At 40.6% G+C, this 241,685-nt stretch overlaps 3 protein-coding genes and 1 non-coding gene across 7 annotated transcripts in view; all 4 read left to right on the forward strand.

Annotated features, from left to right (window-relative positions):
• The first annotated feature begins 2,597 nt into the window (after window positions 1-2,597).
• On the forward strand, window positions 2,598-58,546 carry FSD1L (fibronectin type III and SPRY domain containing 1 like). 3 transcript variants are annotated; one of them, XM_056117352.1, is made up of 14 exons: window positions 2,598-2,716; window positions 14,139-14,234; window positions 17,838-17,969; window positions 21,940-22,041; window positions 27,052-27,074; window positions 32,166-32,287; window positions 34,856-35,065; window positions 36,794-36,892; window positions 42,480-42,609; window positions 43,499-43,531; window positions 46,813-46,913; window positions 47,400-47,651; window positions 52,744-52,832; window positions 55,607-58,546. In XM_056117352.1, exons 1-14 carry the CDS (start codon window positions 2,702-2,704, stop codon window positions 55,727-55,729), a joined length of 1,527 nt encoding a protein of 508 aa, XP_055973327.1. In that variant the 5' UTR covers window positions 2,598-2,701; the 3' UTR covers window positions 55,730-58,546. The 3 variants fall into 3 exon arrangements, with proteins under 3 accessions (XP_055973327.1, XP_055973328.1, XP_055973329.1); XM_056117353.1 differs by lacking the exon at window positions 43,499-43,531; XM_056117354.1 differs by lacking the exon at window positions 43,499-43,531 and having other exon boundaries at window positions 46,816-46,913.
• Window positions 58,547-64,788: 6,242 nt separating this feature from the next.
• On the forward strand, window positions 64,789-165,722 carry FKTN (fukutin). Of its 2 annotated transcripts, XM_056117334.1 has the most exons (11): window positions 64,789-64,814; window positions 71,493-71,695; window positions 79,033-79,092; window positions 83,060-83,263; window positions 84,494-84,771; window positions 88,193-88,325; window positions 92,544-92,673; window positions 97,435-97,568; window positions 100,632-100,759; window positions 126,814-126,911; window positions 165,634-165,722. In XM_056117334.1, the coding sequence occupies exons 2-11, from the start codon at window positions 71,591-71,593 to the stop codon at window positions 165,645-165,647; spliced, it is 1,284 nt and encodes a 427-aa protein (XP_055973309.1). In that variant the 5' UTR covers window positions 64,789-64,814; window positions 71,493-71,590; the 3' UTR covers window positions 165,648-165,722. The 2 variants fall into 2 exon arrangements, with proteins under 2 accessions (XP_055973309.1, XP_055973308.1); XM_056117333.1 differs by lacking the exon at window positions 165,634-165,722 and having other exon boundaries at window positions 126,814-127,550.
• Window positions 79,531-79,694, forward strand: LOC130026759 (U1 spliceosomal RNA). Its single transcript, XR_008792939.1, has one exon. It is a non-coding gene; the product is annotated as a U1 spliceosomal RNA (small nuclear RNA).
• A 49,737-nt stretch (window positions 165,723-215,459) lies between the features above and the next one.
• The window catches only part of TMEM38B (transmembrane protein 38B), a 43,621-nt gene continuing 17,395 nt past the window's right edge, over window positions 215,460-241,685 (forward strand). Inside the window, exons 1-4 of the mRNA XM_056117222.1 lie at window positions 215,460-215,663; window positions 225,907-226,063; window positions 237,098-237,282; window positions 238,002-238,089. Of these exons, the coding sequence (XP_055973197.1) occupies window positions 215,552-215,663; window positions 225,907-226,063; window positions 237,098-237,282; window positions 238,002-238,089 (542 nt within the window). The 5' untranslated portion in view covers window positions 215,460-215,551. The remainder of the gene's footprint in view (window positions 215,664-225,906; window positions 226,064-237,097; window positions 237,283-238,001; window positions 238,090-241,685) is intronic.

A 241,685-nucleotide genomic window follows, 5' to 3' on the forward strand; every position in this document is an offset into this window, starting at 1 on the left:
GGTGGGAGTGCCTATTTGGGCTGGGGAAGTCACAGCCAGGGGAGCTGAGCCACTCCTGGGTGGGAATAAGAGCAAGCAGCAGACTCTGGTTAGATGGCAGAGGCGCCCAAAGAGACAGGGATATGGTGAAGGTCGAATGGGGCAGAGCTCTTGTCAAAAACCACAGGCTCCTGGCTGGGCCACAGGGAGAGAAGTATGGGGGTGAGGAGGCAAGGAGCCAGGAGTGAGCTCCTGGGAACGTGGCCCTGTGATGGAGCCCAGCGATCACATTTCAGCGTCAGCTCACTGTCTGCAAAAGCCCTTCCCACTCTCCTGCCACGGTTATGTCCACAGGCCTCCCTGTCTAGGAGTCGCCTTTGGCAAGTGGTGAGGTGCAGTTCTTGCTGCCCCAGGGTTGGGGGCAGTGCTTTGTGGTTATTTCCTCTTAGAGGTGGGACCCACAGGGGCAGGGCCGGGAAACGGGTACTTTGACCTCTGGTCATCAAAGCAGGGCACCTCAGGGACGCTGACTCAGCAGTAGTGTGTGTTATGGCCTTTGCAGAGTGCTCCTGGTCACAGTGCTCTTATGGCCGGGTGTCTGGCAGCTTCCACTACTCCTTTTGGAACTAGGGCAACTTGGATTGGAGTCTCCCTTCCTTTGATCTCAAGAGATGAGGACATCTCTGGGTAGGACAGCAAACTATTATTCCTTTCAGTTTTCCCAAACAAGATTATACGCGTAGGTCTTCTTGGATCCTGGTCTTCAAGCATTACCTTCAATTTCATGTTCTGGGATCAGAGAGAGTGTATAGGGGGCTAAAGGGGTGCCATCCATGCAACTGGCCCAGGTTCAATCCCGAGCACTCTGAATAGTCTCCAGATTCCTGCCAGGAGTGATCCCTGAGTACAGAGTGAGAAGCCCTGAGCACTGCTGGATGATGCCCAAAAAACCAAACATAAAAGACGTGTTAAGTGCTGCGGCTCAATCAGACGCAGCACACATTAATTTCAACAAATTGGGAGGCTGGAGAGCAGCACTGTTTGGGGAATGAGCCATTGCTCCTCGGTCAGACGAACATCTATTGAGCAAGGACAAAGGTGGTTACATGCTAAGGGGAAGGGGCTATGTGCAGGAATAGAAAAACAGCAAAACTGAAAACAGCTCCTAAGACTAATGTGTAAGCCAATATCTGCGTCAATTTACACAGGAGACTCAGGGGGTATGCGGGCTGCGGGCGATATTGTGAGACCCTCCAAACAATGAGATCCGTGCTCGCACGTAGTCTCAGTCTCAGTTCCCTGGGAACACTGTTGTGTGCTGCCAAGCAGTCCGTGACCGCGTTTGATCAGGCCAAGCCTCCAACAATTAAGTGCGCACTAAGTGGCAGGCCCTAGGCTAGGAATGGGAAAACGAGATCTTAGCCCTCAAGGAGAGCAGGATATAGTTAGGGGAGTCAGGGAGCACGTGCATAAAGATAATGAAAACATTGCAGAAGAAATGGTTATTTTTTTTCTCCAACCCACAGCTACAGCTTTCCCCAAGGATCGTCATATGGCTGTTCTTTGGGTCTAGAATGTTCTTCCCAGTTCTTGAATGGTTCATTCTCTGGCTTCAAGCGTATCACTCCTGAGAGGCCTCTTTGGCCTTCCTGTGGAAAATGGACGTCCCCCATCCTCCCCCCACCCCACCATTTCCTGGGTCCATTTTCCTCCTGTTATTTTATTTTTCATTAGAGCATCTAGCCCTATCTCGGGCTATTTCATGGCCAGGCCCCTCAGAGCCCGGCCTTGTCCCTGATGAGCTTTAGCTTATGGAACCGGCACTTAGATACTAATAATCTTTGTTCATCCATCGTTGACAGTCCAGTCGACCTCCTCTGAGCATCTCCAGAGTCAGGGGAATGGAAGTTGAGGCCAAATCGCTCTGCAAGCCAACCTTCTCAAAGCTCAAGTCTGCACAGCTCCGAGCTCCACAGCCACTCATAACCATCTTTCCTGGGCATGAAGTATGCCCTGGGTTCTTCCTCAAACCCTCGTGGTGTACACACATCATTGAAACCAGCTCAGGGTCTGGCTTTGACCGGCCCCAAGGTGCAGCAATTGCCTATGAGAAGGTTCCCGCGGGTTCCAGTGTACCCACTTTCTTCCTGGCACTGTGCCCGTCCAGGACCTCCCAATCCCCTTCCTGTCCTCCACCGGCTGGGCCTACATCTAGGCGGTGTGTTCGAGGGAGGGACTTGAAATGAGGCGCCGGGGAGAACTGGGGGGCTTGCTCTAGCTCCGGGGGTCCACCCGAGAGCTGAGTGCCCACTGCAGATCCTGCAGCGACCCTGCACGCTGGAGGAAGCAGGATGGGGGGTGGGGGTGGGGGTGGGGCTGGAGGGGGATGCACCCTCCCGGGGCCGCGGGTCCAGCAGCCCCCCCCCCCCGCCCTGCTCCCTCCGGGTACCCGACTCCCCCCCCCATCCCCGAGTCGGATGGAGCCGGGCGGCTGTGCGCAGGCGCGGCCGCTCCCCGCGGGTCCCCTCCTCTCCCGGGCCGCCCTTTCACCCTGGCAACGGCGACGGCGGCGGCGCGGGCTGGGCGCGGACTGGGCGGGGCGCGCGGGCGGTGCCGGTGCGGTGCGGGCCGGGCTGCGGCGGCGGCGGCTAGCGGGGCTCGGGCGCTCGGAGCTCGGCGGCATCGCGGCGTGGGGTGCGGCCCGCGGACTCAGCCTCGGGCCATGGACTCCCAGAAAGTGAGCTGCGGGCGCCGGGGGCGAGGGTGGGGGGCGTGCGGCGCGCCCGGGCCAGGATGGGGGTGGGCGTGGCGCCTCGGCTGGACCCGGCGGTGGGCTCGCGGGGAGCCCCCCGGGGCTGGATCGGGCTGCAGCGGCGGAGCGCGAGGCCCCCTCGGCCCTGGCCCCGCGGCTGCGGGGACCGCGCCCGGTGGGTGACCCAGGCTGGCCTCTGCCCGACACTTGGACCCAGGCCCTGGCCCCAGCGGGAGGAGGAGGGAGCCGGGCCCGGGTTTTGACCATCTCTTCTAGGCAGCAGCGCTCTAGGCCCCCCCGCCCCCGCTTTTGATTCAGCAGCCCCCCTCCCAGTGCTGGCGAGGGATTACCAGTGAATGGGGATCCCGAGGCACCGGGGGTCTCCCCGCTGCAGCCCCAGCCGGTGCTCTGAAAGTGGACCCAGCCTTGTGCACAATGCACGCTCCTCTAGGTCGGGAACCAGCTGACCTTAGTGGCTCCCACCCAGCCAGATGTCTTTCCCCCCCCCCCTTCCCGCTCTCCCTGCACCGCAGCCCACCTCCTGCACCGTTCCGTCGTTTCTAAGCTAAGCTGGTCTGAATGTTCGGAGTGGGTTGAATAGAAAAAAAAAAAGCCAGAGTGAGGCAGGACAGCGATCCCACCCGCTGACCACGGTGGGGCCCGGGAGGGGGTAGCTCGTCCGTTACTTTAGCGCGTTTTCCTGGCATGCTTTGCTTTGTAGGAACGGAGCAAGTTCAGGAAGGCTTTAGAGAGCTGGCCGGTTGGTTGGGTGGGGGCCAGAAAAAACCCCGACAAAATTAGAGCACATCGCCACTGCTTTGAATATGATTAGAAGCGAGTTCTTCACGTGCAGTTATGATCCCTGTACAGAAATCAGCCACCCTGTTTCTTTGTTAGATTATAGTTTAATTGCACTGTAGGTCCATCCCGGGAAGGAAAAACAAGTGTCATTAATAATGTAGTAGGGAGAAACAAGGGCATGTGCACCGAGCAATTCTTTTCTATAATTAGATAGAAAGCCCTGGAAGGACTTACTGGAACAATGTGATCTTTAATTTTGTCTGAATTCACCTCCGGGAGGAAGCACAGGGGGCCCGAGAGAGTAGTGTAAAGGCTGGTTACGCTTTGATCATTAGGATATTTAACAAAGTGCATGTGATTGCATCATAGGTATGCTATATCTTGAAACCCAGTTGAGTGTATTCAAGTTTTACTTTCATAACTACTAGTAGAACGTGTTTAAAAATGATCGTGTGTGTTTTGGACTTGCATGTGATGTTCAGAACAAACTTTGTGATAATGTTTTGCTGCTTACTTAACATGCGAGATGGGAGTCACGTGAAAGCTGAATGGAAATTTATTCAGGGCAAAAGGAAAAGTAAAGCTTTGAGGTCTACAGGACTTGGGTTCTCTGGTGCTATTTACTGGCTTTGGGGTATGGGACTGTCACTTATCTGGTTAACATGTTTCCTCATCTTGTTTGTTTGTTTGTTTGTTTGTTTTGGGTCACACCTGGCAATGCACAGGGCTTATTCCTGGCTCATGCACTCAGGAATTACTCCTGGTGGTGCTCGGGGGACCATATAGGGTGCTGGGAATCGGACCAGGTTGGCTGCATGCAAGGCAAACACCCCACCCACTGTGCTATTGCTCTAGCTCATGTTTCCTCATCTTTGTAGTATTTTATGGGATCATTGTGAAAATTGGGTAAAATAATTCATCTGTAAGTGTTTTAAAAGTTTTCAGGAATAAAGTGCTGTAAAATATAACTTAAGGGGTTGGGAATCGCTCAAGGTACTAGAGTGCATGCTTTGTGTGCAGACAGTCAGGGTTCAAGCCCCAACACTACAAATGGTCCCCTGAGTATCACCAGGTGTAGCCAAGAAAATATATATATATATATTTATATATGTATATATGTGTGTGTTTTTGTGTAACACATATATATGTATTTTAATGTGAATGAAGTTATTTTTGTCAGGGCATGCATTATCTCTTCAAAGGGGATTCAGGAGTTGGAGCTTGTGACTTAGACTTATGCAAAGTCATACTATTACCCTTAAAGTAAAAGACTTAAACTTACTATTTCATTCCAGTATTTGAGTATCTATAGGTACCATGTCCAGCTTCCCCAGACCTAGCAAATAATCAATTTCCTCCACCCCCATTTAGTGTATCAAATCTGTGATAACTTTATACATTAATTTATTAATATTCATGCTCAGTGTTTTTGATGGTACTAAATATTTCTAACAAAAAAATCTTTGTTAAATTGCTAAAATCTAGTTTCTGGTGTTAATGTCTTTAACCTATTTAGTGTTCCAAGTTTGAGCATCCTTTTCTCACTAATTACTGCAGAGACAGTGATAGATGTCAACCAATACATTAAACTGGATGTTACTCTTTGAAAGATTGAATAGCAGTCTACTGTCATAATTTTTTATTTTCTGTTAAAGAATTTAACAATAAAAATAGTAACAGGGATGTACTTTAGTGAGTGCAAGGAAAAGTGTTTAAGGGTGAAAATGACTTACATGTTAGTAAGGTAATGGGATTTAGGCTTTACATTATTAAGAGGATGGCTTTGGGACCTGTGACCTGTTTATGAGCTGTGTGAACTTGGGTAGTTTGCCACGTGTCTCTGTTTCCTCATCTGTAAAGTAGAGATAGCATTTGAACTTAGCTCAAAGTGTTATTGTGAGGATCTTGATAATTAAAAAAAAATCATTAGGCCTAGGAGGGATGGTACAGAGGATAAAGCACTAGTCTTGTATGCAGGGCTGTCCTGGGTTCCATCTCCAGTACCCCTGAACCAGCACAGAACCAGGAGTAAGCCCTGAGCATAGCTAGTGGTGCCCCCCTCCAAACAAAAAAATATTTTTAGTCTAATCACTGTGAATTACAGAGCCACAAAGATATTCACGATTGAGTTCTAGGCATACCGCTTTCCAACACCAGTCCCTTCACCAGTGCCCACAGTTTCCCTCTCCACCCAAACCTTGCCTCTGGGGCAGGCACTTTTCCCTTCCCCCATTGTCCTAGGGTTTCCTTCCCTAACTTATCCCCCCTTCACCCCATCTCAGTGGAAAGCTTCCTATTGAAGACCAGTGTTCCTGCTCTTCATTTCTGTTGCCTTTGGGCATTTGCTAGTCCCCTAGGAAATTTCTTTAAGTTCCACATGTGAGAGAGATCATTCTGAGTCTGTCCCTCTCCCTCTCACTGACGTCACTCAACATGATACTCTACAGGTCCATCCTCTTAGCAGCAAATTGCATGACTTCATCTTTCCTTCTGGCCGAACAGATTCCGTTTAATTCCATTGAATTTTTAAAAAATTTTTTAAAAATCACTTAATGCTTAGCACACTTGATCCTGTTTTGCTGTTTTATATGACTGTTATCAGTTTCATAATAACTTGGGGATAATTTGTATATCTACTTAAAAATGATTTACCGTTGGTTTACCATGCTATAGAATCTCAGTTGTCTAGTTTATGCTTCTTTTTATATCTGCTCAACACAGCCACCCCCAGAATTCCAATGTCCTCTTGTCCCCAATGATCCCTAACCCACTTCTCCCTCTTTTCCTTCCTTTTGGTAAATAACATAATTTCACCGAGTCTTGGAGTGTCTAATTATTCTTATACTCTGATTTCAGTACAACCATTTTTAAACCTTTGTCTTTGGTTTCAAGAGTAAATTTCTGTCTTTATGCCTGTAATGAAGTATTTCAAATGGTGTTGCCAAAGAATTTTTAAATCCTAATTGAAAACTGCTTGTAAGATCTGACTCAGCAATTTGACAATTGTGATTGAATTAGTAACTGGACAGTCTTAAAGAAGCTTGACGGTGGCCAGCCAGCAAATGGACTAGCTTGACCAGCTGCTTTTTTGTCTGTGAAAATAGCTTGGACTTCAGTGTTTGTGTTAGCAACAGATGCTCTGTTTGAGTTGCGGAAGAAAACATAATTGCCTTGGGTCTGTAAGGCATACTGTTGGATACAGAAGACCAGTGTTACCTCCCAGAAATAAACAAGGATTTTGTTTATATGGAGTTTCTGGGACACTTTTGTGAACAGGATGTGTTATGGATAGGTGGCTTGCTTTGACACTCAAACCTTTTGATTATACCTTTAAGTGGTTTTGAGATAAAATCCCAAAGGTTTCCTTATCCGATAAAATGTGTATGTTCAAAGAGAACATTGAAGCAAATCAGTCATTTGCACCTTTCGGGAATCTTGTCACGTGGAATTTGATAGTTTACCTTTTGGTATGGGGGATCACTTGCTTTCATGGTGGTTGCTGTTTCTAGGAAAGATTATGCTTTTGGATGAGGATAATAGAGATGAGGAAAGGACAAGGGGTCCCAGAGGAAGGATGTCACCAGGAGCTTACATTGTCTATTGTTACTTTTTCCTTGAGTATTCTTTTTACTTTGAAAGGGATAGTGGTAGATGAGGTTTGACTTACAAGACTAGACAAACCTATATTGTGAGGATTGAACTGTGTAGGAAAAGGCTTTTTTTTTTTTTAACGTTTTACGGTGCCAATGGTCAATTCCAAGGCCTTACACATTCAAGGCTTGTGCCCTTGAATGTGTAAGTTCAGTCAGTTCCCAGGCCCAGTAGGAGGAGTTCTAAAATATGACAAGTGTGGCCAATAGCATAATCTCTATTGAGTTGCCCTGTTCCTATTTCCTTATTCCTTATTTCCTCCTCTTTCATGGCATTTGCTGTCCATTGCATATATTGTACCCTGGTAGTTCGAAGACCTCCACCATATTATTATCATTCACAGGCCAGTTCAAAGTACATGGGGTCTTTTGTTTTGGTTTGGGGGTTACAGCGTGCTTGGAGCCTACTCTGGATTCAGTGCTTGAGGGACCATCTGTGCCAGGGACTGACCTCTGTGCTCCAGCTCGCCAGCTGGCTTGTTCATTCTTAGAACATTTCTCTTTCGTGGGACTTGAGAGATAGTACAGCAGGTAGGGCGTTTGCCTTGCACGTGACTGAACCAAGTTTGATCCCCAGCAGTTCAGGGACCTTTCAAAGACCCACGTGGTTCCCCAGCCCCACCAGGCGTGAGCCAGGAGTAACTCCTGAGTATTCATTGCTGCGTGCGGCTCAAAAAACAAGCCAAACCAACCAAACAGAAAGTGATTCTGTGTTGTATTTTAGCCAAGGCTCGGAAGTTCCTCCCCAGTTAGTGATTGGAGTAGAACCTTTTTATTTATTTAATTATTTATTTTATTGAATCGCCATGAAGTAGAGCATTAGAAAATTGTTCATGATTGAGTTTCAGTCATCCAGTGTTCCAATACCCATCTCTCCATGGAGTCGTTCTTGGGATGTGGCCTTCCATCAGTCACGTTGACAGTACCATTCAGCTGCCTTTCGCCATACTGTTTCCTTTGGCTGGCTGCTGTGTGATAGACCCTCCATGCGACAGCAGAACTCCCAGTCAACTCAGAGTACAGGCTTGGGGGCCAGGATGCAGTCTAGCAGTTAAGGCTTGCCTAACATGCACTTGACCCGACCTGGTTCAGTTCCTGTTACCACATGTTCCCTCCGCACCGCTGGGTGCAGCCCTGGGGGATCTCAGCTCCGGTTTGTTCCTGGTACCCGCAGCACTGCAAGGCTCAAGCTCAAGTGTCACGGGCCCTTGCACTGTTCTGAAGGACTGATGGGCCAAGCTGAACATTACGTACATGAACTATGGAGCATTCTGTCTTCAAGGAACGAGATGATGTTCACAGGAATTACATTGTCAGTCTTTATAGACATTTTTTTTCCTAGCCAATTTCTTGGGGATTATGGTATTTTTACAGTCCTAGCTAATTTATAGAGAATATCATTCCCCCAAAGCTTTAACACCTTAGATGGTAGTTTCTTTCCAAAATTGTTATTATTAATCCTCCTTAGTCAATACAAATTGAGAAGGATCACTTTTTATTTTCTAGTAATAGCAGGATTGTGAATGAATTAAAGAGTCATGTTAAAAATAAGACTAACTCTGTTCCGAGGATATTATATCTTGAAGGGTTTAGGACATTATACAAAAGACTACGTTACCCTGATGATTCTTTGAGTTGGAATATTTTCTTAGCTCTCCTCAGGTAAGGCCTTGTCTTTGTCAGATGCTACCCTTAGCATGGATGTTTGTACTCAATGATCCCCAGAAATTTTTTTCTAACTCCAAACAGGGAATCATGTAAGTTTTCCTCACTTGATTAAGGGTATTCGAGGGATCCCAAAGGAATGTTGCTTATGCATTACATTTTCTCTTGAGATGTAATATTGTATTACTTCCTTTCTGTTTTTGTATCTGCTATTTATATAAATAAAATTGAGAAATTAGTGAAATCCTATAAAGGAACTTGGTTATAACATTGTAACTTACCTCCAGGTAATTTTAGAATCTAGTATGTTATAAGCACATACAGAAATTTTCTTATTTCAAGAACGTAAGTTTAAAAAACTTTAAAATAGTTCATTCTTAACTGAACATTAATCAAATAAATATGGAATGTCTGCATTATTCACAGTCTTAGAAATATATCGACTGTTTGGACGATACAGCTTCATAGCCATTAAGACTGGTTTTCTGGTTTAGTACTTTGAGTTGAGATGTGTTGTGAGTGTAAAACACTTTGAAGGTTCACTACCAGCAAGGAAAGAGGGAAGGAAGAGAATGAAGAAAGGAAAAATTTAACAATTGTTACCTATTGAAATGAAAATATTTTGGGTACATTGAACTAAATAAAATGCTAAAATTAATTTTACCTATTGTTTTAATTTTTTTATTTGAAACACCCTGATTTACATTACGGCTAATGGTAGGGTTTCATATGTACAATGTTCCAACGCCACACCCTCCACCAGAATGTCCGCTTCCCTCATCATTGTCTCAGGTTCCCACTCCTGCACTCAGTAAACCCAGCTCTGTAAACCAGTTCTCAGATTCCAGAGTCTTTAACCATTTTTTCTCCCATTCTGTTTCTCTTTAATGGCTTGTTCCTTTCATAGAGTAAGATCTACAGAAGACACTGCAACTCCTTTTCTGATAGAATATTGCCATTTCTACCTCGAAGTTCGCTAGCTGTGCTTGGCAGTGATGAAGACAATTGTGTGCTTCACAGTGGACACAAAATTGAAGCTTTTGTAGGACAGAATTCTGTCCTATAAAAATGCCATCCGTCTTGTATGTCACTCAGCAGTCTTAATAGGGCTGGGTTGTGATTTAGCAGTAGAGCACAGGCATTATTGGGAGCCTTGGGGTTTCATTCTCTAGCATGAAAATGTCTCAGCAAACTCAAATTTTTAGGCTGTATAATTCTGTGGTAGGGTTTACCCTTGGATAGGCACATTGATTAGATTTAAAAGCAGTATTCTACTAAAGTGGTTAAGTGCATGAGCCTTGGAAACAGTAATTTTTACCTTGCAGTGCCATTTTGATTGTGTGTTTGAATCTCCATTGTCTCATTCGTACAAATGAATGTAACCCTGCCAGTAAGAGGGATAAAAGGGAAGACATATTACAGTCCATTAACCAAAAAGAGCCCAATCTTAACTGAAGTTTTCTCCACACACTGTGCATTGTGCAGAACCTTTTCAACTACTGCATTGTGTTACTTTAAAATACATGCAGAATCTATCTCGAAGGAGTTATTGGAACACTCGAAGGCAGTGCTTTTTAAAGCCTTTTTATACTTGGGACAGTAATGGTCCCTGGATTAGTCGCTGAAAACCTTGGCTCTGTGTCCTCTGCCTGCTTTTTTTTCACATCTTTGCTTTTTATTGGAGGAGGGGTGGGTCACACCAGGCAATGCTCAGGGGTTACTCCTGGTTCTACACTCAGGAATTATTCCTGGGATGTATGAATTATTCCTCAGGATCTATGGGATGCTGGGGATTGAACCTGGGTCTACAGCATGCAAGGCAAATGCCCTCCCCATTGTGCTGTTGCTCCGGTCCTCCAAGTCTCTGGACTACCACACTCACCCTCCAGCTGGGCCCATCCCTCCCCAAGCCAGCACTCCACCCTGCCCTTTGGCCTGTAGTCTGTTACTTCATCCACTTGTTTGTTTGGCCTCCCAGGCACTGCTCAGGTTGTGGTGTCCCACTGCAAATGCAAGGGCCGGAGTATTCAATGCTGTCATTGGAGCCCTCCTGGGCTGCATCTCATGATGCTGGAGGAGGCGACCTTTTGCCGGGAATCAGGCCTGGGTTGTGCATGCTCACCTTGAACCCTAACCACGATACTAACTCCCTGCTTCTAGCCTTTGAATTCAGATCTTGGCGCGCTCATTTCTGGGAGGAATACTGACAGGTTATATTAACCAACTCTTGGTATCATTATCTTTTTTTTCCAACACAACTATTTACTATAAGCGATAGCACAGTGGTAGGGTGTTTGCCTTGCACGTGGCCAACACGGCTGACCCGAGTTCGATTCCTCCAACCCTCTCGGCCAGCCCGGCAAGCTACCGAGAGTATCTCACCCGCACGGCAAAGCCTGGCAAGCTACTCATTATGTATTCGATATGCCAAACACAGTAACAAGTCTCACAATGTTACTGGACCCGCTAGAGCAAATCGATGAACACCGGGAGGACAGTGACAGTTTTAGTAAAATACCCCTAGTGGTGGGGAGGAGAGGAAATGGTACAGAGAGGAAAGTGAATACAGCAGAGCTATAAGCAATCAAGGATGGTCTGATACTTACTTCCAGGGATTGTTGAAAGAATTAAATGGGAACTCTTATAATTATTTTTAATTTTTCTAATGCTATAGTACTTATATAAAATTTATAAAAAGTTACCCATTAATTTTCAACCAGAGCCACTGAAATATGGCTTTCTATTGATATTCTATTTTGACTGAACATTCTTCCTTCAAATTGTTTGGGGAAGTTATTAAAATATTTGCATTTATAGATGCTTACCAGAAACAAGAATTGTGCCTATCAGAAAATTATGAAATATGAAGTGAAAAGTATTTTTATTTGAGAGATGAGGATATTATTTATGGTAATTACTTGCCTTGCATGTATGAGGTCCTGGGTTCAATATTTGCTACCACCAAGAAGAAAAACAAAAAAACAAAAACAAAACAAAACCCCAGGGGCTGGAGTGATAGCACAGCAGGGTAGGGCGTTTGCCTTGCATGCGGCCGACCCAGGTTCTATTCCCAGCATCCCATATGGTCCCCTGAGCACCGCCAGGGATATTTCCTGAGTTCAGAGCCAGGAGTGACCCCTGTGCATCACTGGGTGTGACCCAAAAAGCAAATAAATAAGTAAAACAAAACAAAAAAACCCAAATCACCCCAATCCCCAAGGATTTGTATTTTTCCTTTTTTTGGTGTGTGTGTGGAGCCATGTTTGGGGGTCACATCATGAGTGTTAAAGGCTTTTCCTGGCTCTGTGCACAGGATTGACCTCTAGTGCCCTAGTGTTGCTCAGGGGACTATCTGCAGTGCGGGAATTGCACTGGGGGCTGCTTCATGCAAGGTGAGCACCTCACCCTCTGTGCTGTCTCTCTGGCCCCTGCATTTCATTTTGACTGAGGAAACAAGTAATTTGTTTGGCTTTTACTATTACAGCCCATGAAGAGTTGTTGAATAACTTGCACCTGTACTGTCCAGTATGACCAAACTTGGCAACATGTGCCTATGCATGGATATATTTAGAAAAAATTCTTAATAAATTTAATTTCTTATTTGCTCTGCTACATTTCAGCAGGTCATTAGCTTCATGAAGCTGATGATTACTATATTGGCAACACATATGTAGGACCTTTTCATCATAGCAGAAAATTTATTGGACAGCACTGCTGAACTAGGGAGTATGGAAAAATTAAATAACCGAGTATTTTGTGATTTTGGGGGGAGGGGTTATTACTCAAAGTGCTTGGGGTTTATTCCTGATTTTCTGTGTTCAGGGTCACTCCTGGTGGTACTTGGAACTATGTGCTATGCTGGGGATCAAATTGGCATAAGCCTTATGCAAAGCAAGCATCTTAATTCCTATTCTGCCTGACCCTTTTAACCAAGTGTTTTTTGTTAATTGTTGTGGTGTCTTTTAGTGTGGTACGGAGGGGCTGTGGTGGTGTGGGGCCATGCAATACCAGTAATCAAATGCAGGGCCTCAAGCATGTAATGCATTTTATTCCATCACTTGAGTCACATACCCAGTCCTATAATTGTGTTTTTAGTAGGAAGTATTATCAAGGATTGAGGATATTTAATACTAAGATTATTTATTTTGGTCCTATAGCATATGAAAACAGTGTAAATGTAATTTAACAGTGAATAATACTCTTATTTCTAAATTAAAAAATTTTTATAACTCAAAAATTATGTTATATCTTAGTGTTTCTGTGTTTTTATTCCTCACACCCTGATATATTGGGCTGGAGCGATAGCACAGTGGGCAGGGTGTTGGCCTTGCACACGCCGACCCAGGTTCGATTTCTCTGCCCTTCTCGGAGAGCCCGGCAAGCTACCGAGAGTATCCCGCCCGCATGACAAAGCCTGGCAAGCTACCCGTGATGTATTCAATATGCCAAAAACAGTAACAAGTCTCACAATGGAGACGTTACTGGGCCTGCTCGAGAAAATTGATGAACAATGGGAGGACAGTGACAGTGACAGTGACCCTGATATATCAGAAATTTCCATTTGTCTTTATAATTTTTCTTTTTTTCTCTTTTTTTTTGCTTTTTGGGTCACACCCAGTGATGCACAGGGGTTACTCCTATTTCATGTACTCAGGAATTATTCTTGGCAGTACTCGGGGGACCATATGGGATGCTGGGAATCGAACCTGGGTCAGTTGTGTGCAAGACAACCGCTCTACCCGCTGTGCTATCTCTCCAGCCCATTGTCTTTATAATTTTTAAGGAGGTATTTCTGTCTCTTTGGCATGGCCTTGTGGCCTTAATACTGTTGAGATTCAGAGTACAGCAGGATGGGCACTTGCTTTGCACACAGCTGACCTGAGTTCAATATTTGGCACCCCATGTGGTCCACTGAGTACATCAGGAGTGATCCATAAGCACTGAGTCAGGAGTAAGTCCTGAACACTAAGAGGTGTGGCCCGACGGCCCCCCATTTACTATTGAGCTAAATTAATATCAGTCACCTTTAATATAATGAAAGGAATGATGCTGATTAAGCTGTATACTGGGAATAAAAGGTATTAACACAGTACAAAATCATGTCCATTTTTTGTAATTACAGGCTTTGGGAATTTTAACAGTGAGAATATTTGCACTTTATTTACATTGCTTTATGTTATTATTTAATGTACTCATTTAAAAGTGTATAGAGACTTATTGTTAATAATACTTTTATTTCTCTTTAATAAGGTATCATTATCATTATGTTACTTTTTTTTTTTTAATCCTAGGAAGCTCTGCAAAGGATAATTTCAACTCTGGCAAATAAAAATGATGAAATTCAGAACTTTATTGATACACTAAATCAAACACTACACGGGGTACAGGTATGAATCTTTCATTAAAAAGTTTGTGTAAACATGTCAATGAATGATTATCAGGTTCTATCAGAAGTAAGTATAGACTCGAGACTCAAGGGACGATAAACTATTGGAGTTGTGAAAGCAAGGTTTTAAAATGTCAGATAAGCAAATTCCCCATGGCCTCCATAAAAATATAAAGGGGAAAAGAAAATTCAGAAAAAAATAATTGCTTTGAACTCTTGTTGTGCTCACTATTCAACCATATCTGTTTGCAATTTTCCTTTTTGATTCCATAAGAGCAAATGATATCTTTTCTAAATTATTGGGAACAAAGCATTCTTCTTTGGTAAAAGGTGGAAGGAAAGGTAGTAGGAAGTCTCTTTGTAGAAATAGATTAAAGTAACACATAAAGGTTCGTTATGTTGCTGAGAGGGCTGGTGCTCAGTCTTTGCCTGTAGGAGAGCTAGTTGTTTTTTTGTTTTGTTTTGTTTTTTTGGCTCACACCTGGTGATGCTCAGGGGTTACTCCTGTCTCTGTAATCAGGAATTACTCCTGGCAGTTTTGGGGGTGTCTCTGTACTCAGGAATTACTCCTGGCAGTTTTGGGGGGACCAGTATGGGATGCTGGGGATCAAATCTGGGCTGGCCATGTGCAAGGCAAACACCTTACCTGCTGTACTATCACTCCGGCCCCAGTTTTGATGGTCTCTGGAGAACTGCTGGGAGTGACTCCCAAGTGTTCTGCGAGTAGACCCCGAGCACCACCAGATATCATCCAAAAGACCAAAAGTAAATACAGTAACTCCTTAAGGTTAAAGGAATGGATAGAGAGAAGGACAAGAACTACTTAAGGAAATGGTCCCAAGTTTGGGCAGACCCCTTCATAGGTTAATTACATGCTGATTTTGGAAGGAATGGTCAAGTAATCCAGTGACATTTTCCCATTAGTGTGCCTTCATGAGTACGAGAGTCATTTCTTCTGAAACAAGCACAGGAAATTTGTAGGGCACTTGGAGACAGTGCTCAGGAGTCACTCCTAGCTCTATGCTTGGGGTCGCTTGTTTGGGGGACCAGTCTGTGTTGGTGCTCAAACCCAGGGATTCCACATGCGGAGCAGCTCACCTCTTTGATCTGTTTCTCAGGCCTCAGCTTATTTTCATCTGGGTACTTGCCTGGTCCTTGGCGGTTGACTTTTACCTTTTTCTCCTTTATGTCTGAATTTTTAAAAAATTGCTGTTGATTTATGATCTTTCCTACTCTAACGGTTTGTTGTAAAATTTGATGGACCCACTTCATTATTATCACTTTTCACTTAAGCGGAGCTAGTGTTTCCAAAATGCTTGATCTGTTGACAAGAGATTCATCAAATGGTTATAAGGAGAAACAGAGATAGTTCAAGTGGCTGGAGCACATGCCGTGCGTGCAGGGGGCCTGTATTCGCTCCCTGGCATCGCACCATCCTCTCGAACTATTAAGAGTCCCCACCCCACCTTGATCTGGGCAAACTCCCTGTGCACGGCTTGGTGTCACCCCCAAACAAACTAACAAACACACACACAAACAGTGTTACTCCATTTCTCTCGTTAGCAAAGTAGTAGAACTCTAGCTTCGAATCCAAGAAAAGAGAATTAAGCTGCAACCTAGATTGAGGGAATGAGAGGTCTAGGTAATGATGAAAGGCTGGAAAGAGTATAATGGTTAAGGTCTTGTGTGTGTCTCACCCTCTTTCAGTTTTCGATTCCATCCTCAGTGGTGCATACGGTCCGCTGAGCATCACAAAGCATGATTCCTGAGCACCCAAGCAAACCCTTCTCCTCCACCCCCTAACAGCCAAGAAAAAGAGTATGTCTGTTGTATTGCAAACCATGGTGCATAAAAGGAAAAGGAGACAGAGATCAAGGAGGAAAGTGCCTCCCATAGAGAGAGGCTGGTGTTAGGGGATGGGGGTTTGGGGAATGGTGGTGGGGAGACGGGCGACATTGGTGGTGGGAAATGTACACTGGTGGAGGGATGGGTGCTGGGTCATTGTATGACTGAGACCCAATTATGAACAGCTTTGTAATGGTCTGTCTCATGAATATCCAATTTAAAAAATTTAAAAAAAAGTAATGTAGAGTTTATGCCCAGTTCAATCAGCTTAATCAATGGCTGAATAAATAGCAGTACTCCTACATTAAATAAAAAAAGTAAGAAGAAGAAGAATATGTCTGTTACTGAAGGGGGAAAGTACAGCATGGTTTCTTTTTTACAGATGAATAATCCGAGGTCCAGGCTTGAAATGGCTTGTCCTAAGTCATACTGTTCTGAGTGGTTCATCCCATATTTAATTTAAGTCTTATGCCTACCAGTCCCCAAACATATTATATTCCTTATTCCACAGCACGTTCTTTCCAGCATAAAGTAACGAGTAAAATGTTCAATGCCACTTTAGGAGTCAGACTCCAATGAGATGATGGCTAGTTGTAAACATTATAACAAAGGTTTTTGACTGTGATTAAAGTAGATTGTATAGATGAATTCTCCCTTGTAATGCCAATCTCCTTCTCTTAATTGAATGAGTTATCTGAGGTGAATATGCCTTCAGATATAATTTCTTGGGCTTGTGAAGTAACAAAGGGATTAAGGCACTTCTTTGCAATCATCAGACCCCAGTTTGAATTCCTGGTACCACATATGGTCCCCTGAGCCTCTCCAAAAGTGATCCCTGAACACAGGCAGGATTTAGCCCTGAACACCACTGACTGTGACCTCCCCCCCCCCCCCCCACACACACAAAGATAAAATTTTTTCTTTCTCAGAGTTGTTGGAAATGTGAATTTGATTAATGAATTTGCAGTTCAGTTTATTGAAATAGTGTCTTGCTTAGTGTGGCATTAGGAAGTCCACAGAATAGAAATGCTTTATTGCTTCTGTTGCTAGTAGCTTGGCTATGTGGCAACGAACAAGTCACTTCTGATGTTTTAGTAAAATTTAGGAGTTAAAGTACGAATTCTAGTCACTACCTTATTTCTGTTGACCCTTTCAGCAATAAAAGTAAACATTTGACAAATACCTTAGGATTCAGTGAAGAATTGCTTAAGTAATTTGAAGTTTACTCACACACACACCCATACACACACACCCCACATATCTATAATGTAAACACAGTGCTTTAGAGAAACAAAAAGATTTTAAAATTTTAATACAAGTCTAGCCTCATACTCATATGACCAAGTTGTCGCAGAGAGGTATAGAATCAAAGTCTTTATTTCTTCAGATGCCTCACCAGTGATTCCAATGCACAACAGAGGTTGAGAAACACTGGTTTGGGGTCTGCCTTCGAGTCTGAAAAAAAGTCACGTCGAAGTAGGCAGTCCTTAAACAACCTTTCACATTGTCCTGTGCAACAAGTGTCAGAGTGAAGTATGAGCTGGTCTATAAAAAGGCTGCTCCACTCAGCACAGCTGATGTCAGACTGTCAGCATTGGCAGCCAGTGTTTTCAATTTGCCTGCCAAATATTAGAATTTTGTTTTTATTTTAGATTGAGACGGTTTATAATATGAATGTATATTTTGGAAAGTATATGTTTTGTGCTTTATCTGTTTGACAGCTGAGTAAAGTAATTGTGTTATTTTGTTTACTAAACAGGAAAATTCAGCTAACATACTTTCAGAATTAGATGAAGAATTTGATAGTTTATACTCTGTATTGGATGAAGTGAAAGAAGGCATGATTAACAGTATCAAGCAGGAACAATCTCGTAAATCACACGAGTTACAGGTGAGATGCAATCCATTTAAATAATGGATTTAAATTCATGTTTATGATGCTCAGTTCACAGTGCTCAATTTATTAAATTCGTAACGCTCAATGTATTGAAAACAAAAATCAGCAAATGTTTGTGTAAAGCTAAACTTTACACATATACTGTGATGAAAACTTCTTTGGTAACTATTACCCTTCCTTAATCATTTTTTAAATGTATATGTGACTAGTTAACTCTCTTGACATTATTGTATAGCAGATTGCTACAACTTCTTCCATCTTGCAAAACAAGCTCTGGTTCTAGCAAACAAATCCCTGTTTGTGTCTCTTCCCATTGCATGGTTTTTGCTCACTTTAGAGCAGGTGCCATAATGTTCTGTTGCATGGGAATGCCAGATTTTATCTATCTACTCATCTGTCTCTGGACTTTCAAGTTATTTTCACCTTTTTGCTTGAGTTCACCTTTCTGCTGTTGTGAATGACGCTGCAATGAACATGGTGGGCCACTGTTTTGAAATGCAGTTTTCAGTTCTTTTGGATCTATATCCACAAGTGGGAGGGTAATTTTATGTTCAGTGTTTGAAGGAACTTTTATTTTTATTTATTTATATATATATATTTTGTTCTAATTTTAGTATGTGCTACCAAAGCGAGCACATTTTTAAAAAAATTTTTATTAGTGAAACACCATGAGGTACAGTTGTAGACTTACAAATTTTTGTCCTTGGGTTTCAGTTATACACGGATTGAGTACCGATCCCTCCACCAGCGCCCATTCTTCACCACCAATGATCCCAGTATCCCTCCCACCCCCCCCATCCCCCCCATCCTACCCTGCCTCTGTGATAGGTCATTCCCTTTTGTTCTCTCTCTCTCTCTCTTATTCGGTGCTGTGGTTTGCAAAATAATGAAGGAACTTTTATAGTGCTTGCCATAGCTGCCGCAACATTCATTGTCCGGCTAGCAGAATACAATGTTTAAAATTTCTCGGGGGTATGGTGCCACCAGCAGGTCAATCTGTCCTGTGAGGTGAATGCATCAGCAGCCTGATGGCGCTGTCAGACTTTCAGATACCCCCAAATTGCTGCTGTGCCTTTGGCCAGACCCCAAAAACTTGGGGCAAAATTTACCAAGAAAGTAAACGGCCAAAAGTTAGGTATGTGGGAGACACACCCACAAACCACCTCCGGCTCAGCTATGTAATTGGAGGCATGGCCTCTCTGGTTCCTGATCAAACTGCTTAACGGCCATGATCCCAGAGACTCAGAAACGAATCTCGGAACCCAACGGCTTTTGGCAGAAATGCGTCCTTTTCCTCAAGTAGGTTACTGGCGCTGGGCCACTCCAGGTGGGAATTGGTTTCGTGCCTTGACCTGTTCCCCCTGGTGGCCTGGTGGCCACCATCATCCAGAGGCCACTGGACAGTCAGGTTTGGGCCCACAGTGACGAGACACCCGGGGCTTCACGGATGGGGGTGGAGTCAGCCCTTTCCTCCCACCCCAACAAGACCCTGAGTCACCACCCGCTAATGGCCTCTCTGGCTCCTGATCAAGCTGCTTAATGGCCATGATCCCAGAGACTCAGGAACAAATCTCGGAAGCCAGCAGGTTTTGGCAGAAATCCCTCCAGATTTAAGTGTTAAAATTTCGGAATTTCAAAATCGCATGGCCACTACTTCAGCCATGCGACATTATATGTTATTCATAACCAGCAGTAGAAAACAAATTGTCTACTGTTGCCTTTTCAGCAGATCTGAGTGTTGCGGTAAAATCCCAAATAATAATGGTGGGTCTGGTGTCAAAATACTGAATGTAATCAAAGTAAAGAGAGAATAATGTGGAAATCATCTGCCCCACAGGTAGGGGGAGGGTGTGGGACGGGGGCATGGGGGGGGGTGGAAATGGGCACTGGTGAATATACGGGTGTTTCATTATATGACCGAGACTTAAACCCAAAAGCTTTGTAACTGCTCTCACGGTGATTCAATGAATAAAATTATTTAAAAAAAAAAGTAGTAAGGTGAAGTTAATGTCCAATTCAATCAGCTAATCAGTGGCTGAATAAATAGCAGTACTACTACATTAAAAAAAAAAAAGGAATGTTTAAAATTTCTCCTTATCTTGACTCAGCTTGGGAGACCATATGGGATGCTGGGAATCGAACCCGGGTCGGCCTTCGCGTTGAAGGCAAACGCCCTACCCGCTGTACTATCCTGCCCATACGGCAAAGCCTGGCAAGCTACCCGTGATGTATTCAATATGCCAAACACAGTAACAGCAGGTCTCACAATGGAGACATTACTGGACCTGCTTGAGCGAAATTGATGAACAGTGGGAGGACAGTGACAGTGACAGTGACAGTGACTTGACTCAGCATTCATTGATTCTTTATGTTACATTACACTATTATTTTATAACTGACGCATAACATCATGCTAGTTTCAGAGCATGATGATTCAGTATTACATACAGAAAAATGATCATCATAATAATATCACCACCAAAAGCACCATAGGTGCTTTTTTTTTTTCCTTTGGGTAAGGAGGTTGGGCCACACCTGGTGGTGCTCAGGGCATTCTGCTGACTCTTTGCTCAGGGCAAACTCCAGGTGGTGCTTGGGGCCACCAAACCAGGGTCATATCAAACCAAGGCCAGCCATGTGTAAGGCAGATTCCTTACTCGCTTTCTTGTCTCCAGTCCTAATAATTATTATTATTTTGAGGGGGCTCACACCCAGCAGTGCTCAGGACTTACACTTGAATCTCAGTACTTAGGAACCTCCTGGCCTGCCATGTAGAGTGATGGGGAATAGAATCCAGTTTGGCCACCTTGCAAGACCTGCTGACCCCGATTTTTTTTTTCTTTTGGGGTCATACCTGGCAATGCTCAGGGGTTACTCCTGGCTCTGCACTCAGGAATTACTCCTGGTGGTGCTTGGGGGACCATATGGGATGCTGGGGATAGAACCTGGGTCTGCCTTGTGCAAAGCAAACACTCTACCTGCTGTATTATCACTTAGGCCCCCAAGAATTATTTTTTTTAAAATAGTTTTGTAGCTGGGTAAACATGGTAATGCTAGCGTGAACATTTATGCATTGGTGGACAAAGTTACTGTACTTTCACTGCTACTAGGTGCCCGAGACCCTCCATGACTCCGACAGACACGGCTCTTGTGTGATTCGGGCATGGTGACAGCTAGGATGTTAGCAACATTTCTCTTCCTGCGTCGTTACAGTAGAGCTTCATTTTTCCTTCTTCATTGTATATTCTTTTATTCTTCATAATTTATTAAAGAAAAATATTTGTTCCTTTTCCCCTTCCCTTTGTTGTCACGACCTGGGGTTACATGACCCCAGACTCCTTGTGATGCTCCACAGAAGTGGCACACTTGGTGGCCGTTCTTGCATGAAAGGTTACACCAGGAGCTGAACACACCACTAATTAACAATTCCATCGCGACAACAACTATAGCCGTTGTTTCTCTCCGTGCTCTTTGAAATCTAGACACTTATATTTGTGATTCCCATTTTATGTGATATTGAAATTAATAAATGAGCATTTATAGTAGTAGGTATAGCTTGAGTAATGTGTTGACTATCCTTGTAACTTGATTCATAATCAGCCTAGTTTTAACTGTTTAGTCTTCATTATCAAAGGTATTATCTGCAAATGGAATATTTTGATTGAGGCTATTGAGAGATTTCTGATGGTCTTGGTTGATGGGGATGTTTTGGCCTCACTTATCTATAACTTCTTTTTTTTTGGAATGAAGAGTATATCTATATGTGCAGTCATTTTAAGCAAGGTTTTAAAAAGTATTAGGTACAGTATATGAAAATGTAATTTGTTACATGCGTGACTAGCATTTACTTTGCTTCCATCGCTTTCCAAATTTTAACAATTTCATTGTCTCTATTATTGAAGTCAACTATAATAATATATCTAAGATTCTAATGGTGATAGGATATTTTATTAATTTTTTTTAGAATCAACTTGGTCAATGCAGTAATGCTCTGGAGAACTCTGAAGAACTACTAGAATTTGCAACACGGTCATTAGGTATCAAGGAGCCTGAAGAATTTTCAAAGGTACAAGAATACCAATCAAAAAAATCTAAAGTAATTCAGTTAAAAAGAAAAGTTTTTCTGTGGAAAAAATGTGTATTTTGAATTGGTGTTTTCCCTTTTGATTTTGGACTTTTTATAGACATTTCTATCACTAAAAGAGACTTGGAATTTCTTGACAATTAAAATGCCGGCTGCTCATTTAGTTCAAAGCAGACATATAGTATGGTCTTTCAAGGCCACAAACGAATTAATCAGTTTTACTGTTCAGTTTAGATTTTCTTTGTTACATTCATATTGATTATCCATAAGGCATTTATGTATGTTCCTTATGTACTGTCCGTATGGTACTGAATCATATCTTTGTTACAACTATTTCTAAACTAAGGAAATAAAATTTAAAATGCTATTAATCTTCCAACAAATCAAATTTTGTAGTACTTTCTATGAGCTGACTGGGAAAACATCATTTAATGCATAAGAGCACTTTAACAAAGTGAACTTTGTTGATAAATTTTTATTAAGTATCCTATTTATCTTAGAAAATTTACTATTAAAATATGAAATTTGGATTTTTAAAGGTATGTTTTGTATAAAAATATGAAGAAAAAAGCAAGAAGATGGCTAGTGCTTTAGCTTTTATCCAGGTGTTTCAGGGATTAATTCATTAATAATATTATCCGTATATAGATAGCAAAATATATACTGTGTGTAATATTCTGATTTTTGAGTTTGATGCTGTTTGTTTGATACTTGTTACAGCAGCATATTGAGATGCACCTGTGTTAGAATGGTGGCTTCATAATCCATTTGTGTCCACCTGGTATTTCCATCTTATCATTTGTTTGTGAATTTAATGGTAAAAAAACTTCTTTGAGAAAGTAACGTATGCTAATTTAAATCTCTGCAATTAGAAACTGAAGCCCAAGCGTTGATTCCTGGAGCTAGAGAACTAGATGAAAGTCTGGAGTGCACACCCGCTAGCACTCGGGATCCAAGTTCTACCCCAGTACCCTAGCGCTTCCCTTGCCCTGTTGGGAGGCTGCTTCCTACCCTAAAGAAAGCAAGAAATGGATTCTTATTAAGAATGAGCTACAGCAAGTTCGCTGTTAGCTGTGAACAGATTAATTGTTGATATTCACCTCCAAATTCAACCCTTCCTCCAGGGTTGTAGAAAAGTTCATCTGCCTGTGCACTAGGTAGAAGTTTTATGAAGGAATTAGAAGGAAAATGTATCACACTTTAAAGTACTTTAAAAGTGTGTTCACCAGAGACAGGGGGGATGGGGGGGTGGGGGCGGGAGGGATATTATCCATGGTGGTGGAAAATGGGCACTGGTGGAGGGATGGGTATCTGATCATTGTATAATTGAAACCAAAGCACAAAAAATTGTAAATCTACAACTTTAAAAAAAATAAAATAAAATAAAGGGGGAAAAAAAAAGAAAAATAAATAAATAAATTATAAAAAAAATTAAAAAATAAATAAAATATGATTTAAAGTTCAGGAAAAAAAAAAGTGTGTTCACCTCTTCAGAGGGCATTTATATGCTGAATTCAAGTATATGGAACATAGCCAGAACTCTGCAGAAAGCAAATGTTGAATGATTACCCTAGAATTCATAGGCAGGGGATGGTGGGTATATCATTTATTCATGATTCTTTCTCAGGATCTCTTGACTCTTAATCTGTAGTACTGCTACATTTTCCGTTCTTTTTCTCTATCAACAGATGTTCATCTAGTGGAATAGGGACAGCTGTGAATGACAGGCATAGTCTTGGTAACAAGAATTAACAGCTGATGGTCTCATAGTGAAGAAGACAGGAAAATTGTCAAATGTGACTATTAGTACATGAGGTCTTTGAATAATACCCTTTCATTAAAATGTCAATGAGAAAATAGAAATGACTAGCCTGGACCACTGGGTGAAGTTTGCTGTTTTCCCCACATCTGTGTGGATTTCCTTGGGATTTCTTGCACCCCAAAGATGTGCACCTTAGGTTCATTGGTGTGCTAACCTGTCTGAGTCTGGATTGTTCTGAGTGTACACTGAGAAATGAAAGGGTCCCTATCCAGCTTTGGTTTCCTACTTTCTTCCCTGAGCTACTGGGATAGACACCAGCTGCCCTTGACCTTAAACAAGAGTCAGCCCATTAAAAAAAAATTAATGAATGAATTAAAATTATTTCTTTTTTTGTTTGTTTGTTTTTTGGGTCACACCCACAATGCTCAGGGGTTCCTCCTGGCTCTTCACTCAGGAATTACTCCTGGTGGTGCTTGAGGAACCATTTGGAATGCTGGAGAATGGACCTGGGTTGGCCTTGTGCAAGGCAAATGCCCTCCCTGTTCTTCTATCGCTCTGGTCCCAAATTATTTCTTTCCCAAATTATTTCCCAAATTATTCCATTTCTTTACCTTAGAAATGGCATGAGCACTTTTTTTTTCTTTTTGGGTCACACCCAGTGATGCGCAGGGGTTACTTCTGACTCAGGAATTCAGGAATTACTCCTGGTGGTGCTCAGGGGACCATATGGGATACTGGGAATTAAACCCAGGTTGGCTGAGTGCAAGGCCAACACCGTACCCCGCTGTGCTATGGCTCCACCCCCCTAGTGCTATTTTTTGTGGCCAGGAACTTAACCCCTTATATTACTTAACCTACAGTAAAATTATTTTCATTTCACTGAAAGTTGCAGTTCCAGGAATTGATTGTTAAGTAATGACTCACTCTTCAAAAGAGGATAATTGATAAAAGTTTGTTTCTCCAGATTGCTCTGTTCTCAAAGCCCTTCTTTCCTCTTCACCTTAAAGTTTACCATTCTGTCTCCTTTGTTCTTTCCAGATTTGTACCTGCTTATTGTAAATTGTAAGGGTTTTGATAAAATAAATCACATGGTAGCTTAATTGTTTTCTAAATGTTCCACTTTGCTTTTTATAGTTTTGTCTGCCAACATTTTACAGTACGCTAAACAGCTTAAACCATTTTGAGATATGTGAATTTGTCATTGTTTCATATCCGAAAATTTGAGTTTATTTTTCAAGAAATAAAGGACTCACTGAGGGCCAGGGGAAAAAAGTCAAAAATCTATAATGCACGTTTTGCATTCGGGACCCCTGGATTTAGCCCCTGGTACCTTGTGACCATGTGGTTCTCCATGCCCTAATGAGAGTGACCACTGAGTGAGCACCCAGGTGGGAATGATTCCTGGGTATTAGTTGGTGTAGCCTCTCTGCAAAATAATAATAATAATAATAATTAAATGAGAACTTCTTCCAACTATTTTCTTAGTCTATATAGTATTCAGATGATTGTTTCCAAGTCAAAATTTTGATTCACTTTCCTAAGTAACTGCATGAATTATACTTGCTTCAAATATCTCAAAAAACCATTCTGGTACATTAAATTTTAACTCAGAAGTTCTAAAGTGATAGTACACTATGTAGGGCACACTTGTCTTGCATGACACTGACACCCAGGTTCAATCGGCATCTTATATAGTCCCCTGAACACCACCAGAAGTAATTCCTGAGTGCAGAGCCAGGAGTAACCCATGAACACTGCTGGGTGTGGCCCCCAAACAAACAAAGTTCTAAAGTATGTTTATTCTGGCAAAGGTGCACACACACGAAATGACACCTTTCATACATAAGTAATATTAGAAATAAAATTAAATCATTGTTGTCATTTATTTTTTATTTTTTAAAAAAATTTTGTGAAGCAAAATAGTTTTTCATTTTAGGAAATTTAGAAAGATAAGTGGGAAGATAACACTGGCTTGAAATGACCAGTGTTTTTATTTATTTTTTGAGAATCATACTGTCAGTTTATTTTTTCCCACTCTCTATTGAGGTGTACTGTATCATTATGCTACTTTTATAAAACAGCATAGAAGTGACCAGTACTGATGCTGGAGAGATAGCAGCGGAGGTCAGGCACGTGCCTTGAACATGACTGACCCTGGTTTAATCCCTTGCACCATATGTGGTCTCCTGAGTACCAAAAAGCAGTAAGAAAACAAAGCAAAACAACCAACAAGAGTCAAGTCCAAAGTAAGAGTAATATCAGAACTGAAGGAGAAAGGCAACTGAAGTATTGTCACATACTTCTAGTTACTGTTCAGCTAACTTTGATAAATATTAATATATGCTAAATTTTATGTTAACATGGTGGTAGAGTGTCTGCAAAATAGGTACATTGTATGTATTGTATGCTTGCTAGGGAAAAATATTTTGTTAGATATATTGTTTGTAAATGCAAAGGGAATGATAGGTTTTATGTGCAGTATCCTTCATTTTTATGACTGTACAGCAACAAGTGATAGCTATACCTCCTTCTTAAATTCCTCCAGTACCCATCCCTCTAAAAATATTATGTAGAGTAGGTTTAAAAAGGTAGTTTCTGTAAAGCCACTTGAGAGAAAGACTCCATTGTCAGAAGTATTTCTCTAGTTTCTCCTTGTCTGTATTTTTGCTATTGTGACTTCATTCTTTGGGTAAAGGATTGTTGAATTGCAGCTGAGTTTGAAATGTTAGGAGGCAAGTCCTCAGAATTCAAAGAACTTGCCCAAGGAAGGCATATAGAGAAAACTTACAACAATCAGTGTGGAACAGTGAAAAAGATCTCTGAAGAAAAAATTGGAGCGCATATTTGAAATGTATACGAAAAACTATCAGAATGCATAGAAATGTGTGCACAATAAAGGAGATATATTGTTTTAGTTGGAGAGTGTCAGACTGAAAGTGCAGGTGTATTTTGATTATCTTAAGGTAAGAACAAATGTAGTCATTTGCAATTAGTTTGAAGTATTAAATATTCTTTTAAGGTGATTGATTTGAAGTCTGAATTTTTCTACTATAGTTCTAACATCACGTGCAATCTGGTGCAAATTGTACATTTCCTGTAATATATTTTGGTGAATATGAACTAATCGATTCCATGGTTTATGTCCTAACTTATCTTGCATGTCACTGCCATTGAAACTTGCATGAAAAGCACTAACTGCCTTCTTTCTCTTCTCCCTGATTTGCTCCAAGGCTGCCAGACAGATCAAGGATAGGTATGGTATAAAACCTACATTTTTATTTAAGTATCAATATCAAAGTCAGAAATGAAATTCAAGACCAATTTCTTGCTAGCATTTATTTGGTTTAAATAAAAATGCCTAATGCCTAAATATAAAAAAAGAAAAAATCTTCCATTATATATTTTCTGGAGTAAACATTAATCAACAAGATTTTTTAAAAAAAAACAGTTTCAGACAATTATGGACTTCTAAAAGAATTTCATTTCTGGTATAACATAGTTAGCATTAGTACAGTCTCTAGTTATGCTAATGGTGGGGAACCATTTATAATCAAAGATATTTTAATTAATTAAAAATTTATTTATTTTGTTCTTAAATATGAGAAGTATACCTTGTTTTTTGAGACATCACGGCATTTCAACAGTCCGCGGGAGTTAAAGCTCTCCTACTTTATTGCTGTTTAACACCTTCATTTTCTCATTTCATTCTGTTCCTGGTTTCATCTCTATTTCTAATGCCATTACTACTTAGTTTATGAGAAGAGAAAATTGAAAATGTTAAAAAAAAGTATTTGATTTGGAAAATATTTCTTATTGGTGCAATTAAGATTAAGAAATGGAGCTTAGGTCTTGTAATAGGCACAACAGAAGGCTAAAATAGCTGCTGATATTTGGATTGAGTTAATAGTAAAGGGTTGACTTTGATCTCCCTGGCGTTAGCGTTGCAGATAGTGAAATCATCGATGAAGGTTTCTTTCTTTGAGCACTGTGAGACTCTCTTGAAAGAAACAGGTCTTCAGATCATAATTCTGAATCCTAGGTTAAATCATTTTTCAGTAATTCACAATGTTGCTCATGAAACAGGCCATTTATCTGTTGTTAAATGAGGGGCAGACTTGGATTCTGTGTTTCTCTCGTGGCCTTTTATTTCACTAGAGAGAAGATTCATATGATAGTCATAGCATTCTTATCTCAAACATTAATTTTTATATTTTTGGTATATTTCTTTAGTTTAGGACTTTATCTTCAATAGACTAGCCCCCATGTCAGGGTCTGGTTGAAGATAAAAATCATTTATGTTAATCTTGAATGTGAAAAGGAGATTATGAGAGTTCAAGGTGAAAATGTTAGCTATACTGGGTAGGTACCCTAGCTAAATTATTCTTTTAAGTCATCGACTTTGCTGAATATCTACTCTGGTCCTTGATTTTCTGCAGTAGAAGGTGCTTCCTAATGAGCCTTTGGGCTGCCCTAAGACTTTGGGAGAGAACTTGCACATTTTTTTTTAACTCAATCTTCTCACTGGAGTCATTAGAGTTCTGTGCTTCCCAGAATCCTGTTCTTATCCCTGACTTTTTTCTCTTTGCTCAGATTTATTTTTCAGAATTTAATTTTTGATCAGTTTTCCTGGCAATATATTCTTCACTGAAACTTGACTTTTTTACTGCTGCTTCTAAGCAAGCTCTTGAATTGACATCAGTTTTACATGGGTAATTTGTAATTAGTGGATGTCCCCTTCCTGCCAGTCCTACACTTAAAAAAATTTTTTTTGGGCCAATTTGGTGATGCTCAGTGATTCTTCCTGGCTCTGCACTCAGAAATTAATCTTACAGGGTCCTTGTGGGGACCATATGGGATGCTGGGCCTTGAAACATTGGCAACCCATGCACGCAAGACAAGCACATGACCTGCTGTACTATCATTCTGACCCCAGTTGTATACTTTGAAATTTTTAAATATAAATTTTAAATATTTACTTTCTAACTAGAGAGCATATCTTGGCTTTTTAAGTCTTGATTTCAGCTCTGTAATATTTAGATCTCTCTGGTGCAGTTTTGAGTGCTTTTCTAGGAAGCAAACTGACACCATCCGTGTCATTTATGATACAAAGTAATTTAAGCATAGAGTCCTAATTAAAGTAATTTTGATTAAGGAAAGAAAGCATTATCTGAGTGTGGAAGTGATAGTTCGAGGAAGAATGTGTTATATACCTGAGTACATATAAAATACATAAAAATAAGTTATTTGGGAGAATTAATATCCCTTGGTTTAATAGATGTTATGCAGGATAGAAATGAGAAGCCAGGGACTGGCATGATAGTACAGTGGAAGGGCACTGCCTGCGTACTGCTGATGAGGGTTCAGTCCCTGGCATCCCAGATAGTCCCCCACGCCCACCAGGAGTGATCCTTGAGCGCAGAACCAGGAGTAAACCCTGAACTGTGCTGAGTATGGAGTATGGCCCATCCCCACCTCTCACCCTTATCCCCAAAGGAGAAGCCAATGTACAGCAGATCTGTAGAACTTTATAATTTATAGGCACACACTTTTGGAAGCTTTAGTATTACCGGAAGATAATAGGTTGAGTTATATTGTGACACCTACACATATAGATGCCTAAAACTAGCCCCCTGAAATTCCACAAAATAAATCTTACATTCTTTTGTTCTTTTAATTGTTGGGCCACACATAACAGTCAGGGCTTTCTCCTGGCGCTGTATTCAGGGATCACTTCCCAGGAGACCATATGGGGTGGCGAGAAGTGAATCTGGGTCAGGTCAGCCGCATTCAAGGCCCTACCAGCAGTATTACTGCTCTGACCCCAATCATACATTTCTTAAACAAAATTTTTACGACCTCATGTTCAGTTACATAGTTTCGGGAGCTAAGGTCTACATTTATTAAGCTAAAAAAACAGAAGACTCAGTATAGCATTGTTGTGCATCTAGCTTTAATTTATGGAAACTAAAATTTTTATTGACTGAAAAGAAAACTTTTTATATTTTCATAAATCTTTAGTGCATTTTTTAAAAATAGGGGGCCATACCCCCAGTGCTCAGGGGTTACTCCTAGCTCTGTACTCATGGATCTCAAGTTCCTGGCAAGCTTGGGGGACCATATGGGAAGCCATGTCCCGCCTACTGTAATATTGCTTCAGCCACCTTTAATGTACTTTTATAGGCAAATTACTTCTGCTAGAAATAATTTTGTTATTAAGCTAAGTTTTATAGATTTTAGATTTACTTTATTTATTTAGATTTTTTTTTTTACTGTATTTTAGATTTACTTTTACCTTATTTTTCACTGTTTCTTAGTAAGGTAAGGTAAAAGGTAAAGGCCCTCCCGTTGATCGTCGATTTGCTCGAGCGGGCGCAGTAACGTCTCCATTGGAGACTTTGTTTTTACTGTGTCTGGCATATCGAATACTCTCGGTAGCTTGCCGGGCTCTCCGAGAGGGGCGGAGGAATCGAACTCGGGTTGGCCATGCTGGCCGCTTGTAAGGCGAACGCCCTACTGCTGTGCTATCGCTCCAGCCCCATTTAAATAGAAATAGAGGTAATCAAGTGGGCATTTGTTGAGTATTTGTCTGAATGTCACTTAAAAATTTTCAAATTAAAAGATACCTAGGGCTTTGAAGAATAATATCTAGCCTTCGTTCCTAACTCTTGATATAATTTAAAATTTTATCACTGAGAGCCATCAGTTTAAAGTAATGTGTGTGAAGTACTAAGTATGGCTATTGGCATTCAGTAATATGAACTTTATTTCCCATAAATTATATTTTAACAATGTCATTTTTGGACTCATTGTTGTTAAATTATTACCTGTCTATTATTGAAATGAAATAAAGTAAATGAATATATAAATAATTTATTATTTTTATACCCAAGTGCTTGTCTGGAGCGATAGCACAGTGGGTAGGGCGTTTGCCTTACAAGTGGCCAACATGGCCGACCCGAGTTCGATTCCTCTGCCCCTCTCGGAGAGCCCGGCAAGCTACCGAGAGTATTTGATATGCCAGACACAGTAACAACAAAGTCTCCAATGGAGACGTTACTGGGCCCGCTCGAGCAAATCGACGATCAACGGGAGGGCCTTTACCTTTACCTTTTACCTTACCCAAGTGATTGAATTCAAGATTTTTCTGTAATAATAATTGAAAATTTTGATATTTTTATTACTATTGATCTCCAGGGTATATTTGACAGAACTGAATGACTAGTATGAAGTATGACTCTTGTTCTCTTGTTTTTCCATCACTATTTACAGCCTCTTCCAAACTTATACGAGGAAGACAACATTTATAAATAGTACTTTTAAATCACTATCTGGCCAAAGATAATAAGAGGAGAGCCTTTGTAATACTTGTGAAAATCGATGGTAATATAAAAAATTGAAATTGAAGATAAAATGACAAGCTAATAAAATATAAAAGTTTCTCTTAATCTCCTTTTTAAAGTGGCAGTTTTTCCATACTTTGAGTGACCGATATTTGGTATAGTATGTCTTTTAAGATATATCTACCACATTCATCTGACACGTGTTTTCTGATCTCCGTGGCACATTGTTTCAAAGAACACTTTCTCCTCTTTGTGTAACATGTTCATACATTAGAGTGACACCTACTGGCTTGATACTCAAAGTGGTGATTACGGTTTTCTTACCCATGACCTACCTTCAGCAGTTACTGTAATTGACTCTGTTTGTTCAGTGTACCTTTTCTTTAGGTGATGACTTAGTTGAGACTATATGGAAAATTAAATAGGATATATGTTCAGGTCATTACTTGGCATTTGGAAAGGAATGAGACTGGGATTAGGAAGTCAGCGAGATTGAGTATACAGAGATTCAGATGACTGTTGAGTGCACTGAAGATGATTTATAATGAATACTTGTTTTCTGTTATATTTGCATTTGTATGCAATTTAATAAATTTGTGTAGAGGCGAGTTGAAGTTATCTTAAGTAGGACCACAGACATAGCCAAATGTACTGGAGTGTGTATTTTGTATGCAGGAGGTCTGGGTTTGATCCCTGCATGATCCCCTGAGCACTTAGAGTGACCAGAGCAGAGCCAGACGTAGCCACTGAGCACCACCACTGAGTTTGTGCCCAATGCCTTCCCCTAGCAAAAAAAAAAGGTGACCTTAAGTGTCTTCAGAAAACATTTTACAGTTTACTTGACTAATTTTCAAGAGACTTCAAGAACAAATTTTTATTTGGTTTTGTTGTCTTTGTTACAGGGTTGAAATAAGTAGTGAAATATTTCTGTTTTCCATTTAATAAAATGGTGTGACTGCTTCCCATTCTTTTATTTTGAACAAGTATTTTTGTGTTTGTTTTAGAGTAACAATGGCTTCAGCTTTTCGCCTTTGTTTGAAACCAAAGGTTAGTGACAACATGAGTCATTTAATGGTGGATTTTTCTCAGGAAAGGCAGATGCTACAAGCACTGAAGTTTTTGCCAGGTAAGAAGATGTATTACATATTTTAAGTTATACATAAACTCCTTTTTTTGGTAATGTACTTTGGGATGTAAATGCTAATGAGAAATGGTGATTCTTTTTTTTTTTTAACAAAGGCATAATGAAATTTACTGGTCTTTCATTTTAGAGAATTATTTTATTGGTAGTTAAACTTCGATTCAGAGAATCCCATGAAGGGGGCAGAGATGGTTTAGAGGGCAGGAATGCATGCTTTCATTGAGGAGACTTGAGTTTGATTCATAACACTATATGGTCCCCGAGCAGAGCCAGGAGTAGCCTGCTGCATGTACACCAAAAAAAAAAAAAAAGTCTCAAAGTACTGGAGTGTACGTACATACCAGGTGCTTGGAGACCCTTTGATTTCAGTATCACCTGGTCCCCTGAGCATTGCCATAGTGGCCGCAGTTGCCCCCAACACTGCTAGACCCAAGAAGCACCAGACCAAGAAACAACAGGAATGTCCCCAGCATGATCTCCCTTTTTTAAATTTAATTTTTTCAAAATCACTCCTGGTAGTGTTCTGGGGGACCGTATATGGTCTGGGAATCAAACCAGCACCAGCTACGTCCAAGACAAGCCCTTTAACCATTGTGCTATAGCTAAGGCCTATTATAATTTAAATTTTAAAATACTGCTGGGGAGGCCACAGACATAGCACTGGGATTAAGGGGCTTTACTGGCGTGTGGCTGACCCCTCCCAGTTCAGTCCCTGACACTTCAGACAGTCCCCCATGTCCCGCTAGGACTGACATCTTGTGCACAGGCCCAGGAGTAAGTAAGCCCTGAGCATTACTTGGTTTGGCCTCAAAAGCAAAGCAGAGCAAAACAAAGGACTGCTTAAGACAAAGAAAAAGAGCTGTCTTCTCATGTGCACATTTTTGGGTATTCAGTGATAGCAGATTGTGCCTATTAAGCAGTCTGAACAAATGAAGTATAATGAAAAGCATGATGTTCTTTCATAGATGAATTTCATACAGCAGGAAAAATTAGGGGCCCAGAGAGGTGACTCGAAGGTTGATAGGGCACCTTCCTTGTATGCACGAGGCTTGTGTTCTATCCCCAACATAGCTCTGCCTGGGATCGCTCCACAGCCTGGAAACTGGCCTCACATGCTGGGGGAAAAGGCAGCTGGGATAGAGAAGGGACCACTAACTGAATGATGCTTGGAGGGCTCGCTTGGGATGAGAAGATGCATGCTGAAAGTAGACTATGGACCAAACATGATGGCCACTTACTACCTGTATTATAAATCATAACACCCCAAAGGAGAGGGGGGGGAGGGAATAGGGGGTGAGGGGAATGTGGGGTGGGGGGGGTGGGGGGAGGGATACTGGGAACGTGGGAACATTGGTGGTGAGAATGGCAAATGGGTACTCGATCATTGTATGATGTAATCATACAAATACTTAACAAATAAATGCCCACTTGAATACCTCTAAACCTACTTAAATATATACTAAGAAACAGTGAAAAATAATGTAAAAGTATTTTAGGTAAATCTCAAATCTACAAAACTTAGCTTAATAAAAAAATTATTTCTAGCAGAAATAATTTGCCTTTAAAAGTGCATTAAAGGTGGCTGAAGCAATATTACAATAGGCAGGATGTGGCTTCCCATATGGTCCCCCAAGCTGGCCAGGAGGGTGACTATGAAAGGTAATCACCAAAGTTTGTAAGTCTGTAACTATCTCAAGGTGTTTCATTTAAAACAAAAACAGAACATAGCTCTGCCTGTCTACTGTGATCCTGGCACAGCCGCTGTGATCCTTAGCTCTGTGTGTGATCCCTGGAGCTCTGCAACCATGCGTGTGAGTTCTGCAGCTAACAAGTCCCACCCTGGTGTGAGCATCATAATGGAGAACGCAAACCCCGGTGTCAAATTTCACATGTTTCCGACACTTATCTGTCCCTGGAGGCCCACATTCTCCAGCTAACCTTTGTTATGTAAATAGGACATCTGTTAACGTTGAAGAGCTTTGGAAAAGTCTCTATAGAAAAGAAATTGATTATTGTTTATGCAAGCTAATTGTCGCTTCTTTACTCTAATGAATCATATTACTGTTTTGGAGAAACATTTTAAAACTCAAGTATCTGGGGTGGCTGTTTTTGTTCAATAATAAGAAATTACAAGATTTTAAAATTGAAAGTATAATCTTGAATTTTAACCTTTGGTTCAGATCCACTCTGTTCTAATCAATAATTTAATTTTTATATTATCAAATAGTGACATATTTTATAAAATGTCTGCTGTGAAATAACAGATTAAAAGTATGTGTTAGGAAAAAACAAATCATTCTTGATTCTTTATTCCTAGCCAAGTCTGAAGGACTTTTTGACAGACGGCATCTTAATAAGCATAAGTCGATGAAGAACTTTGAAACAATTTTTTAAATTGAACTTTGACAAAAATTACTTTGCATTTATGGGAAATTCCTTTACTCAACCTGATTAAGTATTTAAAAGCAATGTGGGAAAAGCATTACTTTGACTGACAAACGTTAATTTGCTTAGTACTTTTAAGAAATGAGAAACTTTATTTTCCTTCTTCAGTTCCCAAAGCTCCAGAAATAGAACCCACAGAGTGTCTGGTGGCTGACAATGCTGTAACAGTAGTTTGGAAAATGCCAGAAGAAGACAATAAGATCGACCATTACACACTGGAACATAGGAAGACAAATTTTGATGGACTTCCACGCGTAAAAGATGAGCGATGCTGGGAGCAAATTGATAATATTAAGGGTACCGAATATACACTTGCAGGTAAATGAACTGCATTTTTAAAATTTCATACTCAGAAAATAAGTATGACATAAAAATATTTTAATTGCTTTAAAAATTACTGAAATGTTTTTAGCAAGATTTTTATCTATTTCAAAAAGTATGTTTGTTTCTCTTAAAACATGAAAAAAAACCAAAAACTTTAATGCTGTGGATATTACCTATAAGGCACTGTATGTAAAAACCTTAGTTTTCAGGCACTTAAAAAAAAGATACCTGTTTAATTTTTTCAGTGTACATATTATCCTACATTTCATTGAGGGCTGGAGCGATAGCACAGTGGTAGGGCGTTCGCCTTACACGCGGCCAACATGGCCGACCCGAGTTCGATTCCTCCGCCCCTCTCGGAGAGCCCGGCAAGCTACCGAGAGTATTCGATATGCCAAACACAGTAACAACAAAGTCTCCAATGGAGACGTTACTGGGCCCGCTCGAGCAAATCGACGATCAACGGGAGGGCCTTTACCTTTACCTTCATTGATATTACCTTTACCATCTTATGATGCCTATCTATGTGTTGCATAATGTTTAAAGTAGAACTGTCACTAGTCATTAGAATTTGTGTATTGACTATTAGTCATTATACATACATTTCACCTTGGATATTTTGAAGTGACCAGGTGTTCGCCTGAGTGGTTCAGTGATTATTGTGCATGGGCAGAAATACTATAGCCGCTCTGGCCCTAGCGATAGCACAGCGGTAGGGCGTTTGCCTTGCACGCAGCCAGCATGGCCAATTCGAGTTCAATTCCTCCGCCCCTCTCGGAGAGCCCGGCAAGCTACCGAGAGTATCTCGCCCGCACGGCAGAGCCTGGCAAGCTCCCCGTGACGTATTCGATATGCCAGACACAGTAACAACAAAGTCTCCAATGGAGACGTTACTGGGCCCGCTCGAGCAAATTGATGATCAACGGGAGGGCCTTTACTTTACTTTACTTATTTCTTGGTGGCCGGAGAGGTAGTATAGCAGGTAAGGTGCTTGTCTTACATGCATTCTACCTAGGTTCAATCCCAGATACTCTATAATTTCCGCTGAGCTCCACCAAGGAATGATTCCTGAGCACACTGCTGGGAGTAAGCCTTGAGCACTAAGAGATGAAGCCCCCAAACCAAAAAATAAATTAGTTCGTTTTCACATAAAGGACAATGTTTTATAAATACAAAAATATTTTGGGGTGTTGGGGCTGGAGAGAGAGTACAGTGGGTAGGATTCTTACTTGCACATGGCCAACCCAGATTGGCATCCCATATGATTCCCCAAGCACTGCCAAGAGTAATTCCTGAGTGCAGAACCAGAAGTAACTCTCACTGGGTGTAACCCCAAAACCAAAAAAAAAAAAAAAAAAACAAAAATTAGAGTGTCTACTTTCTGGAAGTTGAATATTTTATTGGTGGGACTTTTTTGGAAGTTGATGTTATTTTAAATTTCAGCATCCATCCTTAAATAAAATATTCATTTTAATGAGGCTTTAAAATACCTAGACAAAAAGACGATTGATGACCCATGTCGTTTATTTATTTTGAAGAAAATAATCATGAGTCATTTCATTTCAGGCAGTATCACCTTTTTAACATAGCTTTTTTTTTTCCTTACTAAAGAGCTGTTTCTAAGGAGGGAAAAGATCCTGTTTGAAGGTTTAAACCTATACTTTTATGTATTCTTTTAGTTACTAGTTAACAATGATCAGAAATAACTTTTGTTTGTTTCAGGTTTAAAATTTGATTCAAAGTATATGAATTTCAGAGTTCGTGCTTGTAACAAGGCTGTGGCAGGAGAGTATTCTGATCCCGTGACTCTAGAGACCAAAGGTAAAAGATCATCTGCTTGTACAACACAAGTGGAAACCTAACAACCTTACATTATCCGAGCCTTTGTGATAGGGAGTGTTTCAAATATGGCTGCCTTCTCTCCCTACTTTCATATAAGAGCATGTCTGCTTTCACACATATGAAGTATTGCATATCTGGTTACATTCTTTCTCCTTTCTGAGGGAATTTGTGCATGCATACACATGCAGAATTCCCCAAAGTAGGGATTATAAATTGGGGAAGCGAAGACTGGTGCTGTATTGTCCCCTGAGCACCATTGGTCCAAAACCTCTGTAGAGTAACATCTTAAGATAAAAGATTTTCAGATTTTCATCAATTTGAAGGCTATAATGCTGAAATTTTCCCAGTTGTGACATGATATTTGACCTAGTTTAGTTCTAGAATCAGATTGTACATTGTTGTAGAGATTCAGGCCTTCGGATATCTTATTTGGCCTTTAGTTCTTCAGGCTTTTCAAAACAAGTTTGGTATGATTTGGAAAGGAATAGAAAAAAATACATCAGAATAAAAGGGTGAGGATCCTTAGGTTACTGATAAAAGAAACTTTAGAAGTGTATGTTTGTACCAAAGGTAAAGGTAAAGGCCCTCCCGTTGTTCATCGATTTGCTCGAGCGGGCCCAGTAACGTCTCCATTGGAAATTTTGTTGTTACTGTGTTTGGCATATTGAATACATCACAGGTGGCTTGCCAGGCTCTGCCACAAGGACCAAAAAAATTGCCATCTTGAAGCAGTTTGTTGTGATTGGCAAATGTTTTTTTTTTTTCATTTATTCATTTTTTTATGTAGGAGTACTGCTATTCATTTATTCATTTTTTTAATGTAGGAGTACTGCTATTTATTCAGCCACTGATTAGCTGATTGAATTGGGCATGAACTCCACCTTACTTTTTTTTTCTTCATAATTTTATTTTTTTTCTTCTTATATTTATGTATTGAATCATTGTGGGAAAAATTACAAAGCTTTCAGGTTTAAGTCTTGGTCATACAATGATAAAACACCTTTCCCTTCACCGGTACTCATTTTTCACCACCAAGAACCCCAATATACCCCCCTCCCACCCCTCCTAATTCCTGTGAGGCAGATGATTTCTACTTAACTCTTCTCTACATTGATTACATTCATTCTTTTGACAAAAGATGCACCATTATTGTTCAGAATTCCCCCCCCCCCCCCCGCCAACAATCAGAATTGCTGAAAAGGCCTTGTGAAATACTTTGTTTTCTATAGTTGGTTATGAGAATCATATAATGATTTTGGATTTCTGCAAAGAACCAGATAATTATGAGATTGGTTTCTGTGCGTCTGGTGTTATGGCTGTGCCAGAGAGCCACTCGTGGGGGGCAACTCATGACCTTGGTAGGGCGTGAAGGACAAGCCGGTACCACCACCCTTCCCATGAGACTGCAGTTACCCCGTCACCGCTGGCTCATACCTGGCTTTCCAATAAGCTCTGGGGCAGCGGCCACCTTGCTGCTGGGGGGTGGGAGGGGGAAGGCGGAAGGGAGCAACACCCTATCCCTTCCAGGGAGACATGGCACCATAGTTTAACGCATGGTCCATTCACTTTTCTGCTGCAAGCTGCCGGGCTCTGGACTAAGTCCTTTTGCCTCTGGAGCCATGGCTGTACCTGAGAGCCGCTCAAGAGGGGCAACTCATGACCTCAGTAGGGCATGAAGGACGAGCAGGTACCACCCCACTTCCCATGAGACTGCAGTTGCCCCGTCACCACTGGCCATAGCTGGATTTCCAATAAGCTCTGAGGAGGCAGCCACCTTGTATGTGGTCCGGATGCATTTCTGCCGAAAGCCGCTGGTTTTTGAGATTTGTTTCTGAGTCTCTGGGATCATGGCCGTTAAGCAGCTTGCTCAGGAGCCAGAGAGGTCATTCGTGGGCAGCAACTCGGGGTCTCGTTGGGATGGGGAGGAAAGGACCGGTTCCACCCCCATCTGGTGAGGCCCCGTATGTCTCATCACTGCAGGCCCAAACCTGACTGTCCATTGGCCTCTGGAGGATGGCAGTCACCGGGCTGCCAGGGCGAACAGGGCAAGGCACAAAACGTATTCCCACCTGGAGTGGCCCAGCGCCAGTAACTTACTGTAGCAACAGGACGCATTTCTGCCAAAAGCCTTTGGGTTCCGAGATTTGTTTCTGAGTCTCAGGGATCATGGCCATTAAGCAGTTCGATCAGGAACCAGAGAAGCGATGCCTCCAATTATATAGCTGGGCCAGAGGTGGTTTGTGGGTGTGTCTCCCGCATACCTAACTTTTGGCCATTTACTTTCTTGGTAAACTTTGCCCCAAGTTTTTGGGGTCTGGCCAAAGGCACAGCAGTAATTTAGGGGTATCTGAAAGTCTGACGGTGCCATCAGGCTACTGATGCACTCACTTCATAGGTACAGATTGACCTGCTGGTGGCACCATATCCCCCTTGGCAAATGTTTTTGAGAAGTATAGGTAACTTAGCCAAGAAATGGTATTAAGTTGAATTACTTTCAACAAACTGAGGCATTATTGTGTTTTCTTCAGAGGTTTTTGCCATTTCAAAGTACAGTGACATTTATAGACAATCTTTTACATTCTTTTGTACTATTTTCAGTCCTTTGCAGATTTTGCAAATTTCATTATTATTAATTCCCTCTGGAACATCATAAAATTTCATTTTTTAGTTTATTCTCATTTACCTCTGTGGTTAAAATTGTACATTCTATACATATTCCATACATTCAGAAAGTTGAATAATTGGATTATAGTTTCTTTAAGAGCTGATGACTTCCAGTAGGAGTACCTGGATCTTACTAGTCCAATCCTTGGCCTTTGTAGAAAGGGGTTTGTAGAGAAAGACTAAGTTGATTCAAGTCCTTTTGAACTTCTCTTATGGTGGGGGTAATCCTCTTGTGAGGATAGATTGTGCCTCCACTCTGAGGCCTCCACTAAACAATTATTTAGACCTTTGGAGGGGGACCCAGGAAAAAGTTTGTCTCTTAAGTTCACATAGATCACAGAATTTTGTTAAAAGGTTATTTCAGCTACACAGTCACCAGGAAAAATGAAGTCACAAGATTTGCTTATACATGGATGGACATGGAGAATATCATGCTGAGTGAAATGAGACATAAGGAGAGTGGCAAACATAGAATGACTGCACTCATTTTGGGGATATAAAAAGTATAGTATGAGACTAATACCCAAGGACAGTAGAAACAAGGGCCAGGAGACTGGGCTATGGCTGGAAGCTTGCCACAAGTAGCTGGGAGAGGGCAGTTAGGTTAGAGAAGAGACCACTATGACAATGATAGTTAAAATGATCACTGTGGTCAATAATTGAGTGCTGAAAGGAGATAAAAGGATATACATGACCCTGCCTTCCCCAGATGGAATCCCAGTGACCATGAGCTTCTATAAGCATGGGTCTGGCATGCGGGTACCAGGACTTTTTTCCAAACTGTAACGGGGCCGCACCAGCTCCCAGGAGACCTCTGATTCCGGGAGTCACGCCCACAACCCACCCCCAGTGCCATCTTACAGCACACAGAAGCAAAGGTTAAAACCGGCTGGAGGGCCCCACAGCTCCCGGAGAATGCTCTGGGCCCTGTCCAGAGCCGATACCACCGGGAGGTCCCAGATCGGGTAGGTGATGTCTCCCCGCCTTCCCCAAATGGAATCCTGGTGACCATGAGCTTCTACAAGCATGGCTCTGGCATGCGAGTACCAGGACTTTTTTCTGAACTGCACGGCCGTGACATTTTCTGATATGCAAAGTGATCAATGGAAAGCAAATGATCTAGCATTTGTCCCTGAAAATCAGGTTTGAATAGTGATAGGAAAATCTGAGTAAAAGGTAATGCCCAACCGAAACACATCTGGACTTTGTATTTAACTATGGTGCTATGCCGCCCTGGGAGGGGAAGGGTGTCTGTCCCTTGCCTGTCCTCCTTTGCGGCGGCAGCAGCATGGTGGCCTGCATCTATTAGAGCCTAATGAACAGCCAGATATGAGACTGCATTGACAAGGCACGTGGGGTTTCATGGGATGGGGGTGAAATCGGCCCTGCTCCCCATCATGACAATGCTCCGGGTTGCCACCCTCAAACGCCTCTCCCGGCTTCTGATCAATATGATCCCAGAGGCACACATACCAACTCGGAACCCAGGGGCTTCTGGCAGTAATCCCTCTAGGTTTATTACTACATTTCAGTAATCCAAATTTGCGTGGCTGCTATTGTGGCCACACGACATCATATGCTCTTCATAATCAGCAATAGAAAACAAGTTTTCTAATTATGTCTTTGTGGTGGTCTGAATGTTGGGGGAAACTCCAAACAACAATGTTGGGTCTTTTGTTGTAATATTGAGGGAAACTCCAAACAACAATGTTGGGTCTTTTGTTGTAATATTGAATGTGATCAATGGAGAGAGAGAGAGAGAGAGAGAGAGAGAGAGAAGTGAAATCTGCCACACAGGCAGGGGGTGGGTGGGAGGGGGCGTATACTGGAGTTTTTGGTGGTGGAAAATATGCACTGGTGAAGGGACGGGTGTTTGATCATTGTATGACCGACCAAGACTTGAACTGTAGGGCTTAGTGACTGTTCTCACGGTGATTCAATAAAAAAAAAGGATATACATGATAAACTTTCAGAACCTGTATTGCAAACCATAATTTTCAAAGGGAGGGAGAAAAGGTGAAGGAGAAGGAGAAGGGAAGAGAGAGAGGAGAAAGAGAGAGAGAGAGAGAGAGAGGGAGAGAGAGAGAACGAGAGAGCATGAGCATGCTATTGTAGAGGCAGATGGGGTGGGGGTAGGAAACTGGGGACATTGGTGTGGTGGGAAGTGTACACTGGTGATGTTGGAACATTGAATCACTGAAACCCAGTCATGAATAACTTTGTACTGTGTATCTCATGAGGTGATTCAATTAAATAAAACGGTTATTCCATACCAGTTGGAGTAACTACTAATAATAGCTAACTCTCTGAGGAAAAAGTACAGATTTTAAAATATAGTTATTAAACAAACACTTCTTTGTTTCACTGCTGGTGACTTTTTTTAAAAAGCCAGTTAATGGAAATAAGTACATGACCAAAGAACTGAATGGAATATGGCAGCAGAGATGGAAATTAAATATTAATTATTGTTAGAGCATCAGACAAAATATTGTGGTAGATTAATTTTTATATCACATTACTTTGTCCTTATTTGTAACTCTACCAACTCAGTTTCCTACTGAGTCTTACCATCAACTGATATTCTAATAGCAGGAAATTAAGATCATTATTAGTGTGTACTGATAGTCCAGTTGGAGGAATAGCAAAAACTCTGGTGGCCAGTGCAAGTATGGATTTGGTTGGTGTGTAGGAGACACAGAGGACTCTAATTGAAAATAACGTAGAAATTAACAAATTATGACCAAACACCACTGAGGGCTTTAAACGTTAGGATTAGGAACATGAACTGTGTTTTCTCTATGCGCTGTCTAATAAGTTGAATAGAAGGATAATATAGCAACTGCTTCAGGGTGTAAAGAAGATATGCTGTATGTTTTTAAAATTGGAATGTTGTTTTGGACAGCACTTAACTTTGTTTTGGACAACTCATCATCCCATTTAAACCTGCGAGTTGAAGATTCCTGTGTTGAATGGGACCCCACTGGCGGAAAAGGCCAAGAAAATAAAGTTAAAGGAAAAGAAAACAGAGGCAGGTAAGCTGGCTCATTAAATCAGGACAAATGTTTGACTATATTGATTCTTATTTGACATGAACAAATAATGAAATTTTTATTCTGGATACCATTGATTTCTCATCTCTTACTAATTCCAAAGTGAAAGATAAAAATGTTTTGTTCCTAAATATGTCATTAACAGTATTTTTTTTCTTTTTGCATTCTCTTGTTTATACATTTTTTAGTATTTGGTTTCTTTAAAATGACCTCTATAGCAGCTTGGATTCCTTAGAGAGAAGTTCCTAGTAAAGTTCCTGAATTTTATACTTACAGATTCCCTGTCTTATGTGAAGGTTTCTGCTGAATGACAACTTTCATTGGTTGTCGAATACAGGACCTCACACCTGCAAGACAGGTGCTCTATGTGAACACTGAATTATTTATGTGCCTGGCCCTGAATGGCAACTTGAAGTGTAGGACCCCTGTGTTGGGCCTGTAATCACCAACTGCAAACTGAAGAGGAAGACTTGATCACTTTTTGTTGTCAGACTTATTGAGATAGTTTCAAAAGTGTGGGGGCCTCTTTCTTATTTGTTTGTCATTTTGGGTCACACCTGGGGTGCTCAAGGCCTACCCCTGGCTCTGTGCTCAGGAATCACTCCTGGTGGTGCTCTGGGGACCACATTTGGTGTTGGGGATTAAAACCAGATAGACTTTGTAGAAGGCAAGCATCCGACCCACTGTATTACCTCTCCGGCCCAAACTCTTTCTTTTTAAGTAGAGGAAATTTTTGTTCAAACTTAATTGAGGTAATATCACTGACTTAGAAGAGAGAATCAAATAAAACTTTAGGCTGTTGATCTTCTTTATTAACTCTTTAATTTCAGTTGTATCACAGTCTTAACAGTTACCTATTTTTATCTGACAGTGTCCATGTTACTTCACTGAAGAAACACTCAAGGTGACAATCTGTGTCTGTCTAGTTCTAGGACTTAGTATTCTAGCTTGGCTGAATAACTTTTTTTTTTTTAACCAATAAGCAGATACCGTTGCAGCAGCTTTTGTAAGCTAAACTATTGTTCTTTGTAGACTGTCTGTATTGGTAACTTCTGTTACAAATTTATGGTGTTATAGTGTGCTGCATAGTATTTGGTTTTGACTATATGGAATAACAATAAGCTCGCTTCAAAATCTTTCTTGAAATCGTTTTTCCTTCTTTTTTTTCTGCATTTACTCATACCTGGCATCTTTATTTTATATATAACATTAGAGCATTGGCTTTTATTTGTATTTGACACAAAAGAGAGTAAGAATTCTGTGCTTTATAGTAGACAGTTTCAAAAGGATCAAGAATAAAAGTGTCATGTGCTGAAATGAGTGAATTCGATTCAGATATGATATTTTACCAGAAACTAGAATGTTACTTTTTTTCAGAATTATTATCCTCTCTTCATTTGCTTATCATTGGCAAGTGTGGTTTTGTAGCTAGTGTATTAGAAATTATATGCTGCCAGATTTAAGTATGAAATTTCATTTAGTCATTTGAAGAATTTGAGATTTTTGTACCTAGCCTTTCAGATTAAAATTGGCCCTTGAACAACACAGGTTTGAGTTGTGAGGGTCCACATTTGCTTCCATATTTGTAGATCCAACCATTGAAAGTCAGTTGTTTAAACCTGCAGATGTAGATTCTACATCTTAATGTGTATTCTACGGTGAGTTGACTTTAAGTAATAGACTGATTTTCAGCTGCCCGAGGAACCCCCACATTGTTCACAGGTCTACGATATTTTGATTTTTTTCCTTATCTCCTTTCAAATGCCATTTTTATGTAGATTACTTGTAGAATTGGCCAAAGCAATAGCATAGCGGGTAGGGTGTTTGCCTTGCATGTGTTCCTCCGCCCTTCTCTGGGAGCCTGGCAAGCTACCAAGGCATAGCAAAGCCTGGCAATCTACTTGTGACATATTCAATATGCCAAAAACAGTAACAACAAGTCTCACAATGGAGACGTTACTGGTGCCCGCTCGAGCAAATTGATGAGCAACGGGAGGACAGTGCTACAGTGCTACTTGTAGAATGTGATAGTCATTTATTAGTCTCATAAATATTCGTTCACTGCATGTCATCTGTATACTGCGGAGTATATAGGGATAAATATTGTCCCTGCCTTCAAAACATTTGTCTTAATGTGTATTCTAAGTGTGAACAAAGAAGTTTGGAGGAGGAAAAATGTGTTGAGCTACCAGGCATTTAAGTGGTCAGGTTAATGAGTCAAACTGAAAGTCACAGTCCAACATTCATTCACTTACTGCGGTGGTTTAAAAGACGGGTCCCCAAGGGTGTCCACTCCCACATGGTTCCATTTTTCCTATCAGAATGACACTGATTGAGGATCAGGTGCAGATTGTAACTGGAGAGCTATTTAGAAGAACTTGCTCTGCCCAGGATCCCTACTAAAGACTCCCACTTTTATAGACCTGAAGCCTAAAAGATGGCATAGAAGTGGGAAAGTTAGGAGTCAAAGGGTTGCTGAGATAAAGAGAAGCCAATTATTACCAGCCCAACCCTGTCACCTTCAAGGAGACCTTTCTAAGGGCCTCTGGGTCTCGGCTAAGCCTCTTTCCCTCTCTGCCCTATATAGCCTCAGAGGCCCCATCTCTAAATATCAGTATCTAACAATGAACACAGTTATGCATGAGAACATGGGGGGTGGGGGTGACCTGAATTGCAGCTCCCTCCCAACATTGAACTTCTTGTATACCAAGTATGGTATGGAGAAGGGAGCTCACCAGGGTTAAGCCTTTGATAATGCCCAGGTTGGGCCTCTGGTCACATACAGGGACTTAAGCATGAAGTTGAACTCCTGAAGTGTAAGTCTTGTAGAATCTGGGTGAGCTTCCTTAAGGGAATACCTAGGAAGTAGAAGTATTTGTAGCATTTGGTCTTTCACTGTAAGAGGGAATGCAAAGAAGAAGGGGCTGAAGCAGACTGTGAACTCAGGGCCACTTTTAGCACGTGCATTTAGCTAGATCGTGCCAGGAAGTGAAAGAGCTGAAAAGGTAGGTAGCCTGGGACCAAATCAAGAACAACCTGAAATGAAGATGTTGATAGACCTTGGGGAGGTCCTTGAAGATTTTTAAAGTAAGAGAATCACGGTTAGGTTTATCTGGTAAATAGTAGTAGTATGAATTGGGTTACAAAGACAGCATTTGGGAAGCTGCTAAAATATTCCACAGAGAGGTTGCAGAGGAGCAGTGGGGATAATCTTATTCCACCTGAGTTAGTAATAGCTACTGTAAAAACATAGGCCTGGAAGTCAAGAATGCTGCAGTGGAAGAGTTCTGGTTTTTCTCATTTTTTTCTCTGAAATTTAAACTACCAGTTTCAATAGTTTTGTCTGTTTTTCTTTCCCCCATGCTTTCCCTTTATTTCTTTGCCACTGGTAAGTTGTAATTCTGGTGTTTTGTTTTATTTTGTTTTGTTTTAGTACAATGATACACAATGATTAAAAAGCTATTTTTAAAAACTTGCTTGGTATTTGATTATTTCGAGCTTGTAAGAGTTACTGAAAGGTTCAATACTTAGTCAGTTTACCATATCATAGAGAAGGTCAGGTTGGGCCTTGCTCATTTGATGTTGTCCAGGACCTGAATCTGGGTAATTGCCCTTTATTTTTTTAAGAAGAAAAGATCCAGAACAAAACTACCTACTGCTTATTAAGAAGGTTATTTCATTTAGATTATATTAAGCCTAATTTTACTCTTGTTTCATTTCATTTTAACTGAGAAATGTTAGTAATAATCCATTAACCATTTTTATTTCTCCCCCGTGCCCCCAAATTTGTCTCAGTTTGGCATTGTATCTTTTTTGTTTTTGTTTTCTGTGATGCCAAGGGTCCAACCCCGAACTCATGCATGCAGGGCTTGTGCTTTACCACTGAACCATATCTCTGGCCCATGGCCTTGTTTCTTATTTTAACTGTGTGTTCTAAGCCTTGCTCAGTGTCTGTGTGATATCGCTATTTTAAGCCTTCTTTGTGTTGATTATTTCTTGTTTTGTTGCTGATTTCTTACATTTGTCTGTTTTCAACTGATACCTGCTTAATAATAATTTACTTACAATAAGTGATACTATTTTGTCATATAAGAAATCTTTTTAAAAGTTTATTCCATGATTTTTAATTTTATTTTATGAAACGTTTTTATTGTCCATAATTTTTTTTTGTTCCTGTTTATATAGAAGTGGTACGCCATCCCCCAAAAGGACATCCATAGGTTCTAGGCCACCAGCAGTAAGAGGCAGCAGAGATCGTTTCACTGGGGAATCCTACACAGTGCTGGGTAAGATAAACATCATAGTTCTTCATTGTATCGGGGGAAAAGTCATCATAGTCACACTGGTGAGCATGGCATTCATTTAGAACTGGAGTGGCTTCACTGTCCCATGGATTGGATGAATCTTTACAGAGTTTCGGCCTCTGGGCACCTAAGTATTTGGTGGGTTTTCAAATTGTCTTATTGTTAAATGTGTAAACTCTTGAGATTATATATATATATATATATATATATATATATATATAGAGAGAGAGAGAGAGAGAGAGAGAGAGAGACTCGTTTAATTTCAGAGGGCTTAATAAGAGAAAATTTCTGAAAAAAGTTATAAAATTTCTGGAAAAAAGTTATAATACATAAGTGAAGTTATATAGCAGGTTCTCTACATGACAGTTTCTCTCATGAATCAGAATTTTTGGTGCTATTTCGTGGAATGAGACCTACAATGTGTGACCTACAAGGAAGAGTCAAATACACCTTTCTGATCTTTTGTAGGAGACACTGCTATTGAAAGTGGACAACATTACTGGGAGGTCAAGGCCCAGAAAGATTGTAAATCCTACAGCGTGGGAGTAGCATATAAGACTTTGGGCAAGTTTGACCAATTGGGAAAGACAAATACCAGTTGGTGTATCCATGTCAACAACTGGCTACAAAATACATTTGCAGCAAAGCATAATAATAAAGTCAAAGCCTTGGATGTTACTGTTCCAGAGAGAATAGGTGTCTTTTGTGATTTTGATGGGGGTAAGTTACTCTCTCATAAGTCATTTTACTATTGCTAATTTTTTCTTCAGTACTTATCACTGGTAATTTACACAGAATTTCCATTGTTACTGTAATGATTTTTTTTTGGGCATGTTATAATTTGATCACAAACAATTTCAGCTGCAGAACTGGTACGGTGTGTGATATTTGCTGGGAGCCCTGTAAAGAAGATTTTACTAATTTCCATCTTAAGCACTAACATTTCTTAGTCTGTGTTAATTCCTTCCTTACCTTGGGTGTTGATGTTGTTGGATTTTGAGCCAGTCCTGGCAGTATTTAGGGCTTACTACTCCTGACTCTGACCTGACCTGGGGAAATAGGGAAGTACCCAGATTGGCTGTGTGCAATGCAAGTGCCCTCTCTAGTCCCCCAACCGTGTGTGTGTGTGTGTGTGTGTGTGTGTGTGTGTGTGTGTTTAATAAAGTGATGAAGTCAGGTTTTAAGAATTGAAATATACCTCAGACATTATCTTGTCCATCTGCCACACAGTATAAAATCTTTATGACATTATATTTGCAAGTAGTTGTCATTGCTATGCTCAAAAAACTGTTCACGTTGAAGTTTACTGTCCTAGTTTGTTTCTTTTTTGGATAGCACGTAGTTAAAAGACTTTCCTTAAATTGATGTACTATTGGGGCTGGAGAGATAATACAGTGGGTAGGGCATTAGTCTTGCACATGGGCAACCCTGGTAGGGTTCCTGGCATCCCACGTGGTAGATCCCCTGAGCTCACCAGGAGGAACCCCTGAACATTGCTGGGTGTGGTCCCAAAACAAAAACAAAAAAATAAATTGACTCACTATCTCACTAATTTTTTAGTGTTGCTCTTACATTTTGTCATCTGGAGGCCAGACAAATAGCATAGTGAGTAGGGTGCTGACCTTGCATGCAGCTCACCTGGGTTCCATCTGGGCGTATGGTCCACTGAGCTGACCATGTGTGATTCCTGAGCCCAGAGTCAGGATTAACCCATGAGCATTGTCAATGTGGCCCAAAATACAAAAACAAGGAAGAGTCTGTCATCTAAAGGAACTCAGAATTATGTTTAGAAGTCTACATTTATGTGATAATATAAATTTAACCAAAGGTCAAAAACTAACATTGCCTGCGGCTGGAGAGATAGCACAGCAGGTAGGGCATTGACCTTGCACAAGGCCTACTCAGGTTCAAATCCCAGCATCCCATATGGTCCCCTGAGCACTGCCAAGAGTAACTCGTGAGTGCAGAGCCAGGAGTAACCCCTGTGCATCGCCGGGTGTGACCCAAGAAGCAAAAAAAAAAAACCCAAAACTAACATTTCCTCTGGGGCTGGAGTGATTGTCTTGCATGCAAGGTTTGATCCCCATGCCACATATAGACCCCAGAGCCCACCAAGATCCCTAAGTGCAGAGTCAGAAGGAAGCCCTGAGCATAACCTGGTGTTACCCAAAACCAAAAACCAAAAAACAAAAGTAATATTGCTTCTTCTGCCTCATGTGTTCTCTGTATTTTATGTTCCTCTGAAAAAATTGCCAAACTTTCATAATTAGTTGTGGCAGTATACTAGGATGTATGTGTGTGTGTATGTGCGTATCTTAGTACATAGCTAGGACATAGATAATGAGAGTATACTCTCATAATTAGTTGTAGCTGTATACTAGGACATGTCTACATATATACTATATAGTATACAGCTAGGATATAGATAAATATGAGAATATACTCTCATAACCAGTTGTGACTGTACTAGGATGTGTGTGTGTGTGTGTGTGTGTGTGTGTGTGTGTGTGTGTAGTGTATTTATTTTATTTGTTTTGGGGCCACATCTGGTAGTGCTCAGGGCTTACTCTTGACTCTCTGTCAGGGATCACTCCTAGTGGGCTTAGGGGACCATATAGGATGCCAAGGATCAAACTTGGTTTGGCTGCATGCAAGGTTAGTACCCTCCCTGCTGTGCTATTGCTCCAGCCCTGCTAGTGTATTTTTTAAAGTTGGTACTTAATGTAGAACACACAGCTTCTAAAACAGTGATTTTGTATATAGGAATGCGATTTAACTACCTTATTTCTAGAAATATCTAGAAATGTGATTTAACAACCTTATTGATGTATCTCAGACTTTAGCCACCTAGATCTTTTTCTAGTTTTCTGTCAAATTGTTTTTCCTTATGTTTAGCTACTTTGTCTTTGTTATAAGTAAAATAAAGAATATTATATCCCCTCAAGTTTCATTTTAATAGAACAGGCTAACCTTTTTTTTTCCTGTTAAACTCACTGAAAAGTTAACTTTAGATTTGTCTTTTGTAAAATTTCTTAATGCTTTTTGAGTGAGTTATTTGGTGAGTACCTTTTTTCACTGTCGTCTAAATATTGTAAAAATATCAAAGATGACATACTTTTGAACTGAGGGCCTAAACTAATTCCCTACATGTTGTTCTTTGCTAAATGGTAAAACTCAATTTTAGCATTTTTAATAACATTTAGTCCAATAATTCTATGAGGTATCTACATAGCTACTAAACAAAAAGGAAGAAGTAATTTTGGACCAATTTATTTGGTTTTGGGATCACACCCAGCAGTGCTCAGTTCTCTCTCCTGTTAACCGCTGTACACTCAGGAATCATTCCTGCTGGGGTGCAGGGGATGGCATGGGATGCCAGGTCAGCTGCATGCAAGCAAGTAACCTACCAGCTGTGCTATCACTCTAGCCCCAGCACCAGTTTATTTTTTAGTAATGGTTGGTTTTTTTTTTTTTTTACTTCATACCAGTCAATCGAATACTCTCGGTAGCTTGCCGGCCAAACACAGTAACAACAAAGTCTCCAATGGAGACATTACTGGGCCCACTCGAGCAAATCGATAATCAACGGGAGGGCCTTTACCTTTACCAGATAATGATTTTCCTTGGGATAAATGGTATTTTTTGTTTGTTTGGGGACCACATCTGACAATGTTCAGGGGTTACTTCTGACTCTGCACTCAGAAGTTACTCCGGGCAGTGCTGGGGGTACCATATGTGATGAGGAGGATTGAGCCCAGGTCAGTTGTCTGCAAGGCAAGCACTCTATTACTGTACTATTGCTCCAGGTCCCAGGATAAACGACAAATAGTTGTTAATATTTTTCATTTTTTAACTACGAAGATAACATTTGCTTATCTTCTTCACTCTCCTTTGGTTCCTCAAAGATAGTGAAAAGTTGGTCAGAAGATATTTCCACCTTTGGGGAAGGCTCTTCACTTGCAGATAGCCAACTTGGGTTCAACCCCTGCTAACTGCACATGGTCCCCAGGGCATGACCAGGAGTAAGTCCTGAGCACAGAGTCAAGAATAAGCCCTAACTACCAGCCAGGTGTGGCCTGAAAAAACAACTACTAAATGCCTAGTAATAATCTAGTTTTTAAAACGTTACTTAGTTTGTTAAAATATTACTTATTTAATAGTAAATTGTTAAATGAGAAAGATTGCAAGCATAGCTAACCTAAGGCTTTTCAAGAGCATTTAGTATTTTCAGTGCCTGGTTAGGGTTTTATATAGTAAGCCTAAGTATTTAAGTAAGTAGTAATAAGGGATTTCTTGGGCAATAGGTAGTCAATATGAATGTTTGGTAGTATGGAAATAGAATTTATAGAATTTCACAAATAAACATGGATCGGAGGGAAAGGCAGAGAAGAAATGAAGATGACTCAGGTTTCAGTCAGAGTTATCAAGAGGATGGCAGCATGATCTAGAAGTTAGGGAGCATTGTCCTGGCTAAAAATCAGATGCCAGCAGAATGATCACATCATGTGTCTGGCAAATATTTGAAAGTTAAAAGTAGAACTCAAGCTAAATATTTAAGACAATGCTACAGAATAACTACTATACGTTGCACAGTATAGTTAAAACTTTGTTCTTTTTTTGTTACCATATGTAGGTTCCTTAATAGTTTGAGGTAACATGTATTTAAAACACCCAGTATTTTAATAAGGAGGTATAAATGTCGGTTTCTTTTCTTCTCTGTTTGGTGATAGGTGACTTTTAAGGAAGAATTAGAGAAAGAAGAGCCTGGACAAGCATGTACAATTAGAATAGGAGAAAAAGAGAAGGTACCGTCAAGGTTAGGATATAAACCAAGAAAAAAAGTCATGGGAGCAGAGTTTCAAGAAATAGCTGTGATTGGAAGAGCAGGTTGAACAGTAGTCAGAGACACTTATTTCAGTTGCATATCATATTGGAAGACAGATGGAGAGGGTTTTAAAAAAGAAAAAAAAAACGGAATCAGTGACAACTTAAGGACAGTTTCAGAGATAGCAATGAGCGTGGCTTAAGTAGTTTGATGGAGTAAATCTTAAATGGTGATAAGATTTGCCTAGGGAAGTCTGGTTGTAGTAAAATCGAAGAAGTAGGCTTGGTTTTTATTCAGCTACAGGAGCCTTTTTTTAGTAATGATACGATTGTTTATAAATGGAAAAGTAAGACAGAGATCTTGAAAACGAGGGACAAGGGGCTGGAGAGATAGCACATCGGGTAGGGCGTTTGCCTTGCACGCGGCTGACCCGGGTTTGATTCCCAGCATCCCATATGGTCCCCTGAGCACCTCCAGGAATAACTCCTGAGTGCAGAGCCAGGAGTAAACCCCTGTGCATTGCCAGGTGTGACCCAAAAAAGAAAAAAAAAAGAAAATGAGGAACAGAAAATTAGGTTTGGGCTTTTTCATACTACTGATTTTCATTGGGGGCAAGGAGTGTGTATGGTTCTTATGGGTACCTGGGGCCACTCCCAGGTGTCCTTGGCCCTTGGTCTGTGCTGCTGGGACCCAGCTCTGCTGGGGCCTGCCTTGGCCACACTGGCACCCTGGCTGTGCTGGTGGCACTGTGCTGAACTAGGAATTGACCTCAGGCCTCCAACCCACCAGGCATGTGCTCTCTCGCCTTTTCAACTATCTCCTGGGCTCTCACTACTGACTTTTCAAGGGAGAATTACTGTTAACTATAGTTTGAAACAAAAATTAATGCCAAAATAGCATTTAATTATTATTTCTGTGCTTTTATGCTAGATTTAATCAGATATTAATTTTTTTCTGTATAATAAGACTTTTCCTTCTTCATTCTAGGTCAACTTTCCTTCTATGATGCAAACTCAAAGCAGTTGTTATATTCCTTTAAGACAAAATTTACTCAGCCAGTGCTACCTGGTTTCATGGTTAGTATTTAAGTTATATTTTATTTGGTTTAGCAACATTAAGAAGAGCCTATGTTATATATTTGCACCAGCTGATGTCTTGCTTTTTGATTCTCTTCCCCCAGTTTGCCTTTCCTAAATCTGTTACTCTGAAATTTTTTTTGCATATTTTATTGAAGTAAATGGTAATAAAAATACACAAACCATAATATGTAGTTTTGATGAATTTTCACAGAACTGAACTCAGTTTCTTTTCTCCATTGATTTATTCTGGCACCTATCTGCTAGGTATTTTAAGTAACTATTTTTGTTAATTGTTGAAATACATCCCCAAAATAGTATAGTAGTTGTATAGCCAAAGAGTTGCTTTCCCCCTTATTCTATTTTAGAAGTTATTATTAATGAACCTGCTAGCTTAAAAAATTATAATGTTAATTTTGTAGTTATAAATTTCACGGGCCAGTAAACTCTTTAGTAAAAAAAAAGGTAAAGGCCCTCCCGTTGATCATCGATTTGCTCGAGCGGGCCCAGTAACGTCTCCATTGGAGACTTTGTTGTTACTGTGTCTGGCATATCAAATATGTCACGGGGAGCTTGCCAGGCTCTGCCGTGCAGGCGAGATACTCTCGGTAGCTTGCCGGGCTCTCCGAGAGGGGCGGAGGAATTGAACTCGGATTGGCCATGTTGGCTGCGTGCAAGGCAAACGCCCTACCGCTGTGCTATCGCTCCAGCCCTAACTCTTTTGTACAATATCCTAATTTATTAGCAAATATCGAATACTTCAGGTTAAAATCAAGGAATATATAAAATCATGAAGCCAGGGCGAGTCTCCAAACTTAGAGAACTTCTGGAGTCTCCCTGGCTTTAAGATTTTCTGCTGTATGTGGCAGTTGAGATTGTTTAAATAACCTGTTCTTGTATATTTTCATTCTCTTAATTTCCAGATCAGTTATTCTTCATTTGATTGAATATTAATTTTCCTCTTCACAATTTTGGGGGGCTAAGTTGTCCTCTCATCAGGGCTCAGGGGACCTGGAGGCTACTCAGGATGGTACTCAGTGAACCGGCCTGGATAATCTATGCCATAGGGTCCTTGCTATAGGTCAGGCCTGGCCATTCGATGCTGCTCTGACCCACTAAGGTGGGGTCTATTAGGGACACCTTTACAGTATTTGGAGCCTGCCAAGGCTACGTCCAGCAGTGCTTGGGGACCAAGTAGTGTCAGGGAATAACTCAAGCCTGATACATGCAAGGTGTGTTTACCTGACTCCTGAGCTATTCCTCTAGCCCCAGCAAAACAGTGTTTTTTTTTAATAAACTCACTTGTTCCCAATAAATGGACGCTATCAGGTCTATTTGGATATTACTATTTGTGTTTTTTGTGTAAGTTCACCTTAATGTTCTTGGTAACATATTTAGGCAGAAACTAATAGATTTTTCTCTGTTTGCAGAGTGTTAAAAATTTGTGGGAATAGTGGTTTGGGCCCTGCTAGGCATTGCTCGGGGGCTGCTCCTGGCGCTGCTTAGGTATTGTGCCTGGGGATCATATGCTTGCCCATGGGCTGCATACATGGCATGCATTTTAATTTTTGTACTCCCCAGTTCGAGGGCTTTTAAATACTCAGTCTCAAACCACACCTTATTATAAAAATTGAAAGCAATAATTAGGATAACAGAGTTGGCTCTTTGATCTCTTCCTTTGGTCCTGAAGTTTAGCATAAGTAACGAATGCCAGCACTTTTGCTTATGCAGTGTTTCCCAAATAGGGCAATACTGCCCCCCCACCTCCACCCCTAGGTAGAGTGGGGAGGGGTGGTAGAAATCATGGGTACAAAAGGACAGAGAGAGAGAGAGAGAGAGAGAGAGAAGAGAAGAGGAGGGGAGGGGAGGGGAGGGGAGGGGAGGAGAGAGAGGGGAGGGGAGGGGAGGAGAGAGAGGGGAGGGGAGGGGAGGAGAGAGGGGAGAGGAGAGGAGAGGAGAGGAGAGGAGAGGAGAGGAGAGGAGAGGAGAGGAGAGGAGAGGAGAGGAGAGGAGAGGAGAGGGAGAAAGAAGAGAGAGAGAGAGAGAAGAGAAGAGGAGGGGAGGGGAGGGGAGGGGAGGGGAGGGGAGAGAGAATGGGGATAGTGGGTAGGAGGGAAACTGGTGAACTGGTGACATTGGTGGTGGGAAATGTACACTGGGTGGTACAAGGGATGGGTGTGGGAACACTTGTGACCAAAACCCGATCATGAGCAACTGTGTATCTGATGGTAGTTTAATTAAAAAATAAATGCCATGGGTGCAATTGGAGGGTGATTTCTGTTTGCTTAAAGGAGATAGATTTCCAGTGGGACACAGTCATCTTTCTTCTGAAAGGGGTGGTTTGCTAAATAAATTTGGCAGCATCTGGCCTAGAATAATCCAACTTTATAAGTTCCTGCCACCAGCCCTTAGTTTCTTCTGCAGTGTGACTATCCAGTGACCTGTTTTTGTCTTCTTTGTGGAACCAAACGTGGCAGTGCTCAGGGTCTACTCTGGTCTCTTTGCTTGGGGTTTCCTGCTTCTGGTCGTGCAAATCATACACTCAGCCCAGTAAGTTCTGTCTTTGGCCTGCTCCGTAAGTTCATAGACTCTGTACTTCTAAAACACACTGGATTTAGCTTTTCTATCACCCCTCAATTCGAACATGGCAGTTATCAGTTTGGAACTTGTTGATACTCATATGCATGGCGCTTTGCCTTTGAAACAGAAATGTAAAAATCCCTTAAGTTCTGTTTTGATTAACATTCTTATATTTTCTACTTTTCTTTTCTTAGGTTTGGTGTGGTGGACTGTCTTTGAGTACCGGAATGCAGGTTCCAAGTGCTGTGAGAACACTTCAGAAAACTGAAAATGGAATGACCGGTTCAACTGGCAGTCTAACCAATGTTACTCAGTAATGCTACTCAGAATTGTGTCCCCCAACATCTCACCATTTTGATTGGGTGGCCCTTTCTGGGTCGTGACTAATCACAGAACTTAAAAGTGTTGGAAATCAGGTTGACTACATTCTGCTTTACAACTTGGAATCTGTTGGCATCATGAATCTTGTATGAAGCCTTTATAGGAACCTAACGTGCAATACCATAGAAGCAAGCGTAGACAAAGCAGGAAACTCATGTATTGAAAGAGTAAAATGAAAAAAAAAAGCAGTGTTTAAATAGGTATAAAGAAACTCAGTTTTGTGTTTTCTAGGTTACTTTGTCTCTTCCAATATGTTTAACTACACATGGGTAGCCCTAGGGCCTGGGGTTGAAAAGCATTTAAATCTTGCCTTTTTGTTATACTTTTTAAGAAACCTAATTACTTCCTGTTGTTTTGTTCTTTCACTGAAGCTTTAAAAACACACTGTCCTCTAAGGCTTTGAAAAATTAAAATACTTGGTTATAGTAAGATTTTCTTAACCATGTTTATTTTCCCTGTCCCCTTAGTTTTAAGTTGTTACTGGAGAGATTAGAAATAATTTCTCTTTTTCAGCTATTGTGATAGTTCTCTTTTGGTTGAAAGTCAAAACAGAGAATGGATAGGAAGTTTCTAGATATATTAGCTTAAAATTACCTCAGTTGTTTTTTTATGTCTTCTACACTGATAGTGACAAAGGAATATTCTTTGTTTCCCTGTATTAGATTTATTTTGTCTTTTTTGGGATGATAAGATTTTCCAAAGCTTTATATTTTCTTATTTTGTTGTCTGGTTTAATAGTTATGTAGTTTAATGAAATCACCTTTAATAGTTATCTTTGGTCAAATTCCCACTTTGAATTTGGAAATAATAATAATATACTGATTTTTATCATATCTAGTAGGGATGAAATTTTATTAAAATTAGGAGCTAGAGAGGACCGGAGAGGTAGTTTCAGGGCTTAAGGCACTTGCTTTACATGTAGGACACTCTGGTTCAATTTCTGGCCCCACATGTGGCCTCCTTAGCACTGCCAACAGAGACCCCCCCTTCCCCTCAAAAAAAATGTCAGAAGGTAGAAAAACTTATATTGTTCCACTTTTGTCTTAAGAGGTATATGTTATAAGTGGAGTTGTCTAAAATTTCTTTAATGAAGTAATTCATGTCTGCTTTTTAATAATAGATGAAATGACTGAAACAATTGAAAAATTGTTTTGAAAAATTGCATATCTGACTTTTTAAATGTTTTCAATGAGTTTTCAAACATTCGGAGGTTATTTTTCTCTTAATTTTCTTGCCAAATTTAATTTGATTTTTTTACAGGGAGTCATTTTTCTGACTATGAACATTCATTTTCAAACTTAGGGGAAATATGCTAAATGGTGGGTAAAACCCATGTTTTTTGAGCAGAACAAAACTGGGTTTTTTTTTTTTTTCTCAGTTGATTACAACCTGTAACCATTCCTTGGATCCAAACTAAAAGTTGTAATTACAGTATTTAAGAATTTATTGAGCATTATAAAGAGATCCTTATTTGTATTTTAATTGGTTTTTGAAACTTGTTATGTCAACTTTCTTTTATTCTCATTTTAAGTACCTTTAGCTATAACACCTTCTCCCAAGAAGAGGCTATTGCTGCTTACATTTGAGTTGTCTCTGTAGAAGAGTGATAACTTTTTTTTCAAGTTTACTGTTAGAAATTTTAGTCATAGATAAATCCAAATGAGGAAAACTATTTGAATTGGAATATCATTTTTTGGAGGACATTCATATCTGCATCATTATCTAATGATATACTGGTAATTTTTTAGACATAATTCAGTGTAGGAAATGACATATATCGAGATACCATTTTGATTCTCTAAACAACATTTTTGCATTTCTGTTTCTTCTAAGGATTTTAAGAAATATTTGGATCCTTTGTTATTCTTATAAAGATTATTCTAGGACTTAAGGAAATAGGATATTATAATTCCCTTTCACAGAGTCTAACCTTAAAAGCAGTAGTTTAGTGCTCAGGCTGCTTTATGTGAAATAACACTAGTACATTTTAGCAGAAACAACACAGAAAAAGCCAGAAATTGTACTATAAAGTTTTTTACTAATGTCTTATATAATTGTGTCTTCTCACTAATTCAGTGCCTTCTTCCTCCAAGCATACTTTTTCCTCTAATTCCCCATGCAGTGTTAACTGATATTTAAGCCAGAGACCATTATGTTGTACAAATAAGGGCCTTCTATTGTAGGGAAATGGGGAAAAAGAAGTATTAATCAGGGGCTGGAGGAAGACATAAAACTTTATCATATGCTCATGTTTTCATTTGAAATACTTCATAAAATTTTTTCTAATATTCATTTAGAAAATTCACTCAAAATACTATGACTGCTTTAAAATAAGTCTGAGGTCTTCCTCTTGCTGCTTTTTAAAGGTCTCAAAACTGAAATTTCTGGAGTTTGTGTTTTTTAAGTTTATGTTAAGATGGAGAAATTTTGATGCCCTCATGTTCAAACGATAAAATAAGCAATTGTAGTGCCTAATTTAAGTAGTCTCAAATTACATAAGTTGGCCAAAAACATTGATGTTTTAATTTAAAATATTGAGTGCTTTTGATCAATTACGTACATCACAGAAAGATAACATAACCCTCAAACGTTCTGTTTTTATTTGTTTTGGGTCACACCCGGCAATGCTCAGGGGTTACTCCTGGGTCTTTACTCAGGAATCATTCCTAGCAGTGCTCAGGGGACCATATGGGATTCCAGGGTTTGAACCCAGGTTGGCCATGTGCAAGGCAAACGCCCTGCCCGCCGTACTGTCACTCTGCCCCCCCCCCCACGCACATTTTTAATTGACTTATTTACTCTTTACTTATACAGGTCTAACATGTTGATTTCTGTAAAAGAATTCATGAAACATTGATTGTGGTAGATATATCGTACTTAGAAAACATTTGTTTCAAAACAGTATTCACCTAGTATTGCATTTTTCTTTAAGCAGTTAAATTCCTTACCAGTTTTAGTAAACGATATGAAGAAATGAAGGATTAAAAAAAAAGAAGAGGAAGAAATGAAGGATTGCCTTAAGCACTTTAGAAGTTTTATTACAACTCATTTTGACTCTTTGGACTGACCTTGTCTCCTGTATCTTTAACTTACAGTAAATATGTTTATGCCAAGGAGTTCATAACTGAATGCATGTTGAAATATAAAGAATATATGTGATTCATTGAGTGTTACAGATGTAAATAAGTGGACTGGAAAGTATTAAAAATTGTAAAAAGTAACAAATTGGAAGTATTGGGGGCATGTCTCTCTGAACTGATTTTAATTTTGATGGCCTCTGTATCACTTTAAGAAACCGTAAAATGCTGCTGTCCAGCTAGAGTTGGCCTACTTTGTTCAGTAGTCATTTTGCCCCATGCTATCATCTAAAGAAACATACTGGCTTGATTTTATTTCCTCATTTATGAAATTAAGCATAAATAGTGTCATGTATTTTTGGAACTTTTGTGATCCTCGGTAGCATAAGTAGTTAGTAATTTGTAATGAAATTTTTAATTAGGCTGATATTCTATTCCATGACTTACAAAGAATCGCTCATTTTTCTCTGTATATTTTTTTCATAAATTAGGAGTTCATTATATGTTGTCTTTTGTTTCTTTCAGAAACACAAAAATTTTTCAGAAAATACATGAAACATGATTATTCACAAGTATTAATTTTGGAAGAGGACATTGTAGACATTTATTATAAAATGATCCTATTAAACTATCTTTATTTTCAAGTCATCATAATTCCCTTTTTTAAAATCCCATGCTTGTTATAATCAGTGTTCATTAGCTACAAATTATAAAACTCACAATATGTAACTGATGTGGCAGTCATACTTTGTATTAAGATTTCCAAAATCAGTAGTTTATCATATGTGTATAGTTTTGCTGCTTGGTATGACAAAGTTTGGACCTTAAAAACAATGTTTTGCTAATAAAACAGAAATTTTAAAGGTAAACTTTTTATAGTTTGTAAAATATTCAAATTAACAATATAATTTGGCTTACTTTTATATAGTCACATAAAATGGGATTGGGAAAGTATCTTGATTTTATTTTTACACTGGATATATTCTTTTAGAGAAATGTATGATCAGCATTAAATTTGTTTTAACATCCAAGTCATCATAAAGTTACATTATTTTTAACCAAAAATGTATTTCATAATGCTGGTACCAGAACACCATAAGAAATCACATATGTTTCATTTATTATCACAAAGATTACCTCATTTTAGTACAGTTTGTTTTATGTATATTTTACAATATTCACATATGCAAATATTTGTGGTTATGATATGTGACCTGTAATGTTCGATTAAATGCTTTGAGCTTTTTGAGTAATCTGGAGTTTAAATGAATTCTATGCATTTTTTAAAGATACTGTTGGGCACACTATATAAAGGTTAATGGTGGCTTAAAAATAAATTGACAGCAATTTCTGTACTTTTTCAGATAATCCAGTTTTTAATTAAAATCGTATTTTATTTTTGAGTCAATGTAAGATACTCACTTTGAAGTCAGTTATTTCAAATGTTTGTTTAACTTGATATATTTTTACAGTTTTACTTGTTTAATAGAAGTTGATCCTTATCAATGAATGTGTAGAGGATTTCAAAATATGTAGAGTAGAAGCAGAGGTAGGTGAATGTGTTTGCTTCGGTTTGGAGCCAAGTTTGGACTACTTTAAAATTAAGTCATATTATGGGTCAGAGAAATAGCTTGGCGGGCTAGGCAGCTAGTGTACATCATGTTTGCATGCAGGAAGCTTGGGCTTGATCCCTGGCACTGCATGGTCACCCAGCACTGAACTGGGAGTAGCCTCTGAGCATCATTCAATGTTGCCTAAAAACTATATAAAAAAAAAAAAAGAAAGAAAAGAAAAAGATCCAATAGGTAAAAGGTATTTTTATGGGCATTACAATTTTTTTGAAAACCTAAGGACATGAAAATACATAATATTTTAAAAGAAAACCATTTCCAGTATATCTAAAGGTACCAAAGCATGGAGTCCATCTTTTAAAGGAGACTCTTACTATAAATATGTAATGGCTAAAATTTAAAGTAATGTATATTAAGCAAGGCTTTAAAATATCTCTAAATGATACATATTTGGGGTTCATTTCACTTAAGGTATTTAAAATAAGTCACCTTAGCTGTAACATACTGGATCTGTAGCCCCTATATTTCTCACTTTTCATTTTGCACCTCAGTTGCCTTACACAAAATGATTATAAAATATTAAGTCTGCCTCACAGGGCTCTTGTGAAGTATAAAACAAACTGGAATAAGTAAAATTGCTTCAACAGTAACATATTATGTAATTGTATGGTAATATTTTCAATTAAAAATGGATTTTAAATGTTTAGATACTTCTAGATTCCCTTTTATTTAGTTAAAGCATGTGCGTGCTTAAAGTTAGTTTCACCAGGACTTGAGAAGTGATTCTTGAAAAACAACAATCCTGGAAGAAAATGCCCTCTAAAATTTTTTTTGTTTGTGCTGTCTTTTTAGTATTTTTTTCTCCTGAAGCCTTTAACTCTGTAGCAAGACTTCCTAGAACTTAAAAATTTCTCCTGCAGCTTTAGTGTATCAAAACAGAGTACTGGCATAAATAGATGAACCAAGCTGTTTCCATTCAGATTCTGGTGCTTTGAATTTATGAATGCTCATACTACACACAAAGACTGAATTTGACCTAAGTTCTTTCTAGATGTAAGAAATTTTTTTTCTGTAAGAAAATTTTTGTCATTGAATAAAGAACAAAATATATATGTGCCCACTTAACATTTGACAAGTTTGTTGCATTGTCATTAAAAAAAAACGCATTTCAAAACTTTGTTAACCTGGATATCATTTATATTTCTTCATACTTGTTTTGTTTCATATTGGAAATACTAAATGGCTTATTGGTTGTTTTAATCGACCAGAATATTTGATCTGGTTTTGGACATCGGACACAGGTTTGAGATGCAGCACTGATAATTTTAATTCCTCAGGTTTAACTTATGTTATACTAGAAGGCATTAATTAACTACTTACAATATATCCTGTACTGGGGCCAGAGTGATAGTACAATAGGTAAAGTATTTGCCTTGCCTGCAGCCTACCTGGATTTGATCCCTATTAACGTGGTCCCCTGAGTATCCCATATGTAATCCCTGAGTGCAGAGCCAGGATTAAGCCCTGAGCACTTCTGTAGCTCAAAAACAAACAAAAACCCCAGTATATTCAGTGCTGTTAACTGGTGTTTTGATAAGCCTCATTTTCCCTGGAAACAAGACCAGGCTTCTCAAGTGGCTTTTTAAAATTTTAGAATATTCAGAATAACTTGATGTTAAAATGACTGTATGTTCTGTATATATGTGTATATATATATATATATATATATATATATATATATCACTGTATCACTGTCCTCCTATTGTTCATCGATTTACTTGAGCGGGCCCAGTAACGTCTCCATTGGAGACTTTGTTGTTACTGTGTTTGGTATATCAAATACATCACGGGTAGCTTGCCAGGCTCTGCCATGCGGGCAAGATACTCTCAGTAGCTTGCCGGGCTCTCCAAGAGGGGCGGAGGAATTGAATTTGGGTCGGCCATGTTGGCTGCGTGCAAGGCAAACGCCCTACTGCTGTGCTATCGCTCCACCCCATGTTCTGTATAAAATGACCAAACTACCACTGTAGCACTGTCCTCCCATTGTTCATCGATTTGCTTGAGTGGGCACCAGTAACGTCTCCATTGTGAAACTTGTTACTGTTTTTGGCATATTGAATACCCCATGGGGAGCTTGCCAGGCTCTGCTGTGCAGGCGAACCAAACTAAATTCTTTAAAATACACCAGTAATAAGGGTCAGAGATGACACAACAAGTAGGGTGTTTGCCTTGCACGTGGTTGACCCAAGTTCTATCCCCGGCCTCCCATCTGGTCCCCCAAGCATAGTCAGGAATGATTCCTGAGTGCAGAGCCAGAGAAAGCCCCAAGCATCTCTGGGTATGCCCTAAAACAAAACAAAAAGCACCTGTAACATCTCATTAAGAATTTTGACTCTTTTCTGCTGGTCTTTCCCGTCAGTGCTGGAATTTACCAATTCTCGTGAAATTTTCAATTCATATGAAATTTATCAATTCTCCTGAATGGGATGGGAAGACTAAAAATAGCCATAGTCTCCTCATCTCCAAAATTTTATAGCTGTGCTCTTTGACAGAACTCATACAATGATGGAATGTTTTAGTTTCTGATTTTGAGATCTGTGACATCTTGGTAGATCGTAACTAAGAAAATAGGAATCTTCAGTCTTTCTACAATATATATTAGAATTTGAGACCAGTTTACATAAATATTTATTAAATGAGATGAACTCTTAAGTAAAATTATTTTCACCTAGATAAGTATGAAGGCCGAGGAATGGAGATTGGATAGTTCTGAGTCATGGAAGGAGTGTGAAAAATACACTGAGAGACCTGTACCCTCCATACAGTGGACAGAGTGAAGGGTGTGACCCAAGGGAACAATTTAGTAATGTCAAGATTTCAAATACTCATGTTTCAAAATTTAATTCTATTTCTAGATTCCTCTTACATATATAAGCCATCATTCATTGCAGTTTTCAGGACAAACAAGTATATGCAACATAATTGTTCACTGAAGACTAGGCAGCCAGAATTTCAAAGGCTGCCCTTAAAAACTTGCCACCCCATTGGTAGGTAATTGTCTAGATAGATTCTGCATGTCTGTGTCATTCCCCTTCTGCCATAAATGGTATAAATACATAGGCCGTTATGGAAATGGATTTCCTCAAATAGAACCCTTTTCTTGGTATTCCAGTCCTGTGCTTGACCAGATCCCTGTGGAGTAAGAGCTCAGGGGATTGTGTGCACTCTGTTTTTCTGTACCAGTGTTTCCTTTATAATCCCAAACCCTAAATACATTTACATTGACACAAGTAGTGTTTATGCCCCAGGATGAATGTTTTTATGGTACCCGCCACAACTGCTTGAAAACATGTTACCAATGAATGATATCTATGGTGTGAAATGCCAAGCAAGCCCAACTGTATGATGCCATGAGCGTGAACCTGTGCCTAGACAAGTAATGCCTGGTATTATTTTTTAAAATAAACCTACACGTGTACATAGTTCTATGAATACAGAACTAGTTCTAAATAACAGGATTTCTACAAAGTTCACACGTGGGGCTGGAGAGATAGCACAGCGTAGGGCATTTGCCTTGCAAGCAGCCAACCTGGGTTCGATTCCCAGCATCCCATATGGTCCCCTGAGCACCGCCAGGAGTAACTCCTCAGTGCAGAGCCAGGAGTAAGCCCTGTGCAACGCCAGGTGTGACCCAAAAAGCAAAAAAAAAAAAAAAAAAACCACATACAACAACAACAACAAAAGTTCACACGTATGCAAACTTTGTGGACGAAAAAATTGGTAAAAGAACCTACCTGGCAAAAAATCTGGGCAATGTGAAGGAAAAGGGCTTCACGTGATGTATTTTCCAATAACAATTTAGAAAACATTTTTCTGAAAATTCTATGTCATGGGCCGGTAATAGTAATTTTTGTAGACATCTTAAGTTCAGAGCTTTGCACTTTCCAAAACAATAATAAAATCCGTTCATATGTGATCCTCAAGAATACACTGTTAGAAAAGTAAACGGGGTGGGAGAGGGGTACGGAGGGGGCTGGAGCAATAGCACAGCGGGTAGGGCGGCTGCCTTGCACGCGGCCGACCCGGGTTCGATTCCCAGCATCCCGTATGGTCCCCTGAGCACCGCCAGGGGTCATTCCTGAATGCAGAGCCCAGCCCTGTGCACGATGTGGCGAGACCCCCAAAGCTGGGTCAGGACCAGGGACCGGGAGCCGCGAGGAGGCGCGGCAGCCGCAGGCGGGGACACCCTCTGCGCCCCCGGCCCGCGAGCCCGCGCCCGCCGCCGCTCCGCGCTTGACGACCGCGTTTGCAGCGTTTGCCGCGAGTGCCGTAAAGCGGAGCCGCCGCCGCCGCCGCCGCCGCCGTGGCGCGAGGTGAGTTTCCCGGGCCGCCTCTTCCGGGCGTCGGGCGGCCCCTCGGGCGCGGTGTCGCCGGGGCGTGGGGTGCGCCGCGAGGGTCTCCCCAGCCCCCCGGGCGCCTGCCGCCCGCCCGCGCGGAGGCCGACACGGGCCTGGGGCCGAGCGGCTCGGAACAGGCGCTTCCTCGTGGGCCACGTCCACCCGGCCTGGCGCAGCCAGTCGCACAGCTCCGCGCGTGTGTGAGCCGTGTGTGTGTGTGTGTGTGTGTGTGTGTGTGTGTGTGTGAGTGAGAGAGAGAGAGAGAGAGAGAGAGAGAGAGCGCGAGCGAGCGAGCCGGGTGTGTGCGTATGTATATGGTGTGTATGTATTGGAGTGTGTGTGTGTGAGAGACAGAGCCGTGTGTGTGTGTGTGTGTGTGTGTGTGTGTGTGTAGGAACTGGGTGTGTGTGTTTGTGTGTGAGAGAGAGAGTGGTCTGTGTGTGTGAGCCAGATGTGTGTGTGAGGGAGCTGGGGTGTGTGTGTGAGAGAGAGAGAGAGAGAGAAAGAGCTGGGTGTGTGTGTGTGTGTATGTGTATGTGTATGTGTGTGTATATATTGGAGCGTGTGAGAGAGACAGAGAGAGCCAGGTGTGTGTGTGTGTGTGTGTGTGTGTATAGGAGCCACGTGAGAGAGTAATGTGTGTGTGTATGAGAGAGAGAGCTGGGTGTGTGGGTGTGTGTGTGTATAGAAGACAGGTGTATGTTGAGGTGTGTGTGTGTATAAGCCGGGTGTGTGTGTACCCGTGTGTGTGTTGAGAGGTGTGTGTGTGGGGGTGTATACAGGATCCAGTGTGTGTGTGTGTGTGTGTGTGTGTGTGTAGGAGCGTGTGTGTGGTGAGGGGGTTGTGTGTGTATGTATGTAGATAGGAGCCGTTTGTGTGGGGTGGGGGGCCGAGGGGGTGTGTCAGGTGAGGGGACCTGGCAGGTAAGAGCAGCAAGGAAGGAACTGGCAGGGTGGGTGCAGCCTCGCTTTTTAGAGCAGTGGTCACCAGAGGGGTTGCGGAGACGAAATTGTGAGGGTCGCAGAATTTGAGGGACGCAGCCAGAGCTGAGGCCGTACCCAGTGCAGGAGAGGCTGGCGTCCAGCACCCTCCTCTCTCTCTCCCCTGCCTGCGCACCATCGCAGGAGGTTTGTGGGACCGCCCATTTCTGTGCCACTTGGGGAGCCCTGTAGAGGTCTGGGTGCCTGACTGCACCTGCACCGTGTAGGTCGCACTACTGCCGTTGTTTCCTGCTGCGTGAGCCATCTCAGTTTTCTTGAAGGTGAAAAGAAATCTAGATGGCCAGGGCACATTCTGTTGGTCCAGATAGTGGGTTTGCAAAGCACAGCCGCAGCCTGGGATGGAACATCCAAAGAGAATGTGGAAAGTTGGTCAGGCCGGACTGAGCTGTACAACAAGGACAGGCAGTTCAGAATCACCTGGACGAGTCTGTTGAGAGCCAGGGTGAAGACAAATCTGGCAGGAATAGATAGTCCTAGTTGAGCGTCAACCTGTGCAGGCGGTTTTTATAAGGCTGGAATATCCAAGCAGAATGGCTCTGGGTTGTACAGCCCCACAAAGAGGAAGGAACGTCTTATAAGTTTTCTCCGGAAAAGAAGACAAAAAGAAAAAAAATCCAGGAATTGATTTCTTGGCTTTAAGCTTCAAGGAACGTGGCCTCAAAATCAACTGCTATTGACAAATTCTATCAGTGCCGTCCGAAGATGTGCCTGAGTAAGGTGATGCTCAGTGTACCTCCGCATTTGAGATCTGATATTTCAAAAGGTTAAGTGAATTAGTAGTGAGCAGATCAAGAGACTTCATCCCCTTATAGTCTAATCTTCCAGGCTGTTTCCCTTCAATCCCAACCCTCACTGTTTCAAAGCAAACTAGTAGTGAAAGAAAAGGAACATAAGCAGTATTTGGGTACACTTGATTAGCATCCTTTGATAACCTTTTGGGTCACACCAACTGAAAATTATTTTGGTAGGTGTAGAGGAAAAATTACCATCCTCAGTTCTCAGGCTGATTAAAAATTATCGTACAGATCACTAAAAAGAATAAATTTAATTAGATGTATAAGGAGAAAATACATTCCTAAAGGTTCTAGAGTAAATGGAATAGCCTGAGAGTTTTTATTCTTGATCTAATGAATGGGCTAGGGAATGGAGTATCAATGGGAGGAGATAGTTTAACATGACAGGACAAATTATGACAAGCGAGATTCTCTAGATACTGCCTTGTCATGAATTTCTTGATTAAAAATGTTGGAAACATTGGTTCTTTTATAAGATAGCTTTTAAAAATAAAATCTTTCAAAAGTAGTTTTGTTGACGTTGCATTACTGAAACCCAATCATGAACTACTTTGTAACTGTGTATCTCAGGGTGATTCAATTTAAAAAAAGGTGGGGATGGAGAGTAGTCTGCTTGACCTGGTTATAAACAATAACTGGACATTGTTTTATTTATTTTTAATTTTTATTTTTAGACTTTTTGGGTCATACCTGGAATTGTTCAAGGGTTACTCCTCGCTCTACACTCAGGAATCACTCCTGGCAGTGCTTGGGGGACCATACGGGATGCTAGGGATTGAACCTGGGTCGTCTGCGTGCAAGACAAATGCCCTACCCACTGCACTATCACTCCATCCCCTGGACATTGTTTTAATTTAGCCATTTTAAAACTGACTGATAATAATTCAGAATCAATAGGGGACTAGGGAGATAGCACATAGTCTGGAGCATATACTTTATATCACAAGGCCTAGGTTTGATCCCCAGCACTTTCTGGTCCCTTGAGTACTGCAAGGAGTGTGCACTGAGCATAGAGCTGAAAATGGTTCCTGAGTCTTGCAGGTGTTCCCCACACCTCCCAATAAAAAGAGTAAAGACCTTTATGTTTAGTTGCCTCTCCTTTGTTTCATACTCCATATAATGTTGTTTCATTTTGGCAGATTTTAGTTGACAAAAAGAAATACCATTAATGTTGTTGTATGATCATGGTCTTCATAGTTTTAGCAAATAGAAAATGATTTATGCTTTAGTTATCTTTGTACATTTTTCTGTAGACCTACTGGGTTGTTTACATCATTGTGGACATTATTTCTCAAGTAATTTGTTTACCCATTTTTAAAGTGTTTTCTTCATATAAATGTCACCTCTCGAAATTGATGTGGCTTGTTTATTTATTTTGGGGGGTGCATCCCAGAAAGTACTCAGAATCTGGGATCCACTTGTTGACTGACGGTTCAATGTGAGGACCCAAGGATATGATGCTGCTAGTGCTCTGCGATGCCAGAGTTTACCCTGGGCACCCTGGTGGTGGTTGGGGCCTCCATGACTATGGTTTGTACATATGGTTCCAGGTATTGAACCTGGCAATACCTATACCATGTAATGCCTGAACTGAACCAGACTCGGTTGCATGCAAGACATGCACCTTAACCTCTATACTATCTCTCCAGCCCCTGGCTTTAAAAACTTCAAGACAGAGTTACCCAAACATATTTGACCTACTGCCCCCCTTTCAAAACACAGCTACTTAGTGCCCCTTCCCCCACTTTATCCCAGGAATCTATCTTTAGTTAGTTATAAAAAAATTTACAATGTACCTAAGCCTACTACCACCTTCCTTATTCCAACACCCTTCTCAAGGCAGGGGGCAGTGCAGCTCACTAGACAAATGACTTATTTTAAGATGGCAGACAAAGATGTTTTTGACCTCTTAAAGAAATACTCTGAAATTACTCTGAAACAAGTAGAATAAGAGGAAGATGCATAATTATATTTTTATAAGTTTTGATGTCCTGTAACCACAAATGGAACTATTTAAGAAAATGATTTTATATAAGCCAGAAGAGATTGAAAGAAGGTAGAGGTGACCGGGAAAAGAGAGACAACAGTTTTGTTTACACTAAGATCATATTGCATAGGAAGTAGGGGTGGGAGGTTCTTTCTTAGATTTTGTATAGTATGACTAGCAAGAATGAGCAAATGAGAAAGAACACTTTGATGTTCAGCAAATTCAACAGCACACTTGTTGAGACCAAGTAGAGTAACTCTTTCTTTCCTGTCACTGACATCTGGATAAAAAGTAATGATTAAACAGGTTTCTCTTGCCTTTTCTTAATTAATATTCTTCCTCTCTCAAATACATATGCACATAATACTCTCATACATTACTTTTTTGTATGTCAGAGAGTCTAGTCCAGAACACAGCCTTGTTTCTTCCTTCTGCAGTCCTCGTGCAAATAACTAATCTAGGTAGTATTTACACATTCAGAGATTAAGTGATAGTAAAAAGAAAATGAACACGATATCTGTGCAGCAATGCTATAAGAAGAAAGAAGAAAAGGAAAAGGAAGAACTAATGATAAAGAACCCCTGAGAAAACTATATTGGTCGAAAAAAAATGGAATGAAACAATTACTTCTTAAAAATAAGACTCAGTAACTATGAAATAAAGCTCCCAGAAGATAGCAACATAGAACTTCCTGACCCTGGCACCAAGCTGTCTTCACTGGGGCAACTCGGGGGGGGGGGGGGGTGTTGAATTCTCCTCCCTATCCCAGCAGAACCTCAGCAGCCAAAAACCTCTAGAACCCAACAGTGCAGCCATGCTCAAGGCCACTCTCCACAGGCTGAGACAAGCCTCACCTGAGGGGGAACTTGCAGAAAAACCCAGGTGTGTGAATTGTGACTAAGATCTCCAAGCTCTCAAAACAGGACTGAGTCTCCTCCCACAGCTCCCAGTTTTCCAGTAGCTTGGCAGTCACACCCACAAACTGCCTCTGGTGCCATATAATCTCACCAATGACCAAGATCCAGAGACTATGAAATAAAGCTTCCGGGAGAGAGTGACACACAATGTCCTGGAGCGCACAGCTGTGAATGCTGCCCTGCAACCTCTTATACTGTAGCCCACTGATGTACCAAAAGTAGCACACATATGTTTGGGCTTAACATACTTGCTTATAATCTCATACCAGGGCTTAAGTGGCTCCAGGATGAAATACAACAATCTTCACACACTTTCCTCTGATGGTTGTGGAAAGGTGCATGGTGGTGGGATTGGTGTTTGAATATTATCTGTAATGAACTACTGTGAAGAACTTTATAAAAATAAAATTAAAAAAAGAAAAGAAAAAGGCTCAGGAGGCTCAAGACATGGTAAAATGAATAGGAGAACAATATATGGTAAATTATAATCTGACAGGCTCAAGAAATTAAACCCAGAGAAATAAAACACCATATTAGAAGCAAAAGGAGAATTAAATTGTTTAAAACCCAGGAAAGGATATGATGATAGTTCTTCGAAGTTAAGCAAAGTGACACTGGAATAAAAAGAGATGAAACAAAAGCTTAACTCTAGTTCTGGAAATAGAGAACTCAACATTAGAACAGAAAAATATTCCAACATGTAACATTTCCACAGAAAAAGAAATCGATTCTGCATACTAAAAACATAATGAGGAAAATGTGTATATAGTTACTGACATCATTATATAATCCTAATTTTAAAAATATCGAAGGTAAGGACTTCCTATAGGGGAGTGGAACAGGATCAGATATTGCCAAAAAATATTTGTAGCGACATAGGTTTATAAATCTTCAAGGGAAGGAAAATGTGAATTTAACCTATTAATTGCTTTTTGGGTCACACCCGGCGATGAATAGGGTTTACTCCTGGATTTGCACTCAGGAATTACTCCTGACGGTGCTCAGAGGACCATATGGGATGCTGGGACTTGAACCCGGGTCAGCCGCATGCAAGGCAAACACCCTATCCACTGTACTATCGCTCTGGCCCCATATTAATTGATGACTATTTTTTAAAACCATACAAAGTAAATAGTACACGTAAATTCTTTTGGTAAACTGACAAAATTATCCAGTAGGTACATATGCTAGAGCAAGAGAGTTGAAAGGTAGTGCTGGAGAAATAACAAAATTAGCTTTGAGATTTGCAGTTGCAGCATAGAATTATAACATGGTAGAAATAGCTAATAAACTGAAAGACAAAAGGCAGGAAGTAGTATAAATTTGCTGATTTTCTCTAATTTTATGACTCGAACAAAGACAAAGCTTCGACATCAAATAGATGTATTAGTATATTTAAAGGAATAAAGATATATTTTAGGAACTACCTATAATATGTTTAACCAAAACTAAACAGCAGAAAGTAAGAAGAAATAGAATTATTTTAAACGCAGTGTCCTAAAGAAATATAAATGGAGCCAATTCTTTTATTTTTATGAATAAAAACTTTTGTCATAACATTTTTTATACTTGCTAAAAACTAAAAAATACACCATCTATTTATGAGAACTGAACACATCCTAGGTCACACCAAAAAAATATAAAAACAAAACAAGGAACTCTGACACATATAATGTCTGTTGACAAAGCTTTTTTTTTTTTCTTGATGGTGAGTTTTAGTATTGTCATCAAAATTTTAGAAATGCCAGTTCAAAGACCCTATACCAGATCTGCTGAATTCAACTCTGGGGAAGAGACTATCCAGTCTGTGATGATTTTGTATAAATTTCCCATTTATATTTTCAGGTTTTAGTGATAAGAGTTTTGTTCTTTCATCTTAGAACTTTAGGCGTCTTTTTATTCTATGCTGAATACTATATATGAAAAATTTTAACAATTTATTTTGTTTCTTTAGAAATAATATTGGTTCACAGAAAAGATTATCTTCTTATCCAAAAAGATGAAACCAATTGGGTTACTGTCAAATGACAACCGAGTGAGCACCATAGACCAATGAGTAGGATCAATAAGAACGTGATTTTGGCCGTTTTAACTTTGACCAGTTCAGCATTTCTGCTGTTTCAGTTGTACTACTACAAGAACTATTTATCAACAAAGGTAATATTTTTCTCCTTTCTCTTCATTTAACTTTATTTTATCTGAATATTTAATATTTTACCTGAATATTATTTAACATGTATGTTTTAAATAACACAAAAGACCAGTTTTTCAAATTCTTACAAGATATTTCTTACGCAGATTCTTATTTTTGTGGGACATTGAGAACAATTAATTGCATTATACTGGGAGTAATGCAAGTAAGGGGTAGCCACTGAGCACATCTGGTGTGACCACAAAACAAACAGCAACAACAAAATGCAGTTAAATATTATAAAAATTACACAGTAAAGTCCAGTATTATAACACAGCATTACAGTAGCCTATGGGCATAAGAAATAAAAACAGTGATTTGGAAAATTTTGGCTTCTGAAGGTCACACTGAAATACTTCATTTCTCTAATCCACAAGGTTGAGAATGTATTTGTCAATTGTGAAAAGTTACCAAACACTCCCAGTGGGGCTAATTATAATAGTTGCTAATTATTGAGAATTGTGCAACATATACTCCATGCTTGATTTAACCATAAAAACCAGTTACCCAGGGGAAATACGGTTTTTGTATTTATTTTTTTTTAAATCCTGATTTGATAGAATTACTCTTCAGAAATAAATACTAACATTTCTCTCACATTAAAAGGAAGAACGCTTTCTTTCCAAAGTTGAATTTTCTCATGAGATGCTAGGAGAAATGAATGTTAATAAACATATTTAGACTTCAAATGGGCTATTTTGATTTGACTTGCTTTTTGTGCGCCCAATTTCTCAGGAGAAGAATGTGCATTGGATAGCTGCTAGCCCTTCTCCAGCCCAGTCACTTGAATGAGTGGTATGGAATAGACCAAAGTGTAACTAACCCAGCTGATTCATAGAGCATTTTTTTTTCCTTCTTCTCTTTAAATTTTTTTTAACTGTGATTTACAGAGTTCTTCATAATACAGTTGCTTCAGGCATATAATGTTCCAACACCATTACCATCACCTGTGTATTTCCCTTCTCTCCACCAATGTCCCTAGGTTCCCTCCCACCCTCCAGCCTGCCCCCTTAGCAGGCATATAATAAATTTATTTCATATGACTTGCTCCTACAAAACTTAAAGGTATAGCAAGTGGAATTATTAGAAAAATATACCACTAAAAGTCAATATATATTTGATTGCTAAATTATTTTAATCAATATAGATGTTAATTCATTATTGAAAATACATAAAATCTCTTAGCAAGCTAGGAGTAAATATACCTTTCTGAATCTAGTAGAAGGCAACCATATGCATTCTTAGTGTTATACTCAGTGTTAGGAAGTTTGTTCTAGGGAAGCTCTTTGATGTGCCTTGGAAAACTAGTTTCAGTGCTGTGACTTCCCTTAGCTGTTGCCTATCCATGAAGCTATGTATCATTCCTTCAGATCTAGTTGGATTGAGTATTCTTGGTGAGATATTCATCCAGAACACCTTTCGTTGAGTTTTTGTGCTGTATATTTCTATATTCTTCTGGCTTGCAGAGTTTCATTTGAATTATCTGTTGTTCATCTTTATGGGTTTTCCTTGCTGCTTGGATTTTATCGTTTTTGAGTGCCATTTTTCTAGTTTTCCTAGTTGAATCTATTTTCTGTGAGACTCGTCGGGCCTCTTGGATCTTGGTGCCTATAATCCTCAATTCTGGGAAGTTCTTATCTATAGTTTCTTTAACTTTTGCCTTTCTACCCTTCAGGGACTCCAGTGATTCTTATATTGCTCCTCTTAAGCTCATCCCATAGTTCTCTGGTATGTTGTTCCTTTTTTTCAGACTGTTTTTCACTTTCTGTCGTTTCCTAGCCATTTCCTCCTTCTCATCTTGGAGCTCCTCTGTCTTTTCCTCAGCTTCTATTATTCTGCTTTTTCAGAACTTTATTGACTCTTTTAAATATCACCTATCATGTTCTTCATTTCTGTCATTTTTTACTGTAGTAGTTTCTATTTTGGGAAATGTTCCATGTGCACTGGAGAAGAATGTGTATTCTTACTGTAGCAGTTTCTTCATTTTGCTTCTTATACCCTCTTGAGCTTTGCTGACAACCTGTGCTATTGTTTTTTTGAATTTGTTGACCATCATCATCATAGTGTCACTAAAGACATTGAGGATTTGCTGGTATTGTTTATGTCTTCGGCGATACTGTTTTCTCTCATTTTCTAGTGTTCTTCCTGTGCTGGGAATGAGTCTTCGTAGTTAGTCTTCTAGGAGATGCTGAGGAATTTAGTTTAGGTAGCTGTCTTTCTTTTCTGCCCATCTTCACCAAATGACATTAAAGAATAACTGTGAGCACTGTAATTTATTGAGTAGATTTGTCAAGGGTGTGCTTTAGGAACTGTGATGTAGGCCCATTTATATGGTACAGGTGAAATGTGGAGGTTGCTGGGAACTAGCCAGAGGGATGCTACCTCTCGAATGGGATTAATCCCAGTGATATCAACTAGAATCAGGCCTCACCTGGAATGATGGAGCACCAGGCAGAAAGTCAGGAGCTGTGGTGTCAATCTGTGTATATGGCTCAAGTTGGGTTTGGAGGCTGCTGGGAGCTAATTGAATGAAAGGGACTCTACCTCTCACTGGATTAGTCCCATTGATCTGCTGGAGGGAGGCCTCATCTGGAATGGTAGAGCAGAAGGCAGAGGTCTTCTCATAGACTTTGAAGGACAGAATAACTGTATGAGTCTATAAGAGTGTGAATAGTTTTAAATTGGGGAGATAAGCTCAAAGATCTATAGCACATGCCTAACCTCTCAGTTTGATCTCTGACAGTACATGGTCCTTATACTACCAAGAGTGTTGTCTCCCCAACCCTTCAAAAAAGAAAGATTGAGGAGGTTTATTATTCAGTATTGTTATGGTATAAACAGTGTAATATGGGGTATTTAAACTCATTTTATCTGTATATAGAGAAACTCGCAGAAATATTAGATAACTTACCTACCCAGACATCCAGTTTCAGTCCTTTAGCAGCTAATATGCTTAGCTTCTTTTTTTTTTCCAGGCTATCTTTCATTTTGTTTTTTGTTGGGGGACAGACACACTCAGCTTTGTCCAGGACTTACTCCTGGTTTTATGTTCAGGGATCACTCCTGGCATTGCTCAGGGAACCACATATGGTGCTGGAGATTGAATTGGAGTCAGTGTCTGCAAGGCAAACACCTTACCCTTTATATTATTTCTCCAGCCCTTCCAGGTTTTATTATTAAAAAATGTCAAGGGGCCAGGGAGATATAGTTCAAAGGCCTGGAACATAGTCCTGTAATTTGATCTCCCACACTGCATGACTCCCTGATCACCATTGGGGTAGCCTTGTTAGCCCCCAGCACTGCTGGGACTGAGTAGTACTCTAAAACCATCTTGCTGTCAGATGCACACTTCTGGGCCTAATATTGCCATGAGTGACTTGCAGGTACCAGAGCACCACTGGGAAGCCAAAATATAGACATCAATACAAGTTAATCACAATAAAACAAAGCAAGCAAACAAAACTGGCAAGTGTTTCCAGCTGTCTTGGCTATTCCATAACTCTTGGTGTAACATTTTCAACCCATCCCTCATTATCTTCTTAGTTCCTTTAATAGATTATTTTCTTTGCTCCTGTGGGTCAAATATGCACATTGTAGTTTGTTTGTTTGGTTGGTTTTCGGGTGACACATGGCAGTGCTCAGTGTTTACTCCTGGCTTTTTGCAGGGATCAAGGACCATTTGGGGTGCCCAGGGATTAAACCCTTAGTTGACTGCAAGGCAAGCACCTCACCTGCTGTACTATTTTCCCCATCACCTGCATTGTAGATTTTTGTTATATATTGCAGTTGTTCTTCCTGATTATAAGTGTGCCTGATTTCCTGTACTTTTTCTAAATATGGAAATGATAACAGCATAAGAGCAATAGTAATGCATCTGTATCCAAGATGCTTTTGGTTCATACCATAAACAAATCTCAAAGACCAAGGCTTCTAAAATTCTCTTGACATTTTCCTTATGTGGCAGTCAAAACTAGAAAATGAAGTAGTGCAGATTGGCAGGATTCTACATTTGTACTTTAGTCATAAACTTTCCAGCTATCAGGGAATCTAAGAAAGCAGGTGTTTACTGTCGGTATTGTTTTTAGTTTTGTGGCCAGATTTCAACAGAGAATGAATTGGGGTGTGAATGTGGGGTCAACCAAGCGACTAGACAGACATGTTTGGTTTGCTTAGTAGACGTGGGCAGCATGCACTTGACATGATTTTAATTTTTATTTCAAGAATCTGAGTAAATCATATTTTTGTTCCCATTTTCCCAGAAATATGTTAGACTTGGGTAAGAGTGTTTATTTTGTTTTGGAGGCCACATCTAGCAGTGCTCAGGGGCTACTCTCAGCTCTGTGCTTGGGAATGACCTGAATGGTTCTCAGTGGACTATGCATTGCCAGAAATCAAACCTGGTTGCTATTCATATTATTGATTCAGCCCCTAAAAAGTTTTCTTAATTTGGTCAGTATCACAGTTAAGTGGGAACAGAGAATTTAAACACAAATATTAGTGTTTTTGATGTTAAGAAGCTAAAATATTAAACTCCATTAGAGATTTGTCATTGATTATTAATAGTGTTAAGCCGCTCTTTGCTTTTTATTCTTTTTATCCTTTCACATGTTTTTGTTGGTGTTATTTATGAAACTGTTCTTTGTTGTTTTAAGCCTAGTAAACTCTATCATATGTATGTATATATTTTTTTTCAAGTATTTTTCCTGGTTTATAATTTGCCACTTAACTTTATAGCATGTTTTGATGTTATATTTTTTGATACTCCCTCCTTGATATGTTACTACTTAATTTCTAGGTAGACAGATACAAGAATTGCTCTTACTAGGGGGCTTTGATTTTTAACCCCATCATAAATAACCCAAGATTGTGGGAATATTAATGTACATGTTCATCAAATACTGTTTTATGTGAAAATTTTTTAAATAAAATTCTAGTTTAAGATACAATTTTGATGTCTAAGTTAATTTTTCCAAAATGATTAACAAATTATGTCAGTATTACTCACTCAATGCCCCATTAACCAAAAACTCATCTTAATTATATGTTAAATTCATATAAATGACTCCTGTTTTGATTCTTTCTCTGGGGAAACAATAAAGCATAGTTGTTAAAAGAATAAATTCCAGTCTGGGATTAATTCTCATCTGTTCTACTTATTAGCTATGAAGTCTTGGGGAAATTATGATCTAAAAATACTCTACTTCCTTATCAGGATAAAAATGCTTACTTAAAAATAGTAGGATTAGTATACTACTGGAAGATGAAGCTACCAACTTTTTAAAATGTTGACTTTTTTTGTTTGTTTGTTTGCTTTTTGGGTCACACCCGGCGATGCTCAGGGGTTACTCCTGGCTCATGCACTCAGGAATCACTCCTGGCGGTGCTTGGGGGACCATATGGGATGCTGGGATGCTGGGAATCGAACCTGTATCAGCCATTGTTGGCTGCATGCAAGGCAAATGCCCTACCCACTGTGCTATCGCTCCAGCCCCAAAATGTTGACTTTTCTTATGGACAAATTTAAAATTTTTGCTTCATGTAAAGCTCTAAGATAATATTTGTGTGTAATGATTTATTTCCTTTTTAAATTTTATTTATTTATTTTTGGTGGAGCACACACCCAGCAGTACTCAGGGCTTACTCCTGGCTCCGTGCTCAGAGTTCACTCCTGGTGGGGCTCAAGAAACACATGGATTTCAGGGGATCAAACCCAGGTCAGGTTACTATTGTACTATTTCTGTATGGTGTTTTCTTTTTCTCTTTTGGTTTTTGTGCCACACTTGGCAATGCTCAGGGCTTATTCCTGGCTCTGCACTCAGGAGTTACTCCTGGCGGTCCTCAGGGAACCTTATGGGATGCCAGAGATAGAACAGGGTCAGTCACGTTCAAGGCAAGTGCTCCACCCACTGTACTATCTCTCCAGTTCTATATAGTGTTTTCTTGATTCAAATTTTAGGAAAGTAAAAATTCATCCTCAGTATTCTATTTTTTAATTTAATTATTAAGGTAATATGATTTATAATAATGTTAATGTTTGTGTTTTTAAAAGTTGTTGCATCAGCCTGCCACCACATTACCCAAAGCCCTCAGTTTCTCCTAACATAGGACAAGAACCCAGAATTTTATAAATTTTGTTTACTGATTGTATCTAAATCTGATTTTCTTTGTCCAGTAGACAATATATTTATTTATTTTCATTTGGAAGAAGGGGCAAGTGCTTGGGACACCTGGCAGTGCTCAAGGCTTATTCCTGGGGTCAGTCCCGGGGTCCCAGGGGACCATAATGGGTGCCAGAGACCTAACCAATGTTGGCCGCATACAAAGTAAACATCTTAGCCCCCATACTATATCTGTGGTCCCTTTTATTTATTTTTAAATAAAGAAAATTCACACAGTAATTATTTACTATTAACTTAAATGTGAACTGTTAGCAGAGTATAGGGTTTGTTTTGTTTATTTTGTTTTGGGATCACACCCAGTGATACTCAGGGCATACTTCTGGCTCTGTGTTCAAGGATGCTCCTGGTGATGCTGGGAGATCCACCCTGTACGACCTCTCCATCTCCATCTCTGAGTATAGGGATTTTTGGGTTTGATTCATTATGTTTTGGAAGGATGGGGGTCTCTCTGGCTATTGTTCATTAGGCTTGGTAGCAGTGCTAAGGGTCATAAGGGTTACACCGGGCCTCTACCTAGCAGTATTTAATGGGGGCCCATGTGATGGTTTCTAACTCAAGACTCAAACATGCACTCCATCCCTGTGAGCTATCTCCCAAGAGTCAGTAAAAGATTATTAAAAAAGTGATAGCCTTGATCAATAAAAAATGATAGATCAGTATTACCAGTATACAAAAACCTTGATTCTAGTTATCCTTGAACTTTAACTTATCTAGAAAGACCCTTGTGTGTATTTGAGTTGTAACAAGGTTGAAAAGTTGGTTTTGTTTTTGATTCCCATTCTAGTAGTATTACTGTTGAAGACTACAAAGCTTTTTAGGCTTTTTAGAAGAGCACTATAGTCATTGCTTAGGGAAGAAGAGGGTTTGCTATCTTGGAGTTAAAAGACCAACTTTGTCTATTAGACCTTTGCCTCAGAATTACTTCTGACTAGCTTGAAACATTAAGTCTTTCTTTGATCTCCTGAATTGAAGTCTAAATATTCCAGTTATCTAGTATTATTAAAAATTATCCATTAAGGCTGATAAAATTCCATAAATGGGTGAAACTGGCATTTTGGAGTATAAATGTAAGGTTTCCTTGCTGGGATTTCTGTTAATAAAGTTTCCTATTATTATCCTTCTAGAATGGAGCTGGCTTATCAAAAACCAAAGGAAGCCGAATTGGATTTGATAGTATGCAATGGGTACGTACAACAAGCAGAAATTCCACTTTATAATGTTCATTTAGTTCATTTGATTACATATTCAATAAATATTTTTAATTGATGTTTATAGTAATAATTCCCTTAGTGGAAAATGAATATAACTGATAATGACCAGAGGCAGACCATATGCTAATAGCCTCAGATACAATATCTTACTAAGTTTATATGGTAGCTTTAACATGTCAGTACATATTTTTATCCTGAATACACCTAGAGAGATTAAGGTTAATTGGCCTCTAAGTGCCTAAGTCCAGATTCTGTCTTCCTTCAGAAGTTTCATTCACTGTACAGTGATGTACAGTGATGCTTCTCCAGTGAATAGATAATACAAATTAGAATTGAATTATGACTAAGGTAAATAAAGATTAGGAATCAATATCCTATTCAGTATGTCTTCTTTTTAAGATACAGAAAAGTATACTTACCTAGCAGGGCAGATACCAGGATCCTGGAGGTGATTTTCCCAGGGCAAGCCCTATCCATTTCACTACGAATGTACTGACCCCTGTTATTTCCCGAAATATGGGAAACTCCACTGCATAATTTATGGCAGTCGGGGGCTGCATTCATGCTATCCGCTGAAAAAGGAAAAAGAAAAGATATGGAAAAGTAACATTAATTCAGCATATACATGGTTTGATTTACAAATTTTGGAGCCTGTGTATTTATAAAATATATCTTCTTATCCCTTTTTCAGTTAAATTAAGAATGAACAACAAAGCTCAACTACTAATAAAAACCTACATTTATCCTGCTCTGTACCCATTTAGGATATGCCAAAGTATATCCGTTGACATATGTCCCTTATTCTTTTTTTAATCAGGGAAATGAAAGTCTTTAGAAATGGGCTCTCAAATCACCATGCAACAATAAAGTAGTGAAAATGTTCAAAAAAAATTTTAATTAATAGCTCCTATAGTATAAAAGACTTCTTTATCTAGATTACTTGACAGCATATTGTTAACATTCCCAAACCTTCAATGTATTAATCAGCTAATGGGGATATAAGTTTGCTGATATATTTAAAAGTAGAAATTAGAGCTAAGAAAAGCTTAAGCGAAAAAAAGAAAAAAGAAAAGAAAAAATTCAAAGAAAATTGATAACCCCATCTTATTCAAGGAATGAATGATCCTTGAGATGGGAAAAAATAATGGGTTAAAAAAAATTGTTTCCAAAAATAAATAATTTATTTTGGAAGGAAATTAAAAACAAACATTAAAGAATACCTTACTATATCCAATTTGTTTGTTTGTTTGTTTGTTTTGGGACTATACTTGACTGTGCTCACGGTTTACTCCTGGCTCTGTGCTCAGAATCGCTCCTGGTGGGTTTTGAGGGACACTCTTCAGTGCTGGGGATCAAACCCTGATTGTCATTGTGCAAGGCAAACACTTTAACTCCTGTTCTGTCTCTGTCCCTGAGTTCTTCTTGTTAATTCTATTGCCCAATACTAAAAATCACTCCTTGTAATATTTGCAAAATCATTTGAAAGGTTACCAAAGTATTTTTGTTCTAATATTTTGGAAGGAATAAAAAATGAAGTTCTGATCAATAAATGTATTCATCCCTGAAAAAATTATGGAATAAATTATTAAACTGATGACGAGATCAGTTAGAAAAGAAAATGAGGGGGGCTGGAGAGATTGTATAGCAGGAGGAGTGCTTATCTTGCATGCAGCTGCCCTTGGTTTGATTCCCGTTGCCCCATACCATCCCTGAGTCCCACCAGAAGTGATCCTTGAGCGCAGAGCCAGGAGTAAGATTTGAATATTGCCGGGTGTTGACTAAAAAAACAAAATGAAAAAGAGAAAGTAAAATGATTATTTCTACAAACAAGTTGTGACTATTTTAGGTTCTGTTAAAATTATTGTACACTGGCAGATGAATAGGGTGTTACTGTCTTGGTGTATCTTATTTTCAATAAGACATATTACTTTCTTGTAAACAAAATGAAAAACTAAAAGACAGATTATTAAAGTTATGTTTATTTAGAATTAATTGAATTTAGAATCCTTTGTCCATCTATTTCCAAGGAGCATTGATGATTATAACCATCTGGAAGGCATAATTTGAAGGTGTTATAGAACTCTTCTTGACCCTGCTCTCATCTGTATTTATGTTAATAATTACAGTGAAGCCATACATGTGCTCACTATATTTGTATTCAACACCAATTTGAAAGATTTATTCTGTAAGCATTTATTTAATACTGATGAACCAATGTTGGTCTTCTTACCACTTCCAAGACAGTTTCTTTCTCTTTCATTCTTCTAGTGTAAAACACACAAAACAATACTAAGGAAAATAAAATTTGGTAAATGTTATTGTAAAAATTTAGAACTGCTACTTACTTCAAAACACCACTCGAAAAATGAATAAAGGGACAAAGGGACTGGAGGTATAGGACCAGGATAAGACACTTGTCTCGCATGCCACTGACACCAGTTTTATTCCTGGCAACAAATATAGTCTCCTGAGTAGGGCTAGAGGTCCATTTGGAGTACAAAGCCAGGAATAGCCCCTACGCATCAGGTGTGACCCAACCCCCTAATCAAAACAAAAATAAAAAGGAAGGAAGGAAGGAAGGAAGGAAGGAAGGAAGGAAGGAAGGAAGGAAGGAAGGAAAAGAAAAGACAATGAGTAGGCATGCCATAGACCAGAAATATAAGCAGGACACATCTGATAGAAGACTAGATGAAAGATAAAGAACTCATAAATTTCAATAATAGATCTTATGTTCGTACTTTTTATCAAATTGAAGAAGTATCCTATTCCTGGTTTGCTGCATTTGTAACCATAGTTAAGTATTGAATTTTGTCAAGTACTTTATTGAAATTATCATAGAACTTACTCCTTTTATTCTGTTGACATGGTATATTTCTTTGATTTTCAAATCTAAAATTAACCTGTCATTACTAGGAAAAATTATACTTATATAAGTGATATTTCCTTTTTTTCTTTTTAGTCTATTATAACTACTGTGTTATAACTACTGTGCTGGAGCACAGTGTGTAGGGCGTTTGCCTTGCACATGTCCTACCCGGGTTTGATTCCTCCATCCCTCTCAGAGAGCCCGGCAAGCTACTGAGAGTGTCCCGCCCGCACAGCAAAGCCTGGCAAACTACCGTGACATATTTGATATGGCAAAAACAGTAACAACAAGTCTCACAATGGAGACGTTACTGGTGCCCGCTCGAGCAAATCAATGAACAGGAGGACAATACTATAGTTCTACAGTGCTATAACTACTGGATTGATTTCCTAGTATACTGTTAAGTATTTTTTAAATCTGCGTTTGAGGTGTCATAATTATTTTTGTAATATCCCTATCAGGTTTTACTATTAGGATTATCTCGCCTGCACGGCAGAGCCTGGCAAGCTCCCCGTGACGTATTCGATATGCCAAACACAGTAACAACAAAGTCTCCAATGGAGACGTTACTGGGCCCACTCGAGCAAATCGATGATCAACGGGAGAGCCTTTACTTTACTTTTTACTTAAAGAAATATGTACTAGATAATATGTTTTGTGTATTTTTATTATAGTATACTCTACCTTATAAATATTTGTTTATATGTCTCAGTAGATTGCAAATTTCTGAAGACCTTGGGTAGTATATTATTCATTTGCTTATTTTTTTAGCATGGTGCACATTGAGTAAAATACTCTTTGCAGTTCCTCTGCCCCTCTTGGAGAGCCCGGCAAGCTACCGAGAGTATCTCGCCCACACAGCAAAGCATGGCGAGCTACCCATGACGTATTCGATATGCCAAACACAGTAACAATTGTCACAATGGAGACATTACCAGGCCCGCTCGAGCAAATTGATGAACAATGGGAGGACAGTGACAGTGACTCTTTTCAGTTTATAAGTCAGTGAATAAATGTTTAATAGTTTCTTGTATAGATTTAAAATAATTAAGGGGGTATTTTTATTTTAAACAGCGTGCAGTTAAAAAGTTTATTATGGTAATGTCCAGCCAAAATGTACCAGTGTTCCTTATTGATCCTTTGATTCTGGAATTGATTAACAAAAACTTTGAACAAGTCAAAAACTCTTCTCATGGCTCCACTTCAGAATGCAAGTTTTTTTGTGTTCCAAGAGACTTTACTGCATTTGCACTTCAGTATCACCTATGGAAGAATGAGGTAAGATGATTTGCTTTCCAGTAATAGAACATTGTGTTAAATGTTTATAAAATGTACATAAATTGATTTATAAAATGTACATAATGTACTTTTATAAAATGTACATAAATTGATTATCCCAATTTATATGTGACACATTAACATTTTTTTCTTGAAAGCTTTTACTAAATTATGTTAGGACTATCTTTACAATGAGCAGAATACAAGTACTAATGGCTTGTATTCTAGGAAGAACCTAGGAAATTTATTTTTCTTATGCAGTAAGAGGCTAAAAGACTTTGAGTATTAGTTCATCTGCCCCCTGATATTAGGGCTTGCATCACTAAAGTTTTATCTTCATTTCTCTTGTCTGGAGATAGCTCTGAGGCATCACATCCATGCTTAGCATAGTAAAATGAAAAAAAAAAAAGGAAAACAATGAGTCCTACCATCTGTTCTTTAAAGCATAAATTTTCTCAGATGGTCTGTCAAACTACAACTTAGAGTTCACTACCAGAACTGTAAATTGCATGTATTCTTATAGTAAAAGAAACTAAAATGGAAGATATTTAACATTTCTCTCAGCGTAGCGAGAAAATAGGAAAGGTTATGAACATTTACTTTATAGATACTAACTAGAGAACATCACATTGAGTCTTTTCATTCCAAGAAAGAAGTTTGATTACTTTTTGTACAAAGTGTTGGTGGGGCTGGAGAGATAGTACAGTGGATTAGTTGCTAGTCTTGCGTGTGCCCGACTTGGGTTTGATCCGTAGCCTCCCGCATACTCCCTTGAGCCATGCTAAGAGTGATCCCTGAGTACAGAGCTAGGAGTAATGAGCATCTCCAGGTGTGATTTCTCCTCCTAAAATAATAAAGTATCTTCCTTAGTGGAGTATGTAGTTCTTTTTCAGGTACTTTTCTCTTTCTTTAACACCACCATTCCCTCACTACCATCATTTAAAAAGCTCAGGCAAGGGGGCTGGAGTGATAGCACAGCGGGTAGGGCGTTTGCCTTGCACACGGCCAACCTGGGTTCAATTCCCAGCATTCGATATGGCCCCCCAAGCACTGCCAGAAGTAATTCCCAAGTGCATGAACCAGGAGTAACCCCTGTGCATCATCAGGTGTGACCCAAAAAGCCCCCCCAAAAAAAGCTCAGGCAAGTAACCTCCAAAATGTTTTATTTAATTTAGTTTTGCTATTAATATTTGCTCTGAAGTATTTAAAATTGATGTTTCTTTGTTGTAGGAAGTTTGGTTTCACGTAGCTGAAAGTATGGGATTTCAGTGCCTCAAGATTCAAAGCAAAGATCCCCGTCTAGATGGAATAGATTCGCTTTCTGGAACAGAAATTCCCCTTCACTACATCTGCAGATTAGCCTCTCATGCTGTCCATGTGGTGGTCTTTCATGAGAGGAGTGGCAACTACCTCTGGCATGGCCATCTACGACTTAAAAGACACGTTGACAGAAAATTTGTTCCTTTTCGAAAGTTACAGTTTGGCCGTTATCCTGGAGCTTTTGATAGGTAAGTTCAGAGCCCAAGAAGGCATGTAACATCTATATTATTCAATCATGAATTCTCCTTAGAAACGAGATATATAATTTTCATGTATCAGTTTAAAAGTATATATTCAATAGGAAGAAACTCATGCGCGTGTGTTACCAGAAAATATATATGTGTACATACATATGCATATATATATATACATACACATATATACTCATAGCAACATTGTTCTTAATGACCCAAATAAAAAGTTATGTACTCTTACTGTGAGGTATTGCAGTTCAGGGAAACAAATGAATCTGTGCTCTGTGCAACAATGTAGATGAATCCCACAGCAGAGAGTGACAGAGATAGACATGAAAGAATGCAGATTTTGTGATTATATTTACAAAAAGTTGAGCACAGGTTCAAGAGTTTTGATGGATGTAAACTTACATAGTGAGTGCCACTTGGATGGCCTGGGGAATCCCCATCACTGTAATGCTAAATAGCACTGAATCCTTGGGCCCTCACATTGAACACTGAGAATCATTGGGTGTGACACAGGGGCCTTCTGAGTCCCATTTTGGAGCATGCCCCCAGTTTTTTTAAACTCAAAGTATTATAATTCTGGGGCCAGAGCAATAGTACAGGGGGTAGAGCATTTGCCTTGCACAAGGCCTGCAGACCTAGGTTCAATCCCCTGCATCCCATATGGTCCCCCGTGCACCGCCAGGAATAATTCCTGAGTGTAGAGCAAGAAGTAAAGAAGTAATCCCTGAGCATCACTGGATGTGACCCAAAAAGCAAAAAAAAAAAAAAAAAAAAAAAAAATTGTAATTCAATAAAATTTTTGTCAATAGACAAATACTATGCATGTGTGCCAGTCCTTAAAAATCCACCTCTACATTTTATAATTTTTAATAAAAAGCAACATAAAATACTCATATTTGGGAATATGGAATCCCAAACAAGATTAATTTCTAAATTAGCATTTTGCCCATTAATGAGACACCCCCTCAGGCTATTGTAATTTTCCCGTGTGTCTTAAATATTCACAGACCCTAAGGATTGCTCAGCAGTAGAATGCTTTTGCAATCTTGAAACCAGGGAGGCCATGCATTAGATCCCTGGCACTGAGTTTGATTCTGACATACCCCAGTGTGATCACAGAAACACTGCTGTGTGAGCTCCCTAATGCTGCAATAAAGTGTTTAATCTCTGATGCATCACATCTAAAGTGTGTGACATCCAGCCAGCCCCACAACTGGGTGTTGTAATTCTGCTGTGTAACCGTTGGCAAATCCCAAAACCTAAATAAGTGTGAGTACCGTAACCTTGTGTGCAACTGTGTGAGCACTGTGACGGAAAATGTGCATAAGCATTACAACTAAAGAGTATAACTCCCAACTAGCACTGCAAATTTAAGGAAAAAAGAAAAAAAAAAGAAAGAAAAAACACCACAACTAGCATTGCTGTAATGCATTTCCTATCATTGCAGAAAAACAAACAAACAAACAAACAAAAACAGTGAAGAGTGAAGGGAGGGTGGGAGGGAAGAGTGGGGGAAAGGGAAGGGATATTCATTTTTTCTTCAAGTATTGAGAACATTTCCCTAAAAGAGAATTGGGTGCTATTTTGTCATGTAATTTTTTTGCCTTAAAGTACATAATAGTGAAAAAATGTTTTAATCACTTAATCACTTAACTTCCTGTTAGTCATCGATTTGCTCGAGCAGGCGCCAGTAACGTCTCCATTTGTCCATGTCGCGTGCTAGTGTAGCCCAATGGCATCTGTTCGCTCTGGGAACATGAAGAGCCTCAAACCGATCGTTCATGATCTTGACAAAGAAGTCTGACCATCTGGTAGGTGGGCGGCCACGCGGTCTTTTGACATCCCGTGGAATCCAGTCGGTAACAGCTCTAGTCCAGCGGTCCTCTTTAAATCTCATTATGTGACCATCCCATCTGATTTTCGACAACTTGGCAAATGAGACAGCTTCCCTGATTCTTGATCGTCGACGGATGTCGGAACTCCGGATTCTTTCTCTCATTTGAGTGAAACGTGATATTCCAAGCATAGATCTTTCTATTCTTCTTTGGGAGACCTACCTGAATAGCGTTCTCATCTTGTTTGCGTAGGGCCCAGGTCTCTGAGGCATATGTTAATGCAGGAAGAACAGTGGAATCAAAGAGATGTGCCTGGAGCCGGAGATTCTTCGTCCTCTTAGCTATTTCTTGGACGTTCTTGAAGGCGTTCCAAGCCGCTCTCTTCCTCCTGCGCAGCTTGGGTGCCAGGTCATTTGTCATGTTGACCTCTCGACCTAGGTAGACATAGCTGTTGCATTCGGAGATGGTCGTTCCATTGAGAGCGAATGGGGCGTCAGGAACAAGGCTGTTTCTCATAAACATTGTCTCCGTAAGATTCAGCTGTAGTCCTGCCTTTCCACACTCACGGTCAAAGTCGGCCAGCATTTGTGCCGCTTGGCTGATGTTTGGTGTTATTAAAACAATGTCATCAGCAAAGCGGAGGTGGTGTAGTTGCCGACCATCTATCTTCACTCCCATTCCTTCCCATTCCAGTCGTCGCATGATGTTCTCGAGGGTGGCACTGAAGAGTTTCGGTGAAATGGTATCACCCTGCCGAACCCCTCTCCTAACATCAACGATCACTTCTTTGTAGAATGGTGAAATCCTGGTAGTGAATCCGCAATACAGCTCACGGAGGATCTTGATGTATTGGGCTTGAATGCCCTGACTGGCTAGGGTTTCAATGACCGCTTCCATCTCAACAGAATCAAAGGCCTTCTTGAAATCAATGAACGTTAAACAGAGCGGCATCTTGAACTCCCGAGAAACCTCAATGAGCTTGGTTATCGTGTGGATATGGTCAATGGTGCTGAATCCTTTGCAGAACCCGGCTTTAAAAATGTTTTAAAAGACATTAATCAAAGTATATAAAATTCAACTGCTTTTAGTCATCACTTTCACTGTCTTATTAAAAACTTACATTAAGGGCCATAGATAGTAAAAGGATTAAGGCCCTTGTCTTATGTATGGTGAACCCCAATTTAATCTCCAGGACCACATTTGGTCTCCAGAGCACTGCCAGAAGTGATACTTGAGCACAGGGCCAGGAGTAAGCATTGAGCACCATTGTGAATGGCCCCAAAACAAAAGAAGCAGAAAAACCTAGGTTATAAAAGATCTATGGTATTTTATTTATTTATTTATTTATTTTTTTAAACATGGAAGAATTTTATTGTTTTTCGCCCTACCTTAAGATGATACTCTGGTGACCATTTATTTAATTGAATACAATTGGCTATGGTATTTTAAATATGCAGTAACTAAAGAAAAGATGCTTGAAAATAATTTGTATTGTTTATGTTTTATATCTTAAAGAGGCTGTCGGTATTCTCGACTCAGTCATTATAATAAATCTTAATTTTTATTTTCAGGCCAGAATTGCAACCACTTACTGTTGATGGTCTAGAAGTTCTCATTCCAAAAGACCCAGTGCACTTTCTAGAAGAAATACCACACTCGAGGTTTATTGAGTGCAGGTATAAAGAAGCTCGAGCATTCTTTCAGGTAGAATTAACTACGTTTAAAAAGTCAAATTTTGTTTATTTTCATATTTCCAGTGTGAAAATGAAGGAATTTATGGAAAGGACATTTTTAATATATGGTTTTGTTTTAATTTTTTAAAATTAAATCAGCCATTAATCTTAACTATTTATTCTTTACTTGAATGGTTTAGTATCTATAGAGACCTTGTTTTATTTGGATAAACTTTTTAATAGGCTTAAAATAGGCTTTAAAATAGGCTTTAATAGAGAGAAAGCACTGGCTTCTGCTTTCAGTTAGGATAGGCCATATACTTTATAAATATGATATATTCTGTTCTTGAAGTAATCTAAATAGAATGAAGCCACTGTAGAAGATGGACCTTGTGGATTTAGAAAAGATTTTATGAAAAATACAGTTTTTCTCAGAGGGTTGGCACTGCAAATGAATTTTTGTGACTTTTATGAAGGTTTTTAAAGATAAATGCTATACAAAGACCAAGTGCTTTTGAACTTTACTTTATTCTGCTGCTCCTGCTTTCATTCAATAAACATTTATTGAAAAGCCTGTTTTCCAGGAAGTCGGCTGACCCTGGGGATATAAGGATGATTTTGAAGCACATGAAAGTTTATCTCTAAGAGATGACTTGAAACAGAGGTGCAGTGAAAAAATAATCAAATTTACAATGGGGTTTGATACCCCATTCTTTCCGTTAGCTCTTTGTTTTCATGGACTCCCTTCCAAGAAAAGTCTGAAGACCTTATTATCATTGACCAAGAGTTTAACACACACCAATGCAGGTTGTGCTGATCTCCAAGAACTATCTGGTAGCCTACAAGAGTCTTCCTAGCTCTACCCCTGAAATCTGTAATTTGCTTAGATAACCTCATAGTTGAAAAGCTGAAAAACCGGAAAACGACATGAATGGGTGTTCTCTAGTGGACAGGTGCTGCCTATCCTGTTCTTCGGGCTACATAGCTACAGGGAACAGAAAAGTGTGACTGGTGCTTGATCTTGACTATTCACTTCCTGCTTAGAGGAGACTGGGTTGAGCTCACAGGAGGTAGCTAATGAATTGTAAATGTTTGTCTTAAATTTCCCTAACTAGCTTATGTGAAATTCTTAATGGGAGATATCTTGTTTTATTCTAATGCAGTAGCTGGCACAAGGAAAACATCCTATAATTGTGGGGAAAATGCACGAGTAATAGGCTGTTCATCCAATAAAAAGATTTTGATGCTTTTTGGTAATGAGTGTTTTCAAATTAAGAGTACTATACATAGCTTTGGCCACTTGATGGCGCCAATTTACAATAATTGGCATTGATCAAGCAGTGAATTCATTTAATACATCTAATAAAGCAGCCTCCTAGTTTTTAAAATAACTTTTAGAAACATGTGCTTCTAGAAAAGTTAAAAATATAATACAAATAATATTTTTTCCTGAAACATTTGGGAGTAAGTTCCATATCTCAAATAATTATTTCCTAAAAAGAATATTCTCTTTTATACTTTTTAAATATAAAAATCAGTAGATAGACCACAAATCATTACCTTTTAATTCCAATTAAAGTTTTTTAATATTGCACTAGTAATAAAATAAAAAGAAGCACTTTAGAATCACATGTTATTTTAATTTTCCTATCTCTTTAGTCTCCCTCAGTCTAGAAAAGTTTTTTTTTTCCTTCTATGATTTAAATATATTTGAAAATTACAAGATAGATATTGTGTAAAATTCCTTCATTTGAGATTTATTTTGTTTTTCTTGATGTTGGAGTCATGTCTTCATACGGTGCTCTTCTCATGTCCTAATAAAAACTGCATGATTTTGATTTTCCTCATCACTATTGATACATTGATTACTTGATTAGAATGCTGTCTGCTAGCTTCACCCCTGTAAACATTTTATTTCTCCCATTTATAACTAATAGATATCTGGTGTGAAGGTACTGTTCTTTTTCATTTTATCTTATTTTTTTTATAACTGAAGTAACATGGTTATAATAGTGGCAATGCTTATGCTTTTGGTATACAAAGTTATTGCACCATCAGAGTGCCAAAGTACACTTATATAATTGAATCCATTCCCTGAAATAAGACAAATATTTATTTTCAGCAGAGAAACAAGCTGAATCTACAGGATGATAGTTTAATAGCCATAATTGGCAGAGTATGAACCAAATATTAGTTCTCTAACTAACCTTACAACTTCAGGCTTTTACCACTATAGCATGGATCATTTTTCATTAAGATCAGAACATTCTTTATTCATATGTTTTAAGAGAAGTTATACCTGGGGGAATGTTTTCATCTTGAAGGGATCCCACATACTTTATCTATTCTGGAGAAGGCAATCCACTTCCCATCTTTCTAAGGGTATTTTTTTCTTATCCTTCAGTCCAGTCCTCTGAGGAACTATATTTCATCTAATTATAAAAGAATGACAGAATATTTTATGAGCACAGATTTAAGAAGAGATTAGCCAATCTCTTATGCACATATAAGTATTTATTTCCTACATGTCTTGCAAGCACCATTCTAAAGGTGTACATAGAGTGATGGAGAGATTCTATTCACACACTTCAGGAACCATGCAGAGGTTCCCAAACTAATTTCATTTATGGCCTCTTTTCAGACAAGAATTACTCAGAACCCCTTTAGAAAACTACCTTGGGGCTAGAGAGCTAGGACAGCAGGTAGAGCACTTGCCTTACACACAGCCAACCCAGGTTCTGTCCCCACATGGTCCCCTGATTCCCCCCAGGAGTGGTCCCTGATCACAGAGCTAGGAGTAATCCCTGAGCATTGCTGGGTGTGGTCCAAAACCAAAAAAGAAAAAGAAAGAAAACTATCTCATTTAAACAGACAAACAGGAAGAACTTTCTAGTTGCTTCTAAGGCTACTGCTGCCCTCCAGATTTGCTCCAGTACCCAGCCGCTGTGGAGCACAGTATCACCCATTTTAGGAAACACTGGTCTAGTGGAAGAAAGAAAAATGAAATCAACAAATTAAATCTGAGAAGATAGTAAGAGTATCTGTATCAGTGGATAAGATTAAAAGCTCATTGAATATAGTACTTTTTCTGTCTTTGTACTGTATTTAGTACCAACCATAATTATTTGTTTGATAGTGTTGAACTGGAAGAATAAAGACGTATTCTTTTTTGGAATATCCGGAGTGAATACGACAATTGAAAGATTTTGTTAATCAAAGGTGTTTCAGACAAATGAGGTGACATATATAATGGTACAGAGGCTTAGAAAGTTATAGTATGTTTGGGGAGTTATAATACAGGATATTGCAGTATTATGTATGAAGTGTGAGGAGGGTAGAGATGAGAAGGGACCAATAGAATAGTCACGGACGGAACACAAAATGTCCTTCTCTGTCATGCCTACAAGTTTAGATTTTGTCTCTTAGGTAATAAAACATCACCGAAAAATTTATAGAGCTTCCCTCAGTTGCAGAGCAGTAAAAATGAAAGATTAAAGTCCAAAACAGAAAGACAGAAAATCAGGAAGGCAGGAAGTCTAAGTAAATGGAAATATTCATATAGCACTTAGGAATTTGTGACATTTTTCTGATATTCATTATCTTAATCTTCACAGCAGTCCTGCAGTGTGTAATTATTATGCTCTAGTTACTGATGAGAACATTATATCTAAGAAAGGTTTGTTCTTTTATTTAGCAGAAATTCAGGCTCTCTTATAGATAGTGGAGATACAGTGATAAACAGAATGAAGTCATTTTCCTCATGAGTTTATCAATGCTCGGCATCAGAGTTAAAAAGAAATGGGGCTAGACTTGACCAGATAATCTGATTCAAAATCCCAGGCTCTTCCTAGACTCTAAAGACCAGTTGAATCAGTGAATGATGAAAATGTCATTGGATGCATTTTGTTTCAGGTACCTGTAGCGCTCATAACTAGCCTTCTTCTAAATAGTATTGTAGAAAAAGGAGTGATAGTTATATGTCTCGTCCCTTGGAATCCTGGCTATATGCCCCTCTCTCCTTTAATTTTTCTTTCTGGAAACTACTTTTATAATTTGACTTTGATATGTGACTTGCAGGGAACTCAGAAACTTGACTTTTGTAATAGAAATAAAATGCAACCAAAAGAACCAGCAGTAAATAATTTTTAAAAAATCAATGTGACCGGACTGTTTATAACACTTTAGAAGTTATAACATTTCTATTGTGTGTAATTTATTAATATTATAAAAATATTTATTGTGTCTGTAGCAATACCTTGATGATAATACCGTGGAAGCTATGGCCTTTCGGAAGAGTGCAAAGGAATTGTTGCAACTAGCAGCCAAAATTTTAAACAACTTGGGAGTACGGTTCTGGCTCAGCAGTGGGACTTGTCTAGGTAAATACTTGTCAGTTTATGTTTTATTTTTGTCATTTTATTCATTTTTGTTGTAGGGATTGAAATTAAAAACATCTTGAAATGAAAAAATAATATTTGGGGCCAGAGTGATAGCACAGCGGGTAGGGCGTTTGCCTTGCATGTGGCCGACCTGGGTTCAATCTCCAGCATCCCATATGGTCCCCCAAACACCGCCAGGAGTAATTCCTGAGTGCAGAGCCAGGAATAACTCCTGAGCATCACTGGGTGTGATCCAAAAAGCAATAATAATAATAATAATAATATTAATATTTGAAGTGTTATATTAATTGAAGATAGAGCGTATGGAAAAAGAAGTGTTTATTTCTTTAAATAAATTAATTTGAGAAAGAGGAAGGCCATATTTATAATTGTCAGGAATTTGAAGTAATGTGTGTAGAGTTTATACTTGTTTCCCAGCTAGTCCTTTGATTATCATTTTATTATTTCTATCAAAAAGATTGCTCTTGATCTTCTTAAAATATTCTCTTTTTTCCTTCCATATCTCAAAGACAGCTTATATATTGCATCAAGAGTTCCTAATGAGAGGAAAGTAACAGGAAGTGTTATGGGATCGTCTGTAAAATTTTCTAGGTATCAGTGGTATCACTCTTTGTGCTTTACTGCTTTACTACCTTCTGTTTATTCTGAGATGGGAAAATACAGACTGCTGGAGTTCTCAGGAAAGTTGATGTTATAATTAGAAAGATTTCTAGATCGCAGCTTATTGTCCATAAGATCAAACTTCTTTAAACTTATAATTATTTGAATCTTAAACTTTGCTCTATTTTTAATCAATCCTTCTTATTTATATGGTCACGGTCACGGTCCTCCTATTGTTCATCGATTTGCTCGAGCGGGCCCAGTAACGTCTCCATCATGTTACTGTGTTTGGCATATCGAGTACCTTACAGGTAGCTTGCCAGGATCTGCCGCACGGGCAAGATACTCTCGGTAGCTTGCCGGGCTCTCTGAGAGGGGCGGAGGAATCGAACTCGGGTCGGCCATGTTGGCTGTGTGCAAGGCAAATGCCCTACTGCTGTGCTATTCTTATTTATAGCTATAGTTAATTATAACTGCACTTGTTATTTCATGATAATAACTATTTATACAAAAACTGGGCTGGAGTGATAGCACAGCAGTAGGGCATTTGCCTTGTGCGCAGCTGGCCCGCCCGAGCCGGGTTTGATTCCTCAGCCCCTCTCAGAGAGTCCAGCAAGCTACGAGAGTATCTCGCCAGCAGGGCAAAGCCTGGCAAGCTACCCGTGATGTATTCAATATGCCAAACACAGTAACAACAAGTATCATGATGGAGACGTTACTGGGCCGCTCGAGCAAATCAGTGAACAATGGGAGGACAGTGCTACAGTGCATACAAAAGCTAATTCTCTTGCTCTTATAAGGTTGCTATGTAAATGTCTAATTCAAGAGACTCAAGCATGAAAATATAAATATAATGTTATTACCATTAGAAATGGGCTGAAGCAATAGCACAGTGGGTAGGGCGTTTGCCTTGCAAGCAACCAACATAGCCGACACGAGTTCGATTCCTCTGCCCCTCTCGGAGAGCCCGGCAAGCCACCGAGAGTATCTCTCCCGCATAGCAAAGCCTGACAAGCCACCTGTGACGTATTCGGTATGCCAAACACAGTAACAATTGTCACAATGGAGAAGTTACTGGGCCGCTCAAGCAAATCGATGAACAACGGGAGGACAGTGATAGTGACCATTAGTAATATAATAGTAGCTTGCCAGGCTCTCAGAGAGGGGTGGAAGAATCTAACTCAGATCAGCTGCGTGCAAGGCAAATGCCCTACCTGCTGAGCTATCGCTCCAGCCCGCACGGAAAGCTTGGCAAGCTGCCCGTGATGTATTCAATATGCCAAAAACAGTAACAACAAGTCTCACAATTTGTTGTGATACGTTACTGGTGCCCGCTCGAGCAAATTGATGAACAAAGGGAGGACAGTGCAGTGCTACAATATAATAGTAATTTAATAATTATATTGGTACATATAAAACATAGATATATTTGAACACATTTTAGTATGCTCACATATCATATGTTCTCGAAAATTGTCCTAGACATTAAACCTTGGAAAATTTACATAATTTTTCCTGTCAAAAAACTTGAAGCTAGAGTCAGTCCCCCAGTAAGGGTACATTCCACATATTTATGATATATATCTTAAAGTTTAACTTATGGGAGCAAAATTGTTTTGTGGATTGGGCCATCAAAACTCCTTCTTAATTATTTGTCCTTAATTGTTTTGAATTTTAGCCCCATGATTTTCTTGATTCAAAGGAATTTATAAAATGACAGAGTTGGGTTAGATGATATTCAAGGAGCCTTCCATTTTTCTTTTCTTTGGAGGATTATGGGCTTCCATGCAGTGCTGAGAGGACCCAGGGACAACTCCCAGCAGTATTGGGCCAGTTGGGTTGGACGGTTCAATGCTAGGGCCGGAGGATGTGATGCAAGTTTGTCCCTGCAATGCTAGGGACCACCAGAGTTATCTCACCTTCCTGGATCACCTAGCTCACGCTCAGCAGTGTTGTGGGCCTCCAGAATAACACTGGTTGGTGCTTGGGGGCGCTTTGTGGGGTTTATGGTGCATTTAAACAGGCTCCTGTACATACAAAGCACACAACTCTGAGCCACGTTCAGTTTTCCCATCCCTCAGAGCCTTCCATTCTTAAGGATCTTTCCTTAACACATTTGGATTTTTAAAAATTCATTGATATATTATAGTGTTCTTCTCACACTGGAGGTCGAATCCTGTCCTATACCTCCAAAGATCTATGTTGAAATGAAATTTAGAATTGCAAACAGTATCAACTAGTAGCAATTTCAGTAACGATAAATGCTGACAGTTACTTACTTTTAAAATAATTCAGGGGCCAGGGAGCTAGTCCAGCAAGTAGGGCAGTTGCTTGCACGCAGCCAGTCTGGATTTGATCCCTGGATATGGTCCCTCAAGGCTTCCAGGAGTGATCCCTAAATGCAAAGCCAAGAGTAAGCCCTTAGCACACTGGCTGCGGCCCCAAAACAGAACAAAAAATTGCATGGAAGATTAGAAGGATAGTAGGGGAGATCCAGTAATCCTTGATAATATTTAAGTATTAATTAATTTTTAGAACAATACTAGTAGCTAGTTGTGAAGTAGATACATAGTAAAATACCGAGAATTATTTTTAATTGTGCTTAAAATTGAGATGGGTACTATTCTTTTATGGGCTGGAGCAATGGCACAATGTGTAGGGCATTTGTCTTGCACGCGGCAACCCGGGTTCTATTCTTCCGCCCCTCGGGGAGAGCCTGGCAAGGTACCAAGAGTATCCCACCCGCACAGCAGAGCCTGGCAAACTCCTCGTGGTGTATTCCATGTGCCAAAGACAGTAACAAGTCTCACAATGGAGACGTTACTGGTGCCCACTCGAGCAAATCGATGAACAATGGGACAACAGTGCTACAAGTGAGTGCTACAGTGCTATTCTTTTATAAGTGGCCCATCACATGCAAGCTGGCTGTTCATTTCTACAAACTACTGCTCAGGAAAGGAGTACTGGTTGATGTTGGCTAGTGCCAGCAGCGGCCCACCCTTAAATGTGGTTTAACCATAGAAATTCCAGTGCCAATATCAATCTACTAAAAATAATTAAACTATATTTTAAAGCATAATTTAAGTAGCCTCCATCTTAAAAGGTTTATCATTAAACTTCTCAAACCTTTTTTAATTGAAATATCAATAGTAACTTAAAATTTTTATTTATTGATTGATTGATTTGGGGACCACACCTAGCAATGTTCAGAGGTTACTCCTGGTTCTGCTCAGGAATTATTTCTGGCAGTGCTTGGGAGACTATGTGGGATGTTGAGGATAAAATCCAGGTTGGCTGTGTGCAGGGAAAATGCCCTACCGCTGTACTATCTCTCTGACTCCAACTTAACATTTTTAAATGGATAGTTTCATAATATTTTAAAAGATAACAATTTATTTAGAAGTTAAAATCCACAAATAAGAATGTTTGTGTTCAGAGTAGTAGAAAAATGAGTGTTCAGACTAGTAGAAAAAGATGAAAGATAAGTTTTTTAACGGTGGCTAACTTAACTGTGGACATTAGTTTGGGAATTTATTATTGTTTCTGTAGGGGCTATCCCCGGCAGGGTTAGAGTCAGGGCCACACTTGGTGATGTTTTGCTCTGCAGTGAAGATTAGTGTTCTAGCCAGTGCTACGATATTCAGGGGTCACCAGGACTACCTGTAGTGATGATGTGGCAGGGAAGGGATGCAAGGTGGACTCGGGGATCGAACAAGCTATTCTGCTAATCTTGTACTCTAGCACTTGGGCTCTCTTCTAGACCTATGTGATTTATTTTTTTTAAATAAGGGATTTAATTTTTTAAATGATTGAAGGAAAGCACCCACATATAACCCTGGGAAATGAAATCCACTCTTAAACATATTCATTATAACAATATTTTTCCCCAGAACTTAGGTTTTTTAAAAAAAAAATTCTTGGGGCTGGAGCAATAGTCCAGTGGGTAGGGCATTTGCCTTGCACACGGCTGACCCGGGTTCGATTCCCAGTATCCCATCTGGTCCACTGAGCACCATTAGGAGTAATTCCTGAGTTCAGAGCCAGGAGTAACCCCTGTGCATCACCGGGTGTGACCCAAAACTCAAATAATGATATAATAATAAAATAAAAAAGTTTCTTATTCTTTTTCTTCCTCTTTAGGGTGGTATCGACAATGCAACATTATTCCTTACAGTAAAGATGTTGACCTAGGAATTTTTATACAAGACTACAAATCTGATATTATTTCAGCATTTCAAAATGCAGGACTTCCACTCAAACACAAATTTGGGAAGGTCAGTAATAAAAATATGAGTTATCTCCTACGTACCATATATTTTTGTCAAATCATTCTCAGGAGACCCTGGGTCCCCATGTGTGATTCGTGGGCCAGCCCAGCAGTCTGTATCACAAGGATGGAGGATGTGATGCTGCTTGGGCCCTGCTACCTGATCCACCAGAGCAGTGCTGGGGATCTTCAAGGTTAATTCTAGTGGCTCTTGGGGGTCTCCAGGGATGCATCCAGTGATTCTTGGGAAACCATGTGGTACCAGGAATCAAATCCAAGTTAGGCACATGCCAAATATATGCCCCCAAGTGCTATACTATCTACTGTATCCTGACTCCACAGCCCTATGTCTTAAAAGTTTATAGGGACTGGAGCTATCATACAGCGGGCTGCTAAGATCGTGCATACCTTGCATGGAGCTGATCTGGGTTTGATCCCTGCAGCCCCATATGGTTTCCTGTGCCCCATCAGGAGTGATCCCTGAGAAAAGAGCCAGAGTAAGCCCTGACCTTACTCTGTAGGGTCCAAAACAAAAACAAAAAAGGAAAGGTTTATATTAAGCACCTTACAAGATAGTTAAGAACCTTTTATCACTAATGTTGAGTAGGATGAGTATGGCAAAAGTTTGTTGCCCAAAGCGAAGGGCTGATCTCTTATGATAAAATTATTGCCATTAGATTGCCTATAACATATAATATACAGCAATATTATAAGTAACATTCTATCCTTATATTCTTTTTTATGAATCATTTAAATTTATTTTGACTTAGACAGAGATATTATCATGGTTAAAAATTAGAAATATACAATTATTTAAAAATTTAAAAACATGCTTACTTGAATTTCTTTCATATTTTGCTTTATCTAGGTCAAAACAAATTTCTCAGAGATCACTTAGAAACAGATCATTGTAACTTAGATGAAATTTCCTTTTAGACAATTTGATTCCTACACCCTGTTTCCATGATTCCTTGCAATCACCTTACTCTTAATTCCCTTTTTCTAGGGAGATATTTTCCTATAAATCAAGCAGAGCTATGTTTAAATCACCACAAAATTGCTTCCTTCATCATAATAATCCAGTTTATTAAAAAAAACTTAATAATACCTTCTATGAATTTAAAATTAAAGTAGTAGAACATTTCTCACCACTTTATGCCTGTGTTCTGCACCTGTAAAAAAGATGAATAAATTACAGTCCTTATCCTTGAGGACTAATTGGGAGGAGAAAAAACCCATAGTTATTATATGATTAGTATTATAATAGACAGATGCTTTCAAGCCCAGTGGAAATAATTATTTTAAAGATTTTTTTCTTCTGTCATTTTAAGAGTGTTTTTATTTAGTTGGGGGGTTTCCGAATGGTGCTCAGGAGATCTGGGTGCCTCGCCTGGCGATACTAAGCCAACCAGGTCAGCAGTTCAATGCAAGGACCCAAGGATGTGGTGCTCGGGCCCTGAAATGCTGTTGGTTACCTGGGTCACCCTGGTGGTGTGCAGGGACATTCAGTGCTGCACCTGGTGATTCTCTAAGTACCATGTGGAATCAGTAAATGAACAGGGCTGTACTTCTGCAAGGGATGCCCCTTAACTCTTGTGTTTTCTCTTAGGACCTTTTTTGTTTTGGGGTCACACCTGGTAGTCGCCATTCATTGCTAAAGGGTTGCTCCTGGGTGGTGCTTAGGGACTGAACTCAAGACACTCACATTTAAAGCAGGTGCTCCAGGCCTTTGAGCTATGTATCCTGCCTCTATATGATTTTTTAATTTAGTGATCTTAGAATTGTTTTATGGGTGACTTAACTTCAGCTTGTTTTTTTCTTTCATAGAATTTGGTTTATCATTAGTTTACAATACCATAGAAATCCAGGTATAGCATAGAGCTCTGTACCTGCCACCAAAAAAAGTGTTGTCTAACTGCTACAATATCATTTTATTCATTCCTCCCATAACCGCCGTTTTCTCTCTGGTAACCACTACAGTTTTCGCTGTTTGGTTGCTGGGTTTTTGGGTTTTTTTTTTGCTTTAATTTTTACGTTCCACATCTGAGCAAAACCATTTAGTAATTCCCTTATTTATTTCAGTTAGCATGGTCACCTGAGTTATCTTTATTCATGGGAAAGCAGTGATCCACGAGTTTAAATACCACACTTCTTTTTCTATCTTTTGTCAGTTTAGGGCTCTTAGATTGATTCTGTGTTTGGACTATTGTGAATGACTCTTCCTTAACTTTTATTTATTCTTTTTTAATGTACACAATATAATTACCTACTATATGTACACATCTAAAATGCCACCTTTGAGTATTTATTGACTGTAATGGGAGACATTTTCTGGTAGTTTTACTTAGCTAATAAGGGGAATAATTTTCCTTTGTTTTCTTCCATTATTAGTAGGATAGGAGATCAGGGATGTTACGCAGAGTGGTAATATTTACTGTTGTATATACTTTACTCAGTTGTTGTCAGTTATATAAAGTAACATTATATGGATTTTAGAGAGAAATCAAATGATGGATACTACTAATATATATGAATTTTTGTTTCAAGTTTTAAAAAATATATAGTTATTATAGTTAATATTATGTGTAAAAAATAGTATTGGGCTGGAGCAATAGCACAGCAGGTAGGGCGTTTGCCTTGCACGCAGCCAACGTGGCCGACCCGAGTTCGATTCCTCCGCCCCTCTCGGAGAGCCCGGCAAGCTACCGAGAGTATCTCGCCCGCACGGCAGAGCCTGGCAAGCTCCCCGTGACGTATTCGATATGCCAGACACAGTAACAACAAAGTCTCCAATGGAGACGTTACTGGGCCCACTCGAGCAAATCGATGAACAAGGGGAGGGCAACTTGAATTTTACCTGGCAGTGCTTAAAAGCTACTCACTCAGTATTGAGTGGTTGCTCCTAGTGATGCTTGGGGCAGTACCTGGGATTGATCAAGTTCTGGACTCTTGTTTACAAAGTATGTAGTCTATCCTGTTGAGCTATTTACCCAACTCTAAAATATAAGAATATTTTTAATTAAAAAGATTTTATTTAAATCTGTGAAGGTTTTTTTTATTTTTCTTCTAGGTGGAGGACAGCTTGGAACTTTCTTTCCAGGGAAAAGATGATGTAAAACTTGATGTTTTTTTCTTCTATGAAGAGTCTGACCATATGTGGAATGGAGGCACTCAAGCCAGAACAGGAAAAAAATTTAAGTATGAATCAATTAAGTATTTACAAGTGGGACTAGAGAAATAAAGAAATTAGAGATAGGGTCATATCTTTTTTAAAAAAAAAAAAAGAGACTGCAATTTCTATTCTCAGCTAATCCTTTCTCAGCTTACCTATAGATCCTGGCTATGTTTGTGAAATGGATACTGCTTTTTAATAAAATCTAGGGAGAGGAAGTATTCTGAGTTTGTCCATCTAGAGACTTGTGGCTAGAAACCTTTTAGTTATAAGAAAGATAAAACCAAAACAAGAAACACAAAATTCACACTCAGAATCGAAACCAAAAAATGATTGGCTACCAGGGCAGGGCTACAGAAGCTTTATAATTTATATAACGGGTAAGAGTCAGTAAAGAGATTGTCAAGTTAGAAGTGAAGTTTAAGTGAGCAAATTCATAATGAACTGGGGTGAGGCCATGAATGCTAAGCTAACTCTGGGTTTTTATAATATATATATATGTATACATATATATATTATTTAGGAGTATGGCTGTTTATTCAGCCATTGATTAAGCTGATTGAATTGGGCATGAATTCCACATTACTTTTTTTTTTTAATTGGATATCCGTGAGACAGACCATTACAAAGCTGTTCATAGTTGGGTTTCAGTCATACAATGATCCAGCACCCATCTGTCCACCAGTGTACATTTCTCACCATCAATGTCCCCCGTTTCCCTACCACCATCCCCCTACTCTCCAGCCCCCAGCCTCCCTCTATTGGAGGCACTTTCCTTCTTGTTCTTTTTCTCCTTTTCCTTTTGTGCATTATGGTTTGCAATGCAGGTGCTAAGAGATCATGGTGTTTGTTCAGGGCATTTGGTATTTTTATTGGGATGATAAGACTGGAGTAGCTTTTTAATTGGGTGACAGCTTTGGGGTGTGGATGTGACTGCCAAGCTTCAGGAAGTACAGGGAGATGGGAGGGAGGTAGTCCATCCCGACCCTGAGAAAGCCTGCAGATTTTAGTCACAAAACCCGCACACTTGAATTTTCAGCAGATTATATGAAAGGTGAGGTGAGGTCCGTCCTGAGATGGTGGAGTCAGGACAGGGTTATGGCGGTGATTTTGGATTGTGGAAGCAAGTGGCTGCCGGGGTCTCTGCTTGGGCAGATGCCAGGCCGACCCTCCCCCTTCCAATTTACCCTGGTCTGTTCAGCCATGGGCAGGTCCAAGATTAACTGTGGCTTTTGATCTCTTTTGCCATTTATCTATTGGTCTTTGAAATAAGGTCAATAAATGAGCTTGTATAGCTGAGCTCGAGGTGGTTTGTGGCCATGGCTCCCACATACCTAATTTTTTGCCATTTAATTTCTTGGTAAACTTGGTCCCAAGTTGTTGGGGTCTGGTCAAAGGCACAGTGGCAATTTTGGGGTATCAGGAAGTCTGAAGACACCATCAAGCTGCTGATGCCCTTGCCCTTTAGGTACAGGTTGACCTGCTGGCAGCACTATACCCCCTGGCTTTTGCTTTTAACATAGTTTCAACATAGGCTAGTGCTTAAATAATGGATACTCTTTGGGTTTAAGTTACCATATTTGTCACATGTAAGGTGATTTGATTTATAAAATACCCCATTATTTTATGTGTTCCTAATGAAAAGGTAATAATAAAATGCATGGTTCACAGAATAATCAGGGAGAAAAGGTCTCAGAATTGATGGAATGCAGTATTATTTTTGACACTTTAGGCATTCCCACCCCCCCGCCCCCAGTGCTCTCTTAGTCAGAGTCTGACAGAAAAAGATAAAGATGAATCTAGCATAACTGTTCTCCTTGGGCTTGAAGAGATAAATGGGAAAGGCACTTGCCTTGCATGCCACCAAACATGGCTTGGTCCCCAACATCCCTTATCCCCCTAGCACTGCCAGGAGTAATTCTGAGTGCAGAGTCAGGGGTAACCCCTGGTCATCACAGGGTGTGACCAAAAACAAAAACAAAAAGAATAACTGTTCTCCTTTATGATGGTTGTACTCAGTTCTGAGAAAGTATGGAAGGGGAGTGGAGAAAGGGGAAGGGTAAAAGAGCAGAAGGGTGAAAGAAGAGATAGGAAAGAAAACCCCTTGTGCCTCAGCTTCCTCAAGTAAAATAAGGGTAATAATGGAAATTTCAACATAGAATGGCTTTAAGTTAATAGACAAAAAATGCTTTTGAAGAATATTAAACGTATCTTGGGTTTTGTGTTACTAGGTGCTATTTTGCTAGGAGTAGTAGCAATGATGAGAGTAGTTGTAATAGTGATGGTAGTGGTAATATTGGTCGTGGGTTAGTGGTGTGGTGGTAGTTGTGACTGTGGTAGTTGTGCTGGTACTAATAGTAGTAAAACACTATTGCTCCTCTTAGTCTAATGAGAAATTTATTGATTTATAAACCTGTGTAATTATTTCAGTATTAAACTGCCAAATCCATTCTGTTTTTTGTAGCAGCTCTCAGGGCTTACTCCTGGCTCTGTGCTCAGGGATCACTCCTGTGGTGCTCTGAGGTGGGGGTAGGGGGTGTCCTCTAAACATTTATGCAGTGCCAGGATTTGAACTAGGGTAGCTGTGTGCAAGGCCAGCACCTTTAACCCCTATACTACTCTCTAGCCCCTGTATCTATTCTTAAAGAATTCATATCTAAATGTCACCTTTTTTTCTTTTTTAAAAGGTAATTTCTAGGACTTGTAATCATTTTTTTGTTCTTTCAACTCTCTCTCTACGACTTGAATTTCTTCTCACCAGCATGATCTGGAGAAATCTTCATTTCTAACATGTCTGGGTAGGAAAGGCTTCTTTCATTCTGCTTTAACTGCTCTTTAGAGTTGCAATGTTTTGGAAGTGTGAAGTGCTCTGATTATTTAACAAGAGAAATGAGCAGTGATAGAACTGTCTGGACAGATGGTGTGAGTCCCAGATTTTCTATCATGTTACCATGACCTTAAAAGGCAGAGAAAAGAACAGGGTACGGGTGTGTAGAGTCGTTTCTTTGGAAGATTCCCCCAGCCATATGTCATTTTTTTTTTATTCTTTTCAGCTCTATTTACTTTAAGGAGCTATAGTATTTCCACCACTACTCTTCCTAAAGGGGAGAAAAATTCTTTAAATCTAGTCTAACGGCTTTTTTTGTGGGACCACAACTAATTGTGCTCAGAGCTTATTGGGTTCTGAGGATCTGTTATGTGTAAGGTGAGTGGCTTACACTCTGTACTGTCTCTCTGGCCCTAGTATGAAGTTCTTTTATATTTATAATATTCCGCTTTTTATTCATGTCTAGTCTGTTCTTAGAAAAGCTTAATAATATAGAGTGATTTTTTTTTTTGAAATAAAAGACTTCAATTTATTTTACCTATATTATATAATAACTTATCAGGGCCTATATTAAACAGAAAGAAAATTCCTTGAACGGTAACACAGAGGTTATTCTGTGGTTTGAACAGGTGTGCCAAATGCGGTGTTGTCAGGGACACTGAGGAGACCGTCCATTGAGGAACCGTTGATATTGAAAATTCCTTGAACCTATACACAGGCAGATGTTATACCGTGTGTGTCTTGGGGTGTCCAATTGCGGTGTTGGTACGGACACTGAGTGAACTGTCGAGTGGAGGACCGCTGGGATCTCAAGTTGCGTCCTTATCAGGGTGATGGTCAGGAGCCTCTGGGGGCTTCCAGGACGGGCCAAGGTCTTAACGCCTTGGGAAACGTACACAACGGGTGGTAAGGTGCGCGAGCCGGAGTTTGACTTGCTCCAATTCCTTCTGGGCCAGAACCGCCGACATCCAGTGCTGCTGGTTTCTTCTGATTTCTGCCTGGATTTCTTTGCGGGTTGCCAAGGTCCGGTCGCTGATTTCTCTGCACAGGTCTTCCTGCCTTTTCTGGTAGAGGACGCGGGCTTGGTAGGTGGATTTGATCTTGACTGTAGAGCTGAACAGTTTGTCCTCGATTTTGCGGCATCTTTGTTTACTCTCGTAGAGTGTGCTCTCCATCATCAAGTAGTGGTCTCGGACTTCCTGCTTCTTTCTTTGCTCCGATATCTCCTTGTCCAGGAGGTCAATCTCTGCCTTTAAGGTGTTCTCCTTAGTGAGCATCGTGGTCATCATATTTTGCAGGCTTTCTAGCTCTTCCCGTTCCTTTTGTATGTCTTCTTCCGTATTCCTCACTGTTCCGAGATCTAGGCCCAGCTGCTGGGGATTTTCGGTCCCATCCGGGTTTTCTTTCTTCTGGCGGGGCTGTCTCGGGCTCCTTGCAGAGGGTTGTTGCCGGCGCGCACCACGGCGGCAACGTTCAGAAGTTGGGCTCGATCGCTTCAGCTTCCTGGTTGTCCTTCCCAGGGAGTTGGTGGGTTGAGACATTATTGCTTGTTGAGGTTGTTGAAGGGCATCCACGGTTTCTCCTTGTTCCGTTCCATGTAGAAAAGCCTTTAGAGTGAGCCAAGTCATCACGGTAAAACACAGCACCCCTGCCCATAACCAAAGGGTGATGAGAATTAGGGGATTATCTGAGGCATGTTTCAGCCTGTAAAAAATCACTATCACATCATACCACAAAAATAACTGAAAAAGCAGACTAGGTCTCTGCCTAATCTCCATATTCACACAGAGCTCCTAGCTCTGTTGTGAAGTATAAAGTGGTCCCCAGGGGACCACTCAGAACCCAGGGGTGGGCCCCGTGACCAAACAATGGGGACCTAGCAACCATGCAAATCAGTTGGTTGGGGGATGGGAGGTCCTCCAACTTGTAAGAGTAGATTCAGTTTTGCTCAGGAGGTAAAAACAGATAAGGCCCCAATGATATAATACAGTGGGTAGGGCTCTGGCCCTGAGTAAGGCTGACCTTGGTTAGATTTACCAGTTATGAGCCCTGAACACAGATCCAGGAGTAAAAAACCTTGAGTATCACCAGATGTGGCCCCCAAACTTAAACATAAAAGAACAAAAGCAGAAAACAGTGACTGATTACAAGGGAGGGACAAAGTCTCGAATCTTTGCCACTTTGGGCTCTTTGGATCCTTCAGCTAACCAGAGCCTAAGAACAGGGCCTCACCATGTTACAAAGGGTATATTATGTCACTAAGAAAATAATCTACACCAAAGCTCTGATCCCTCTGTGCTACTTCCAATAGCACAATAACATAATTAGTACACCTGGCCACTGTTCAACACAGAACTTCCTTTATGGATAGAGTTTATTAATCTCTAACATCAATTTTCATAAGTCTAAGGTCACTGTTTCATTTCATTCTATGGTGCATGCTGGATTCATTAACTACTCTTAGGGCTTACTCAAGGCTCTGTGCTCTGGGATCACGTGAAAAGCTTATAACGTGAAAGCTTATAACTATCTCACAATAATTCAATAAAATTAAAGCATGAAAGAGGAAATATTTCTGGATAAAACTTCTCAGATTGAATAATTTTGTTTTACAAATAAAATTTAATATAGTTTTTTTGATAGCTATTTTTTTTTTTACAAAGCTTTCAGGTTTATGTCTCAGTCATGCAAATATCAAACACATTTCCCTTTACCAATACTTATTTTTTCCCATGAAGAACCCCAATAAAACCCCACCCCCCACCCCTCCCCGTCCCTGTGAGGCAGATGAATTCTAGTTAACACTCTATCCGCTTTGATTAGATTGTTTCAATAAAAGATTCGCCACTATTATTTAGAGTTTACCCCCCCCACCCCCAAATCAGATATGCTGAAAAAGCATTTTGAAGTGATTTGCTTTCTACAGCTGGGTTCAGGAATTAAATGTTGGTTTTGGATTTCTGCTATTTTACCTATTGACCCTGGAAGTATTTCTACTGAAAGTCAGATAGTTAAGAAATTGGTTTCTGTGTTCTGGAGTCGTGGCCGTGTTGGAGAGCCGCTCGTGGGGGGCAACTGGTGACCTCGGTAGGGCGTGAAGGACGGACCGGAACGCCCCCCTTCCCATGAGGTTTTAGTCGCCCCCACACTCCCGGCTCATACCTGCTGTCCACAAGGCTCCCATGTGGCCGCCATCTTTCTTTCCAGAGAGGAGAGGGCGAATGGGGCAACACCCTTTCCCCTCCGGCAGACTTGATGGGCTGGATCAATGCATAGTCCATTCACTTTTCTGCTCCAAGCTGCTGGGTTCTGCATTAAGTCCTTGTGCTTCTGGGGCCATGGCCGTGCTGGAGAGCCGCTCGCGGGGGGCGACTGGTGACCTCGGTAGGGCGTGAAGGACGGACCGGAACGCCCCCCGACCCATGAGGTTTTAGTCGCCCCCACTCCCCCGGCTCATACCTGCTGTCCACAAGGCTCCCATGTGGCCGCCATCTTTCTTTCCAGAGAGGAGAGGGCGAATGGGGCAACACCCTTTCCCCTCCGGCAGACTTGATGGCCTGGATCAATGCATAGTCCGTTCACTTTTCTGCTCCAAGCTGCTGGGTTCTGCATTAAGTCCTTGTGCTTCTGGGGCCGTGGCTGTGCTGGAGAGCCGCTCGTGGGGGGCAACTGGTGACCTCGGTAGGGCGTGAAGGACGGACCGGAACGCCCCCCTTCCCATGAAGTTTTAGTCGCCCCCACACCCCCGGCTCATACCTGCTGTCCACAAGGCTCCCATGTGGCCGCCATCTTTCTTTCCAGAGGGAGGAGGGCGGAAGGGAGCAACACCCTTTCCCCTCTGGGCAGAAATGATTGCCTGGATTAACGCATAGTCCTTTCACTTTTCTGCTCCAAGCTGCTGGGTTCTGCATTAAGCCCTTGTGCTTCTGGGGCTGTGGCCGTGCTGGAGAGCCGCTCGTGGGGGGCAACTGGTGACCTCGGTAGGGCGTGAAGGACGGACCGGAACGCCCCCCTTCCCATGAGGTTTTAGTCGCCCCCACACCCCCGGCTCATACCTGCTGTCCACAAGGCTCCCATGTGGCCGCCATCTTTCTTTCCAGAGAGGAGAGGGCGAATGGGGCAACACCCTTTCCCCTCCGGCAGACTTGATGGCCTGGGTCAATGCATAGTCCGTTCACTTTTCTGCTCCAAGCTGCTGGGTTCTGCATTAAGTCCTTGTGCTTCTGGGGCCGTGGCTGTGCTGGAGAGCCGCTCGTGGGGGGTGACTGGTGACCTCGGTAGGGCGTGAAGGACGGACCGGAACGCCCCCCTTCCCATGAGGTTTTAGTCGCCCCCACACCCCCGGCTCATACCTGCTGTCCACAAGGCTCCCATGTGGCCGCCATCTTTATTTCCAGAGGGAGGAGGGCGGAAGGGAGCAACACCCTTTCCCCTCTGGGCAGAAATGATTGCCTGGATTAACGCATAGTCCTTTCACTTTTCTGCTCCAAGCTGCTGGGTTCTGCATTAAGCCCTTGTGCTTCTGGGGCTGTGGCCGTGCTGGAGAGCCGCTCGTGGGGGGCAACTGGTGACCTCGGTAGGGCGTGAAGGACGGACCGGAACGCCCCCCTTCCCATGAGGTTTTAGTCGCCCCCACACCCCCGGCTCATACCTGCTGTCTACAAGGCTCCCATGCGGCCGCCATCCTTCTTTCCAGAGAAGAGAGGGCGAATGGGGCAACACCCTTTCCCCTCCGGCAGACTTGATGGCCTGGATTAACGCATAGTCCTTTCACTTTTCTGCTCTAAGCTGCTGGGTTCTGCATTAAGTCCTTGTGTTTCTGGGGCTGTGGCCGTGCTCCAAACTTAACTCTGACTTTCAGGGAGAAAGATTGGGTGGTTTACTTCTCATTGATCACTTTGTATATAGAGAGATGTCGCGGCCGCGCGGTTTTGAGAAAAAGTCCTCGTTCCCGCATACTCGAGCTGTGTTTGTAGAGGCTTCTGGTCACCGGGGTTCCATCTGGGGGAGGCGAGATGCGGCGCCTACTCCATCTGGAACTTGCGGGTGAACTTGGCTCTTTTTGGAACCTGTTTTTTCTTTTTTTTTTTCCTCCGGGATCCCGCACCCTCCATGTGTTCTTTCTCTTATGCTTAAGGCTTCAAAGATGGCGCTGGGGGACGGGCTGTGGGCATGACTTCCGGAATCAGAGGTTACCTGGGAGGTGTAGTCCGGCAGATTTGAGAAAAAGTCCTCGTTCCCGCATACTCGAGCTGTGTTTGTAGAGGCTTCTGGTCACCGGGGTTCCATCTGGGGGAGGCGAGATGCGGCGCCTACTCCATCTGGAACTTGCGGGTGAACTTGGCTCTTTTTGGAACCTGTTTTTTCTTTTTTTTTTTCCTCCGGGATCCCGCACCCTCCATGTGTTCTTTCTCTTATCGAGTGATTTTTTTTTTTTAATGCTTGATTAGGAACTTAGAAAATATTCCCTCTTTCAGAATTTTATTCTGCATGTCTTCAGAATATTGTTTTTACACTGAAACGTAATTGGTGTATTAATACCAATAGTAAATATATAGCTACTAAGCTATGTTCTGAATATCAGTACAAAAATAGGTATTTTATATAACCTGTATTAGTTACTATTTGGGCAGACATTTTCTTCCTAGGTCTCATATTCATTCCATTTTCAGTTCTCAGTTTATCACACACCTTTATCTAAGTACATTCCTTCTACCAAAAATATTAATTCAATCCTTGACTTTTGTCTGAATTGCTGATATTTTTTTCTTCAAGTCTAAATCACCAGTAATTAAAAGTGATGAATATAATAACTATACCTCCAGAATGTGAAGTTTTTTACTCAAACTTCACAGTTTTATAGATGAGGTTTATTTGGGTTATTTCTTTTCTTTTTTTTTTATTAACTTTTTAATTGAATCACTGTGAGATAGACCCTACAAAGCTGTTTGTGACTAGATTTGTAATAGAGTATTCTGACACCCATTTCTCACCAGTGTACATTTCCCAGCACCAATGTCCCTAGGTTCCCTTCCATCACCCCCCACTTTCCACCCCCCACCCCGTATTTCTTTCCTTCCTTTCTGAATCAACTGATATAAATGGAGCCAGATGTTTGAGAGGTAATGAAAATGATAATAATATAAATTAATTTATTGAATACTTAGAGTATACTTGGCACAATTCCATGCTTTCATATGTATCAGCTTATTTAGCCCTCAGAATAATTTTAAGGGAGCTCTTACTAATGCCAATTTTATTTTATAATGCGGAAATTAAGTAAAAAATAGAGCTCAAAATCATGCGTAGGATCTTATCACTTCAGAGATCATATTCTTATCCATATGCACTTATTGGTGTCACCATGATCTCTGTTACATTGTTAATATCCCCAAACATAAAAAAGAACCCCATCTGTTTATTGATATTATCACAGTAATAGGGCTGGAGCGATAGCACAACAGTAGGGCGTTTGCCTTGCACACAGCCAATATGGCCGACTCGAGTTGGAGAGCCCGGCAAGCTACCGAGAGTATCTCTCCTGCACGGCAGAGTCTGGCAAGCTACCCATGACGTATCCAATATGCCAAACACAGTAACAACAAGTCTCACGATGGAGACGTTACTGGGCCTGCTCAAGCAGATGGGCTGGAGCGATAGCACAGCGGGTAGGGCGTTTGCCTTGCACGCAGCCAACATGGCCGACCCGAGTTCGATTCCTCCACCCCTCTTGGAGAGCCTGGCAAGCTACCGAGAGTATCTCGCCCACATGGCAAAGCCTGGCAAGCTACCCATGATGTATTTGATATGCCAAACACAGTAACAAGTCTTACGATGGAGACATTACTGGGCCCGCTTGAGAAAATCGATAAACAACGGGAGAACCGTGACTGTGACCGTGATCACAGTAATATAGCCACCTCAGTATTATCTATTTTTTTTTAATTCAGGCAAAGCAAATTACAAAATTATTCATTATTGGGTTTCAGGCAGAAAATGTTCCACCATCAGCCCATTCACTGGTGTCTACTTTCCTCCATCAATGCCCCTGATTTCACTTCCCCTTCACCCCCCCCCCCCCACAGTCTACCTCTATGACAGGCACTTTTTTTAAAAGATGGTGTGATTTATTTATATGTGGTACACAAAGAAACAATGCAAGAGAATAGTCCAGTGAAAACAATGTCTAGTGAAAACAAATCCCTAGGCTCTGATAACAGAACTGAGTTATCAGAACCTCACCAAGCAGGGAGTGGTGAGGTAGGGTTGGGATGGATGAGGGATCTACAAATAGAGGTGGAGGATGTTTAGCACCTTGGCTTTTGTTGGATGCAGGAACATTTTATGCCCAAAGCATAAACATTAATACCATCAGGTCAGTCACTGTCCTTCCGTTGTTCATCGATTTGCTCAAGTGGGCCCAGTAATGTCTCCATTATGACACTTGTTACTGTGTTTGGCATATCTAAGTCACGGGGAGCTTGCCAGGCTTTGCCGTGCAGGCGAGATACTCTCGGTAGCTTGCCAGGCTCTCCGAGAGGAGGAATCAAACTTGGGTCGGCCTCATCTGCTGCGTGCAAGGCAAACGCCCTGCCCACTGTGCTATCGCTCCAGCCCACACCATTAGGTAAATCTTATTTCTTTAAGAAGGGAGAGTGGAGAGCTGGTATTGGGATTAGGACTCGATTTGACACCTGGCACTGTATGTGGTCTCCTAACCCCAGCCAGGAGTAATTCCTGAGCACAGAGCTAGAGTAATTCATGAACTCTGCTGTGTGTGACTCAAAATCCCTCCCCAAAAGGTACTGAGTTGAGAATGGGGTGCCATAGTAAGAGGAATTGTTGATGATGCATAACTGGAATATAATTAGTATGAAAATTATATAAGGGATTTGTGCAAAACAACAAGGAAAATATTGGGGGTTTTTTTGTTTGTTTTTTGTTTTTTACCTCTATTTCTAAATCCCTTATCCATCCCGACCCTACCTCACCACTCCCTGCTTGGTAACTCAGTTCTGTTGTTAGAGCCTAAGGAATTGTTTTCGATGGACATTGTTTTCACTGGACTATTCTCTTGCATTGTTTCTTTGTGTACCACATATAATTAAATCACATCGTCTTTTTTAAAAAAGTGCCTGTCATAGAGGTAGGCTGTGTGTGTGGGGGGGGGGTGAGGGGGGAATGAAACCAGAGCCATTGATAGAGGAAAGTAGACACCAGTGAATGGGTTGATGGTGGAACATTTTATGCCTGAAACCCAATTGGACAATCCAGTAGAAAAACAAAAAGACTTGTAGAGACATTTCACCAAAGAGTGTGTCCAAATGACAGAGTGAAGTGTCCAACATCATTGCTAGTCATTGAGGTGCAAATTAAGACTACAATGAAATATATACTGCAATGAAATACATACTCACTAGAATGGGCTAGAGTGATGGCACAGCAGGTAGGACATTTGTTTTGCAAGTGGCCAACATGGCCGACCTGAGTTCGATTCCTCCACCCCTCTCGGAGAGCCTGGCAAGCTACTGAGAGTATCTCGCCCACACACCACACAGCAGAGCCTGGCAAGCTCCCCGTGACGTATTCGATATGCCAAACACAGTAACAATTGTCATGATGGAGATGTTACTCGGCCTGCTTGAGTAAATCGATGAACAACGGGAGGACAGTGACAGTGGCTCACTAGGATGGCTAAAATTGAGAAAAGGTCTTTTTTTTTCTCCTGTGCTTTTTATTTTTATTTTATTTTCTCCTCACACTTTATTTTTTTTTTTATTTATTTATTGAATCACTGTGGGAAAGGTTACAAAGCTTTCAGGTTTAGGTCTCAGTCATGCAAATATCAAACACATTTCCCTTTACCAATACTTATTTTTTACCATGAAGAACCCCAATAAAACCCCACCCCCACCCCTCCCAGTCCCTGTGAGGCAGATGAATTCTAGTTAACACTCTATCTGCTTTGATTAGATTCATTGTTTCAATAAAAGATTCACCACTATTATTTAGAGTTTACACCCCCCCCCCCCCCCCAAATCAGACATGCTGAAAAAGCATCGTGAAGTGATTTGCTTTCTACAGCTGGGTTCAAGAATCAAAAGTTGGTTTTGGATTTCTGCTATTTTACTTATTGACCCTGGAAGTATTTCTACTGAAAGTCAGATAGTTAAGAAATTGGTTTCTGTGCTCTGGAGTCGTGGCTGTGCTGGAGAGCCGCCCGTGGGAGGCAACTGGTGGCCTCGGTAGGGCGTGAAGGGCGGACTGAAACGCCCCCCCTTCCCATGAGGTTTTAGTCGCCCCCACTCTCCCGGCTCATACCTGCTGTCCACAAGGCTCCCATGAGGCCGCCATCTTTCTTTCCAGAGAGGAGAGGGCAAATGGGGCAACACCCTTTCCCCTCCGGCAGACATGATGGCCTGGATTAACGCATAGTCCGTTCACTTTTCTGCTCCAAGCTGCCGGGTTCTGCATTAAGACCTTGTGCTTCTGGGGTCATGGCTGTGCTGGAGAGCCGCTCGCGGGGGGCAACTGGTGACCTCGGTGGGCGTGAAGGACGGACCGGAACGCCCCCCTTCCCATGAGGTTTTAGTCGCCCCCACACCCCCGGCTCATACCTGCTGTCCACAAGGCTCCCATATGGCCGCCATCTTTCTTTCCAGAGGGAGGAGGGCGGAAGGGAGCAACACCCTTTCCCCTCCGGGCAGACATGATGGCCTGGATTAACGCATAGTCCTTCACTTTTCTGCTCCAAGATGCTGGGTTCTGCATTAAGTCCTTGTGCTTCTGGGGCCGTGGCCGTGCTGGAGAGCCGCTCGCGGGGGGCAACTGGTGACCTCGGCAGGGCGTGAAGGACGGACTGGAATGCCCCCCTTCCCATGAGGTTTTAGTCGCCCCCACACCCCCGGCTCATACCTGCTGTCCACAAGGCTCCCATGCGGCCGCCATCCTTCTTTCCAGAGAAGAGAGGGCGAATGGGGCAACACCCTTTCCCCTCCGGCAGACTTGATGGCCTGGATTAACGCATAGTCCGTTCACTTTTCTGCTCCAAGCTGCTGGGTTCTACATTAAGTCCTTGTGCTTCTGGGGCTGTAGCTGTGCTGGAGAGCCGCTCATGGGGGGCAACTGGTGACCTTGGTAGGGCGTGAAGGACGGACTGGAACACCCCCCTTCCCATCTCCTCACACTTTAAACACTATGATTTATGATGATTTGTTGCAGATGTTCAATATTCCAACACCAATCCCACCACAATTGTACCTTCCCACCACCGTTATTTCCAGTTTTCCCAACTACCCTGTAAGCTTGTACCCATAGCAGGCCTCAATAATTTATTTTATTTAGCTTGTTATATATATTTTGCTAAAAGAATGGTCAAAAAATGTTTCCTTAGAAGAAAGTTAGTGAAAATTGTTGTATCTCACAATAGAGCCATTAAGCCCTTGTATGAGAGAATATTAAGATGCTGTTACAGGCTAAGCCTTCTGTGTTTATATTTAATTAATTGAGATTGGTTGCTTTCTACACTATATCCATCCTATCTGGTATGCTACTCCTGGTTTATCAGTGCTATAGAGTTTGTAGAGATGTTGCGCAGCTCTGTGCTCCAGAATGTTTAAAATTTTTAACTGGGTGATACAGCTGGAGATAAATTTTTAACTGGGTGGTGATTTTGGCATGTGTGTGACTGCTGGGGCTTCTGTAAGTTCACGGAGTTAGGGGGAGATAGCCCACAACCCACTCTGTGAAAGCCTGGAGATTTTAGTCACAAAACCCGCATACCTGAATTTTTCAACAGATTAATTTCTGGATGCGGCTCGTCCCAAGCAGTGAAGTCCAGCCAGGAACATGGTGGCGATTTTGGAGTGTGGAGGTTTTCAGCTATAGGGGCTCTGTTTGGGCAGGCACTGGACTTGCTGCCACCCTCCCCTCCCTGGGGTGCCTCGAACAACTCAGGCTTGAGAGTGTTCCCAGAAGAATCTCTGCAACTTATTGATCTCATTCAAGATGTACTTATGGGTCTCTGGATCATGATCAGAGAATAAGCTCTCTTGGCACCAGAGGTAGTTAATGGGCATGTCTGCGGGGCTTCTGGAAGTACAGGGAGATGCAGGGAGGTTGCCCATCTCCAACTTCTTGAAATCTCGGAGACCCCAGTCACAAAACTCATATATCTGAGTTTTTCAACACATCATTTTCTGGATGAGGTTCATCCAAAGCAGTAGAGTACGGTCAGGAACTTGGTGACGATTGTGTAGTGTAGATGTTTTGGCTGCCAGGGCTCTGTTTAGGCATGTGCTGGGCTCACTCGTCCCCCTCTAGAGTTCCTTAGAATACTATGACAGGCACTTTTATTTATTTTTTAATTTTTTTTAAAAATTTTATTTATTAGTGAAACACCATGAGATACAGTTGTAGACTTACAAGTTTTTGTGCTTGGGTTTCAGTTATACAATGATCGAGTATCCATCCCTCCACCAGTGCCCATTCTCCACCACCAATGATCCTAGTATCCCTTCCACCCCCCATCCCACCCCGCCTCTGTGGCAGGGCATTCCCTTTTATTCTCTCTCTCCTTTTGGGTGCTGAGGTTTGCAAAAGAGGCATTGAATGGCAGTCATGTTTGGTCTATAGTCTACTTTCAGCGTGTATCTCCCATCCTGGGAGGATCCTCCGAACACCCTTTACTTGGTGTTCCCTTTCCTATCTGAGCTGTCTTTTCCCCTAGCATGTGTGGCTGGCCTTCAAGCCATGGAGTGAACCTCCTGGTACTTATCTTGACTCTTCTTGGGTATTAGTCTCCTATTTTGTTACTTTATATTCCCCAGATGAATGCAATCTTTCTATGTTTGCCCCTCTCTTTCTGATTCATTTCACTTAGCATGATACTTTCCATGTAGTACCACTTGTATGTAAATTTTTATGACTTCATCTTTTCAAACAGCTGCATAGTACCCCACTGTGTAGATGTACCAGAGTTTCTTTAACCAGTCATCTGTTCTAGGGCACTCGGGTGTTTTCCAGATTTTGGCTATTGTGAACAGTGCAGCAATGAACATAGAAGTGCGGATGTCATTACAACTATACTTTTTTGCCTCTCCAGGGTATATTCCCAGGAGTGGCATTGCTGGGTCAAATGGGAGCTCAATTTCTAATTTTTTGAGAATCGTCCATACTGTTTTCCAAAAGGGCTGAACCAGGCGACATTCCCACCAGCAGTGAAGGAGAGTCCCTTTCTCTCCACATCCGCGCCAACACCGGCTGCTTTTGTTCTTTTGGATGTGGGTATGACAGGCACTTTTAAAATTAAATTTTGGCACTGTAGTTTACAGTCCTGTTGCTGATAGGATTTTTCATGCATGGCACTTCACCACCTTTCAGCATCCACTCACCCTCCAAGTGAGCACTTCCCGCCACCACTGTCCTGGTGTTCTCTTCCCTGTCCAATTCCCCACACTCATTCTCCTCCGCTTTCCACTGTGGCAGGCTTTCTACTGCAGGCCAGTCCTGTGCTCTTCATTTCTATTGCTTCTTGGAATTTGTTACTCCTCACTTGTTTCTTTATATCCAGAATATGAGAACGATTATTCTGTCAGTCTCTTTCCCTTTGACTAACTAGACTCAGCACGATACTCTCTCTCCAGACCCATCCATGTGTGGAAAATTGCACGATTTCATCTTTTCTTATGGCCAAGTGATAATTCCATTGTATTATATTCTGAGTAATATTCCATAGTTTCTTTATCAAATCGGCTGGAGCGATAGCACAGCGGGTAGGGCCTTTACCTTTACCTTTATCAAATCATCTGTTCTTGGGAACTTTGTCTCCAGATATTGGCTATTGTTAGTAGTGCTGCAGTGAATATAGGAGAGCTAATGTCTTTGCTGCATTGTGTTTGGGGGCCTTTAGGGTATATTTTAAGAAGTGGAATTGCTAGGTTGAATGGGAGCTCAACTCCTAGTTTTTTTGAGGAATGTCTATATTGTTTCCAGAAAGGCTGGACCAATCTATATTCCTACCAGCAATGAATGAGGGTTCCTTTTTCCCACATACATGCCAACACTAGTTGTTTATGTTCTTTTTAATATGTGTCAGTCTCTTTGGTGTAAGGTGATTTCTCATTATTGTTTTGATTTGTATTTCCCTGATAATTAGTGATGCTGAGTATTTTTTTTATATGCCTTTTAGTATGTCTTCTTTAAACAAGTTTCTGCTCATCTGTTCTTTTCATTTTTGATGGGGTTGGATTTATTTTTTCTTTTAAAGTTCTATATGTATTTTATATATATGATATTAATCCTTTATTAGATGAGTGGTGGGGAAATATTTTCTCTCAGTCAGTGAGGTGTCTTTGTGTTTTGACCATCCTTTCCCCTTAGGTACAGAAGCTTCTACATTTAATGGAATCTCATTTATCTTTGCTTCTGTTTCCTTGGTCAGTTTCCTCTTAATAGGAAATCTGCTACCTCTTGAATTAGTTGTGGATTCCTTATACCTGCTGTCATTTTCAGTTTTTATTTATCATATACTCTAAAGAAAATTTGAATTTTTCTATGAGACTAAATTTATTAAAATAAAATAGATTTCATATATTATGATAACCTAGTTTCCCTTCTATATAATGCAACATTTATTTATACAACATCTTCTTACTATTATGTACTAAGAATTTTGGTATGAATATAACTTGGTATCAGACCATGAAAAAAATACTAAAATATTCTGTCAGCAGTAAACTAATTGAAGTATGTCAGCATAGTTGAGATATCACATCTACTCTATCACAGAAACAATGGCAAGTAAATATGACTTTATAAAATAGAGACATTTTGTAAGTTGGATTCTGGAGGAAAAAATCTAGATCCACCTAATTATATCTTAGCTATTAATATTATTCCTTCTCTTAATATTAAAAAAGTTCTGTGGACATCTTTCTACATCAAGTGAGAGCTTTTTTAGTGATTGCTCCCTTGACTAGATTCCCAGGCAGAAGTGAATCTCAATTGTTTGATTGTGCTGTAGAGGAATAAGAGGGTATTGTTCATAATGCCAGTTAAAGTACAAAATATTTTGTACTTTACTAAAAAAGCTCGGGGGAGTGGGGGTTTGGGCCACTCCTGGCAAAGCTCATGACTTACTCCTTACTCTGTGCACAGGGTTCATTCATGATAATGCTCAGGGAACCCCTTGTGGTGCAGGAGGTCACACCAGAGTTTGCAGCGTGCCTTACGCCAGATACTCTCGCTCTAACCCATATTTTTCCTTTCACTTTGTTAGACTTTTAGCACTAGGCATCCTCAGTCTTTCTTTTCAACATGTTTTATGATTTATTATTATTTTTTAGTGGATCACCATGAGATACACAGTTACAGAGTTGACATGATTAGATTGCAGTCACACATTGCTCCAACACCTGTGCCTTCACCAGTGTACATTTCCCACCACCAGTGTCTCAATTTCCTTCCACCACACCCCCCGCCCCCTGTATGGCAGGCACTTTTCTTCTCTCTCTCTCTCTTACTCTTTTGTGCATTAGGTTTGCAATACGGGTACTGAACAATGATCTTATTAACAGATTTTATTCTCTTTTTTCTGTTTTTTACATAAACTTATTTGTGTAATTTTGTATTATGTAAGTTATGAAAATAGTCCAGATTTCCTGTATTATGATAACCCAGTTTCCATAATGTTAGTATATTTTTACTAAGATCCACTTGTCAAACTAAGCAACCAACATTTATGCTCAACATTTTAGATGGATTTTATCAGTATTTTTTCACTGATACTTCTCTTTTTAATTCTAGGACCTAATTCAAAAATACCATTGTGCATTTAGACACCCAGCTTTTTGGAAGAGCAAACTAGTTTTAGTTGAAAGTTGTGCCATTAAGAAATAAGAAGATTATTTTATGTCATCACATACCCCACTTTTGCCCATTCAAGAGCGTTGAGTTGCCTCATTTTTGAAGGTGCTTTTTAGTATCTCTGACCAGAAGTAATATTCCCTTTCTTTGAGATTCCAAAAATTTCCCCCTTTATTTCTTTCATGCTTTCTTGGGGTTATTTTGACGACTTGTCTGTGATTTCTGAGTTTGTGTTTTCTGAATCAGTCCTAGTAAATAGGTCGAAGTGACTGACACGCCACTATTCAGAAAATTAAAAGCAAGACCCCTTAAATGCATTCTACAGTGTTTTATTGAATTGACAGGATTAGCCCACATTGAGACCTAATTCAACACTGCACCTTTGAAGACTCAAAGTCATACATTTTTTACCCCACTCTGCTTCACAAGAAGTTAGAGAGACTTTTAGAATTCAGTTGTGAATATGCACTCGTTTAGTCTCTTAGCTTCATAGACTCCATAGACTGACTTTGGTCTTTTAGTTTTAGGACTCGCAAACCACGTTTATCTTTTTAGTACTGACAGCTGTGAAGCTAAAAAGGCAAATTTGAATAATTTCTTTAAATGACTATATTTAAAACATTGGCTTCTCTAAAAGTGATATCACATTTCTTACTCTGTTTATGTCTTCATATTTTACAACATAAAGATATCTTGGGTCTTTTTAATTGTACCTCTGAATCTCAAGTGAGTAGCAGATGTAAAATTGAATCATTGAAGGAAGAATCTGAATGCATGTTATGTGATAATTTTATATGTATACAATAGAGATTATACTTATTTATATGTAGACTAGGTTATTTTTTAAGAGATTACTTTAGAATGAATAAATATCAAACCTTTAATTTATATGAAATAACTTCTGTATTTCACAAAATTATATATTTACTTATAAGTTGTAAGTGCCATATTTTATTGTTTGAAAATAATCCTCTAAGATATCCCTTACGGTAGTAATTCTGAGAGAAATAAGAACTTTTTTGGGGGGGGAGGGGGTCACACCTGGCGATGCACAGGGGTTACTCCTGTCCCTTCACTCAGGAATTACTCCTTGCCGTGCTCAGGGGGACCATATGGGATGCTGGGGATCGAACCCGGGTTGGCCACATGCAAGGCAAATGCCCTACCCGCTGGGCTATCACTCTAGCCGAAGAAATAAAAACATTTTTACCAAAAAACTTTTACACAAGTGTTCATATGAGTTTTAATTTTGGCAGAAAAAAAATGGAAACAATCAAAGTTCTATCTTCTGGTGGACAAATAAATTAATAGTAGTTGAGAGTACTACTTAGTAGTAATAAAGAGGACTGAAGTACTGATATATGCAAAAAATCAAAACATGATGCTATGTTTTGGAGAAGTAAGATAGCAAGAGTAAATATGAGGTTATTTATTACTTGAAATTGAATGTTACTTGAAATTAAGGCAAAAACTAGTCAAAGAAAGTAGTAAGATCAGTCATTGCCAGGGGCTGGTATGGATTGATTGCATGACTAATAAGCAGGGTTAGTATGTGAAAGCAAAGTGGTAGTTATATTCTATATATTTGACTACTTTGATGCCAATGCAGGTATAGGCATTTGTCAAAACTTAAAGCAGTGAGGTGGAAAGATATTTCACTGGGTTGTTGTGCCTGCTTTGTATGCTGGAGCCCCAGAATTGATGTCCTGTCCCACATGTCACCTGAGTATTGCCAGCCAGAAGAGCAGCAGGTGTGACCTGAAATACATCAAAACTCCAAACCTTAAAATGGGTTCATTTGGATATCTTGTAATTTGTAAATTACAATTTAATAGTTAACTCAGGGCTCAGGCTCAGGGGTAGGGTACATTCATTGCATATTCATTGCATGTGTGAGTTTACTCACAGCACCAAAAATACTGGAGGAAGAACTATTTGGGTTGGAAAATTAATGCTAAAGGAGCCCCCAAGACCACACATTGTAAATCACAGCTTCATGGACTAGGAGCCATGAATTTCACTTAAAAATTTAATTTAATGTGATAAACTTTCAGCCTTTTGCTTTGATTATACAAGTTGAGTAATCAGAGATCAAAAGATTTTTAAAAACTTTGTATAAAATTTGAAATAATTGTAATCTCTTTTTAAATTTTTTGATTGCTAAAATTTTTTGTTTTGTTTTTGGGCCAGATCTGAATGTACTCAAAGTTTACTCCTGGTTCTGCACCCACAGATCACTTTTGGTGGTGCTCAGGAGACCATATATGGTGCTGGGGATAAACCCAGATCTGCCGTGTGCAAGTGAGGTGCCCTACCTGCTGTACTATTTTTCTATCCCCTAAAGAGAAAATCTATACAAATTGTTTGATAGGGCACATACCTAGCATATGTAAGCCCTTGGATTTGATATCCAGCACTGCATGCCCTCATTCTCCTACCCCAGATCCACCAGGGGTAGCTCTGGTGAATATACCACGAAGCACTCGTTGGTATATTTTTTGGTAGCCTTCCAGCACTGATGGACTGAGTTCTGTTGGGAATGACTTCCACCCTACCTAGCACTGTCAAGTACAACCCATATTATTTTTTAATGGGGGGTGAGGTGGGTTAGAGAAATAGTAGTAGGTAAAGTGCTTACATGCAACCTGGAGTTCAGTCCTCAGAAGTACATATGGTCCCCCTAAACCCTGCTAGGAGTGATCCCTGAGCACAGAGCCAGGAATAAGTCTTGAACACAGCTGGATGTGACCCAAAAACCAGAGAGAGAAAAAAAATTGGAAGCTAGTTGGCTGTTGATAAACTATTGATCCCATGGTGTTGAGAATACAGAATAACCATATGCAAAAACAAACACACAAAAAATATAAACAGTATTTTACTGACTTGAGTCACAGACTACTGACTCAAGCAAAAAAAAAATTAGTAAAACTACTGAAGATATGAATAAAACTAATAGACTTGGGCCAGAGTGATAGTACAGCTAGTAGGGATTTGCCTTGCACATGGCCAACCTGTGTTCAATACTCAGCACCACGTACAGTCCCCCGAGCCCACCAAGAGCGATTCCTGAGTGCAGAGCCAGGAGTAAGTTCTGAGTGCAGAGGCCCTGCTGCCCCTTTAGCATTTCTTGGCCAGTAGAATCAGCAAGTCTTGGCCAACAGAGGCCCAAGGATGAGTGGCTACTCAGGCACTGTGCTGCCAGGAATTACACAGTGTACCTCAATGGTGCTTGGAGCCTGTAGGCCTGTTCCTGACTATGAATCTAGGACTGGCTGCATACAAGACATTTCTTTAACCCCTGAACTATCTCACCAACCCGCAAACTGTGTAAAATTTGTAGTCTTCTTGTTTAATTTATTCTAGATTTTTTTCCACATCATTTATAAGATTGGAAGCTAATATTTAAGAAATGTTTCCAGACTCATCTTACTAGATAGTTGATGATTTCTACCTTATTTCAGGTTTACTAGGTCTGCTGAATAGTATGGGAAGGTGGACATTTATGTTGACTAGCCTCTGGGGAACAGGAAGGCTATTGATGAGTGGATGTTTGATGATAAAATGAGCAGTTCTATGAGTGTGAATGTTCAGAGGGAGAAAAAATGGTGTTGTAGGTGATAGAGCTATTCTGTCCCCTATTTTTTTCTTAGTGGTTATTATTATTATTATTATTATTATTATTATTGTGGAAGTGGTGACACCTACACACATATAGATGAATAAAGCTAAACTGAAATTCCACATAAAGCTTACCTGAAATTCCACAAAATTGTAAGTCAATAAATTGGAAAAAATTTAGTTGTATTTTCCTTTTATAAATTAAAAAAATAGCATAACTAACTCTGCACTAATACATTTTAAAATTGACGTGAAGTTAATAAGTTATATAAATATATAAATTAGAGTACGGAGAGAAGAATAAAGAAAATGTTAAAGGAAAATCCAGATAAACCTATAAAATTATAAAGGTATATGTTATTCTTAAAAAGGAGTATAGGCTTTATATTAGAAAATTATTTTAGAAAATGCTTCAATGTCTGCATTAATAAGTAAAATATTATAATAAAAATATTTACTTTTTTATCAGAGCAGGCATCGGAACAGTGGTATAACAGGTAGGACACTTGCCAGCAGCTGATTCAGGTTTGAGCTGCTACATCCCATATAGTCCCTCAAGCACTTCCAGGAGTGATCCCTGATCATAGAGCCAAAGAGTAAGCTCTGGACACCTCAGGTTGTGGCCCCCAAACAAAACAAAAATCTACGATGAAAAAATATCACCTTAGTAGACATAGAACAATCCATATAAAGAAATTTAATAGTGAATAGTATTAAATCCTGTAGCAAACTAAGAATAAATACATTAATCTTATAGAGGGCAGGCATAATGCCATGAGTGAAAGCCTTACTCAGGGGCAACATGCTGAGAAGCTTGTCTTGTCTTTTAAAGAAGCTCCATTAACGTGTCTTACAGTTCCCTAAACTATTGCTTGTCTATGAAACTGTGTATCTTTCAAATCTGAATGACAATCTAGCTGGGTAGTATATTTGTAATGAGGTGTTCATTTCATTGAATCACCTAAAGATACATAGTTACAAAGTTGTTGAGCTCTTTTTTTGAAAAACTATACCCCACCATTCTTGTTTGACTCATAGTCTCCTTTGATAGTTCTGTGGCTCTTAGGGGCTTTCCTTTTCATGCAAGTTCCTTTTTTAATCTTGCTGCTTATCTGTTTCTATCTCACCTGGGGGTTTGGAAGAACAAGTTCAAGAAGTGTGAAGGTGGCCAGCTGAGAAGATGGTGAGCTGTTGCTTTCTTTAGTATTTGTTCAGTTTCTCATTTTTCATGTGGTTAAATAGAACAGTCAAGTGCAGAATAGATGAGAATTTGTCTCTCCTTGGAGAGCATCCCAGTTAGTACCCATTTTGTCAATATAGTTATACTTTGACATATAGCTTTTCTCTGTTTTTTTTTCCTTAATCCTATTATATTTTAAATTCCAGTGTTACTGCTATGACACATCAAATCTCATTTCTGAAACTCTTCTCATGCTGGAAAGAGAATAGCTATTTCTCAGAAAGCACCGACACAGAATATAGGGCTGTAATACAAACTTAAAACTGCTAGTTTTTGCTTTCCTTTGTAATATATATAATTTAATTTGTTGATCTAGGGTATACCTCTAAGAAATATGTCTTGGTGTAGTTTCTGAAACTTCCTAATGCCAGTTCTGCTGCAGGTAGGATTAAATTCATCGAGCTGTTTTAGAATCACATGTATGAACCTATGAACCTGAGAAACTATAGGGTAGGTCCATGTGGTATGAACCAAGAGAGAATGAATGTTGGATTCATGCTTATCCTATATCCTTCAGAAATCTGGGTTGTGAAAGATTTATCTTTGTGTTGTTAACTTCTTTTAAGAACACTTCGAATATATGGGTATTTATGGTATGTAATCTGTTAAAAATTAAGAAAATAAGCTCAAGACTGAAAATAAATGTAGCACTGTAGCACTGTCCTCCCCTTGTTCATCAATTTGCTTGAGCGGCCCAGTAACACATGTGTGAGACTTGTTGTTTCCGTGTTTGGCATATCGAATATGTCAGAGGTAGCTTGCCAGGCTTTGCCATATGGGCAAGATACTCTCGGTAGCTTGCTGGGCTCTCCAAGAGGGGTGGAGGAATCGAACCCGGCTTGAAAAAAACCACTGTGCTATCGCTCCAGCCACCCTAAAAGGTAGAGGGGAGTCTGCAGCGGACCCCGGTGGGGGAGGGCACTGGCTAGGGGTTCCCATGCAGGCCGCCGAGGTCTATGCTCAGTGTGCGATCCCCTGATGTGGGGCAATCTGGAGAAAATAAATCAAGACTAAAAAAAATATTTTAAAAAGGGAATGTATTAAAATGAAAGAGTGAGGTAAAGATGGTTATATAGCAGTCCTTTGAGAAAAATACTGTAGGACTAGAGAAATAGCACAGTGACTTAGACTATCTGCTCTGCAAGTATATAGTCATGCATTCAAATCTCCAGTGTCCAGTGCCCCATGTGACTCAGCTGTGACCCTGGCATCTCTGATGTTTGAGCCTAGAATCTATGTTGCCACTGAATTTCCCCACTGTAAGTAGTTTTGACCTCACTCTCACCAGGTATATATAGCACTACAGAAAAGCGATGCACCCCCCCCCCATGAGCAGTGCAACAAAAAGATGTACAATCATACTTAGGAAGTGTTTTCCCTTGGCCAGCGTGTATGTAAGCACTGCAGCAACTCCCCAGTGAGCACAGATACAAGCCCTGCAACTTGCAAAGCGTGGTTTGCAAAGCTTCATGAGCAGTGCAGCTAAGGGAGCACGCACCACAACGTGACGTGTGACCCCCGGCAGGTCCCTCAGCCGGGCATGTGGGTAACTCCTGGTCATTGCAGTAACCTCAGCTACATCCATGAAGGGAAGGGGGTAAAGGGGAATAGATAAACATTTTTTAAAATTTAAATTTTTTTAAGTGTTGTACATTCAAGCATCTGCTTTATAATACTGCATTTGAAGAGAGAAGAAGGTTATGAAACCTTGTTTAAAGGCCTTCTTAGGGCTCTGGAGTGATAGCACAGTGGATAGGGCTTTTGCCTTGCACGCGGCCAACCCGGGTTCGACTCCCAGCATCCCATATGGTCCCTTGAGCACCGCCAGGAGTAATTCCTAAGTGCAGAGCCAGGAGTAACCCCTGTGTATCGCCAGGTGCGACCCAAAAAGCAAAAAAAATAAATAAATAAAATCTGATAGATTTTAAAAAAAATAAAGGCCTGCTTACTGGAACCTAACTACTATATTAATATGTTGTATATGAAATTTTCATTACTAGATGAGTAAGGAGAGGAATTTGAGAAATAATCTGACCAGCAATGGACATTTCTCCTCAGCTATCAAAGTTGAAGAGGTTATCAGAAAAGCATCTGTTAATTCAATGGTTAGAGTACATGATTTGCATGCTGAAGACCTGAGTTCATTCCCTGGCATGACATGGTTCCATGAGTGCCACCAGCAGTGACCCCTGAGCACTGAGGTTGGAATTATCCTTGAGCATCACGAGATATGAAACATACCCTATCTCCCCTCCCATCTCTATGGGACCAGATTAAAACCCAGGATGTAGGGTTTTGAGACTTAATCACGAAAGTGTGTTTATAATGCTATTGGAGAATGTCATATTGTCAGGATTGTTTCAGATTCTCTGGTTGAACTTAGGGGTTTTGCTCTTTTCTTGCTGTTATACATGTCTTCCTCCATGTATTGAAAAATACAAGCAGTTATAGGTAGATGGACATGGAGAGTATCATGTTAAGTGAAATGAGTCAAAAAAGATAGAGACAGTCATAGAAGGATTTCATTCATTTGCGGAATATAAAATAATGTAACGTGAGACTGACACCCAGGACAGTGGACACAAGGGCCAGGAATACTATGCCATAGTTGGAAGCATCTTTCATGAGCTGAAAAGGCAGCTGGAATAGAGAAGGGATCACTAAGACAATGATTGTTGCAGGAATCATTCGTGATGGGAGATGTGTGCTGAAAGTAGATAAAGGACCAAACATGATAACCTCTCAGTTTCTATATTGCAAACTATAATGCCCAAAAGTAGAGAGAGAGTATGGGGGAAATTGTCTGCCTTGAAGGCAGGGGGGGAGGGTTGGAGAGGGGAGGAGATATACTGGGGACATTGGTGGTGGAGAATGTGCACTGGTGGAGGGATGGGTGTTTGATCATTGTATGATTGAAACTTAAACATGAAAGCTTTGTAACTGTATCTCAAGGTGATTCGATAAAAAAGAAGAAAAGAAAAGAAAATACAAGCAGTAGAAATGCAATTAGAACATTTAAAAAATATTTATCGATTCATTGAAATTCTCCAGAGTTTTCTGAATTCTTATCGTTTTATCTTTTGTTTTTAACTTTGAGGCAGGCTCTCTGATAACAACCAGCAGTGCTTGCTTAGTATCCTAAGGGCTTAGAAACCTTTGAGAAAAGACCCCCTCTTCCTTGATCCAATAGAAATCTCCAAAGTGACTGTCATTTGCTTGATTTGTGTACAACTCCACCTTTGACTCATTCACTAGAGTATAGTGGTTGCACTGTAATAGTATATAGAAAGAATCCTTTTCTGCTTCTGAAATCTAGGGGTAAAGTCTTCTCATGAGGAAGGGGGATAAGGGAGAGACATTGGGCCACTGTTAGCATCAGAAGTGGATAGAGATAACAGAAGGAATAAGTGTCCATAATGTCCCCAAAGCTATTTAATGGGATAGTTTTTCAGTTGGCAGATGAGTTCCTCAGCTGAAATTTTCACTGTTGAAGCCTAATACCTTTCCACATTGCCTCTGTTTTGTCACAGATATTTGTTTCCCAAGTTTACACTGTGCTGGACTGAGTTTGTAGACATGAAGGTTCATGTGCCATGTGAAACCATTGAATACATTGAAGCTAATTATGGTAAGGCCTGGAAGATTCCTGTGAAGACATGGGACTGGAAGAATTCTCCCCCCAATGTGCAGCCCAATGGAGTCTGGCCTATTTCTGAATGGGATGAGGTTATCCAGTTATTCTAAGATCGTCGATTGAAATACTAGAATGAATTCCCCTCTTGAAAGGCAGATAACTCCCTAAAAGATAGATTTTAGAGTCTGTCTTTTCTAGATCATAGAAAAGATAAACTTTTCCGTTAAACATAAGTAGGAGCAAAAGAAAAATGATGAATATGAAGACACAGAAAAAGTTCTAATTCCTGAGCTATCTGACTTGATTTTCTGATCTTACATGTATGAAGGAATCTCCTTGTGCCTGGTACAATACTAGGTTACAATGGAGAATGAGATAAGTGAGACAGATGTCTACTCCCTTTTCCCCTCCCTTTGGTAAGCATCTCAGCCTTCTTTTGAGGAAACGTCCCCATCCTTTGATGAACTAATAAAATGTTGTTAATGTTTCCAAAACTTTTGATCATATTTTAACTTGAAAGTAGGTGAACCATTCAAAGCTTGCTATCCTAGTTTCAAAGGATAAGCCATTTAAGGTCTGAGGATTGAAGTTGGTTAGTGTTAGTGTTACTTTTTAAATTGTGGAGTCAAGGTTAATATTCAAATGACCACACTTTTAGATGAAATCAAAAAGGGGTGCTTGGCTGGGTATGAAGCTCAGTAGTAGAATGCTCACTTTGCATTTGTGAAACCCTAACACAGACAGCACACAAATAAAGATGATAGCTAATTTATATGTAAGCAACCATTTAGACAAAGGGCATCATTCTTTGAGAAAAAGAGAGCTTACTTATGGCTTTGTCAAAGCGAAATACATTTCCATATGCTTTCTATTTTCATATTCCAGTAAGAAGAAAACTTATGCTTGTGTGCTATTAAAATTTTCAGCCATTCTGAAGATATTTTCACTGACTTCTGCTAGAACTTGTTAACAAATCATACAAGTGATACCATACTACAAGACATGATTTTGAAAGGGTTGTGATTTCACAAAACTTGTCCTTATTTTATTCTCAACCACTCTTGGGTAGAAATAGGAGCTATTAATGACATTTGAAATTTTCTAGATTTATTATTCTATAATTCCAATTTTAATGATAACACCAAAATATTAATGGAAATACCGTCTGTGCTGGAGCGATAGCACAGCAGTAGGGCATTTGCCTTGCACGCAGCCAACATGGCCAACCCGAGTTCGATTCCTCCACCCCTCTCGGAGAGCCCGGCAAGCTACCGAGAGTATCTCGCCCGCATGGCAGAGCCTGGCAAGCTCCCCGTGACATATTCGATATGCCAAACACAGTAACAACAAAGTCTCCAATGGAGATGTTACTGGGCCCGCTCGAGCAAATCGATGATCAACGGGAGGGCCTTTACCTTCTTAAATTTTTATTTTACTTTTTTTGGGTTTTGGGTCATACCTGGTGATGCTCATGGGTCACTCCTGTCTCTGCACTCAGGAATTACTTCTGGCAGTGCTTGGGGGACTATATGGGATGCCTGGAATCGAACCCGGGTCTGGCACTTGAAGGCAAGCACCTTGCCCACTATACTGTCTCTCCAGCCTGCCTTTTTAATTTTTAAAAATGTACTAGTCAATATATTTGTTTATCAGTTGCAGCTCCATATTTTTACTATGGCCTCTAGGTCAATTTAAATGGGGCCAGAAAGACAGCTCGATAGGTTGGAGTACAAACTTTGCATGATGGAGCCTTGGGTTTGACCCCAACACCTCATCACTACAAGTGACCTCCAAGTAAAGATTTGGGAGTAGTTCCTGAGCACTGCCAGATATGATGCCAAAACCAGTAAACTAATTTCAGTGGTATGTAAATCTTCATGTTTATTCTTCTCTTCCAATACTTTATTTTCAATCAGGTCTCAAAAATAAAGACAAATGGCAAACTTGGCCATTGTTTCTCACTCTAGATGTTCCTAAAGTTTTGTCATACATAATTATTCTGTTAAAAAATGATGGGATAAGAACTCAGACTTTCCTCTCTATCAAATTCCACCTGCTCTAAAGCCCTCCTATTCCCTTTTTCTCCTTAAAATACTTCCTGAGTATGCGGGATTGTTCTGTCTCATCACAAGTCTCTTTAAGTATATACACCAAATAAAAGGTAAAGGAATGTGAAGGTCAAAGAAGCCCTTTTTTTTTTCTTTTCAGTTAGGAGGCTTTTTTTTTAATCTTGTCTAGGCTGCCTGGACTACTTTCTTTTTTCCTTTTTAGAAGTTAATATTTCTTTAATGCTTTATTTTTTGGAATGTCTTCTGTATTATCACTTCCTTTTTAATGTTTTTATTGACTCACTTTAATAGACCCTTACAAAGCTGTTCATGATTGGATTTTAGTCATACAATAATCCAACACCCATCCATCTGCCAGTGTACATTTCCCAGCATCAGTGTCCCCAGGTTCCCTCCCATTCCCCCATCCCCTACCTCCTGCCTCTATGGCAGGCACTTTTCTTCCCCCTCCTCCCCTCTTGGTCATTGTGGTTTGCAATATTGTTACTGAAAGTTTATCAAGAATATCCCTTTGCCTACTTTTATCCCTCAGATCTTGTCCAGCATTATCATTCCCAGCTACTATTGTATACTGGTCTCTTCTCTATCTTACCTACCCTCAGCCCCCCCACACACTTGTGGTTAGTTCCAACCATTGACCATGGATTACTCTCATCACCTTATTTTACTCTAGTACTGGAAAATAACAAGAAGGCCAAAACTAATAACTAGAATATCTGAGCAAATAAACTGATACTTTTTCTAAAACAAAGTTGGGTAACTAGGTCTGGAGAGAGAGGGTATAGGGGATGGTCCTCCAAGTACTACCAGACATGCTTTCTGAGCACAGAACCAAGAGTAAACCCTGAGAACAAATGGGTGTGACCCTAAAACAAAACAAAACAAAGCACACACACATACATACATACACACACACACACACACACACACACACACACTCACCCCTTAATCGTGGAAATGTACTTGTGTTCTTCATCTACTCACTCCAGAAACCTTTGAAAAAGAAAAGAATTTTTAATAAATGACAACTAGGAGATTTCCTCTCATTAGGATGGATTTTCAATGCATAATCATTACATCTTTCAATAACATAATCATATATTTAGAAGCCTTTATAGATTATCAGCAAACTTGTCCCCAAATGATCAGCTATTATAAGTAACTTTCGCTTGCTAGAAAATCACACCTTAGTAATCATACCCAAATTTAAATAGCTAAGCCTAATTTTCTTTTTTATGATTGGAAAAGTATTTTCTGGAAAAATTGGAAAAATACATTTCTGACTGTTTCAAATGGGCACCCCCAATTTGCCTGGGGAACTCACCCACCCATATGTAGATTTTACTTGGTTTATTGCGGGGAGGGGGTGATGCCACCTGGTGGTGTTCAGAGCTTACTCCTGACTCTGAACTCAGAGATCAATCCTAGCAGGATTCAGAGGACCCTATCTAGTGCGGGGGATCCAGTCTAGTTCAGACACATGCGAGACAAATCGCAAGTTCTCTACTACATAGTACTGTCACTCTGTTCCCAGATTATTTCTTTTCTAATTGCTACTAAAGTAGCAATGAATTTGAAGTGTGCAAAATATTAGCTACATTGATCTCTTCCATAGACCTCTAGCTGCTAAAATATCTCCTTTGATTTTATCTAGTTTAACAGATTTGACCCCTTGGAGCTTACTAAATTGGGAGTATGAAAGCTTTTCTCCAGACTCTAAAAGCCAGGTTTGGGGCTGGAGCAATAGCACAGCAGGTAGGGAGTTTGCCTTGCACGCAGCCAACCCAGGTTTGACTCCCAGCATCCCATATGGTCCCCTGAGCACTGCCAGGAGTAATTCCTGAGTGCAGATTCAGGAGTGACCCCTGAGCATCACTAGGTGTGACACAAAAATATAAATAAATAAATAAAAGCCAGGTTTGTCTCAGTGATTCAAGCCATACTTCACCTTGTGCTTTTGTTATTGTTATTTATTTGTTTTTGTTTGAGGGCCACACCCAGCAGTGCTCAGGGCTTATTCCTGGCTCTGTGCAAGTGATCACTCCTAGCAGGCTGGGATGCCAGGGATTGAACCCAGGTCTGGTGCACACAAGGCAAATTCTCTACCTGGTGTACTATCAATCCAGCCCCGCCCCATGCTTCTTAACAGTTTTCCTAAAGTTTTGCTTTATGGAGTACCCAGAGTTTTAGGTCAGGTGGATCAACCACTAGAACCTTATTAGATCACTTTTCTTTTCTCACTTGAATATTCCAAAATCATTCTCTTTATGCGACACTCTTGGGTCCAGTTTGCAGGACTTATCAGATGGAAACCTTATTATGATAGCTAAAAGTTAGGCGCTTATGTGTGTCCAAAGGAAACTTGCAGACAAAATTAACAACCTCTCACTTGACAACCAGGTTGCCACTCAGTCCTTTTCTTAGCAGGAAGTACTTGTCTATCCTTCTCTTTGTTGTAGCAACTGAAATCTAACTCCTAGGATAAAACCACAAGTTCCAAAAATTGAACATCCCTAAGAAACTGCCCTTTCCTTGTTTCTCTCGCTATAGACCCTGAAATGTGACTGTTAGATGTCTGCCATCACCCACTTCAAAACACTCAAGTGTCCTTTATCTTGCTCTTGAATCCTAAAAGCTGCCTGGAACCTCATTGTAATATTCATTGTAAACCGCCACCCCCTTCTTTTTTAAAAATATGGTTTTTATAGTGTTGGGGGCACACCTGGAAGAGCTCAGGGACTACTCTCAGCTCTATGCTTGGGAGGTACTAGGGACAATGTGATGCCAGGGATTTAACCATGCAAAGTTGGACACACAGTTATTTTAGTACTTAATAACTAAACAAATAAGCCACTAAAAAACTCACTGGAGCAAGAACCACTGCTCCAAAATTCAAATGTGCCATGACTTCTGGCCTATTCCATTTAGTTGTATAATAGAACAGAATCTTTAATGGTGTTTGAGATGCTTGACAGAAGTTATGGTGTGTCTGCCACTCCCCCGTGCTCAGAATGAGAGCCTGCAGTGACAAAGCCATCAAAGGGAGGAATGTTACTTTCCTGTTCAAAATTCTTAAACTGCTTTCACAGTTTTTTTTTCAAAAAATACTTTTTCAAAAGAGAAACTTTTGAAAGTTTGACAATATCAACCTTGGTTGTGATACTCTTTTTTTTAAAAAAAATATTGAATCACCATGAGTTGCAAAGTTATAAAGTTATTCATGATTGAGTTTCAGGCATACAGTGTTCCAGCGACAATCCCTTTACCCATGTCCACTTCCCTCTACCAATGTCTCCAGTTTTCCTGTGTGCCCCAGTCTGCTTTTATAGCAGGCACCCCCCCCCCCCACACACACACACTCTACTTTTAGACTCTGTCATTTAAAATGGTTACTTATGGGACATCCTGCATGTCATTTTACACTGACGTTTGGGTTCACTTTTTTTACATGTGGCTGGCCATATTTTCCCAGCACCACTTAGTAAAGAGGCTTTCCTTGCTCCACTTCATATTTTTTACTTCTTTATAGATTAACTGACCATATGCCTGAGAGATTATCTCTGGATTTTTTTATTCTATTCTGTTAGTCTGTGAAATCTGTCTTTATTCCAGTGCCATGCTTTTTTATTTACTACCTCTTTGTAATAGAGTTTGAAGTTGGAGAAAGTGATCCCTCCCATCTTCTTTTTCCTGAGTGTTGCTTTAACTATGTAGGGAGAGGGATGTTTACTGTTCCATATGAATTTTAGGAGTGATCTATTTCTTTGAAAAATGTCATGGGTATCCTTATAGGTATTATATTGAATATTGGCATTTTGATAGTGTTAATCTTCCCAATCCATGAGCAGGGGTTGTGTTTCCATTTCCTTGTGTCCTCTTTTATTTCTTTAGATAGTATTTTGTAGAGTATTTTTTCCTCATAGGTCTTTCACCTCTAATTAAGTTAATTTCTAGGTACTTGATTTTATGAGGCACAGTTGTGTATAGGATTTTTTTTTTAAAAATTCTTCTATTTCTTTATTTGCATATAGGAAAACCATGGACTTTTACTTGTTGGTTTTTTTACTTGTTGATTTTTTATCCTGCCACTTTACTATACAAAGATATTGTTTCCAGAAGTTTTTTAAAAAGTCTTTAGAATTTTCTAAATTTAGTATCATGTCATCAGCAAATGGTGAAACTTGACTTCTTCCTATACTATTGGGATGCCCTTAATATTTTTTTCTTTTCTAATTGCTATGGCAAGTACTTCTAGTACTATATTGAATAGAAGTGATGAGAGTGGGCAATCTAATCTTGTGCCTAACTTTAAAGGGAAGGCTTTCAGTTTTTCCCCATTGACTATGATTGCTGTGGACTTGTGGTAAATGACTTTTGAGTGTGTTGAGGAAAGTTCCTTCAGTTCTCTTTCTGTTGAGATTTTTTTTTAATCATGAATGGGCTTTGTATCTTGTCAAATGTTTTCTCTGCATCTATTGATATGATCGTATGATTTTTTTTCTTGTATTGCTATCGTGTATTACATTGATGGTCATGATATTCTTTATGTCCAAAAGTACCTGATTTTCTTCAGCTTAAGATATATCCCTATGCTACTTTACCCCTTCAATTTTCCCCAGGAACCATTAGAACCTATCAGCTAAATGCCCATTTCTGGAGTACCCGCCTCTCTTATGGATACAGATCATTGAGAATATATCATGCTTACTCCTTTCCTTTGTTATTCTAAATCATTGTTTGTTCTTGAATGGATGCAAGACTTCAAATGATATATAGGGCATACAAGGTGTTACATAGGAAAGAGGGACTTTATACATTGGGAAGAATAGGGCTAAATCTGGAAATTATTCTAGTCAAATATTACCCAATATCACAAGCCTAAGTTTACAGATTTTTCTAAGTCTTCCCCTAGTTTCACCCTGAAAAATGAACATTTCTCATCTCAGTGTCATTAATCCCCATGAGAAATATCTCAACATCTATTTAAAGTCTGTATGCCATTTCTACTCTCTGACACATAGATATCATATGTAGTAAGTTTAAAGCATAGGAGAACTCTCCATTTTTATCCAATAAAAGAACTTATCTGAAGAAATATACTGGTAGCTATATTTGTCCTTAGCTTTGTCATTAAAACTTAGGCAAAATGACCATGAACATCTCACTTAAAGAAGGATGTTGTGATAAAAAGATCACAAATTTAAGCTTAAATTGGGATTAACCTATTTTTGACGCTTGTGAATTCAGAAATGATGCATTCTTCTAAGGATTTTTAATTTGGGACAGAGGGGGGAGAGAGAGAGAGAGAGAGAGAGAGAGAGAGAGAGAGAGAGAGAGAGAGAGAGAGAGTACAGGAAGTAAGGGTGCTTACCGTGCATGCAAACTATCCCCTGTATGGCATATGATCCCCTGAGCACTGCCATGGGGAATTTCTGAGCACAGAGCCAGAAATAGTTCTTGAGTATTGCTGGATATGGCCCAAATTTTAGCCAAAGAGTGAAAGGAAAATGTACTTGGCATAAGTTATAACATTAAGTAAGTACTCAAGAAAAATTTCCTGGGACCAAGTGAAAGTACAGCCAGTAAGTAGGGTACTTGCCTTGCACATGGCTGACCCAGGTTCAATCTTCAGCACCCCATAAGGTCCGCTGAGCTTCCCAAGAGTTATCCCTGAGGGAAGAACAAAAAGTAAGCCATGTGCATCGTTGGCATGCCCAATAAGAGAAGAAAAAAGGAAAGAACATTTCCTACTGTCAAATAATTTGTTTCTGTACTTTAGTTTCTAAAAGGAAGAACTTTGTTTCAAAGTTTGTTTGTTTTTTTTTTTAAAAAAAAATTATTAGTGAAACACCATGTGGTACAGGTGTAGACTTACAAATTTTTGTGCTTGGGTTTCAGTTATACAATGATCGAGTACCCATCCCTCCACTAGTGCCCATTCTCCACCACCACTAATCCTAGTATGCCTCCCACCCTCCTATCCCCCCATCCCACCCTGCCTCTGTGGCAGTGCACTGTCCTCCCTAAGGAAAAAGTCAAGTGAAGCCAATGACCTCTTAGGTTAAAGAAAGTATAGATTGCAGATTTTTATAGTTTTGACAAAACATTTGAATTTAAGGAGAGGAGATATTCACATTTAAAAAAGATGAGGAGAGAGATATATACATTTAAAAAAGGCAAGGAGAGATCCATTGTTTATCTTTTGATGGGCTCTTGGTAATTGCAGCATCCTCATTAGTCAAAGATTACATTTACGTTTTGGGGTACTGAGATAGGCCACGCTGTAGGTGTGAGCAAAAAGCCAAACCTTGAAAGAATTTTAACATTCACAAAATATTTGAAAAGGAAAGCCACGTTCCAGTTGTTAATATCCTGCCTATTCACAGGAATGAAGGCTTGTAGTTGGCGAAGGGTTTCAATCCTTCTGTGCTCAAAGGAAAAAGTTTTCACCTTTGAAAGAAAAAAGATTGGGAGAATTCACCCTTTGGCCAATAAAAAAAGATTTTCTTTTTAAACACTACTGTAAGTACTCTTTCCAATCATTTGCCAGTGATGTTAAAGAAATGGTGGGTCAGGGAAGGAGAGATAGATCAAAATGCTAGAGCTTTTACTCTGTATGTGGGAACCTCAGGTTTCATATTTAGCATCAGTTGGTCTCCCTTCCTCCCTTCCAAGAACTACAGGGAGTGACCTCTCTCCCCCAGCACTGAGCTGGGTGTCACCCCTGAGCTCTGCCAGTTGTGGCCCAAATCTCTCCTTTACCTCCAAAGAAAAAGAAACTGTGGGTCAGGACACAATCTTAGAATGTTGCATGACTGAATTCACTAATTACCTCATCATATCATGGCACTACAAGATTGATTATATGGTTTATATATTTAAAGATATTGGCAATTTACCTCCTTCTCTAAACAAAGCTTTTATTTTAATTTTATTGGTTATTATCTCCTAGCATTTTTTTATACTATATGCTATAAATTCCAAATGCTTCTTTTACCAAAATAGTTCACTCGCTTACCTCCTAGATATGCTTGGACATTTTAATTTGTTTGTCTATTTTTTATAGTCACCCAAATACCCTACCCAACAGAGCACAGAGCTTTCTTTTGGCCCCATGATCAGAGAATACTCCTGGTAGGGCTTGGGGGACTATATGTGATTCCAGGGATCAAACTGAGATCAGCAACATGCAAGGAAATTGTCTTAACTTCTGTACAATCTTTCAACCCCAATCCCTATGCTTTTTCTAAAGATAAATCCTCACCTCATTATTAGTAAATGTCTGTTTTGCCAAAATTAGTTATACATCACAGCTTAGAAAGAATTTGAAATACTTTTCATTTATTGCCTATGCTGCTAAATAATTTTTATCAGTATTAATGAAGAATTGAAAATTCTGATTTCTGCCCTCTTTCTCCAAATTTGTGTTTCTGTCTCGATTAGCAGGAATCCTCCTATCTCAACTAGCAAGAGATCAATTCAATAATTGTACCTTTCAGTTATACTTGATCAGTGCTGATGCAGACAAGTATACATTTTTCTAATGTGAAATCAATTCTCTTGTTCTGTAGACTCAGAACATCTAACCTAGGATATATTGCTTTGTTATCTCCTGTCCAACTCAACACAGAAAAGGAGTGTAAGAAGGGGCTAGAGAGATAGTAGAGGAAATAATACATTTGTCTTTCATGTGAGTGATCCAAGTTGAATCCCAGCACCACATATGGTTTCCTGAGTACCACCAAGGGCTACTCCTGAGCACAAAGCCAGATATATATAGCCCCCAAGTACCACCAATTGTGGCCCAACCACCTCACCCTAACCCCACAAAAAAAAAAAGGAATATAAGGAGACTTAGAAGTACTCCATTTTGTTATACAAACACTGTACTGTCATAAGTATCATTAAAAAGGCCCTACATTTAGTAGCTTTCTAATGACTTGTTCATAGCATGAGGAGAATCTCGTTGGTGTTTGTAACATGAAAATCATATTTAACTATTTTGTATCCTTCTACTTCTTAACCTGAAAAATATGAATGTGAATTTTCTAAACAAAATAATATTTTAAACAGGAGTAAATTTCAATGTATGCTTACTATTTAAATTTCGATGTAGTTTGCTATTTAGTTTTCTCTTTTAGTATAGATAGTTGTACTTTAATTTTATTATTTTATCAGAATTTGTAATATATAATCCTGTTTGGGATGGTGAATAAAGCTTTTCTAATCTTATTAGATAGTATATGTTTATTTTTAAAAATTACAGTAGAAATAACCATAATGCAATATTATTTAGTGAAATAGCATTCTTTTTAAAGTTTGGTTTGGGAGTGACACCCACAGGTGCTCAGGCCTTACACCCGGCTCTGCAGCCTGGGATCATCCTGTGGGGATTGGGATGCCAGGGAATTGAACCCTGGTCAACCACATGTAAGGTAAGAGCCCTACCCATTGTACTGTATCTATGGACTCCAAAATAACATTCTTGAGTGATCTGGTAAAATAATAATCTTGCTACCATTGCAATATTTATCAAATTCAAATCTAGGAATCCAAGAGGATTTATTGACAGACTTGCCAGCCAAAGACCACCAGTAAGATATTTGTAATCAATTTTGGGTTTTTATCATGTTGCAGTAAAAGTGAATACTCATTCTGGGAACCATAGCATTTTGGAAGGAAGAACTAGAAAAAGGTTTTATAGGTTCTGAATTAATGTCAAAATTTGAACAGTAGCTACTGAAAAGGGGAATACACAGCATATGGAGTTAAAACATTTTGTCTGGATCCAATATGTCAAAAAGAATTAAACACCATGACCAAGTTTGATTTATTCTAGACATACATGGCAGGTTCAGCATTCAAAATCAACATAATGCACCATAACAGTGAACTAAAGAATGATCATTTTGATGGACAGAGAAGAATCTGACAAAGCAAAGTCCCTGTTGATGATTTAAAAACAACAAAAGGATTTATTTCTCGGTAAATTAAAATAGAGAATTAACAACAACAACAACAAAAACTACACATCATACTTAAGATGAAAGACTAAAGTGTTTCCCCCTAAATCTAGCACAACAGTTATCCCTACTCTTAGCGTAACACTGGGAATTCTAACCACCACAAGAAAACAAAAAAAGTAAAGATACAACTGAGAAGTGAATAATGAAACTATTATGAGTAATAATTGTCCACATAGATAATACTAAGGGGTCTATTACTGAATAAAATAATTAGAGAGCTATGCTGTCAATTTTGATTGAGTACTAATAAAAATGTAGCTTCTGAAAATAAAACTAAACAGAAAACTTTTGGGCAGTGTTAAGTGACTTAGCATGGTCACAGTATACAAGATCAAGATCAACAGCAAAATTATTTGAATTCCAGTATTCTGCTGACGTACATATTGAAACTGAAATTCAAAGTACTATATATTTATACTCACTCCAAAGAAAATCAGGTACTTAAGAATATACTTAACAAAAACAAAGAAGCAAAGAAGACTTGTAAATACATCATGTTCTGGTTTAAAAACATGTAAAGATATTCACAGTGAAGATGGCACTCCTGTTCAAAATTATCTATAAATTTAATGCAATCCTTATCAAAAATCTCAATAAGATTTTTTGTATATAGATAAGCTTAGTCTAAAATTTTGGTGTTAAAGCACAGACTAGAATAGCTTGACGCAATCTTGACAAAGGTGAAAGTAACAGAAGATTTGGAACTATAAAATTTGAGCTTCTCCTTATATTTCAATGAATCCATATTTTGTTTTGACCCTCAAGGTACATATTATCCTGTATTTCACATGTGAGGAAGCTGCAGGTTTTTGGTAACAGGGATTCCCCTCACCACAATCCACCAGGGCAGATTAAAGAGGATTTTATTTAAAGAGAGGGAAAGAACAGATTCTCACAGGGGGTGAGGTATCAGAGAGTGGAATGCTGGTAGCAAAAAACCTGATTTGAAATGAGGTAGCTACTCTGCCACTTCTAGTTTAAGATGTTTTAAATTATACTTTTAAACTATCCTACTAAAAGTGAGAGGATAGTCTACCCAACATTAAGTCTCACTGTATATACCAAAAGTGAATTGTGGCCCTTTGCCCCCACTTCTCATCCTCCCCCCACCAAGCCATCCACCCATGTGTATATCCAAGTCTTTAACCCCCAGGACCTTAGAATGCAACTGGGATTTTAAATAGATGGTAAAACAAGGTTGAATGTGTAGACTATAATCCAGTGCAACTGGTTCCTTGTTAGAAGGATATAGAGAAGATCGTGAAGAATCGGGAAGAAGGTTATCTACAGGTGCGGAGAGAGGCTCTTCAAAGGAACCAACTGTACCCAATGCTTTGATTTTGGACCTTTAGCTTTGCTTTCAGAACTGTGAGAAAATTACTTCTCAGTTTATATATTATATTAAGACAACCTCTAGCAAACTAATGCAATAATCAAGACAGTGTGGTAAAAGGGTAAGACAGGTCATTAGCGAAGAATAAAGAGCCCAGAGATTTACTTGAAAATATGCAACCAGATTTTTTTTTAATTAAAGTGCAGAAGTAATTTAGTAGTTGTTAATTTTCAACATTAGTGCAAGAGGAGCTGGACACACAAAGGCAACAATAGCTTTTAAAAGAAGCCCCATCTTAAGGGACCAGAGAAATGGTACACAAGTGAAGGTGTATCTTGTATCCTAGGGACCCAGGTTTATGACCCAGCATCATGTGTGGTCCCTCAAGCATTGCCAAGAGTTACTCCTGAGCACAGAGTCAGAAATAGCCTCTAAGGAGCACTGGGTGTGGCCCCAAACCCCCCCCCAAAAGAATTTTTATCCCCCTTCACATTTTTATTGATGTTTTGTGATTCACAATACTGTCAATGATAGTTTCATACAGATGTCATTCCAATGCCACAGCCACCACCAGTGATCAGTGCCTTTCTACCAGTGGCACCGCCAGTGGATCTATCTCATCTAGTCCCTCTCCAATTTCACTTTCTTTTGCCATTTGTTGTTTTCTTACAGTGTTACTTTATGTCAAATGAATTTCTGAACTGGAAGCAAAAATGAGCTCAAAGCAGAGTATATGCTTAATTGTAAATATGAGACAATAAAAGATTAGGGGAAAGAATGGAGAAAATTTTCAAGTTTCAATGCTAAGCAGAGTTATTTTTTGACACTAAAAGCATAATTCATAAAACGCTGGGTCTATACCTAAAGGAGACAAAATTCACTATTCTGCAGAAATACCTACAGTTTTATTTACAGTTGCCAAGACATGACTCATGTAAACAACATTGAGTGTGCCTGTGAGCACATGAATGATAATGTATGTGTATTGTGAGCACCTTCCTTAACATCTGTCCATTCATGTTGCAAATGCCAGGAGTGGCAGGATTTCCTTTTATATATAAAATGGTACCTGTGTATTATGAAATATCCATCGATACGACATCCATACGACATATCCATCATGTGGTATGTGGTATGTGGGCAAGTGGATGTGGCTATTAAAGAGATCTGAGTAGAATTCATGAATAATCTTCTCCATTGCCCTTCTGGAAGATGTCCATCGCGACTATTTATTTAATATTTATTTAATAATTTATTTAATAATTTTCCGGATACCTTAAATATCCTTAAATATCCAACCCACACGGCAGAGCCTGGCAAGCTATCCGTGATCTATGCTAAATAGACCAAATTGATATGCCAAATCCAGTAATAAATGGATCTCATTCCCCTAGCCCTGATTATGCAGAGTTGAGAAGGATATGGAAGGAGAAGCTGATAAAACACCAAGGCAGACATGGGCTGCCAAAACGCAGAAAAACAAAAATGATTGTCTGTACTTTTAATGCTCGTACGCTGGCATCTGCTGCATCCATTGAAGACCTTATGGTACAAGCACGAAAGATCAAGTACGACATCATTGGTCTGACCGAAACGAGAAGACATCAATCCCATCATGCTGTTTTCGACACTGGAGAAGAACTGTTCCTTGGAACATGTGATAAAAGAGGCGTCGGTGGTGTCGGTATCCTTGTCAACACAAACTTAGTCACAAGCATTGATTCATTTGAATGCCTAACAACCCGAATCGGACGATTACACTTGAATAGATGTGGCTCACTACCGGCAGTTTCTATCTTTGTTGTCTACGCACCAACATCCAGTTATGGTGAAAAAGAAACTGAGAAATTCTACATGGAGCTGGAGAAATTCTATAAAGAAGATCACACCTTCTACAAGATCATTGTTGGTGATTTTAATGCCAAGATAGGACCAAGAAGATCAGTCGATGAACTCCACATCGGAACCCATGGCCTGGAATGGAACGAACAAGGTGACAGACTGTCTGAGTTCATCATGTCAACCAAAACCTTCCATGGTAACTCACAATTCCAAAAGGCTGAATCTAAACGTTGGACATGGGAGTCTCCCGATGGACGGTTCCACAATGAAATAGACCACATCATATTCAATCGGCGGTTTTGCCTAACCGATGTTGCTGTTGTCCCAAAATTCCAAACGGGATCAGACCACCGTCTTCTTCGTGCAAAATTCTACCTCACAGAACGAGGAGAAAAGAATGCAAGGTTTAAGAAGAAGACTCCCAGAACAACCACCAACTGGGAACTCTTTGGCTCTGTTGCAGCAACATGGGAAGATGCCGTCATTGACAACATTGATGAGGAATACGATCGAATGATTCAGCACCTCCATGATTGTGCAAGGAATGCCAAGAGAGAGATAACCACAAAAAACCGTCTTTCTTCGAACACTCTTGAACTTATTCGCCAACGTGGCGTGGCACGTGCCTCAGGCAACCACAAGCAAACGTCCGAACTGGCAAAACAGTGCAGAAAAGCCATCAAGGATGACCTCAAAAACAGGAGAGCAGCAGTACTGGTAGATGCAGCAGAAGCTGGGAAAAACATTCGTAATGCCCGCCTGTCCTTCACCAACTACAAAACCAAGATGACTGCCCTCCGACATCATGATGGATCTATCACATCTTCCAGAAGGGCAATGGAGAAGATTATTCATGAATTCTACTCAGATCTCTTTAATAGCCACATCCACTTGCCCACATACCACATACCACATGATGGATATGTCGTTCCCAATGTTCTCCCTTCCGAAATCCAACATGCCATCTCGTCGGTAAAGAAACAAAAAGCACCTGGCCCAGACAAGATCAGACCTGAACACCTGAAGAACTTACCATCAGTACTCATCAATACATTAGCTCGACTCTTCACACGCTACCTGTCTGAATGCAAGGTTCCATCCCAATGGAAAACCAGCAAGACTGTACTACTATACAAGAAAGGAGACATCCACGACATTGGCAACTATCGCCCAATCTGCCTATTGTCTGTCATCTACAAACTATTCACTCGAGTCATCCTGAATAGGATTAGCAGAACACTAGATGAAGGACAACCATGTGAACAAGCTGGATTCCGAAAAGGATTCAGTACCATCGACCATATTCACACAATAACCAAGCTCATTGAGGTATCTCGGGAGTTCAAGATGCCGCTCTGTCTAACGTTCATTGATTTAAAGAAGGCCTTTGATTCTGTTGAGATGGAAGCGGTCATGGAAGCCCTAGCCAATCAGGGCGTACAAACTCAATACATCAGGATCCTTCGTGAGCTCTATTGCGGATTCACTACCAAGATCTCACCATTCTACAAAGAAGTAATCATCCATATCAAGAGAGGGGTTCGGCAGGGTGATACCATTTCACCAAAACTCTTCAGTGCCACCGTCGAGAACATCATGCGACGACTAGAATGGGAAAACATGGGAGTGAAGATAGATGGTCGGCAACTACACCACCTCCGCTTTGCTGATGACATCGTTCTAATAACACCAAACATCAGCCAAGCAGCACAAATGCTTGCGGACTTTGACCGTGAGTGTGGAAAGGTTGGACTACAGCTGAATCTTACGAAGACAATGTTTATGAGAAACAGCCTTGTTCCTGACGCTCCATTCGCTCTCAACGGAACCACCATCTCCGAATGCAACAGTTATATATACTTAGGTCGAGAAATCAACATGATGAATGACCTGGCACCTGAGTTACGCAGGAGGAAGAGAGCGGCTTGGAATGCCTTCAAGAGCATTGAAGAAATAACTAAAAGGACAAAGAACCTCCAACTACGAGCACATCTCTTTGATTCCACTATTCTTCCTGCATTAACATATGCCTCAGAGACCTGGACCCTACGAAAACAGGATGAGAACACTATTCGGGTCTCTCAAAGAGGAATCGAAAGAACTATGCTTGGAATATCACGATTCACTCAAATGAGAGATAGAATCCGGAGTTCTGATCTTCGTCAATGCTCAAGAATCAGAGACGCTGTCTCATTTGCCAAGACATCAAAAATCAGATGGGCTGGACATGTAATGAGGTTTACAGACAACCGCTGGACTAGAGCCATTACTGATTGGATTCCACGAGACATCAAAAGATCACGTGGACGCCCACCTATAAGATGGTCAGACTTCTTCGTCAAGACCCTAAATGATCGGTTTGAGGCTCTACATGTTCCTAAAACGAACAGATACCATTGGGCTACGCTAGCACGCAACCGTGATGAATGGAGACGTTACTGGCACCCGCTCGAATAAATCGATGAATAACGGGGATTAAGTGATTAAGTGAAGTATTATGAAATATTATTCTGCTACGAGCAAGAAGAAATTGCTGTGCCATTTGTTACATGAAAGGACATTGAGTGTTTTATGTTAAGGAAGTAAGACAGACAGAGGAGGATAATAGCTATCTTATCTGGATTACGTGTAAAAGATAAAACTGAAGAACAAACGAGACAACCGGAGAGATAGTTCAGCCTTGTCTGTGGTCAACCTTGGTTTGATCTTTGGCACCCCATATGGTCTCCTGAACCCTGATAGGAGTGATCTGTGAACACAAAGCCAGGAGTTATATAGACACAGAAAAGATTGGTATTGCCAGAAGCAGGGAGCATTTTTATGTTTATTTCACAAAGGATAGATATAGACAGATATCTTTGTACATATACATATGTACGTCTTAGATGTGTCATCACTGTCACTGTCACTGTCCTCCCATTGTTCATCGATTTGCTCGAGTGGGTCAAGTAACATCTCCATCGTGAAACTTTGTTGTTACTGTGTTTGGCATATTGAATATGTCACGTGTAGCTTGCCAGGCTTTGCTGCGCGGGCAAGATACTCTCGGTAGCTTGCTGGGCTCTCCGAGAGAGGCGGAAGAATCAAACTCGGGTCGGCAATGTTGGCTGCATGCAAGGCAAACACCCTACCACTGTGCTATCGCTCCAGCCCTAGATGTGTCATATTATTGTTATCTATTAAAACTTATTTAATGTCATATATCAGTTGTAGCACTGTAGCACTGTCTCCCATTTTTCATCCATTTGCTCGAGCGGGCACCAGTAACGTCTCCATTGTGAGACTTGTTACTGTTTTTGGCATATTGAATATGCCACGGGGAGCTTGCCAGTCTCTGTCATGCGGGCAGGATACTCTCTGTAGCTTGCTGGGCTCTTCAAGAGGGACCAAGGAATCGAACCCGGGTCAGCCACATTCAAGACAGACGCCCTACCCGTTGTGCTATCACTCCAGCCTATATGTCATTTATATCTCAATATTGTATATGCAGGACCCAAAGAAGCAAATGTAGAAAGAATAGATTCGTGGTTGCCAGAGATGTGGGTCTTCTTCTGGTCTTAAACATACATTATTCTGGCTTAGACATACATTTTTTCTTTTTTCAAAGATTTTTAATTTTTTTTAGATTTAATTTAACATTCCTCTTCACTTTATATAAATATTGTGGTTTACAAAGTTGTTTATAATGATTTGTTATCAGCATTCAATATTCCAATATCAATCCCATAACCATTACACCTTCCCTCCACCATTATCTCCAATTTTTTCCAACCCTCGTTAAACCTGCCTTCGTTGCAGGCCAGCAATAGTTTATTTTATGTTACTTGTTATCAATTTTGCTCGAGCGGGCCCAGTAACGTCTCCATTGGAGACTTTGTTGTTACTGTGTCTGGCATATCGAATACTCTCGGTAGCTTGCCGGACTCTCCGAGAGGGGCAGAGGAATTGAACTCGGGTCGGCCATGTTGGCTGCATGCAAGGCAGACGCCCTACCCGCTGTGCTATCGCTCCAGCCCTGATCAAAGAAAGGTTTCCTTAGAAGAAAGTGAAGATTATTGTATCTTACCATGGAACCATTGAGTTCTTGTATAAGAGATTACTAAAATCTGTTGCTACAGGTCAAGCTTTCTGTGTTTATACTCTGTAGATTGAGATTGGTCGCCTTCCATGCCACCTCCCATTGAATCTGGTGTGCTACTCCGGATATGTACATATATATGTATATAATCATTGTTTTATATGTATGATCATTGTATATATATATAATCACTATATAATTATTGTGTACCTTAAATTTATGCATTGTCATATGTCAATTATATCAGTAAAGGGGAGGAAAGAATTTATCATTTTCTTGTCATAATTTATCACATGAACTGGAATGTCTTTCTGGGGATATGGGAGGCACTTCCAAACAGTGTTCAGAGACCCCAAGGGGCAATCCTGGGAATGTTTCATCAGCCAGGCTGGGTAGTTCATTGCTAGGGCCCAATAGTGGAGGTATTGTGTCTTTGTCTGGTTTTCTTTTTGAATTTGAGCTATGCACCATCATTCTTAATAATTTTACTAGAATGTATGCTTAGACATTTTACAGACATTTAGATTATTTAACCCTTTTCATAATAAAATCAAAAGAAATAATTTTGGAAGAAATTTCTAATTTGACAGATTTCATTATTTTCCTACAATTCTTTTTTGTTGTTGTTTGGTTTTTGTTTTGGAGTCACCCCCAGTGATGTTTAGGGGTTACTCCTGTCTCTGCACTTAGGAATCACCAGTGAAGGTACTTGGCGCACCACATGGGTGTCCAGGGATCGAACCTGGGTCAACTATGTGCAAGTTAAGGCCCTACCCACTCCGGCCTCAATTTTCCTACAATTCTTAATTCGTTTGTATTCTTAATTGATTTGTTCAGTATATTGAAACTCTCTTTAAAATTATTTTCTTAATTATTATTTCCTTGTGTTCTTTGTGGTTGACTTTTTTTTTTTTACATTTACCAACAAGTACTCTTTAGCAGCCAATAGTTATTGTTGTTAGGTCTCTACAAATTAAGTATTATATGTATGTTTTTATCTAAAACTTCTCTGTTTTCGTCTAAAACTTAATTCAAAATATTTTTCAAAATATAATTCAAAATATTTTTCTAGTCTCAAAAAATTAGAGAACATTTTCAAGTGAATATTAGGTAAAGGTAAAGGCCCTCCCGTTGATCATCGATTTGCTCAAGCGGGCCCAGTAACGTCTCCATTGGAGACTTTGTTGCTACTGTGTCTGGCATATCGAATACTCTCGGTAGCTTGCCGGGCTCTCCGAGAGGGGCAGAGGAATCGAACTCGGGTCGGCCATGTTGGCCGCTTGTAAGGCGAACACCCTACCCGCTGTGCTATCGCTCCAGTCAAGTGAATATTACAAAAAGTAACTGGGTACCTAATTTTCCACAAATGCTTTATCAGAAATCTTACTAGTGTCTTTGAAACATGACGGGAAATAGTTGGATTATATAAGAGTTTGTTTTGAAACCTAAAATTTGCGATTCTCTACTTCAGCTAGATTATATTCAGCAGGGGGGGAAAATGGAGGTGGTGTAATCTCAGGAACAAACACTTTGCTTTTTGGAAGCTCTTCTCCCTGTATGTCAGACCTGCCATAATTCACTAGGAGTCATCTTTCCTTCATAACCTCGCTATGTCATCTGGGGGACTCAAGACAGAAAAGGAGCTGGACCCACTGGAGACTGTAAATTCTAGGTTTTGTCATGATTTCCCTACTGTCTATTTATATCTAGAAACTCTAGTCTCCAGAGGGTAGAGTGAAGCTATAGTTACACTGGGAGTTTATCTTATGCTAACAGCTGACTTCACTCATGCTGTTTCCTACCTTATAAGAAGACTTTGAGGATCCATTGTTTTTCTTGGTCGTTCTAAATTAACAAGTCAGGGTAGGCCAGACCAAGTCTGTCTCTTCACTCAACCTCCATTTCCACCCAGCCAGATTTTGCTTCTTGAGTCTGAGCTCAAGCTTGATTGCTGTTTCACTCTCTGACCCCCAGCAGTGTCTGTTGAGATTCCAGGGGTGCTGCTTGGGAGAGAAGATGTGTTCCCTGTTATCTTGTTAAAATGGTCTGTTTCAGCTCCATGAGAGAGGTCTGCACCCTTAGATGATAAACTCCATGATAGACAACACAAAGAAACCAAATCCTCATCAGTTAGAAAAGATACATTTGCTTTTTGGTGGCATAGGAATATGTGCGTTTTAAGACTTTTTTTTTCTTGGTTTATTTTTAACTGGTTAGCCCGGCAAGCTAATGAGAGTATCTCGCCTGCTCGAGCAAATCAATGAACAATGGGAGGACAGTGACAGTGACAGTGGTTAGACTTATGGTAATAAGTTAGAAACATTCACAGCTCTCCTGGGTAGTAAAAAACCCAGTTCTTCCCTACTATGTATTTCTTTCATACTTTCACAAAGAACAATTTACTTATGACGCTCTGGTCACCAAATGTAGGGTGGCCTTATCCACACCATGAAATTCTTTAACATCAACTGGGTGTCCTACACTTTAACTCGATTCTGACGTGATCTACTTGAAGATAATAACATCAGTCCTACTGGTAAGGATTCAGTCCCCAGAAATCCCCCTCCCTTTAGACACCAGAATCAAACTCAGATGGCAGAGATTCCCTCTCTGATCAATTAATTTTCTAGAGTGGTTCACAGAACTCAGTAAGATTTTTTTTAACTTAGATTTACAAGTTTATTTCTTTCTTTAGGTTTGGGACAATATTTGTTATTACTCATGGCTTACTCGTGACTCCTGTGCTCAGGGATCAGTCTTGGTGGTGTTGGTCATGTACAATTCAAGCACCTTAACCCCTGTACTGTCTCTCCCGCCAATGCCACTTTCTTATAAGAGAATATAATAAAGGACAGGATGATTGTCCAGAGGGCAGAGAATTAGAGCAAGCTGGGAGGAAAGGGACAGAGTTCCTATGTCCTCTTGGCATGCCTCTCTCCCAGTACTGTTCTGTGTTCACCAGGCAGATGCTTCCAAACCCTGTGCTTCTGGGATTTTTATAGAGGGCCCATCACATAGAAACAATCATAAACTCTATTCTCAGCCCTTCTCACTTCTCAAGAGAGGAGGCTTGGGTGGGGGGATTGGGGTAATCATTCCAAGCTTCTAATCAAAGTTTGGTTTTCCCATCACCAGCCCTCATCCAGAGTCGCCTCATTAAAATGAAATACACTCCTGTCACCCAGGAAATTGCAAGTTTCAGGAACTCTGTATAAGGAGTTAAACCCCGAAATGAGGGTCAAAGATCAACTGTGAGAACAAATATGCTCCTGGCTCATCTTATCCAGAAAATCACATGACTTTCACAATCCTACATTAAGAGCTGGGGTTCAAACCAATATCTGTTTTCTATTACCTCACAGGTAAAAATCCTCTAATTTGCCTAAGAAGTCCCGGTGGCGCCTTGTGAAAACATCTGCTGGATTTGAGAGGTCAGGGCTGCTTCCCTCTTTCTCTCAGTGTGTCTGTTTGGTTTGGGATTTGTCAGATGGAGAAGCCAGGGCTCTCGGCAGTTTAAGCCTTGCAGATTTCTCCCCACCTGCCTACATATCAGTCTGGGTAGCAGAAGCTCCTCCTCAGCTCCATCCTGCACCTTCAGTTTTCAGCCCCTTTATTTCCAGCCTGGTCTCCAGGGAGCTGATTCGGGTAGGAAAAAGCAGATTAGCCTGACAGTGTTGACTTTAAGGGGAGTATTCTATGAATTTACTTTCTGTAAATCTGCATTCTTATCTGCTGTACACAAAGCATCTAAATTCTTATCTGGCAAACCATTGATAAGTCATATCCCTTATACAAAGAAAAGAAAATAATTTTTCAAATGCATTATATATTTTAAAGTTAGTTATTCAGAACAGCAATTTACAAAGTCGTTCATTGTATACTTTCTTCAAGCATTAGTGTTCCAACACCATCAGTGTGACCTTCCCTCCAACAATATCCCAGTATTTTGTTTTCTTTTTGGGCCACACCCAGAGATACTCAGGAGTTACTCCTGGTTCTGCACTCAGGAATTACTCCTGGTGGTGCTTGAGGGACCATATGGGATGCTGGGGATTGAACCCGGGTCAGCCGTGTACAAGGAAAATGCCCTATCCGCTGTATATCTCCCCAGTGTTCTTAAATTTTCTTTTCTTCAGTATCTGATTCTGCCCATTCCTTGGCTTTTCCTGCTGCCCATGGGTTTATTGGTTAGAAGTAGAAGACTCCCAGCTCCAGGTATGCAGAACTGAGAATAAGCCAGGCTGGTCTGGAGAGCACCAGCAGTGGGGATCTACATGGCTGTGTTACTCTGATTTGTAATTCTGGGGTGGGAAGTCTACTAGAGAGAGTTACATGCCCTGTTTTCTGCTGTAATAGTCAACATTTGCTCTGGGTAGAAATACTCATCTGACTTCAATATCTTAATGTGGCTGGGTTTTATCAGGGGCTCTAGGGTCTCAGGAGTTGGACAGTAGGAATTAATATGGACCTGATTGCTCAGGATGAGCTTTGCTTTTCTGTCTTCATCCAGCCCTGAGCTGTGTTTGCTCCAAATAGTGCAACTAATGCTTCTTAGTCATGCAGAAGCCAGAGCAACTGGAAGAGAGAGATGGGAGCCAGGATACCAGATAGGGCAAATAAAATAAAGATTTTCTCCCATAGGAGGAAATTAGACACATGTACACTGATTCCCCTTTAAGTTTTCAGATGGATATCTGAGTAACCACATTTATTGAGCAACCAAGATTATTACTCTATTTCTAAGCATTTAGCTCCAGATTACTAATTCTATGCATTTGCTCATGGATCCTTTATAGTATCCCACAAAACTGATATTATTCTCAATTTACAACTGGGAAGAGTGAGATTGGGACAAATTAAGTAATTCACCCAGGGTAACACTGGTGTCACAGTAAGAATTCAAATACTATTCACTCTTTCTCAAAAGCCAAATTGATAGTCTTCTCTCCGTTGCTCTATACTGAACTACCTTCCACGTGGTATTTTGCAGGACCCTATCCCACTCAATCTACAGAAAACCAGTGAAGAATATTTTTACTTTAAGGAAACAGACCCAGAGAATAAACTGTTTGGGGCACTTTTACCAGTTTTTAATTTTAATTTTTTGAAGGGTGGCCTCCCACGTGGAGCTCCCAGTGTCCAGGGACTCCATTGGCCATTCTCATTCACCCAGGCTGTCAGTACAGCTCAACAGCTTGGAGATGTGATGCTTCTCAGACCCTGCAGTTTCCTGGGATACCAGGACCATCCCGACAGTGCTGGGGGCCTTTAGGGATACCCCTGGTGATGCTTAGAGGACCAGGTGGTGCCGGAAATCAAACCTGAGTTGGGTGCATGCTTGGTATTTCCCTAATTGCTTTACTATCTCCCTAGTGTTTTAGTTCATAAGTGTGTGGCCATCTTAAGAAAGTGACAAAGCACTGAGCCAAATTTCTAGACCAACTAGTAATCAGCCACCCATAAACAGTAACCTTCTTATAATGCTTCTTGCAGGCCAGGCATGGGGCTGAAGAACAGACTGAGAAGGAAAGGACAATCACACCATTGCAGGGAACCTTTATAGATCTGGTTCTGGCTTGTGGATGACATATTCGCTCTCATTTCTTTTTTGTTTTATTTATTTTAAATTATTTGTTTCATTTTTTTTTGTTTGGGAGCCATACCCTGTGATATGCTGGGGTCATTCCTGGCTCTGCATTCAGGAATTACTACTGATTTACTGAATTACTACTGGGGGGACCATCTGGGATGTCAGGGCTCCGCCACGTGCAAGGCAGATGCCCTACCTGTTGTACTATCTCTCCAGCTCTTCTCCATTTCCTATGTTTATTTTCTCCTCTTCATTATTCAAGAAAGCTTCGTGACATTTTGGATCCAGTTCAGAAACATCTCTGAGATTCAGCATTTGCTGATTCCTAAATGAGATCATCTGCTATCTCCAGTAAGCAGCAGGCTGTGGCCATCTCCCAAGTAAGGACAACTTGCTTTACAGAGTCATTTTGTTTCTCCTCCCTTTTCAGTGAAAGGTTAGAGTGTGCAGCAGAGGAAAATCCAGGTGGATCGCTGTTTTCTTTCCTCCTAAATTAATATCATTCCCCCTTTATAGTTCTTATCTATTGAGCATGCCCAAGGCCACGTACCCACTGTCCACCAGATTGTGGTCGGTAGATTAAAATGTCTTTCTTTGTGTTGTGAGTGGGGAATGACTGAAGAATGACCACCTCAGGGAAGTCCAAAAATGAGGGTGAAACAGCCAAATCTCTCTACTTATGATCTTAGGATAAAAGGCCAAAGCTCTGACACCTCCCAGATACTCCTGTTTCCCCCATCACTTTCTTTCACCTGCAGTTTCTTGCTTTTTTTGTGCTTTTTAGTTGGTGTAGCCAGACAGAATCTCAGAAGAGATGAGCTAATCACCAAGATGCCCTCTGGGTCTTGTCAATAGAGTGACATTAACCTCCATGAGAAGTTATAGCCTCTCATGGAATCCAGAAACGTATTTGTCTAAGAACCTTAGTAAATCAGTCAATGCTATGCCAAAGGCTTGTTTCTTTGGACATACCTGTCAGTATTTCACTTAGGGCAGAAATACTATTTATGTTTTTATTTAGGATAGAAATTTATCATTATGTAACTTTCATAATCATAGAATTTCTCATGTCAAATGAGAAAATGGAGGGAAATGCCTCTCATGCAACTTAATACTTTGTGCCACATACTGAGAATAGAGAAATCAGAATGTGGCCCAGAGTGGGTGTCCCCTGGCAGCCCCCAGGTCAAACCATCAGCTCTTTTCACCAGCGTTCCGCGCACAGTCTCCTAACTCCTTTCTCCTCAATCTTTCTTGGCTCCCTCCACACAGCAATCAGAATGCTCTTCTCTTTTAAAACATAACTGTCAACCAGAAGCTCTTTCCAGAGCCTTGGAAGCATTTCCTTTCAACCTATGTGTTCTCTGACAGAAAGCAGGGCAGGCTGGAGGCAGCTGTTTGGAGAAATGAGCCAGCACTGTCTCACGCCCATCAATAGAGGCTTTAACAAGCAGCTTTTCCATGCACTCAGCACAGTTTTGGGAGGTCTAGTGATTAATGAAACCAAGTCCTCACCCTCCTGACATTTACAGTGCGGTAGAAAAGCCAATACACAAGAAAGTGAGAATGAAATTTGCTTAAAAGAACTGACGTGGAGAGAGGATCTCCTTTAAAAAGCTAAAAAGAGCTAGAAAGTCAAAGAAACTTAAATTTACCATTTAAAATTTAACATAAAGATAACCTATGACCAAGAATATTTCTCTCGTTCTCTCTCTCTCTCTCTGTCTCTCTCTCTCTCTCTCTCTCTCTCTCTCTCTCTCTCCACACACACACACACACACACACACATCCCTACAAACTAACTTTTTTAAATAAAAAGCACAGTTTTATTAGGGAAAAAATGTAAAATTTACATTATTACCACAGTCGTAATAATTTGAAAGAATATGGAATTCATAACATGACAAGACAAAGGGGGTCATTTTATGTTGGTATTGGGAACAGTTCTGAGAGTCAGTAAAACTTCCATGTATCTCTGCGTGTCAGATTCACTATATATCAAGGTGTAAAGATACAAAGCAGGGCCCAGGAGATAGCTCAGAAAGCTGGAGTGCATGCCTGGCATACATGAGGCCCTGGATTCAGTCCCTGGTACTCCATGGCCTCCCCCAGCATTCTTTGGTCCCAACAGTGTGACATACTGGGTCTGCATATTAAACTGTTGAGTACCACCAGGCACCCCTGAGCACTACTTGGGAGAACCCCCAACCCCCCTCCCGCGCACCCCCTCAAAAAAATACTCTCAGGGAAAAAAAGGGGGGGAAAGAAGCAGATACTAAATCGTAAAGGGAGATTTTCACACAACTCTCTTCTTAACTTTAAAAAAAATAGGCACCATTAATACTATTAATGCTAGGGTTTCATGCATACAGTGTTCTAACACCACACCCTCCACCAAAGTGTCCCTCCTCTTCACCCTGCCCTCTCCCCACCTTTGTTATCTACCATGATGAGCTCACGGTAATTAGTTCTGTAGACTAATTCTCAGGTTCTCCTTCTTTTGGCCACTTGTTATTCTCTTACTATGCTTCTTCAGGTCCCACATATGAAAGAAATCATTCTGCGGCTGTCCCTCTCTTTCGGACTAAATACAGTCAGCATGAAGCTCTCCAAATCCATCACATAGCAGTAAATTGCATTTCTTATAGGCAAGCAGCATTCCATTTTGTGTATCTGTGTGTATCTATATCTGTATATCTATATGTATATATGAACATATCTTGCAATTTCTTTATCCAGCCATCTGTTCTTGGACATTTGAGTTATTCCCATATTTTGGCTATTGTGAATAGTCGGACTGCTCTAATAGCGATCAGATACGGACCAAATTCCCAAGAGTGAGAGTTAATTTAATGGATATACTTGAAAATTTTATTTTTAAAGCAGAAGCCATACCTCCCTTTCTCTCACCTACGTATCATTGGTAAGAGCTCTGTACTTGAGGGATCATGCAGTGTTGGTGAATGAGCCCAGGCCTCCCAACATGCAGAGCATGTGCTCTGCCCATTGAGCTAGCTCTCTGGCCTCCATGCTGGTTCTTTTCTAAGAAGGCAATAAAATGAACAGGCCTCTTCAAAGGTATCCAAGGAAAAAAGAGTAGCGATATACGGGGCGGGGGAGAGAGGTGGGTAGGGAGAGTCATAAACATTATGAGAGGAAGAAAGTAATGTGAATGCAGAGACTTTTTTAAAAAAATTATTTTTTATTAAATCACCATGACATACACAGTTACAAAGTTGTTCATGATTGGGTTTTGGTCATGCAGTGTTCCAGCATCCCAATACCCGTCCCTTTATCTTTGTACATTTCCCACCAGCAATGTCCCCAACCCCAGTCTGCCTCTACAGGAGGCACTTTTCTTCTCTCTCTCTCTCTCTATCTCTCTCTCTCCCCTTTTGGGTATTATAATTTAATGCAGAGATTTTAAAAATCATCGAATGCCTCTGTTGGTAGCACTGGTAGCACTGTCCTCCCTTTGTTCATCGATTTGCTCAAGCGGGCACCGTAACGTCTCACAACAAATTGTGAGACTTCTTGTTACTGTTTTTGGCATATCGACTATGTCACAGGGAGCTTGCCAGGCTTTGCCATGTGGGCAAGATAGTAAGATAGTCTTGGTAGCTTTCTAGGCTCTCTGAAAGGGGTGGAGAAATCGAACTGGGGTCAGCCACGTGCAAGGCAAACACCTTACCCGCTGTGCTATCCCTCCAGCCCTGAATGCCTCTGTTACACCTTAGTAAATGCATCAGTGCGTCAGAAAATATCAGTGTTGATATATTTAGGTACAAAGTACAAAGTTCACTAAGAAACTGAACATTTGCAGTACCTGACCTAGGATTTGTTAGTAAATTCTGTTAACTCTTACGGCCCGGTGATTCATGTGAGTAATACTAAACTGATGCTGCACACATGGATAGAGCTGGAAGGAGGTTGAGAATGAAGGAAGATTTAGACTGGATAAGGCTAACGCTTGACCCCTAACTAAATGGCCTTGGGCCACCACTACCTGGGCTGACAAAAAGCCCTTCAGAAAACCTCAGACTTTCTCTTTCCTGGAGCTGACAATCTCTGCACACAGGGCCAGGGAGCCAGTATTCACAGGCTAATCCAGACAGATCTATTAAGGCAATAGTACCAGAGACCCTCACAATGCCCAGGCTCTACTAGTGACCTGCCCTTCCCTCTGCAGCCCCCCACCCTCACCCCAGGGGCTTGCAGGTGCAGTCTCTCCAAGGGTAGTGAGCACCATGAATAGTAAGGGCTTTAGCACAAGCACACAGAGGCCTTTAGCTGCCCAGATTTAATCCTCAGTAATAGGATTATGTAAATTCCTACTTCACTCCTTCCCCTCCAGGACCTTGCCCTTGAAGGCGCTACACTGTGAGACTGGCATGGGAGAAGAGACTGGCATGGGAGAAGCCCATCACGCAGAGGATTACTATGAGCAGAATGGGATAGCAAAAAATTGTTTCCTGTGTTTTTAAAAATAATAAAACCAGAGCTGAAGAGATAGTACAGCAGGTAGGGCACTTGTCTTGCATGAGGCTGACCCAAGTTCAATCCCCAGTACCACATGTGGTCCTTTGAGCATCGCCAGGAGTGATCCCTTAGCACTGAGCCAGGAGCAAGCCCTGAGCTCTGCCAAGTGTGGCCCCAAAACTAAATAAATATAATAATAATAATAATAAGGCCCTCCCGTTGATCATCGATTTGCTCGAGCGGGCCCAGTAACGTATTCATTGGAGACTTTGTTGTTACTGTGTCTGGCATATCGAATACTCTCGGTAGCTTGCCGGGCTCTCCGAGAGGGGCGGAGGAATCGAACTCGGGTAGGCCATGTTGGCCGCTTGTAAGGCGAACGCCCTACCGCTGTGCTATCGCTCCAGCGATTTATATTAAATAAATATAAAACCAGCAATAACATGACATAGTGGTGCTTAAAGAGGAAAGCAAGTGGCAGTACTTATGGTCAGTTGTGCTCCTTTCTCATGCTCTTTGTCCTTTTTTCTTCATCCTTATCCAGCCGTGCACACAGATTCTGTCTCATAGCATAATGTTACAGTTGACATCACGTGTTTCTGATTTACCAGTTATAACAATTCTTTAAAAAAACAACCTGCAGAATATGCCATTAAGAAAATATACTACCTCACAGGTTTGGGGCTAAGATGAAGGGAAATAATGTTCTGGGTTGAAAACATAAATATGTGCTCCACCAGAACTGCATTATAATAGGGTGAAGTGGACTGACATGAGTGACAGAAGTTCTTCTCACAGCACACAACAAAGACAGAAGGGCCAAAAAAGGACAAATCTACGGTGACTACTGCAAATATTAGATTTTGTCTTTAACAGCCCCTTTTCTGATGATGCTCATTGACTGATTATTTCTTTCCAATCCAGTGTCTATATTGCTACCTGAACCAATCATGTCACATGTAAACCTAAACATATCACTCGCACGTATAAGGCATACAGTTGCCATTAAGTAAAAGGCTCTCTCTGGTAGCCCAGCATATGTAATTCCTACCCAGCTCATCTATCCTGTCAACTGGGTCCCCTCCCTTGACTTCTGTGGTTTTATATTTTTTTCCTTTGGTTTGGAGGCTACATCTGGTAGAGCTCAGGGCTTACTCCTGGCTTACTCAGAGATCTCTCCTCGCAGTGCTCAAGAGACCTTATGGGGTGCTGGGGATTGACCAGGAATGGTTGCATGCAAAACTAGTACTCTGTTTGCTGTATTATTTCTCCAGTCCCAAGTTCTGTGCTTTTAATGCCCTGTTCTGGCCCTCTTCCAGGACTCACCCAGAAAACTAGACCTGGACATGTTAGATCCCTAAATTTCTGCTCCAAGTCCCCTCAGTTCATTTCAGAGCTTGTATGGGACTTTTTCTTAGGCACATGTGGGCTGAGATAATAAAAATAGGCTTTTCAAGGCACCGGACAGAGCTGGGGTTGGGCATGGGAAAAGAATGGAGATCTGTGTGGGTCAAGAGTCTCCATTTACCCTTATTCTGAATTTCACAAATGTCAAAGATGGCTCTGCTTAAAATGCTATCCCTTCTACAGGCCATCTCTGATTCTCCAGTCAGAATCTTAGGCCTTTCTGTCTTAACTCCAGTTCCACACTCTGATGCTCAGGGACTGACTGTCTGTCTTCTATTCAGCCATTTCTCTCCTCTTTCCTTTCCCCAAGTCTGTGAGTTCCTTGAATACGGAAATCATCTTCCTACCCCCTAAAAACCTATAAGCTCATGCAATACCTTTTACATTTGTAATAAAACCATGTTGGCATGGGAATTTTTTTCAGGGGTCATGGGGAAAACAAGTAACCCCAACCTTCAGCAGTTAATAACAGGAAAGATTTCTGACTCATTTATGTTAAATGAGGTCAGTGACTGGCAGTGGATTAGCTCCATGGCTTGCTTTCAAGCTGAAATAATTTAAGCATGGTTTTCTCATGACTGAACCAGTGATCACTCTTCTGGGAGGAAGAAGGGAGGTTTCCCAAGAAAGCAGTGCTCAGGGGTCCCCTTTGGCTCTCCTTGGTGTGACTTAGCCAACCATGCTGGAAAGTTCAATGCCAGAGGTTCAGTGAATCAGTGCTGGTTAGGCCCCACTCTGAGGAGGGTCACCAGAGCCACCCTGATGGTACCCTGAGACCAAGTGACGCTGGGGTTTGAACATTTCTTCCTGGTCCCCAGCAATGACTCTTAAGGTTTCTGCTTCAGCAAAAAGCCTGGAAGGTCCCCTTACATTCCTTTGAACACTGCAGTCACATAACTAAAACCGAAGGTGGTCAGGGAGACAGCCTCCCTCTACAGGAAGACTGTATGACTGGGCAGTGGAAGGGGCTACAGAATCTTTTCAAGGTGATGGGGAGTCGTAAAGTCTAAGAATAATATAGACTGACTGCCGCAATTTCTTAATACCCATTAATTATACTGTAGTGCAGTTGCCTCTTCTGTTTTTCTCTTTCATTCCTCACAATTCTCTCAATGTGCCCAATTTACCAATAATGAAATTGAAGCATAAAGAAAGGTAATATGGATCACATAAGTGAGGAGACCAGGGATTTCAACCTGGGAAATACAACTCCGAACTCCTTTGCTCTTATTTAAAACACACGCAATGCATTTGTGACTTGATTGTGCAAATCTTCTGTTTGGTCCTTCAGAGAAGTTGGTGCCTAGAAATGCATTACTTCACCCAGTCATTAATCAACCAATTTTGATCAAATCCTGTTCACTGAAGGCAGGGAAACAAGATAAATAAATCATTGCTAAATGAGAACGAGTGCTAAGGAAAAATAAAATTAAGGCAGGAAAAGGAAATCCTTTGTGAATGAAGGTACAGTTTTAAATACTGTGGTCAGAGACTCTTCACTGAAGTGACATTTAAGCAAAGACTTGAAGAATGTCAGTTATTTGAGGCAGGAATTTGAATCTGATTTGTTTTAAGTTGTTTTCCCAGCCCTTCAATTGGGACTTGACCTGAAATCTGCATCTACTCTGAGTACTCTTCAAGAGGTAAAGATGAAACAGTGAGTTTTAGGTTTGACAGTTCAATAGCAAAGTTTAACCACTACTGCACTGGACAGTTTCTAGATTTATTCATCTGTGTCCACTAAGCCCAGCACAGGACTCAATTATTTCAGCAACCTTCCAGTGAGCTGCTGGTAAGAGGGAAGTGTGTGAATAATTTGGGAGGGAGCTTTTGTTTCCCGTAGAGAAAACAACTCAAAAGTGGGAAGCAGGAGGAGGCCTAGCGTATTCCACAAACCACGGAAGTCAGGGTGAAGGAGAAAAGGAGCATTAGGGAGAAGGATCACAAGGGGCAGAGGCAGAACAAGGACCTGAAGACCATTATAGAAACTTGAGCTTACAGCTGAGTAAAATGAAAAGGGTTTCCACGGGATCCTTCTGGATGGTGATGGAGAACAGATGGAGAGAACCAGGTGCAGAAGTAGAAAGAACCCATGAGAGGTTGCTGAAGTAAATAGTTGAGTCCCGTGCGGGGCTCAGTGGACACAGATGAGACGATCTGAGAATCCGTCCAGTGCAGCTGTGGTTAAACTTTGCCGAATTGTTAAAACCCAAAGCTGAGTTTCCTCCCTAACTCTTGGGGAGAACATAGAGAAGATACAGATTTCAAATCCCCCCCCCCACCCCGCACCCCCCGAGAGCTCACCTGCTTCCCCTCTGCCCCGCGATTCTGAAGCAGATGGGTTTGGGACCCTATTAGGAGACCCCAGTGGGGCGTAGCTGCTGATGAATGGCATAAGAACGGGGAGGGTAGGCTGTGCGCCGACCCCCTTGCCCGCCCGTCCTCAGACAAAGCAGGGCTCACCCCCACCCCAGCCCTTTCCGGGGCGCAGGGAGGGCCGGTGTCGGAGGACGTGGGGAACGGGGAGGGACCAGCAGGGTCAGGGGCGGGAAGGGGACAAAGGGCGGGGTCCTATAAAGGCGGCGGAGCCCAGGCGAGGGCGCAGACGGACGGCGACCACGACAGCGGGAGGGGGGCATCCTGGCACTTGGTGAGAGGGTGCATCAGGTTGCGGGGTCTGGGGGTGCCGGCCGGTGTCCAGAGAGGCCTCCAGGTCCGAGCCGCAGTCGCCCCGCAGTCGGGCAGCGGCGTGGGGGGCGACCTGGTAAGAGCCACCGAGGTGACTAGGTGAGACTCGGGCACTTTCCGTGGGACAGGGGCGGTGGCGTCGCACAGGGGAAGCGCGCGGTGGAGGGGAGAACGAGGGCAGACCCCCCGGCACCAGAGCATCTCGGCTGAGCGAGCCCCACGTGTGGGCCGGTGCGAAATTTGAAGACCCCCAAAGCGGGACCCGCCAAGGCTGTAAAAAGCCGACGGGATGCGCGGCCGGCTCTGGAGCCTGGCGGGATGGGCAGGTGGGTCTGCGCGGCTCCAGGTTGGCGGGATGGGCGTCCCAGGGCGGGGGGCTGATTCTGGGCAGGTGTCTCTATTTAGAAAGAGATTCCGTGCAGAGCTATGTGGGGAAAATTCCATCTGAGTTAGATGATTTTTGAAGGACACATGTGCTCAGGCACCAGATAGCAGCAGCTTGGGGGTGAGATTGAGTAGGCAAGTAGGATGCTAGGCAAGATAGAGCCCCTCGCTTTGGGGGACCACACCCCGAGGTCTCAAAGTCACCAGTACCACCTACCTACCGTGGAACCTTATTCGTATGTAAAATTCAGATTTATCGTTGGTGAAAACAAAGATGTCATTGTTTCCCATTGGAATATAGAAATCTATGAGCCCCATTACATGATCCCGGGTTGGTGGCTGAAGACTGTGAGGCAGAAGGGATGTCAAGATGAATACAGTAGGAACATCAATATGCACAAAATTCTGTTGTCACCACTGGAGGTGACAGCTGAGCACAGCAGAGAATGACAATGATGCACACAGAGAAAGTGACCGATGCTCTAACAAGAGCTGCTGCTTTTGTTCGCTGGTGCTTCCTGGACACACAGTCCAGGTCAAGTAGAAAGGACAGAGCACAGACTCACAGCTGACTTTTCCCAAAGGGGCCCGTGGCAAGTGTTCAAATGTCACCTAATCTCTGAGGATTTACCTCTCTCTCTGGCATTTGTTCCCAGCTCAGAGCAGGGAGGTAAAGAGTGATTTATATTGTTGGATTAGGAGAAGATGTCTCCCCTCCAGCACCAGGCTCTGCTCAGCCTTTCGAAATTATTATAGAAGTAGCATATGTTCATTTAAGAAAGAAAAAAAATTAAGTTGCAGACAAGTTTATAAGGATATAGAGAAAGTTCTGACATCCACAGGAGAGTGGGGGATAGGAGGAGGGAGAGACATGCAAGTTTATGGGAGAGATAGTACAGAAGTTAAGTCCTCCCCCTCTTTCCCTTTTGGGTTGTAATGAATGGTACTCAGGTATCTTTAGGGGGGAAATATCATTCATGTAGTATTATTTAGGAAGTATGGTAATTAAACCTGATTATCGTGTTAAAATGCAACATATGTATCATATTTTAATGCTTATAGTAACTATTGAGTATAATTGGTGATTTTATCTGTATATTTAAATTCATGCTTTTAAAATCGTTACTCTAGGACCACAGAGATAGCTCAAGGGGCTGAGTGCATACTTTGTTAAGTGTTAGATCCCTAGCAACACAAGGTCCCACAAGTACAGAGCTGGAGTAGCCACTGAGTATTTCCCGACATGATCCACCAACCAAAATATTCTGAGAAAGGAGCAGAAGACTTTAATTTTTTTTCTCTAACCTAGAATCTGTTCCTGGGTCCCCCAAGCAACCACAGAGGTCCATGGTATAAAAAGGTGATGGACCCCAATTCATAAGGAGTCAGTGGTGACATAGATGCATAAATACTCAGGTTTGACACACAGGCTTTGCCATTGATTCTGTGTGTGACCTGTGACAAAATTTCACCTTTGTTTTGTGTCTAGCAGATGTTTTCTGATTCTGTGGCATATGCTGAATATTGAAGCTCTGAAATCAAAATTAGCAGCCAGTTGTTCCATAGAATAGAAAAAATACCATGCAATTTTTCTCTGACTTATTAAGTGCCTCAGTAATTTTCAGTGACCTCTACTTTGAGTTTTTCCAGCTTGTTAAATCACTGATTTCTATTTCCCCTTGTGAAAAAGGAGAGGGATACACTTGAGGAAAAATCAACAAGTAATTCTTATCACTGCCTAGGCTGGCAGGCCCCATTTGGGAATCCTGTCTCTTCCTTGTTACTTCTGTCTGCTTCCATGAACAATAGGATTGAGCCCTCTTAGAAGAGAACAACAGATAATTTATCCTGCCTAATCTTTTTCTTCCCAAAGATACCCGCTCCCACCACCACCACCACCATCACCAGGGACAAGAGTTGATTTAGTGAATGAGCTAAACCCTCTTTTGATGAGAGGAGCTTGAAAGTAACTTTACTTACAGGGTCCTGAATGCAAATTAGCTAGCCTTGAGTGAGAAAATCTGCATAGTTTTCCTTCTGTCTTAAAATTCCCTTGATGTAGGTGCATTTAGGTTAGATTTGGTTGAATCCCATTCTGATCACACTCCTACTTTTATTGTTGAAACAGAGGTCGGATTCTTAGAAATGACATAGACTAGAGCCAACAGGTCTGACATTGTGGCATTTCAGGGCAGAAAGAGAGCTGAGTTTAGCCCCATCAGAGGGAAAGGAGCCTTGGTCTGCTAGAAAAGCCCTAGAATTTACTGGTGTTGTCTCTCTGCAAACCCTGCTGCTCCCTTTCTTTGTCACATAGGCCACAAGGCTCAGTAACCAGCAACCAATATTTGTACAGTGGCAATGAGTGTTAAATATTGAGACTGGAGCTGGGAGTAAGACTAATCCTGCTGGAGTGTCTCCACAGTGAGGAAGTGGATCTGAGTGACTAGTGGAGGGATGCTGAGGCCAAGCCTTGAAATTGGGCTGCCACTCTCCTGACTACTGGCCTCTCAGCATTGCTCTGATCTCCCATAGCACAGAAGCAGGAAAGACCACAGGAAATATCCACAGGACACAGAGATGATTAAAAATTCCGCTTTGGGAGTAATGACACTTTGCAAGGGAATAGAGTCCTTGCATATATTAAGCCAAGCACATAATGTCTCATTTATATTTTATAAACTTTACATAGTATCTTAATCATCACAAGAAACCTGTTGGTGACTTTATCTCCATTTTCCAGACAAGAAAACTGGGACTGGAAGAAGTGGACTGACTTCTTCAGAACTATGTATCCAGGAAATTGAGAGCTGTGGTTCAAATTCAGTTTTTTCTGCTTTATTTTTATTGTGTTTTAGATGGTTACAGTAGTGTTAAAGTTTATGATATCAGTGTATAAAATTAGTTTCTGCTTTGAAACCATAAATTTTCTTATTTTTTAAATTTCCTTTTTTTATTGAATCACCGTGAGATACAAGTACAAAGCTTTCATGTTTGAGATTCAAATGATCGATCCATACAATGATCGAATACCCATCCCTCCACCAGTGCAGACTTTCCATCACCAGTATTCCTTGTACATACCCCCCACCCATCCCAGTCCTCACCCTGCCTTCATGTCAGACAATTTCCCTAATCCTCTCTACTTTTGGGCATTTATGTTTTTCTCAAATTTTCCCACCACCATTTAAGCCTGCCTGCCTGCCTTCCAGAGACAGATGCTAGATCATTTATTGTACCTTGATCATTTTGAATATCATGGGTGCTGGGGCCATGTGCTTCTAGAATTCTAGATTGTAGATGGTTGGGTTCCAGAGACATTTCTGTAAGGCACCGGTCCATTTTGGGATTCAATTGGGCATCCTGGACCAGAGCTGTTGCTACGATAAGATGGCGCCCAGAGGCACATTGTGGGTGTGACAGCAGGCCAGGAGCCAGAGAGGGACAGCCCAGTACCTCTGCCCCCATGCAGGATGGAGATTTAGTCCTGGAACTGCATACCTTGGTCTTGCTTGTGGAATCTCTTAGTCACGAGGATTCTATCTGGAGTAGGTGGGGGAGACTGCACCTGCTCCATCTGGGGTTCCCCAGTGAAATTGGCTCAGTATGGGGCCCAGAGAGATCTCCTGTTCTGTGGTGTCTTCCGGGATTCACTGCTCTGTCTCTGACTTTTAATCTTTTTGGAGATTTATCTATGGATCTCTGAAGCAAGGTCAGTAAGAGTTTACAGAGTGGTGCTGGATTTGATTGTAGGGGTGACTGCCAGTGCTTCCATGTGCATTGGGAAGTGGGGGGCGTAGCCCACCCCAATCTGTGAAAGCTTGGAGATTTCAGTCACAAAACCCGCATACCCAAATTTTCAGCAGATTATATCTGTCCTGAGATGGTGGAGTCAGGCTGAGGGTGTGGCGGTGATTTTGGACTATGGAAGCAAGTGGCTGCTGGGGGCTATGCTTGGGCAGGCACAGGCCAACCTGCTCTCTCCAATTCACCCCAGTCTGTTCCGCCATGCGCGGGACCGAGATTAACTATGTCCTTTGATCTCTTTCGAGATTTATCTATGGGCCTCTGAAATAAGGCCAAATAATAAGCTTCTATAGCTGAGCCGGAGGTGGATTATGGGTGTGGCTCCCACATGCCTAACTTTTGGCCATTTAATTTCTTGGTAAACTTGATCCCAAGTTGTTGGGGTCTGGCCAAAGGCACAGTGGCAATTTTGGGATTTAAGGAAGCCTGAAGGCACCACCAACAAACTGCTGATGCACTTGCCCTGCAGGTACAGGTTGACCTGTTGGTGGCACCATAACCCCAGTCCATAAATTTTTTTAAATTTTCATATCATAAATTAAAGAACATGAATAGTTTCCTCATCCAAAAATATGAAACCAAAAGATTTAAAATAAACATGCAAATTTTCTTTTTGTATTTTCCCTAATCCACTGTCTTCCCCAGGGAACCACTGTGGACATTTTGGCCTGAATCCTTCCAGATATTTTGTTTTATGTATGTATTATATAATATATATATAAATATAATAGCACTGTAGCACTGTCCTCCTGTTGTTCATAGGTTTGCTCGAGCGTGCCCAGTAACATCTCCATTGTGAGACTTCTTGTTACTGTGTTTGGCATATCAAATATGTGTGGGCGAGATACTCTCGGTAGCTTGCCAGGCTCTCTGAGAGGGGCAGAGGAATCGAACTGGGGTCGGCCTAGTCAGCTGTGTGCAAGGTGAGCGCCCTACCTGCTGTGATATCGCTTCAGCCCATAAATAAGTAAAGTAAAGGCCCTCCCGTTGATCATCAATTTGCTCGAGCGGGCCCAGTAACGTCTCCATTGGAGACTTTGTTGTTACTGTGTCTGGCATATCGAATACGTCACGGGGAGTTTTCCAGGCTCTGCCGTGCGGGCGAGATACTCTCGGTAGCTTGCCGGGCTCTCCAAGAGGGGCAGAGGAATCGAACTCGGGTCAGCCATGTTGGCTGCGTGCAGGGCAAACGCCCTACCGCTGTGCTATCGCTCCAGCCCATAAATAAAAGGTAAAGGCCCTCCCGTTGATCGTTGATTTGCTCGAGCGGGCCCAGTAACGTCTCCATTGGAGACTTTGTTGTTACTGTGTCTGGCATATCGAATACTCTCGGTAGCTTGCCGGGCTCTCCGAGAGGGGCGGAGGAATTGAACTCGGGTCGGCCATGTTGGCCGCGTGTAAGGCGAACGCCCTACCCGCTGTGCTATCGCTCCAGCCCTTATTTAATTTTCTTAAAATTCCATCTCAAACTGTTGACTAAATATATACATATGCATTATATTCACAGACACACAACTAACTCAGTCCTATGCTATGTTTGATTCTGAACACTTAGGAAGAGTTGGTCATGAAAGAAAACATGAAAATGTAGGGATGAAACAACCTTATAACTTAAGGCTTCAAAGCAGCCGGGGGAAAGGCTGAAGAGTATTACTCTTACCCTTTCTTTTGCCACATTTTCTTCCTTATCAAAGGACTCAAAAGACTTGAAAATAAGGAAATAAGGGCTGGAAAGCTAGTACAAGGGATTAAGATGCTTGACTTTAAACCCACCAAAGCTGGTTCAAATCCCCTGTACCACATTTGGTCCCCAGAGCACTGCTAGGGATCACTCTTGACCACAGAGCCAGGAATAGCTCTCTAAGAACAATGGAATGTGTCTCCAAACCCCTGAAAATGAATTTCTAAAAATTGGGTAGAGAAGATCTAACCTCTTGAGTTCTGGGTAGGACATGTGCCAACCCCTTACCTTTTACAAGGTATTGGCCCCTGGGGCCTTTTTCTTTCCTGCCTCAGGATTTCAAGCATGACCAGGAAGATCTTCGCCAATACGAGGGAGAGGTGGAGGCAGCAGAATGTCAATAGTGCCTTTGCCAAGCTGAGGAAGCTCATCCCCACTCACCCTCCAGACAAAAAGCTCAGCAAGAATGAAACGCTTCGCCTGGCAATGAGGTACATCAACTTCTTGGTCAAAGTCTTAGGAGAGCAAAGCCTGCATCAGGGAGGAGTGGCTAATCAGGAAAACATTCTGGGACTCTTCCCCCAAACACCCCACCATCCAGAGAGGACTCTGCTTGTTGACTACCAGATCCCTTCACCTGATCCAGGACATTGCATTCCATAGTGTCTCTTCCTGTCCCTTCCCAGAGCATTCCTTGTTCAGAAGCCTTTTGCATGTTCCAGAGTCAGTCTGGTAGTTTGGAGACATGAATTTAAGCTCTGTAGGAGGTGCTCAGGGAGCCCAGAGGAGGTCACAAGCACTGTGGCTTTGCAGTCACAGGAATACCTGTCTCTCTATGTCCACCAACTACATAAGATGTTTGACACTAATTTCAGGTTTAAACTGATTTAAAATTCCTGTTTTACTCAATGTTGTTTCCAATTATAAGAAAGGCTGGATGAGTAGAGGTTCTTCCCTCTGGACAATTGTTAAGGTTTGTCTTGAGCAAAAGGCATACTGGAGCAAGGATGAACAAAGTAAATCTTAAGGTTGACAAATGAAAAAGACAAACCTTGTGGAAACCAACCTGGAGACTTGTGGGAAAAGCTTGTGAGGAAAAAAGCCCTCTTGACAAGCGAGGATTGCAGCAACGCAGCAGCTCCACACAGAAGCGCTTGGCAGCCCTTGTCTCTGTGGAAATGTGAGGTGTGACTGGCATTGAGTCGGTCATGTATTATTATCTTCAAGCCAAATAGTGGATCATATTTGTGACAGGAAAGGACTTGGTAATTGATGAATTAAGAGTTAATAGTGTTCTTGTAGAAGAGAAGTTTGTTAATATTGGCAGTTAACTCCTTTGTTTCACATGTTAGTAACATTTTAAATTCTGAGTTTCTTTGGATTTAAAACTGGTATAATTCAAATATGTTTATGGAAACCCAAGCATTGCAATTTTGTGTCTTTTTTAAAAACAGAGCTTGGTTCAAACAAAAAGATTTAGAGTAAACAATAGGATAGTAATACCTGACTTTAATGGATTCATGAATTTTAATTTGTCTTCTTTGCTGAGGAGAATTAGCTCAATCTTACCCTGGGATGGATGATACCCATAGGTCAGTGAAACAAAGTGTATCTGGCATAATTCATCACCATGTGTCTCACTCCCCCCACCAACTCCAGGATACGTGGATCCAAAGAGGAATCTCATAGTTGAACACAGAATATAAATAATGTCATTTGATTGTCTCTGGGACGTTCATTTCCCCAAAGTTCTTGACAGTGCATTGGTTTTAAAACCTTCTGAACCACAGGAAACTGTTGTATTTGAGGTTATGGATTGCCAGAATGTATACAATAGAGGAATTTAAATTTCCTTCCACTCTCCAAAGAAGATATTTGATTTATGAAAGGTTGAAACAAGACTTTTGGTTTTGTTATCAGAAGAAAGCTGGATGAGGCTCCCATCAATTTCATTTCCCCAAAAGCAAGATCATAATGTCACCAAATTCTATACAGCACTCACTCTTGTAGTACAGTCATTCATTTGAAGCAATATATTCTCCTGATAGGTCATTTATTTAAATTTCATTCAGTACACTTCCCTATAGGGCTAGAATAATCCAGGGAAGCACACAAGCACAGAGTCCAAGGGATTTTCTCCAAATATACATTTCTTTTTCATGAGCTTATGTGGACTTAAGTTTGTCCCCAAACTATCAAATGATAGTACATGTCTTCTCAAAGGTCTGGAAACAGTTGTCAATTGAATAACATTACATACTCTCTCATCTGTTAAATCAAAACAGCATTTCCCCAGTCTTCTTAAAGTACCTGGTTTTCACATGTTGCTGAGGAAAGCACAGAGATTGAAGACAGGATTTTAATGCTTTTCTGTAAATGCATGCATTTTCCTGCCCTCAGGCCTTGGTCTGTGTGCATAAAGGGCCTTCCCATGGCACTGTAACAGAATGCACCTGACAGGTCAGAAAGAGTTTGAGTTATTATTGAACTAGATGAAGGGGATAGAATTGTCTTAAAAAGACCCTGCAGAAAAATTGTTTGATAAATAAATACGCATTTATAATATTGATGTGATGCTGGAGAGAGAGAACAGGGGGTAAAGTGCTTGCTTTGCATTCAGCCAGCCCTACTTTGATCCCTGGCACCTCATAATTTTTTTTAGCCCTCCCAGAAATAATCCCTGAGTGCAGAGTGAGGAGTAAGCCCTGAAGACTGCTCATTGTGGCCCCCAAACAAACAAACAAAACAGTAAAATTTTACTTTCACCTCTTAGATTATGTTTTTTGTAAACTGAGATTTTACTTATTTATTTATTTATTTATTTATTGCTCTTTGGGTCATACCCGGCAATGCACAGGGTTATTCCTGGCTCATGCACTCAGGAATTACTCCTGGCAGTGCTCAGGGGACCATATGGGATGCTGGGAATCGAACCTGAGTCCACCACGTCCAAGGCAAATGCCTTACGCGCTGTGCTCTCGCTCCAGCCCCAAGCTTGGATTTTTAAAGATAAAGTTGTGTTAGGGTAAAGGGACCGTCAGAAGGAATGATGATTGGCTCCAGACCAAACACTGGAAAGGGATCCATGAGACTGGAAGCTAACACAAAAATTGCTTTACAGTCTTCCTTGGTGACACACACTTCCAGTTTAGTGATCACTGCACTAAGAATTTACATTTCAAGCACGTTACATTGCACTGATGATGCATTTCTTCATGGCTCATTTGCACCCAACAGAAAACTTTAAACAGATTATGTAATCAATGCTATTCTGCTATTTGTGAAAAGTATTTATTCTCCTAAGGATAGCACTGGAACTTCTAGAAATCAGATACCAATGGGTTTGTTGATTTATAAAGTGTAGCTTAGAATCACTATTTTTACTTCTATTATAGAGGAGAAAACAGAATTTTGGAATACTTTCACCATGGTCACACAGGCAGTTAATGAACCCAGGACACATTTCCAACTTTTCTGGGTCCAACCTTTCTTCAGCTCTGGTCAGTTGCCAAATACTTTAGGGTTGAAAATGGGCAAGCACCTTGTTATATGCATCTCCTTACAATGGTGTTCAGTAGCATTCCACCTAGACTTTTGTTATTGCAATTGAATTACTGTACTTTGTAGAAAGTGGTTAAATGTATCAACCAAAGATTTTCTTTGTTGGTTTATTTTGTAACTTCTTACTACCCTTAACTTCTATTTAACTGCTAATTTATTGAAAATAAATTATTTAAGAAAACAAGGTTTCTTTTTCTTCCTTTCATGAGGATTTAATGAATTTACTAAGCCCACCTACACATTCTCTCCTGGTTTTGACCCTTTTCCCCACCAGGTCATATCACATCCAGGTTCTATTATAGCCTGGTCCCAGTATAGCTTTCCTTTACATTCCATAATTTCTGAAAAATATTATTGTATGGTTTGATGAAATCATTTCATTTTATATTCTTCAAACGTGCACCAGTTTTTAAACCTTTGTGTTTTTTTTCTTTTAATGAATCTCCCCAGTGGTGCTCAGGGTCTGGGGGGGGGGCACTCCTAGTGGTACTGGACTTGGTAGTGTGGGTCTGACAATAGGTTTGGTGTGTGAGTTCCTAAAAGTGCTCAGGGCCTACCAGGGCTACACCCTGTGGTGCTGATATGGAAGGTGATAGATCCCGAGTATCTAACCCAGTGCCCTGTGCATGCAAGACTTAAGTTCAGCTCCTCTTGGCTATTTCTCCAGTTCCTGGCTTTACTCTTGTGATCTCATCTGCTAGCATAAATGTTCCCATTCTCATTCTTTCTACTCACCCTTCTACTTAGAGCAAGTTCACTTGCTAAAATCCTTCATGATTAATACTAAACATCACACCTTCCCAGACTGTTCATCTTAAACACCATCTCTTGCATGAAGTTATCTACCACTCTATCTAAACTTTCATAGATTCCTCTATGTGCTTCACCATGCCCACTTCCTCTGTGTGGTTATTAGAGATCTGCCTATGATCTGTCTCATCACAACCATGACCACCGGTCACATCCCCCAACGTGAGGACAGAAACAGTTACTAATATTTAGTCAGTTTAATAGCAACGTGAGTGACTTCACTTTCAAAATGAGAAAACCTTATAAAAACTTCCTCTGTTAAGACTTCTAGTTGTTTCTAAAGGATACATACGTTCAAGCAAAGCTTGAACTGGCTGAATTTTTCTGAGAAACTTAATGTCTAAGGCTCTTGCTAAAAGTTTTTTTTTCTCATTATTTCCATTCAGTGTTACCCTTGCAACACCTGCTTTATGAGGTTCATCACCTAAGAATGGCCTCATGTGTCCAAAATATGTATGTAAATACCCTACTGGCTTTGCCATTTAAAAGGCTGTGGATGAAAGGAGCTTGGAAGAATGGACAGCTTAACTGCTGACCCACAGGCCAAAGGTTACTTAAAAGTCACATCCCCAAATATAGAGGTCAGAGTTCGGATGGAATCTCTGAGGCCAATGTTGATGCAAAGTAAGGGATTTAGAGTGGCAGGTGCTGAGGAAGGAGAGCCAAGGAATGAGTTTAGTGAGAGACTGCAGCACGCCTGGCCCAGTGGTTTTCCAAACTGCACTTGCATTCTACACTGTTGTAATATAAAATAAACCAAGCAGCTTTCTGATTCTCTGTGTATTGCTAGTGACCAATCACCCAGATATTTTAAAAAGAAAATTAGATTGTATACAAACTTTAAAATTGTACTCTCCCAAATAATATTTAAGATTTTAATTTCTCGGGGCCAGAGGGATATTACATCAGGGGTGCTATTTGCCTCACATGCATCCAACCGGGTTTGATCCCTGGTACCTCATATGGTACCCTGAATGATCCCTGAGCACAAAGCCACGAGTAAGCCCTGAGCACCAAAGGATGGGTCCCCAAACAAAAACAAAACAAAAGGCTTACTTGCCCACATCTCCTCTTGAGATGTGTACATTCTTACTTCAGTATGGTACATTTCTCCATTCTGGGGAAACAGCCCACACATTCCTACTTAGGATAATTACTTTGCTTTTCCACTTTGGAGAAGTTTTTTGGAGATGTTCTTTCTTGAGCATATATCTTTATCTACATCTATCCTTCCCTCTTTTGTTCCCCAAATAAACTTGTTATACTTCAAACACACACACACACACACACACACACACACACACACACACAACAGGACTAGTCTATATCTTCCTATACTTGGATATTGGGCTGGAGCGATAGCACAGCAGGTAGGGCATTTGCCTTGCACACTGCCTACCTGGGTTCAATTCATCCATCCCTCTTGGAGAGCTTGACAATCTACCGAGAGTAACCTGGTGGCAAGCTCCCCGTGACAAATTCAGTATGTCAAAAACAGTAACAACAAGTCTCACAATGGAGATGTTACTGGTGCCCAATTGAGCAAATCAATGAACAATGGGAGGACATTGCTACAGTGGATGTTGGATGTTGGATGTTGGATGTTGGATACTTGGATGTTGTTTTGGCAGTGTCAGGAATCAGAACTCACATAAGATCTCACACATGCAAGTGCTCTATCATTGATTCATATCCCCCATCCTATCTTTGGGTTCTTGAACCTAAATCATTATCCTTCTAGGAATCTATTATTTAAAAAAATCATAAGAGGGGGTATGGTGCTGCTAGCAGGTCAATCTGTACCTGTGAGGCAAGTGCATCAGCAGGCTGATGGCGCCTTCAGACTTCCAGATACTCCAAAATTGCTGCTATGCCTTTGGCCAGACCCCAAAAACTTGGGGCCAAGTTTACCAAGAAAGTAAACGGCCAAAAGTTAGGTATGTGGGAGACACACTCACAAACTACCTCCGGCTCAGCTAAATAATTGAAGGCATGGCCTCTCTGGCTCCTGATCGAACTGCTTGATGTCATGATCCCAGAGACTCAGAACCAAATCCTGAAACCCAATGACTTTTGGCAGAAATGTGTTCAGTCCCTGCAGTAGGTTACCAGTGCTGGGCCACTCCAGGTGGGAATAGGTTTCATGCCTTGGCCTGTTCCCCCTAGTGACCCGGTGGCCGCCATCCTCAAGAGGCCACTGAGCAGTCAGGTTTGGGCCCGCAGTGATGAGACACATGGGGCCTCACGGGATGGGGGCCCTTTCCTCCCCACCCCAATGAGACCCCGAGTCGCCACCAACGAATGGTCTCTCTGGCTCCTAATCAAGCTGTTTAATGGCCATGATCCCAGAAACTCAGAAACAAATCTTGGAACCCAGTGACTTTTGACAGAAATGCACCCGGACCCCAAGTAGGTTACTGTCACCGGGCCATTCCAGGGGGAAAAGGGTGCTGTCCCTCTGCCTGCTCCCCCTAGGCGGCTCGGTGGCCACCATCCTCCAGAGGCCATTGGACAGTCAGGTTTGGGCTCTCAGTGATAAGACACACAGAGCCTCACGGGATGGGGGTGGACCCCGCCCTCTTCTCCCCATTCCAAAGAGACCCCGAGTCATTGCCCATGAACAGCCTTTCTGGCTCCTGATCAAGCTGCTTAATGGCCATGATCCAAGAGACTCGGGAACGGATCTCAGAACACAGCAGGTTTGGGCAGAAATCCCTCCAGATTTAATTGTTAAAATTTCAGAATTTCAAAATTGCATGGCCTCTACTGCAGCCACGTGACATCATATGCTATTCATAACCACGAATAGAAAAAAATTGTCTACTATTGCCTTTTCGGCAGATGTGAGTGTTGGGGTGAAATCCCAAATAATAATGGTGGGTCTGGTGTCAAAATATTGAATGTAATCAAAGTAGAGAGAGAGTATAATGTGGAAATCGTCTGCCCCACACATAGGGGGAGGGTGTGGGATGGGGTATACTGGGGTTTTGGGGGGTGGAGAGCGGGCATTGGTGAATGTACGGGTGTTTCATCATATGACCAAGACTTAAACCCGAAAGCTTTGTGACTGCTCTCACGGTGATTCAATAAATAAAATGATAAAAAATGAAAAAAAAAGTAAGGTGGAGTTCATGTCCATTTCAATCTGCTAATCAAGTGGCTGAATAAATAGCAGGACTCCTACATAAAAAAAAATCATAAGAATTATGGCCAAAGAATTATGTGTATGAATATTGGTTATGTATGTAGATAAAATAATAATATTAGTAAGACCCCAGGTCTCTGAGTGCATCTTCTCTGGAAGACTCAGTATGAGAGCCTCCCTGCTCACGTATTCATATCTGCTTTATATTGTTCATTTTATATAAAATACTTTTTTATATAAATATATAAAAATATAAAAATGTTTATATTGTTCATTTTATATAAAATACATGTATGCTCCCACTTCACAGTTGAGGAATCTAACATGTAGCAGATTCTTTAACTTGCTGATTTCAACAGTAAAGTCAGAATTTAACCTTCATTATCACTGCTTTTACATCAAAGTTCTTTATGATCCTAGTGACCTTCATGGGCTCTCCTGAATCAGAAGAATTACTCATTAACATATTGAGGTAAACGACAGCACCAAAAAAGGCCTTTTGTTTGGGAGCCTTGAGCTGGGTGTGATCCCAAGCTCTGCCTGCAGGTGTGACTGACTGGTTTGCTCTGAGATCTGGACTTGGTAGGAAGCCAACAGGAGGTTTTATTTTTGTTTTCAGTCAGTGATTCAACCACAGTCGCCTAATGTTTTGTTTTGTTTTGTTTTTCCCCCACACCATAATGGCATGTTAGGCAGAACCCAACCTTTCCAATCTTTCAGGATGAAGGAGACTAGTTCAGACCCCTTCAAAAGTGCTCATCTTTTCCCCTACCTCACCCTCAATCTGATTCAAACCTGATTTAGGGCACAGGGCACTGGCTTTTAGTGTGTATGTCTGTGTGTTTACCCAAATGCAGGGGTGATAAATCTTTTCCTCCAAATTCCCTTCTGGTTTTGGTGCATCAAGTTGAGAAGGGAAAAGGGATTCAGTAAAGGGACAAATTGGATTTAATCATACCACATAGAATAACATTTGCTTCAAATATTCATTTTCTGTATTCAGGCCATATTAATTTTTTTGTAACTAGTGACACAAGTGTCAAGTTTGAAGTCCCATGGAACAGTGAAAAACTATGCCTTTTGCATTTGGTAAGCCTATTTTGTATATTTTCTTAGTGGCCCTATGATTCTCTTCCCTTCTTGGGAAGTGGAATGTGTACTAAAATATATTGTATTGGCTCCCGTTGTGAGGTCACATCAGTTTACTTATATCTCTCACTAAATTGGAATTTAACTCTGCTTTATAATGTATGTGTGTACGCAATGCATAGACCCCTTACATAGAAGTCACTTGAAAAGAAACAGATTTTGAAAGATCTTAGTAATAAGACAATCGTGACTGGAAAGTGCCGGGTGGGTACTATTTCATTAGACTGTATGCTCTGGAAGAGAATTTGGGTGGTGCTGAGATATTGGTGAAGTGAACTATAAGCATTTCTTCCACTCATTTCAGTATGCACCAGTGAACAACAAGAGAAGAAGCTGAGGCTAAGATGATCTGAGATCATTTCTTTTTTTCTTTTTTTTTTTTTTTGGCTTTTTTGGGTCACATCCAGCGATGCTCAGGGGTTCTTCCTGGCTCTGCACTCAGGAATCACTACTGGCGGTGCTTGGGGGACCATATGGGATGCTGGGAATTGAACCCCAGTTGGCCGCTTGCAAGGCAAACACCCTACCTGCTGTGCTATCACTCCAGCCCCCATGAGATCACTTCTTGATTGCTTTAACGTTATCAGGCTTATGACCTTGTGTGCCAAGAGATAGAGGCCATAGATCACAAATTCTATGTTGTTCTTGTATCTAGGTTTATTATGCTTGGAGCATTGAATTTGGGTGTATGATTGAACCCTCAGATTGGGGGCGTCCTCACCTATAATTTTTTTTAGACTAATAGTTCTCTATTCTCTCCTACTTTTTTTCTTGGGACTCCTATAATTCAAATATTGTTCCTCTTAAAATCATCTCATAATTCTCTGATGTTGTCTTCATTTTTTTTTCACTTTTTTCTTCTGTTCTTTATGTTTTCCTTCATTTTCTCCTCCAGTACACATTCATCCTTGGTTTCTATAACTCTATTTCTGAGACTTTCCCATGAGTTTTTCAAACTCATCTATCATGCTCAGTGATATTGCAGTTTCTTCATGTCCTTTCTCAAGCTTCCTCTTTCTTTCTTCATGTCCTTTCTCAAACTTCCTCTTTCTTTCTTGGAAATCTGCTCTCTCATTATCTTCAGTTCACTAACCAGTCTTAGCATGATCATTTTGAAGTCATCATCTTAGACATTATAGAGCTTGTCAGTGCTACAGAGCCCATCCAGACTATTCACCTATTGGTTTTGGTAAAACACACACACACACACACATCCCTGAACACTTCTTCAATGTTTGCTGCACAGTGAAAACTAGGGGTGAAGCTCTGGTGCAGGCTTGAGTAACAATCTAAGGTTTGCCCAGAATCTAATGCTGCTACATTTAAGCTGGGAATACTCTCTGCTTAAGTTGTAAAGGGACTCCTCCAAATGTTAGGAATAAAACTTCTATAATTCCTAGTAATGTCACTTCATATCTATCTCGAGCATAAAAGGATCAATTTTAAAAAAGACATTTGTACTCTCATGTTCATTTCAGTGCTATGAACTGTGAACAAAATCTGGAAACAACCCAAGTGCCCAACAATGTATGTATGGGCAAAGATACTGTGGTATATATACATAGTGGAAAACTACTCAGCTATTAAAAAATGAAATCCCATAGTTTACTGCTACATGGTTAGAACTGAAGGGTATTATGTGAGCAATGTGAGTCCGAGAGAGAAAAATATATGTTGACATGTCCTGCCTGATGTTCATTGAACAAGCACTTGCAGGGACTTTCCTATAGGTCAGACATGTAGAAAGTGCTGAGAATAATAGAAAGGCAGGAATACACCATGTAGACTGCCACTGAGTAAATGAATGGTGATAATGGAAAGGGAATACATTTACAATTTTCAAAAAAATATTTTTCATATATTTTCTAAGTCTATTTCTTAATGAGTTGACTTCAGTTTTTGGTTTGGTTACTTTTTCATCAGGAAATTGCTCTCAATTGTAACAGAATATTGTTACTGTAATGCCTAATCAGTGTGGGAACCATCAACTTAGTTTCAGTGTCACAAATTATAGGTAATTATCATCAAGTCAAGGCCAAAGCAAAGATCACCGAGAAGCACTATCTTTTTGAACTTTACCTTAAGGAGAAAACATGGCACATGTTACTATGTTTTGAGCTATGTAAATGGTGGTTTAAGTGATACATCAAAAACTACTTCCTATTCAATATGAAGAAAGTTAACTAATGCAACCTTATTTTTTAAAGTAATCTAAGATTAAAATTTTTTCTTTTTTATAACTCCATGACCTATCAAATTGTTTATAATACAGTTATTTCAGTCATTAACTGTTTCAACTCCAACCCCATGACCAGTTTGACCTTCCGTCCATCAGTGTCCCCAGTTTCCTAGCCACCCCTTGCAGGCACAAACAAATTTACTTCATATTATTTGTTACAACACAAAGGCAAATGGAATTATCAAAACTTACATCAGGGCTGGAGAGATAGCACAGCAGGTAGGGTGTTTGCCTTGCACGTGGCCAACCTGGGTTCGATTCCTAGCATCCCATATGGTCCCCTGAGCACTGCCAGGAGTAACTCATGAGTGCAGAGCCAGGAGTAACCCCTGTGCATCACCGGGTGTGACCCAATAAAGCAAAATAAATAAATAAATAAAAGGTAAAGGTAAAGGTAAAGGCCCTCCCGTTGTTCATCGATTTGCTCGAGCGGGCCCAGTAACGTCTCCATTGGAGATTTTGTTGTTACTGTGTTTGGCATATCGAATACAACACGGATGGCTTGCCAGGCTCTGCCGTGTAGGCGAGATACTCTTGGTAGCTTGCCGGGCTCTCCGAGAGGGGCGGAGGAATCGAACTCGGGTCAGCCATGTTGGCTGCGTGCAAGGCAAATGCCCTACCGCTGTGTATCGCTCCAGTCCAAATACTTATAACAAAATCAGGAATATTTTATAACAAAATCAGGAATATTTTATGACAAAATCAGGAATATCAGGGGCTGGAGCGATAGCACAATAAATAAAACTTAGATCAATTAGAGTCTGTTAGTGAAAATTGTCATATATCACAAGGGTGATTATAATTAAAGGGATTGTCTGAGGATCTAATTACTGTGCTGGTTAGTGCTAGTTGAGCCTTTTGTGTTGTTGTTTAGATCAGTTGAGCTTAGTGGTCTTCTATGCAACTTTCCCATCAGATTTTCTGTGATCCTGATTGGCTGACGGTACTATAAAATTTGGAGGTGTATATGATCTTGTGGTGCAGGAGTTATAGACCTGGAATAACTTGGGAGATTGACAGTTTGATAAGGCTCACTTGTGGAGCTAGGCCATTTCTGTCTGAGGCTGTTAGCTTCATGATGCTGTGCCTTTAGGCAGAAAGGGGAATCTGTCCACCCTCATTCCAAGAAAGCCCCAAAGTTCTCAGCCTGGACCAGTCTACCTAGGAAGATTTGATGGGATCATGTTCTTTTGGAGATTAGTTGTGGAGCTGGACCATTTCTCCACCAGCAAGACAGCAAGTGTTAGTGGGGGCTGCTGGGTTTTCCAGTGCTGATGGGTATAAAGGGATTGGGTGACTTGGAACACCCTCATTCCAAGAATACTCCAGAGTTTTCAGCCTGTATACTGGTCCCACCTGGGAAGAATCAGCTGCTTGTCATTCTGTTTGAGATTAGTTTTGGAGTAATCTGACATTTAATCATAAACATATTGGATGCTGGGGCTGGAGCGATAGCACAGGGAGTAGGGTGTTTGCCTTGCACGTGGCCAACCCAGGTTCAATTCCCAGCATCCCATATGGTCCCTCGAGCACTGCCAGGAGTAATTCCTGAGTGTAGAGCCAGGAGTAACCCCTGAGCATCTCCGGTGAGACCCAAAAACCAAAAAAAAAAACCAAACCAAAAATAAATAAATAAGCATATTGGATGCTAAGGTCCAGATGAAAATCTATTATCTTATTTGCTTCTTTAGGCCCAAAGTCTACGTTTCCTCAAGTTCAGTGGTAACTTTCTTCATGTAGGCAAACACAAATATTATAATCCATGAATGCAGACTACTCTCACTCTCTTTACCTTCTCCCCTTTCTTCAATTGCCCCTAATCTGGAGAAAGGGAGGATCCCGTACTCAAAAATCAGTATTGAGATGAGAATTTTGTTTTGTTTTGTACTATTCATTTGGGGCCCACATTTGGTGGGTGCTCAGGGCTTACTCCTGACTTGTGCTCAGAGACTTTTTACAGAGATCAGGGGACCACATGGGGTGCCAGGGGTCAAACCTGGGTTGACTCTGTGCAAAGCAATTGCCCTACCCCTGTACTGTTGCTCCAGCCCAGTAAGATGAGTAATTTTATACAATGAACTTGATCAGGAGAACTTGCTATAGATCTTTCCACACTATTAATGGCTTTTGAGTGATTAATTTGCTTATTTATTTATTTACTTATCTATTAATAAGTTAATTTTTTTAAATTTGGAGGCCACACCAAGTGTTGCTCAGGGGTTATTCCTGGCTCTGTGCCCAGAGACTACTCTTGGTGGGACTTGGGGCACCATTTGGGGTGCCAGGGTTAAACCCATGCTGGCCATGTGCAAGCACCATGTGGGGTGCCAGGGTTAAACCCATGGTGGCCACATGCAAGACAAGTGCCCTACTAGGGCCAGAACGATACTACAGCAGGTAGAGTATTTGCCTTGCACACGGCTGACCCAGGCTCAATCTCTGGCATCCCATATGGTCCCCCAAGCACCACTAAGAGTAATTCCTGAGCACAGAGCCAGGAGTAACTACTGAGCATCGCTGGGTGAGACCCAGAAAGCAATAAATAAATAAATAAATACATGTGCCCCACTCACTGTACTATCTCTTTAGCCACTAAGGGCTTTTTTCCTTTTAACATCTACAAGTAAAAAACCATGTGACATAGTTACTTGAAAACATTCTTGGAAACAATCCAGGTAAACCTAGTACCTTGCTAGGTATACTTGTACCTAGTATCTTACAAGGTATACTTGGATTTTTTCTTGTCTGCTGATACTAGCAATGATGTAATGTATTGCCTTGATTTCTGTGATTTCCCAGTTCTGAAGATACATCTAGGGGATAAGTGCATGCTTACTACTAATATATATAAGTTCTAATTCCTTATAGATTCATCTATAGAGTCTATTGACAATTGCCAGGATACTTTCCAGTCTGATAGGTAGAAAGGTTACCTCTATGTCGTTTTAATTTACATTTTTATTTGTATAGATGAGGCTGATATACAATGTTTGTGGGCCATTTCTATGGACTCTCTGTGAAGTGTCATTTCCTCCCTTCTTCCCTCTCTAGCCCCTCCAGTCCCCGGCCCCATGCCAGGATTTTAACCCAAGGTCTCACATATGTAAGTAAAGTACTCCACCACTGAGTAACATCCCTTGCCCTCCTTTTCCCTTTTTCATTTTCTTTCCTTTTTCCTGGTCTGTTGTTGGACTTTGTCTTCACAATTTCTTTATTATAGGAAGACTACCTCTTTTTCTAGTTGTGGGATACCACAAATTTTCCCTCAAATTTTAATTTGCCTATAACTTTGTTCGTGGTATTGTTTCCTGTATCTGACTTTTACGATGTACTGTGATCAATTTTATGGTTTTTGTGTCATACTTAAGAAGGCCTCCTCTTAAAGGCTTTTGTTCTTTTGGACTTTATTTATTTATTTATTTTTATTTTTTTATGTAGGAGTGCTGCTATTTATTCAGCCACTGATTAGGCTGATTGAATTGTGCATGAACTCCACCTTACTTTTTATTTTCCATTTTTTATGATTTTATTTATAGGATCACCATGAGAGCAGTTACAAAGCTTTTGGGTTTAAGTTTGGTCATACAATGAAACACCCATACCTTCACCAGTGCCCACGATCCACCACCAAAGTCCCCAGCATACCCCCATCCCACACCCTCCCCCTAACTGTGGGGCAGATAATTTCCAAATTACTTTTTCTATACTTTGATTACACTCAACATTTCGACGCCACCATTATTATTTGGGATTTTACCCAAACACTCAGATCTGCCGAAAAGGCAACAGTAGACAATTTGTTTTCTATTACTGGTTATGAATAACATATGATGTCGCATGGCTGCAGTAGTGGCCACGCAATTTTGAAATTCTGAAATTTCAACAATTAAATCTGGAGGCATTTCTTGCCAAAACCTGCTGGGTTCCGAGATTTGTTCCTGAGTCTCTGGGATCATGCCCGTTAAGTAGCTTGATCAGGAGCCAGAGAGGCCGTTCGTGGGCGGGGACTTGGGGTCTCCTTGGGACGGGGAGGAAAGGGCTGGTTCCACCCCCATCCCTTGAGGCCCCTCGTGTCTCGTCACTGCAGGCCCAAACCTAACTGTCCAGTGGCCTCTGGAAGATGGCATCCACCGAGCCGCCTAGGGGGAGTAGGTGGAGAGACAACACCCTTTCCCCACCTGGTGTGGCCCAGCAACAGTAACCTACTACATGGTCCACTCGCATTTCTGCCAAAAGCCGCTGGGTTTCAAGATTTGTTTCTGCGTCTCTGGGATCATGGCCATTAAGCATCTTGATCGGGAGCCAGAGAGGCCGTTTGTGGGCAGTGACTCAGAGTCTCGTTGGGATGGGGAGGAAAGGGCTGGCTCCACCTTCATCCCATGGGGCCCCGTGTGTCTCGTCACTGCAGGCCCAAAACTAACTGTCTAATGGCCTCTGGAAGATGGCAGCCACCAGGCCACTAAGGGGGAGCAGGCGGAGGGACAGCACCCTTTCCCCCCTGGGGTGGCCCGGCAACAGTAACCTACTTGGGGTCCGGGTGCATTTCTGCCAAAAGCCGCTGGGTTTTGAGAGTTGTTTCTGAGTCTCTGGGATCATGGCCATTAAGCAGTTCAATCAGGAACCAGAGAGGCCATGCCTCCAATTACATAGCTGAGCTGGAGGTGGTTTGTGGGTGTGTCTCCCACATACCTAACTTTTGGCCATTTACTTTCTTGGTAACTTTGTCTAAAGTTTTTGGGGTCTGGCCAAAGGCACAGCAGCAATTTTGGGGTATCTGGAAGTCTGAAGGTACCATGAGGCTGCTGACGCACTCACCTCGCAAGTACAGATTGACCTGTTGGCGGCACCATACCCCCGATTGGATTCACTTTAAAATCTTGCTGTAAGAGCTGGAGATATATCTCAATAGTAAGTCCTTGCCTTACCCCATACACCATACACACACACACACACACACACACACACACACACACACACACACACACACTCACAGTCTTGCTTCAAGTTTCCATTGTACGTACATGTGTGCATAGACACACTGAAAGAAGCTCCCTTCCTTTTGATAATGTTTAACACAAAAGTGTTAAATACAAAAAAATTTCCCTCTCTTTTGAAAAAATGTTTTAAAATTGCATCACAAAGTTTACAAAATTGCATATTTAACATATTAACACCAGTGTGTACCACTGGTGGCTCAAACTCTGATGTAGATCAATTAATGTAGCGGGTGGTGCCATCATCAAAGTGTTAAAAAATAAATTCGAAGAGATCAAAATTACCTCCTTGTCAAATTCTAAATCTGCTCTGCTAACAAAGAGTAGTTTTAATAATGTACTCTCCCGGCACTCTGAGAGTGGGTGTGGTGTTGGATTGATGTATGAATGAAACTCTCATTAACAGTATTTTAATTCATGGGTTCTCAATAACAAAGGGGAAAAAATTACTCTTTGACCCAAGGAACTGGGAGGATGGATATCAGGGTCATGGAGTATGTAAGAGAACACCCACTTCTGCACTGGAAGAAGAAAGGGCCCAGGATGACTCTGTTTGTATTGCAAGTGGGAGGTGGTGAGTTGGATTCCTGGCTCCACTCCATGTGATAGCTTGAAATTAGCATTGCAAGTGTGGTTGATGCTTCAATCATGTGTGAGATCTTCAGTGCCCCACAACCAAGTGAGAATGAGCACTACAACCAAATATGTGCCCCTCTCTCAAGTGCTCACCACCATAAAGATTAACATATTAACCGTAAAGAGAAGAAAGGACAGGACTAATAGTACTGGGTAGAACACTTGGCTTACACACAGCTGTTCCAGTTTCTATCCGTGGCACCCGCTAGGGTTCCCTGAGCACTTCTAGGAATGGTCCCCGAGTGCAGAACCAGGAGTAAAAGCCCTGAGCACTGCCATGAGTGCCCCTCCTGCCAAAAAAGGAGGGGAGAAGGGAAGGAGAGAAGGGGTAATAAAAGAAAGAGACACTTTCAATCATGGAGGTTGGAGGGGGAAACCAGAATTTCAGGGTATCAAGAAGAAATACTCAAAATTTGTGACTCCAAAAATGGTGAGGTCAAGGTATTTTGCTCCCCCTGGTATCCTCAGGACTACCAAGACCCTGCAAAGTTTTCATCATGAAAGAAACTGCCTCAGAGGTAGGGTGGGATTTTCATTGCTCCTTCCTAACAGGGCCAGGTAAAAGATTTGAGTGAGAGATTTTTTGATATCTACTGAGATTGTAGTGGGATATGTAACATTGATTCGTTTCCTTATATTATCTTAATAAACGTCATGTGACAAAGTGTGACTATATTTAATATACTGTCTATTTATACTACACTTGATCTTAGCCAAAAGGCCGAGAAGTCTTCTGCCTCCGCGTCTGACTGTCCTCGCTCGCCGGGACCCCTTGGAGGGGAGCGGGTTGAGCTTTCCTCCCCACCCCGGCCAGGGCTACGGCAGCCGGAGACCTCCAGGACCAGCCACCACCATGCTGAGACCACTCTCCGCACACATGAAGGTACTGGCAGAGGGACAAAGTCACGCGGGTTCCGGGGCCGAGATCTCCAAGCCTACCCGGATTTGGGCCAAGCATCCTCCACCCAGATCCTCCAAATTCCAGTAGGCAGGGGTCACACCCACCAACTGGCCCCCTGGTGCTGTGTAATCCCATCAGCGGCCAAGACTCAGAGACTATAAAAACCAGACATTTTATTATGACATCTTATTATCTCATTCCTACTTTGGACAAACTGGCAGGCTACCTACCGAATGTAGCCTGCCCACATGGCAGAGTCTGGCAAACTCCCCGTGGCGTACCCAATATGCCAAATACCAGTAACAACGATGGGTCTCATTCTCCTAAAGAGCCTTGAATATAATCTCAGGGCTAGGATGAAGGAGACGTTACTGGGGCCTGCTCGAGGCAATCGACACTAACAGGATGATTTGTGATTTTGTGATTGTGTCTATTTATATCCCCCATCTAAATCTTGACCATAATACAAAATGTCTATGAAAAAGACATTTTTGCATGTGGGACTGGAGCACATGCTTTGCATGCTGGATCTCCAACACCACGTGTTCCCCCATGTGCTGCTGGGAGCAACCTTCAAGGACTAAGCCAGGTTGTGGTCCAAAATCAAACAAGTCACTTTGTCTAAAGGGAACCACTAAAATTTCTGTGGAAAGCCTGGGATTTTGTCTGTGGACACCTTGCTCCATATTATTTTTATGCCTCCCAAACACTTCACATACGAAGATACATCCAGTGCCATTTTGCCAACCCACGTCACGTACTCTGTTAGCTCCCAAAGTTACTCGAGCCTCACCCTGATCTGCTTCCTATCCTTGTCTCTGATGCAGCCCAGAAGATCCCCATCTCACATTTTCAGGTCCTGCATGCTCCCCTTTGGTCTTTAACAAAGGAAAATTAATCTTCTACTTGCCTCCCTAGATGCTATTTCTGCCCTAGGTTCCAGAGTTTCTGCAGATAGCCTTGAAGTATGTCCTGTGTCTGTCTCCGAGCTCCCAAAGGAAAGAGGCTCCGTCACTGACATTGGGAAGGATAGAGCTACAAGTGAAAAGACAGGACAAAGCAGAGGAGGTAGATCTTGGGACTAGTAAACTCTGCTCTGTGCTTGAATATTATGATATACTTGGACATATATCTTATAGATGGATATACACGTGGCAAATAGGGAACAGTGGAAAGAAATAAAGGCCCCTCAGAGAAGGATTATTAATAATTCTTGGGAGCCTATTATGTACCAGGTGCTTTAAAAATGCTAACTTCTAAGAACAATTGAAGGAGGTATTTGATACAATTTATAATTGGGCAAAATTGTGTCTTATAAGAGTCTAGAGATAAATTGGAGATCCCCTTGCTAATAGCTAGTAATAGAACAAGGTTAAACTAGGAAGCAGTAGCCAGAGCAACAATACAGCATGTAGCATTGCCTTACAAATGGCCAACCCAGGTTCAGTCCCTGGTGCCCCATATTATTCACAGAGCATTACTAGAAGTGAGTGATCCCTGATTGCAGAGGCAGAAGTAAGCCCTTAGAACTGACAGGTATGGCCCAAAAATGAAAAAGAAAAAAAAACTATGAACAGTGACAATCTTTCAACACAGGCCAAATTAATATTACTATGTTCTTCTGCTTCAAAGAATTAAAAACCTCCTGTGACAAATACTCATCATAATTAGGCAGTGACTAAAATAAAGGAAAAAAGAAGAAAGGAAGAGAAAGAAACTGTAATTTGTTTAGTGATTTGGATTTCTAGTGAGAAAATTTCTTTGATAAAGTGAAAGTTAGTCAAAAGAACTGCTATGGGTTCCATTTCTCTCAGCATTAAATTTTGACTGGCACATAAAAAACATATATATATATATATACATATATATATGCCTTCTCTATCTCATGTTGTATATGAGACATTAAGCGTCACTTTAGTATAATGAGACACATTTAATGTTCTCTGAGAATCACTGTTCCATATGGTGCACAGTCCATGGAAGCATGGAGACCTGATTGATCTTTCGGCAGGGAGTCTTCCTCCTAGGAAGGCTAAGAAATAACTTCCTTGAAATTCAACTTGAAATACACATGAGTCCCTTAGTTTTCAAAGTAATGAAAATTTTAGTTATACTCATAAGTGGGAAGCCAAGGGCACTCAGTCAAATTGTCCTTGGCTTTCCTAACAATAACAAGTTGATTGTGGAGTTTTTCTTTTGTGGTTTCTAAGCACACATTGCCCAAAGGCCTAAAATAACTACATGACACTATGACATCATGGCTTTTCTTTTTCTTTTTTCAGAAATAAAGGAAAAATACAGAGGTCCAATTCAGAAGGTACTGAAATCAAACATCAAATGAACTTTGTTCCCCACAAGTAAGCCCCTTATCAGTCTCTTGCAGAGATTCTAAAACGCTTATCTCGATAGAGCAGATTAGGGGCTGACCCACTCTCAGTGCTGAGTAGGAATCAAACGGGGCATTCTCCTCTGTCAGCATCCCCTGCTTGGCCAACCCAGATAAATCAATTAATGGGATGCAGAGCTGCCGTCTTTCCTTTCTCTTCACCATGCTTACCTCTTGGGACCTCCCCCCCCCCAACTCCTCTGTCCTGGGTTTAATACCATCTAAGAGTCCTTATTTACAAGAGGGCTTGTGCAGGTGCAAGCTTTCTGGCCAGCAGCGAGCAGTGGTCACCCGGGGGCCATTCCAAACTCCAGGCTCCTCCTTTGTGAGGCACTTTTCTTTTCTCTACTTTTCAGAGGAAAGACAGCCCCTCAGTAGCTCATCTAATCGGATTATGCTAATTTGTACTTCATGAACCTAAACAGCCATACTAGATCTGCAGAGGGCTAAGGCCAAGAAGAGAGGGGAGGGTTGTCAGTAAACCACCCCCAAAAAGAGCAGAAAAGAAAATCTGCCTTGTGTGTTTCACCACAACAAAGCTGCTGCTCTGGGAAGCCTGTAGAGATCTTGACAATTCAGTGACCAGAAATTGTCTGTGTTCTGGAAAGAGAAGGGAGTCAGGTAAAGGAACCATTAGGCAGTAGACACAGGGCCAGGAATGTTGCTCCATAGTTGGAAGCCTGTGTCATGAGCTGGGGGAGAAGGCAGCTCAAATAGAGAGGGGATCACTAAGTCACTGAAGGTTGGAGGAATCGTTCGGGATGGAAGGTGTGTGCTGAAAGTAGATAAAGGACCAAACGTGATAGCCTCTCAGTATCTATATTGCAAGTCATAATGCCCAAAGGTAGAGAGAGAGTCTGGGGAAAATTATCTGCCATAGAGACATGGAGAGGGTTGTGTTAAGCCTGGGATTCTGGGTTCCCAAGCAGTGAGACGGACGGAAACACTAACTCCATAATGCAGAAGCAGAAGGAGTTTTATTTCAGTGTACTGGGGTCAACTATCTCATCCACAAAGTGGTCTCTTGATCGTGATCCCAACTTCAGGCAACAAGCAGTTTATACAGAGTTTGGTTATATAAGCAGTACATGCCTTATTGTTTCAGAAAAAAATCTTAGTTACGAAACAAAGGTGTTTTGGCAAGTGTCTAGGGTAACAGTGGTTAGGCAACCATTAAACAATAATTTCCAGTATGAGTACCAATTTTATGATTACATAGACTTCTCGTTATTTTAGGGTTAACAAAAAGCAACTTCTGGGGCATTGTGAGAACTGATTAATTGAGCCCATTTGCTGAGCCCCGGAACTTTCCCAGGTGGGTTCAGGTTGGCTAGTTACGCATTGTTTTATTGCTGGGAAACTTAATCTGTTTCAGTTCCAGGAACTTAACCTGAGACCTACCTGATTTTTCTCATTTCTGCCATCTGTCATGGCATCAGTTTCACCCTTACAATTGGAAGGAGGGTGGGTAGTACTGGGGACATACATTGGTGGTGGAAAATGTGCACTGGTGGAGGGATGGGCGTTTGATTATTGTATGACTGACACACAAACATGAAAGTTTTATGACTATCTCAAGGTAATTCAATTATAAAAAAAGGGAACCATTAGGACCAAAGGGCATGATAAATTTTTCTGTTAGAAAGTAAGGTTCCTCTTTATGTATGTCAGTCAATACTCATATGTTTCCTCTTGGTTGATCAGAGTATGGTTTTGGAGGCTGGTGTTCAGTGCTTCCCTTTATCGCATTTTATTGACACCCTATGCAGACAAGATGAGAACGCTATTCAGGTCTCCCAAAGAAGAATAGAAAGAGCTATGCTTGGAATATCACGTTTCACTCAAATGAGAGAAAGAATCCGGAGTTCTGACATCCGTCGACGATCAAGAATCAGGGATGCTGTCTCGTTTACCAAGGTGTCAAAAATCAGATGGGCTGGTCACGTAATGAGATTTAAAGACGACCATTGGACTAGAGCTGTTACTGACTAGATTCCACGGGATGTCAAAAGACCGCGTGGCCGCCCACCTTCCAGATGGTCAGATTTCTTCATCAAGATCATGAACGATCGGTTTGAGGCCCTTCATGTTCCCGGAGCGAACAGATGCCATTGGGCTACACTAGCACGCGACAGGGACAAATGGAGACGTTACTGGCGCCTGCTCGAGCAAATCGATGACTAACGGGAAGTTAAGTGATTAAGTGATAAGTGATTGACACCATGAAGGATGATGCTAGGCGTTGTGTATGGTTGTACAAAAGTAATTGTGCAAAGGTAAACTTCAGAGTTTACCCTCTCCATGAGAGAAAGATATTCTATGCACAGAAATTTAAAAACACTTAAATAAGGCAATTGCAGTTTTGTTATTTGTTCTGCCTCATGTTTGCTGACCTTGCAAACAGGTCATCTGCCACAGATGATTTTTTTATTTGCTTAAATTGATATTTTTTTTTATTTAGGAATGCAGCTTCACACTTCTTTAAAGGTATGTTGTTACACCATGCCCAGCACCAAAGTGGGTATATCCCACCCTACCACCCGCTTGATTCCCTCCATGCTCTCTCCCAACCCCACTTCCTCCTGTTCCCCACCACCGCCCACCCCAAACCTCGGTTCTTCATCCAGAGTCCAGGGTTTGTTTTGGTTTCTGTCTGTCTGTTCCCTCTCATTTCCCTTTCTGTTCTACATAAGAGGCGAATCATCCCATTTGTCTTTCTTCTTGATTAATTTCACTTAGTATAAATTCCCTCTAGTTTCATCTATGTTGCTGTAAATGGCAAATTTTCATTTTCTTAAAAATTCTCATTACTGGGGCTGGAGCGGTAGTACAGTGGGTAGAGTGTTTGCCTTTCAATCAGCTGCCCCAGGTTCAATCCCCCCTATTCCATGTCATCCCCTGAGCACTGCCAGGAGTAATTCCTGAGGGCAGAGCCAGGAGTAACCCCTGAGCACTGGCTGCATGTGACTCGAAAACAAACAAGCAAACAAAAATTCAGAATACTATTTCACTGTGTGTGTACCACATCTTCTTTCTTTATCTACCCATTTATCAAAAGACATTTGTGTTGTTTGCACACACAGATGATTTTAAATTTTATGCATCTTTGGAGGGGCCTCTCCTTGCTGTTTTCTGTGCTTACTCTTTACCCTTTGCTCAGGGATCACACCTGCTGTGACTGGGGAACCATAAGTGGTGCTGGAAATTGAACCCAGGCCTTCTCTGTGCAAAGCGTGGCCCTAGACTTTTGAGCTTTCCCTCTGGTCCTATACTTTTTGTTTTATCAAAACATATCATAACCATGCAGCAATATTCACAACAGACTAAGGTAAATGAAACTTTTTAAACCCAATTTTCAGGTGTTGCAACAGAGGCAGACTTGACAGGTCTCATCCAGGAAGAATTAATTTCCCAGTCGGTATGATTATGATTCTGGGTCTAGAATTACCTGCTCCATCTCAGGATACTGTAGCACTGTAGCACTGTTGCCCCAATGTTCATTGATTTGCTTGAGTGGGCACCATTCATCCCTATCACGTGCCAGTGTAGCCCAATGGCGTCTGCTCACTCCAGGAACACGAAGTGAGATTTGTTGTTACTGTTTTTGGCATATTGAATATGCCATGAGTAGCTTGCCAGGCTCTGCCATGTGGGCGGGATATTCTCGGTAGCTTTCTGGCTCTCTGAGAGGGACAGACTACCTCTCATAATGCTGAAGACATCAGAGACCATCTACTCCATTCTACTGAGTATGAGTGGAAGTGTCCATAAAATGTTAATATTTTATACTTGCAGCTCTAAAGAAGCCTTTATGCGTTGTGGCACTGGAAAAACTGATGTCAGTTTTCAGGCAGTTAAGTTGTTTAATGGGAAAAATCTAGATGAATGCTATTGATCAACTAACACTCTTTAAAACTTTTTTATTTTTGCTTTTGGGGTCACATCCAGCAATGCTCAGGGGCTACTTCTGGCTCTGCACTTAGGAATTTCTCCCAGCAGTGCTTGGGGGGCCATATGGGATGCAGCGGTTTGAACTCGGGTTGGCTGCATGCAAGGCAAAGACCCTCCCTGCTGTACTATCACTCTGGTCTGTAACGCATTTTTCATCTTCCACTGTTCTATCCCTGTTCTTGTGTATTTATACCAGTCAGGGTCTTGCTTAGTCAAGTCATCAACAAATGCTCCTGAATAAGAATCTCCCACCCATTGTTGAAGTCTGACTTTCATGCATTAGGTTCTTGCTGTCCAGGGTTTTAGCATGCAGTACATTTGCTGGTCAGTTTCCAGGCTGGTTCGATCCTTGATGAAGTCCCAGACATTATAGATACTTTCTATGCGACTGACTCACACTGATGTCTCTCATGAGCTGTAAGGGAATCTGCCTTTCTCTTATTCCAAAGCCCTCATTCCTTCTGGACCCTCACACTGAATTCCTCTTTCTTTTCTGAGTGGCTCTTAAATTCACAGTTCATTTATGGAGCTATAAATATTGACCATCCTGAACATAAAATATTATTAAAGTCTGGGGCTGGGGTGATAGGACAGTGGATAGCGCATATGTCTTAACAACTCATATAATCTTTGGCACCCCAGGTGGTTCCCTGAGCACCTCAAAGAGTAATCTCTGAGTGCAGGACTATGACTGTGCCCTGAGCACATCTGAGTATGCCCCCCCCCAATTGAGGTCTTCTTTCTTCCTTTCCATCATTGCTAAATTAGCCTAGCTATGCATCAATAATCAGTTTCTATGGAGAGAGAAAAAAAAAGAATATTTCATTTCTGCTGACTGTCCTCTCTTTTCCCTTACTTTTTTAAGTTTAAGGATTATTCTAATAACCTCAAATTCTTATTCAGATGGAGAGTGGGAGGGCAGAGGGTTGGTGTGGAAGATTTTGATGTGTTTAAGTAGAGAATTTCTAACAAAAATTTAATTATTCGAGCTCAATCTACAATTGAATGAAAATTTTCTGTGTTTCATATATGGTTAAATATTATAGGCCAATTCGAGGTTTTTTTTACTAGTGATTTAAAATTCAGCAATATAAATAAGAATGAATGCTTAAACATCTTAACCATGGTGTTAATTTTGCTGCAAATGGCCATCTCTTGCCTCTGTAATAATGCCCTATTGGATTTGTAGTGTTCCATTCATATTCTTTTGTCAAATTTGCAAATGAAATAAGGGCTAAAGGGTTAGAGTAGTTGTGGGCTTGAAATACAAAATCTTGGGATTTTTCCAAGCCAACTCTCTTTATCTCATTCAAGTCAAGTATCACGGACATAGCTCTGTGAAAAAAGATGACTATGAAACTGAAGAGAGGATTTTTTTTAAGCTTAGGATATTAAAAAGACAATATTTAAAAAATTAATCAGAAATTCTTGATATATTTATTTTATAAGATAAACATTTATTATTATTATTATACTAGAAGGTTTATGACTGAATTCATTATGTTAGTTTTCCCCAAATGTGTTGACCCCAGGATTTCCCAAAGGCAGAACCCAGCAAATCTTTGAGTATAGAATACCATGGAAACAATCCTCCCTACTCCTATTATGCATAATAGGGAGCAGCCTCTAAGCCACGCTAGTGTTGAGGCAAGCATACTAAAAACAAAACAAAGAATGGAAGAGGAATCATATATTTTATAATGGGAGAAGTGAGAATAAACAGGACACCCAGAGGCCAAATACCTTTTGGTGTTTTGCCTAGGATCAGTTTCTAGGGTACCGCAATGGAAATTACCAAATGCAAATGCAACCAGGGACTCAAAGTCCATGGTCACATCTGGGATTAAAGCCAGAGAAAGTTAACAAATAAAAAAGGTCAGAGAAATAACTTCAGCGTGAAGGCAGAACAGGAGCTTCCAACCTTCATCCGTGCCTTTCACCTCCCCACCCCTGCTCCCAAAAAACTAACTTAACAGTCATCTACGGATGAAGAGACACTAATTAGAACTCAGGATACAGGTGAGAGCATCCCAGTGGAGTAAAGAGATGAGAAAAGATAATAAAAGTTAATAAAAAATATAAATAATAGATAATAAAAATATAATAATAAAATTAAAATAAAAATTAAAAGATAATAAAGTATATAAATAATAGATAATTTTAAAAGATAAAAAAGATAATAAAAGAGTAAGATGTTTTTACACATCACCCCTCCAAGTCTGAAAGTGAGCTTCTAAGGGACCTTGCATGCCTCCAGCCTGGGTCCGATCTCCTCCCTGCCTGATCCCTGAGTGTAGGGTCAGGACTAAGTCCTAAGCACTGCCAAGTACTCGAGTATGCCCGCCTGTCTGCCTCCCCCACCATTCCCGTGCAAAAAAAAAAAAAAAAAGAGAGTCCCTACATTTTTGAGTCCCTCACAGGGAAAAAAAAGAGAAAATTGAATGTCAACTTCTGCTTTTCAGGATGCTACTTGTGAGAGCTCTCATCTGTTGTATTCCACCCAGTCCTCATCTGAGGGGACTGGCAAGGCTAGATCACTGGGGACTAACGAAGACAAAGAAAATGTGAAGAGTTTTTCTCTAACTAGAGGGCTGGAGCGATAGCACAGCGGGTAGGGTTGTCTGCCTTACATGCAGCTAACATGGCCGACCCGAGTTCGATTCCTCCGCCCCTCTCGGAGAGCCCGGCAAGCTACCGAGAGTATTCGATATGCCAGACACAGTAACAACAAAGTCTCCAATGGAGACGTTACTGGGCCCGCTCGAGCAAATCGATGATCAACGGGAGGGCTCGAGAGCACACAGTTGACCTGGTCATCCTGGTAACAGATTCTCAGATAATAATCATCATAATAGTCAAAATAATAATAAAAATGGGGGAAAACTTTTTGAAGGGGCATACCTGGCGGTGCCTGGGGTGACTCCCTGCTCAGTACTCTGGAGATGATCCAAAGTCTGACCATTGCTCCGTGCCAGTACCCATCCATCGAATGTTGTAATTAGTCTGATACCACTGGGAACCTTGAGCAATTTGTACTCTTAAGTACGTAAAAGATTATTACTTCTTTCTGGCCTGATTTTTGTTAATAATTATCTCTTAGGGCAGGAAGTGTCAATAGATGTAACAATGAGCTTTAATATGCTGCTGGGGTACATATGTTTAACCCGTTTCTGTGACTGGATGTATAAAGAGGAAACTGAGAAGTAGATTAATTTATAAAATAGTTCATTCAATAGTAGTCATCTCACCTACAGGACAACTGTTCTTCCAGCTAATTTAAACTTTAAACAGAAATAATGTTATTAGTTCACAAACCTTATTGGGCTGCTGAGAGGTAACGGAGAAAAATTTTAGACTTGTAGCTTAAAGTTTGAGTTCTGGTTGTTGCAAGTCACTTTGTGTAGTTGGAAACTGGACACACTGTGAATTCGGATCTGGAGAATGTTCACCGTTCAGCAGTATAGTTTGCTGCCATATGATTGGCAAGGAGCCTTCTGAGAAAAGCTCCCCTGCTTTATAGTAGAGGGAGGGCAGACAATCCACTCGGACAAATAGGGTTCTGATGCCAGGAGATTTGCTCAGTAGCTATTTTCCAGATTTTCTAAACTTACTGAGTTTGGGTAAGAAGCTTGTCCTTCAAAGATCATCAGAGGACCTTGTGCTTTCTACTTGTGCTATAGCACTTACCACTCTTTACAATCTTTATTCTTTCTCTGTGCCACTAACACAGAGCTCCTGAGTCTAAAGGTGTTCATCTCTTCATTAGATTCATGAGCCTCAGGACTTCCTCACAAGAGTCCAGTGTAGGTGATTGTGTTGGTCATTTTGCATATAACTTGAACCATTTGTCATTCATTCATTCATTCATTCATTCTTCCACATCTGAGTAGCTATCTTTGTTTTAGAGTCACATTAGGTACTTCTCCCAGCTTAGAGTTCAGGGCGGTCACTCTCTTGCGTTTAGAAAAATGCAGTGCTAGTGATCAAGCCTGGGTCTCTAGCATGCAAAGCCTGTATGTCAGCCCCTTGAGCTCTCCCTCTGGTCCCTGAGTAGCGATTTTTATAGAATTTCTTGTGTTCTAATCTCTTCCCTTACTGGTGCTCATGATTTGTGTCAGTCTGATTGAGAACAGTTGCTAAAGAAATTTTGGTCTGGCTTGATAGTAGCCCCAGCATTCAGCTTAGAGTGCCAAATGTCCAATAAAATTTGCATATCTGGAGCCCAACTTATATATTTGTTCAAAACAACACCATACCAACACTCAACTTGTTCCTATTCAGCAGAAGACAACCCTTTTAGGAAGCAAAAGACAACCCTTGTGATATGCAGAGGCATATAATTGAGGGACCTCACAGTAAACTTAGCACCTGATACCTCTGTCTGCAGTTTTAAAGCAGAAATACTCCTGAATTGAAAGAGTAAATTATACAAAAAGCCGCTCATTCTTTTTTTTTTTTTATCAGTGAAGCACCATGAGGTACAGTTGTAGATTTACAAATCTTTGTGCTTGGGTTTCGGTCATACAATGATCAAATGCCCATCCCTCCACCCGTGCCCATTTTCCACCACCATGGATAATATCCCCCTCACCCCCCCTCCCACCCTGCCTCTGTGGCAGGGCATTCCCCTTTGTTCTCTCTCTCCTTTTGGGTCTTGTGGTCTGCAAAAGAGTCATTGAGTGGCAAACATGTTCAGTCCATAGTCTACTTTCAACATGCATTTCCCCTCCTGGGAGGATCCTCCAAACACCCTTTATTTGGTGCTCCCTTCTCTATCTGAACTGCCCTTTCCCCTAGAATACCCGGCTGGCCTCTAAGCTATGGAGTAATCCTCCTGGTGTTGATCTCAGCTATTCTTCGGTATTAATCTCATATTTTGTTGGCTGGAGCGATAGCACAGCGGGTAGGGCGTTCGCCTTACAAGCGGCCAACATGGCCGACCCGAGTTCGATTCCTCCGCCCCTCTCGGAGAGCCCGGCAAGCTACTGAGAGTATTCGATATGCCAGACACAGTAACAACAAAGTCTCCAATGGAGATGTTACTGGGCCCGCTCGAGCGAATCGACAATCAACGGGAGGGCCTTTACCTTTTTACCTTATATCCCCCAGATGAATGCAATCTTTCTATGTCTATCCCTCTCTTTCTGACTCATTTCGCTTAGCATGATACTTTCCATGTTGTACCACTTGTATGTAAATTTCATGACTTCATCTTTTCTAAGAGCTACATAGTACTCCATTGTGTAGATGTACCAAAATTTCTTTAACCAGTCATCTGTTCTTGGGCACTCAGGTTTCTTCCAGTTTCTTGCTATTGTAAAGAGTGCTGCAATGAACAAACAAGTGCAAATGTCACTTCGACTATACATTTTTGCCTCTCTGGGGTATATTCCCAGGAGTGGTATCGCTGGGTCAAATGGGAGCTCAATTTCTAATTTTTTGAGAAACGTCCATACTGTTTTCCAAAAGGAACTAGTCGGCATTCCCACCAACAGTGAAGGAGTATCTCTTTCTCGCCACATCCGGGCCAGCATCGCTTGCTTTTGTTCTTTTGAATGTGGGCCAGTCTCTGAGGTGTGAGATGGTATCTCATTGTGGTTTTGATCTGCATCTCCCTATGATTAATGATGTAGAGCATTTTCTCATGTGCTTTTTTGCCATTCGGATTTCTTCTTTGAGAAAGTTTCTGTTCATTTCATTGCCCCATTTTTTGATGGGGTTGGATGATTTCTTCCTGTGGAGTTCAACCAGTACTTTGTATATCCTTGATATCAACCCCTTGTCAGATGTGTATTCGGTGAATATCCTTTCCCATTCTGTAGACTGTCTTTGTATTTTGGTCACTGTTTCTTTGGAGGTGCAGAAGCTTCTTAGTTTAAGATAGTCCCATTTATCTATCTCTGTTTTTTACTTGCTCAGCCAGTGGCGTGGCATCTTTGAACGTACCATTAGCCTCAATGTCATGGAGGGTTTTGCCAACTTTGTCTTCAATGTACCTTATGGTGTCTGGTCTGATGTTGAGGTCTTTAATCCATTTTGATCTTACTTTTGTACATGGTGTTAGGAAGAGTTCTGAGCCCATTTTTTTGCATGTAGCCGTCCAGTGATGCCAGCACAATTTGTTAAAGAGGCTTTCCTTACTCCACTTCACATTTCTTGCACCTTTATCAAAGATTAGATGATCATATGATTGAGGGGAGATGTCAGTGTATTCAACCCTGTTCCATTGGTCTGCAGTTCTGCTTTTGTTCCAGTACCACGCTGTTTTAATTATTACTGCTTTGTAGTAGAGTTTGAAGTTAGGGAGGTTGATTCCTCCCATTTTCTTTTTCCCAAGAATTAAAGCCGCTCATTCTAAGGGCCAGTATTACTGGTACATAAAACTATGTCTAGTTATTATTATTAATCTTGTCTACTCTGAAAGCAGCGATAGTTTAAAAGAATTCACAAACTTTCAGAGAGTGCAGAATAAAGAAAAGTGCTTGCAACTTATCTATTGTGTCTCAGGGTTCCAGAAGAAACATCTGACTGAGCTTATTATAACAATGCCTTTGTCTTGATTCACTATGCTACTTCTATAGAGACTTGACTTCTGGAGAGATTAATATCTAAGGGCCAGACTGCATACAAACCCCGTGATACCCAGAAAATTTTATAGATATCATTCCTCATCCTTAATGGATATCTTTAGGGATATAATATATTAAAAAGTAGATGAATCATAACAATGCAACATCATGATTTTGTATAATGTCATTTTTAAATTTTTTAAAATCTTTTTTTTTTTTGCTTTTTGGATCACACCCAGCAATGCACAGGGGTTACTCCTGGCTCATGCTACTCCTGGCGCTGCTCGGGGACCATATGGAATGCTGGGAATCGAACCCTGGTCAGCCATATTCAAGGCAAACGCCCCACCTGCTGTGCTATCACTCCAGCCCCTTTAAAATCTTTTTAATTTTCAAAAAGTGTCTGGCCTCTTTTCAACATTGTATTTAAGATCATTGATGTTGATGCGGGTAGCAGTATAGTAGTATCTCATGTGCTCTAACCCCTATTGAACCAAAGTTTTCTTAGGATTGGAATTGCTAGGTCTAAGGATATCTCATTCATCTTTAGCAGATTCTACCTGTTTTCTAAAATAGCTATATCAAGAAATCTCACCAGCAGTCTAAGAGAATGCAAGTACAAGATGATTTCAAACTTTCACCAGACTGGGGTTGTTTTTTCTTTTTCCTCTCAATTATTTTGATTTGCTCTCACTAGTATTTTAAAGTTTTAATTTACATTTCCTGATGACTATGGAAGTTGAATACCTCTTCATATGTTTACTGGTTTGGATATTTTTTTTTTTTTGGTGAATAACCTATTAAAGTTTTTATTCAGTGTTGTATTGGAAACTAGCTTTTGCTTTAATTTTATTAATTTGTAAGTGTTTCTTACTATTTTCTGAGTGAGATATATACCGACTGTATATCTTCCACTGCACGTTTGCCTTTTTATTCTATTAATGATGTTTTGCTAATTGGTAGTAGAACATTCTATTATAATCCTAATTCTCAGAATTTTCCTTGCAAGCTTTTTTTGTGTATCTTTTGCATAGCAAATCTTTTTGGTGCTAATCTTCTGGGCTAAGTCCCTATTTAGCACCTGCAAATGTTAATATCAGCAGTTTTGCCTTCCATACAATGTCAACCACTGTGTTTCTTGCTTCACTGTTTGGGTATTTCCACCTGACCTCTCTGCTCTGGTAATGTTTGACTTTGTTCCTAGTTAAACTAGCTGACTAACCCTCATCTGTTCCTCAGATAGGATTTCTTAGTCTCAGCTCCAATCTGACTTACCGGAATTGCCAATTATCCACTCTAATTTGCTAGTCTCAATATCTCTCTATCTAATTTTATCCACAGCCTCTTTCCTGGTCATGAACTTGCAACAACTGTTGGCCCAGTTATCCTAATCTTCATATGGTAGGGAATGTTCTTAGGCCTTTAGAATAGGCCTGGCTGACCTTTAATTTTTTATTTTTACTATGACCACAAAGTTAGGTAAATGGAAAAGATCAAAGGCCAGGTCAAATATTTTTTTCAAACTGAACTAGCAGACTTTGATGTAGATGACTGAGAGAAAGTGATAAGAGAACTTCTGGAAGAACTCAAAAACGTGCCTCTAGTCAGAGCAATAACCTATGCGCATCTACTGAGGGAAACTTTTTTTCTGTTTGGGTGATCTTGATCATTAGTGTAACACAAAAAAGAAGGAAATAATAAAAGCCAAAACACAAAATAAAAAGGGAGAAAAATAAAGAGAAATCCTAATACTTTCTCTTGTAATACTAAAGACAATTTATTAAAATGACTACCCTGTTAATTAAGCACCCTTTTTATTTTTACCATTCTGCTCATTGTTTATTTCCAGATCAATATACTGGAAGAAAAATTTGACTGTTTTTATGTGTAGGCATTAAAAAATTAAAATTAGATGCAAATTGCATTCTATTTATGTTAAGAGAAAAAGTTTGAAAGTCCTTGCAGTGTTGGGTAAATAGTTCTGAATACAAATTACTGACATTTATTGAGGGCTTTCTTTGAGGTAGGCACAATTATTCAAATATCTCTGCATATTAATCCTCACAAAAGCTAATTTGGCTCATAGAATTAAGAAAACCATTTGAAAAAAAAAACGAGAAAACCAAGGCAAAGAAAGTTCCTTAAAGTTAATCCAGAATTTAACAGAGGACATCAGACTTTAGCAAGCACTCTTAACTACTCCTCATTTAAAAGTAATTTATGCAAATGTAGCAATTTGCAAATTAGTGGGAAAGGGACTTGTAGATCCTTGAAGAGATCTGAATGTGATGATAGGAGTAATTATTAAGATTTGTCAAGCAGGTATCAAGTTTCAGCTATTATAAAAAGCAATTTATATTCAATCTTTTAATTTTATATTAAATCTATTAATTTTGAAAAGACACCATGAAGTACTGTTAGTCCTAGGTTAAAGATAAACACACAGCTTATAGAGATTTTTTTCTTTGCACTATTTTTATTTTATTTTATTTTTTTGCAGGGTACACCCAGTGTTGCTCATGCTACTCCTGGGTTTATAGGCTCAGGTTACTCCTGACAGTGCCTGTGGGACCATATGCAATGCTGAGACTTTAACCAGGGTTGGCTGCATGCCAGATGAGTGCCTTAACCTCTATCTTACGTCTCTTGTTCTACAAGCTGCATTCTATAAGGTTCTATCATAAGTGGATTCAAAGACTATGTGTACTAAGTAACTCCTGTTCTACATTTGTCTCCCAAGAGTTTCCCAAATGTGTTCCTGGTAAAAAGTCAAGAATACAATTTGATATGCTGCTAATGGCTGACTAAGCCTAAAAGAATTAGCTAAAGAGACTGAGGGAATGACTTTGCTGTCGCGATCTGATGGGCCCCAAACAAAAGGTGAGCTGCATATTTATTGAGTAGAAGAGTTATAAATAACCCGATTGTCCTGCTGTTTAAAGTTGAGATGGGAAACTTTTTTGTTTATGTTTATTTCTGTTATGTGTCCCCTGTTTTTTTTGGTGAAGCAAAGCATAACTTGCTTATAATTTGTAAAACTTTCTAGAATAAAATATATGTGTCTTCTCGCAGTGATGTTCATCTCATATGATCTCATAATCTCCTGTCCTGGACTTTACAATATAGCCCAGAATGGGTGGGGCCTTCATCTGGGAGAAAGTGTTAACAGGTTCACAGTAGATGGTTTCTGTTTATTTTGATAGAACTAAATCTATCCTATAAATTTTTTATGAATTAATTTCTTTTGTTTGTTTTGTTTTTGGCGCCATATATCTTGCAGTGTTCAGGGTTTACTCCTGGCTCTGCTGTGCTCTGGGATTATTCCTGGCAGGGGTTAGGGATCATATCATAATTCGTATCACTCAGTATCATGGTTACTTCAGATAACTGTGACATTGAATGACATGAGCAGAACATTTAATTTAGTTTATGCATATTTTCATTTCCTGTTCATGACTTAAATTTTTTTCCCCTGGGCCACATCCTGGTTCTGTGCTGAGGGATCACTTCTGGCAGGTGTCAGGGACCATATTTGGAACCAGCGATCAAACCAGGGCAGCTGCATGCAAGGAAAATGTCTTACCCCTGCATTGTATCTCTGACCCCTTTAACTGGCTTATTCTGTCTTAAGAATTGACAAAATAGGGCTGGAGAGAAAACAGGTTGAGTACTCAATTTGCATGCTGGAGGTTGGGGTTCGGTGCCTGGAACTGCATGGACTCCTGAGCAACGCCAGAAGGGACCCTCACCTCTGACCTGGGAGTAGCCCCTTGGCATCTCTGGGTGTGATCCAAAAACCAAAACAAAAGCCCACATAAAATTCTTGTGTAAAAAAGAAAAATATTCTTGTGTAACGAATGCATGCATTTTGATCATTTGGGTGACTTATGGGACAAGAAGTCATAATTCTAGAAAATGTCTTGCTAATGTTTTGAGTGAAGAGGAAATTATTGGGTCTTTTGAACATGCGCTGTGTCATTCATATCTTTTTGCATCATCAGAATGTTCTGAGCCATGAGAGCTAATTTCTCATTGTAAACAAGCTCACTATCTTTCTCCTAGTCAGTGCGACAAGACCTGGATTCAGAGTGTATCTGTATCGTGGGCCTGGCATTTAATGTATCCTGCTTCCTTAGGTTGTCACGAGGGGACAGTAGAACATAAGCTGAATTTGAAGAAATAGATAATGGAAATAATTGGAAAATGTAGGAATACTCTACAGATCCAGAACCAGCCACCACCATGCTGAGACCACCCTCCACACGCATGAAGGTACTGGCAGAGGAACAAAGACATGCGGGTCCCGAGGCTCAGATGTCCAAGCCTGCTCAGATCGGGGCTGATCATCCTCCACCCAGGTCCTCCATCTTCCACTAGGCAGGGGTCACACCCACCAACTGCCCCCCAACACCGTGTAATCCCATCAACGGCCAAGACCCAGAGACTATAAAACCCAGTTCCCAGTGCAGCCGCATTTGTGGCCACGTGACATCTTATTATCTTATTCTTACTTTGGACAACCTGGCAGGCTACCGAATGTAACCTGCCCACATGGCAGAGTCTGGCAAACTCCTCGTGGCATACCCAATATGCCAAATACCAGTAACAATGATGGGTCTCATTCTGCTAACCCTGAAAGAGCCTTGAATATGGCACTTTTTAAAATTTCAGGACTAGGGCGAAAGAGACGTTACTGGTGCCTACTCGAGGCAATCGATGAACAACAGGATGATAGTGATCGTGATCGTGGGAAACTTTTTATGCAGAGTCCTTCAAGCTAGATTTCTGGTTTCATTCTTGAATGGGGAAAAAAATAAATTTCTGTGGTTCAATCATTTCAGAAAATTATACACAGAGATTGTCATAATGCTTATAATGAAGTTACACTATTATTAAAAGTACTTTCTTTAGCATTTTTTAGGCCAAGGAGGCTTATTAATAACTTTATATATAGAATTGTAAGAATATTGCTTGTGGTAATTAGTACTTAGAGGTTTACACTGTATAGATAGTATGTCTTTCAACCTTGAATGGCTAAACAGATTTACTGATTTTTAAAGATCATGCAGTATTTGAAGGAGTCTTATAATATACGTTGTACCCATATATATGTATACAAGTCCACTAACTAAACATTGCCTTTAAAATATATCTGAGGGACTGGAGTGATAGTACAGTGGGGAGGTCATTTGCTGTACACGTGACTGATCAGGGTTTGATCCCTGGTGTGCCATTTGGTCCCCTGAGCACCACCAGGAGTAAGTCCTGAGTGCAGAGCCAGGAGTAACCCTGAGAAATTCCAGAGTGCAGAGCCAGGAGTAACCCTGAGCATTGCCAGGTGTGACTCAAAAAGAGGAAAAAATATATATATGTATATATATATATATATATCTGAGTGATGACTTTGGGATAAAGTAAGGGAGTATATACTATCCCTTGTCCTATTATTGTCTAGAGAAGATGGATCTTTGGAATGTATGGTAAAAAACTGTATGTTTTTAAACATACTCTGTTTCTTTCACCTCTTTCATCAAAACCTTGAGTCTGGCCATGTCCCTGAAGAATTAGCTCAGAACAGAACCAATTCCAGCCAGACTAAGAGGTTTATAACTATGCAGCAGAGACTTTGAATTGGTTCAGTGATGTGTTCCATTTGTAAACTCTCCCAATTAGTAGCTAAGAAAACCATTTTTGAACATGTGATATATGAAGATATATGAAGAAGCATGGCCAGTAACTACGGGAGTGCAGTAGAACTTCTCCCCATCCTCTGCAATATAATGATTCCAACTTCATCTCCATTGTCTTTAGAATATAAGAATCTCTGGAGAGGGTACTGTGCCTACCCAGGAGGGAAAGGTTGTTGCTCCCTTCCGCCTTTTCCCCCCTGGACAGCAAGATGGCAGCCTCCTCAGAGCTTTTTGGAAAGCCAGTTATGAGCCGGCAGTGACGGGGCAATGGAAACCTCATGGGAAGGAGGGCGTTCCTGGCTAGTCCTTCATGCCCTACCGAGGTCACGAGTTGCCCCACCCATGAGCGGCTCTCTGGCACGACCATGGCTCCAGAGCCACAGAAACCAATCTCATAATTATCTGGCTCATGGCAGAAATACCTCCAGGCTTAATAAGTAAAATATCAGAAATCCAAATTTGTGCAGCCACAATAGCGGCCGCACGACATCATATGGTTCTCATAACTAACTGTAGAAAACAAATTATTTCACAATGCCTTTTCAGCAGTTCTGATTGTTGGGTGTAAACTGTAAACAATAATGGTGCATCTTTTGTCAAAACAATCAACATAATCAAAGTAGATAGAGTGTTAGGTAGAATTCATCTTTCTCACAGGCATTGGGAGGGGTGGGGGGGGTATAATGGGTTCTTGGTGGTGAAAAATGAGTACTGTTGAAGGGAAATGTGTTTGATCATTGCATAACTGAGACTTAAACCTGAAAGCTTTGTAACTTTTCCCACAGTGATTCAATAAATAAATATAAAACAAACAAACAAAAATAATCTCTGGAGAGACAGTTAGTAAGGCAGTTGCCTCGCACACAGTCAACTAGGGTTTGATAGCCAGCACCACAACTATCTCCAATCCTGGCTCGGAGTGATCCCTGAGTACAGAGCCAGGACAAAGTTCTGGGTATAGTTGGGTGTGATTCAGAAACAAACCAAAAGGAAAATACAAAAATTGAATCTCCTACTGGGTTCGCTTATGAATGTTGGGATTAATCAATTTATTTACTACACAAATCACAAACTTTGGTGGGTTCCCAATTGTAGCAAGGGCAGTTTCTTGTAAACTGCTCCTTGACCGTTTTGGGTGACCATGACCATCTTAAGAGTCTTAAAAGTAACTGGTGCCCACTCTCTGTGTGTCTTCACCAACTAAGCCTACAATGGTTCAGTGATATTGTAGTGCTCAGACACTACAATGCTGGCCAGCCTGGCAGTACCCAAAGCCTCCAAGGCTATACCTGGCAATGCTCATGGGCCTCTAGTGCTATATGCAGACATGGTCAGTGCCATGTGGTACTGGAGCTGTAACTAGAGTCAGGTGCTTGCTAGGCATATCTCTCTGTCACTGTCTCTCTGGTCCCTGACCCCAATTTCTTATCTCTATTGCCTGTTTGGTGGTGAAACAAGATTATATTAGTAACTTATCTTAGAATTCCAGCTAGATGTTAGAAAAGATGAAGTCATGACATTTACATACAAGTGGTACTACATGAAAAGTATCATGCTAAGTGAAATGAGTCAGAAAGAGAAGGACAGATAAAGAAAGATTGCATTCATTTGGGGAACATGAAGTAACAAAATAGGAGACTAACACCCAAGAATGGCCGAGATAAGTACCAGGAGGTTCAATCCATGGCTTGGAGGCCAGCCACACATGCTGGGGGGGGGGGGGGAAGGGAGCTCAGATAGAGAAGGGAGCACCAAATAAAGTGTGTTGGGAGGATCCTCCCAGGATGGGACATGCATACTGAAAGTAGACTATAGACCGAACATGATTGCCACTCAATGCCTCTTTTTTTTTTCCCCTCTCCTGATCTATGAAATCAGAAATTCTGGTGGTATATGAGTGGGTCCACAAATTTGTGTTTACATAAGCTGATTCTGAGGCATGGTCTGTTTCAGAACCCCTAGTTTAGAGCATTAATTTTCCAGTCAGGAGTAGTCAGAGTGAATTTACAGTTCTGTTGTATAGGTGTGGCCTGGATGAGTTATTTCACCTTTTAATGTCTCCAATCAGCACAAAATGGCCATAACTATACTGACCTATTAGGGACATAAAATTTTTAAAAATGAGTTAATTCCTGAAAAGCATCTAACCACAGTTCTAGGCATAAAATAAACATCCAGCAACCATGGGTCTTTACTTTGATATGACTTTTTTTTATTAAACTTTTTAAAAATTATTATTATTAGTGAAACACCATGAGGTACAGTTGTAGATTTACAATTTTTTGTGCTTGGGTTTCGATTATACAATGATCGAGTACTCTTCCTGAAAGAATCCATATTAGGGCATTAAGTTTTTGCTTGCTTCAGCTAACTTGCAATATTGCTTTCTGTAAAACTGCTGGGCTGCTTCGCAACAGGATGTAACTTCTTGTGAATGTGAGCAGAACAGGACGTAACTCCTTGGGAAACCAAGAGTGACAGGGTTCAGGCGTATTCACTGTCCCTGGAATGCGTTGTTCCTATAAAGAATCCTGCAGATGTCTTGGGTGATGAGAATCCTGCAAATGTCTTGGGTGATGGATGACCCAGGATGCAGTGGCTGGAGGAGATTACCCAAGGCTTAATGTTCCCACCATAACCTTGCTTATGATAACAATCGATGTATGTAACTGCTGACTTCTGAATCTATAGGCTATGGAATGCGCGGGCTTTGTTGTAACGGCTGGTGAAGACCCATATAAGACCCTCTTTGAAGAAGCTCGGGGCTCTCAGCCACTGTCCACTCAGGGGTATGCTGTGGACCCCCAGCATGCTGGTCTAAATAAACCCCGTTTGTACTCCTGCAGGAATTGTGTCTGTCTGGTCTCTCCGCACCTCCCAGGGCCAGGGGACTCCCGATCCCAACAATCCCTTCACCAGTGCCCATTTTCCACCACCATGGATAATATCCCTCCCACCCCCATCCCTCCCATCCTACCCTGCCTTTGTGGCAGGGCAATCCCTTGTGCTCTCTCTCTCTCCTTTTGGGTGTTGTGGTCTGCAAAAGAGACTTTGGCCACTCAATGCCTCTTTTGCAAACCACAGCACTCAAAAGGAGAGAGAGAACACAAGGGAATGCCCTGCCACAGAGGCAGGGTGGGATGGGGAGGATGGGGGGTGGGAGGGATACTGGGATCTGTGGTGGTGGAAAATGGGCACCGGTGGAGGGATGGGTACTCGATCATTGTATAATTGAAACCCAAGCACAAAAATTTGTAAGTCTACAACTGTACCTCATGGTGTTTCACTAATAAAAATTTTAAAAAAAGAATTCCAGCTAGAATCCTCCCTAAAAACAAAGACATCTCACCCACATTGTAATGACAAGAATTAGAACCTCTACAGGGAACACAAACATGATAACTTATTTGGAGATTTTTATTTCCAAATAATAGTTCAGGAGATAAAAAACTTTGAGAGGAAACTTGTAAGATGGTATACAGAGAGCATTAAAAGAGCTATAATGCTTTGCTTTTTCACTTTTTGGGAGTAATAGTGGTTGCATTGATCCACACCTGGCCGTACTCAGGCTTGGTGCTGAGGAATCACTTCTGGGATCAAACAGTGCCTGGTATCAAACTAGGGTTGACCAAATGGAAGATAAATGATGACTCTTGTACTGTCTGATCTTGCTTTTCTACTTTTCTGTGTACAAAAAGGAGGTGCTTCCCCTTTGCAAGTCTTTTAGACTCTATTTAAACAGATAAAGCATTTTCCCCCTCATGTACAGGAACTCTGCATTTTCCTTAGGTAACCTATTTTCTTGACCTCTCTCCTCTAATCACAAGATGGCTATCCCAGTTCAAAGCAAAAAGTGCAATCTCAAAGGTATTGGTTCCTTTTATCATGAAGCTACATTGTTTTCATAGATTCCTTTGTCCATTCTTTTAAAAACATCACATGTCTTTTCTAAATTAAAAAAAAAGTTTTGTTTTTTACACTTTGTGGTATCTGGGGGCTACTCACAGTTCTGTGCTTGGGCCTTCGGCATGCAAAGCATTTACTCAGGTCTTTGATCTATCCACCTGGCCCAGACACTATCTTTTTTTAAAGTTTATTTTTAATAAATAAGATAATTTATTTGAACACCGTGGTTTAAAAAGTTGTGCATAATATAGTTGTTACAGTCTTGTGATGTATGAACACCAATCCTACCACCAAAGTGACTTATCCTCTGTCCCCATTTACCAAACCTTCCTCCAAGTCCACCCCTTTAGCAGGAACATAATGATTTATTTTATATTGCTTGTTACAGCTAAAGGGATTGTCAAAATAAAGAAATATATTTACTTTAGTAAAATAAAATAAATTGTTGTATTTCAACACAGATGGGATTGTTAAGTCCTTGTCTAAGGATTTATTAAGCTGTTTGTTGCTAGTTGTGAAGTCAGTGAATCCCCATGGGTGGCTTATGTGGGGCTGAGAGGAGAGAGACAATCATTTTCTCCTGATCCATCTCTGCTACCTTGGGACCAGCTGAAAGGCTAGGACTGATAAAGTTTGTGATGAGCTCCTGCATGGCATGGACCTTAGTCCCACAAGCCATAGGAGGTGGCTGACAAGCCACACCTGACGTCCATTTGGTGTTATCAGCACAGGAGTTAATCTCTACCACCCAATTTCTCAGTTAACTGTGGAATCAGGCTGGAGAAATTGCTCTTGCAGAAAAAGCCAGTCCTAGCTTTACCCAGGGTTTCTAGGTCTTTGTCCTATTTCACAGAAAAGAATTTCAGGAGTAGATGAGCAGTGAAGTAAAAAACAGATTTTATTTGGAGATTTTGAGGAAGGGGAAGGAGGGAGAGAAAAGTGAGAGTAAAGTGTTAAGAGAGAATGAAGGCTTCTTTAAGGATAGAGAGAGCCCCAGTATACATCTCAAGAGGGGAGATGTGGGCAACACATGTGCTCAGGTAATATGAGATTGGCTTAGTGAGTATAAGCCACACAGGGACTTGGGCAGCATATGGGTTGTGCTTATTTTGTTCAAGTTGACTTTTATAGTGTTTCCGTCCCCCCCCCCCCCCCCCAAGCTGACCCACGTGAGGCTTCTACCTAGATAAGAGTCTGTTGCTAGGGTGGTTGCCAAGGGGAGGTAGAGTTGGGATGGTTCTCTTTGAAACTCTTTTTCTTGACCTTTGTTCATGCTGAATCTTCTCTGGGGGGTGAGTACAGCCTTCTCTGTTCTGGCTAGCTTCTGATAAAGATCTTATCAGGTCTTAGTTGCTATATCCCTAAGGTGGGTCCTGACAGCCTTAGGGCTAAGTGGTTTTACTACTCCCCAAGAATTCCATTGCCCTGGGAGCCTTTTCTAATCTATTTGCCTAGATCAGTTGAACCTTCAGTGTTATTATTTTTGTTTGTTGAGTTTAGTTGGCTTCTATGCTACTTTCCCATGTAATTTGGTGTGCTTCTACTGGAATTTCAGTATTGATGAATTTGGAGGTGTTGCACATGGCCCAGACACTGTTTTGATTGCAGTGGCTGTGTAATAAATCCTTTAAAATTAATATGAATTTTTGTGTATGTAATAAATCTTGATGTCAGTTCTCTAACTCTGCTCTTAACTTTTTAGAAGCAAGTCCATAGATTTCCCCTTCAATTTTATTTGCCAGTGAAACATAGCCCTTCTCACTGCCTTATTGAGAGACTATAAAAGACATGTTTAATTTTTAACTTAAACAAGTTGGTTATGCTTTTCGGGTTTGCATCCAGTGGTGTCTTCAATTAACTGTAGATGTTGGGAAACTGTTATGCAGAGGTACATGGCATCTTTGTGCAACCCACTGATGTTGGTGGGCCCCACGTGTGACTTATGTGAAGTGGGGAGGAGAAAGACAGTCACTTTCTCCCCACCCGCCTCTGCCACCCGGGACCCAGGGTTACTGGGTTCTTGTCTCGCCTCGCAGAAAGGAATTTCAGGAGTAGACAAGCAGTGAAGTAAATAGATTTTATTTGGAGGTTTTTTAGGTATGGAGGGAGGGAGAGGGAGTGAGAGAGTAAAGTTAGACACGAAAGCATGAAAGTACACATCTCAAGAGGGGAGATGCGGGTGACACATGTGCTCGGGAACCACATGTGCTCAGCCACGTGGGCGCAAGCAGCACATGGGCCCGGGCAGCAAATGCGCGCCCTTCCTTTGTTCAAAGTGGCCTTTATAGGGTTTCTCTAACCTGTCCCCACGTGGGGCTTCTTCCCAGGTAAATGTCCGTTGCTAAGGAGGTTACCAGGGAGGATGGGAGTGGTGATGGTCTTCTTTGAAATTCCTTTCCTGGCCTTTTGTTACTGCAGGAGCTTCTTTGGGTCTGTTGCTGGAGCCAGGTGAGGGTCTTATCAAGGCTTAGTTCCTGTTTCGCTATTTTCTGGAGGGCTGGCTTTTGTCGTTGCCTCGGGAGGGGGCCCTCCCTGTCTACCTGCCTACATCAATACCATCCTGTATCAGGCCTGAGCTGAAGTGGAGTGACATTCTGAATTGGATAAAATATTTTACTTGAACTCAAATGGGAGCTTATGTTTCATTTTTCATTATATAAAATGGAAAGGGAGCAATGGATTCTTCAGAAATAATGATAAAAGGTAAGAAGGGGAGGTCTGGGCCATAGTGCTAGTACAGGGTAGGCTGCTTGCCTTGCCTTGCATATGGCCGATCCAGGTTCAATCCCTGGTACCCTTTATGGTCTCTCTGACCCCACTAGGAGTGATCCCTAAGTGTAGAGCCAGAAGTAAGCTCTGAGCATAGTTGGGTGTACCCCTGACCGCCAATAAAAGAAGGGGGTGATCTTACTTACATAGAATTGTACTTGGCAGCTTCATTTGGAGGAAGATTTATCTGCTTCCTGATTAAGCCCCCTTCAACAAGTTGGTTATGCTGGAAACTAAAAATTCCTTTAAGCTGGCTGTTGACCCAGAGCTCTGATTTGTAAGTTTTGATCTGTTTACCTTCATAGTGCTGTAAGGACACTGAATCTGTCAGGAAAAAAAAATTAATAAGAAGTATTTGGTTGTTTGGAGCGGGGAAAACCCAATAGGAACACTTAGAAGAGATTGATTATAACAGGGTGTTAACAAAACCTTGGTCTGTTACTGTCTTTATGACTTCCCTCTAGTCCTAAATTTCCTATTTTGAAAGAAAATAAGAGGACTATCGAAAATGATTAGGCACCATAACTGTGGCTGTTTGGCTTCCTTCCTTTTCAAAAATGCTTTTGGTCTATATGAACCACCTTTCCTCCAGAGCTGATTATCCAGGAGAAGACAAATGTCCTGGGTCAGGTCACTCTTTTTTCTTGGCAGTGTTGAACAGGAGGAATACTGAGCCTGCACAAAAAATTGACACCGAGTCTCTTTAGGACAGCCACCTGCTGCTTTACCCAGAAACACCAAGCTTTTTGCTCTTCCTGAAGATTGATGGTTCAACAACTCGTGGCTATCATGGTATTTCTTGCTGTCCATAATTGTTTTCTTTGACTTGCAATCTAAGGGACTTTTTCTAAGGGGCCTCTTTCACTTCCCAAATTCTACTTTTCTGTGAGTTAATGGTGTCTATGACTCTTGAAATGAAACAAATAGTAACCTTGAGTGCTGGTAACCACAGAGACTTGGCTGCTATGCTATCGGTGAGTGCAGTTTTGGCAGTCTTTACATTGAAGAATTCTAGAAATATTCACTTAGTAAGTTTTTTTTTAATTAGGCAAAATTGCAGTTATTCATATGGATAAATCTGTTTAGTAGTTTTTATCTGGAGTAGATACAATGTTTATAGGAAAGGATTTTTGTTTCCAGTGGGGGGAAAATAAGTGAGTAAAATAAGATTTTTCCAAGTCACCACATCAAAGGCACTCTTATTAGATATATACTGATCACTTGACTTCCCGTTAATCATCGATTTGCTCTAACGGGCGCCAGTAACGTCTCCATTTGTCCCTGTTGCATGCTAGTGTAGCCCAATGGTGTCTGTTCGCTCTAGGAACACGAAGAGCCTCAAACCGATCGCTCATGATCTTGATGAAGAAGTCTGACCATCTGGTAGGTGGGCGGCCACGCCGTCTTTTGACATCCCGTGGAATCCAGTTGGTAACAGCTCTAGTCCAGCGGTCGTCTTTAAATCTCATTACATGACAAGCCCATCTGATTTTGACACCTTGGCAAACGAGACAGCATCCCTGATTCTTGATCGTCGACGGATGTCAGAACTCCGGATTCTTTCTCTCATTTGAGTGAAACGTGATATTCCAAGCATAGCTCTTTAATTCCTCTTTGGGAGACCCGAATAGCGTTCTCATCCTGTTAGCGTAGGACCCAGGTCTCTGAGGCGTATGTTAATGCAGGAAGAACAGTGGAATCAAAGAGATGTGCCCGGAGCTGGAGGTTCTTCGTCCTCTTAGCTATTTCTTCGATGTTCTTGAAGATGTTCCCAGCCGCTCTCTTCTTCCTGCGCAGCTCGGGTGCCAGGTCATTTGTCATGTTGACTTCTCGACCTAGGTACACATAGCTGTTGCATTCGGAGATGGTTGTTCCGTTGAGAGCGAATGGGGCTTCAGGAACGAGGCTGTTTCTCATAAACATTGTCTTCATAAGATTCAGCTGTAGTCCGACCTTTCCACACTCACGGTCGATGTCGACCAGCATTTGTGCTGCTTCGCTAATGTTTGGTGTTATTAAAACAATGTCATCAGCAAAGCGGAGGTGGTATAGTTGCCGACCATCTATCTTCACACCCATTCCTTCCCATTCCAGTCGTTGCATGATGTTCTCAAGGGTGGCACTGAAGAGTTTCGGTGAAATGGTATCACCCTGCCGAACCCCTCTCTTGACATTAATGATTATTTCTTTGTAGAATGGTGAGATCCTGGTAGTGAATTCGTAATAGAGCTCACGGAGGATCTTGATGTATTGGGCTTGAATGTCCTGATTGACTAGAGCTTCAATGACTGCTTCCATCTCAACAGAATCAAAGGCCTTCTTTAAATCAATGAACGTTAAACAGAGCGGCATCTTGAACTCCCGAGAAACCTCAATGAGCTTGGTTATGGTGTGGATATGGTCGATGGTGCTGAATCCTTTGCGGAACCCGGCTTGCTCGCATGGTTGTCCTTCATCTAGTGTTCTGCCAATCCTATTTAGGATGACTCGAGTGAACAACTTGTAGATGACAGACAATAGGCAGATCGGGCGATAGTTGCCAATGTCATGGATGTCTCTCTTCTTGAACAGTAGTACGGTCCTGCTGGTTTTCCATTGGGACGGAACCTTGCATTCAGACAGGTAGCGAGTGAAGAGCCAAGCCAGTGTATTGATGAGTACTGACGGCAGGTTCTTCAGGTGTTCAGGTCTGACCTTGTCTGGGCTGGGTGCTGTTAGTTTCTTTACTGACTAAATGGCGTGTCGGATTTCAGAAGGGAGAACATTGGGAACAACATATCAATCCTGTGGAATTTGGTATGTCAGCAAGTGGACATGGTTATCGAAGAGATTTGAGTAGAAGTCATGGATAATCTTCTCCATTGCCTTTCTGGAGGATGTGATAGATCCATCAGGACATCAGAGATATACGCTGATTCTAAAGAATTTGTGTGTTTATATACTTGAATTGACTTATCATTTTAATTTCATATATCAGCAGCATCTGGCAAAGAACTGATAGGGAAATTTTGAGGGAAATTGATGCTCTCTTGTTAATTCTTCTTGATTACACTGAACATTTAAAAAGCTTAAATAAAATTAAGCTTATGTTTTCTTCATTGTCACATATGATTATACCATAACTTGATGTGGTAGAATTGTTAAATATATATATGAAAATAACCTAGAATGAAAATGCCTAACCTGGACGCTAAAATTTAGAATTGTGACTGGTTCCTTTAATAGAAACGAAACTTGTTAATCACGAACTCTTTGGAAAGTTACTGTTTGATTAACCAATGTGAAAGGCAGGCCGCTTGTATGTGTGGAAAGCAGTAATCACTGGGAACAAGTAGCTAGGCTTGCGTTTGTAATACAGGACATCAGAAAGTTCCCAACTTGACCTGAGGGATAGTTGAGGAAACAGACTAAGAAGGGTTAGGTGAGATAGTCTAGAATAAACTTAATGATTAGTATTAATGGCACGATCAAAATGACATACAAATGCAGTCACACACTGTCCCTCAAGTAATTGATTTACTCATAACAAAATCAGGAATATTTCCGCCTTCTCTCCACTGACATCTGCGACATTTTTGTCATAGTTGGCCTGTGTGTGTATGTGTGTGTGTGTGTGTGTGTGTGAGTGTGTGTGTGTGTGCACATGTGTGGTATGTGCACATATTTGCATGTACCAGTGGAATCTAGTGGGTAGAAGTTCAGGATAACTGGTAACATTCTGCATTGTACAATATTATGTCCCACACTAAAGAATTGTTTAGCCCCAAATATCAACAGTAGTGCTGTTGGGAAACTTGGTTTATAAAAATTACTATCACTTTTTGAATTAAACAGTACTAATTAAAATTTTAATCTAAACTTTTCCAGATGTTCATACATTAGCTTTGATTTAGTTAGATTAGGTTTGCTTTTTAGTGGGTAGACAATAATTTATATTGATTTCATCTAGAAGTAAAGTGCTTTTGACTACACCTGGTGGTGCTGGGTTGTGCCCCACCCCTGCTAGCACCCCCAAACTTGGGTGCTAGCAGGGGTGGGGCTAGCTCTAGGTGGTGCTCAGAGGATCATGCAGTGCTCTGGAGATGGAACCCAGGGCACCAGCATGCAAAGTATCTATTCTAGACTTTGATCTGTCCAAAGTCCCTGTGTTTTGTCCTTGGACTTTGGAAAAAAAAAAAGTTGGAGATGGAGATATAGCATAGAACGTAAGGCATTTGCCTTACACTTGGCTGACCTGGGTTTGTTCCCCAGCACCTCATAAAAGTGGTTTCAAAAGACAGGAAAAATTTTAAATTTCACACAGAATTTGCTCAAATCTTGCTTATCTCTTTTACCGATTCAAAGCCTCACTTTATTTCATTTACCATTTCCTTCCATTATGGTCCATTATATTAGGCTAAATTAATTGAGGACTTGACCGAATATAGTAATATAGTAATCATATTTAAAATTATATGGAACTTGTCTTGTTCATTTTGTTTCATTTTATTGAAATTAATTTTTTTTCAGCTCTTGGCGGAGGAGTGAGGCCCCAGTTGGTTTTCATAATTTTGAAATGGAATGCATATTGAATAACTTGTAGTGTATGAGGTGATTAGTTCCCTTGAAATTGGAATTAATTTGTTTATGTTATTAGGTTAAAATGTTTGATTTACCCCTAGTAAAAAATTCTGATGCTTTTCAGTATTGCCCCATTGAAGTAAAAAAAAAAAATCAGAACCCTGAGTAATGATTTAATTATACATACTGTTGTAGATAACTAAGAGTTTTTTTCTCTTCTTTTTTTTTTTCCTTTTTGGTTTTCTGGAACACACCCATCCCTGTGGAGATCATATTGAGCCTTGGGGATTGAACCCAAGTCAATTTTGTGTAAGGCAAATGTTGGGATCGGGAGTCCCCTGGCCCTGGGAGGTGCGGAGAGACCAGACAGACACAATTCCTGCAGGAGTACAAACGGGGTTTATTTAGACCAGCATGCTGGGGCTCCACAGCATACCCCTGAGTGGACAGTGGCTGAGAGCCCCGAGCTTCTTCAAAGAGGGTCTTATATGGGCCTTCACCAGCCGTTACAACAAAGCCCGCGCATTCCATAGCCTATAGATTCAGAAGTCAGCAGTTACATACATCGATTGTTATCATAAGCAAGGTTATGGTGGGAACATTAAGCCTTGGGTAATCTCCTCCAGCCACTGCATCCTGGGTCATCCATCACCCAAGACATTTGCAGGATTCTCATCACCCAAGATATCTGCAGGATTCTTTATAGGAACAACGCATTCCAGGGACAGTGAATACGCCTGAACCCTGTCACTCTTGGTTTCCCAAGGAGTTACGTCCTGTTCTGCTCACATTCACAAGAAGTTACACCCAGTTGCAAAGCAGCCCAGCAGTTTTACAGAAAACAATATTGCAAGTTAGCTGAAGCAAGCAAAAACTTAATGCCCTGGTATGGATTCTTTCAGCAAGTACCTTACCTGCTATACTATCGCTCAGTCTCAAGCTTTTTTGGGGGGTTGAGGGGGTGGAAGACACCCAGCAATGCTTAGGGCTTTTTCCTGGCTCTGCACTCAAGAATTAGTCCTGGTAGGCTCTTGGCAGATTGGGGGGTGACTGCATGGAATGCCAGGGATCGAATCTGGGTCGGCTGTGTACTATTTCTCTGATCCTGCAACTTTTTTTTTCTTTTTGGGTCACACCCAGCGATGCACAGGAGTTACACCTGGTTCATGCACTCAGGAATTACTCTTGGCGGTGCTCGGGGGACCATATGGGATGCTGGGAATCAAACCTAGGTTGGCTGCGTGCAAGGCAAACACCCTACCCGCTGTGCTATTGCTCCAGCCCCAACTTTTTTTTAAGTTCTCAAATAAAACACATAATTTGTGGAATTTAAGAATGTTACAATGTGAATCTTTTATCCAAATTCTTCCTGCCTCTGAATTTACACCATAGCTCCAAAGATTAGGGGCCATATAGAAACCATGAGTAGAATCCACCGAAACATGAAAAAATAAAACGACACCCCTATTGCTTTTCTTTAGGTCTTACTACCAGTTTTGTAAAAATTACATGTGTTCGATAAGAAATATTTACTCTTGGGAAAATACAAGTTTCTTGAGATTTGGATATCATCTCCCCCCTCCCCCCCCAATATTTCCATGTCATAGTGTGATTTGCAGGCTGGTCTCACTGGAAAAATAACAGGTGGGTGAAATTAATGTACATTTAAAAATCCTCCCTTTATCATCAGCAGTTTCAAATTGCTTATCCGAGGCAGAAGTTTATATGTTAAAACGCATGAACATAGTGTATATAAACTTAACATATAAAAAGCTCGCCAAATACTTTCCTTGACGCCACTGAGCTTTTATTTATGTGGGTTATATATATATATATATATCACTTAATCACTTAATCCCCGTTATTCATCGATTTATTCGAGCGGGTGCCAGTAACGTCTCTATTCATCCCGGTTGCGTGCTAGCGTAGCCCAATGGTATCTGTTCGTTCTAGGAACATGCAGAGCCTCAAACCGATCATTTAGGTCTTGATGAAGAAGTCTGACCATCTTATAGGTGGGCGTCCACGTGATCTTTTGATGTCCCGTGGAATCCAATCAGTAATGGCTCTAGTCCAGTGGTTGTCTGTAAACCTCACTACGTGTCCAGCCTATCTGATTTTTGATGTCTTGGCAAATGAGACAGCGTCCCTGATTCTTGAGCGTTGACGAAGATCAGAACTCCGGATTCTATCTCTCATTTGAGTGAATCGTGATATTCCAAGCATAGTTCTTTCGATTCCTCTTTGAGAGACCCGAATAGCGTTCTCATCCTGTTTTCGTAGGGTCCAGGTCTCTGAGGCATATGTTAATGGAGGAAGAATAGTGGAATCAAAGAGATGTGCTCGTAGCTGGAGGTTCTTTGTCCTTTTAGTTATTTCTTCAATGTTCTTGAAGGCATTCCAAGCCGCTCTCTTCCTCCTGCGCAACTCAGGTGCCAGGTCATTCAACATGATGAATATATATATATATATATATATATATATATATATATAGCAACACTTAGATATTCAGAAACCTTAACTGGGAAAGTGAAAAAAAAATAGTTCATTATCCACTTAAAAAAAATGATAGATGCACTTTCATGTACATGTTAAACATCAACAACGTATGTCTTCTTCAGCTCTTATGATTTATTGCCGGTTCTGGCCCGCGCTCCTGGCGCCTAGAAGTTGCAGGACCCTTATTAGGAGAAGCAGGGATGATGCGGCGGGAAACAGCTCTGATCCCGCCCCTTTCCTGCCACCCGCCAATCGCCCGCTCGCCAGCGGCTCCGCGGACGCGCAGCCCCGCCCCCAGCCCCGCCCCGCCCCCGTCCTGAAGCCCCGCCCCCAATCCCCGCCCCTAGCCCCGCCCCGGTGTCCCGCTCCTCCGCGCGCGGCCCCACGTGCCAGGGCGCACGCGCCGCGCTCCTCCGGCGTCCCTTCCCCCCCCTCGGCGTACCGGTCGCTGCGGCTCCTCCGCCGCCGTCTCGGTCGCCTTGGTCGTCATGGGGTCTCCGTGGGACGACCTGACCCTGGCCTTTTCTCGCACACCTATGTTTCCCTTTTTTGACATCGCCCACTACCTGGTATCGGTGATGACGCTGAAGCGACAGCCGGGTGAGTGCGGGGCGCCGCGGACCGACCCCCCCCCCCGTCTGTGTCCTCCCCGCCCCTGTCCCCCCACTGCAAGGACCGCCCGAGCGGGGGGCGGTGGCCGAGCTGCGGCTGCTGTTGTTGCTGCTGCTGCTGCTGGCGGCCCCAGAGACCCCGAGTCGAGCTGGAGAGCCACCAACGGCCGGTGCCAACGTTCCCCAGAGTGCAGATGGGGAAACTGAGGCGGGGGGGGGGGGAGCGCGGGGACCAGGGAGTGAAGCCCCGAGGGCTCCGTGGCAAGGTTGGTGGTGCTTCCGAGGGTCTCCGGGTCCGGGCAGCGGCTCTCTGCGCCCACCCAGGCCGGGCTGTGCGCTGTCCCCCTGGTGCTGCCACCGGGACCCGGGCAAAGGATCTAGGTAGGAATCGCGGGGGAAGCCGAGTGGTCCCCTGGCCACTTGGAGTCGTGACGGCTTCGGGAAAGTTGCCCCGAAGCATCCCGAGTGGTGTCCCTTCACGCGGTGCGCACGCTAGACCCAGAGCTGGGAGTTAAAAGTTACATTGTATAAGTTAGAGTTTTTATTTCAGGTAGGAGATTGTTACTTTGCATTGGGGCCCGGCCAAGACGGTGCTCAGGGGGATTTTCCTCGGTTCTGTGCTCAGGGGTGACCCCTGGCGGGGCAGCGGGGAGTGGCAGGGGGAAACCGTATGTGGCCCCAGAGTTTTGAACCCCAGTTGTGGGTCCCGCAACCCATTGCAAGGCAAGCACCTTACTTCTGTACTGTCTCTTGGGCCCGAGACAGGCCTTCTAAAGGTTTGTTTACAAGCGTCATATACATTCTCATCTTTTGGTATAAAGTGCCAGGATCTTGGACAAACATATAATTGCCTAGCGACTGCCACAGCCAAGATAGAGTTTTGTCACCCATTCCAGTTTCCTCCCTGCCCCTCTGAGTCAGGTGTCCCTTTGCAGGTGGTGGCAATCGTTTATCTACTCACTAATGTTCAGGGATACAGAGAAGTCCCATGGCCAAGAAATTTGAGAACCACTGGGCTAATTGAGTGCTAAACAGTACACATGATGTAAAAAATGTTTTTAGTACCAGTGCTTGTAAGACGAAGGTGATGATACTTACTCAGCCAGGTGGTGTTTGGGGGCCACCAGTCCTGTATTACTCAGGGGCCACATTGTGACCCTCCATGATTGTCTTAAAAATTATTTAAAGCACTGCCCTCCTGTTGTTCATCGATTTACTCAGGTGGGCACCAGTAACGTCTCCATTGTGAGACTTGTTGTTACTGTTTTTGGCATATTGAATACACCATGGGCAGCTTGTCAGACTCTGCCTTGCAGGCAGGATACTCTCGGTAGCTTGTCAGGCTCTCCAATAGGGACGGAGGAATCGAACCCGGGTCAGCCTCGTGCAAGGCAACCGCCCTACTGATTTTCTTTTTTTGCAGTACCTCGGATTGAACCCAGGACTTCACCTCACATACACAATGCAAGTGGTCTATTACTGAGCTACCTACTTGACCCTATTTTAAAAATAATTGTGATAAAAACATACTTGAGGCATACAAGATTATGTTGTTAATTTTTCTTTTTTTTTTTTTTCCCTTTTGCTGGTGGGGAAAGGCCCTTACCCATTGGGATTCAGGGCTTACTCCTGGCTTTGTGCTCAGGGATCACTCCTGGTAGGGTGGTGGTGGCATGGGAACTATATGGGGTGCCAGGGATTGAACCTGGGTTTATGGCTCTGGCCCCAATTTTGCACCCCCCCCTGCCTTTTTTTTTTTTGTGAAGGAAGATAGTTTTTACTGAACACAACTTAGAAAGATGTGAGAGAAAGGGAAAATGTGTTCAGGAGAGAACATAGACTTTCCCAGAGTGGAGATATGCAAGCAAACATAGAAATAAGCAAGCGTGATACATGCTCAAGGGAGGAGATGGGCTTGCAGAGCAAGCCACAGTTTTGCCATTTTAAAAAAAGTGGATAGATATGTAAAAATTTACTAATATGCAACTTAAAAATACACCTGGAGTTGACACTTAAGAAGGCTACAGTATGCTTCTGATTTCTGGAGATCATTTCAATTACCAGCAAGCTGAATGTTAACTCTTTAGAAAATGGCTACAGTTCAACTAGGCCCTAAAAATAGGGATGCTCTATAAAACCAAAATAGACTGAATATACCAAAATAAGAAAGTCATGTATGCAGTACTTAAAACATTTTTTTTTCTTTCCAGAATGTGGGATTATTTTGGAGACATAAGTAAATGTGTATAGGAGTAGACTGTCTTTGTATTATAGATTTTATAATGAAGAATTTTTGTTTTTGTTTTTTGGGCTACAGCTAGCAGTGTTCAAGACTTATTCCTGGTTCTGTAGGGATCACTCCTGTGGGGCTCTGGAAACCATATATGATCCCCAGGTTGGAACCCAGGTCAGCTGCGTTCAAGGCAAGCACTCTACACAGTGCACTCTCTCTTACTTTGGCGCCAATGAATATATATTATGTTGAAGTCCACAGGTGATTTTATATATTTTAAATCTCTGGCCTGAAAACCCTGGTCTACCAGAGTGGTTGTAAATGCCTGTCTTTGGGCCAGTATGCAGACATATGGGGGTCTGAGGTGTAAAAAGGTTGAAGAATGCTTCTTTAAACACCTTTGTACTTTGGTTAGATTCAGGTAGCAATGTGACAAATTTTGCTGGATTTTTTAGGGAAAGCAATTCTATTAGTAGCATATCACAAACACCTTGACTCAAGGTCAGAGATTGTTTTCCTTACTGTAGTGTGGATATTAAAGAGTACTTTGTAAACGGGACTATGTAAGTGAGAGAAAATTTTCTGCCTCACGTAATTTTGAAAGGCAAGCAGTCCTAATGTGAGGGACTGGGGAGATAGCTCAAAGAACTGGAGTGCATGCTTGGCAGTTTTCTGTAGAGATAACCCGCCCCTCATCCCTCCTATGCTTCGAAAAAGAACTGATGTGAAGACCTTCCCCTCAAATCTGTTCTTTTATTCTTTTGACTGAAAAAATCATATTTTCATCAGTTTAAGGCAGTTGGGATTAGACTTTTATGGTGCCGTGATATGTTGTTCTCATTCCCTGTCTTGCAATAAGAACTCAAATAGTTATATCTTGGACACAAAGAATCAGTAGCAGTCCAAGGGATGCTTTTTGCCTTGCTCTGTCACTGCTGTCATTAACCAGTTCTCTCAGCAGATGAAACCCAGTGTTTGCTGTGGACTAATGGCAGTAGACATAGAAATACTGTTTTATGTATAGACACATTAAACTGTTTAAATATAAAAATCAGGTAAAATGCATTAAAACAATGTTTTTGCATATTTTCTATTTTTAAATCCTTGTAACTGATGTATTTATTCTATTTTTGAAGGTTGAATTGAAGCCAAGAGAAGTTAGAGATGTTACAAAGAGGTTACAAAGTTTGTGTGCAATCATGGCTCCTTCTGATTTCTAACATTCTAAGGGAAACTTATAGTAGTACTTGAACTCAAAAATAGTTCTATGTATTGTTCCATCATAAAATAAATAATGTATAAAACTCCCGCTTTATACCATAGACTCTTAGAATCTCAAGGTTATCAGTCTTATAATGGAGCTAATAGTTGGAAACAAAATCTAGAGTGCTAACTAGGTTTTGAGAGTAAAATAAGGTGATGCTTGGGGAAAAGAAAGTTATTCTGACAGACGATAAGAAATGAATATCAGACCAGTGAATAATTTGTGTGAAAGAACTTAGTAAATTTGATATGCATTGTTTCAATGATCAAAGGAAAACTGGACGGTTTTTGACTTTAGATAATTCTGTGAATGGTGAATTTGAGATGGATGAGGTAATACTAAATCTTTCTTTAAAACAGTATTAAGGAATATAGCGGAAAGATAGAAATTCAAGCCAGTATTCCTAAATATAATCAGAAGTAATCAGTAATTGATTTCATCTGGACACCTTGGAGCGGGGCAGGTGTGTTCTTCTGCCTGCCCCCAAAGAACCCCAGCAGCTGCGAACCTCCAAAACCCAGTTGCCACCACATTCACGGCCCATCTTCACAGGCTCATCCCAAACCTCTTATGCATGAGATTAAATCCACTGAGAAACCCAGGTATGCGGGACTTGTGACTGAACTCTCCAGGCTCACCCCGAGTCGGGAATGGGCTTCTTCTCTCATCTCCCTGGGCATCCGGTTTTCTGGCAGTTTCATGCCCATGAACTGCCTCTGGGTGCCGGTTAAGTGCATTAACAGCCATGATTCAGAGACTCACGCATGAATTTCGGAAGAGAATAACATGCTGCAGAGATGCCTCCAGAGCCCAGAATCACCATACAGTTAAAAATTTAACTCCAGCTCTAGCAACCTATGTAAAATTTTAGAATTCCAGGAGCACGTGGTCATTTGGGCAACCACGCGACATCTCATATATTATGCCACTGATATACCAAGAGTAGCACACCACATTTGATGGGGTGTAAGGTAGAAGACAACCAATCTTGATTTAAAAAAATTATACACACATATGTACATATATATTAGCACACAAGTCTCAAACTCTAACATTATATTAGTGATCTCTAATATGGGGGCTTTAATGGCTCCAAGATGAGATACAACAATTTTCACTCACTTTCCTCTAAGGAAACCTTTTGGATCATTTTTAGTCAATTATTCATAACAAGTAATACAAAATAAATTCTTTAGTGTCTGCCTTTTAGGACAGGCTTGGGTGGTGGTGGGAAAATTTGAAACAATGGTGGCAGGATGGTATGATGGTGGCGGGATTGGTGTTGAAATATTGAATGTAATCATTTACTGTGAACAACTGAAAACAAAATAATAAAAAAAGAAGTAATCAGTAACCTTATGTTTTTATAGTCACTGTGATAGGAAGGGGGCGGGGGGATAAGGCCGGAAGGGGTGTGCGTCTGTGTGGGTGGGTGAGAGAGAGAGGGAGAGAGCATACACATGTGGAGTTAGGATGGGGGAGGGAAGGGAGAGGGCAAAAAAGTGATGTTTGCACCTTATAGGAGAGAAATGTAAGTGATAAACGTTACAAAGAGAATTGCTTTTTCTTTCTTTCTACTCCTATAATACAATAGCCACACCATACTCACATGAAATATGTTCCAAGACCCCCAGTAGATGCCTGAAACAAACCCTATACAGTGTATAATATATTTGTTTACATACATCATATTTAAATATACATCTTACATAACTGTGATGGTTTATAAAATAGACCCAGGAAGAGGTTAACAGTAACTTAGAATAAAATTGAACATTATAAGCATGCATTGTAATAAAATTATGTGAATGTGGTCTCTTTATCAGAGTATCTTCCCATATATAATATTTTGGGACCACGACTTACCACAGGTAACTCGATCTATGGGAAACAAAACTGGATAAAGGGGAACTATTATAGTGATAGCAAATACTGGTTATTGCATCAGACTTCCAGATTTTCAATGCATTTTTATTTGTAGTTAATCTTTAAAATAACCCTGAGGGTTTTTTTTTTTTTTTTTTTTTTTTGCTTTTTGGGTCACACCCGGTGATGCACAGAGGTTACTCCTGGCTCTGCACTCAGGAGTTACTCCTGGCGGTGCTCGGGGGACCCTTTGGGATGCTGGGAATCGAACCCGGGTCGGCCGCGTGCAGTGCCCTCCCTGCTGTGCTATTGCTCCAGCCCCACCCTGAGTATTTTTTAACCACCTTTTTTTAATTTCTCCCTGCCCCAGTACACATATGTGTATGAATGTATGTATGAATGAATGTTATAGAAAGATAGTCAGGTTGTCAAGTTTATAGGTAAGTCCTGGATCTAGGATTAGTACCTGGGCGTTACACTCTAGATTCCTGAACATGGTATATTGCCTTTCAGCTTGAGGATGGCTTGTTTGGCAACTAGTATCCATTGGCCAAAAGAAAATATGACAGTATGCAGTCTTTTCAATGTTAGAGTAAATAACGTCTACATGATAGCACATGTTTTCATATAGTATATATGTATTTAAGGCAGTGCTTGATTTTAAAGACATGAGCATGGATCATCAAAATACTAGAAAATTATTACGTTTAGGGGTACTTACTATACTGGAGATTGACATCCCATAATTTTAGAAAGTATTTTTATAGTTGTGTTTTCTTCCAAACTACAATAGGTTTATCATTTCATGAGTTATCACTAGTTATCACTAGATTCAAACCATTATGTCTTGATATTACTTCACTTTTGTAGACAGGTTGTCTACATCACAGTAAATTCACATCTACCAACTCTTGTTCACTCCTGGGCAATTTTTGTAGTGTGGAATGGTGGGTTAGTATTCAAGTTTTGATCCCCCTCTTTTCTTGACCATATATATTTAAATGAATTCTTACATTAGTACAAATATGCCGATGTGTCTCAACTGGAGGCATCTCTGCAGCATGTTGCTCTCTTCCAAAATTCATGTGTGAGTCTCTGAATCATGGCTGTTAATGCACTCACACTGAACTCACACTTGCATTGTTTCTGTTCTGCTTTTCTTAGTTTTGTTTTGCACAAATGGACCTCTTCCTCAGAGGTGAGGTTTTACCAACAGTTTACAGTTTGGTTTTGTATTCTGTGGCCAGTTTCTTGGAGCATTCTGCTGATGTTTTTTCTTCAGTTTATTTTATGGATTCTGGTCCAATTTCAAGGTCTTTAACCCGCTCTGAGTTTACTTACCTAAACAAAATCCTAGCAAACTGAATGTAGCAACATATCAAGAAGATTATACATCAAGATAAAATGGGTTTCATCCCAGGGAGACAAGGATTGTTCAGTACATGTAAATCAATTAATAAAATACACATAGCAGCAGAAAGATAAAAATTGTATGGTTATATCAGTTGATGCAAGATGGAAGGAACATACCTCAAGATAGTAATGACCATCTACAGCAAACCCAGAGCCAACATCACATTCGATGGTAAAAAACTAAAATTCTTTCCCCTGAGATCAGACACAAGGCCAGGATATCAATTGTCAACACCTTTTATTCAACAGTTTTGGAAGTTCTCATCACAGCAATCAGGCAAGACAAATATATCAAAGGGAGCTAGATTGGAAATGAAGGAGCCAAACTAAAATTCTCTGCAGATAACATGCTACTATAAATTGAAAAACCTAAAGATAACACCAAAAAAAAACTATCAGAAATAACTCAATCAGTAATGTATCAGGTTATAGAATTAATACACAAAATCTATGCCATTCCTGTACACAAATAATGAAGTAGAAGAAAAATTAAGACTATCGTCTTCAAAGTAGCGCCCCCAGATATCAAATAGTTAGGAATCAGCAAGAGAAGTGGGAGTCGTATATAGTGAAAAGTATAAATCACTACAAGAGAAATTAGAAGAAGCATCAGGAAATTGAAAGACAGTTCCTGATCGTGGATTGGAAGAATCAACACCGACAGAAAGACCATCCTACCCAAAGTTATCACATTGCAATACCCATTAACATCCTAAATATGTTTTCCAGGATGTGGACCAAGTTAAAAATTTATTGACCATGAAATCCCCTGAACAGCCAGAGTAGTCCTAAGGGGGAAAAAAAAAGATATTTCCTAACTTTGAACTATACTATAAGGCTATAATTAGATTTAAGTGGTGTTGGAATAAAGAGACCTACAGACCAAAGGAACAATAGAGAGTGTCCTAAGTTAACCCCCCACTTTATATATAGTTAATCTATGACAAAGAAGTGAAAGGAAGTGGATCAAAGAGAAATGTCCACAGATCGTGCTGGGAAAACTGCATAGCCACATGTTAGGAAAAAAGAAAAAAGAACCATACCACATACCATGAAACTAGAATGAAAAAAGAAAATTCAAGTCTCATAAAAAAAATTATTTCACACCAGAAGCAAAATCAGGATATTTAGTAGTGATTCAATAACATTATATATAAGCCATAGTTCGCATTTAGATTTCATTAGTTGTTAAAAAAAAAGTTCATTATGTAAAGAATTCTTTCCCAGTTCAAGGTAATTTAGGACATGCATCGATTAAAATTTTTCTTTTTAATGTCATTTTTTTTTGCTGTTTGGGTCACACCCGGCAATGCACAGGGGTTCCTCCTGGCTCTGCGCTCAGGAATTACCCCTGGCGGTGCTCAGGGGACCATATGGGATGCTGGGAATCGAACCCGGGTTGGCTGCATGCAAGGCAAACGCCCTACCTGCTGTGCTATTGCTCAAGTTCCTTTAATGTCATTTAATATGAAACTTTACATCAATCTTTTTGTGTGTCCTGATTTAGATATTATTAAGGTACAGGCTAGATTAAAAACATTTTTTTTTACAATCCGTTTGGATTAATCAATGTAGATTAGGTTAATCTAATTTCATGTAAATTGGTTCAAGTGATATATATTTTTGATAGAAGAATTACAGAAGAGATGTATTATTCATGCATACAGCAAGCCACCCAGTGCTTGTTAGTGACATCTGCAAGACTTATGAACTCTGAAGTTATTTCCTTCTGTAATAAGTTACTTGGTAGGGAACATTTTGAAATGATGTAAATATATGCTTCTCATCAGCCTTTTATCTCCAGGTTTATTATGCTGTTCCAACCTGTCATGAAAACTTAGCTCATTTCTTTTTCTTTTTTCTTTCTGTGTTTGGGTCACACTCAGTGGTGTTTAGAGTTTATTCCTGGCTCTGCCCTCAGGGATTACTCCTGGCAGAGCTCAGGAGGCCATTCTGGGGTGACTGGAATGAACCTAGAGTTGGCCAAGGACAAGACAAATACTCTACATGTTGTACTGTCGTTTCTGCCCCTGAAAGCTTAGTTCATTTCTATTGACATTTATTTGCTAATATAAAGTACTTGATATCATAAATTTCTCTTAACATATATCTTTTACATATGGACTAGAAGTACTTAGGTAGAGTTGAAAATGGAAGGAGACAGTGGATAGGAAGATTGTATATAATTATCAGTGAAACTGGCAAAGAGAGTCTGAACATAGTTTTTATATTCTTTGTTCTTTAATTATGAGGTAACATTGGTTTACAACATGGTGTTTTACAGGGTCACATTTTATTAAGAAAAATATCATAAATACCACCAGTGTACTAATAAACCCTTCACCAACCATCTGCTTAACCTGTTCTACCTTCTACCTTTTTCTCCTTCCAGTTGCCTCAGCTCTGCTGTCAGAATTTAAGGATTTGTTTTGATTTTATTAGTTGATTTGTGTTAGGTTCCATAAGTGATATCATCTAGTACCTTGTCTTTTTCTTTCTGAGTAATTTCAATTAATATAATCCCTAGAAGTCCCATTTTTGTCTAAAAAAATATGGCAAGGTATTTATCTTTTTAAAAATCTGAATACTATTCTATTGTACACCAGATTGTATTTATCCGGGCCAGAACGATAGCATAGCGGGTAGGGTGTTTGCCTTGCACGCGGCCTACCTGGGTTCGATTCCTCCACCCCTCTCAGCCCAGCAAGCTACTGAGAGTATTTTGCCCACACAGCAAAGCCTGGCAAGCTCCCCGTGATGCATTTGATAAGCCAAAAACAGTAACAGCAAGTTCTCAAAATGGAGACATTACTGGTGGCCGCTTGAGCAAATCAATGAACAATGAGAGGACAGTGCTACAGTGTGTTTATAATATTTCTTGGGTATTCGGTTGTTTTTATACTTTGGCTGTTGAACGGAGAGAATTTTAGTTACTTAAACTAAATATTTACAGTCTTGCTTTACATTTTTAATTTATTAAAAAATTTTCTTTTGTTTGATTTTGGGCCATCCTCAGTGTTGCTCAGGGGTTATTCCTGGCTCTGTACCCAGGAATTACTTCTGGCAGTGCTCGGGAGGTCATATGGGATGCAGGGGATTGAACCTGGGCTGTCCTCATGCTAGGCAAGTTCCCTACCCTCTGTTTCTCTCCCGCCCCAGAGGGGCATTGCATTGTTGAGGGTCAGGCCTAAGGCCTTGCATGTGCAAGACTGGCGTTCTGCCACCTGAACCGTATCCCTAGCCCTGCAGGGTAACCCTCATCCCTCATGGCAAGCTCAGCTCTGTATCTGGTCTTGTTTGAAAAAACAAAATATATGGTTAATGGTGATTATGATTGCCATACTTATGAGTAATAGTAAGCTCTTGAAAATTATATAATTAAAGTATCATTGGTACCTTGGGATTTTTTTTTTATATTCAGCTATCTTAGAACACATTTTTACTTTACTATTCTAGGAGCAGAGGCAGAGGCAGTGAAGAATCCTTTGTCAAGCTGGTTTACTGCTATGCTCCACTGCTTTGGTGGAGGAATTTTATCCTGTATGCTACTTGCTGAACCTCCAGTGAGGTTTCTTGCTAACAGCACTAATATATTACTGGCATCTTCGATCTGGTAAGCTGCCACTGTGGTGAAATATGAGCCATTAAAAATTATAGAAGTAGTAAGTAAAATGTTTTCTTTAAAAAATATTTATGTTTATGATGTGGAAGGAACCCAAATTATGCCATGAGTTGTAAATGCAAAATAAGTCTCTTTTTTACCCATTTCCCTAATTTTTCAGATGTAATTAAATCTATTATCTTACACATTTTAGGGAAAGCAGTTTGCATAGAAAGAATATTAGATATTTGCTTAAAAAAAGAGTTTGTCTTGTGAATCCTTACAGAGTAGATGATAGGATTATCAAGAATGTACCCAACTACACAGAAAAATATATAATTGTTCTGAATGTCAATAGTTGGATTTTTCTGAGTCTACTGAGATGCAGATTTTTAAAAATTAGATCTTAAAAATGTAGTGTTTAAGTGAAAAAACGTTATTTCATATTTAAAAATAATATTTTAATGATTTTATGGTTTTGATTTTTAAGTGCTGGGGACTGAACCCAGGGCTTACACATGAAAGGCAAGTACTCTAACCTTGAACTGTATATAACCATATGCATAAAAGTGGGGACTCCAGCTCCTGCTCTGGATTCTTTCAAAACAGGATTCTTTTTGTTTGCTTTTGGGACACACACACCCAAAAGTGCTTGGAAGACTGAGCAGTGCTAGATAGAGATTGAACCCCAGCCTCCCCCCCGCCCAGCCTTCTGAGTTATGTTTGTGATAAAAATACCATCATCAGTGAAGTAATTTGCATATTGAGAAAAAACTTTAAGTTAATTTTTATTGTGATTAAAAACAAATTTTTGACATAATAGTAATAACTGTAAAAATACTGATGAGAATCTGTGGCACTGGGAATGAGTAAAATAATAATTTGATAGCTAGTATTATTAATCTGTGTTGCCTAAATTATATTTATTTTTCATATTTAATCATGAATCCTATGATATAGCTGTGAGAAAAAGTCACTGATTTAGAATCAAAGCCAGAAATTTTAAGTTTGAATTTTGGCGTTTAACAGTGTCTCTCATAGATGTGCTTAAACTTTGTTTTTGGGACCGTTCGGCACACCTGGCAGTGCTTAGGGCTTGCTCCTGACAGCTCAAGGATAACTCTTGGGGAGTCCTCAGGGGACCGTATGTGCTGCTAATGATGGAGTCTGGTCAGCTTGTGCAAGACAAAGCGCCCAGCCCACCGTACTCTTTAGCCCTGTATAAGTGTTTCTTAAAATCAAGTCATCCCGTTGCAATTTTAAAATAACTTTCTGGAAGACTTTTACTGTCTATATAAACATTTTCAAAAATATGAGCATTTTAGAGAATTATTTTGTATATTTAGTGCTGAAACCATATATAATGTAGAATATCCAAAATCCGAAACCTTTATGCACTTAACACTTCTATTCCCAGGTACAAATCACTACTTTTTTTTTTTTTTTAAAACACAGAGTATAAAAATTCCAGTATTCCTAATTGGAATAGCTACTACTTTCCTTATTTCCTTGTTCTTCACATAACAGACAAGTGATTATTTTCAGACTATACTACTACTATGAGCAATAGCCCCTATCTTCAACATGAGATGTAAAACTTTTACTGTGACCAACTGCAGAATCATCCCTTCCACTGTTTGATGTAGTGTTTTTACACTCTTCTACTCAGTCTGCTTTAATCTTAGTGGAATTGCTACTTCATAAACACATACAGGTTCGACCTCAGTGTCATTGTACTTGCCGTCTTCTCTGTTATCTTCTTTCCTCAGAAGACTCACGTTTACTATTCCCTCATTGAAATAGCATCTCTTGTCCCATGACTTACCCTATCATTCTTTTTTATTTTTCTACCTAGACTTACATTTACTAAGGTTACATTTAAAAATATATTTTTTTTAAAATTTGGGGGCCGTACCTGGCTGAGCTCAGGGCTTAAAATTGGTTCTTTGCTCAGGGATCACTTCTGGTGAGGTTCAGGGGACAACATGGGATGATAGGGACTGAACCCAGTTGGCTATGTGCAAGACAAGTCCTGTACTCACTGTAAAATCTCTCTGGCCTCTTAATATTTTTACTTCTTATGTTGGTATCTCTCCACTAAATTAACAGCCTAAAAATGTAAGGACTTTTCTTGTTAACCATGTACCAGCTACCACTGTAGGTTTGCAAAGTACACTGATAAAGGAATAGACTGATACATATTGCACTTTTAAGATCTTTCTGTAATTGAGTAGCAAGAACTAATAGATCTTTCTTAGTGGCCCCTAAATTAAACAAAATTGCTTATCTATAAATGTATGCTCTCTTAACTTGAAATGTACGTTAGAAATAGAAAATAAGAAATGAATTTTTACATAGTGACTTAAAATAGTATAGTATTTAATTTTCTGTTAACCTCATATCTTTTACCCCCATTTGCATAAGAAGTTTTGAGGCTTAGAATGTTGGTGAAAGGCCTATCCAAACTTCAACTCAGCTTTTAAATTAGGACCATAGGAGCATAGTTTACAGTTTTATGAGTAATCTGGTTTTTTAATGGAAAATTACAATTAATATTCAGTAGGTATGAAAAAATATAAAATGTATGTTATTAAGATTGTTATATAATAAAATTTATATATTCATTATTTAGATTAAGAAAAATTATGTTTTAAAATTATTTTAACAGTGAAAATTCAGAAATCCCCCCAAAACAAACGTATAGTTTAATGAGTATATCTAAGCCAAAAAACACACGACTTTGCCATCAGCCTAGAAATTCTGTGTGTCTTATTCAAAATGTTGCCCTCTTCCCACCTTAAATAACCTTTACAATAGCACTGTAGCACTGTCCTCCCATTGTTCATCGATTTGCTTGAGTGGATACCAGTAACGTCTCCAGTGTGAGACTTGTTACTGTGTTTGGCATATCAAATACGTCACCTTTACAATAACAGGTTTATTATCCTGACTTATCATTTTTGGGGAATATTTCTGAATTATGTCCTCTGAACACTTTTTTTTTTTGTGGGGGGTAGTCACACCTGACCATGCTCAGGTTTTACTTCTGGCTCTGTGCTCTGGGATCACTCCTGACTGTGCTTGGGAAACCGTGATTCAGTGCTGGGGATTGAACCCAGGTTGGCTGCATACAAGACAAGTGCCTTACCCAGGCCCCTGAACACTCATTCTTAAACACTGTAATTTAGTCATGACATTAAAAACCTTAATATCTAAGTCTCCCTCATGAACCGCTTCCAGCAGTGCTTGGGGACCCAGCCCACACTGGCAGCACTGCTTGGGCCTGGTAGTGCTGTGTTCTCTATGGGGTCCAACAGGGTATTCACGAGTGCAGCACCCAGGAGTGCCAGGGGATGGGGGACCTGGCAGTGCCAGGGAATTGAACCCAGGGTCTACCATGTTCTCTGCCATGCTGGAGTCACATCTTCAGTGCTGAAGTCTCTTGTTTTTCTAAATTCCATCCCCTTTTTTCCCCATGACTTACCTACTGGAGATCTAGATCAGTTCGAAGGTCATTTTCCTTAGTCTGGAGATTGCTGATTTTATATTTGTTTTTCTTTTTTTGGGAGGTCACACCCAAAGGTGCTCAGGGCCTACTCTTGGCTCTGTGCTCAGGGATCACTCCTGGCGATGCTCAGCAGACTCTCTGTGGTGCTGGGGATCGAACCCGAGTTGGCCTCGCGCACGGCAAGCTCCTAACCCCCTGTATTCTCTCTCTGGCCCTCGTATTTATGGTTCAGATCTTAACATGCTTCTGTTCTCCTTGTTTCCTGAATATTGACCATTTAGCCAGAGTTCAGTCAGGTTCAGGTTTCTTCAGCAAGACAGAAACTTCAAATGTCTCATCAGCTCTTTTTTTGCTGATGTTAGAACTTTTGTAAATGTAACATATATATGTATTACTTAGTGATTTACTGCTTTTCAGTCTGTGTTTTAAAATGTTCTGAACTTTGCCAATAAGTACTTCCCCTACCCTATCTCTGTCTTTTTCCTGTAGATAGCTTTTGTCTTTCTTGCTTAATTTTGTTGGTTTGTTTTGGGGGAGCCATGCTTGTTGGTGCTCAGAGTTTACTTTGAGTGTGGAGCTTGGGGTCTCTCCAGGTGATATTCAGGGCATCCTATGGTACCAAGAATTAAACCTGGGATTCCTGCACAGAGCATGTGCTCCAGCCCTTTAGGCCTTCTCCTAGCCCATGTATTTATCTTACCTTTTAAACCTTTAAAAGAAGTTTTATGTAGAAGGGGTGAGGGACAGCAGGACACTAGGACAGCAGTGTAGGGAAACAGCCACTGTGGTGGAGGGTGTGGGGCTAAAATGAAAGTTTTATGTACAAATATGTAAACAGTGGACTTTGAGTTTTATTGGGTATTCATTCTGTTTTAAAACGAAGTCTCATAACTTCTAAAACTTCTAATGTCAACAAAAAGAGAGCTGATGAGGCATTTGAAGTCTCTGTCTTGCTGTAGACAGAGATAATATCAGAGTGATTTCTTGATAATTTTTATGGGAACTTGTTTTTGTTGTTAGTGTTGTGTTACAATGATTCCTTTTTGTCTTTTTTTTTTTTTTTTTTTTTTTTTTTTTTTTATAATTTATTTATTTATTGAATCACTGTGGGAAAAGTTACAGAGCTTTCGGGTTTAGGTCTCAGTCATGTAGATACCGAACACATTTCCCTTTACCAATACTCATTTTTAACCCCGAACCCCAATAGACCCCCACCTCCCACCCCTCCCAATTCTTGTGAGGTAGATGAGTTCTAGTTAATACTCTATCTACTTTGACTAGATAGATTATTTCGATAGAAGATGCACAATTATTGTTAAGAGTTTACGACCCCCCCCCCCCCCCAATCAGACATGCTGAAACAGCGTTGTGAAATGATTTGCTTTCTACAACTTGGTTTAAGAATAAAATGATGTCGCGCGGCCGCGATAGCGGCCGCGCGGTTTTGAATTTCTGCTATTTTACTTATTGACCCTGGAAGAATTTCTATTAAAAGTTAGCTAGTTAAGAGATTGGTTTCTGTGTCCTGGAGTCGTGGCCGTGCCGGAGAGCCGCTCGTGGGGGGCAGCTGGCGACCCCGGTGGGGCGTGGGGGACGGCCCACAAAGCCCCCCTTCCCATGAGGTCCCCGCTGCTCCCCCCCCCGAGCCCGGCTCAAACCCGCTTTCCACAAGGCTCCCGTGCGGCCGCCATCTTTCTTTCCAGAGAGGAACGGGCGGGCAGGTCAACGCCCTTCCCCCTCCGGGCAGGCTTGGTGGCGCGGATCAACACAAGTCCATTTGCTTTTCTGCTCCAAGCGGCTGGTTCTCTGTGCTAAGTCCTTGTGCCTCCGGGGCCGTGGCCGTGCCGGAGAGCCGCTCGTGGGGGGCAGCTGGCGACCCCGGTGGGGCGTGGGGGACGGCCCACAAAGCCCCCCTTCCCATGAGGTCCCCGCTGCTCCCCCCCCCCGAGCCCGGCTCAAACCCGCTTTCCACAAGGCTCCCGTGCGGCCGCCATCTTTCTTTCCAGAGAGGAACGGGCGGGCTGGTCAACGCCCTTCCCCCTCCGGGCAGGCTTGGTGGCGCGGATCAACACAAGTCCATTTGCTTTTCTGCTCCAAGCGGCTGGTTCTCTGTGCTAAGTCCTTGCCTTTTTGTCTTTGCATGTAGTACATGCCTTCTCACTGGTTAAACAATCCATTATATTAATATTTATGTTTTGATTTCCTGCCGATGGATTACAAAGCCACAATAGTAATAGCAGTGACTTATAATGTATCTACAGTGTTCCAAACACTTTTCTAATCACTTAACATGTATCTCACTTAAGCCTCATAAGAATTCTGTGAGTTATGTTTTATTTGATGTATTTTATTTGATGTTCCCGAGACTTATATGCCAAATGCCTGAGGTCTGACTCACCCAGGTGTCACAGACAACAGGTGGTTGGAGCCAGGATTCTAACCTAGGCTATCTCTGCCTTTTGTGTACATTTACAAGTATGTTGTAGTCTTTGTCCTCACAGAACCTTAAATACACAACAATAGTTTTTTAATTTTTATTTAATAGTTTTGATTAAAATATAAATTAGATTTGTTTAAAAGGTTTCTTTTTTTTACTTTATTTCTTTGGGTTTCGGGGCCCAGGGGTGCTTGTGGGGCTGTTCCTGACCCCATGGTCTGGGGGCCATGCATTGCCAAGGGCTGAACACAGGCACCTGCCTGTACGGCATATGCTTGTGCCCTTTAAGCTGTTTCCCTGACCCACACTTGAACTTTTTAATGTTGAGAACAAGTTTGTAATCTTTATTTCATTTTAGCTTAAGAAATAATATTATGTTTGAAATGTACTTCAAACTGTGGTAGAGTTAAAATAAGTGATTTTGTGAATGTACTTATTAGAAAGGTCTTCTTGTTTCCTATAACTCAGGGTTCACGTCTGGTGATTAGCACCATCTGTTGGCAAAGGGAGAAAGTAGCATGGTGTTTTTTTTGAAAACTTGGGGGAAAACATTTAAAAATTTTTCTATGTATTTTTTTTTGTGCATTAGTTTGTTTTCTTCTTTAAAATTCTGACATTTGATACTGCATGAAAATTTTATATAAAAAATTTTGGATTTGGGGCAATAGTTGTCAGTGAGTTTTTGGGGTTGGCTCCTGGAATTTATGAAGTGAACTTGGGTTCCAGATTAGGAATGGTTATTTAGAGTGCCATTGGTCTGATATGTTTACTTGTAAATCTGCAGAGCAGAGTAAACAAGTGCCCAGTGACTACAAAAAACTATTTTCAGTTTTCAGTGTTAGCTTGCAGTAGGTATACATTTTAGAGAGAATTGATTTATTCAAAGTAGCAATGAATGTGTGGCAGAAAGCTTAGAAGTCAAGGCCTCCACTTCTGTCCTCAGGCCACCAGTGGGGGTAGCCTAGAAGCCTCTGCCCAACACTGATAGGCCTGGGCAATTCTACTTTGCTTTGAACCATTGGTCATTTGGCACTGCTGGCCAGGTATCACTGGGAGGGGACTCTACGCTCCCTGAACCCTGCTTGACATCGCCAAACTCTCAAATTTTAGGCAGTAGCAAATTTTAGGTCAGATTTCATAATATCATAATTGAATGTTAACATTCTAAGATTACTCTTATAGTATGGTTTTTATTTTATGTTAAATACAGTCTTGATGTAGGAATGAAAGTGGTGTCATTGGTTATACTTTTGTTCTATGAGTATTTTGAACATTTTTTAGTAACCATATCCTCCTTTCTCAACTTAATTAATCTATAGTAGAAGTCAAAAGATTTTAATTTTACTTAAAAGTAGATTCTGGGCTATGTGGGCAGGGGTGAAGATAGCATAGTGGATAGGCCATTTGCCTTGCATGAGGCTGACCCTGTACCCCATTTGGTTCCCTGAGCACTGCCAGGATTGGTCCCTGAGCAAAGAGCAAAGAGCAAAGAGCCAGGAGTAAGCTCTGAGCACAGCCAGGTGTGCCCCTAAGACCAGAAATAAATAAAGTAGATGAAAAATTGCTTATTTAAGTGTGACTGTTTACACATAGCACTCCAACCCCAATTTCCTGGATTTTGTTTTGTTTTGAGTTTTTGGCAAATGAGACAGCGTCCCTGATTCTTGAGCGTTGACGAAGATCAGAACTCCGGATTCTATCTCTCATTTGAGTGAATCGTGATATTCCAAGCATAGTTCTTTCGATTCCTCTTTGAGAGACCCGAATAGTGTTCTCATCCTGTTTTCATAGGGTCCAGGTCTCTGAGGCATATGTTAATGCAGGAAGAATAGTGGAATCAAAGAGATGTGCTCGTAGCTGGAGGTTCTTTGTCCTTTTAGTTACTTCTTCAATGCTCTTGAAGGCATTCCAAGCCGCTCTCTTCCTCCTGCGCAACTCAGGTGCCAGGTCATTCATCATGTTGATTTCTCGACCTAGGTATATATAACTGTTGCATTCGGAGATGGTGGTTCCGTTGAGAGCGAATGGAGCGTCAGGAACAAGGCTGTTTCTCATAAACATTGTCTTCGCAAGATTCAGCTGTAGTCCGACCTTTCCACATTCACGGTCAAAGTCGTTCAGCATTTGTGCCGCTTGGTTGATGTTTGGTGTTATTAGAACGATGTCATCAGCAAAGCGGAGGTGGTGTAGTTGCCGACCATCTATCTTCACTCCCATGTTTTCCCATTCCAGCCGTCGCATGATGTTCTCGAGGGTGGCACTGAAGAGTTTTGGTGAAATGGTATCACCCTGCCAAACCCCTCTCTTGATATGGATGATTACTTCTTTGTAGAATGGTGAGATCTTGGTAGTGAATCCGCAATAGAGCTCACGAAGGATCCTGATGTATTGAGTTTGTACGCCCTGATTGGCTAGGGCTTCTATGACCGCTTCCGTCTCAACAGAATCAAAGGCCTTCTTTAAATCAATGAACGTTAGACAGAGCGGCATCTTGAACTCCCGAGATACCTCAATGAGCTTGGTTACTGTGTGGATATGGTCGATGGTACTGAATCCTTTTCGGAATCCAGCTTGTTCACATGGTTGTCCTTCATCTAGTGTTCTGCTAATCCTATTCAGGATGACTCGAGTGAATAGTTTGTAGATGACAGACAATAGGCAGATTGGGCGATAGTTGCCAATGTCGTGGATGTCTCCTTTCTTGTATAGTAGTACAGTCTTGCTGGTTTTCCATTGGGATGGAACCTTGCATTCAGACAGGTAGCGTGTGAAGAGTCGAGCCAATGTATTGATGAGTACTCATTTGCCAAGACATCAAAAATCAGATGGGCTGGACACGTAATGAGGTTTACAGACAACCGCTGGACTAGAGCCATTACTGATTGGATTCCACGAGACATCAAAAGATCACGTGGACGCCCACCTATAAGATGGTCAGACTTCTTCGTCAAGACCCTAAATGATCGGTTTGAGGCTCTACATGTTCCTAAAACGAACAGATACCATTGGGCTACGCTAGCACGCAACCGGGATGAATGGAGACGTTACTGGCACCCGCTCGAATAAATCGATGAATAACGGGGATTAAGTGATTAAGTGATTAAGTGATTGAGTTTTTGGACCATACCTATGATGGTCAGGGTTCGCTTCTGTCTCTGTGCTAGTGGTCACTCCTGGAGCACCACTTGAGGTACTTGGATTGAACTGGATTTGGTCACATACAGGGTAAGGTCCTTAGCTCCTGCCATGGAAATTTGTTCTGTATTTAAAGAGAGAAGAGTATAGTGACTTTCAAAATATTATATAGACCTGTAAAAATATTAAAGCATGCTTCATTTTCAAAAGCTTTTTACTATCATAATTTATTCCTTTTTTTTTCAAAACCCTTTATCAGTCGTCTGTTCTTGGGCAGCTGGTTCTTTGAATTGTTTATTTTGTATTTGGCCTCCAAAAATAAAGGGTTTAGTTTAGGACTGTTTTTCCATCATGTTGAATTTTAGGTGATGGGGTAAAAGATGAATTTACCCCATCCTGGCCCCTTAAGATACTATAATTACATGCATTATAGCCTTAATACAGTAAACTGTATAGAAAGCTCTGTTGATACTCTTTTTTTGGGACAGGTACACACTTAGCAGTACTCTGGACTTACTCCTGACTCTGAATTCAGGGATTACTCTGGTTGACTCAGAGGACCATATTGGGTGCCAGGGATCGAACCCTGGTTGCTCATGTGCAAGGCAAACTCCCAACCCACTGTACTATTTCTCCAGTGCATTAAAGCTATATTGAGATATATGATATTATAACTATTCAGAGCTATCAAACTTTGGTTCCAAACTGTATTATAAATAAAAACCCAACATCACAGTATGAGTGACCTTAAAGAAAACACTTATCAATATTGTAAACCACTATGCCAAAGGGTGGGTGGGGGGGGAGGGAGGGAGAGAGGGAGAGCGGGGCATGTTGCCACAGAGGTAGAGGTAGGGGGTGGGGGGGTTCTGGGAAATGTACACTGGTGGAGGAATATGTGTTGGAATACTGTATGACTAAAACCTAATTATGCACAGCTTTGTAAGGGTCTATCTCACAATGATTCAATTACAGAAGTTAAAAAATAAAGAATAGGAAATAGTACGTAAAGAGGAAGAGCAGAGGAGGTTGTGGCCAAACAAACTTTTGACATCTTGCCTCTGAAACAGAATTTTGCAAATATATTTATATGCCATATATAGTTTATGAATAATGAACAATGAGGTTCATTTAACCACTTTTTCAAGAAGTGTAATACTTTGTTCATACTGTATATTGCATTTTAATCCATTAGAAAGAATATACATTCTGCTTTAATCACAAACTTGGCTGCCAAGGGAGGATGTTAGGAATGGGGAGAGGGAAAAATACAGTGTGTTTCACAGATAGCATTACTGCTAAACTGTTTAAGTAGATGCTCAGAACAAATGGTAATGTACTTCGAAAACTAATTTACCTCAGGAAGAGTGAATTATTCTTAAACGAATAGAGTTTAGTTGAATCAGCCAAATTGAAGAACCGGCCTCATATTCTTTCAGCCATATGAGAATGTTTTTTCCCATGCAACCTGTCCTGGATAAGTATGACCGTTCTTAAGATCGGGTGTAGTTTGAGGATTGCACTGGGGGCACATGTAAAGATGTTTATGTGGTGGAAATGCAGACCCTGCTTAGCTTCCAAGGGCTCTTTTTAAATTCATTTCTGAGAGAATAAAGACACTGTCTTACCAGAGAAGTCCCTGCCCCAGAAGTGATTGTTCATTTACTTAATTTTGTGGTTGTATAAGAAAACTCGGTAAATACTTTTTGCACATGTAGCTTATTTAAAAGTCCCAAGCTAGGTGAAATTCCTCTGGTAATTGTTTTCTGGAAGATTATTTTGTACCTCACATAATTAAAAAAAATCAACTCGACTTAATTTGTGTTCTTGAAGTCAGCTTCTTTACTTATATGGCTAATTCCTTTTGTTGTTGCCTTGCCTAATTGTTATTGCTGATATGCTGAATTTTAATTTTGGTTTTTATGATTTAATCTCTATATTAAAATGTTTACTTTTTAAATTTCAGGTATATTGCATTTTTTTGCCCATGTGACCTAGTTTCCCATGGCTATTCTTTCCTGCCTGTTCAACTCTTGGCTGCAGGAATGAAGGAAGTGACCAGAACTTGGAAAATAGTAGCTGGAGTTACACATGCTAATAGCTATTACAAAAATGGCTGGCTAGTCATGATAGCTATTGGATGGGCTCGAGGTAATATTAATATATATGTTTGTAAATATCCTACTAGTTTAGCCACTAATAGTACAACTGCTAAATAATTACATTAATGGGGAAAACAGACTTTAATTAGAGAGTCTTTTTGGAAGAAGCCTTGTTAGTGTTGGGTAATCAAGTTAATTTAAAACCAATTCATAATTACTACTACTAAGTAGTTATTTTGAGTCTGACAGTAAAAGTTTTGTGATTAGTTTGATTAGCAGGGCCCAGGATAAAACAAGTTGACAAAAGAAATTACATAGTGCACTCACTTGAAAAAACATAGCTCTTTTGTGTGTTTGTGTGTGTGTATGTTTATAATGAATAGCTGAAAATAGTAAATATGATTGATGTGGATTTATGTTCAATCTGCATTACTTTGTGGTTGAGCTCTTGTGTACATAAAACTTGTATCAGGAGAAAGAATGACAAAGCCAAGAGTTTTATTGTTTCAGGTCTGAAACAAATCTCGGGGCACAATTCTATGCTTGAGCCCTGAAGTTACAGTTCAGTAGATGTTTGCCATACTGGCCTGAAGGAATTAATTGCAGTTGTCTCCGTATTTAAAAAATACAGGCAGCTTTTTATTTTTTCTAAGAAATCTATTTTGGGTTTTCTCTTAAAAATTTAGGACAGGAGATAGAGCTATGGCTTCATTTCAAATGTCTAATCTAGAAAATTTGACTAATTATTGTTCTACTTTTTATATTTAGGTGCAGGTGGCAGTCTCATCACAAGCTTTGAATTGATAATGAGAGGAGCCTGGAAGCCAGGAGTCGATGAATGGCTGAAGATGTCCTAGTGAGTCGTATAAACCAATTGAGACCTAATATTTTATTCTTAGAACTTACCAATTTTTTTTTAAAGAATACTGGGAGAACTATAAATGTGACTGAAAATATAACCAGAAATGAACTAATAGTGATAATGGGGAAAGAACCCAGGAAAGTGCTTCTAAAAGTCTGTTCTTTTGAAAGTAGTTTTAGAATACGGATCCCCTTTCTATGAATCCTTCCCTTTAGCAGTTAAAACCAAACACAAACTCTGGATTGTTGTAGATTTGTGGGACTAGTGCACTTATGGATGAAGGACTATATGGGAACAGACTTCTGGATAAAAAGGAGTCAGCTGCAGGCGCTTTACACTTTCATACTTGGAGTATCACTCAGAACTCAGATTTCAAATTATACTTAGATCTACCATAAGTTCAAGCTTTTGGTAATATGTAAGTAAAAGCAATAAGTTAGTTGCATTTAAAATACAGTTGAGCCTAATAGAATATAAAATAAGAAAATTATTAGAGGAAGTAATCCATTCTGTCTTTGTTCCACGCAGAACCAGGCAACAATCCCACCAGCAGTGAATGAGAATCTCTTTTTTTTTTCCCACAACCCCACCAACATTGGTTGCTTCCAGTATTCTTAGTGTATGCTATTGTTACTGGTGTGAGATGATACTGCATGATTGGTTTCATTTGCATTTTTCTGACAACCTCTGATGAATATGTTTTTCATATACTTATTGGCCATCCACAGTGTCCTCTTCATGGAAGTGTCTGTTTTTCATCTCTCTCCCATTTTTTGATGAGGTTATTGATTTCTATGTTGGTGAGCTTTGTGAGTTATACACACACACATACACACATACACACACACATACATACATACATACATACATACACACACAAACATATTGGGCAATACTCCTGTATCTGAAACATTGTGTGCAAATATCTCTTTTTACATTTGTTTATTTATTTATGTTACCTTTGCCAGGGCATTAGTCATGGACGATGCCATTTGAGATTCAAATCCTGGAGAGTTCTGTCTGTATTTTCCTCAGTATATTTTTGGATTCTGGTCTAATCTTGAGGTCTTTGATCCCCCTTTGAATTGACTTTTGTATGTTGTGAAATAGGGATTCAGTTTCATTTTGGCATGTGGTTGTTTCGTTTCCCCAGCACCATTTGTTGAAGAGCCTTTTCCTTTCTTTCTTTCTTATTTATTTGTTGGGGGGGGGGAGGTGCAGGGCACACCCAGCAATTGTCAGGGTTTACTCCTGACTCTGCACTCAGGAATTACTCCCAGTGGTGCTCAGGAACAATTGAACCCAGGTCTCTGGTCCCTGTTGAAGAGACTTTTCTTGTTCCACTTTGTGCCCCAGTTCTTTCATTAATAGTTAGCTCTCCATAGATCTGAGGATTTAGTCTCTGGGTACTCAATTCCAAACCATTGTTCTAACAGTTTATCCTTATTTCAGTTCCATGCTTTTTAAAAAAAAATTAGTCTGGTTTTGTAGTATAATTTAAAATCAGGAAATGCAATACCTCCAACTTTTTGTTTTTTCAGAATAACTCTACAGTCTCCGCCCCCCCCCCCCCCCCCGCCCTGAATGGCTTTGAATATTTATTTAGCCATACAAATTTTAGTAGGGCTGTTCTAAGTACTTGGAAAATGTCATTGGAATTTTGATGGGAATTGCACTGAAACTGTATAGTATTCTAGGACAATTCTAGAACAGTTATTTTGAGAGTGTTAATTCATTCAATCCATGAACATAGATTCTTTGTCATTTCCTAGAGTCCACCTCTGTTTCTTTCATGAGAAACTTAGAGGGTTTTCACCTCTTTGTTATTTTCTGGGTGTTTGATGTTCTAAACACTTTAAAATGGGGTAGGCTTTTTGATCTTTCTTTTACTTCATTATTTGCATCTAGAAAGAACAGTAGGTTTTTGATTTTTTTTATTTTGTATCTTGCTATGATGTTGTTGTGTGTCATCTTAAAGATTGTCAATGTATATTATCACAGTTAAACTATAGGCAGTTTAAGCCCAAATAGTGATAGTTTAGCTTTTCTTTTTCAATTTTGTTCTGATTCATTTTTCTTGTCTAATTTCTGTGGTGAGGACTTCCAAGACTATATTGATTAATAGTGATAAAAATGGACATCCTTGGCTTCTTCCCAGTTTCAGAGAGGTTTTCCATTTTTTTTTCTGTTGTTTATGATACTGGCTTGTGGGTTTGTTGTAATATCTATTATCTTGAGGAAAGTTCCTTCTAGCCCTATTTTATTGATGATTTTTTATCATCGATGGATGTTGATTGCATTCTTAACATCTATTGATATGATCATGTGATTTTTATTTTTTCTTTTGTTGAAATGATTTATTGCATTAATTCAGTTACATATGTTAAACCATCCTTGCATAACTGTAATGAGTCATACTTGATTGTTTTGTGTAATCATTTGATATATTGTTGTATTCAGTTTGCTAAGATTTTGTTTACAGCTTTTATGTCCTTGTTTATCAGGTATATTACTCTGTAAGTTTCTTTTTTAGTATAATCTCTAAGATTTTTGGCAGGTGTCCTTAGGAAGCATTCTTATTTCTTCATTATTTGGGTGAGTTTGAATATGAGTAAGTCTTCTTTGAAGGTTTGGTAGAACTCTGTAACGAACCTACAGTCTGGACTTAGGGTTTTGTTCTTTTGGAGATTTTTAATTAGGGTTTCAGTTTCCTTTTGGTGACTGGAATGTTCAGGTATTCTGCTTCCTCCTTTTGGGAGGCTATATGATTCTAAGAATTTATTCATTTTTTTCTAGATTCTTTAACTTAGAGGCATAGGATTGTTCATGTATAGTAACCTCTTGTGATATTTGTTTCTTGCTTCTATTGACCATTTGTATTATTCTTTTGATTTCTGTGTTATGATTTCTGCTCTAATTTATTCCTGTATTTGAAGTTCAATAGTTGTTCCTTTTCTAGTTTCTCAGGCTATGTACTTAGGTTATTGATTTGAGCTTATTTGTGGGGTGGAAGAGGTTAGGCCACACCCTGCAGTGCTCAGAGGTTACTTCCTCTGCACTGAGGAATTACTCCTGGCAGTGCTCAGGGGACCATGTGTTATCCAGGGATTGAACCCAGGTTGGCTGCATGTAAGGCAAATATACTATAGTGAGTATAGCCTTACTCACTAGACTGTCTCTCCAGCCTGAGATATTTTTTTCTTTCTTCTTTCCTGATGTAAGCCTGTATTGATATGAATTTCCTTCTTAGTACTTCTAAGTTATATTCCCCAAAATCTAATTGTTTGTTCCTTCATTTTTGTTCGTTTCAAGGAATATTTTTACTTCTTTGATTTTGTTCTTGACCCAGTAGTTATTTAGTAGTATTTAGTTTCCAAGTGTTGTATATTTTTCTTTACTTTTTTTTTACTTTAAAAGATCTTTAATTTCTGCACTCATAGTATTGTAGTCTGAGAAGATACTTGGTATTATTTCCATTTTGTCACTTTATGGATATTTTTATTACTGCCATGTTGGCGAATGTTACATGTGTGGTAGAGAAGACTGTATTTGTATTTAGCTTTTTGAGGTAGGGAATTCGTATTTGCCAG

The sequence above is a fragment of the Sorex fumeus genome, unplaced genomic scaffold (assembly GCF_029834395.1).
Source record: "Sorex fumeus unplaced genomic scaffold, SorFum_2.1 ptg000034l, whole genome shotgun sequence".
Lineage (NCBI taxonomy): Eukaryota > Metazoa > Chordata > Mammalia > Eulipotyphla > Soricidae > Sorex > Sorex fumeus.

What these genes read in the sequence shown, in the direction of transcription:
- FSD1L (XM_056117352.1), top strand. An exon ending in AAACACTACACGGGGTACAG is followed by an intron (nt 14,235 to 17,837) that starts GTATGAATCTTT and finishes TTTACTAAACAG; the next exon opens with GAAAATTCAGCTAACATACT. An exon ending in AGCCTGAAGAATTTTCAAAG is followed by an intron (nt 22,042 to 27,051) that starts GTACAAGAATAC and finishes ATTTGCTCCAAG; the next exon opens with GCTGCCAGACAGATCAAGGA.
- FKTN (XM_056117333.1), top strand. Translation starts at nt 71,591, where the DNA reads ATGAGTAGGATCAATAAGAACGTGATTTTGGCCGTTTTAACTTTGACC. An exon ending in AGAACTATTTATCAACAAAG is followed by an intron (nt 71,696 to 79,032) that starts GTAATATTTTTC and finishes TTATCCTTCTAG; the next exon opens with AATGGAGCTGGCTTATCAAA. An exon ending in CAGCAGTGGGACTTGTCTAG is followed by an intron (nt 92,674 to 97,434) that starts GTAAATACTTGT and finishes CTTCCTCTTTAG; the next exon opens with GGTGGTATCGACAATGCAAC.